Source organism: Cnephaeus nilssonii (assembly GCF_951640355.1).
Source record: "Cnephaeus nilssonii genome assembly, chromosome: 7".
Classification (NCBI taxonomy): Eukaryota; Metazoa; Chordata; class Mammalia; order Chiroptera; family Vespertilionidae; genus Cnephaeus; species Cnephaeus nilssonii.
In genome coordinates this window covers 35,197,785-35,486,142 of record NC_137078.1, presented here as the reverse complement: position 1 = coordinate 35,486,142, position 288,358 = coordinate 35,197,785, and the positions used below count along the sequence as shown (strand labels likewise).

Genomic DNA, 288,358 nt, shown 5'->3' with positions numbered 1-288,358 from the left:
CACTCTCTCTTTTCCTTGAGTGTCTTTCTATCTCCTTTCCCATATTCTAGTCTTGAATATAATAAAGAGTTCAAACTCAGTTGATGAGGAATTTCATGATTCTGTATTTTGTACAGTAGATAGCATATTGCTAACTTAAAGCAGTACACAGTGGTTCTACTACATATCTACTTTAGGGTCTATAGTCACAACCAACTACTAAAATGGCAAGTGTTTTATCCCACAGGTTAGACTTCATCTACAGTCTAAGGATTACTGAGATTTTTGGTAATGGCCAATGCCTTGCTCACTAAATAAAATACAGGTTAAGTCTGATTTCTTAAAATTGAGTATGATTCTCTTATATTTGAAAGAATGTGGAGCACTAAGTCTGTAAGAACTACATAGGACAATCCTGATTTTAGCCCATGACATCTTGAATTTCTCCTACCCAATTCCATATTTAGAACTTAGCTTGTAATCACAGTAGCAAAAGTGAACTCTCATAAAATCCAGATTAATAAAATTCTTGACAATATAACTTTCTGACTTAATGTCTCTATACTGCACACCAATGTACTATATGTATATATGATTGTTAAATAGTAATTCATTGACAATCAAAGAATGTATAACTCCAAATGAGTACTTTTCTTAAAGCTATCCATTGGTAGCTTTATTCCAATGGTGCTGCCATCATTCAAACTGTTTGTATAATGACTTTAGAACCAGTTTAAAAGTTACTCAAGAAAGTCATCTAATGTCTTTCCAATTGTTCTGACCCCAATTATATTACCATGCCTTGATCACCCACCTTACTCTTCAGGGGACTGAAGGTCTTCACAGGAAGACAACTTGCCATCTACAAGGCTTTTTAACAAGATGTGCTGTGGGTTCTGAGAACAGTACCCAAAGAAGAGCTCCAAAATAGGTTTGAGCAATGGCAGTAATGGAAGCATCATGGAATAAGTGACAGCATTCCAAGATGGCAAGTTGGATAAGGGTACGCTGAAATGTATGTGTAAGTCCTGGTATAGTTGTTAAAACACAGTTGTTAAAATGTGTATGTTCTGTTATAGTTGACTGTTAGTCATAGTCATATCATGATTACATAGTTTCAGCCCTACGGCACATTTTGAGGGTTAAGGATAAAATTATTCTTAACATCTTGGCTTCTCTTATTATACTTCACAAAATTTTACATTCTTTAGGTGCATCTTACAGATTTCACACAAAAATGTCTTTATTCAAGGATCTTGGCATTGTTGTGAACGACTTCAAGCATTATCCAAGAAAAATTAAAACTACAAATAATTGGGATAAACACATGGTATATGTTTTTCTATTTTAGTTAAAACAATGAATTTTAACCAGGTGAATTTGTGACTACTTGGGATGTGTTTTATTTGCTTGTCTTAATTGCAGGCAATTATTACTTCAGGTTGTGTGTGTGGGGGGGGGGGGGGAGAGAATATGTGGTTTTGATTTTAACTAAAAATATAGTGCTTTCACTTACATAAAACCAGAGTCCAGCATACCATATAAAGAGTTAAACCTTTTTATGAAAACTTTACATTCTAAAATAATTAAAATGTCACAAATCTCTTCAGTCATGCAAGTCCTTCAAAACTTTGTTGTAAGTTTTTTTTTTTTTTAAGGGAAAACACACAGTACTGTGAGTAGGGCACAGTGTGGAGAACACTTTGATTTCTAATTTATTTTCTTCCCTTGACTTACTACTTGAGAGTAGCCAACAACTTTCCATTTGTATAAATGAAATGCCACAGTTTTTAACTCTTTCATAATACTACTCCTTGAGTTTCTTGGAGCTAGAGGATATACATGTTTTAGTTACATTTTAACAACTATTTATTAAATGCCTATAGGGGTCATGTTCAATGTCAAAGGAAAGTGGAGGACCTATAATAGGTAAGGAATAAGTACTTACTAATAAATGGAGGAAAAGAAAACCATATCAAAGGTCAACACATACAGAGTCCACTGTAAAACTAACAGGATTTGGTCTATGTAAATCAAACTTATTATATAATACCAAGTTTAAAACATTTGTTTAGATTTACTTTAGATTTAAGGATTCATTCATTAGGGCCCTAGCCATACTTTTGAACCTAATCATTTGTTTCAAGTGACTCTTGATATAATTAGTCTTTAATACCCATGAGTAAGTAGTAGTCATTAAGACTGGAGTTTTATAGAAAACTTACCTGACTTCCATTTCTCAGATAAGCTGATCCTTTTATACATTCAGCACTTGTGCTAAAAGCATATGGCCTCCCATTTACACTAGCAGATGACTTATCTTTCACAATAGAGGCATAAACGTATCTCGTTTCCTCACTTTTTTCAATTATTCCAGTTTAAGAAGATGTTTGGTTTCATAAATAGAACTCTCTCGCTGACTTACGACGGACTATTTGGCGGGGTCACATAACATGTCTGCTCCTCGGTTTATAGGAAAGAATGGGAATAAAACAAAACCCTCCTCCATCCTACGGGGGCTTTCGTGAGTACTGATAAATGCCTACAACATGATAAATGCTACTCCCTCTTCCAGCATTTTGAAAGACGTCAACCAATCACGAAATATTTTTTGGTGTGTGAATTAAAAGTGCTTCTTACTGAAGGTCTCCGATGTTTCCTTGCAAGATAGCGTGTCAAGCAGAGGCTTCTGCATTATCCGTCCTCCAGGACGCACTGGCATTACACTTCCTAATGGCTTGGAATGAGGGTCGCTGTCAAAAGCGCCTGCACGGAAAAGGCGCGCCTAGTCTGACCCAGGGGGCCGGCCGGGCAGAGGGCTGGAGGCTGAGGACGTGCGGGGGGAGCGGCTGCCAGCGCGGGGAGGAGGGTGTGCTGTGCGTGCGCGGGGCCCCCGCCTCCCTTAGCTCTCATTTCGAAGAGAAGAATGCAAGTTCGGGGGAGGGGAGATCCCGTGGACGAGATGGGGAGGCCAGACAGGCAAGTCCCCGCGACAAAAGTAGGAAAAAAAATTGCCTATTTTTTCAAATTCGAATCCCATCCAGGAACAGGCCTTTGGGGGTCTCTTCCCCCCGAGCAGCACGCAGCGGCACACACCTTGCTGGGAAATGACATCGAGGCGAGAGGCTGGAGGGCGCGCGGGTCCCCGAGGCGGGCTGAGGGGTGCGGCAGGGCCCGGCCCACAGGCTCCCCGCTCGGGGCGTCCCTCCCGGCCCCGCTCTCTGGCCGCCGCACCCCCCGCGGCCCACAGCGCGCGACCCGCCGCCCGCCTCTCCTCGCCCTCCCGGGGTCCGCGGTGGGCCAGGCTGTGTCCGGGGCTGAGTCCACCAGCCTCCTCCCCACGCGCGGCGTGAGAACCCGCGCTCCCCGAGCCGCGGGCCCCAACTGCACACACACCCCACCGGTGCTACAGCATTGAGAACCCGCCTCCACGCCTCGCCTGCCCCGCTCCCGGGGCTTCGGGAGCCGCCGCCGCCGCCGCCGCGCTCGCGCGGGGAAGCCCCGCCGAGGAGCCTCCAGCGCGAGCTGAGACCCCGCGCGCGCGCGCGCACCCGCCCCCAGCAGGGCCCGGCGCCGGGGACACTCTCACCTCAGATGTACGGGCGCTGCCACCTGCGGGAGGAGGAGGGCGGGCGGGGAGCACTGACACCGGGCCGCCAGCCCGGACTTCGCTGCGCAGGACGCGCGGGCTCGCGCCGGGGAGTGGAGCCCCAGCAGGGAGCGCCCCCGCCGCCTCCTCGGAAGGGAGGCCTCTACCGTCCGGCCGCGGACCTGCAGCCCCGGGCGCTGCCGCCGGCCCCGCCCATCTGACCGGCCCCTCGCCCCGCCCCTTCCCACTGGCCCCGCCCCTTCCAGCCGGCCCCGCCCCCCGGCCTTCTTTCCTCCTGCTGGCTCCCTCCCCTCCTCTCTGCCCGCGGGGTGCAATCGCCTCTCCGGGAGACCAGCGCCGCGCGGGGAGGAGATCTTTCCACCAGAATGAGCTGTGATATCCTTTTGATGGCTATAATTTATTCCAAATCGTCCCTGGACTGAAACGATCAATTAGCAGCCCGAAACGCGCTGCGAAGTAAATTGTCACACTCTCTATTACAGAATGGTTATCATATATTTATAAGGTGTGTTTTCTGCATTCAGAACCAACAAGGTGTTGAGTGATCAGTCATAAACGCACTTTTTCAGAAAGAGCGGGAGAGAAGCTACAGCATTGTGTGCCAGGGGAAAAAAATCCCCGTGACAGCTGTTACCTCTCCCTCCCTCCGGCCCAGGGTGATGTCTCCAGCTCTGCAGTGACTGTCTTGGCCACGCGTGTGACCCCACGAGCAGCGAGCAGCGTACCTGCGAACGACAGGGACACAAGTAGGAGCCCCAAGAGGAGAGATTTATTGTGTAAATACAGATCAGGCATAAGGACCACTCGCTGTTTTCATTCCCATCCTGGAGAATAATATCGTACTCTTTGATTCTAAGCTTCTAGCAAAATGTTTGCATTCTATACTTAATCTTGAGTTTCTTTCCTCCTTGGGTCTCAGGGTGTTGCCCTCCTCTCTCTGTTATTTAGGTGTTATGTACTGTAAGGATTATGCCAGGGTGATATAAAGTTTACCCACGGAGAGAATTGTGCATTCTGAATTGGAATCTCTCCCAGATGCTTTCGTCTCTCATAAATGAGATGGCACAAAGTTCTGAGAAAGTCATAAGAAATTCTCTCAGTCTGGTAGGCTGTCTTGACTGGACCAAGCAATGGAGACCTTGCTATTATCCTTACAGTTATCCTCAATGGTCATGAATATACATCCAGAACTCCTGAGTTTCCCCTAACAAACTAGCATCACATTGTCATCCAGTAGCCACCTATAAATCATTTTTAGATTGCTTCTTGTTTGTATCCAGTTAATATTCCTTTTGCCTGAAAAATATAGCTCTGGAGCCCAGCCTACTGATTACTGAATCTGAGAAAAGTTTAGCAGCTAGAAGTATACCTCTGTGGGCAATAAAGTGATATTTGTTGAGAGTGAGTCAGAAGGTATGTGTGAATGTTGGGGGGTGTAGGATGCAGAGTTTATACCACAAACTTCTGAGACTTACTACTCCCATGCTTTGTGCACAGCAGGGCTTACCTGCAAGAATGAAGAGAAAGGAAATTGGTGGGGTATTTGAGTTGTAGGGGTAGCTATCGACATTGGGCCTCCCCCAGGATACATGGGCACCATGTTCCTCAGAAAGCAAAGGGGTTCTGGACGTTTGCCTCATTGGAGTATAGGGGGGTAGCAAAGAGCCAGAACCAGCACCTTCAAACTATACTTTCTAACATTATTTACTTAATTTGCATTTAATAGACAATATTTATTGAGCATTTCATGCCAGGCACTGTACTTTAAATTATATGCATCACTTTATTTAATCCCGTCAGCATTCTTATGGGGAAGGTTCTTCATTTTACCAATAAGAAAGCTGAGATTTGGCAAGATTAAGTAGTTTAACAAAGGTCACACTCCCAGTGAGTGATTATTTCAAACCCAGGTCATTCTCAATGCCCATGCTCTTCACCCCAATAACATAATATTTCAAAGTTTAACATTTTTCACCAAAAAAGACTTTCGTAGAGCTGATGCTACCATGAAAGTGGCCAATTCTAGGAAAATAAGGAAAGAAGAGCTGTTTTCAAAGGAAAGACACTGTAAATACTTATACTCACACCCAGGGTAGATTACCTCTTCTACCCTTCCTACATCCTAGGACTTCTCTTTTAGAGTTATTACCTGCCATCTGGTGTCTAGCCAAAGAGACCCTACCCAAGGTCAGTGGTGACTGCTAAGCTTGGAGGCAGGGGGTGGGGGAGATGCAGCAGACCTCAAAGAAAGCACAGCCCCTGGGGAGGACCTTAAGTGAGAGCCAGAGTTGGCCAGAGGCCCTTGTCCCAGGCCTCCAGCTCTGAGAATGAAATGTTGCTTCCTAATGGACTTTAAATTACCAACATCGCTAAACTCTCCCTTAATAGACTTGTAAAGATCTGCTTGCTACCTCTTTCCCCCTTCATGTAGAATTTGTAATCAAGAGCCCAGTTTTGTCATTTGGAAATACTAATTATCTAATCACACCACGCTGCATAACATACTTGTCTGCCCAATTAGCTAGGACAATTATTAAAATTCAGAGGCCTAATTATGTCTCAATTTAATGCTGGCAAACTTGCATACAGAACAGTAATTAAAATCCTCTCTTTCCCTCTGCCTTTAGGGCAGGGGATGATTGGGCCCTGTCAGGGGGTGTGCTGAACTAACCAGTGAAGCGTATTGTGCAACATGACCCTGCATTGTTAAGTGTGTCAACATATTAACCTGAATTCCCTTCAGCCCCCACATAATCACATTTGGTGGAGGAATAAAGGAGCTAAAACATGAAGCATTTTATTAAAAAAACATAAATTCTTTTTAATTAATGCTATGAGAGTTCTGATGAATTTCATGCTCCTAAGTGCTGGAAGACATAAGACTGGTTCATCTAATTACTAGCAAATTTGCTCTTGTTAAAACTACCTTTTTACTCATTTAAAGAAAATTACTTTTTTGGGCATTGCAACAAGAAAAAAAAAAAAAGAAGAAAAAAGAAAAAGAAAAACCCTAGTAGTTGGCTTCCAGTAATAGAGTTGATTACCAGTTTTGTTTGATGACGGAACACAAGTGAAATCAAACCCAAGACTGGAGGCATTTAAAAGGGGGCGGGGAGGGGGCGCTAGAATTTAATATTTGAAAGATATTAATACAAGTGAAACATTAAAAATCATAATATTAAAACAAGCTACAAATATTTACCTTTTGAGCTCTGAAGTTTGATGTCTGAAATGAAATCAGCACGTGGCGATCAGTGCATGCACGGACTGGAGGTGTTCTGGAAGTCCCTCAGCACGCAGGCCCGCGGTGTGTGCCTTCTCTGCTGGCTCTCAGGCCTCTACAAACTAAGGAGGCCACATCGCCCACTAAGACTCAGAGCTGTCCTCCACATTTTGGCTTTCATTATGATAGAAAACATGAATGCCGAAACCGGTTTGGCTCAGTGGATAGAGCGTCAGTCTGCAGACTGAGGGGTCCCAGGTTCGATTCTGGTCAAGGGCATGTACATTGGTTGCGGGCACATCCCCGGTAGGGGGTGTGCAGGAGGCGGCTGGTCGATGTTTCTCTGTCATCGATGTTTCTAGCTCTCTATCCCTCTCCCTTCCTCTCTGTAAAAAATCAATAAAATATATTTTTTAAAAAAACACACATGAAAAATTATTCCTGGATTCACCTAAAGGAGAAAAACACTTAGTCTAGACCAAAAATGCATTGTTCCAGAGAAAGAAGGACTTCTTTCTGTTGCTCCCAAACTTCTTGCTGCCTGGATAGCTTCCAGAGATCAAGAACACACACACACACACACACACACACACATACACACACACACACACACACTCATTTGCTTAAACAGAGCTCTCTCTCAATTGATCTCATTTTGAATCTCATGACAACCTGTGACATAAGAGGTAAGGCAAGCACATCTCCATTTTATTATTGTGGGGCAGTTAGGACATTTGTCCAAACTCACCACTCCATACCTCTTAATTATGTGCAGGGCAAGACTAGACCTCAGTTCCCCAGCATAGCTGTAGGCGCGTCTGCAATGGGGGACTCATTGATTTAGTAAAATATCCAAGTTGATCTAGAAGTACAGATAAGGCCATAAATAACAGGCAACAGGGAACAGCCTATATACCAACACCGGAGGACCTCCTGTCCTTCAGTCAATACTTATTTACAACATGTTTGGTCACATTTGTTCATATTTGGTGCCTTTGGCCCATTTACTTCCTCTTTATGTGTTTATGTTCTCCAAGATATGTACAGGTACATCAGAGGTGGTGATAGTAAAAGTGGACTTCTTTCCTCCTACTCCTCTGTGTACAATGTGGGATAGATGATGATTTTAGGGACAGTTCTGGCTGGTGCATGCCCTCTTATTGACAAAGCATTGACTACGGGATAGTCTCTATAGGAGATGGTTGGCTGGAGCCAGGAGAGACCCTTAGGTACTTGTGCTATAAAAAACGGGGGTTGCGCCCCCCCCTCCTCCCCAGCCCCGCCGCCCTCCGCCCAGGCCTCCCACGGAGTATGCCCTATGTCTTGAAAATGGCCTTGCTCTGAGTCTCTTTGGATGGCAAACTGAAGTGCAAATCTGTGTTCTGACTTGTTCCCGTGGCTGTCAGCATGTTTTCCTCTTGTCAGCAGCAATTGACTGGTCAGGCTCACCCCTGTACAGCAATTGTAACAGCTCATTGACAGACTAGTGACCCAGCTGGACCTGATAATGGAAAACTATTGATTTTCGTGGGCTCCACGAATCTACAATGAACGACCAATGTAATGTCATCAATTGTCTCAGACTCGGATAACCCAGGGGAGAAAAGTTTCAGGGATTGCTTGTATTTCCTGAACATCGTGTTTCAAAATCTCACTGAATATATGTATGAAAAAGCTCATTTCTTTGGTGTTTTCTTTAAATGAACCCTATTAGTTCATCAGGGCTTTAATACCGAGCCTTGCATACTAAATAAAGTGGGGGTTAGCATTGCCTACTAGCCAGATTGGGGCCTAAAATACCATTAGAAAAGATACTCGAGGAGAGGCACTTTGGTAAGAAAATGTTTAAAATGTTTATATATTATAAAACAAGCTCCCCAAAACAAGAAACCAACAACTTGATATTAAACCAAATTATATTAGTTCTCAAAGAGTCCTGATGTATGAAATTGTGGTAAACTATGTGACTGCTTCTGCTTGCCTGTTTTATTTTATAATAGAAAGAAAGGTTTGAAATGAAGAGGACCCTTGGGTGGGTGTTGGGGAAAATCATTATTATTTTGTGTTTTTAAAACATTCTTCTCCAGCCCTAGCCGGTTTGGCTCAGCGGATAGAGTGTTGGCCTGCAAACTGAAAGGTCCCAGGTTCGATTCCGGTCAAGGGCACATGCCCGGGTTGTGGGCTCAATCCCCAGCGGGGGACTAGTGGGGGGCAGCCGATCCATGATTCTCTCTCATCATTGATGTTTCTATCTCTCTCTCCCTCTTCCTTCCTCTCTGAAATCAATAAAAATATATTTAAAAAAATAAATAAAACACTCTTCTCCATAGTTGATCATTTCAAAACTTTGAAAATTGCTCAATGTTTTCTTGAGAAACTAGAGCTATTTCTTCTTGAACCAAATTAACAATGGGTTAGAATTAATTTTGCCCAATAGACAAGTCCAGAAAACTCCGAACGAGGATTCTGTGCTGAGTTATGGACAGAATGTCTGTTAATGGTCTCTGCTGAAGGGAACTTTCTTTTATAAAAAAAAGAAGGAAGGTTATTGATCTTGGCTGCCAACCTGATACATTTAGTTCACAATCCACTTGTAGTGAGAACATAATCATCTTATGGCCCTGATCAAATTCAGACATCTTAGCAAAGAGCTCTGAGGGCTAGAAAAATCACAGAGCAAGAAATAACACGGGTGCTTCCCCAGCCATTTTCTCAGGGGGCTGGAGACAGGAGTCCCAGGGAGGAGCTGAAAGCACAGACCCCAGAGGTGATGAGTCCATGTGTGGCTGGGCTCCCATTCATGGGATGCTGCAGTCTTCACACTCTCCTTTAATGGTCCCTTTATGGCTTTTGATATGCTTCACTCCTCGCAACTACATCTCTCGTGCTATGAAAAATCAAAGTTGCTAACTGTCCAGCTGCCTATTATTAAAGACACATGAGGTTGAGACCTGAAAGAAAGTAAGCTAGATGTAAAAAAATATCCACTTGCATTTGGGCTTTAATAAATATAAAACACTTGGCAAAGAGAACACAGGATCTGCCCGATTCGGTGACATATCTTATCACCCAGCCGAGGCATCAGCAGCTCAAGGTCAGTGGCTCGGTCTTATGTAGTTTGGGGTTCCCCAGAGTGGCTGCCACAAGGCCTTACATATCACAGACACAATACACAGTCACTGAATGAAGAAGCAAAAAAGCTACTAATAAGTATAGAAAAATGAAGGCAAACATTTTCCAGTCTGTAATAGATTTAGGAGAAAATTATTAGAATCAATGGCTCATGCCAGTCCATGAAGAAGTTTCACTTTCTGATAAATATGTGAACAAAACCAAGTTAATGTGATTTTATAAAGTAAAATTTAATCTTTTAGAAATTCCAAGATGATATCTTTTTTGGGGTGTTAAACGTTGTATATTTTTTATAAATAATTATGATGGGTGAAAGATGTTTTTAATTCATATCCTTACTTGACAAGGCAAGATAAAAAGTGGGCAAAATCATGCATTGGTCTCAATGTTAAAAATTTCTGTTTTGTGGAAACCAAAAGAATGAGTGATTCTAAATAAGCTATGAATGCACCTTATTAAAATTCAAGCCATTAGAGTCCTGTGACTACCTATAAGTAGAAATATTTGTGATTAAGACAGCAATAGTTGTGATGTGTGTGACTGCATTGAACTAAAATCTAGTCATTTGGAGCTTAAGGTTTTTCTTTTGTGTTCTATCTTTATAAAGCAGTTATGGATCTTTAAACCCAAATCTTCACCATAACTTTAACTTCAAGATAATCTTTTCTGACAACATGATTCTTACCTCCAGCTCTATGTAAGGTCAGCTCTATTGCCAGCAGCGGATCCACAGTGATGATGCCATTTGGAGGAAAAATAATGATTTTGTTTCTTTGGCTTTTAATTTGATTTATAAAGTAAAATTTTAAATTCATACTTGTGTTTTGCTTGCTTAGAAACTTGTACTGTAGTCATAAATGTATTTAATATCTTTTCTCCAACCAATCATAAAATTTCAGTATATCTAAATAGAGGATTAATAACTGAGTCCAGTATCACCTCTGTTTTAACGTCTTCATCTTTAAAATACACCAGGCTGCAAGTAAAAGTTATTCCACAAAACAGAACAGCAAAAATCTCATGGTTCCTCCATTTGTGACAACATAGTTGGACCTTGAAAGCATTATGCTAAACAAAATAAGTCAGACAAAGACAAATACTGTATGATCTCACTTATATGTGGAATCATAGAAACAGAGAAAAAATTGGTGGTTGCCAGAGGTGGTGGTGGTGGGGAGTGGAGGGAATGGATAAAAGTGTCAAAAGGTATAAACTTCCAGTTATAAGTTCTGGGCATGTAACGTACAGCATGGTGAGTGTAGTTAACATACTGTATTACATATTTGAAAGTTGCTAAGAGGGTGATCTTAAAAGTTCTCATCACAAGAAAAAATATTTGTAACTGTGAGGTGATGGATGTTAATCTAACTAATTGTGGTAATTATTTTGCAATATATACATATATCAAATCATGTTATACACCTTTATTTTTTATTTTTTAAATATATTTTATTGATTTTTTACAGAGAGGAAGGGAGAAGGATAGAGAGTTAGAAACATTGATGAGAGAGAAACACCAATCAGCTGCCTCCTGCACACCTCCTTCTGGGGATGTGCCCGCAAACAAGGTACGTGCCCTTGACCAGAATCGAACCTGGGACCTTTCAGTCCACAAGCTGACGCTCTATCCACTGAGCTAACCCAGTTAGGGCAGGTTATACACCTTTAATTAGTACAATGTTATATGTTAATTATATCAATAAAACTGGGGGAGGAATCTTGTGGTTCCAGAGTTGATTTAGTATCTCAGTAATATCATCAAGGTTCATCCATGTTGTTGCAAATGGCAGTATTTCTCTGTTTTTAAAGCTGAATGATAATCCATTGTGTATGTGTATCTCAGCTATTGCGAATAATGCTGCAATGAATATGGGGGTGCAAATATCTCTTTGTGATCCTGATTTAATTTTCTTTGGATAGATACCCAAATGCTCTTCCTGCATCTATTGAGATGATCATTTTTCTTTCACTTTATTTTATTAATATGGTGCAATACATTATTTTTATATTTTGAATTAACTTTCCATTCCTAGGGTAAATTCCACTTGATCGTGATGTGTAGTCGTCTTATATGCTGCTAGATTAGGTTTGCAAGTATTTTCTTGAGAGATTTTTGCATCTATATTTACAAGGATTACAGTCCATAGTTTTCCTTTTTTATAATGATTTTATCTGGTCTTGGGAACAGGGTAATGCTGAACTAAGAGAATGAGATGTGAAGTGTTCCCTCTCTCCTATGTTTTGGAAGAGTTTGAGAAGGATTGGTGCTAATTCTTCTATAAAACTTTGGAACAATTCACCAGTGAATCCATCCTGAGTTTCTTTGTTAGAAGTTTTTTTATTACTATTTCAATCTCTTTATTTGTTAAGGTCTGTTCAGGTTTTCCATTTCTTCCTGAATCAGTTTTGGTTGTCTGTGTGTTTTTAGGCATTTATCCATTTCACCTAGTTATCTAATTAGTTGGCATTAGTTGGCATATAATTATCTATAGTATTTCCCTATAATCCTTTTAATTTCTATAAGGTCAATAGTAATATCCTCTTTCATTTCTGAATTTATAAACTTGAGTCTTTTTTTTTCTTGATTTACCTAGAGTTTTGTCAATTTTATTGATTTTTCCCCAAAGAACCAAATGTTAGTTATATTTTCTCTATTGTATTTCTACTATTTATTTTATTAATTCTTGCTCAATTTAATTTTCTTTTCTTGTTCTAGTTTCTTAAGGTAGAAAGTTAGGTTATTGGAATGTATAGCTATACAGTTCCTTCTTGTTACTTACTGCTTTTGTTGCATCCCATCAGTGTTGTGTACTGTGGTTTTACTTCTGTATATTTCAAAGTATTTCCTAATTTTCCTTATGATTTCATCCTTGACCCATTGGTTTTATAGAAGTATTAGAGGCCTGATGCACAAAATTTGTGCAAGAATAGGCCTTCCTTCCCCCAGCTGCTGGCACTGGCTTCCTGCCAGCACCTGGGACCCCAGATTCCCTTGCAGAGGGAGGCCCTGCCCACCCACCACAGCCTGCCGGTGGCCTGGGCCTCCCTCTGCAGGGTGATGGCCAGGCCCCTGACCAATTGCATCGCACCCGCAGTGGCTGGCCTAGCACCAGTGGGTGTCATAGCATGGACCTGGATGATCATCCGGATGGTCGTTCCGCTGTTTGGCCGTTTGGTCAATTTGCATATTATGCTTTTATTATATAGGATTCTATAGGATGTTAATTTCCACATATTTGTGAATTTCCCAAATTTCCTTCTATTATTGATTTCTATTGAATTTTTCTGTGTCATTCTTTCACAAGTTTGAATCTGTTGTTGAGCCATTAAGTGAATTTTTATTTCAGTTATTGTACTTTTTAACTCCAGGATTTCCATTTGCTTATTGTTTTATGATTTTTAACTATTGATAGGCTCTATTTGTGAGGCATCCTTCTCATACTTTTCTTTAGTCCTTTAGATGAGATTTCCTTTGAACATTTCAAATGATTGATTTGAAGTTTTGGTCTAGCAAGTCCAATGTCTGGGCTTCTTCTGGACACATTCTATTGATTACTTTTTTTCCCCTGAGTAGAAGCATACTTTCTTGTTTCTTAGCATGCCTAATAACTTGTTATTTTTTTGAAAATTGGATATACTGAACGTTATAATGTGGCAAGTCTGAAAAATCAAATTTTCTCTCTTTCCTTAAGGTCTGCTATTGTTTGTTTAGTGACTTTTCTGAACAAATTTTATAAAGCTGTATTCTTTGTTGTGTGAGATAATTTCAGTTTCTACTTATTTGGATTAGTGGTCAGCTAATAATTGCACTGAGATTTCTTTAAATGCCAGGAGCCATAAAATATCAATCTTTGCTGAGGAACTTTGTGTGTATGTTGAGGCACACCTTCGGCACTCAATCAGGCAGTTTACAACTCTGCCTTAGTCTTCACTTCCTGCGTGTACAGAGCCTGAATGTCAGCCAGAGGCTTTCTTGGGTCTTCTTGAGTATGCACACAGCTCAATGCATGTGTGTGGCCTTCTAGATTTCCAGAAATATGTCAAGAACTTGTCAAAGCCTTCATGGACATCGCATTCCCTTGTATTTTCTTCTAATCTTTTCCATTAATATATTATTTTCCCACCTGTTATCATCCTTAGCAGTAGCAACTAAAACATTCACCTGTAAATATTTCAACAAACACTGCCTATGTATCAGCTGTAGTAGGTAAACAATTCTGAGTCAGGTTACAGAGGTAGAAGCTTCTATTTGTTCTTCCATAAAGCTACCCGACAGTTCAAATAATGGCAATTCTTTGCAAAAGGAGACTATTCTGCTCCCTGAAGTTCCTGAAATGTGGGCTGTTATTGTCAAAGCTACTGCTGAGCTGAGGAAGAAGGAGGAGACTAGAATATATTTAAGTATTACCAAGCTCACTGTTATTACTTTGATTCAGCTGTTTTTCTTGAATGATCCCTCTCCAAGTTGCTGCCCGCCTTTGGTTAATTTCCAAAGTTGATTCAGAAAGTTTTTGGGGGCCCGTTTTACATTACTTTTATGAAGGGGTGAAGTTTCAGTTTCTCACTCTGTTGTTTTCACTGACATCACTTGTGATTCACTTTTTTAAATTTAATTTTTAAACATTTTTATTGAATTGATCTGGGTGATATTTGTTAATACCGTTATATAGGTTTCAAGTGTGTAATTCTATAATACACCATCTGTATTGTGAGTTCGCCACCCAAAGTCAAGTCTCCTTCCATCACCATTTATTTCCCCTTTTACCCTCTTCTACCTCCCGCCATTCGCCTTTCCCTCTGGTAATCACCGTACTGTTGTCTGTGTCTACGAGTTTGTTTTTTGCTTAATCCCTTCACTCATTTCACCGAGCCCTCCATCCCTCTTGACAGTTGTCAGTCTGTTCCCTGTAACCTTGAGTCTGTTTCTATTTTATTAAATTCCACATATAAGCGAAATCATGTGGTATTTGCCCTTCTCTTACTGGCTTATTTCACTTTGCATAATACTCTCCAGGTCCATCAGATGTCCTTCTTTTTTATGGCTGAGTAGCATTTAATTGTGTAAAGGCACCACAGCTTTTCTATCCACTCATCTACTGATGGGCACTTGGGCTGCTTCCAACCTTTTAATGAATAGGTGCAGCCGAAGTCATGCCGAATGTCTTCCAAGGCAGGGCCAGCGAAGGCAATGCAGTTTCCACCTGGCTTTCCTGAGACTCTTATCCTTGGAATGAATGGTAAGTGGTGAGAGCCACCGTTTTGGAAGAATGCCCAGAACACATGGAGAGGCTACATGGCTGTGTCCAAGGCAACAGCCTGGCTATAAAGTCCAAGCTGATAGCGAGTATTAACCACCAGGCATATGAGTGGATCAGCTTCAGTAAATTCACCATCTAGCAGCCCCAACTGGTGGAGGAAGGACCGTTCCACCACTGAGTCCTGCTCAAATTGGTTTTGAAGCTAAAAACAATGTTATTGTTTATTAATAGAAATTGTATATATTTGAAGTGTACAACTTGATGTTTTGATATACATAGTGAAATGATTACTAAAGTCAAGCTAGTGAACATAGCCATCTCCTCATATAGTTATCTTTTGTTTGTTTGTTTGTTTGTTTGTTTGTGATGGTCAGAGCACCTGAAATGTTTCTTAGCAAATTCCCAGTGTCCAGTAAAGTAACTATAGTCACCATGTGGCACATTAGCTCTCCAGACTTATTCATCCAACATGACTGCAACTCTGTACCCTTTGAACAACATTGTCTGATTTTCCCCACCAGGTAAACATTCTATTCTCTGCTTCTATGTATTCAACATGTTTAGGTCCCACATATAAGTGAAAAATGTGGTATTTTTCTTACTGTTTCTGGCTTTCCCCCCTTAGTATAATGTCCTCTGGTTTCATCCATGTTATTGCAAATGGAAAGATGATCTTCTTTCTCAGGCTCATCATTTCTATAAAATCTCTTATCATCTATATAAAATCTCTATCAACAGACCCTTATGTTGTTCCCATGTTTTGGCTATTGTGAGTAATGCTGTAATGAACATGGGAGTGTGGGTACCTCTTTATGACACTGATTTCATTTCTTTAATTTTTAAAGGAACCTCCATACTCTTTTCCATAATGGATGTACCAATTTATATTCTCGCCAATATTGTACAGGGTTCCCTTTTCGCCACATACTCCTCAAGATTTGTTATCTCTTGTCCTTTTGATAAGACATTTTAAGAGGTGTGAGGTGATATCTCGTGGTTTTGATTTGCATTTTTCTGATGATTAGGCATGTTGAGCACTATGGTTTTATATTGTTTGATTCTGTTATTAACAGGTATTATGATGTTGAATTAGCTTTCCTTCACTCAGATTTGAAGCTCTGCTAAGAAGGAATAATTGGTAGAATTTTGTACTCATATTAGTGGAAAGCCAAGAAAAGTAGTTACCGTTTTCGCGTACCTACACTATTCAATGCACTTTTGATATATTATCGTTAATCTTCACAATGACCTTCTAATGGAGGGGTTATCATTGCCATTTTTCAGATGATGAAACTCAAGGAGTTATGTTGAGAATAAGTCAAGAAATAAGGTATCACAATAAGAAACAGTACCAGGCATCAAACCCTGGATTTGAAACTTGACTCTTTAGCATACTAATTATGACATTAGAGAAGTTAGGAAATCTCTAGGAATGCCTGTGTTTTACTCTGTAAAGTCAGAAAAACGATACACATGTCATAGAGCACTACAAGGATGACTGTGTACAAGAGAACATAGTCAACCATCAAGTCCCTTATACTTATTTTTATCAAAACTATTCTAAGGAATTGGTTTGTTTCCATAGTACTCTCATACTTATAGGAAATTTTGTCTTTTTTTGTTTGTTTGTTTGTTTGTTTGCTATTTACCCCATAAAATGCTATCAAGATACTGTTTGCCTTCCTTTATACCACCAAGTTATTAAATTCCCTATATAGAGAAAATAGAATATTTTAATTCAAGATTCCTTTCAAATGCTAAGCCTGCTTTCCTCCTGTGTTTACCGCCAAGACGTACTCTTACTGCTTTCTATATAGCCTTTTCAGATCTGTTAGCAAACACAGAATGCTGGGCTCAAATGACCCAGAAACCATGGATGAGAAGTGGTCCTACTCAGACAGCATCCACATCCTACCTGTGCCCAGAGTACGGTGGGCACAGCCAAGCCCAACACTCGCCTGCAGACACCCACAGACTCTCCTGTGATAGTGTGGGACCTGTGGATGGCATCCCAGGTCAAGGTTACATTGTGGGTGGGATACACCACAGCTGAGCAGGTTTTGCACCAAGAGCACAGAAAGACTAATACTTACCAGCATGCGATTGTTCTTGATCTTTTCTGCAGTTAGAATCCTCCAGATTCTTTAAAATGAAAAACATAGCTTGGTGTTAAATTCCTTTGGGGCTAATAGAACATGCCTGCTTAACAACTAGACTTGCTTTCTCTCCAAAATAAACTAATGAAAACTTGCAAACTTGCAGTTTTCTCATCATGGGCACCTGGAGAATATTTTGGATTAAAAGTCCATAGTGTTTGAGGTTCAGGAGTTGACTATGGTGTTTTTTGAAAAAAAAAAATTTTTTTTTGATTATTGTTTTTCCAGCACTTTTACTATTAAGCCACAATTTAGTTTTTTGCACATTTTACAAACTTACCTTGTTTCTAATAGTTTCTAGTTTTATTGGGTTGAACCACAAGCCATGACCATTCTTGTAGTCAAAGATGGTTGGATACCATCAATTTGATATGATCACACATAATTAACTTGTGAATAAGAATTGGTATTATCTCCTTAAGTGGATTAGCTTTTGGAGAAAATAGCCAATTTATTCCTACGTACCTTCCCATGCTTTTTCCTTGTCCTCCCCAAATTAATATTTTTTATTAAGATCTCCTTGCCTCCTCCTCACCCCATGTTGCTTAGCAATTATTCCAATCTCTCCTGGAAATAGTTTATAAATGGGCTTCTGGTAGTATCAGGAATGTCACCAAATCACAGTAAAAAGGCTATCTATCGCCATCACTGGAAGTAAGCAGTTGTTTTCTCTTTTCCCTCTTAATCACTGGGCTTAGCTGTGTAAGAAAGTCCTCTATAAACTAAGTTGACTTAAAGCAGCACCTGCATTCCAGAGGATGGAAATGCCCTTTCATTCTCTGCATAGTGCCCTCTGGCGGTTCCACACACAAACCATGGCTCTTGCTCTGGCCTCCATTTATACAAGTTGGCATACGAAAGAGAAATACAGAACTGTGGCTCTCCCAGTGTTTGGAGATCATGTACCTACACCTACACACCCTAGCAGTGGCCCAGAGTTGACCTTGCATTCCAGAATTTGAGGGAAATGGTTTGTCTTGGAAAACCTCCAGTTTGGAGTTGTGAGACCATGATAATGAGTAAATTTGTGTATAGCTGATTCCTTTAAACAGCTCTTCACTTCCAAACATCTGCGAAAGATATGGAAGGGAAAATGTCCCAGAGGAACACCTCAGCCATGGGAATGTCCCTTGTCACCAAGGAAAGCCACTGCTTCATTGTGCATCAAATTTGAAGTTCGTTGGTAACAATGTGATTTGAATCAGGGAACACCGTCATCAGCCCCCACAGTGAAGCACTTACGATCCCCCCAGTAACTTGTTTCATCCACCTTTGGAGCTCACAACTCTAGATGTCACAGGCACCTTAGCTGTTTTCTAATGCCTGCCACTGGGTGGAATGAGCTGGAGGTCTGAGGGTAGGATTTGCAGAAAGCCTTACTGTGAAGCTTCAGAACTTCATCCATGGCTCATTTCCTACCATTAATTTTTTTTTAATATCAGAGAATCAAAATGTGGTAAGTGAATGGTCAGGAGGCTGCTGTATGTTTTCTTTCCTCCTTGTGCACAGATTCTGATCTTAGTGTGTTGACTGAAATCTGTTTTCCTCCTCCTGCTTCTTTTTTCTCCTTCTTGTCATCTACTATGCTTATCAGTGACATGTCTTGTCAGAGCCCGGCAATGATTCTAATTCATTAGCCAAAAGCAATGCAGAATAGCTGTGCTAACTCACAGCAATTAAGAGGACTGGGTCACATTGCCATTAACTGTTACTCTCAGGAAAATATTCATCATAGAAATAAATCTTGAGTATGAACTTAGGTGTGTAGTATATAAAATTCACTGAGATATGTTCATAAACTGTGATTATTATTTTCATTAAATAATTAGCCCAGAAGAAAAACCAGACAACCAAACAAAACTAATAACTTTATTAGCACCTTGGTGAAGACCTAAATTCTCTCCCACTGATAAAATGAGAGAAAATAAAAATTTCTGTCTGAGTATGTGTGAACATTTCTAATCCCTGTCCAGCCCAAGTCCAATACTAATGGGTTGGTTTAATTAATCTTGATAGACTCCACAATGCCTCACCACAGAAAACACCTATCACCTATTTATTGAATAAATGTATATTAATCATTGGTAGAAGCTCTGAAACTGGAAGATGACATTTTGTTACCAGTGTTATTCAGTATTGAGTAGTGGGGAAGGACATGCATGTGAGATTTCATTGTAAATGGCAGTAAGTGTTATGAATATTATCAGTAGTTTAGAATGAATATTAACCACACTGTGATTGGAATGACTATGTCCTAAGAATCATTTACTTTGTCTCCTAAGGTTCAGGGGAGGTTTTGGGCAAGTTGCCAAGTGGCTTTGTCTTTTTTTTCCCATTTCTTTTTTTTTTTTTTAATTTCTTTATTGATTAAGGTGTCACATATTTGTCCTCATCCCCCCATTCCCATCCCACTCCCCTCCCCATGGATGCCCCAACCCCCTGTTGAACTTAACCATTGGTTAGGCTCTTATGCATGCACACAAGACCTTTGGTTGATCTCTCCCTTCTCCCCCCACCCTCCCCTATCCTCCCTCTGAGGCCCAATAGTCCGATCGGTGCCTCCTTGTTTCTGGTTCTGTTCTTGTTCATCAGTCCATGTTGTTCATCATTTCCCCTAGATGAGCGAAATCATGTGTCACTAGAGATGTACTTATAAGAATTGAATGTGCGACGGGCAATAATAGTTATGCTGACAGGCAAAAAATCAGTCTGTAGTGAGTTTCTTTCTGGACCAACAGTTCTTTTGAGACCCAATATCAATGTCCACCAGTTCCTTATGAGTACATGTTGGCACTGACCCCTCAGCTCTGGATGGTGGACAAATGGTGATAATGCAGGTCCGACTCCCTCTGGTTTGGTCTCGGCCGGACCCAGCGGGGGCACGGCTTCACCCGGACCCGGGACCCAGGCTCACCCGGATCCAGGGGCCCGCGGCCTCACCCGGACCCGGGACCCAGGCTCACCCGGATCCAGGGGCCCGCGGCCTCACCCGGACCCGGGACCCAGGCTCACCCGGATCCAGGGGCCCGCGGCCTCACCCGGACCCGGGACCCAGGCTCACCCGGATCCAGGGGCCCGCGGCCTCACCCGGACCCGGGACCCAGGCTCACCCGGATCCAGGGGCCCGCGGCCTCACCCGGACCCGGGACCCAGGCTCACCCGGATCCAGGGGCCCGCGGCCTCACCCGGACCCGGGACCCAGGCTCACCCGGATCCTGGGGCCCGCGGCCTCACCCGGACCCGGGACCCAGGCTCACCCGGATCCTGGGGCCCGTGGCCTCACCCGGACCCGGGACCCAGGCTCACCCGGATCCAGGGGCCCGCGGCCTCTCCCGGACCCGGGGCCAGGCTCACAAGTTGCCAAGTGGCTTTGTCTTTTTTTTCCCATTTCTTAAAAATCTTTATTGTTCGCATTATTACATATGTTTCTCTTCCCCCCCCCCCATAGTTCCCCTCCACCTGGTTCCCACCCCACCCTATACCCTCGCCCCCTCACTGTCCTTGTCCATAGGTGTAAGATTTTTGTCCAATCTCTTCCCGTACTCCCCACAACCCCTTCCCCCGAGAATTGTCAGTCTGCTCCCTTTCCATGCCCCTGATTCCATTCCATTCACCAGTTTATTCTGTTCATTAGATTTTTTTATTCATTTGATTTTTAGATTCATTTATTGATAGATATGTATTTGTTGTCACTTTGTTTTTCATAATTTTTAATCTTTACCTTTTTCTTCTTCTTCCTCTTCTTGAAGAATACCCTTCAGCATTTCATATAATGCTGGTTTGGTGGTGATGAACTCCTTTAGCTTTTTCTTGTCTGTGAATCTCTTTATCTGACCTTCAATTCTAAATGATAGCTTGCTGGGTAGAGTAATCTTGATTGTAGGTTCTTGCTATTCATCACTTTGAATATTTCTTGCCACTCCCTTCTGGCCTGCATAGTTTCTGTTGAGAAATCAGCTGACAGTTATATGGGTATTCCCTTGTAGGTAACTAACTGTTTTTCTCTTGCTGCTTTTAAGATTCTCTCATTGTCTTTTGCCCTTAGCATTTTAATTATGATGTGTCTTGGTGTGGTCCCCTTTGGATTCTTGTTTGGGGTTCTCTGTGCTTCCTGGACTTGTAAGTCTATTTCTTTCACCAGGTAGGGGAAGTTTTCTGTCATTATTTCTCCAAATAGGTTTTCAATATCTTGCTCTCTCTCTTCTTCTGGCACCCCCATAATTCGGATGTTGGTATGCTTGAAGTTGTCCCAGAGGTTCCTTACACTATCTTCATATTTTTGGATTCTTTTTTCTTTTTGCTCTTCAAGTTGTGCTATTTTTGCTCCCTCATATTTCAAATCTTTGACTTGATTCTTGGGATCCTCTAGTCTACTGTTGAATGTCTGTATATTATTATTTTTATTTTTTTATTGTTTAAAGTATTACATATATCTCATTTTCCCCCCATCGACCCCTCCCCGGCCACTCCTACCCCCCAGGACAAGCCCCCACCATCCCAGTGTCCGTGTCCATTGGTTATGCTAATATGTGTGCATACAAGTCCTTTGGTTGATCTCTTACATCCTCCCCCCTTCCCTAACCTCTCCTGCCTTCCCTCTGAGGTTTGACAGTCCATTCGGTGTTTCTCCGTCTCTGGATTTGTTTTTGTTCATCAGTTTATGTTGTGTGATATTTATCTTTCTCCAACTGGCTTATTTCGCTTAGCTTAATGCTCTCCATGTCCATCCATGCTGTTGCAAAAGGTAAAAGTTCCTTCTTTTTTATAGCAGGGTAGTATTCCATTGTGTAGATGTACCACAGTTTTTTAATCCACTCATCTGCTGATGGGCACTTAGGCTGTTTCCAAATCTTAGCTATTGTAAATTGTGCTGCAGTGAACATAGGGGTGCATATGTTCTTTCTGATTGGTGTTTCTTGACTTTATTTCAGTCAGTGTATGCTTAATTTCTGACTGGTCCTTTTCCTTTTTTTTTTTTTTTTTTTGGCATTCTCACTAAGATCCTTGAAGGTCTCACTAAGTTCCTCGGAGGTTTCTAGAAGATTCTTGAGTAACCTTATAACTGTGGTTTTGAACTCTATATCCAGTAGTTTGCTTTCCTTTCATTTGTGACCTGTTTCTTTGTCTCTGCATTTTGGATGCTTCCCTGTGTTGATAGAGTGACTTTATGTGCTAGGTGTCCTATAGGGCCCAGTGGCTCAGCCTCCCTAATCACCTGAGGTGGACACTCTTAGTGCACCCCTTTGTGGGCTGTGTGCACAGTCTTATTGTAGTTAAGCCTTGATTGCTGTTGGTATCACTGGGAGGAATTGACCCCCAGGCCAATTGGCTGTGAGGACCAGCTGTGTCTACAATGGAAGAGCTGCTGTGCAGGAGACACCCTTATGGGGCAGGTCTTGCTTCAGTGGGGCTTTGGTGCTCACTGAGTCTGCCCCTTGAGTGTGTTGCTTATGGATGCGAAGAATTGTAATCTGGTCTGGTCTCACACTGACCACTGGGTACACTGGCTCTTGGATTTCCAAGGAGGTGCAAAGTCAGCCACTGCCTGAGGCCACCCAGCAGGAGCTACAGAGAGATCTGCAGATTCCTCCTCTTTGTATCGGGTTTGGAAGTGCCCAGATGAGGCCCAGCTGTGAAGCAAGGCAGGCTGCCACTGCCGGCCTTGGGCCTTCTTTTGATAGCTTTGGGGCTCCCTGACCCAGCTGCTGCCTGTTTGACAGGTTTTAGGCTGAGAAAGGACAGGCCATGCATATGCAAAAGCCAATGCGCACAGCTTGGGTGGGGTTGTAAATTGGGTGGGGTGGGGTCTCAGGGAATCACCGGGGCAGAGCAAACAGCAATGGCTGCCAGTCAGCCCTGCACCAGAGAGGTCCCAGTGCGGGAACAATGATTGCTGCCAGCACCGCTGTCTGAAAGAAAGCCGCCCTTGTGTTTCAGGCCGATGCCAGACAGTCCAGTTTCTCCCCGTATGTGTCTGGGTTCCCAGAGTCTCGCCCGCAACTGGAGTTCAGAGCAATCGGGAGCTTGTATCTCCCTCCCGATTGAAAAAAACAACAGCGCACCTGGGTGCCAGCCCTTTGCACATGCATCTCCGCACCTCCTACCAGTCTCAATGTGCTTTCTTCTTTACCTCTCTAGTTGTAGAACTTCCACTCAGCCAGCTTTTCCATGGTTCTGGATGATAGTTGTTCTGCCTTTTGGTTATAATTTTGATGTGGTTGTGAGAGGCAGCAAGTATAGGTGTTTACCTATGCCACCATCTTGCTTCTCTCTGGCTTTGTCTTTTAAATAAGTGAGTAAATGTGAAAGCAGAGTTTCCAGTCCTTACCAAAGATTTGTTTTTGTGGGTAGGAATTCAAGCCATTTGGGTTTTCTGGCTTTGGGGAAGTTAAATGCCATTTTTTTGTTTGTTTGTTTTATAAAAAGTCTTTTACAGAGAAATTGAAGATTTGAGATACCTGAGTTCTGGGGTCATAGAGCTATTTCCAGGTTTGGGAGTGAAGACAGGTGAGCCAGGAATTGACATGTTGATGTAATAGTTCTACTGTTTCCCAAAAAACAGCAAATGGAGATTTCTGAAACTGCTGTTAAATGTTATTTCCAGGCAGGCGTTTTATTGAATGGTAAAAGTAGTATTTCTCAGTGTCATCAGTCTTTTAAACAAAAAATACTCAAATACAAAATAAACAAGTCTTCAAAATACTTTTCTATTCTGAAGGTGGTGCTTACTGCTCCTGAGAATCAGTTCTTAACTAGTAAATTAAGCATGTCAAACTCAAAGGCTAACACAGGCCAAATAAACAAGGCATGTGGCCTGTGGGCCACAAGTTTGACATGCTTGCTGTACACATTTCATTTTCTGTTCATAGTAATTGGAACATATAAGAGACTGGGTGATATTACAATAATAGTAGTATCATAGGGGAATCCTTTAAATAATAAAGTCTTATTTAAAAATCACAGTTCTCAGAGAAGGCATATTTGGTTTGCTTTTAGAGCATTTGTCACAGGTGGGAGGTCTATTTGATAGTGACAGTGGTAGCTGTTGCTGAATGAGAGTGATGCTTCTGAACTTCGGTGCTTTATGGGCACTTGACCTAGGACCAAGGGTATGTTGGAGCAACAGAGGCAATTGTGCATCCACATCTCTTCCGAACTCTGCCTTCAGTGATGTCATTTTGATAATTTCCAATTGGCCAAGGTGAGGGCATTTACATCACAGAAATTGGGCCCTGGTCCAGGGTGGCTCAGTTGATTGGGCGACGTTCCGTGCACCAGGAGGTTGCTGGTTGATTCTTGGTCAGGGCACAAGCCCAGGTTGTGGGCTCGATCCCCTGTGGGGGTGTGCAGGAGGCAGCCAATTGATGTTGTGCTTTCACATGATGTTTCTCTCTCTCCCTCTTTCTTTAAAAATCATGCCGAAACCGGTTTGGCTCAGTAGATAGAGCGTTGGCCTTCAGACTGAAAAGTCCCAGGTTCGATTCCGGTCAAGGGCATGTACCTTGGTTGCGGGCACAACCCCAGTAGGGGGTGTGCAGGAGGCAGCTGATCGATGTTTCTCTCTCATCGATGTTTCTAACTCTCTATCCCTCTCCCTTCCTCTCTGTAAAAAATAAAATATATATTTTTAAAATTTAAAAAAAATAAAAAAATCAATAAACTATTCTTTAAAAAGAAATTAGCAAATACTACAAATCAGGTACCTGTGTGCCCCTCCCCACACGCCCTCCCACTCCCCTCCCCCAACACATTCCTTGCCTAGAAAAACAGATATTAAATATTTACTAGCACATCACTGCACAGGACTAAAACTTCTTGAATATGTTATCACGTATGTTGAATCTGTGATTCTCCAGGTACACGAAGATAGGGATTTTAATGGATTGTTCAAATGAATTCTAAAAATTCTAATCTAAAATGCCACTATCTTCCTATATCTTCTATACCAGCAGGAACATTCCCAGCTCAGTCAGGTACCCTCGTACTCAGGTAGTCCTCCACATCCAAGCTTTCATGGCATTGGTCTCAGGCCCTAGGGCTCTCAGAGTCTCTAAGACAGCTTGACTCTTCTGGAAGTCAAAGGCTGTACTATAAAAAAGATCAACAGTTTGATAAAAATATATACCATTAATGCCAAAAGTTTGATTGAAAAGTTTCTCCAGAAGGCTGTTCCAGAAACTGTATACAAATCATAGATGCCAATGAGAATCAGACTCAGTTCAAAACTGTGTCAACTGACAAAGCTAAAAACAAAGATTCCTTTGCTATCCAAAAGCAGTTAGAACATTTCCAGAGAGTTATAGTAGCTAAATACTGTCATGTTGATTGGTACATGTCTCTCTCCCTCTCACTTGTGTGGTGTGGTGTTTGTGCTGAGTATTCCCCAACTCAGAACCTTGTGTAATTCATCAGACCTCTCACTGTAGGGGCCACCGATGTCACAGACAGAAAATGCTTTGGGTGATGGCAATGAGTTTTTGAAAGACTCATTCATTAACCCACTACAATTAACGGTATTCTTCATCCTTTGCCCACATCCTTCACACTGAAACTTATGCCCATTTCTTATTGTTTGGAACTCAGGGGAGAAAGAGATATAATGCCCCTTAATATTTGGGTGGGGTTTCCATTCAAGACAGAAGCTTAGGGCCTAATATTAGACTGGTTGAACAGCCTTTTTTCTTTAAAATGTTAAAACTGCTATTACCCAGGCTACTGCTCTTTTGAATGAGTTTATGAATTAAGGTTTATTTGTTTTTGCCTAATTTCAGTGGTTTTTCAGAGAAGGAAGTCCAAGTGACTAGACATTTAAAAATGCCAGCACTATGATGCTCTTTTGTAGTCTTCATTCGCCTTCATTCACAACAATAGTGGCTCCACTATCAATTGGCTCTATAATATTTCAAGTCAATTCTTGAAACATGAGATGTTATCAATACTGTAAACCTGAAAAAGTCCAACTTTTAAATTCTGGCTTTCCCCAGAATTTTATATTATTTCTTACCTTATTAGTCATGTGTTACATTTTCACTCTATTTCTAATTAATAGTTTACATGAAATTGGCATTAACATTTATTAATATTTCTTCTTTCTCAGATAATTTTGAACTTTTTGTTTCTCATTTGTGAGGATACTATTTCCTTCCTCTTTTTTTATTTTTTTAAAAATATATTTTATTGATTTTTTACAGAGAGGAATAGAAAGCTAGAAACATCAATGAGAGAGAAACATCGACCAGCCACCTCCTGCACGCCCCCTACTGGGTATGTGACCGCAACCAATGTACATGCCCTTGACCTAAATCGAACCTGGGACCTTTCAGTCCGCAGACCGATGCTCTATCCACAGAGCCAAACCGGTTTCGGCTATTTCCTTCCTCTTTGAGTTTACTGTGTCTAAAGAATTCTGTTTCTATTTCTTTTTACTTCTATTAAAAGCAAGCAGCTTGAGCAGGAGAACCAAGATGGTGGCATAGGTAAACCCCGGTACTCACCGCCTCCCACACCCACATAAAAATTACAACTAAAATACAGAACCACCATCATTCAGAACCACATAAAATCTGGCTGAATGGAAGTCCTGCAACTATAGAAGTAAAGAAGAAAGCACATTGAGGCTGGTAGGAGGGACAGAGGCACAGAACAGGCTGGTCCGACACCCATGTATGCCTTTTTTTTAAATCGGGAGGGATATCTCCACTGAAGAGGCTTCCTGTGAGAAACAAGGGGTCCCAGCCCCACACAAGCCCCCCAGCCCAGGGTTCCAGAGCTGGGAGGAGAAACCCCATAACTTCAGGCTGTAAAAACCAGCAGGGATTGTGGCTGAGTAACATGGAGTCCCACACAGTTCCCCTTAAGGGCTGGCACACGAACTTACATAGTCCTGCTTCCTCTGACCTCCAACAGCTCAGGGGGAGCACAGGGAGGAACTAGATCATCTAGCATCAGGGCAGGAACTTGGGGGCAGCTTTCTCCCAGGTAGGGGTGCTTGCAGGGGTCACTGTTCCTGTGCTGGGAACTCCCTCTGTCGCAGAGCTGACTGGAAGCCATGTATGAGTCTCCATCAGCCTGGCCCACACTGTTCACTCTGCCCTGGTGACTCCCTGAGACCCCACTCCATCCAATTTTCAGCCCCACCCAAGCTATTTGCAGTGTCTTTTCCACATGAATGGCCTGTCCTGGCTCAGGCTTCAGACTTTCCTAAAACTTCTCAAACAAAGCAGCAGCTGGTGTCAGCATGCCCCAAAACTATCAACAAAAGGCCCAAGACCTAGCACTAGCACCAGCCTGCTTTGCTACACATGGCTCTCGCCTGGGTACTTCCTAGCCCAATACAAGTAGCAACACTCTGCAGATCGCTCTGTAGCTCCTGCCAGGGGTCCCAGAGCCAGTATACCCAGTGGACAGCTTCAGACCACACCAGATTACAACTCTACTCATCCACAAGTGACACACTCAAGGGGCAGACCTAATGAGCACCTAAGTTCCTCTGAAGCAAATCCTGCTCCATAGGGTGTCTCCTGCACAGCAGCTTTTCCATCGTAGTGGCAGCTGGTCCACACAGCCCATTGGCCTGGAAGTCAATTCCTCCTGTGATGCCAATAGCAATCAAGGCTCAACTACAACAAGACTGTGCACACAGCCCAAACAGGGGTGCACCTAGAGTGTTCGCCTTAGGTGACTGGGGAGGCTGAGCCACTGGCCCCTACAGGACACCTCCTGCATAAGGCCACTCTACCAATTCCAAGATACATAGCAGCTCTACCTAATACATAGAAACAAACACAGGGAAGCAGCCAAAATGAGGAGACAAAGAAACATAGCACAAATGAAAGAAATGGAAGCAAACAAACTACTGGATACAGAGTTTAAAACAATGGTTATAGGGTTGCTCAAGGATATTCATGAGAGCTTCAAGGGACTTTGAGTTAGACTTTTAAGGATCTTAGTAAGAATTTCAAAAACATGAAAAAGGACAAGCCAGAAATTAAGCGTATACTAACTGCAATAAAGAATAATTTACAAAGATTCAACAGTAGAGTAGAGGATTCTGAGAATCAAATCAATGATTTAGAATATGAGGAAACAAAAAACACCTAATCAGAAGAGCAGAAAGAAAAAAGAATCCAAAAATATGAAGATAGTGTAAGGAGCCTCTGGGACAACTTCAAGTGTACCAACATTTGCATTATAGGGATGTCATAAGGAGAAAAGAGAGAAAGCAAGGTTTTTGAAAACCCATTTGAAGTAATAATGACAGAAAACCTCCCTACCTGGTGAAAGAAATAGACTTACAAGTCCAGGAAGCACAGAGAGTCTCAAACAAGAGAAATCCAAAGAGTCCACACCACCATGCATCATAATTAAAATGCCAAGGGTTAAAAGCAGCAAGAGAAAAGCAGTTAGTTACTTACAGGGGAGCGCCCATATGACTGTCAGCCGATTTCTCAACAGAAACTATGCAGGCCAGAAGTAAGTGGCAAGAAATATTCAAAGTGATGAACAGCAAGGATCTACAACCAAGATTATTCTACCCAGCAAAGCTATCATTTAGAATTAAAGGTCAGATAAAGAGCTTCACAGACAAGAAAAAGCTGCAGGAGTTCATCACCGCCAAATCAGTATTATATGAAATGTTAAAGGGTATTTTTTAAGAAAACAAAGAAGATAAAAAATATGAACCATAAAATGGCAATAAATACTTCTCTATCAACAACTGAATGTAAAAATCAAAATAAATGAACCAGAAATCTAATGAACAAAATAAACTGACGAATAAAATATAATCAGAGGCATGGAACAGACTGACGGATCTCAGAGGGAAGGGGTGGGAAGAGATTAACCAAAGATCTTATATGCCTATATACATTACCTATGGACACAGACAATAAGGTGGTGAAGGCCTGGGACAGGGTGGAAACCGGGAGGGGGGCGGGAAAGGGGGGAAGGAAGGGGGCATCTGTAATACTCTCAACGGTAAAGATTTTTTTTTTTTAAAGTAAGCAGCTAGGTCCTGGCTGGGTGGCTCTCAGTTGGCTGGAGCATCATCTCATACACCAAAAGTTTGTAGGTTCCAATCCTGGTCAGGGTACATGCCCGGTTGCAAGGTCAATCCCCAGTCTGGGCATGTATGGGAGACAACTGATTGATATTTCTCTCTCACATGGATGTTTCTCTATCATCCCCTTCCTTGTTCTCTCTAAAAATCAATAAAAACATATCCTCGGGTAAGGATTGAAAAAAAAGGCAGTTCAGTTCTTGAATAAGGTTTTCTCATCTTATTCCAACAAAGGGATACAGTTTTATATAACTGTGAAGAAAACGATTAACTGTTATCCCAATTTCCACATATCGCTCCTTCTTTCAGCATTTATCTTTGTCAAAAAGGGCACCACAGACCATCAAAAAGTTCTGAGTATTTAAACTAGTGATCATAGGTTTGAGATATTTTTTTAAATAACAGAAAAGGCTATAATATAATCTCCTTTCTTCCCAACAGTCAATAAAATATTTAGCAGTCTGAAGAATGCCAATGATTTGCTTAAAAAAAAAACCCCACAAAAAAACTTTCCATTTAGGTAAATAATACTCTTCCTCCTGAAGTGTAAAATATTTCCAAACTAATATAGACGAAAAGAAGCCCAGTAGACTGTTTCTTAGAGACGAGAGACTGATGTGATTGCCTTTATTCTGGAACATGTCTGAAAACAGTTTAAGGCATAAACTAAAAAGTCTAAATCTTAGAGAAATTTTTCCTTAGTAGTATTCACTTTACATACTTACCAGGAGGTTGTGACAAAGAACAGTAGCTCTGATTTTTGGAACTCTCTGCTCAAACTCTTGCGTTTGGAGGGTCAGATTACCTAGTCACACACAGCTCAGTTCTATTTCACCACACAAAGGATGAATTTTTAAAGTGCATCTAATGGGGCTTTTCAATAAATTTACAGTATTTTTTAAATTGTGGCTTCCACAAAGGAAACAAAATCCATAAACGTTTGTAGTCCTACCCAGAAGACCGTGGCTCTCATAATGTCCAGGACATAGTGTACAGAATGTAAAATTAGGGTTATAAGCGGCCTTTGTGATGAGAAGAGGGTGTGCTCATGTTTAAGCAAATCTGGTGCATCCCACTGGGTTATGTGTCATTCGGGGAGATGTGCTCCCTGAGTCGGGGGCCAGATGGTGGATGCAGAAGTCTTTTGCTAGAATACATCTCTATGTCGCATTGGACTTGGTGACCAGGCTGACACTGAATGCAACTCAGTCACGGTATTTAAATCACATTAAGACTCTCTTTTATTTATGGCTCTCCTTGTGATTTTGTCTGGCTTTATGTCTAATTGCTAGCCTCCATGTGGCGATATGATGTGTTATCAGTTCTGCCTTTTATTTTTGCTTAAATGAACTCTACAGCCATTTCTGAGGTAGATTCCAGAAAAAAAAACAACAACAATTGTTACATAAACCAATTATAAGTAAGCATAAACTTAATTAAAAGGACACCTTACTCTTCATGCTATTTTTTAATATTCTTGATACTGTTCAGGCTAGTTTTTAGAGTTAGCATGGACACTTTCTGTTGTAATTACAGAATTTTAGAGATAGAAGAAAAAGAGCTCAAAGAGTCTGCTTCCTCATGACTGGAAAACTAAACACAATTATGAATTCAGGGTCTTGTGTTTGGCTAAAATAGGGAACAATCCAGTCTTAAAAATCAAATTATGATACTTGGTTTGGTATTCTTCCCACTACTCCCACTTCCTTCCCCTAACAGCCATCAGACTTCAACTATGCCTTTGTCACTGTCATCATCATCATTTCGCCATTATCAGCCTCCACAGTGGGAAATGCCATCACTTTGATATTTAAACTACGGAAAAAGGACTTCTTTGCTGTGGTCAAGAGAAAATTGTATTTGCCATTTGGATGTTTCCAGTAGTTACAGTATCAGAGAAAGTAGCTGTGTGAAAATTAGTGGCAATGATGGTGAAACAGAAGTACTCTCAAAATAGAAGTTCTCTTCTTTCCTTCATCAGTTTAAACAAAAATTTTCCCCTTAGAATACTTCCCTTTCCCTCAGCTCTAGTCCATAAGAAAACAAAGCATTTGTTTTTTGTTTTGTCTTCTGGTTGACTCTTCATTCAAGTATATCCACTGAGTGGAGATGGAAACTGCTCTAACAAGTCTTCTAGCACCCATTAGTGCTATTTCTACTCCATGATCTCTTTCAGAAATAAGACTTTCACCTGTGTATCTTGCTAAACCTCTTGTTTTCTCTACTACTCTTACTTAATATGTAATTCCTCTGGAGTATTTCTTAGTATAAACATGATTTTGTCCTCACCCACACTATTGGCATCAACCTGAAGAACCTGCTGTAAGGATTAGTACTTACATTAAATGCATACAAAAAGTCCTCTGCAATAGGATGTAGCAACATTCATCCAACACAGGTACAATTGGGTTCATCACAGAAAAATCTTGGGCCAGATTGTTAAATTATATTCTTGATCTTTGCAACCCTTGATAATACTGCTCTTCTTTAAACTATTAATATGAAAATGCTTAATTTACTAAAAATAACGAGGCCATAGTTCTAAAGAATCAACTAATTCCACTACTAGGAATATATCCCAAGAAACCAAAAACACCACTCAGAAAGGATATATGCACCCCTATGTTCATAGCAGTACAATTTACAATAGCTAAGATTTGGAAACATCCTAAGTGCCCATCAGCAGATGAGTGGATTAAAAAACTGTGGTACATCTACACAATGGAATACTACACTGCTGTAAAAAAGAAAGAATTCTTACTATTTGCAACAGCATGGATGGACCTAGAAAGCATGCTAAGTGAAATAAGCCAGTCAGAGGAGAAGTATCACATGATCTCACTCATTTGTGGAATATAATGAACAACATAAATTGATGAACAAAAATAGATCCAGAGACATAGAAGCATCAAACAGACCGTCAAACCTCAGAGGGAAGGCAGGGGAGGGGAGGAGATAGGGGGTAAGAGATCAACCAAAGGACTTGTATGTATGTATATAAGCATAACCAATGGACACAGACAATAGCAGGGTGAGGGCATGTGCTGGGGGTGGGAGCGGCCGGGGAGAGGTCAATGGGGAGCAGGGGGAGGAGGAAAGGAGACATATGTAATACTTTAAACAATAAAGAATTTAAACTTAAGAAAAAAAACATAGGATGAGTTTCTCCTTAAGTTATATTATTTTCTTTAGAATTCAAGAGATAAATGTTTCAGATATGACTCCTAAAGGACAAATCGAGATCGTTTATCAAATTTAGGCTGGTTTGGCAAAGTTATCCAGCGTTGTTTTCTAAGAAATAAAACTTCCACAGTGAAAAGAAACCACTTGGGAAATGCTTGGATTTGCATTCACCATGGGAGTTTGTAGGTCAATTCTTTATTCTCTTTTAGTGACTTCACGTTAACATCAGTTCCTTGTGAATGGGTTAGAATGTTCATTGTAAACTAATAAAATTCAACTTTTCTTTCTTTTTTTTTTTTTTGCAAACTGAATGTAATTAAAACATGTGTGGGTACAAGAAGGTAAAACTACATTTAATGGGGTATAGGGGTGGGTGGGAGGGGCAACAACATGGCTGGGAAAAATTTGCCTGCTCTTTATAATGAGAGTTTTAAACTATCTCTGACACGAGGATAACTTTTAAGGAGCCAAATAAACTAAGTGAACAAAAAAAACAGTAAATAAGAAACACTAACAACTCTCCTATAGGAATGAAGTTTGATTCCACAACCTGTTTTAGCCAGGAAAGGGAAAAGCCAATCACAGGAATCCCTTCCCCTTGTCAGTGTTGTTTAGGAAGGGGCACGCGACCTCTGCCAGGTCTGCCAATGAGAATGAGATTAGTAGTCAGCTAGAGTGATTCTGATGTTTCCTTTTAAAACTTAAAAACTGAACTGATCTTGAGGATTTACTCTTTAAAACTTTCAGTAGTTATTTACAAAATACTCATATTGAATGTTTAACTGAATTCCTCCCTCTCCAAAGAAAGAAGTGACTGAAAATGAATTATAGGCACTTCTTTGAGTAAGAAGTTCTGTAGGGAAGTGTCAGTAGGATTTAAGAAAGTAACTCCAGTATGTAATTAGTGGGTTCCGCCTACCACCACCCTGGTAGATAGTGCTTAAAAAAAAAAAAAATCTGCCATCAGATTACAAAGTAGCAACTGCAGAGGGTGCAATTCAGATAAAGTTTTGTTTCTTATTAATCTGATTCAGTTCAGGGATTCTTTTCTGGGCTACAGATCAGGATGAGAAAAATCTATAACCTCCTTTCCCTGGACCCCACTCTGGTTCCTGTTTAACATCTTTCAAGCTTCTACTAACTTATGTGAAATGTAAGAGAGAAATACAAAGCACAGGAAACCAAAAAGAGCTAAAGTCAAAAGATTACAAGACAGAAAGAGTCCTCAGCCCAAAGCAATCATTTCTGATAAATTAAAAGCTCCACCTTGGAATACGCCTAGCAGCCAGAATCTGCTCGGCTTAGCATTACCACTCCTGAGGAATGAGATTAGGGTAGGGTCTACTCATTCTTGGAAATTGGAGTGTGCTGCTAATGTGAATGAATTGAGATTTAGAAGATACTTAGCTTTAGTCTTAATAGTTAAGAGCATAGATAGGCTCTGATACCAGATTGCCTGGATTTGAATTCCAGCTTCATTGGATTACTATGAGAATCAATTAAGATTAATGTATGTAAGATATGTGGAATAGTGCCTGGCACATAGAAAATGCTCAATAAATGTTATCTATTATTTTGTACTAGAGGCCCGGTGCACGGGTTTGTGTACTGGTGGGGTCCCTTAGCCTGGCCTGCAGGGATCAGTGGACCTCTGCGCCACTGCAGCCCGGCCTTACCTGCCAGTTCGTTGGGCTCCAGCCCGCTGTCCGTGTAGATCTCGCACGGCATGAAGTAGTGTGTGAAATGGCAGGAGGCCAGGGAGGAGCCCGAGCCCGGGATGAGTGTCGCTCCTGCTCATCCCGGCCCCACTGCGCCTGCCGCTGCTGCTTGGGCACGCAGGAGGAGTGTACGCGGAAGAGGTCTGCACCACTGCAGCTGCGCTTGCCAGCCGTCAGCCCAGTCTGGTGCCCATCAGCTTAGTGGCACTCCCACTGTGGGAGTGCACTGACCACCAGGTGGCAGCTCCTGCGTTGAGTGTCTGTCCCCTGGTGGTCAATGATCATCATAGCTACTGTCCGGTTGTCTGGTCGCTTAGGTATATATATATATATATATATATATATATATATATATATATATATATATAGACTAGAGGCCCGTTGCACGAAATTTGTGCACGGGGGGTGGGGGGTGGTCCCCTCAGCCCAGCCTGCACCCTCTCCAATCCGGGACCCCTCAGGGGAAGTCAGACATCCCTCTCACAATCCGGGACCACTGGCTCCTAACTGCTCACCTGCCTGCCTGCCTGATCACCCCTACCTGCCCCCCCGCTGCTGGCCTGGTCACCCTCAACTGCCCCGCCTGCAGGCCTAGTTGCCCACAACTGCCCCCCCCCCCGCTGGCCCGGTCGCCCCTTACTGCCCCTCCTGCTAGCCTGGTCGCCCCCAACTGCACCCCTGCCAGCCCTGTCACCCCTAACTGCCCCCCCACTGGCCTGGTCACCCCACAAAGCCTGCTGCTCAGTCATTTGTTCGGCCCTCATTAACTCCCCTGCCGGCCTAGTCACCCCATGCAGCCTGTTAGGTTGTCCATTCGGTTGCGATGGTCGCTTAGGCTTTTATTATTATAGATTATCATGATTATTACATACTAGAGGCCTGGTGCATGAAAATTCATGCACTGGAGGGGGGTCCCTCAGCCCGGCCTGCCCCCTCTCACAGTCTGGGAGCCTTCAGGGGCGGGAGGCAACCCAGCGACCAGGGGAAGGCGATGCCCCATCACACCTCTGCTGCTGCCACTGCCGGTAGCGCAAGCCTCGGCTGGCCCTGGTTACCTGAGCCTTGGGCGGCTGGGCAGTCACTACCCAATGCTTGCCTGCACCTCAGGCTGGCCTTGGGCGGCTGGCAGCCGCCATTGGAGGCTTGCCTGCGCCTTGGGCCAGCTCTGAGCGGCTGGGGGCTGAGGGGACTGGGGGACTCCGGAGGCAGGCATGTGGAACGGATGGGCCCACCTGGTGGTGGGCCCAGACTTGCTGCACACCTGCCGCCCCAGCGGGGCTAAGGGGACTGGACACCGCCATCTTGTGGCTGTGGGCGCCGCCATATTTGAGGGCATGGCAGTCAATTAGCATATTCCATCCTTATTGGCTGTGGGCGCAGCCATCTTTGTGACGGCGTGAGGGTCAATTAGCATATTCCCTCTTTATTAGATAGGATCTGGCTCTGACAAATAATTTTGCTTTCAAAGAAAAAACAGAAATGGTTGGTAGCTGGAGAGGATAGTGGGGGCCAAAAGAGGAGGTTTTGTTTCAAGATGGGAGAAAAAATAAACATCCTAAGTGTGCAGAGTTGCTTTACTTGGGGGTTGGGTTTTTGCCAAGAGAGTACACGAAGTGAGAGAGGAATAAGGAATGAGCAAGTACAAGAGAGTGATCTTGATGGACTGAATAAAATTTGGATCAAGAGAGTGGGAGAACGGGGGTGGGGAGAAGAGGAGCTATTGAGAGTCAGTAAAAAGGTGGTAAGATCAATGGGGATGAAGAATTACTAGAGTCAGTGTAAGAGAGAAAAAAAGGACAGAAAGTGGTAATTCAGAGAGTAGGAATATTAAAACGGAGAAAAAGATGCAATTCTGGATACATGATCACGAGAGTGAGACTAAAAGAGTGTGAAGGATAAATGTGTTAAAGATCTTATTATCTTACATGTTTTACATTGACATAGAGGCCCTACATGACCAAGCTCTACGTTATTTCTCTAACTTTATCTCCTACTTTCCTTGTTTTTCTCCAGCCTTTTTGCTGTTCCTTCAGCACACTAAGCATACTCTGCTTCAGTATTTGCACTTGTTCCCTCACCCATTACACTTTTTCCCAAGATAATTTCATGACTAAATTAATCTTTTTCAGCAATTTGCTGTCACTTTCACATGGACATTGAACTCTTCAAGATTTAGGAGATGGGTAGTGTTGCAGAGACTGACTAGGAGCCCCAAATCTTTGGGGCTGTGGCACAGTGGGGAATTGTTAAATAACTGCAACGAAGGGCAGAAGTAATACAGTCTGATAGTATGAGTTTCAAAGCTGAAGATCTTCGAGGAAAGAGGTAGAAGAGTCTAGAAGTAGCAATGGAGAATACAGGATCAGACGTTCCTCTGAAGAGTTATGAAATTTATAAGGTTACTGGTATAAAATTTAATAAATTTGTTAAGGTTAATGGTAAATCCTACATAAAGTGAGCCCTAGCTGAATTTACTGGTATTCACCATTAATTGCAAACACTTCATGTTGGTTGTTTTAGATAGTTGAGTAAAAAGTAAGACATGAGAACAAAATAAAATTTGCTGTTGTGCCAGTATTAATTACCACTTAACACCCTTTGATTTTAGCAGTAATTATGTGAAGAACTGACTGTCTTTTAAACTGTGCGGGCCCAATACCATGCACTGGATTGGGTACTCTAGAGTTCCTGATAAGCCATCCAAACAGCCAGCCATATGAGCTTGTCTGAGGGAGAAGGCAATTGCCTGCTGTGTTGGAAGATGATATAGCAAAGAAAAATGGATCTTTAAATATATGAGAAAACCTAAGTTTCTCCCATATTTCCAGTGAACGTCCTGAAGTACTTATTGTATTAGTGATAAGAGATCTCATCAAAGGGCTTGAAAACACTAAATGAATAATAACAAGGGTCTCAACAAACCATAATATTTTTTACCTTTAGTAAATAATATTTCAGTTCTGAAATGATACCATAACAAACATTTCAAATTTGCAACGTGGTCACATTGAACAAAGAGAAATGAGTAAAAGTATCACCCCAAAACCATCAAATGAAAAAGCAGAATACAAAATTTAAATCACAGGGCAAAAAACTTTCTCATTTTAAACATCCATGTTCTAGATTAACTTCCAAAAAATCAAATACTTTCATTCCTTACCTATTTCTGTGTATCTTCACGAAATATACATCTAAGGTCTACAGTGAGTAGAAAGCACTGATCTGATACTCTAAAGAGACTGACACCAGTTAAATGCAAATAAATGCAAATAAAAAGAGAGGATTTGAGGAGCTAAAAAGAACACTGCTTTGAAGCATAACTATGTCTTTCTTATATAACATGACTTCATAATGATTTAGGGAATAATTGCTTATTTACATGAACTATCAATACAAAAAAGACTTTCATGTAAAAGTATGTCTTAAGACTATCACACTGAAAAGTTTACCAATGACTACTAAATCATCGGAGAAATGATTTAGGGTAATTAGGAAGGTTATAAATTCACAAAAATTTATGTATTAGCTTCTTAATTTTAGAGCAAGATCTGGATTGAACATATACTTAGGATCCTTAAAAACTGACATAAATTTAAAGTAACAATGTTGGGAAGGAAAAAAGTATATTTTGATTAATTAGAAATTATGAATAATACTTAAACAGAAGGTATAAATGGAATCTGATTGAAAGAGGAAATCTTTTTCTAAAAATGTAATTTTTATTGTTGACATTACATCTGTACCCCATCCTCCCCCCTTTGCCCACCTCCACCCAGACCCCGCCACCCCCTCCCTCTGGTCCTAACCACATTGTCTGTGTCCATGGGCTATGCATATATGTTCTTTGGCTACTCTCTTCACCTTGTCCATCCTAACTGCCCTACCTACCTCCCCTTTGACACCTGTCAGTATCATGTACCCATGAACCTGGTTGTATTTTTGTCAGTTTGTTTTTTAGATTCCACATATAAGTGAGATCATATGGTATTTGTCTTTCTCTGATGGGCTTATTTTGCTTAGCATTATAATCTCCAGGCTCATCTATGCTGTTGCAAAAGGTAAGAGTTCCTTCCTTTTAATAGTCACGTAAGTATTCCATTGTGTAAGTATTCCATTCCACTTTTTTATCCACTCATCTACTGATGGGCACTTGGACTGTTTCCAAATCTTGGCTATTGTAAATAACACTACTATGAACACAGGGGTGCATATATTGTTGGTGTTCCGAGATTCTTAGAATATATTCCCAGAAGAGGGATCGCTGGCAAAAGGCAGTTCTATTTTTAATATTTTGAGGAAACTCCATACTGTTTTCCACAGTGGCTGCACCAGTGTGCATTCCTACCAATAGTTCACAAGGGTTCCCTTTTCTTCGCATCCTCTCCAGCACTTGTTTGTTAATATATTGATGGTAGCCATTCTAGCTAGTGTGAGGCAATATCTCTCTGATGATTAGTGATGTTGAGTATTTTTTCATGTCTATCAGCCATCTGAATGTCTTCTTTGGAGAACTGGCTATTCAGGTCCTTTGCCCATTTTTTAATTGGATTGTCTTCCTGGTGTTGAGCTATATAAGTTCTTTATATATTTTGAAAATTAACCCCTTATCAGATGTATCATTGGCAAATATTTCTTCCATTTCTCTTGCTGTGCCTTTTAGTTTGTAGTCCCATTTGTTTCTTTTTCCTTTGTTTTTCTTGACCTAGGAGATATATCAGCAAAAATATTGCTACAAGAGATGTCTGAGATTTTACTGATTATGTCTTATAGGATTTTTATGGTCTCACAACTTACATCTTTTATCTATTTTGAGTTTATTCTTATTATTGTGTAAGTTCGTGGTCTAGTTTCATTTTTTTGCATGTACCTGTCCAATTTCCCCAGCACCATTTATTGAACAGACTGTCTTTACTCCATTGTATGCTCTTGCATACTTTGTCAAATATTAACCTTTTGCACTCGGATGTCGAGTGTGACTCGACACGGTTAGCATCGGTAGCAGCTTGAGAAAAAAGCGAGTGCAAAGGGTTAATTAACCATAAAGGCATGGATTCCTGGGCTCTCTATTCTGTTCCATTGATCTATATGCCTGTTCTTATGCCAGTACTAGGCTGTTTTGATTACAATGGCCTTGTAGTATAATTTGATATATGTATTGTGATCCCTCCAACTTTGTTCTTCTTTCTCAAGATTGCTGGGGCTATTCAGTGTCTTTTATGATTCCATATACATTTTTGGAATAGTTTTTCTAGATCTGTGAAATATGCCTTTGGTATTTTAATAAGGATTGGGTTGAATCTACAGATTGCTTTTAGTATGAACATTTTAATGATGTTAATTCTTCCAATCCATGAAAACGGTATGTTTCCATTTATTTGTATCTTCCTCAATTTCTTTCTTCCATGTCCTATAGTTTACTGAGTCTTTTACCTCCTTGGTTGTTTATTCTTATTTTTCTGTTGCAATGGTAAATGGGGTTGTTTTCTTGGTTTCTCTTTCTGATAGTTCATTAGTGGTGTATAGAAATGCCATCAAACCCAGCCTGAGCGACTCAGTAATCATGGTTCAAGTCCTAGTCAGGGAACATGTCTGGGTTGCAGGCTTAATCCCCAGTGAGGAGTGTGTAGGAGGCAGCTAAGCGATGTTCTCTCTCATCTATCTTTCTATCCCTCCCTCTCCATTCTTCTCTAAAAACAAAAAATGCCATCGATTTCTGAATATTGATTTTATATCCTGCTATTTTACCAAATTCAATGGTAAGATCTAGTAATATTTTTGGTGGAGTGTTCAGGGTTTTCTACATACAATATCATGTCATCTGCAAATAATTAGAGTTTTACTTTCTCATTTCCAATTTGGATGTCTTTTATTTCTTTTTGGATCACTGCGGCTAGAACTTCCAGTACTATGTTGAAAAACGGACACCCCTGTGTTGTTCCTGATCTTAAGGGAAATGCTTTTAGTTTTTGTCCGTTGAGTATGTTGGCTGTAGTTTTTTTGTTTTGTTTTGTTTTTTTTCATATATGGCCTTTATTATGTTGAGGTATGGTCACTTTGCTGAATTTTTATCATAAATGGGTGTTGGATTTTGTTGAATGCTTTTTCTGCAGCTATTGATACGACCATGTGATTTTCATCCTTCATTTTGTTTATGAGATGTATCACATTTATTGATTTGCTAGTATTATACCAGCCTTGAATTACTGGAATAAATCCCACTTAGTCATGGTGTATGATCTTTTTACTGTATTGCTGGATTCGATTTGCTAATATTTTGTTAAGGATTTTGGCATTGATGCTCATCAGAGATATTGGCCTATAACATTTTCTTTGTAGTGTCTTTATCTGGTTTTGGAATTAGGATGTTGGCCTAATTTTAAAAAGAGCTTGGAAGTCTTCCTTCTTCTTGAATTTTCTGGAATAGTTTGAGGAGGATAGGTGTTAGCTCTTCTTTGGATGTTTGATAAAATTAGCCTGCGAAGCCATTTGGCCCAAGACTTTTGTTTGCTGTGAGTTGATTATTACTTCAATTTCGTTAGTTGTTATTTGACTTATTTGGGTCCTCTCTCTTTGTTTCTTGATGAGTCTGGTTACAGGTTCATCAATCTTGTTTAACTTTTCAAAGAACCAGCTCTTGGTTTTATCTTTTGTATTGGCTTGTTGTTTTTTAGTTTCTATATTATTTACTCCTGCTCTGATCTTTATTATTTCCTTCCTTTTACTTACTTTGGGCTTTTCCTATTGTCATTTCTCTAAATCTTTTAGGTGTAGGGTTAGATTGTTTCCTTGATCTTTTTCTCATTTCTTTAGGTAGGCCTATAATGCTATACATTTCCCTGCCAGGACTGCTCTCACTGTGTCCCATAGATTTTGGGTTGCTGTGTGTTTGGAGGAAATCTTAATCTAAACTTTGCATGGGAAGATGGCTCCAAATGGTGGGAAAGGCTCCAGAGGTTTGGGTGCTTTTAGTTCACCCATGGAAGAGGCATGGTATTGCTCGACAATACCAAAAAAGGAATGTAGTCTATACTTTTAGAGAACTCTATATTGGTTACTCCTTTTCTATAATTACCAGAAACAGGCTGAATAAATGAAACATGTACAGAAAAGCTAACAAGGAATTTAAAATATAAGATGAATGAACAAGTGAAAATCACCAAATATTTGAGAAAATCGACACCATGAATAAAAGGCAAACTCAACAAAAAGAACTTGTTACTGAACTCAAGGGGTTACATGGTTGTCTTTAGATAGTTTTATTTACTTGAATGTGATTTACATCCAAATCTGTCTCCCCAAAGGGAGACTTAGCCACTGTTTATATACCCTGTTTTGGTTAATTACATGTTGATTTTTTCTTCACCTTCTTCTTTATTTTTGCAGTTGGCTTACATTTTTTCAGTTTGGTTCCTGCCAAGCTCATCCAGTTACAGCTGCAAAATACTGTGCTACATTTTAACATTTAGCAAAACTAGCATTTAGTAAGAACTGCCCAGATCTTGAGACCATTGTCCTATCTGACAAACTAATCCCTGAGAAAGCAATAGAGCAAAAAGGAGACTTAAAAAATATACAATTAATATCCTAAGAAGGCCAAGAAGAAATCATAGCCATGAACATAGCTTTAGAGTCAAATAGTATATTGGAAGATTGAGCTAAGGAATTCTCCCAGAGCACAATGTAAAAAACAAACAAACAAAAAACCAGATATAAAGTATAAAAGAAAAAAGTTAAGATAGATCTAGGAGTTCTAATATCCCCCCTGAAGAAGTTCCACAGAGATATAATAGAAAGAACTAAAAAAATAAGCAAAGAAATAATAAAAATAAATATCCTAGAACTGAAAACAGACATAAGTCCTCAAACTGAGAGTCCAATAAGTGCTGGAAAGCATAAATGAAAAATAAAAATACATCATGGTGAACTTTCAGAATATGATGGATAAAAATGTTAAAATATCCACAAAAAATGAATTAGTACAAGATTACCCATGATGCTGGATATAAGATGAAATACTATTTTCAAAAGTCTAAGGGAATTCTAGCTCTCAATTGGAAAAAAATATATCCTCATATATATAAAGACTCAAAAAGGTTATTACCCATGGGCCCTACATTTAAAAGGTTCCTTGAAGCCTTATTAGAACAAAAGATAAATAATTCCAAGAGGATAACTTGCATATATAAAACCATGGAAGGCAGAGAAATTAATAACAATTTAAGAGTTAAATCAATAAGTATTGATTTAAAAATACTACATCAATAGAATAAGTAATCCATTGAGTCAAAATGCAGATTGGTGGTTCCCAGGGATTGGAGATAGGGCAGAACGGGGAGCAGCTACTAAATGTGTACAAGGTTTCCTGTTGGGATAATAAAAGTATTTTAGAATTAGGTAGAGGAGACTGTTGTGTCATAGCAGTAAATGTCACTTAATTGTTTATTTTTATTTTTAAATACATTTTATTGATTTTTTACAGAGAAGAAGGGAGAGGGATAGAGAGTTAGAAACATCGCTCAGCTGCCTCTTGCACAGCCCCCATTGGGGATGTGCCCACAACCAAGGTACATGCCCTTGACTGGAATCGAACCTGGGACCTTTCAGTCCGCAGGCCGACGCTCTATCCACTGAGCCAAACCGGTTTCGGCTAATTGTTTATTTTTAAAGGTTAATTTTATATCAATTTACCTCAATTAAAAAATTTTCCATGAAAAAAGCAATTAGTACAGCTTGGAACTCAAACAATTATATACAAGTCTTTTTCTTGGAGGCAACCACTGTACTTTAGTATGCAGCAGAAGTGCTTTATGTGCTATTCACATAGAATATTAAAATGATGTGTACTGAAAGGTCAAGATTTAATACAAGTAATAAATTTTTAAAATAATATGGAAGCCAAATTTCAGGTGATAAAAAAAATATGTTGCCGAAATGGGAAGGGAGTAAAGCATGCTAAGATTCTTGTGCTGTTGGAGAGAAAAGATACAGATAATGATTGAAGTAGATGCTAATTAAAATTAAGTTAATATTTGTAAAACTTTTAAGGGTAAAAAAATTATTTTAAAAAGCCACTTAAAAACTCTTATCCAAAAATTTCTTATGTCTACACAAAAATTCCTACTAAATTATATTACACTAGAGTCCCGGTGCACGAAATTCGTGCACGGGGGTGGGGGTGGGGGTGGGGGAGTGTCACTCAGCCCAGCCTGCACCCTCTCCAATCTGGGACCACTCGAGGGATGTACGATTGACCACCGGGATCGGGCCCTAAATGGGCAGTCGGACATCCCTCTTACAATCCAGGACTGCTGGATCCCAACTGCTCGCCTGCCTGCCTTCCTGATTGCCCCCAACCGCTTCTGTCTGCCAGCCTGATCACCCCCTAACCATTCCCCTGCCAGCCTGATTGATGTCTAACTGCTCCCCTGCCAGCCTGTTTGTCCCCAACTTCCCTCCTCTGCTGGCCTGGTCACCCCTAACTGCCCTCCGCTTCAGGCTTGATCGCCCCCAACTGCCCTCCCTTGCATGTCTGGTCCCTCCCAACTGCCCTCCCCTGCTGGCCATCTTGTGGTGGCCATCTTGTGTCCCCATGGGGGCAGGATCTTTGACCACATGGGGGCAGCCATCTTGTGTGTTGGAGTGATGGTCAATCTGCATATTACTCTTTTATTAGATAGGATACAGGCCTGGTGCATGGGTGAGGGCCAGCTGGTTTGCCCTGAAGGGTGTCCCAGATCAGGGTGGGGGTTCCCTTGGGGTGTGGGGTGGCCTGGGCAAGAGGCCTGTGGTGGTTTGCAGGCCAGCCACACCCCCCGGCGACCCAAGCGGAGGCCCTAGTATCGGGGATTTATTTATCTTCTACAATTGAAACTTTGTAGCCTGGAGTGGAGCCAAGCCTTCTGCTCGCTCCATGGCGGCAGCCATTTCTGTTAGAATTTATCTATCTTCTATAATTGAAACTTTGTAGCCTTTAGTGGAGGCCTGGGCTGGCCAGGGCAGGTGGAAAGCTTGGCTTCCTCCATCGCCGGGGAAACACAAGTCTCCCTCCTGCTCTCTCCATGGCCACAGACATCTTGGTTGGGTTAATTTGCATACTCGCTCCTGATTGGCTGATGGGCGCAGCTTGAGGGTGTAGCGGAGTGATGGTTAATTTGCATATTACTCTTTTATTAGATAGGATGATGAAATAAAAGTATTCCCATTATAATCAGAAGCAAAAGAGAAATGCCAGTGATCACTACTAATATTCTATATTGTATTGGAAATCCTTATTAATATTAAGAAAATAAGAATTTGGAAAGCAAAGGTAAATGTCACAATTTGCAGATGATGTGACTGGCTACTTAGAAATTTCAAGAGCACTGACTGAAAAATATTAGAATAAGAGTTCAGTAATGATAGAGGATATAAATAAGACTGCCATACAGAGAATCAAGAGTTAACCTTTATATCAGCAATATTCAGTTAGAAATTTTTTGGGAAAACTCATTCACAATAGCAATAAACATTAAAATATATAAAAATAAAAATTTAAATGTGCAATTCTTTATAAAGAAAACTGTAAGACACCAAAAAAATGACACTAAATGAAAAAACACCATGTTCCTAAAACAGAAAGACTAATTTTCCCATTTTCCACAAATTACTATCTATAAATTCAATGTATTTCCAAGCAAAGCCCCCTTCAGTTTTCAAATGGAATTTGACAAGTGATTCTAAAATATACTTGGACAAGAACAATGCTTAAGAATAGCCAAACTTTATTTTTAAGAAGAAAAACAAGGAAAATACATCCCATAATGTATTTAAATTTGCTTTAAAATAATAGCTTAATCATTCAGTGAATATTGACTGGATGCATATAATATACCAGAACTCTTCTAGGAAAACGAAAGTGAATGGAACATACAAAACCCCTGCTCTCAGAATTTATATAAGGACTTCTGATTCTGATATGGGTAGGTTAGGTAATTTCAATAAATCCTCTCTCACTGAGGTCAACTAAAAAAGTTGAATAAAACAAAAAAACATCATATGAGCATAAAAGAAATAAAAAGAGAGTAAAGAATTACGGAGTCAAACTCTCTTAAGACAAGAAATCCAGTGGGACTACCCTGTAATGAAACCTTTTAAGTATGTTTGCCCTGAGGACATAGAAGAAATGGCTATGAAACTCAGTTGCACTTTCGATGGCTTCATGGGGCTTGGAGAACTAAACCACATTCACAGGGTAAAAGCTGAACCAGAGGTGTATGAGCCTTCCCATGATCTACCTCTTATAGCCTGACTTCAGGTCATCTTGATAGGCCAGGAAAACACAAACCTTGAACCTAAATTGTGTTCTAAACTGGTTGTACCTGGCAGAAGTAAATGAAAATCTTAGACCTCAAAATAATTATGCAGCAGTTTCTAAATACTGTTAATATAAGGCACATATTGTTTTGGGTTTTTTAAAAATATATTTTATTGATTTTTTAGAGAGAGGAAGAGAGAGGGATAGAGAGTTAGAAACATCGATCAGCTGCCTCTTGCATACCCCCCACTGGGGATGTGCCCGCAACCAAGGTACATGCCCTTGACCGGAATCGAACCTGGGACCCTTCAGTCCGCAGGCCGACGCTCTATCCACTGAGCCAAACCGGTTTCGGCTAAGGCACATATTGTTAATACTAGAGGCCTGGTGCACGAAATTTGTGCATGGGGGGGTGGGGGGGGGCGGTGGCATGTGTGTTCCTCAGCCTGGCCTGCACCATCTCCAATCTGGGACATCCCTCTCACAATCCAGGACTGCTGGCTCCTAACTGCTCACCTGCCTGCCTGCCTGATTGCCCCTTACCACTTCTGCCTGCCAGCCTGATCGCCCCGTAACTGCTCCCCTGCCAAACTGATTGACACCTAACTGCTCCCCTGCCGGCCTGATTGCCTCCAACTGCCCTCCCCTGCCGGCCTGATGGCCCTCAACTGCCCTCCCCTGCAGGCCTGGTCACTGCCAACTGCCCTCCCCTGCTGGCCTAGTTGCCCCTAACTGCCCTCCCCTGCCAGCCTGGTCGCCCCTAACTGCCCATCCCAGCAGGCCCGGTTGCCCCCAACTGCCCTCCCCTGCTGGCCTGGTCGCCCCTAACTGCCCACCCCAGCAGGCCCGGTTGCCCCCAACTGTCCTCCCCTGCCGGCCATCTTGTGACAACGTGAGGGCGTCACGCAAGGGCCACCTAGGCTTTTATTAGTATAGATAGTGCACATGAGAAAACAAAACACGATGAACAAAAAAGCAATTATCAATAAACTCTGCCCCAAAATCATTTTAGATTCTGAAATTATCAAAAGCACAAGAATATAAAAATAATTAAATTATGTACACTATATTTAAAGAAATACCAGCCAACTAGACTACCAGAAACAATAAGAAACATATCTGGAAAAAAAAAAATCCATGGAAATTCTAGATCTGAAAAATATAACCAAAATTAATACCTAGGTTGATGGTGTTTAACAGTAGCTAAGAAAATTAGTAGACTGAAAGATCAAAAGAAACTATCTAAAATGTAGCACCAAGAGACAAAGATAGCCCAGCAGAGATCCCAACCCTGACAGTAATAAAAAGAAATTCCCATCTAGATATACTATAAAAAAAACTTTAGAAAACTACATATAAACAGCTTATTTAAAACTGAGCAACAGTTAAACTTGCAAAAATGAAGTAGAATATCTTACCTAATAGAGAAACATGTAAATTGACTGTACCTCCGCTACGCCCACAGCCAAGAAGAGTATGCAAATTAACCCAACCAAGATGCAAGTTAATTTGCATACATACCTGGGTCCCAGGAACCTCCTCGGCACCCAGGTCACTCCCAGCCGGCCATCAGAGGGGGAAGGGGCTGAGCCTGCGATCGGAGGGGCGGGGGAGAGGGGAGGGTGCCCACTTTCCAAGCCTAAAGCCTGGGGCAGAGGCTTTAGGCTTGGGAAGGGGCTGAGCCTGCGACCAAACGCAGACCATCCGGAAGTCAGCGCTGGGTTGCCCAGCTGCAAGGCGACTCAGCACTGACTGCCCAGGTAGCTGAGACCCAGAAAGTGAGTCAGGGTTTGATCTGCAGCCTCAGTGGAAGCTGTTGATCAGTGTACTTACCTCTCTCTTTCTCTCCCTCTTTCTTTCTGATCTTCGCCAGCAGCCAGTCTTTTCTTTCTCTCCCAGCCTCAGCGGGGTCTGTTAAGCCCCGCCTCTTTGATCAGGCCCAGAGATAGGCCTGGAGATACTGACATAGGAACCGACCAATCAGAACCAAAGGTAGGTGCTATGGGGAGCCAATGGCTGCCTAGGAGGCGGAGCTTTTGATGCTGACTGACATAGGAACTGACCAATGAGAACCAAATCTGGGTGCTATGGGGAGCCAATGGCTGCCTAGGAGGCAGAACTTTTGACACTGGCATAGGAACCGATGAATCAGAACCAAATTGGCCAGCAAAGCAGGGCAGTTGGGGGCGACATCAGGCCTGCAGGAGAGGGCAGTTAGGGGTGGATCAGGTTGGCAGGCAGAGGCAGTTAGGTGCAATCAGGCAGGCAGGCGAGCAGTTAGGAGCCAGTGGTCCCAGATTGTGAGAGGGATGTCTGATTGCCGGTTTAGGCCTGATCCCTGGGATTGGGCCTAAAATGGCAGTTGGACATCCTGCAAGGGGTCCCCAATTGGAGAGGGTGCAGGCTGAGTTGAGGGACCCCCCCCTCTGTGCACGAATTTCGTGCTCCGGGCCTCTAGTGGTGAAATAATAGCTTCAATGATATGCAGGAGGAAAAATAACTGCCAATCCACATTGGAGCAAGTCACAAAAGAATACATGTAGTGTAATTCCATTTCTATTCAATACAACAACACGCAAAACTAAACTATGTATTCATAGATGACCAAACTGTTAAGAATAGAAAACAAATAATTATTATAGAAGTTAGAATAATGGTAATGGGAGGGAGAGAATTCAATTGGGGTGGAGAACATAAAGGTTTCTGGGAATGTTGGCAATGTCTACATCTTGTCATAAATAAAATATTTCCTTAAGCCCAGCTGGTGTGGATCAGTTACCTGGGCTTCATCCCATAGGTCGAGGATTGACTCCAGGTCAGGGCACTTATTCGGGCTGTGCGCTCAATCACCAGTAGGGGGCATGCAGGAGGCAGATAATCGATGTTTCTCTCTTCCTCTCCTTGCCTCTCTCTCTCTCAAATCAATAAAAACATACTTTAAAAAAAGATAAAATCATATAAATATTAGAGTTAAAAAGGATTCTTGTAACTGCTAGTCTTGCCACAGGAATCTTCTTTTTAAATCCTCACCGGAAAATATGGTTGCCTCCTGCATGTGCCCGGACCAGGGTTGGGGAGCGAACCAGCAACCAAGGTACTTGCCCTTGACTGGAAAACAAACCCAAGACCCTTCTATCTAAGGGCTGATGCTCTAACCACCAAGCAACCAACCGGGGCAGGAACCTTTTTTTATAAACTTCTGAATTCTACTTGCCATGTAGTATGTTTCCAGTTAAATAAATAAATAAATATATTCATATATATCAATGAAACTTGCTCAATAAGAGACAACTAGTATACACCGATTTAGTATATTTAGTCAAAAGCAATTTGATGTTTTAGTCTCATCTTTATAAGAAAAAATACAGTTTCTATTAGGCATTTTGAAAAATGAAAATAAATTACAAGTACTTTTCCCTTATCTAGTATACCCCAGGGATCAAGAGACCCTTGAATGATCCATTTAGTCCAACTTCCTAATTTCACATATAAGGTATGTGAATAAAGTAACCTGCTAAACAGAAAAATTTAAATCCAATGAAACACAACCTCAAGTGGGCTATTCCCACCAGTGATAAAAATAAGAAATGCTTCACACTATACACATAATTTTCTTTAAGTCTTTTTTTATTTAGAGATTTTTCTGGTAAGGAGATATACCATAGGAAAGCAATTTCACTGGCAGTGAGGTATGTATATACTCTACCAAAATACTCCTTATTTAATGTTTTAAACTTTATTTACATACGAAGAAAAGTATCAATGCATATCCTTGTTTCAACTATAGTATTAGCCATACTACGTGAAATAAAATGAAATGGTGCTTGCATATAAAAAACTGTCATTTGTAAAGGAATCTGACTTCAGATTAAAAGAACTAATTTGTTTTTGGAAAAGTTGAAAGGAAGAATCACAATTTCATGACCAAGACATCTGCACCATATTTTCCATTCCTCACAGCACATTTATTTCAGTAATTCCGTTAGGTCGGTTCTTAGCATAAGCATAGTGTTACACGATTTTCGTACATATAATCACATCCAAAACAAGTTCTAAAATTTAAATTGTAAACATTCCCATCATATGTAGAAATATTTCAATTGGTATATTAAGTTTTGCTACTGATCAATTTTGGAAGAGAATATAAATGAGAAAGCCTATTCTAAATTGTGTAGTGAGCATCATTTATTAATTACATTTCTACAATGTTAAATAAAGAGGCAAACCTGTCCTGTAAGCATGTCAAATTTTAGGTAAACCATTAAAAAGAAACAAATCTGTTAACAAAAGGATGCCTTGCAATAAAGAACATTAGATTTTAAAATCTATTATGATACAAAAAATGTAAAGGGTAAATAGCATCTTTGTTGACAAAGTAGGAGGTAGCATGGATGCACCACTTTATTGTCTGAGAAATGCAACTGGAGTAAAGAATATTTCCTTACCACAAATAATTTCCAGGACTATGTACATATTTCTTTTAGAAATACTTGTTTAAACAAATCTCCCTCCACTTTTTAGTATAAAAAAAACCATTCCATGTGATTTTAAAAAAACACTTACACATTTAGATAGAATAGTACTCTGCCCTATATGAGTGAACAGTCTCAATCTATGAAGTACATGATATTTAATGCCCTAAGTTGAGTAAATTTAGTTAGCGGTTCCAGGTATTATACAAAACACTACATACAAACAAAATATAATATCTTATTTTTCAATGCAAGTCTTGTGGGGAATAAACAGAACCTTGATTCTGGTAACACTGCAGAAAACATAACTTTCCAATAAGTCTGTCTTTAAGTATCCATGTGCAACAGTTTATTAATGACTGCTTACATGTACTGCTCTTTTACTGAATGAATACAGTTAACTGACAAAATCCAGTAAACCTTGAAAACCCATCTTCTGTCCTATATAAAATATATAGACTACTTACTGTTTGAAGAACTCTATTTGTTCTGATGCCACCATAATTCACTTTTCCCTTTTCCTGTTTTAGTATTTATAAATGGATAATTTAATGTGGCTTAAAAAAAAGACAAAGAATTTCAAATTTACACCTAATTCATATTTGCTATTTAAAGGGTTTCCTTGTTCTATGAAGCTGCTTCTGCCATTAGTAGAGAGAATGAAGTTTCTGTAATGGAAGCAGGCTTTTTAAACAGTGACGTGACTTCCACCATGCCAGCTCCAGTCCGGGGAAGGTTAGCGTTTACAATGTGTCGTTGCAAGTGCTTAATCCAGTCTTCCTGAACAGACAATGGTCCACGAAAGACTAGGCCACAAAACCTACAGAAGAAGTTAATGACAGTTGTCTTAACATGACCAATTCCTTTTATTTAAAACCAATTCCCAAAAAATCAATAAACATAAAAGTAAACTTTACCATATATTGGAGAGAGTTCTTGACAATCGTTTCTAAATACATATAAAGTCAAAATGACTTAATACAATATCAAAACTGCCAATTCATGTATTTAACAGCTATAATAACTCCAGTAATCTTTATAGAAATGGGAACATTAGGTTAAAATGAATGGTCTTAACACCTATATTTAAAACAACTATATTTCCAAAATGTATCTTCTTTTTAAAAGATCCTTATGCAATTCAGAATTCCTTAAACTGCATGATGGTGAGTATGGAAGAAAGGTATGAATAACTGTATAGCTATACTTAGAAGTATATATGTTCCCAATAAGCAGAAACTAAATGTGTTCCAATACGCAGAAACTAAAGACAATTTTTAAAAAATCAAATCAAACCAAAGCAAATAAATAAAACAACAAAAAAAGCTGCTTTTTTAATTCACCATATCACAGAGCTTCTTGGCTAATATAAAAAAGTTGATCCATTAGTTACTGAAGTACAGCATTTATGAACTGAGTTAAGATTTTAAGCTTGTCTCCAAAAGTTCATTTATAATTTAATTGTGGAGAATGTACCTCTGCCACAAATTAAAAACCCCAAATAAAAGAGTTAATATATCTCAATCCAAAATCTGAACTAAGCAGATTTAGCAATATAAGCATGTACCTGCATCTGAGAATGTAAACCTCGTCAGCACCATGAGGTAATGTTAGCATTTTCTTCTTGCTTCCAGATCTTGACCTTGATTTCTTTTGCTTACAATCTAAGACTAAAAAAGGGAAGAAGAGAAAGACAACATTTTTTATATATTTCCAAATATACATAAATATACACATACAGACATACTTGTATTTCTAGAGAGGTCAGACCATCTAAATCAAGTTAGAAATGTCTGCATTTCTTTGTATCCCCTAAAGCTGTGGTCGGCAAACTGCGGCTCGCGAGCCACATGCGGCTCTTTGGCCCCTTGAGTGTGGCTCTTCCACAAAATACCACAGCCTGGGCAACTCTATTTTAAAGAAGTGGCATTAGAAGAAATTTAAGTTTAAAAAATTTGGCTCTCAAAAGAAATTTCAATCGTTGTACTGTTGATATCTGGCTCTGTTGACTAATGAGTTTGCCGACCACTGCCCTAAAGCATGCACTAATTTGCAGCTGTTTCTCTAATAGCAGTAATATTATCTACATACATTCTTCCTGTACTGCTTTTAAAATAATGCTTTACTATATCAAACTGAGAAACTGTAACTAAATAACTTGAAGTTACTAAGTTGGTCAATTTTTACAATAATGGTATTTCTCTTATGATCATACAGCCATTTTAACATCTGGTTAAATCTTCCTTATTTCCAGGAAAATTATAACGTTTTATTTATTTAAGTTTGTACTACTTCATTAAGATATTACAAGCTTTTAAAACATAGTAAGGGAACATCAACAATGTAATAAAAGTTTCAATGAAAATGGATTTTATAGTAATTCACTTTGAATTCTATTATAATAAATAGTGCTCAAAATTGTATGATGACCCTACATTGAAAGGGTAAAAAAAAAAAAAAAAAAAGCTTAATTGTCATTTTTTAACTTAATCTGTGAAACATGTATAGCATACATGTTTTATTTTCTGGAAAATAAATATAAATCCAGGTTATTTCATAAAAGTTTGCAAATGGACCAGAAGTTTAATGCTAACTATTCCTTACATGCTTTCATTTTAAGTTTTCGTCCATAGCTACTTAAAAATGTAATTAAAAGGAAAAAACAAATTTATATTAAATTAGATCAAACTTTTAGTGCTAATTGTTCTTGAAAATTTTTTATTGCTTTTCCTTCAATCAGTTATTCCACAAAATCTAATTAAATAAAGACAAAGGATATTTTTAGAGTTAGGAATAGACAGGACATAACATTTTATTGGTCTTTGAATACAACTACAGACAAAGGGACAAGAGTACTACAGGATCTGCTGGTCAATTAGCAGGAAGAGAAGGTAAGAAAGTTGTATCTAGGGATCCAAGGGGGGAGGGAAACAAACATAACAGAAGAGTTGCACAAATGGCTTTTCTTCTCTTAACCTGCCATGTGAAATCCCCTGGAAAAATTCTAGGTAAGAAAGAATAAGAACTGGATATTCAATTATTCCGTAAAATGAGTTGTTCAAAGTCCAGATTCCAAAAGAAGACACTTTTATTACAAAACCAGTAAACACACAATTCCTTACAGCAGTCAGGTGGCCAGTGCAAAGGAAAATTAGAAACCACGAGAAGCCTAAATCTCATTCAAGCCACTGGTTTCTGCTTCCTCTCATCTGCCTCTTTAAAAGTAAAATCTAGAGCCCACAGTCTCTCTCTGCTTATTCTCAGAAGAAGAATCTCATAAGTAAAGAACTACATACAGGAAGTCAAGTAAGTATTAAAGAATGGCTAATTCAAAGCTTCAACAAAAACCTGGAATAGAAAAATGGTGTAAGGTTCTCATTACTTATCTCAGTCAAGAGCCCTAGCACATAACAGGAACTCAACAAATACTTCTGAAGTAAAAAATAAAAGAAAACCCAGTAATTTAACCTCTGACATTTAGAGCATATAAATGGAAATTTGTTCTATCAGCATGTAATATAGGTAACATTCATGTAAAACACCTCTGCATCATTTAAGTGAATATGTTGCTAATGTCACACTTAAATTCTTCACTGATCAGTCTAGCTTATAAGAAGAAGCTAGGTTCTTCACAACTAGTAGGAAGAGTGAGGTATTATGTACTTTGTAATCAGCACCTTCTTTTTCCTAGTTGCATTGGTGAGCAATTTGAATTTAAATGAATTTTAAAGCAATGGATACACTAGAAGTAAAGATTTTAGGACACTCAAAAGCTAGATGTCAGTTACTCTTTCCCTATTTGTTAGGTAAACCACACACAATCCCTGTCTCTGTTACATAGAACAGAGTAGGTATTTGGTATATCATGAGATTACAGATAGAATCTTACTTTGATGAGCTTGCTGGTTGTCAAAATTGCCACTGTATTCAAATTCCCTTTAAAATGTAAATAAATTACTGTAGGATAGAAATAGAATACATTATAGCAATCCTTTAAAAAATTGTTCACAGAATGCTAATGTTAGGTATGTAAAACAAATTGAGGGAGAAGGGCAGAGGGTGATGAGAAAGTATGCAAAATAATGTTTTATCAGTTACAAAGTATTCAAGTTACATTTGGATGCTGTGATATCTTTTAAATGGAACTGGATAGGTTTACTCTGAAGTATAAAAATGTTTCTTGACTTTAACAGAGGAAAAAATAATTTTTCTGACTTTTGATGTTATGTAAACTCTAAAACCCCTGAATTTTAGGCTGTTTTATAAATGATAAGCTCTAAAATTTAAATGAGCATGCCACAGGTTTTGTAGTAATTAATATTTGAAGGTATTGTGACTTTGGAAAGTAGGACAACTCTGCCAGTATACAATTATCTCCAGTATCCAGAGTTCCAAATAAGTTTAGAGAATCACATACATTGGGAATTCTTGAAAATTTGTCTGTAAAGTAAGGATATTAAAAACCTGGGACCTCTGGCAATTATACTTAAACTAGAGGCCCGGTGCATGAAATTCGTGCAGGGGTTGTGTGTGTGTCCCTAGCCCAGCCTGCACCCTCTGCAATCTGGGACCCCTCGAGGGATGTCCAACTGCCCATTTAGTCCCGATCCTACCGGGCAGTCAGACATCCCTCTCACAATCCAGGACTGCTGGATCCCAACTGCTCACCTGCCTGCCTTCCTGATTGCCCCTAACCGCTTCTGCCTACCAGCCTGATCACCCCCTAACCACTCTGCCAGCCTAATTGATGCTTAACTGCTACCCTGCCAGCCTGATTGCCCCTAACTGCCCTCCCCTGAAGGTCTGGTCACCCCCACTGCCCTCCCCTGCAGGCCTGGGTCCCCCCAAACTGCCCTTCCCTGCAGGCCTGGTCGCCCCCAACTTCCCTCCTCTGCAGGCCTGGTCCCTCCGAACTGCCCTTCCCTGCTGGCCATCTTGTGGCTGCCATCTTGTGTCCACATGGGGGCAGCCATCTTTGATCACATGGGGGCAGCCATCTTGTGTTGGAGTGATGGTCAATTTGCATATTACTTTTATTAGATAGGATATTTCAGTGTCTTAATATCTCCATTATCATTTTTAAATGTCTTAGCCCCTGAAATGTCACTTATTTAGAAAGTAAAACATAAATATATTTTACAAGAACAATTTTTTGTAATACCAATATTCAACCTTTATCCTTGCAATACTGCCTAAACAATTTAGAAAAATCTGTAAAAAAAATTTGAGTATTTAACATATTATTATTATGAACACAAAGGGGACACCTATATGTTATTTTCTATAGGAAAAATATGATTTACACAGTATGTTCCATTAAATGAAAAAGATGATGTACAAATATGTCTAGAACACAAATGTTCTAATTTCACAGATTTTATTATATCTAGAGCGAAAAGCAGTTTCATTCTGGACTGTGTATCAGGAGTCACTAGAGCATTTTAAAAAAGAACATCACTAACACTAGTTTTAGTATAACGGGGCTCATCAATATTTGTGATAAATAGCCAAAGGTTTAACAAAGTTGTGTACATTAACAATCTGCCAAATAGATAACTTTATATAAAGCCTTTATTTGCACTTGTTAGTGTCAAACCCCCCCCCAAAAAAACATATACATACCATTTTACTCTCGAAGAATTTTATTTTATTTTATTTATTTATTTTTTTAATATTTTATTGATCTTTTACAGAGAGAAAGGGATAGAGATAGAGAGTTAGAAACATCGATCAGCTGCCTTCTGCACACCCCCTATTGGTACTAAGGTACATATATGCAACTAAGGTACATGCCCTTGACCGGAATCGAACCTGGGACCCTCCAGTCCACAGGCCGATGCTCCATCCAACGAGCCAAACCGGTTTCGGCATCCTCTCGAAGAATTTTAAATCTAACATTGTTTTTGTACTTGAAATTTACAAAAAATACTAGATTAGTTTTAGAAAATCTTAATTTTCCTCTCCATGAGTATAATTCATTTTTTTAGAAAGGAACAAACTCAGTCACTCAAACATTCCTAAGGTTCCTATTCAGGATAACAGAAAATGTTTAAGTGATCCGTTTTAACCAGAAGACTGTAAAAAAATAAAATAAAATACTGTAGCCTGGCGGATTTAGGTCAGTAGTTGAACATCAACCTATGAACTAGAAGGTCATGATTTGATCCCTGATCAGACACATGCCCAAGTTATCGGCTTGATTCCCAGTAGAGGGCATGCAGGAGGCAGCCAATCAATGATTCTTTCTCATCATTAATGTTTCTATATCTTCCTCTCTGAAATCAATAAAAATGTTTTTTATATATAAACATATATATATATATATATATGTATATATATATATATATATATATATATATATATATGTATGTATGTTGCAGTTATCTGATTTACAAAGAATTTAAACTGCTACTGTGCTACTGGAAATATTTTACTTGTAAGAAGAATGAATCGAGCTGTACAGTATACAAAAAGTTTTAGGATATACCTTCCGGTAAAATAGCTATTTTGATTAGTAAGAATGAGAGGGAAATAAATAGACTTGTAAGTCCTCAAAAAAATACTATACAGCTATGCTACAAAATAGAACAACAACAACATATATGTGTCTAAAGCATTAAACTGGATCAGTGAAAAGCAAACCAATAAATAATACAGATACAAATTCAAGACTGTTTTCTGAGCTATTATTTTGGTTTTATACACAGAAGAATAATTTACTTTGGGCTTTTTTTTTAAAACATTAAGCCCTTTTGCCCTTTCCACCTTTCTGCCCATTATATACAACTAGAGGCCCGGTGCACGAAATTTGTGCACTCGGGAGTGGGGGTCCCCTCAGCCCGGTCTGCACCCTATTGCAGTCAGGCCGTTGGACATCGTTAGTGCTACCACGGAGGCGGGAGAGGCTCCTGCCACCACCGCTGTGCTTGCTAACCATGAGCTCGGCTTCTGGCTGAGCGGCGCTCCCTCTGTGGGAGCGCACTGACCACCAGGAGGCAGCTCCTGCGTTGAGCTTCTGCACCCTGGTGGTCAGTGTGCATCATAGTGACCGGTTGTTCTGCCATCAGGCCGAAACCAGCTCTCCAACATCCCCTGAGGGGTCCCGGATTGCGAGAGGGCACAGGCTAGGCTGAGGGACCCCACTGGTGCACAATCAGGGCCGGGGAGGGACACGGGAGGTTGGCCAGCTGGGGGAGGACCGCGGGAGGGCTCTAGGGTGTGTCCAGCCTGTCTTGCTCAGTCCCAATCGGCCAGACCCCAGCAGCAAGCTAACCTACTGGTCAACTGTCTTCCCCTGGTGGTCAGTGCATGTCATAGGCGGTTGAGCGGCCTTAGCATATCATTAGCATATTATGCTTTGAGTGGTTGAATGGCCGACCGGTCGACCGGACACTTAGCATATTAGGCTTTTATTATATAGGATAACTGTTTCAATAAATTTCATTTTCTTTTTAATTCACTGCACAATGACCTCAAAGAATGAGGATTCATTTCTTAAAAACATCTGTTGTAAAAAAGCACATCATAACTAAATTAACATTCACCACTAAATATTCTTAATTATAATCATCCTCCCCTGTCCATTTAGTTAAAAGCCCCCATTTCATCTGTTTTGTTCCTAACTGTTGGCATCTCTGGGGTAAACTGAAAGTTAATATAATGGTCAGATTACATATATCCAAAATAAGAGACATAAAGTAGCCCTAGTAGAGAGAAGAAACTTTCTTCTTCATCTAATCTGCCTATATAAGGTGGGCAGAAAATAGCAGCTATGAATAGTAGTTTTTGAACACAAGGTGCTACATTTTCACTTTGCACTGGATCTGGCAAATTATGTAGGAAAAAGTAGGGATAAAAATGACATAGATAGGTAAGCCATCATTCCACCACCATTAACAAGCTGGTGGTGGTAGTGGCAGTGGTGAGGAGGAAAGAGGATGCATAGCCCCAAGGGGTACACAGTGTGATATGGACAAATAAACAAATCTAGTTGGTGCCATTAATTATTCAAGGTTCATAAGTCCCGAACATACAAAAGACTGTGCAAATAGCATTTTCTTTCTCTCAGCCTCAACTGAAAAAGAAGCATGGATAAAAAAAGAAGCATGGATTTGGGGGGGGGGGGGGTGTTAAGAAACGTGAGTTTGTGTAACATAAAAATGGAGGTAGGAAAAGCCATTTGTTGAAAAGGTGAATTCTTATTTCTTCAGTGTATACTTTTGTCTTTGCATAAAGTGCCTAAAAGACACATTTTGTGGGGTATGGTGCACAGGGTCCTACACTTCGTTTAATGCTCTACTATCACAGACTTGACATTCTTAATTTTTGAACACAGGGTGCTACATTTTAACTTTGCAATGGATCTGGCAAATTATGTAGACAACTAGTGGCCCAGTGCACTAAATTCATACATGGAGTGGGGGGATTCCCTCAGCCCAGCCTGCACCCTCTCCAATCAGGGACCTCTTGGGGGATGTCTGACTGCCGGTTTAGGCCAGATCCCACAGGACCGCTGGCTCCTAACCGCTCACCTGCCTGCCTGCTGGATCACCCTTAACTGCCTCTGCCTGCCTGTCTGATTGCCCCTAACTGCCCTCCCCTGCTGGCCTGATCTCACCCCAAACTGCCCTCCCCTGCTGGCCTGATCTCACCCCAACTGCCTCTGCCTGCCTGATCTAGCCCCCAACTGCCCTCCCCTGCCGGCCTGGTTGCCCCCAACTGCCCACCCCTGCCTGCCTGATCTCGCCCCCAACTGCCCTCCCCTACAGGCCTGGTTGCCCCCAACTGCCCTCCCCTGCAGGCCTGATCTCGCTCCCAACGGCCCTCCCCTGCTGGCCTGATCTCACCCCCAACTACCCTCCCCTGCCAGCCTGATCTTGCCCCCAACTCCCCTCCCCTACAGGCCTGATCTCTCCCCCTACTGCCCTCCTCTGCCGGCCAATTTGGTTCTGATTGGTCAGTTTCTATGCCAGTCAGCATCAAAAGCTCCGCCTCCTAGGCAGCCATTGGCTCCCCACAGTTGACTCAGATTTGGTTCTAATTGGTCAGTTTCTATGCCAGTCAGCATCAAAAGCTCCGCCTCCTAGGCAGCCATTGGTTCCTCACACTTCACCCAGATTTGGTTCTGATTGGTCGGTTTCTATGCCAGTCAGCATCTCTGGGCCTATCAACGGAGCCTAATCAGAAAGGTGGGGCTGATCAGCAGCCCGGTGGAGGCCTGGAGAGAAATGGAGGCGCAGCTGCTGGCCAGACTGGGAGAGAAAGAGAGAGGCAAGTGCTGATCAAAAGCTGCCACAGAGGCAACGGATCAGTCCCTGCTTCTCTCTTCAGGCCTCTCTCTGGCCTTGATTCACAGCCCCCTCAATAGTCAGTGCTGGGGCACCGTGTCTGCAGCAGAAGCAGTCAGCGCTGGGTTGCCACAGCAACCCAACGCTGACTGCAGGACTGACTTCCAGTTGGTCTAGCCTCGGTCGTTACTGGACATTACCACCCAGGGTTTTTATATATTAGGATTCTGGATACTGAGTATCCACCAACCTAAATGAGAAAAGCAGCCAGCCCTTAGTTCCACTTCTTTATCTCTTTGTTGTTGTTGTTGTTAATTATAGCATTGTATTTATTGGAAATGAACTAGACATTACATATACCCGATGAAGGTGTAATAATGCATGAAGCATAACTGATGCAACATTTACAAAATCACAAAAGAAACGGAAATTTGTTTTCAAAAGAAATATTGTATCCAAGACACCTCAATCTCTGAACACCATAAACAACTCATAATATTGCCTCTGAACAAGCAGGATAAAATTTACTTTAAACTGATTAACAGAAAAGTTTCTTTGCCCAACTTGAAGATTCCTTGGCTGTCACCTGTAAATCACACACATCAGGTAATTATCATCATCAGAGATTAACCAGAGTATATTTTTTATATTCCTCATAGGGAAAAAAATGTCTCCTACAAATAGAGTCGTTTAAGGAAAATGCAAGCAACAAATCAGTTGGTGGCACCAAGTGAAGGGGTACCTAGAATCAGCATTTTATAGAGGAAAACCAACAACTATTAAGAACAACTGTTAAATTTCACTCTCTACATCCATTAAAATTGTAAAAGGACTTCCCTACTACCAATACCAATTCTTTACTTCTAGCTATATATTGCCATAATCACACTACTCATTATTCCCAAAATGTACATATTAAGCAGTTTAACTGGTTTATTGTTATGAAAAGCAATGTTCCCTTCCAATTATAATTAGGCATATACACTGAGTGGCCAGATTATTATGATCTCTGAACGCATAATAATCTGGCCACTCAGTGTATATCCTATATAATAAAAGGCTAATATGCAAATTGTTCCCTCAACCAGCAGGCAGGCCAGCCAACCATCCATGTCCCCTCCCCCTGGCCAGGCTGGCCGGACCCCACCCATGCACGAATTCATGCACCGGGCCTCTAATACACACACACACACACACACACACACACACACACACACACTCACACTGAGTGGCCAGATTATTATGCAATCAGAGATCATAATAATCTGGCCACTCAGTGTATATAGATACACAATTAGTAACCTCAGAAGTATATTTCACAAATATTTTACCTTGATATTTTCACTCCAAAATTTAATATTTTTCAACACCCTAACTTTCTTTCATTGATTTTTAGAGTTTGCATTCTCAATAACTAAGAAAAAAAAATAAAATAAAATCACTAACCTAGAATCAAAGAGCAATCATGGTAAAGTAAGTTAGATCTTGAATGGTTTAACATTTTACTTGGAATACAAAATATTTGAAAAGCAGACTTCCTTTGCCTTAACTAGAGGTTTACGGCTTAACAATATTAGTCTAGAAGAAACAGATAGCTTGAGGTTGTCCTATAAAGTAAGAGGTTGCAATAAGGGTAGCAATAGCCTCATATGCTTGGTTCAGAGAAAGTTAAAACAAATGAAGGCAAGCCTTTATTTAAATTTGGGTCTCCCAGGGTGAAGAAAAAGTACATTCAATTTGTAGAAGCTTCTGTTAATTCAAAGTAGAGGGAATGACAAGTAAAAGAATATTTTGAGTTAAGTATTTTCAAGATGTGAAGGGAAAAGTTACACATAAATATGATACTTTATTTATCCTACATTTTTATAAACAGAGAAATTGGAGGCAGACTAGTTTTTCCAGCTTGCCAAAAGCCAAAAGCTAACCATACCCCAGTTACAAGTTGCTTAACTGGTCAGGATAATAAATGTATTACTTCTATGGTGTTTTATTAAGCAAAATAGGCACTTATCAATATCAATCACTTTTCTAAGACACATCTAAAATTGCCATAAATATTAAATACATAATGACAAATCTGCTTTAAATCACTTTTGTTTAGAATTACCTGAATGTTAGGCAGGGTAGATAGCTGCTAAAGGAGGAAGGGAAGGGGGGTAGTTTATCTCACCCACCGAACAACGAAGTTAGCAGTCTTGAGAGTTGCCAAGATAAAATCACCAGGTGTTCTCATGAATTCTGGGAAAAGCCACAACAATGTAAAAGGGGGACCTTGAAATCTAGTCTGTTGCCCAAGGTATCTGGCAGGTGAACATTGAAACCTACAGGGGGGGAAGTATAAAACTCTTGAAACCCCAACATGGGCCACTCAGGTTAGCTGAGTTGCCTGCTTGTGCTATATGCCAAATGCATACTTAATAAATTTGCTTGTTTTGCTTTCTTAACAAATTTGTTTGCTTTACTTCAACACTGCCTTCTGTCACTCATCTGAATTCTCTCTCGCAAACGCGACAAGAGCCCAGGCAGGATGAGCCCCTTCCAATTGGGGCGACTCTGTTAACAAATATAATCATACTCCCTGCCTTCTAAAAGTCTACAGTATTTCCAAAATATCATTTCATATTTAGTAGGAGTGACTAAATAATTGTTCCTGATTACAAAATTAGTTAAGAAAGGAAAACTTATTTTAAAATGTCTGTTAAATTGTTTTTAATATAGTCACGTTCAACTTAAATTAGATAGGGCTCACAGCACTTACAAATAGCACATAGATCTGATTTGGCTTTTTATAATTTTGAAGTACTTTACACATTCCAGCCAAAATTCAATCTATAATAAAAAATGGTGCTGAACAGGTATCTTCTGTCTGAAGTAAATTCCAGCTAAGGCCACAATTAAACAGATGTTCTAAACATTGGATACCAAGAATTAACCTCATTCCTCAGACTGCAGACACAAGAAAGAAATAGTAAATCCTACTTTACCACTTCTTAGATAAGTTAGGGACCATCAGTCTCCACCAAGCCATCCTCTTGCTTTAACATCCAAAAGAGAACAACTGTATATTATTTTATTATTTCCATAAAGTCACTTAAAGCAGATTACTTAGAAGTTAGCTCAGGCCAGGAAAATGTCTTATTACTGTAAAGCCTAACTATATCTTTTAAAAAATATTTTTTTATTGATTTTAGAGAGGAAAAGAGAGGTAAAGTTAGAAACATCAATGATGAAGAGGATGAAGAGAGAATCATTGATGGGTTGCATCCTGCATGCCCCCTACTGGGGATTGAGCCCACAACCCACAACCCACAACCTGGGTATGTGCCCTGACTAGGAATCAAACGGTGAACTCCTGATTCATAGGTTGACGCTCAATCACTGAGCCACACTGGCCGGGCAGGCCTAACTATATTTTAATCCAGATTATAAAGAACATTCAAAAAATTAATGTTAGAATAGAAATCACTTTTTAAAAAAGGGTATAAATCATAGCAAACACAATACTACAGCTGAGTATATAAAGATATTAGATATGTTAAAATAATCCAAACACATAAAAATCTAGGTTAAGTCTATTGTTAAAAAAATGAAAACAAGATATAAAAAGCAAAACTCAAGAAATAACAGAACCAACAAGAATACTAGGGGACTAATTAATACTTTATAGAAAATAAGATGTTGGTCAAAAAAGATTGTCAGTCAAATAGAATTCCTAAATGTTATAACCAATGAAAACCAAAACTAGGCATCATAAAATATTAATACATGCCACCATGGTACAAATCTTAGGCTCCATTCAACTAAAAACCAACTTACTGATTCACTAAGTGTGATGATTTGCTTTGTTATGATGGACAGGCTGATGAGGCATTGTTGATAAATGAACCCCTGTGAGGCCATGAAGCCTACTACCCTTCTGTTACCAGATATCATGGTAGCTGATGCATTAACTTGTTACTGGAATGTTCATCTTCTCAGTAACAAGATTTAAGACTTCGAGCCATTTCTGTCTCTTTCTTCTTATTCTTCTACCTCTAACTAATCTGCCAAATTTTGCTTACTTTTACTTTCACATCATCCAGACATCTATTATGCCTCCTTTATATTCCTACTGTCATTGTCCTGGTTTAGATTATTAACATAACTCACCTACAATTTCTTCACTTCCCCACCAAATCCTGTACCTTTTTACAAATAAAAAAAAAATTCTTTAAAAGTAAAATCTTTAAAAAAACAAACAAAAACCAAACATCTTTATTGGCCCCTGACAAAGTTAATTCCAACACCATAGATTAGCATTCTAACTTTCTATGTCCTTGACCTGTCTACCTCTATTCCTTTATCTCCTACTTCCTAGTATTTTCAATAAACTTCCCACATAGTCCCAAGCTGTTCCCTCCCACAAGTATACTCCTTCCCTCCCTAGACCTCCATTTCCATTTGAATTAGTGACCCTTCAGGGTCCAAATCAAATGTGACTTCCAAAAGCCTTGCTGGGTCCTAGTCTAGTTGAAAGTACCTTCCTCTCCCTCCCATCTCCCACAGTATTTCATGCACATGTCTCCAATGGCGAAATTTGTTCTGTTTGACAGTTATGTATCTATGTGCTTCTACTATGTTGTAAGATCCAATTTATCTCTGCACTACTTAGCACAATGCATATACCAGAGTAAGAGCTGAAAAAAAATCTCATCGAATAAGTGGATAAATCAGCGAGTCACTTTTTAGTACCGTGGGCAAATGGTCCAATTCTTGCTGGCATAATAAAACAATTGGTATCCATAAGGTTGGCTCTAAATACTGTGATGACTAAATTACATCCAGTCTACTGTTTCACAAGGCAGAAATAAGAACAACACTTTAGAAACATTACCATCAACATGATTAGGACGAAATCAAGTTTGACACTAGTCTTCCATTACCTGAAAAATTTATTTAACTTGAACAATTCATTACCTTGCTCATCCTGAATAAATAATACATTACTATGCAGATAAATATATACAGATATGCACTTTAATGCAAAAACAGTACTACAGAGATAAGCTATAGCCAAGAAAACATGGAAACCTATCTTTCATTGTTATCAGGAATAGCTTTCTAAAATTTAAGACTGACTATCTCATTTCCTTATTTTTATCTCCCACCACTATTTTTTAAAAATCCTTTCATAACTTCCTAAAAATTTAAGCACATATTCAAAGCATCCATCCTACTTTCCAAAATCCCCATTTTTTCCAAACACCTATAATTGAATCTCCCAGAACCTTTTGAACTTCAAATTTCATCCCCTTGTGCCACATTATGTTCTTTTCTCTACCTGGAATGGTATACTTTATCTCTTCTTCCTAAAACTATTCATCCTTCAAGTTCAGGGCCTAGTTGAAACATTATATATCTTAACACTTGTATTTATCCCACTGGATGGTGACTATGTTTATGCAGCTTGGTGTGTAAGGTATAGCCTCAGAGCTAGCACGGTTCTGGTACAATAACTATTTTTGTTGAATGCATGAAAATTTTCTTTGACTAATGGTTTTATTTCTCTTTCATTTTAAACATAATGAAAAAAAAAAACCTACTAGCATTTTTAAAAATATATATTTTATTGATTTTTTTACAGAGAGGAAGGGAGAGGGATAGAGAGTTGGAAACATCGATTCAGCTGCCTCCTGCACACTCCCTACTGGGGATGTGCCTGCAACCAAGGTACATGCCCTTGACTGGAATCGAACCTGGGACCCTTCAGTCGGCAGGCTGACGCTCTATCCACTGAGCCAAACTGGTTAGGGCTGTTTTTTCTTTTTTAGGCTCTATTTAACAATGAGATAGAGTAAAGGCAAAAGGAAAAAAAGAGTACAACTTAAGTCCAACTTTCCTCAAAAGGACTAAAGTACCTTCAACTCCTACAACATTTATATCCATTATGCCATTTATCTGTATACTACCTTGCACAGTTTTGTAATTTTGATAGTTTTATATGTGTTATCAATATGGTTTCCTAAGTTCTTTGATGACAGGGGCATGTTTCATACTTATCACATATTCCTCATACAGCCTAGTCTGAAGGAATTACAAGGTGTTTTGCTTTAACTAGAAGCTGGTTTGCTTCTTTAGAGTTTAATCACAATGAAAACTTTCTACTTGTCTTCTGGGTTAAATGACTCGTTTAAGCATGTAATTTTTTTAAAAAATGCAATATTTTATGAATATTTAAAAAGACACTGCAGACAGTCACAAAAAGGACAAGTAATTTAATGTACCTTGGGAAGCTTTCACAACACTATTTTTTCTTCTTTCCATCAAAGCAGAAAATGTTCCTACAGCACTTCCCATAATATAAGAATTACTTTTCTGGTGGCTTATACTGGCAACTCAGCACCTGGCACTGTGTTACATGTTCACTAGCACTTGTTGTTGCCATTCTCTATGACCAATTATGTCATTATAGTTGAAAATAAGCAAAAGATCTATAGGTAACATGCAACCTTAAAAGTAAATAGTATGAAAAATAAAACACTGACTCTAATAAAAAATGAATGTAGATATATTGCATTAGTGGTATTATATTAACTGAAAGGCTCTAGCCCCAATTTTTACATTTTTTTTTTCTCATTGAAAATTGTTGCTGAGTCTTTTGTTGGAGAATAGCAACAATCATGATTTACTTCCAAAATGTTATCATGAAAGTGTTCTAAAAATAATGAAATAAAGCCCTTCCCCCAACTATTCCTGCATATATTTTTTCTTACATTAAGTAACTAGAAATTTCTAATTTACTTTAAATACCAAAAGATCAGCTTTTGATTAAAAATATGATATATAGACAAATTTAAATTCCGTGAGGAAAGAAAATTCACTTGCTGCCACAGAAGTGTTATGATTTGTAAATTATTACTACTACTGACTCTAGTTAGTATCTGTCCCTAAAAGAAAGAGTCACTTAAGGGAAATGGTTTCAATCTCTGGGAAGTGACTTCTTAGTGGGTAGCAAATTAATTTATTGGGTCATGACCACCATTAATTTTTAATGAAAAAGAATAAAATAGGACATATTAGAGTGTATCACAGTCAAGTGAGGTGAGTGAATGAGTAGGTGAGTGAATGAGTAGGTGAATGTATGACTGAGTTTGTATGAAGGGTCAAGATGTAAAATGGGAGTCCCAATAAAAATATTGAACATGACTGTTATTCTTTATTCTTTTCAAGAGATAACAGACTGTGCAAACATGCAATCATCTTACTGATATATTTCCTTTCATAAGATTCCCTCTACACACACTTTAATTACTCTCCTTTCACCTGTTGTACTTTGAGCTCAGTTTTTTTTTAGTTCCTGATTGTAGATTAAGTTGATAGAATACACTTTGCCTTACATAATTTTAAATATTTTAGAAATTTTAATAACCAGGGCGAACATATAATTTATTGTCCAATCCAGGACACTTATGAAAGAGGCACTATTATTTGATTGGAAAAATAGGGCTAAAACAGTGTGTATGGTCATTCTATTAATAACTTAGTAACATTGTATTCTTAATAATGCCAGTATATAAAGAATATCACTTAATTAAAATATTAAATACAAAAAAGGCAATAGTTAAAAGCCCAAAAGTATTTAATATGAACTATATGGAATTTCTAATTTTAATGAAAACTAAATGTTATTAGACTGCATAAGGAATTAACCAGGAACCAATTTGTATGAGCATGTAAAACAATCTACAGAGAACAAAACCTGTAAAAGAAGTCTACCAATAGTGCAATCTATATTAATTGGAATAAATTTTGAATTAGAAGTATGCCTTGAATTTACCATACAGAATATAAAGCAAACCCTTTGGCACTAGTCTCTTTAGACAAAAATTCATTTAAAATAAAAGTAAAACAGCTTCATAAAGAATTATTCACAATTGAAGGCACATGGAAATTAAACAATTTATTTGAACCTACCCAATGGATGATAAACTGGGTCAGTTCTGGGCAAAATTTTAATCTGTGAAGTTTATTCTTTTTTGGCAAATTAACTGTCCCAAGAATGGCTACCTCTTCCATCTCTTCAATTCCAAAGCTTTACTACTTTCTTCATCATTTCCTTTTACTAAAATTGGGAAGAATGTTACATTTTAATTTGTATTTGTGATCATATAAGTTAGTTTTGATGTTACACAATTCTGGCATTTCAAGTATCTTTTAACTCTTAAGAAAAAAAAAGAAAAAAGATTTAAGGCGCCCGATTCCCAGTTCTGTGTTCTTTCCACTTCATTTTCATTTTGGCTCTTCCCTTTTCTCAGTTTTCCACAGAGGAAGGGTCCATGAATGATAACCTTCAAAAAATATGCAAAGCCTATATACAGAAACATTTTTATCCTTGGATGAATGAATGCATGTTTTGGGGATGGACCATGGCTTTTATAAAATTCTCAAAGGGGTCAATAACTCCCCCCAAAATTGAGAACCATCATATGAGAAGTATTTGAGTAACCTGACAGATGTGGTTCAGTGGCTGAGTGTCACCCAGGAACCAGGAGGTCAGGGTTCGATTCCAGGTCAGGGCACATGCCCGGGTTGCAGGCTTGATTTCCAGGAGGCAGCCGACCAATGATTCTCTCTCATTATTGATGTTTCTCTCTCTGTCTCTCTTCCTTCCTCTTCCTGAAATCAATAAAATATATATTTTTTAAAAAGAAGTATTTGAGTCACCCTGGTTTTGCAGTGGTTAGAGGGTTGATCTGCGGACCAAAGGGTCAAGGGGTTGAATCCCAGTCAAGGGCAGGCTCAATCCCTGGCCCTGGGTCAGAACACATGCCGGAGGCAACCAACTGATGTGTCTCTCTCACATGGATATTTCTCTCCCTCCCTATCCACCCCCCTCCCTCCCCCTACACACTTTCTTCTAAAAAAAAATCAAAGGAAAAAATATCCTTGGGTAAGGATTAAAAAACAACAACAAACCCACAAAAGAAGCATTTGAGTCATTAGTAAATAACTATTTGGGGAAGCAGAGAGGCATCTTTTCAGTCTATTCAGGCCAGCTAGAATATTCCTCCCTCCTCAAAAGGCCACCAGTTCCCATAGAACAGGCCAGAAGCTGGTGGCTTCTAAGTAAATTTGGGAGTTTTTATTCTATCACAGGTAACCAAGCAGCCTTTAGCATTTAGTCTAGTTATATCTAAGCTTTTTCTTCAAGAGTAGGCCACATAATTAAAATCTACATGAATGGAGACTGAACTAGGAACACAGATTCTAGACATTCTTATGGAGGATTTAGTCCTATCAATTTTCCTTTCACATTGTTCCAGTTTTGTGATATAATTGGATTAAGGTAAGGTTTTTTAAAAAATGATTTTGTATTTTATTTCTCAAAACACTATGTACATATTCTTAAAAAATACTGCTTTTTACTCATATGAATTGATGAATCCCTTTTAAGACATCTTCTGTCTAGCTCCCCTTATAATAACCAGTGGAACTCTCCAGGACCAAAGGTTGGGACTACTGCTTTATATCAGTGAAACTGATATTGCGGAAGAGAATAGGAATGTGAAGTTTAAATATAATAGAGAATATTCTCTATTTGGAAAACAAAAACATTATTGAAGCTGATTTGTTATATTTATTTTTTTAAATATGTTTTTATTTATTTTAGAGAGGAAGGGAGAGGGATAGAAACATTGATGAGAGACATTAATCGGTTGCCTCCTGCACGTGCCTTACTAGGAATCGAGCCCACAACCCGGACATGGGGACCTCTTGGTTCACAGGTCGATTCTCAAAAAACTTCTCAGTTGGCATGAATAAGCAGCAAGGACATCATCTATATAGCTCTACTGGTCAAGAAGACTTTAACAATCAGGGGGAAAGTTTCAGAATTTCCAAGAAAATGAAGTATAAGTTTTTTATTTTTCTTAAAAGTGAGTATGGGCTGTGGGAAATACCCCAGACTTTCTTCAGCTTTTCATTTCCCTTCTTTTTATCTTAGGACTGCCAAACGCTTTATAGTTTTAACACTTCTGACATTTTGGTTAGTATTTAATGATATTTTAAAGATACTAGCCCCCTTTTTCCTGATGCCCAAAGAAATGTATTCCCATTCATCCTATATTACTTTTTTCTCTAATAATGAAATTTTTTAGACAATAGAATGTTCATTAGAATGTACCCTTGGTCAATGAAGAGTTCCTATCAATTATTTATAAGCAGTTCTTTCTATGTTTTGCAAGATTTTCACATGAGGTAAAAGCATCTTTTTATGGACTATAAAATCTATACTAATACATCTGACTTGGTGAATATTTGAGTAATGTATCTGAATTAACAGAATAGAACATTTTCTAAAATCCTCTGAAATCTAATCCAGGCCTAACCATTTTTTGGATCCTTGCTTTTACTAATTAGACTCTTGTTTATTCAGTCTCACCAGAATGCTCCCCACCTTAAACCCAACCTTATTTTAGGATTTTCAATTACTTTCATTCTATATGTGGTAGATAACAGTGATTAAAACAAAGGTCTAGAGTAAGCCAGCCTTGATTTGAATTTCAAATTTGCTATTAATAACTACATAAGCTTGGGCAACTTAAGTTCTCTAAGCCTTGGTGTTTCTGGTAAAACTGAGAGAATTACAGTACATACAATTCATGGTGGTTGTAAAGATAAATGTTATGTGTATAAGCTGCATAGCATAGTGCCTGCCTGACACAATAGTAAGTGTTCAATAAAAGTTAGTGACTATAATAACAATGATGATTTTCTGTTTCTACCGCCTTTTATTTTCACTGCTTCCTTGCCTCTACTGTCTGCAATCACCGTTCAAGCTTGATGAAGGTAGGAGTAATATAATAAAAACTAAAACCTCACAGTTGGAGTAAAACTCTATTTCCCTCCTTTTAATATAAATGGTCAACAGTCATCCCTGGTCATTTGTATATCAAGTCAAATGACAAAGCAAAGCAGCAGAAGAAAGAAATTAGTATGAATACAAGTATTTCTTTGGTAGTAAGAACACACTGGATGTAAGCCATAGGAAGACATGAAAAGAACAAAAATTGGGAAAACAACAACTAGAAGGCAGAAAGCAAGAGAAATAAAAAGACTGGAAAGAGAATTTTAGGTGAAAGGATTAATGTAGATATATTTAGTAAAGATAGTATATGTAAGAGAAATGGGATTTGCTAAAGCAGAGTAGCTTGAAAAGCTACAAATGAAAAGAGCAACACATTTTGTAGTGTAAGCAGCAGTACTATACATGAGTAAGCTAATAAAAATTTCACAAACTAGCAATATGAAGAGGTACCTGCTAACCAACCAAAAATAACACAGAAATGTGCATGTTAACATTTATGTGGATAGCTATATTTATTTATCCTAAAGACAGTGCAGGGGGCATTAAAAGAAAAATCTATTCAATTGTTAATATGAGCCATTACTAAGGCCTGCCCCTTTAAAGATTTATCTATAGACTAATAAAAACTCATTAGTTTGCTTAGTTTTCTAATCAAGCTACATAGTTGAAATTTCATTTCTTATCTAATAAAACATTTCCCCAAGCTAGAATTACAATCTCTTTTTTTTAACCAAAAAGAATCTATTAACAAAAATAAATTTAAGAGTCAAAAGTAGTATAATTTAATGATCAATGGGAATAATATATACTCAAAAGTTCCACCCCTCTATTGGGTGGTATTTTTCCCCTAAGTCAATAAGAGCCAAAAAGAAAAAAAAAAAAAAAAAAGAAAAGAACTTGTTTAAACTTATATCTAACAGTTTACAAGTTGCCAAAATTTAATGCGTATTCAGACTCAACGCTGCGTACCAAAGAAAGCCATAAATATCATCTAAATTAGCACCAGTCTGTTGAGAAAAAAAGTTCATTTATCAAACAGACTTGCTGTGTTTTATCCGTTCAAACATACCTGTACCAGTCAAAAGTCCAGCACTCTTCTTTCGTACATAAGCGCGTAAGTGGTTGGACAGGCTAACAGCACTTGTAAACGTCGTATTGCAATGCACACATGTTCTAAGCTTCACAGGCATACCTATCATTCAAAAGAAAACTATAATCCAGTTCTCACTTCAAAAAGTGAAATTTTCTTAGCTAGAAGTGTGAAGAAAAGTAGCACAATATGGATGGTTTAAAAAGCGTTCACTGAATTAGCTTAAGGAGAGGAAATTTAGTTAATTATTATTAGTTTGTAGTTAGTATTTAGAGCCAACCCATGCTCTTAGGAAAGGTGGAAGAGAAGTGTCTGGAACCTTGGAATTTCTCTAGACTTAACACTTACTATCACTTTCTTGCAGATTTCTGTGTTAACGCAGATCATTCCTAAACCTAAAATACAATCCTGTGATTTGGATAGCATAGCTCTGTTGAGAAGTTTCAAAGCTCACAGCATTATCAATTTTAAAAAATTAAAAAGTTTAGTTAACGAAGTGGTAATTGAAGTGTTTTACCCACAAAACCATAAAAGGCTCAATACCAAATTAGGCTTTCTGATGAAGGCTGGGTAAAAAGGTGGTAAAACCCACCACTGAATAGCTGTTAGACACAACATTTTATTCAGGGCATTTTATTTTCATTGTTCTGTGCAATCAATATTGGAAGTTAATGATTTGAAGTTGTTTGCTAAATTCTTTGTGTTAAATAGATGATCAACAAACTAATATCTTAGTCATCACAGGAAAGAAAACATGTTGAAACAATAAGAAATCCCTAATTTCTCAGACAACTCTCATTCTCCCAACACATTTCAATTGGTATCTTCAACATTATGATAGCCACAATTATGCTTTATCTCTCTGAAGAGTACTACAACTTGGTTAACACAGTTAACAGAAGCCATACAAGATAAACTATTTTTCAGACCACTTACAGAGCAAGGTAATCTTTCCTTAAATCAAAACTGCCTTACAAATATTTGGGATGTCCCAATGTCGGCCCAAAGTAAACAAATCAACAATACAGTAATTTTATTCAGTATTAACCCACTGACCAACTTTTACCTTAAACACATTCAACTCAGGGCTAAAATGATGAGACTCTCTAAGTTAATCTTCAACATTCTTAACCTCCAAAAGAAACCTATAAAGACACAAAATTTTTCTAGTCTAAAAGTATAAACCAGACTTAGCAATACCAAATAAAGTTTGGGTACTTTATCTACCACATCATTTGCCAACATATACAAAATACTCCTTTGAAAATGAAAAAACTATTGGTGCACAAGCACTACACTAAACCATCTGTTCTGTTCCATTAGAACACTATTGTAAAAACTAAAGCCCCAAACAAATGTTTCATACAACAGTTCTCTAAAACCAAACTATCCCACGGTACCATGAGAAACTGGAAAGGGAGAAGTTTCTTTCAGTTCATCACAACACACAACAGACACCAACCCACTCAGTTGAAAGAGTTTTTGTTTTCACTTTGTACCACTGGCAAAAAAATATGACAGGTTTTGCCTTTTGGGTAATGTTATGCTTTGGAATGTCAACCTCCCATCCATAGAACCATGCCCCAGACACAGCAAATTTTATTTTTACAGATCAGCTTTTTGTTTGTTTTTGCTTTTGTTCTCACCTTACATTTTGACCAAGAAATGAGGCACAGAGAATTCAGTACTGGTGAGCATCAACTGATGATTTTTATAGAAGTAACAGTATAACCAATTTCTGCTCTGCAAAAAAAGCAGCTTGAGAAAATTCAAAGAAAGTATTTTCTATAAATATTCCAATAAAATAAGCATAGGTAAATTGTTTAAATTATGTAAGATAGTCATAAATGTCCTCTTACCTGAGTGCATAGTCAAGTCTATTTTTTGTGGATGATACATCAACGAACTATCTTCATTTAAGGGAAGAACACATTTCTGAACAAATCTCTTTCTTGCAGTTTGATTATGGATCTTTTGAGGAAAGACAGCAGAATTCCTTTCTTCCCCCATCCTTTTATTTTTAAGCAGTTCTATCAATGTAAGAGACTGATTCCTTTTTCCACTGGGCAGTTCTGGTTTTTTTTCATCATATTCATTTATGAAACTCAGCCCTTCTTCCTCTGATGCAGACACTGATAAAGCTTCAGTCTTTAGGCCATTATGGTATGCTTCAAGAGGTATAACATTTTGAGATAGAAAGTCATCATCACTTGATACAAGTTTTTGAGCTACAAATGGTCTGGGAATAATACGACGACTGTTCAATGCCTTTAAGATTTTTTCATATTTGTCTTCATTTTGCATCATCTCATTCAGAACACAGATTGGAGATTTGTGAGCATCCCATTTGGTCTTTCCAAGTCTTTTCAGGTGGCCTCTAACATGATTTGATAATCCAATTTTAGTATCAAACCAACCTCCACAGAGCTGACAAGTGTGTTCAGAAGTGGTTTCAGACTTCTCTATAGCTAAAAAAAATTTTTTAAGAGTAATATCAGAATTTTTTATAAACTGACCATCTTAAAGCCAATTAACTCTGAAATATGAAATTATGTGATGCTAATTAAGAACTTGAGCAAAACTTTTAAATCCTTTGAATTTGAATACAGACACATTAGCCCAAAGTATCTATAGGAAAACTTACCTTTTCTAACTCGCTTAACAGGTGTCCCTGTGCCAGTTCGTTTGAAATGTTGCATTTTGTCACTGGTGGCTATTTGTTCTGGTGATACAACATGACGGGCTTCATAGCTTAATCCTGCTCTATGAAGATGTCCCCGAACATGATTAGACAATCCAACACCTGTTTCAAATGTTGCTGGGCAGTAAGGACATGATTTCTTCTCAAGAGACAAATCACTCCAATGAAAAACAGAACTATGTTTTGACAATGAAGTTTCTGCATTTTCTAAATGCTGAGAATCGTGTATGTCATGCAAAAAGTTATTAGTTCCAGCATCTTCATAATATTCAAAATAAAAGCCATCATTTTGATCATAACTAAGTGTAGCATTTTCTCCAGGCTCTTGACCTTCCACTTTGCTTTTAAATAGAGGGAATAAATTTACATGTTCTTGATTAATACCATTGTAAGTTTCATCTTCTATAGCCTGTGTAGTGTAGTCACCTAACTCAACGTTATCCCAGGAACTTTCATCTTCTGTTTCATAGCTATCTTTCTTTTCAGCAGAATTAAGTTTCTGCAAAACAACAACAGTCATTTTATGCAAGAAATCTGGATAGCTATCTAAGTCTTCCCCTCCAGCAGAACTTCCCTTCTTAGATTCCCTAACTGCTCTCTTTGCAGATACACGCCTGCGGTCTTTGAAGCTTTCATGCTTTTTGGTGTTAGAGTTGTGAGAGTCTGAAATAAAACTATTGTTGTGAGAATTACTTGATGAAGAAAACAGATGTAAAGAATTTAATGAACCAGCTTCTTCTTTTTTGAAATGCAGAGGATATGATTCACCTGATTTTTTGGTCATCCTGTAGTTTGCATATTTGTGTCTATATAAATAGTTGCTATTTGCCTTGGCATTAGATTTTTCTTTTGCTGCTTGGTGGAAATACTTAGGTTTTTGGTCAATGCTGCTTTTAATCATTACAGTCTTATGAGAATTGTTTTGATTGCACACATTTACAACACCTGACTGGGCGATGCTTTTCCGAGCTTTTTGTATTCTGTGTGGCCGCTTATGTAATTTTGAAAAATTACTTGATTGTGAAGATGATCCATATGTTCGCTTTACATCTTGTTTTAAAGCAGAGTTCTTTGGAAATGTGGCTGACTGTTGCTTGCTTAATGGTTTAGTGCTCTCATTGTCTTCAGGTTCTTCAAGGATGTTACTTTTTCTTTTACCAAGTCCAAGAGCACGACCAAATGAATCAACACATGATGATGAATGCAAGTACTCCATGTGTTTTTTCAAAATACTTCTGGCTGAAGTAGTAAAAGGACACATCTTACATACGTAGGCAGCTGATTTTTTGGATGATCCTGTAACAGAGTCTTTCATGAAAGACTTTTTTTGCGTTTTTCTCTGGGCTACATCAGAACTGACAATAGGGCATTTTACCACTGCTCCATGGGCAATGCCTCGATGGCATTCCAATTCATTTTCTGTAACTGCCATGAAGTTACATTCTTCGCAGCAGTAGTACCTTTTATCTTTTTCGTGGGTTTTAGCATGTTGCACAAATGTTTTAGGGCAATTGGTACCAAATACACACTGAGGGCATTGTAATCGTGCACTTCTTCCTTCATCCTGAAGCTCTTTCAATTCACGAATTTCCTCCATCAACTTCTGTCTTCTTTCTTGGTGAATAATCATATGCTTTAGAAGTGAGTTCCGATCTCGAAATGTCCGCCCACATTCCCTACAAGCATATGGCCTTGGGACATTAAGATGGCGAAAGTGACTATTTCCATCTAAATGATACATCATATGCCTGTGGAGGTGTTTTTTCTCCCTAAAATTCACATTGCACTTTGTACAGGGGTAGAATGATGGCTCTTCGGTGCTGAAAGTAGCAGGTGACTCGGAATCATTTTCTTCACATTTTTTTTTTAAGGTACTTGAAAGAAAAGTGCTAGTATGAACAGATGAACTGTCTTCTCCACACTTATCAGAATTATAAATTAGATGTTGAAAAGCATCCACAGATTCCACATCTTCATCAGCTGTTTCAGGCTTCACTTTTGATAATGCATATTTCTGTGAGTCTATTGCTTGCAGTCCTTCATTCTGTTCCAGAAAGTCTACGTCTAGCATCTTTGACTTAGTGGGTATACAATTAGAATCACTAAAGCAATCCTCAGTATAACGAGTTATCTTGCTTACATCCATTTTTCGCTTTCTCTTTTTTTCTAGACCAACTTTAGAATGAACTGGAGCTTTATCCACTGTCTCTTCACTAGTCATAAGAAATTGAATGAACTCTTTTTGGGGGTCCCAGTTTGTATCATTTTCTGACCTAAATTCATCTGTACCTGAGGAAATGCCTGTTAATGTATTGACACAATCATCTTTTACCAATAAATCTTCACTATCCTCACCCACCTCTACTTGATTTATTAAAGTGCTATCTGACTTTATACTAATCCCTACTGAATTCTGAATGTCACAACCAACTGAAGCAGAGGTAGGTAGTTTTTTAATGGAATGGGTTGAATTCTTAGCATGTGGTACATCTGATAACAAAAACAAAACTTGGTGTTGACTTGCTTTCTGTGGTGTAGACAACTGAAGATCAGCTGCCAACTTCGAAGTTGAACAAGATTCTGTTGTTGGCTGATCCACAGGCTGTCCAGTGGTTAATGAAACACTGCCTTTATTCATATTGGAAGTCTTAGTTACGGAGGAGTGTGAAACTGGTCCATTAACAGCAGCTCCTTTAGGCAAGTTAAAGTTTTCACTAGAAACAGTAGGAGCACCAGCATGTATAAATAGAGCAGACTGGCCTCCACTTAAGGCTTTTTCTGATTTGTCCTTTGACAGTTCTTCAGGCAGAGTGAACGTGTTACTATTCTGAAATGTCTGACAATCTCTTGGTTTATGAACTCCACTCTCTTTGTCTGAGATAAAATTGTTGTCATCTAGGAGTTCTTCTTTAGCACCAGTAATATCGGTGTTTATCTTCAAATCATCCATATTGTTGGCAAGCCATTTAACACATTTAGTCTAGAAAACGGAAAAAAAAAATTTAGATTTGCATGAAAAAATACTATTAGAATGTATGGAGAGTTGAAAGTACACTTTTATTAGCTTAATTATACTCTTTATATTGAAATCCTAAAATTTTCCTAAGAATAAAGAAATACTTTAAAAAATTGAAAGACTTTAAAAGTGTCTCAAAGATTAATTTTTTCTTCGTGCTCGGCAACAACTCAATGCCACATATATCCAAAATCTCTAGGAAAAAGCAACATAAACACATATACAGACACACACATGATATAAATAAATATGCTACAGGTGAAAAAAACACTTTAAAATCTCATTTATAGATTGCTTAATAAAAAGAAAATTATCTGACTTAAGTAGGTTTATTAGGGACAGTCCCTCTATACTAGAGTATAATGTAAATTGTTAAATACTGCAGAGAAGTAAGTTTTGTCACTTAAGAGTTCATTCCTGAAGGAAGGTAAAAAGACACTGTTCAGTAAAGAAACTTACTTGCTATCGACATCAATGGCTAATGTATCTAAGAATTTTTTAAAAATTTTTTTAAATTTAAGGATGTTTTGTTATCAATGTTTCATTCTCCTAAAATTCTAATTTAAAAATGTCTTATTCACAGGGTTTTGTTCATTCCACACATAAATTACCCTTAGTTCTAAATTAGTAAAGTTAAAATTAATAAAATTTTATGTAACTTTAAATTTTCATAACCTGAGGCCCCAAATTCTAGGCATTCCCTAAAGGCAGTCTCTCATTTGTCATCTGACAGTCTACAGCAATGGCCTAAAACTTTTACTCTGAAACATTGTATGTTACGATTTTAGGTTACTTCATATTAAAATGTAGATTAAAAAATTTTAGACATTTTTGACAATAGCTGTAATCTTTATGAAAAGACAGAATATTTTTTTAAAAGACTGCTGAAAGTTTGGGAGACATACATACATACCATGGCTATAATTACTGCCCTTACTATTAAGAGTTCCCTTATACTCTGCTCTTACTCTGCACTTAGAAATGGCCACATTATACACAGATTGTCTTTTTAAAAGAATGTAAGTTCTTAGAAGGCAGGGACTGTGGCCTAGTGATATTCATGTCTCTGAAATCTAACACAGCACTTGGTATAGGTCCTCAGACAGAATTCGTTGAATAAAGGAATAGTGTTGAATGAATAAAAACACAACTGCAAAACCAAAGTAAAAGCTCCTAAAGTATAGAAAAACAAAACAAAACAGTTTTATTTCTATGAAATCTGGGTTGCCTATTCAAATAATGCCAATTTCATCGTGGTCCTGATTTCTTGACTCACCTATTATAGCAAGGCCTTCAAAATACCCAATAATCCTCAAGTACAACTTAAAGAACCCACTATTTGAAAACCCTAGGTATTAACTATTTGAAGTACTGGCATAAAATCCCATATTTCTTTTCATTTTGTACACAGTAGTAAGTACAGTTCATTCATTCTCCAAATGTTTATTGAGCTTTTACTACATGCCAAGCACTGCTCTAGTATTAAGGATACATTTGTAAACAAGACAGACTAGGTTCCTCCTCTCAGATAAAGAATAAAACCTTCCATTTTTTATAGTATTTTAAATTGGTATAATGAGTAATAGCACTTTAAGACAGCAGGAAGTTACAATCCAAAAATTAGAAATAAAACATTTTCAATAAAGTGTATTGTTTCTAATATCTTCCAGGTTACCAATTTTGGAAAAACATTAAGTTTAATTCAAAAAAAAAAATTTCTAATTACTTCTTTATTTCAGAACTTGGAACAAGCACTTATAAATACAACCTTATCTTATGAACAGATGTGTTCTTTCATACAACATACATTACAAATATCTTTCTTTGGCATTATTGTTTATACCTACAATCATTTTTCCGCCCCTCATAGGTCTTAGTATTCTGTTCTGAGATTGGCAAACTTCCAAATTAATAAAAACAGACTTTCAATAAGATCATATTCAATGATATCACCCCAAAATGGTGCTAATGCAGCACCCAGCAGGAGTCTGTTCATCACATACACAGAAGTTAAAAATGGGCAGCACATAAACATGTGTTAGGATAGAGTGTGCAAATGTCAGTGAAAAGAAAAGCAAACACTGATCATATACTATTATCCATTCCTGATATTTCTCATTACATTTGGTATGAAAAGTCAAATGCTCAAATAGGAACAATCGTACATAAATTTGAAATGGACAACAAAATTTTTTAAAACTAAACTGAAAGACACTTACTTTTTGTTCCTACTTATTATAATCACAGAGGTAGACAAATATATGCTCAGTCAATTTGAAAGCCTATATTAGCTTTTCTCAACAGGAAGCAACGTTGCTAACGAAGTGGTAAATTCAGTGTTAATGAGTGGCTTCACTGTTACCACCTCAGAGGTAAAACCTTCCATGTTCCATGTTCTACCCATCTGTTCTGGTGTTAGAGGTTCAGAGATAGAACAGACGTTTCCCATTTAAAGCAACTTCATTGGTAACCCCTGAACAGCAGGGTGACAAACTACATTCATGTCGGCTTGGAGACTGCATCCTCATTACCAGAATGGCTTTATAAGAGCCTTACATAAGTTCACATTCTGAAGATACCGAACTGTTTTTGCTCAGAAACATAAAAAGAATATATGTACCTAACAGATCTTTTCTTTACAAAATACATCTAGCAAACAGAAAAACAAAAGATCAAATTAAATATTTAAAAAAATAAAATGAGGTCTTTAACAATCCAAGTTTTACTTCACACCTATATAATGAAAAATACGACTTGCCCCCAAACTAATGATTGTCAATCTCTACTCAAAAACAGATAAGTTACTCTTTTTCAGAATTTTTATTATTAATACACAAATATTAAAAATCTACTCCATCAGTTAAGTTATAAGCACTTCACTCACTACGCTGGTATTTTAGCAACAATGAACAATTTTCCTGTTTTAATTTTCAGAATTTATTTTAACTGAAAATGTTCAAAATACATTTTTAATAATATTCAAGACTCAGCTGTTGCATCGAGATACAATGCAAAACAATGGATCATCAAAATACATTGTACTGAATGGATCTAGAATTTTAACATAAAAATTATTTCCCTACATTCATGGCTGATTATGTGGCATCCAGGCAAGAAAGCATTTGACCTGTAAGCTAATTTCACACTGTCTCATATAGCTTTTCCAACTGTCTTTACATAGTCAAATATACGTAACAGAGCCACCAACACCATTTTATGTTAATATTATTGTTAAGTAGGGGATATACTTGAAGATAGGCATTATTCATTAAGTTTAAAAAAGGGAAACTAATAAATTAATAAACAAACTAATGTTATATATTGTTTGGAACCCCTAAATTTCAATGAATTTGCTGTGTCACTGTGTCCTTCGTGTAATCACATAATCATAGAAATTTTCTTTTAACTGAATTTTAAAATGTTCTTTTAGAAAACTCACACACTTTATAAAAAGCTGCAAATGGAATTTTAAATCTACATAAAACATATTTCACTGTCTAGAAAACCATAATGAGTTCTACAGCTATAACTGCCTGTAGTTATATACTGTGAGCATTAAAAAAAAGCACAAAGGTCAGATCTGTCTTCAAGATGACAGATCATCACTTATATGCCTGAAGCTAGACTTATTGTCTCAGAAATTTCAAACATCAGTATTTTTGCAAACTATCAGCACTTGTTATAACACCCTCAGTACACTACATCTTGAGGTTACTATAGAAGAAATGAGGTGATAATTGCATATTAACATAATTATTATGTAATCCCTCTGAGCAAGCTTTCTAGGTCACTCAGTAATTCAGATTATATACAATCTTCCTGTCATCTAATCTATGCTGTCCACTTTCTGTTCATGAATAATTCTTTTTCTGATAGAAAATAAGCTTAATTTCATTCTTTTATGTACATTATTAATTGTATTTATTGCAAGTAGGTTAATATTTTGTGGGTACTTATTACATTATGCCAACCTTTGTCATGCAGTATAATTTCACACAAAAATATAGTACAATTTGTCATTGTTCTATATTAGTTCATTAAAAACTATATTGTACAGCTATAAATAAATTATAATGTTGCCCACTAGCTGAGTTACAGTTAGGATTTGTCAAATTTTCACAAATCCTATGTCCATTTAAATTATCCTTGAGAACACATGACAACTTCAGTTAATCATATATGCAACTGGGTTAAGAAGAGAAAACCATTCACAACTGTTATTCTAATTACAAAACAAACCTTAACTGAAATATTATATCTAAGATTATCGTAGTATTTACGCCTATATATATTATACACAATGTATAAATGTATACCTACTTCTCATCTAGTTTATAACGCAAGTGAAGAAGAGTACACTGTATATCCATATCATCCAGGTAGTATCTTACTATGGATGTATATTGAGAGGAAACACTAAAAAAATACAAAACATTCATAAGAGTTCCAGCATGCCACATGATGAAATAAGGAGAAAACTTGGTATGCTTAGCCTAACAATTAGTCAATACAATTAACAACCTTCAAATGTTTGAAACTTTGGAGTACAGAAGGAAGAATACATAATAATGTGTTTGAATCATAAAGATGTAGATTTCATCCCAAGAATAAGAAAAACTAGAAACAGTAATAATTCAATATTACAAAGGGCTGTCTTACACAACAGTGGACTGAATGGCTCAGCATGTTGAACTATTTGTTAGGAACAATGCAGAAGGGAATATGGCATTGAAGATTGGATAAAATAATTTTTAAGGCCCTTCCTCATATGTAGTATATATTTAATGTTTGTGTACTACATTATTAACATTTTATATTATTTGAAATAATGAGCTAAAAACAGAAGTGAAATATACTATTAGATTTTAAAAACATTCTCTAAATTCAAAATTACCTGAAATAAGCCTTTAGTCAACCTGTAACATGTTAATGAGCTGATTTTTGAACAAGGAAAAGTACGGCACCAAATGACTAACACACTGAGGCCACAGAGCTCATTTAACAATTGAACTGCTAACAAGTTTTTACTTATTACATGTACAATTTTGTAGTTTCATTTATAAAACCAGAAATATTTTTATAGTGAATTGAAAGTTACAAAATTTCACCCAAATTTATACAAGATATATAATATTTAGAACATGCAAGTACTTATTAATAATCAAATGTATAGCTCTATTCAAGCTAATATGACTTAAAAATTTTTCTTTACTCATAGGAAGAGAGAATGAGGGCATAGTTAAAAGTAGCAATTTTGAACCATAATTACAGAATGCATGACTTTTTAAAAAATATATTTTTATTGATTTCAGAGAGGAAAGGAGAGGGAGAGAAAGATAGAAACATCAATGATGAGAGAGAATCATTGATTGGCTGCCTCCTGAATGCCCCCACCACTGGGGATCAAGCCTGCAGCCCAAGCATGTGCCCTTGACCGGAATCGAACCTGGGACCCTTCAGTCCACAGGCCGACTTATCCACTGAGCCAAACCGGCTAGGGCATGATTTTCAATTTATTCAACCCATAAAATCAAAATGTTATCAATAATACACTATTATTTAATAAAAGGAAACTACAGCACATTTAAAATTGAGATTACAGGGAAATTTTTAATTATTCTTAACACTAATCAAATGGTATTGCTGGCAGTTTTTTTTAAATTACAGTACTGCTATCTAACTGAGGAAGGCCATACAAGATACATATGTATGAAAAATTGTTATCAATAAAAAGTAATATATTTTGTCCCCAGTGAGTAATAAGAATTATATATTCTGTAGTTCAGAGGAGGTAGAAGATACTATAAAATACCATGGCTAAGAAAAGCCTCACAGAAAAGAGAGGGTTTGGGCTAAATTTTATACTGCAGTGCCAAGAGACTCTTTGGAGGTAGACATGCCTGGGTCTGAAAAATGGTTCCATAACTTTTAGCTTGGGGTAAAGTTACTCCACTTTCCTTAAATTTCCATGGCTTTATCAATAAAATAAGGATAAAGTCTACTTATAAGATTGTGAGGATTAAATAAAACAATGTACATAAAGCAAGTAGCACAGGGCCTGGCATTTAGTAATTACTCATTATATGTAATTCCCTATGACCCTTGCCATTAACTTATTTCATTTATGGAACGATGACAGTGAATTTCTGTACTGCTCCTACTGATGGAGGCCCTTACAAGCAGAAATTTATTCTGGGAGGAGATACTTGGGACTTTATACTACTCCCAGGGTAAAATAAACAGAATAAATGGGCAGAAGCTAAAGAGTTAGAAGAAGAAGCGTATCTTAAAGAGTTCCTGAGGCTAGAATAATAACATTCTTGTGGGGATAAAGCAGGGCTTCAGTGAAATAATCTTATACAGTAGGTCCTTGGGTTATGTTGGAGATCCGTTCCTACGGCACCACATAACGCGATTTTCGCCGTAAGTCGGAACCCACCTACATAAGCACCTACGTCACTCACATGGAGCACATACACAGCAGTAATGAAGTGAAACGGTAAAAAGAATTTAAAGGAAAGATAATAATCCCTGACCTTTACTTGTGGTAAATAAATAATAAAAACATAAAGCACATATGTACATATGTCGAAATGACAGAACTTTTTTAATAAATAACTGGTGGGAGATGGTGACGTAACCACGAAACGACGTGCGTAGAGTCCTACGTAACCCGAGGACTGCCTGTATAATAAAAGCCCAATATGCTAAGTGGCTGACCATCCAACTGTTTGACCAGTCGCTATGACGCACACTGACCACCAGTGGGCAGACACTCTGACCGGTAGGTTAGCTTGCTGCTGGGGTCCGGCAGATCGGGACTGGGCGAGACAGTCCAGACACACCCTGTAGCACTCCTGTGGTCCTTCCCCGGCCGGCCAACCTTCCACGGTCCCTGCCTGGCCAGCTGGCCCTGATTGTCTCCAATCAGGATTAGGCAAGATGGACTGGACATGCCCTGGAGTCCTCCTGAGGTCCCTCGGAGAGTTGGTTTCAGCCCGATCCCCGCAGGCCAGGCTGAGGGACCCCACTGGTGCATGAATCCATGCACTGGGCCTCTAGTCTATATATATAAAAGCCTAAGCGTCCGAACGAGTGGAATGACCGGTCGCTATGACACGCACTGACAACCAGGGGGCAGACGCTCAATGCAGGAGTTACCCCCTGGTGGTCAGTGCACTCCCACAGCAGGAGCACTGCTCAGCTGAGACCCGTCCCAGGCAGCCCACCAGCCCCCCAGCAGCTACTCACTCCCTCAGTAGTCCTGCAGGTCCAATCTCCAGAGAACAGACCAGGCACTGACGGCCCAATGCCGCCGGCACAATACCAACAGCACCGTTGGCCTCCTGGAAGTTGGCCTCAGGCACCGCAGCTGCTTCCCCTCCCTAGATGCTCTGCAAGGAAGAAACAATATAAAAGTGGCCGCCAGGTGGCTCCCGACAACTGGCGTGAATGTCAGTGGGATGGATCCGGATCCCGGGCTGTCAAGGGTGTCCCACAGCCCGCCCGGAGATCCGATAGCATCCTGGCCCCTCCCTACCTACTTCGGGAGCCCACCCATGCACGAATTTGTGCACTGGGCCTCTAGTATTTAATAAGCAATCAGGGGAATTACAGTGCTTGACTCAGTGCTCTAAGGAAAAAGGTCATGAAGTGGCCACTCAGTATTTAGAAGTTTCTGATTCCTTAAGGTCTATCAAGGAGATGAATTTACCTTCCCTCTCTCATAAAACACCATGAAATGAAAGCAGATGGACTAGAAGAGAAAGATATACCAAGGTAGCTAAAACAATAACTAGAAGAGTCACTGAGAAGGAGTGTGAAAAGAATGGAATGATAATGTCAAAACAAACAAATAAGAAAACTAAAACCAGGTTTCAGCCCCAGCTGGTTTGTCTCAGTGAATAGTGTCGGCCTGTGGATTGAAGGGTCCCAGGTTCGATTCCAGTCAAGGGTACATGCCCGGGTTGCGGGCTTGATCCCCAGCAGGGGGGCGTGCAAGAGGCAGCCAAACAATGATTCTCTCTCATCATTGATGTTTCTATCTCTCTCTCCCTCTCCCTTCCTCTCTGAAATCAAGAAAAATATATTTTAAAAATAAATAAATAAAGCCAGAATACAAAAGAATATAAATTAGAATAGCATATTTTGTCAAGACTAAGTGTTAAGTCAATGGAGTAATAACTTAAGAGTTTGGAGTAAAATTATTTTGACTACAGAATCTTCTATGGAGATACAAATAATATTCAAATGTGGGGACACACAGCCTCTAAATGTTACCAACTCACCTACCATCTCAGAAAACATTTTCCACAAGGTTGAATGTAAAGGGATCTAAAAATGGCTGAAATTAGTGTGCTAAGTATATATTTTATTATTTTATACAATAACTAGAGGCATGGTGCACGGATTTGTGCACCGGTGGAGTCCCTCGGCCGGGCCTGCGGGGATTGGGCCCAAACCAGCTCTCCAACATCCCTTGAGGGGTCCTGGATTGTGAGAGGGTGGTTCTCAGGTGACACACCCTGGAATCGGCCCCCCCCCTCTCTGGTTCTGGTGCATCACCTGAGAACCGCAGCTGCCAAGTCACTGAAGCTCGGCAGCTCCTGCCCCCTGGTGGTCAGTGTGCATCATAGCTACGGTCGGCCAGTCGCTTAGGCTTTTATATACACTGAGTGGCCAGATTATTATGATCTCTGAACGCATAATAATCTGGCCAGTGTGTGTGTGTGTGTGTGTGTGTGTGTGTGTGTGTATACATATATATTAGGGGCCCAGTGCATGAATTCGTGCATGGGTGGGGTCCAGCCAGCCTGGCCAGGTGGAGGGGACATGGGTGGTTGGCCGGCCTGCCTGCTGGTCAAACTCCTGGTCAAGGGGACAATCTGCATATTAGCCTTTTATTATATAGGATGTACACTGAGTGGCCAGATTATTATGCATTCAGAGATCATAATAATCTGGCCACTCAGTGTATATAGGTAAGGTTCTAGATATTATTTATTAATAGTGATTGAAGCTGACAAAAAACTTTGAAATGAAAAATTACTAAAACAAAAACAAAACTCAACCCTTCCCCCCAAACAACCCTCAGTAGGTAAGTGGAAGAGCAGAGTGAATACAGATGAAGAAATGAAGTATTCTTCCAGAACATAGATTTTGTTTAAGGGGCAAGAAGAGAGTCCGACTGGTATGGCTCAGTGGTTTAGCATTGACCCCTGAAACAGGAGGTCACAATTTGATTCCCAGTCAGGGCACATGCCTGTGTTTCAGGCTTGATCCACAGTGAGGGGGCATGCAGGAGGCAGCCAATCAGTGATTCTCTCTCATCATTGATGTTTCTATTTCTCCTTCTCCCTTCCTCTCTGAAATCAGTAAAAATATGTATTTTTTTCAAGAATCAATATAATTAGTGAGCAATTTAACCACTAACACATGCAATTAAATCTAGGAACTGTTGATAATATTCCAAACGAATTCCTAAGAAATGAAATTATATAATATTTAATAACTTGAGAATTAAAATCCCAAGAAGACTTCAACATGGGAGGTTAGACTAGTGGACACTGATTATAAGAAAATCTTTAAAAGAAATGTGTTAAAATGTTACAAATAACTAATTTAAACAGTGAAATAATGTATATAATTTCAAATCTTTAGCATTAAAAAAAAATGAAAACTTTACTGATCCATTAAAAATAAAAAGCAACAATGGAACACAGCAAACAGAAAATAAAAATAAGAAAGCAGGAAAAGTACAAACACATCAGTTTTCACATTTATTGTGAATATATTAAGAAAAAGGCATTCATATTTATTTTGTTTTTAAGGATGCTATATGTTGTTTATAAAAGAAATACCAAGACTAAAAATAAGATTATGAAACAACAAACTATGTAAATGTTAATAATAAAAAAGATATCTCTACTATCAAAAAAATCAAATGAAGTTTAAGGCAAACAGCACTAAACCCGCTAAAGATGAAAATTACACAATAATATAGTATACCAATAATTAGTACATATTAATAATATATACCAAGAATATACAATATTCATTACTCCATTTGCACACAATCAAATGGATATAAAATATATAAATCAAACTTTTACAAGTATTAGAAGAAACTGACAGTTACAAAGGGAGGCTTTAAAAAATTCTCTACAAAACTCATCAAACAGATCAAGGAGAATATTCTAGTTTCCCATCTCTTCTTCTTCTTCTTCTTCTTCTTCTTCTTTTTAAGTTTCTTTATTGATTAAGGTATTACGTATGTGTCCTTATCCCCCCGTCAAAACTTCTTTTTAATTAGTTTTGGGGAGAGAGAGAGACAGAGAGAAACATTGATGTGAGAAACATCAACTGGTTGCCTTCCATACCCATGGCGACCAGGGATTGAACCAGAAACCTTGGTATATGCCTTGACGGGAAATCAAATCCATCACCTTTTGGTGTATGGGACAACACTCCCATCAACTGAGCCATACCAGCCAAGGCACCACCTCCTCTTTTAAGATCAATTTTCTCTCACTTTACAAAAGAAAGGTTCCCAAACACAAATTTGCAATCTTCTCCTTCCCAGCAGTTGTTCAGGTCAATAACCTTGGAGCAATCTTCTGTATTCTCTTGTATTCACACTTCATATCCAAACCATCAGGAAATCCTATTTCTACTATCTTAAAATTACATCCAGAATACCGTCACTTCTCACTACTGCTACATCTAGGTCCACTATTGTCTCTCCCCTGTATTATTTCAACACCTTCCTAATCTGGTCTTAGTGCATCTTCCTTTATGTTTTCTCAATACCACAAATCCTTTTAAAACCTAAGACATATAATATTCCTCAGAACCCTTCAAAGTTTCCCTGTGTTTTTTTCTCTGAGATAAACAACTTAAAAATGCCATCGTTTTTCAAACTTCTCTTAGGGGATATGACAAAAAGAAGTTTAAAGACCACTGATTGAATACATAAGAGTTCTATACAAGAAATAGACATTGTTATTTATAAACTAAAGTGGAACATTTATAAAATCTAGTATAGCCTGGCTAGCCTGGCTCAGTGCTTGAGTGTCGACCTATGAATCAGGAGGTCAAGGTTCAATTCCCGGTGAGGGCACATGCCTGGGTTGCGGGCTAGATCCCCAGTGTGGGGCCTACAGGAGGGCAGCCAATCAATGATTCTCTCTCATCATTGATGTTTCTATCTCTCTCTCCCTCTCCTTTCCTCTCTGAAATAAATAAATAAATAAATAAATAAATAAATAAATAAATAAATAAATTATAATGACCACAGAAAAAATTCAAACAGGGATAGAAATCATATAGATCATATTCTCTGGACACCAGGCAACAAAACTATAAATGAGATACAGTTAAAGAGTTAAATATCATGTTAACTGTATAGCAATACAACTGAAAAGAAATCTACTAAAAAAATAAAGAGTTAGTGAACTAGAGAAAGGTCAGAACAAAAAATCTAGAATGAGTAAAGAGAGACAAAAGGATGGAAAATGAAGAAAAGAAGCCCAAAAAAGGATACACTGAAAACATCTATTTAGTGGAAATCCCAGAAATAGGGAGAAAATGGAACAGAACCAAAGCTTGAAGAGATAATGGCTGATAATTTTCTAAAACTGACATCAAGTCATGGTTTCTGGAAGCACCAGGAACTCTAAGATGGATAAATAAAAAAATTACACCTAAGATACATCACAGTAAAACTGATGACAATGAAAGACAATGAGAAAATCTTAAAAGTAATCACAGAAAAAAGAATGCCTACAAAGAGACAATAAGTAGACTTAGAAAGGAAAAAAAAGCAGCTCCTGACGTCCAACAACTAATCTAATACTTTCAACTAAATCATATTGTTTTCCTGTTAAACATAAAAAAATCTCACAAAATATCCACTTCAGACAAGGTTGTGCAACAAACTACCAACACGCCTTTCTTTCACTAAATGAGTCGATTGCTGCCTTTACCATCAATGAAAGCTTATCTCAGCCTCAGTAGGCCTTACTTACAGATAAAATTTATTAAGAAGGCTATCTTCATATGAATGAAAACAAAACACAACATACCAAAACTTATGGAATACAGCAAAAGCAGATTCAGAGGGAAAATTGTAGCTGTAAATGCCTACATTAAAAGAAGTCCCTAGGCCACGCACCCCTGGGTCCGGGTGAGGCCGCGCGCCCCTGGGTCCGGGTGTAGCTGGATCCCGGGTCCGGGTGAGGCCGCGCGCCCCTGGGTCCGGGTGAAGCTGGATCCCAGGTCCGGATGAGGCCGCGCGCCCCTGGGTCCAGGTGAGGCTGGGTCCCGGGTCCGGGTGAGACCGCGCCCCTGGGTCCGGGAGAGGCCACGCGCCCCTGGGTCCAGGTGAGGCTGGGTCCCGGGTCCGGGTGAGACCGCGCCCCTGGGTCCGGGAGAGGCCACGCGCCCCTGGGTCCGGATGAGGCTGGGTCCCGAGCCTGGGTGAGGCCACGCGCCCCTGGGTCCGGGAGAGGCCACACGCCCCTGCGTCCGGGTAAGGCTGGGTCCCAGGCCCGGGTGAGGCCGCACGCCCCCAGGTCTGGGTGAGGCCGTGTGCCCCTGGGTTCAGGTGAGGCCACGCGCCCCTGGGTCCAGGTGAGGCTGGATCCCGGGACCGGGTGAGGCAGCGCGCACCTGGGTCCGGGTGAGGCCACACGCCCCGGGGCCCGGGTGATGCTGGGTCCCAGGTCCGGGTGAGGCCGTGCCCCTGGGTCCGGGCGAGACCAAACCAGAGGGAGTCGGACCTGCATTACCACCATTTGTCCACCATCCAGAGCTGAAAAGTCAGTGCTGACATGTACACATAAGGAACTGGTGGACATTGAAATTGGGTCTCAAAAGAACTGTTGATCCAGAAAGAAACTCACTACAGACTGATTCATTGCCTGTCAGCATAACTATTATTGCTCGTCTCACATTCGGTTCTTATAAGTATATTTCTAGTAACACATGATCTCACTCATCTAGGGGAAATGATGAACAACATAGACTAATGAACAAGAACAGACCCAGAAACAAGGAGGCATCGATCAGACTGTCGGGCCTCAGAGGGAGGTTAGGGAAGAGTGGGGGTAGGGGGGAGAGATCAACCAAAGGACTTGTGTGCATGCATACGAGCCTAACCAATGGTTAAGGACAACAGGGGGGTGGGGGCATCCGTGGGGAGGGGTGTGGGATGAGGACAAATATGTGACACCTTAATCAATAAAGAAATTTTAAAAAAAAATTCCCAAATCAATAACCTAGTTTTAGACTTTAAGGAACTAAAAATGAGCAAACTAAACTCAAAGCCAGCAGATGAAAGGAAATAATAAATATTAACAGATAAGAGAATATAAAAATGAAATCAAATCCAAAGTTGGTCCTTTTAAAAGATCAACAAAACTGACAAAGAAACTAAGGGAAAAAAAGATGCAAATAACTAAAATCAGAAACAAACATGGGAACATTACACGGAGCTTAGAGAAATTAAAAGAATTGTCACAAAATACTATCATTTAATCTAAATTGTCTAATTGAATGCTATCCAATTAGACAATTTAGATTAAAATGAACAAATTCCCAGAAACACACAAATTATCAATCCTTACTCAAGAGGAAATAGAAAATCTAAACAGATCTATAACAGGTAAAGAGACGGAATCATTAATCAAACATCTCCCAAAAAGAAGTTCAGGACCAGATGGTTTCACTGGCAATTCAACCATTTAGAGGATTAACACCAATCTTTCACAAACTTACAAAAATAGAAGACAGAACACTTCCTAACACATTCTATGAGGCCAGCATTACTCTAAAACAGCAATTGTTTTAACTGATGTGCCACAAAAATTTTTAAAACATGCAATACCTGACCTCTTAGTCAGGGGCACTGACCTCTTTCCCCTTAGATTGCCAAATAGGAAACTGACAACAATCAACACAACAACAACTGGCTAGTATGACTGAATAAAATTATACTTATTTTTTTGTCAGATCAGCAAAAATTATATTTTTGGTGTGCTGGGGCTGCAGAATTTCAGTAATTAGTTTATGTGTGCCATGAGATGAGAAAACCTCTGCCCTGAAACAAATCCAGTTATCAAAAGTAAACCATACTAATACACCCTTATAAATGTGGATGCAAAAATTCTCAACAAAATACTACCAAACTGAACCCAACAGTACATAAAAAGGATTATATATCATAACCAAGTGGGATTTATTCCAGGAATGCAATCGTGTTTCAATATAAGAAAAGCAATCAATGTAATACATCATATTACTAGAACAAAGAAAAAAATACTTGATCTCAATTGGTAAAGACACTTGACAAAAATCCAACACTGTTTTATGATAAAAACACTCAGCAAACCAGGAATAGGAAGGAAATTCCTGAACATGATAAAGGCATCCTTGAAAAACCAACAGCTAACATTATACACACTAATGGTGAAAGACAAAACTTTCTCTCTAAGATCAGTAACAGGACAAGACTGCCTGCTTTCACCATTGCTATTCAAGATTATACTGGAAGTTCTAGGCACAGCCATTATGTAAGAAAAATAAAAGGCATCCAAATTGGTATAATTATGAAGTAAAACCATCTCTATTTGCAGATGACATGATTCCATATATGGAAAACCCATAGACCACACACACACACACACACACACACACACACACACACACCCTACTAGAGCTAATATAATCAATTAATTCAGCAAACTTTCAGTATAAGATCAACATACAAAAATCAGTTGTGTTTCTCTATGTCAGCAATGAATGATCCAAAAAAGAAATAAAGAAAATAACTCCATTTATAAAACCATCCAAAAATAAAATACCCAGGACTAAATGTAACACAAGGAGGTAAAAGACTTATACACTAAAAACTACAAAATATTGCTGAAAGAAATTAAAGAAGGCCTAAATAAATGGAAAGATATCTATGCTCATGGATTCAAACAGGAAATATTGTTAAGATGGCAAAACTTCCCAAAATGTTCTGCAGACTCAATGCAATCCCTATCAAAATTCTAATGGCTTTATTTTATTTTATTTTCAGAAATAGATAAGTTGATCCTCAAATTCATATGGAACTACAAAGAGCCTGAAGAACAAAAACAGTATTGAAAAAGAAAGAAAGTAGTAGTAATCACTATATTAAAAACTCAATACAGCCCAGCTGGTGTAGCTCAGTGGTTGAGCCTTGACCTATGAACCAGGAGGTCACGGTTCAATTCCCAGTCAGGGCACATGCCCAGCTTATTGGCTCAATCCCCAGAGTAAGGGGCATGCAGGAGGCAGCTGATCAATGATTCTCTCTCATCATTGATGTTTCTCTCCCCCCGCCCCCCACTTCCTCTCTCTGCAATCAATAAAAACGTATTTTTTTTTTTTTTTTTTAAAAAGACCTTACTACAGCCCTGGCTGGTTTGTTCAGCAGTTAGAGCATCAGCCTGTGGACGGAAGGGTTGCAGGTGTGATTCCCAGTCAAGGGCTTGTACCTCAGTTGCAGGTTCGATCCCCTGCCAAACAGGGCCATGTGGGAGGCAACCTATCAATGTGTCTCTCTCACATCAATGTTTGTCTCTCTCTCCCGATCCTGTCTCTCCCCTTCCCTCCACTCTCTAAAAAACAAAACCAATGAAATAACCTTGGATAAGGATTTAAAGAAAAAAACTTACTACAAAGCTATTATAATCAGTGTGGTACTGGCAGAAGGTTAGACATATAGACCAATGGAACAGATTTGAGAATCCAGAAGTAAATGCAAATATCTGTGGCCAACTGATTTTTAACAAAGATGCCAACACCATTTAATGGGGCAAAAATAGTCTTTTCAAAAAATGGTGTTGAAACACCTGGACAATCACACACAAGGAAATGAAGTTGGACCACTGCCTCATATCATATACAGAAATGAAATAAAAATAGGTCAACAATATAAAATATTCAGAGCTAAATCATAAAGCTCTTAGAAGGCCTAGGGATGAATCTTTATGATGTCTGATTTGGTAATGGATTATCAGATTTGATAAGAATCATGACAAACAAAAACTAGGTAATTCGAACCTTATTAATCAAAAAACTTATGCATCAAAGGACATTAACAGGATATATTTGATAAGGGTTTAATATCCAAAATGCATAAACAATTCAACAACAAAAAAGACCAAATTTTTTTTTTAAATGGGCAAAGGACCTGAATAAACATTTCTCAAAAGAAGATATACAAATAGCCGACAAACCCAGGAAAAGATGCTCAACATCTTGGTCATTAAGAAAATGCAAATGAAAACCACACTGAGATACCATTTTACCCCCATTATAATAGCTTTAATTAAAAAACCAAAAAAAAAAAACACAAGTGTTATTGAGAATGAAGAGAAATAGAGACCCTTAAACACTGCTGGTGAGAATGTAAAATAGTGTATCCACTGTGGAAAAGTTTGGTGTTTCCTAAAAACGGTAACATAGAAATTACATATGACCCAGCTATTCAACTCTTAAATATATATACCCAGGAGAACAGAAAACATGTATACACAGAAACTTGTATATGAATGTTTATAGCATCATCTTACATAATAAAAAGGTAATATTTAAATTACCATCACTCCGCTACGCCCATGATTGGGCCAGCGGGTGACACAGGGGGCGGGACTCGGGGTGGCTGGGGTGGTGATTGGGCCAGCAGGACGCTGAGCTCGCGTTGCCAGCGGCCACGCAAGCTCAGCATCTGCGCCATGGCTGTGCTACGGCACAGACAGGCCTCTGGGGCAGTGAGCCAGTTTGGAGGCGGCGGGGGGTGTGGGGGTGTGGGGGGTGGGGGGTGGGGGGTGGGGCGGGCGGGCGGCGCGGCTCCCCGGGGAGGAGTCTGGCAGCAGTTGGGCGGCAGGAGCACTGGCGGCGGCCCCAGCCTTCCTGGGCGGGAGGCAAAGGCAAGACCCCGGCCTGGGCTCCGGCTGCAGGAGGACCACGCCCCCGCCCCGCCCCGCCCAAGGAGCCCAGGGACTTCGGAGCTGCTGACCAGCGGACAGACAGCTTACACGTGCATGATTAAATCATGCACTGGGCTTCTAGTTTATTCATAATAGCCAAAAAAGAAACAAAGTACATGCTACAACTTGGATGTACCTTGAAAACATTATGCTAAGAAAAAGAAGCCAGACACAAAGGTCATATATTGTCTGATTCCTTTAATATAAAATATCAAGAATAGGCAAATCCATAGAGATAGTAAGTAAAGGATACCACCCAAGTGATAGTGGAAGGGGGACTAGAAGTGATTACTTAATGGATAGAATGGTGTTGAAACAGTTTTGAAACCAAAGAACTGATGGTTGCATAATATACCAAATACCACTGTATTGTACAATTAAAATGATTAATGTATGTTATGTGAATTTCACCTCAAATAAAAAGGAAGGATGACATCATAAAATGGCCCCATGTTCTGACAATATTCAATGTAAAGCAAGCTTCTACTTCCTTAGACCCTCTCGAAAATTACCCAACCAAATACCCTCTTATAAATGCAAAGGTACTTTTAGTGTGCAAAATCCCTCTGCAACAAGTAAACTTGTTCAACTATAAGTGTTCTTGCTGGTCTTTTTGCCTGGAAGGCATTAACAAAACTAACAATTTCTCAATAGAAACAACAGAAGACAGAACACAAAGGGATAATGTTCTTGTTGAAAGAATATAGTGGCCAATCCAGAATGCTACTAGTAAAAAACTATCATTCAACAACGAAAAATTCAAAAACAAAAATTATAATTCAAAAGTGAAGGTAAATTCAGAACATGACCAGACAACAAAAACTAAGAGAATTTCTCAGCACCAATCTATAGCAAAGACTATACTAAAAGGTGTTCTTCAAAAAAAGAAAAAAAAATGATTGCAGATGGAGAATTGAAGATACAGGAAGAAATAAAAAGTGATATAAATGGTTAAATATGTGAGTAAATTTAAAATAATAACATAAAACAATGATGATGTCTTATGGAAATTAAGATATATATGGAGTTAAAAATACATGAGCATTATAGTAAATAAATTAAGCAAAGGGTAAGGGGAGGGAATGGAATTAAAGTGTTTTTAGGTCCCTTGCATTATCTGGAAAGATATGAAATAATTAGACTCTTATAGGTCAAGGATACATGTTGCAAAGCAGTTCCCAAAAGTGTGGTTTGTAGGGCACCTGCGAGTTCTTGAGACCTTATTAGGGAATCTTCAAAATCACAACTATTTTCATAATAAGACCGTATTTTCCTTTTTCACTCTCATTCTCTTACAATTATACAATGGAGTTCTCTGGAATATGATTTGTAATATCCCAACAGATTAAAGCAGAAGCAGGTATATGAATTCTATTAAGGAATCCTATTCATGTCTTCTATTAAGCTAGACATGAAAAAGATTTGCAAAAATGTAAAACAGTGCTACTTTTCTCTAAAGTAAATTTTGTTTTGGAAAGTATATTTTCCACAAAACTATGTTAACATTTAATGGAATATTCTTATTCCCTCAAACAAAATATTATATGGCCCCAAAAGTCGATTGTGCCAAGGTTGAGAAATACTGATATTTGAATGAGTCTTGAGAACACAGTTTGAGACTCACTGATCTAAATAATAAAAGGAAATGTCTTCATGGACTGGGAGACTTAATACCATAAAGATGTCACCTCTATCTCAAATTAATAGATTCAATTTTTATAAAACTGACGTGACTATAAGAGTCAAAGAACAAGGTGGAAAAGACTTGCTTTATTGACTATAAAGACTTGTTATAATGCCCTGCAAATTAAAACTGTGGTTTTGGTGCAAGGGTAGATGAAGTAGATCAATAGAAAAAAAATATATTGAGCCCAGAAACAGTCCCGTGTGTATATGGTCACTTGATTTATGACAAAGGTGATATTGTAGAGCATTGGGGAGACAAACTTTACAATAAACGGTGCTGCATAAAATGGATATCCAGATGAATATAGGGAAAAGGTGACCTCCCTACTTCACATAATACTCAGAAGCAGTTCGAGGTAGAAGATAAATCTAAATACATAACAAACAATATACAACAATCAATCAGCTCTAGGTAGAAAGTAGAAAGCAAAATAATAAAGCCTCTAGGAAAGAGTCTCTCAACTTCAGCACTAGTGATCCTGTGGGCTAGGGAACTGTTTTGTTCTCTATTCACCAGATTGTGAAAACTAAAAATGTCCTGGAACACTGCCAAATATCCTGCCCTGGGGTCAAAGGTGTGGGGTGAGGGAAGGGGAAACTGCCTCTAATTGAGAACCCCTTGCGTTAGAACAGTGATTTTCAGCCAGTGTGCTAAAAAGGATTTTTCAAAACACGCAATACCTGACTATTTGGTCAGGGGCACTGACTTCTTTTCCCTTAGATTGTCAAATAAAACATGACTACAACCAATATAACAATATCTCTCTGGTGTGAATGAATCAAAATTATACTTTTTTTTTTTTTGTCATATAGACAAAAAATATATTCTTGGTGAGTTGCAGAATTTTAGTAATTAGTTTATGTGTGCCATGAGATGAAAAAGGTTGAAAATCACTATCTAGAAGATAACAGAATATCTTCATATCCTTGGAGCCAGGAAAGATCTCTTAAACCTTCCTTTCATCAAAAGAATACTAATAAATAGGGTAAAATCAAGCCAAAGTGGGATATATTTTTCCAACAAATTTAAATAAACAGTCCTGGTGGGTATGGCTCAGTTGGTGGGAGCACCCTCCTACAAACCAAAAGGTTTTGGGTTCAATTCTCGGCCAGGTTTTGGTTGGGGCACCTACAGGTAACCAGTCAATGTTTTCTTTCTCTCCCTTTCTCTCTCTCCCCCCCCCCCCCACCCCCCCGCAAATCAATAGACATATACTCCAGTGTGGATTAAAAAAAAAAAATCTTAAAAAATGTAATTAAACAAAGGGCTTGTATCTAGCATATACAAAAGCTCCTAAAAAACAAAAAAGAAAAAGCACAAAAACTCCAATAGATAAAAGGGGCTCATATCCATAAAATATGTAACACCTATAAATCAGTAATATAGAAAGCTCAATAGTAATAACAAAAAATGCTGGGGTGTAAGGGGAGAGAAGACTTCACAAAAGAGGATATCCAAACAGCCAATAAATTTATGAAAAAGTACTAAATCTCCTTTGGAATCAAGGAAATGCTTCCTACAGAAAGGTTAAAATTAAAGAGGCTATTAATACCAAGTTTTGGTGAGAATACAGTGGTAGGAACCCTCATATTCTATTGATGGGATGGATACAACCACTTTGAAAACAATTCTGTGTTATCTTCTAAATTTGAACATATATATATATATATACCAATGACCCAGTTATTCTACTCCCGGTATATACTCACATAAATGTACATGTGCCCCAAGCAACATGTACAAGAATGCTCATGACAGCATTATTCAATACAAATGTCCAAAAGTAAAAACAAAAAAAAGTGATAAAATGTACAAATCAGCTACAGTTACATGTGAAAACATTCATGAATCTCCCAAACATAATGCTAATAAACAAATTCAGCAGAGACTAATATTACTACATAATTCTATTTATATAAAAGCCTAAAAACAAGTGTTAAAAAAAAGCATTATAGTCTTTAAGGCCAGGCCAGTGGTTACTCCAGGAAAGAGGAAAAGGAGAGTGGTTGGGAAAGAAAACGGGGTTTCTGGGTTGCTGGCAGTATTCTATTTCTTGATGTGTGGTGGTCATGGAGTGTTTACTTTGTGGTGAGTCACTGATACTTATATCCTGTGTACTTTCCTGTACCTATTATATTCCAGCTTAAAAAAAAAAGACATTTTATATGCTGTATATGAAACCTAGAAATCAATAATTACAAATACTTTAGCTATTAAAATCATATCTGGGGACATAATAATTTCCCACATCTTATAGTTCAGGATCCTTTGTCTAATTAATCAAAATAAATAAAATAAAAGAACTGTCTGAGTTTTCAGAATGTTGTGGAAGACATAATTAAATTCATTTAAACTTTCTGTTTCCCTATTATGTTCCATTTACCTTGATCACCTAAAAAAAACCTTAGCTTTATGTAGGACAAAACAAAATGTACATCATGGAAAATGTTAATATTAAAGGAAAGTTGAAAATGTTTGTTACTAATACTAAAAATATGTTTTTGAGATTTAGAAACAAAGAGGATTAAGACAGAATATAAATGATTTGTATAAAAAATTTGTACGCTTCCCTCTCTAAACTAAGAGTTGATTTATCTTTTTATATTCCATATTATTCAATTTTACAACAGCAATTCTACTGTAAATACAAATTCAGAATCAAATATTTATAATATTAAGTAACTTAATATCAAATAGATCCCCTCTGAATTTAATCATTTATGTAGAACAGCAGTTAAGACATTCTGATTCATTTTTAAGCCAAGTAGTGCCACCAAGTGGTAGCAAATTCTTTTTCCAAAATATCATTCTTTTTTTTGCTTCTTATGCTTTTTTTAAATTGTTGACTCTATTACAGATGTTCCCCATTCTCCCCACCCCCGCCATTCCAAAATATGATGCTGAAGCAATAGAAAATGTTACACTGAAACACAATATTGATATGCAAAGAAATCAATCTTTCAATAAATTAAATAACACTGTAAAATACCTTGGTACAGAAGTTTAAAAGCAAAACAAAAGAAGTCAACCTTTTGTGAACAAAATATGTATTATTATGATGGACTTACAGCTTCAATGCTAAATTTATCTTAGAAGTATATAAGTAGTGCTTACTTTTTGCTGCTTGTTGTTTTTTTAATTCCATATTTTCTTAAAAGACCTGAAGGTTTAATAACAATGTCAACAGTCTTTAAGTATATGGAGTAAGGAAAGTAGGAAAGCATCTCTGTTCCAGGCTTTTCCTTTGCTTGCAGATCATCTTCCTGTTTCTCTTCAAATTGTCTTCCCTGTATGCATGTCTGTGTCCAAATTTTCCCTTTTCATGCAGTGACCAGTCATAACTGCAATAGGGCCTCACCCTAATGACTCACCTTTCACTAAATAACCTCTGTAAAGACCTTATCTCCAATTAGAGTCCTACTTTAAGTTAGTGGAGATTAGTACCTGAATTTGGGATTGGTGAGGGGAGTATGACAATTCAAGCAGTAACACTATCTTTCTGTATTTGAATAAGTTTGAGAAGACTATGATTTTCTTATTTAAAAAGAAGGCAAAAATAGCTCTTGAAATTTGTTAAATCATAGAATACTTCTGATATTGTGATTTATAATAAGAAACTTAATGTTTGGTCTTCCAGTTTCTGGTGTAGAGCTCCAAAACCAATGAAATTTTCTATGTGCAGAGAGCTACAAAGGTGTCTTTTTATGTTAATGAGTGTCTTTTGGAAAGCACCTAAAGATGGGAGCTGGTTGCCGGAAGAGACAACCAACTATGTGCTTGGAGGATTGAAATTTTTAGTCCCACTCACCTGAACTCCAATGAGAAGAGAGACTGTAGGTTCAATCAATCACCAATGCCAATGATTTCATCCATCTTGCCTACATAATAAAGCCTCCATAAAACCCCAAAAGGACAGAATTCAGAGAACTTCTGAGTTGGCAAACACATAGCTGATATGGCTTTGATGGTCCCCCACATGAAAGTGCTGAGAGAGTGGCTCACCTGGAGAGGGCACGGAAGCTCTGTGCCCTTTCCCCACATGTTGCCCTATGTATCTCTTCCATCTGGCTGTTCCTGAGTTATATCCTTTTATCATAAACCAGTATTCTAGTGAATAAATGAGTTTCCTGAGTTCTGTGAGCCACTCTACCAAATTAACTGAACTCAAGGGGTCAAGATCAAAACGACAGGTAACAACCTAGATTTTTGATTGCTACAGGGTTAGGGTTGGGGAGAGTCTTGTAGGACTGAACCCTTAACCTGTGGAATCTGATGCTTTCTCAGGATGGATATTGTCAGAATTGAGGTAAATGTATGACACTCACCTGGTGCCTGGAAACTGCTTAGTGGTGTGGGGGAAATCCCCACTCACACAATGGAATTGGATCTAGAATCCAAATAATGCTACTTACTTTAATTTAACGAACTATTACCAATAAAAGAAATTACTAAATTTTAGGATAAAATCCTATCTAATAAAGATGGAATATGCAAATTGACCATAACTCTGTGACAAAAGATGGCAGCACCCACAGCCAATAAGGGGGGAATATGCAAATTAACATGACAAGGCGAGAGGCGGAAGGCGGCTCTGGCCAGAGCAAATGCGGAAAGGCAGCTCCAGACAGAGTGAAGGCGGTGCTGGCAGCCAAGGGAAGGAAGGCCTATTCTTGCATGAATCGGGCCTCTAGTAAATATATAGGAAATCAAAGTAGTAAGTGTTATAATCTAGTTCATGTCCATCCTAATGCATTTAGTCTTAGACCTCATTTCTTAAACAGCTTCCCTCTTATCACTGTACCCCAGCCACACTGGACTTCTTGCAATTCCTTCACCAGGCCCCAAGAACATGTTCTCCACCTGGAATTCCTCCAAATGCATGTCAATAATCTCCTTCTTAGTTCTTCTTAGACCACTCCATCCTAAATAAAATAGCTCTTAGTCACTCTTAATTTCCCTCTCTGGTTTTATTTTTCCCCACAGTACTTACTAGTAACTGACAGATTATAATTATTTCATTATCTGTTTTCTCTTTCTCACTACTAAAAAGTTTCTTGACTAATGTTTTGTTCACATGCATCCTTGGCATACAAAATGCTACTTAATGTGACTACATTTTTGTGTATTATCATAAGCAGAAAAACGTGAATTTTTAAAAATTAATGTATCTTGGCTTGCTAAGTGGATTTATTGGTTCCTTTCTAATCAATTCTTCACAACTATACTCACAGTGATCTTTTCAAGTTCATTACTTCTTTGTGGAACACAATGTTTTCCTCTCCTAGGACAGAGTCCCATATCTTACACATAGCTGATATGGCTTTGATGGTCCCTGCCCCAGTCTGGTCTCACACTTCACACCAAACAGTTAGTTACCAGCGATTCAACCACACTGGCCCTCTCTCAAATTTCCCAACATGTTCCTTCTCACCCATTACAGGGCCTCTGCACATGCAGTTTCCTTAGTCTAGAATCCTCTGCTCTCCACTCCATCACATACATTTACATAACTTTGACTCATGATCTTCCTTCACATCACAGCTCTAAACATTTACTCTGAGGAACCTTCCTCGAACCCTCTAAATATAAAGTTCCTTTGTCACATGCTTTTGAAGAAGTGTTGCTTTTGAGATCTAATGCCTTTCAAATAATTGATTATAACTGCTGATTAATGTATCTCTCCCAATGAAACAAAGTTCTAAGAGAACTCGAACCATGTCTCTTGCTGTATACACTGTTTTGAACTAATAGGTGCTCAAGTATCTAAATGAATGGACACCGACAAAGTCCAGGCTAACTGTAAGAATAATAAAGCCTGTAATCAGTTATAAAAATTAAACACAGCAAACTTTTTTAAAAATTAAATCTTTATTGTTGAAAGTATTACATATCCTCTTTTTCCCCCACCCCACCCCCTGCCCCAGGCCTTCAGCACCCTATTGTCTGTGTCCAAAGGTTGTGCATATATGGATACAAGGTCTTTGATTGATCACTTCCAACCACCCACCCTCCCCCTGCCTTCTCTCTGAGATTCCCCAGTCTGTTACATGCTTCTATGTCTCTAGATCCACCCCTTTCATTAGCTTATTTTGTTCATCAGATTCCACATATGAGGGAGATCATGTGATATTTGACTTTCTTTGATTGGTGTATTTCACTTAGCAACCTAGGTATACCAGTTAATAATGCGGATTTTTTTCAATAGGTGGATTTACAGATGTCGATATATATGCGATTTGATATGTATACTATTTTGTTGTATTGACAAGCTTCAAAACTTCATATGTCAAATTTGCTGAAGGTGTTAACATCATAGATATTTTTACACTTAAAAATGTTGAATTTTGTGCCAAAAAAGAGCATTTGCAGGAAGTTTTAATTCATTATTTTGAAGAAAAAGTTATTGTATACTTTGGGAAGCTTATGGTGAACATGCTCCATCTCAAGATACTTGTGAACACTGGTTTAAACACTTTAGAAGAGATGATTTAGATGTGAAAGACAAAGAATGTCCAGGTCAACCTAAAAAGTTTGAAGACCAACAATTACAAGTATTATTGGATGAAAATGTGTGTCAAACTCAAAAACAACTTGCAGAAAGATTAAACGTTGCTCAGCAAACAATTTCCGATCATTTACAAGCAAAGGGAAAGATTTTAAAGGAAGGAAAATGGGTGCCACATCAACTGAACGAAAGACAAATGGAAAATCGAAAGTCATCAGTAAAATGTTGCTTCAACGGCACAAAAGAAAGTCTTTTTTGCATCTAATTGTGACTGGCAATGAAAAGTGAATTTTTTTTTTATTTTTTTTTTGAGAATCCCAAATGCACAAAATCATGGGTTGATTCAGGTCAATCATCAACATCGACTGCAAGGCCAAATCACTTTGGAAAGAAGACAATGCTCTGCATTTGGTGGGATCAGGGAGGTGTGATGTATTATGAGCTTCTACTAGTAAAACCAGGTGAAACCATTAATACTGATCTCTACTGACAATAAATAATCAATCTGAACCACACTTTGATCGTGAAACGACCAGAATGTGCCAAAAGACACGGCAAAGTAATTTTGCTTCATGATGACGCACCATCACACACTTAAAAACCAGTTAAAGACACCAGTACAAGATCTTGCCTGGGAAGTATTAACCCACCCGCTGTATTCACCAGACCTTGCTCCTTCAGATTACCACTTGTTCCGATCAATGGTACATGCACTTTCTGCACAGCACTTCAAAACATACGAAGTGGAAAATCAGGTCTCTGAATGGTTTGCCTCAAAACAAGAAAAGTTCTATTGGGACAGTATCCAAAAATTACCTGAAAGATGGGGAAATGTGTAGCTAGCGATGGACATTACTTTGAATAAAGCACTTTTGATGTTTCTCTTGAAATTATCATGTTTTCTTTGATTACAAAATTCGCTATTATTAATCGGTACACCTAGTAATACTCTCCAGGTCCCTCCATGATGTCTCAAAGGGTACAAGATCCTTCTTTTTTATTGCTGAATAGTATTTCAAGGTATAAATTAACCACAGCTTTTTTTATCCAATCATCTTCTGATGGGCACTTGGGCTGTTTTCAGACCTTAGCAATTATAAATTGTGCTGCTATGAATGCAGGGGTGCATGCATTCTTTCTGATTGGTATTGCAGGTTATATAGGATATATTCCTAAAAGCGGGATCACTGGGTCAAATGGGAGTTCCATTTTTAATTTTTTGAGGCAACTCCATACTGTTTTCCACAATGACTGCACCAGTCTGCATTTCTACCAGCAGTATACTAGGGTTCCCTTTTCTCCACATCTTTGCCAGCACTTGTCATTTCTTGATTTGTTGATGGTAGCCATTCTGACAGGTGTGAGGTGATACCTCATTGTTTTAATTTGCATGTCTCTGATGAGCACAGAATTTTTTTCATATGTCTCTTGGCCATCTGTACTAGTATGTACACTTTGGAGAAGTGTCTATTTAGGTCCTTTGCCCAGTTTTTAATTGGATTGTCTGTCTTCCTTTGTTAAGTTGTATGATTTCCTTATACTAGTATATTTTGGATAGTAACCCTTTATTAGATGTATCATTGCCAAGTAAGTTCTCCCATAGATTGGGCTCCCTTTTCATTGTTGATGGTTTCTTTTGCTGTGCAGCAGCTTTTTATTTTGATGTAGTCCCATTTGTTTATTTTCTCCTTGGTTTCCTTTGCCCTAGATGTATCCATAAACATATTGCTAGAGATGTCTGAGAATTTGCTGCCTGTGGTTTCTTCTAGGTTTTTTATGGTTTCACTACTTATATTTAAGTCTTTTATCCATTTTGAGGTTATTCTTATGTGTAAGTTGATGGCCTAGTTTCCTTTTTTTTTGCATGTACCTGTCCAATTTCCTAACACCATTTATTGAAGATACTGTCTTTACTCCATTGTATGTTCTTGCCTCCTTTGTCAAATATTAATTGAGCTTAATACATTGGATCGATTTATGGGGTCCCTGTTCTATTCCATTGATCTATATGCTTATTCTTGTGCCAGTACCAGGCTGTTTTGATTATGGTGGCTTTATAAAATAACTTGATATCACATATTGTGGTTCCCCCAACTTTGTTTTTCTTTTTCAATATTGCTATGGATATTCGGGGTCTTTTTCATTCCATATACATTTTGGAAATATTTGTTCTAGATCTGTGAAATATGCTGTTGGCATTTTGACAGGAATTGCATTGAATCTGTACATTGCCTTGGGTAATATGGACATTTTAATGATGTTAATTCTGCCAATCCATGAACAACATACATTCTTACACTTGTTGAATCGCCCTCTATTCTTTTTCCCTGTAGTTTTCCAAGTACAAGTCTTTTACCTACTTGGTTAAGTTTATTCCTAAGTATCTTACTTTGTTTGTTTCAATGGTGAATGGGATTGTTTAGTTTCTCTTTCTGAGAAATTCATCATTGGTATAAAAAAAGCCATCAATTTTTGGGTGTTGATTTTGTATCTAACTTCATTACTGAATTCCTTTATTAAATTTAGTAGTTTTTTGGTGCAGTCTTTAGGGTTTTCAATGTACAATATCATGTCATCTGTGAATAATAAGAGTTTTACCTACTCCTTTCCAATTTGGATGCCTTTTATTTCTTCTTCTTACCTGATCGCTGTGGCTAGGACTTCCAGTACTAGGTTGAGTAAGAGTGGTGAAAGAGGACATCCCTGTCTTGTTCCTGTTCTTAGGGGAAATGGTTTCAGTTTTTGCCCATTCAGTATGATGTTCACTATAGGTTTGTTATATATGGCCTTTATTACGTTGAGGCATGTTCCCTCTATTCCCACTTTGCTGAGATTTTTATCAAAAATGGGTGTTGAAGTTTGTCGAATGCTTTTTCTGCATGTATTGATATGATCATGTGATTTTTGTCTTTCAATTTGTTTGTGATGTATCGCATTTATTAATTTACAAATATAGTACCAGCCTTGCATCCCTGGAATAATTCCCACTTGTTCATGGTGTATGATCTTTTTAATATATTGCTGAATCTGATTTGCTAATATTTTGTTGAGGATTTTAGCAACTATGTTCATCAGGGATATTGGCCTGTAATTTTCTTTCTTCATAGTATCTTTATCTGTTTTTGGAATTAGGTTGCTAGCCTCATAAAAAGAGCTTAAAGTGTTCCTTCCTCTTGGATTTTTTGGAAGTTTGAGGAGAATAGGTGTTATTTCTTCTTTGAATGTTTGGTAAAACTCCCCTGTGAAGCCATCTGGACCCGAGCTTTTGTTTGCTGGAGGGAGGGGCAGACGGACTTCTTATTACTGCTTCTATTTCATCTGTTGTTACTGGCCTATTCAGGTTTTGACTCTTCCCGATTCAGTTTTGTGAAGTTATATTTTTCTAGGAATTTGTCCATTTTATCAAGGTTGTCCAGCTTGTAGGCATATAGCTGTTCACAGTATTTTCTTACAATCTTTTGTATTTCTGTGGTGTCAGTAATTACTACTCCAAATTTGTTTCTTATTTTATTTTAGTACTCTATTTCTTGATGAGTCTGGCTAATGGTTCATCAATCTTGTTTATCTTTTCAAAAGTACCAGCTCTTTGTTTCATTGATTTCTTTTATATTGTTTTTTATTGTTATTATTTTTTTTTTAGTTTCTATGTCACTTACTTCTGTTCTAATCTTATAACCTCCTTTCTTCTACATACTCTGGGCTTTCCTTATTTTTCTCTTTCTAATTCTTTAAATTGTAGGGTTATTTTATTATTAACTTTTCTTGCTTTTTGTTTTTGTTTTTGTTTTGTTTTGTTGGAGGTATGCCTGTAGTGCTATGAACTTACCTCTCAAACTTGTTTTGCTGTGCCCGAGAGATTTGGGGTTGTTGTGTGTTTATTTTCATTGATTTCCAGGAAGTGCTTTATTTCTTTTTGATCTCATTGGTAACCCATTCATTGTTTATAGCATGCTATTTAGCCTCCTTATGTTTGAATGTTTTTACTATAGTTGATTTCTAATTTCATTCCATTGTGATGTGAGAAGATGCTTGATATGATCTCAATCTTCTTGAACTTGTAGAGACTTGTTTTGTATCCCAACATGTGGTCTATCTTTGTGAATGATCCATGTACACTTGAGAAGAATGTATATTCTGCAGTCTTGGGGTGAAATGTTCTATAAATGTCAATTTAATCCATATGATCCAGTGTGTTACTTAGAGTCACTGTTTCCTTGTTAATTTTTTGTCTGGAAGATCCATCCAGTGAAGTCAGCAGGATGTATGACTGTATTGCTGTCTATTTCTCCCTTAAAGTTCTCCAGAAGTTTCTTTATATAGTTAGGTGCTACTATATTGGGTGCATATATGTTTACTACAGTTATATCCTCTTGTTGGATTGATCCTTGTAGTAACCTTTGTTGTCTCTTGGAATGGCCTTCCTTTTGAAGTCTACTTTGTCAGATGAGTACAGTTACCCCAGATTTTTGTTTGTGTTTCCATATTCGTGGAAAATTGTTTTCCATTCCTTCACTCTCATCCAGTTTGAGTCTTTTGTTCTGAGGTGGGTCTCTTGTTGACAACCTATAAATTGGGTCATGGTTTTGTATCCATTCAGTACCCTATGTCTTTTGACTAAAGCATTTAATTCATTTACATTTAAGTTTATTATTGATAGGTACTTATTTATTGCCATTTTAATTCTGTATGCCTATGTTTCTCTATATATTCTTCTCATTACAGCAGTCCCTTTAGCATTTCTTGCAGTGCTGGTTTGGTGGTGATAAACTCCTTTAGCCTTTTTTTGTCTGAGAAGCTCTTTATTTCACCATGTATTTTGAATGGTAGCCTTGCTGAATATTATTAATCTTGGTTTCAGATCCTTGCTTTTCATGATCTTGAATACTTCATGCCATTCCCTTCTGGTCTATAGATTTTCTGATGAGAAATCAGCTAACAGCCTTATGGGAGCTCCTTTGTAGATAAATTGTTTTTCTCTTACTGCCTTTAAGATTCTCTATTTGTCTTTAATTTTTGGCATTTTAATTATGATGTGTCTGGGATTGGGCCTGATTGGGTTCTTCTTGCTTGGCATTCTCTGTGCCTCCTGAACTTGTGTGACATTTTCCTTCACTATGTTATGGAAGTTTTCTGCCATTATTTCTTCAAACATATTTTCTATCCCTTGCTCACTTCTCCTTCTGGCACACCTATTATGCGAATATTGTTATGTTTCATGTGGTCCCACAGCAACCTTAAGCTGTCCTCCGTTTTTTTCTTTTTGGTTCTCTGAGTGATTTTTTCTACCTGTCTTCTAATTCACTGGTCAATCCTTGGCTTCCCCTAATCTGCTGTGTATTCCTTCCACTGTGTTCTTTATTAATGCTATGTCCTTCTTCATAGTTACTATATAGTCTCTCATGCTGTTGAGCATCTTTGCCATCATTACTCTGAATTCTATGTCTGATAAATTTCTTATCTCCATTTCATTTAGCTCTTCATTTGGAGAATTCTCTTGTTCTTTCGTTTGAGGGCTGTTTTCATGTCACCCCATTATGGCTGCCTGTTTGGGTTTGTGACTATGTATTAGGTATATCTACTTACACCTCCCAATCTCTAGTGAAGGACAGTATAAAACACTCTAACTAATTAGATCAGGCAAAGACTCAAATCCTCCAGAGACCTGCCTTTGTCAGCAGACTGACTGTAGTTAGCCTTAGGCAATGGTTCACAGATGGGGCAAGAGGTTTTCCAACAGGGTGGGGAAACTGCTTCTGACAGGAGGTTAATTATTATTCTCAGTCTCTTAATGGGCCTCAGGAACTCCACATGGTGGAGCAAGGGGTTTTCCAATATGGTGGGGCAACTGCCTCCCCTCTTCCCCAGCAAAATCCACCTGGATAGGAAAGGTCTGACTGAGAAAGATGTCCTGCACAGCGTGAGGGAATTACTCAGCATAGGAAATGGGGTGTCTGCCTTCTCAGCTCTAACCCCAGAGCCCCCAACCCTGGCTTATGCTCACACAGCTCCAGTCCACCCTGCGTTCCCTCTGCCGGAGTCCATGGTGAGTGGCTGCATACAAAATTTTGTGCATTGGCCCTTTAAGAGTACCTGAATTTCCAGCCATCTCTCCCTAGCAGACAGCAACCGTGCTGCTTTTCATACCTAGATGTTATGTGGTTACCTTTCTCAGCTCTGATGCTATCTGCTGAGGGGCCCAGCTTGGGGTTTAGGCCACAGAGTTCTCAGTGGCTACCTCCCACTGCTGAGATATCTCTCCAGAACTTCAGCTGCTGTCAGTGAGAGCCTGGCCAGTCCTTTTGCACCTCCGCCTTCCTACCAGTCTCTATGTGGTCTCCACTTTCCTTCCTTGGTTATTGGAAGGAAATAGCTAGTCTTTAGTTGATTATTCAGGATGATTTTTATTTTATTTTTTTGTATTTTAGTTGTAATTCCAGTTTGATCCTGGGAATGTGTCAGTGTAGCATCCACTTACACCACCTCCATTTTTAATTTCCCAAACTGTCTTTTTATTAACTTTTTTATCCAAACACACTGCATCTTCTGGGTAGCCTCTCAATAGCAATCAGTAGAGATCAACCAAAGGACTTGTATGCATGCATATAAACCTAACCAATGGACACAGACAACAGGGGGTGAGGGTTTGAGTTAGGGGGTGGAGGGGCAATGGGTTGATAAGGACACATATGCAATAGCTTAATCAATAAAGAAAAAAATAGCCATCAGTGTTTGTACAAAAGCTAAAAGCTCATTTAATATTTTCACTAACACGAAAATAAGAATACATAATATAAATCTCTGCAACATTTATTGTTCTATCTCTAGCTTTCAGGTGCCTAAACAGCAATTATCTCCAGATTAAACTGTATAATTTTGATATATAGTACAAACTTTGTTTCCTTATGACAATATTATAATAAAGAAGTATTAAAAATAATTATTGTCTTTATGACAATGTGGTAAAAACTCATATCATAAATGATATATAAAAATAAGGTTATAACTCCCTCCCAGCTTTATGACATTTTTTTTCTAAATACTTTAGTATACCTTTCAGATGACACGGATACATACCTACTTGCCATAGCAAACTAAAAGCTACATATGTGACTATGCATTACATCATATTACATTCTAGAGTATGGTTAAATATTCATTTAAAAATTCCAAGTTATTTTATTAATTCATTAGTTCATTCAATCATACAGAACATTTTTAACTCACTGTTTATAGACTGAATGTACCCCCCTACCAAGATATCATATATTAAAGCTCTAACCTCAAATACCTCAGAAGGTAACTATATATGGAGACAAGGCCTTTAAAGAGGTAACTAAGTTAAAAGGAGATTATTACCTAATCCAATCAGACTGGTGTCCTCACAAGGCAGGGGTGGGTAATGTCCAGCCCTTATATGGTCCAAGAAATCATTTGGTCTGGCCAAGCCAAAGCATTAAGGGTGAGTTAATGAAGTATTTGATCAAATACAGCAGGCTAATTTTTAAGTTAATAATTGTGTATGGCCTGAGAATGATGTTATAAATATCCAAATGGCCCTTGGCAGAAAAAAGGTTCCACACCCTGGTAAGGAGAGATTAGAACATTCAAAGACACATCAAGGAAGCATGCTCACAGAAAAAAAAAAAAAGGTTATGTAAAGAAAGAGCAAAAAAAGTGAAGCCAAGGATAAAGACTTCAGGAGAAACCTAAACTGCCCTGACTTCCAACCTTTAGAATTGTAAGAAAATAAATTTCTGTTGTTTAAGCCACCCAGTCCATGATATTTTTTTATGGAAGCCCAGGTAGACTTATATATTCATCCTGACAGAACCAATGAGATGTTTTATATTATACTGATTATAAAGGTTCTATTCTACTGTAATATATGCTACATGCTAGGACTTAAAAAGAATATTTGTGCATATGAGCAAGCATGCCTAAAAAACAATTTAGTACTGCCTACCCTTATTACTACAACCCTATGAAGCAATGAGATGAATCTCTACTGTACCTGGATAGGTACCTATGTCGGCTTCCTTTATGATCAAGAGAGAACAACTTAGCTAATATATACCTGATATATAAAACATGTATCTCCTTTCAACCTATAATATACAAAACTTATATTTGGGCCCTTGCAAATTATCTTAACTAAAATAGTTTGCCAAAGCTTGGCCAGAGTGGCTCAGATGGTTGAGCATTGTCTCCTGCACCAGAAGGTTGCCAGTTTGATTCATGGTCAAAGCACCTACCTGGATGGATCATTGGTTTAATCCACAGATGGGGAGCACAGGGAAGGCAACTGATTGATGTTTCTCTCTCACTTCAATGTCTCTCTCTTTGCATGTCCTCGGCCGAGGATTAAAAAATAATTTTAAATCAATCAGTCAATCAAACATTTCCCAACTACCTCCTTTAAGAAAAAAAAAAAAAAGTTGCCACTTGTCCTTTTCTATGGCTCAGAAAATTGTGGACTAGTGGTCAGGAACCTAGCTATGCTTCAGAAAAACTTGTCCTTTCAAAAACACAGATTGGAGAACTTCTTTTCTGAAATTTCTGATTCAATATTGCTAAGATCCATAGTTTGTGTGTTTTTTAAGTACACCCAGTCAACTATTAATACGTAGTCAGGATCATCTACAACATGTTTCTCAAACATATCTGCACTTGGAGACTTTTAAAAAATCCAAATGCTCAGTTCCCCTCTAACGAATTTAAGAATGTGGTTCTGGCACTATTATTTTTTAATATATATTAAAATATTATATTATATACTAGAGTCCCAGTGCACAAAATTCATGCACAGGTAGGGTCCCTAGATCTGGCTGACGGTCAGGGATGATCGGGACCTTCCTTCCGCTGCCAGCTGGCCGGGGCCTTCCTTCCCGGCTGCTGACCGGGGCCTTCCTTTGTTCTGTGCCACTCCCTGGCAGTCAGCACACGTCATAGTGAGCTCCTGGTCTCCCAGTTAAACTCCCGAGGGAACAATTTGCATATTAGGCTTTTATATTGAGAGAGATAAAAGGAATGTATATATTTTAAAAATCTTTTAGAAAGCTGAATGTGCAGCCATGACTGAAAACCATGGTCTAGAATCCAGGTATCATGATTATCTCACGATTAATAATATGAGGTATGTGCAACCAAATACTAGTATATATGGATGATTATCTATTGACAAAATATATTATCACATTCTATTCAACATATCTTCCTTAGTAGTAAAGAAAAAGTAATATACAGTATACACTTGCAATATGGCTACAATTATCCCAATGCAAAAGGGAATGAGATCCTCAGTAAAATAACTAGGAAACAGAATTCAACATATAGTCAAAAGATTATACAACATGACCAAGTAGGATTTACTCCTGGAATGCAGTGATAGTTCTACATATGATAATCAATGTAATACACCACATCAACAGAAGGAAGGGCAAAAACAACATAACCATCTCAATTATACAAAAATTTGACAAAATTCAATATGATTTCATTACTTAAAAAACATTCAACAAATAGGAATAAACTCTCTGACATGGGTATTGGCAACAATTTTTTTGGACATGACATCTAAAGAACAAGCAACAAGATAAAAAATAAACAAGTGGGATTACATCAAACTAAAATGCTTTTAGTTCAAAACAGTAAAAGAAATGAAAAATATATTTGCAAACTATATGTTCAAGAAAGGTTAATATACAAAATACATAAAGAATTCATATAACTCAGTATAAAAAAATCTAATTTAAAAATGGACAAAATCATTGCAGTACATGTGCAGGTCATGCTGAGGTTGTGAATTCAAGCCTCACCCAGGGAATTGTATCTCTGACTGTGTGCATGGAACTCCGCATGTCTGCACAACCTGAATAGACATTTTTTTTTTCAAAGAAGATATCCAAATAGCCAATAAGTACATGAAAAGATGCTCAGTAATCACTAGTCATTAGAAAATGCAAATCAAAACCACATGATACATCCCCCTCATACCTGTTAGAATCACTATCATCAAAAAGAGGTAACAAATATTGGCAAGGATGTGGAGAAAACTGTTGGTGAAAATATAAATTGGTGCAGCCGCTATAGAAAACAGTATGGAGGTTCCTCAAAATATTAAAAATAGAATTACCATATGATTCAGCATTTCCACTTCAGGGTATTTATCTGAAGAAATTGAAAACATTAACTCAAAAAGATACATGCACCCCCATATTCATAGCAGCATTATTTACAATAGTCAAGAAATGCAAAAAACTTAAGTACCCATTAATGTATAAAGATGGGGGAGGGGAGTATCTAACTGATACAATGGAATATTACTCAGCCACAAAACAACAACAACGATGAAATCCTTCCATTTGCAACAACATGAATGAGCCTTGGGGGAATTTATACTAAGTGAAATAAGTCAGTCAGACAAAGACATATAGTATATGATCTCACTTATATGTGGAATCCTGAAGTGTGCGTGCACACACACATACACACCCCAAACTCATAAACAAAGAAATCAGATATGTGCTTGCCAGAGAGAGGGAGTAAGAGAAGGGGGCATTGGAGGAAGGTGGTCAAGAAGTACAAATTTCAGTTATAAGATAAATAAAATAGGGATGTAATGTGTAATATGATGACTATAGTTAACACGGCTGTATGATACAAAATTATGAGAGTAAATTCTCGGTTATCACAAATAAAATGTTTTTTCTTTTTTGTGATGAATGCCAACTAAACTTATTGTGATAATTATTTCACAATATACATAAGCTAAACCATTATGCTGTACTTTAAATGTATACACTGATGAATGTAAATTCTATCTCAATAAAATTGGAAAAAACAGAAAAACTATAATGATAGAAAAAAGCCAACATGCAAAAGTCAACAGTTTTTCCATGTACTAACAATGACCAATCTGAGAAAAAGTTAAGAAAAAAATTCCATTCATAATAGCATCAAAAAGAATACAATATTTAAGAATAAACCAAGGAGGGTAAAGACTTGGTACAGTGAAAACTACAAACATTGCCAAAAGAAATTAAAGATGACAAAATAAATGAAAAACATCCAGTGCTCATGGACTGGGAGACATAATAATGTTAAAATGTCAATACTACCCAAAGGTGACTTAATGCAACCCATATCAAATTCCCAATGGAGTTTTTTACAGACAGAAAAATTAATCCTAAAGTCACAAGCGATCCCAAATAGCTAAAACAATCTTAAAAAAGAACAAAGTTGCAGATTTTACAATTCCTTATTTCAAAACTTACTACAAAGCTATAGTAATCAAAACAGTGTGGTACTGGCATAAAGACAGACATACAGATTAATGGAATACAAGAGAGAGCCCAGAAATACATCCGCGAATATAAGGTCAAATGATTTTTGGCCAGGATGCCAAGACCATTTGATAGGGAATGAACAGTCTTTTCAACAAATGGTTCTGGGAAAACTAGAAAACATATGCAAAACAATGAAGCTGGATTCTTAGCTTACATCATGCATTGGTTTGAATGTTAGTGTTTTCCCCAAATTTGTATGTTAAAATCTTAATGCTCAATGTAATGGTATTAGGAGGTAGGGCCTTCAAAGTGATTAGGTAATAATGAAAGAACCCTCATCAATGAGATTAATGCCTTCATAAAAGAAGGTATAGAGAATTCCCTGCCCCTTCTGCCATGTAAGGACACAACAAGAAGTCCACAACCCAGAAAAGGGCCCTGGGCACATTTGGCCATGTTAGCACACTGATCTGGGGACTTCCAGCCTATAGAATTGTAAGAAATAAATTTTTGTGTTATCAACTACCCAAAATATGTGTTTATTTTGTTATACCAGCCCAAATGGACTAAGATTAAACCATATACAAAAATTAACTCAAAATGGATCAAAGACATAAACATGAGAGCTAAAACTTTAAAACTGGTAAAATAAAACATAGGAGAAAAGTTTCATGACATTGGATTTGGCAATGATTTCTTGGATGTGACACCAAAAGCAATGCAATAAAAGCAAAAATAGAGAAATGGGACTATATCAATCTTAAATACTTCTTTGAATCAAAGGACATACATAATAAGAGTGAAAAGGCAACTTATGGAATGAGAGAATATATTAGTAAATCATATATCTGATAAGGGGTTAATATCCTGAATATATAAGGAACTCTGTGACACATGATATATATTTGGTCTCTGCTCCTCATTCCTAACAAAGCACTCTTAAAACCTTCCTTGTAATTTCCTGGATGATAAGAAAATCTTATACAGACCTCCTAAATCCTTTGGAATTTCCTTAGTGATAAGAGGATCTTTTGTTCTAAGGGCTACTCTGGATGGGTTCTTGGGTGCAGACTGGTCACCAGAAAGACTAAGCTATGATTAGAAGCTTGGAACTTTCTAGCCCCCACCCCTAATCCTCTGGGGGAGGAAAAAAGACTAAACCTTGAGTTAGTAACAGATTGTGCCTATGTGATGAAGAATCCATAAAACTTCCCAATTTTTTACATATTTTGTTTCATACCCCTTAAGCGACAATATTCTAGATATTTCCATATTTCAATGGCAAACATCCCTCCAGACTAAATATGTACCTAGAAACAAATTTTTAAAAGTCCTGTCAACATCATCACTGTCGGCACAATAGGTATTGAACTGCAGTTACCACTAAGGTAGAGATCTTCAAAGAGAGCCAATAAATCAGAAATATTTCTTTAACCTGTAGGTTTGGTGCACCTGTTTACCTGTGGCAGGTTTGACTGTGTTCTTGCTTCTATTTCCTAATAATTCACTTAAGACTAGTTAGGCACATTCTAAGACATTAGAAGGAGTAGACAAGACAAATAAATATTAACATTGAAGTTTTATTGTTATATGTAAAATTAAATTAAATTGAAATGTATGTATCTGTAAAATTTCTTTGATCTTTTCAAAACCTTACCAAAAAACGACAGGCAAATTATTCTGATCTAAGTCACCTTTGTCATTTAGAACATTAGAAAACCATCTCTCTATAACAGATGCTATATTCATGGTATACCAACTAATTATATATGCCACTATTTTTTTAAAAGGCAAATCATTTAAAGATTTTAAGTCTAATGGATTTATGAAAATAATCTTATACAGGATAAATAAAATGCAGTAATTAACATGGGTTATAATCATGCCACTTTCAGTCTATACTTATCTCCCCACTGCTCATTACAACTATAAAACCAGGAATAACACAAAAGATAATTAAAGGAGAAATCTGAAAGCAGTCAAGAGGAAGATGAACTTGTTAGGGACCTTGGGGCTAGAGGATAGTGGAAGAACACCTTATGACTTGTTCTCAACAGAAGGTTGACCAGGCCCATTGTTTTCTAATAAAACACCAGAGGTAGCCCAATTAGGCTCATTCCTTCCCTGGACGTTCAGTAGTCCAAACCAGATAAACTAAGCAGAAGCAGCAAGAGTTACTGGCAGCTCTGCTGTTAATAAATGCACTATCTTCTATTGCCAGGTAAGAGATTGCTTTCCTCCACTGAGAAGCAGTGTGTAGATGGGGAGCATTAGTAAGGGGATCCCACCACAACCACAAGCACCAAATCCAGAACATATTCTTTATCCCACCAGAGACCTTCCCTCACTTAAAGGCAACAAGTGGCCTGGTCTGGGAAAGTATCTTCCACTCCCTAAAGCAGCACCAGCAGGACCAGGGGAAGCCTCAGGGGCATAAAATAAATCAAGTAAGTAAAAACATTATTCAGAAAATTAAATTGTCACTGAAACCATAGCCCACAAAAGTAGGCCAAGATCTGCACACTACATTTAAATAAGTATATGTACCTGTCAAAACAAACACAAATTTTTAAGAGTCCACAATCTCCAAAAAATAGTCAAAATGTACATAATAAAATAGAAAAATCACCTGTCATGTCAAGAATCAGAAAAATCACAACTTTAATAAGACAATCACTTGATACCAACAAAGAGAAAAATCAAATGTTAGACTATATCTGACAATTATTTGAAATAATCATCCTATATAATAAAAGCCTAATATGCAAATTGTCCCCTCAGGCAGTTGTTCAACCAGGAGACCAGGAGACCTCTCGCTATACATCCTGGTGGACGTGTGCTGACCACCAGGGTGCGGTGTGGAAAATGGCGGGTGTTGTCGACGTGCTGCTACCTCTCACCGGCTACCTGGGAGTGGGGGTGATGTGGACGGAGGTGCGGTGAGAATGCAGAGTATCCACTGAGCATGCTCTCACTCCCCCTGCTACCCTCCCCAGGGACGCCAGGGCTCACACACTGGGAAAACCCCCATGCTCAGGTGCTGGGCGCCCACGAGGAGCCCAACCCGAAGCCGCTGAGACCGCAGGGGCCAGTCAGGCTCCCCGTGAATTTGCGCAGGAGCCGGTCTGCAAAGCTGGCCAGTAGAGAGGGCACTGCCTGCCTGGCTTCCGTGCATGAAATTTGTGCACATTAAATGGGAATTAACTAGAGGAAATATTTTAATATTTGCTATTTGCCCTTTCTCTATAATAGAAGTGTCAAAGACGAAAGAAAATTAGTAAAATGTATATGAAAATCTTCCTCTTGTCAGAGTCTTGGGCACGCCATGGGAACCAGTCAAGTCCCCACCCACCCATGTGTGCCTCAAAATCGTGTGAGACCCAGACCCGGCCAGCCCCACCTCCACTGGGCTATATCCAGACCTGGCCGGCCCTACCCCCATCAAGCCCCGCCAAGTGTGGGGGTGTGTGTCTTGAGGTCCCCCATCAAGCTCCACATGGCAGGGGGCATGGCCTCGGGTCCCCCAGCCTGGTGCCAGGGCGGGGGTGCAGCCTCAGGTCCTCCGGCGCAGCGCTGGGGCCGAGGGTGTGCCTTGAGGTCCCTCGTCAAGCTCTGCCAGGCAGGGGACGCAGCCTGACTGACTGTCCCCCAGCCTGGTGCCAGAGAAGGGGGGCATGGCCTGAGGTCCCCTGTCAAGCCCCACCGGGCGGGGGGGTGCAACCTCAGGTCCCCTGTCCCGGCCCAGCGCCACGCAGCCCAGGTTGCTGCTGATTGCTCGTTACAGTAACTCGGCCTCCGCTGTGGACGCAGCCATCTTGTGTTACGGAATCCCTGCCTCCACTGTGGGCGCAGGATTTTGTTATGGCATGATGGTCCATTTGAATATTCCCCCTTTATTAGATAGGATGCCTGATGGGGGGGGGGGGGGGCTCAGTTGGTTAAAGCATTGTCCAGTACACCAAAAGGTTGTGGGTTCAATTCCCAGTTGGGGTGCATTCAGGAAGCAATTAGTCAGGGCACATACCTAGGTTGTGGGTTTGAACCCAGTCAGGGTACATACAGGAGGCAACAATCAATGTTTCTCTCTCACATCAATGTTTCTCTCTCTCTCCTTCCCTTCCTCTCCCTCTAAAATCAACAACAAAAAAACAACATATCCTCGGGTGAGGATTAAAAAAATTAGTTATACACTTAAGAAAAACACCCCCTATCAGTAAATAATAATGTAATCCTTAAAAAATGTTCAAGTAACCTACAAGAAGACAAGAAAAGAGAAACAGAAGAATGACAACCAGAGGCAACATATCAAAAATAATTTTCAGTGTATGTGGTCTAAATACATCAATCAAAAGAAAGAAAATCACTGAGTGGAGAAAAATACAAATCAACTAAATGCAGCTTACAAGAAACATACTTCAAATTCAATGACATACATGGGCTGAACGTAAAAATATGAAAAAATATACAGTATTAATTTTAAAAATAGGCCAAGAGTGGCTATTTATGTCTGGTAAAGTAGACTTCAGAAAAAAGAAATTAATAGTATCCAAGAGGAACATTAAATAATGAGAAAAAGATCAACCCACCAGAAAGACATGATCCTAAATGTATATGTAATGTACCAAGCAAGAGAACCACTAAACAAATACTGATATGTATGAAACAGATGAATCCATAATTATAGTTGGAGACTTTAACATGCTTCTTCAGCAACTGATACAACTACTAGACACAACATAAGCAAGAATATTAAAAAACCTGAACCCAATCTACCAATAAGATCTAATAAGCGTATATAGAACACTGCCCCTAGCAACAGAGGAAAACACTTTTCAAGTGCCCATGAAATAAATACTCATAAAGATATACAGTATCCACAGCAATAAAATAAACCTGAACAAAATAAAAAAAAAATAGTAATCATATAGAATGTGTTCTCTGACCATAATGGAATAAATTGGAAATCAGTAACAGAAATTAAAACAGGAAAATTCCTATCAATTGAAAATTAACACACTTCTAAAGAATCCATGTCTCAAAAAAATCTCCAAAAAAAGGGAACCTTTTTAAGACAACTTAATAAAAATGAAAATACAACATATCAAAATATGGGGGATGCTGCTGAAGCAATGCTGACAGGGAAATTTACAGCATCAAATGTTACAAATGAGAAGAGAAACACTGCATAGCAATAATAGAAAAAGAACAGCAAAATATACTAAAAGCAAGCAGAAAGGAGAAATACATGAGTAGAAATAAATAAAAATGAAAACAAATAACTGAAAAATCACTAAAAAAGTTATACGAAAAAATAAAGTAAGCTTCTAGCAAGACTGACAAAGATAAAAATTACCAATTTCACAATGAAACAGTGGATATAACTACAGTCCCTACAAGACAACTATGAGTAACTTTACAGTCATAAATTTAACAATTTGGATGAAATTGCCCAATATCTTGAAAAACACAACTAAACACAACTCCCTTAATATTAAATTCATCTTTTATAGCCCATAACATTAAATTTTAGAATTGTAAAACTCCCAAAAAAGGAAACGTATAGGCTGAGATGATTTCACTGGAGAATTCCAAAGATTGCTCTCCATAATGTGTTGGGCCTCATATAATCAGTTGAAAAGCTGAATAGAAGAAAGGACTGACCTCCTCTGAACAAGAGGGAATTCTGCAGCAAATGGGCTTCAAACATGAACTCCAACATCTTTCCTGATTCTTCAGCCTAATAGCCTTTGGACTTGAACACCAGCATCAGCTCTTCTCTGGTCTCCAGCCTGCCAGCCTGAGTCTTTGGATTTGACAGCCTCTATTTTTATAAGAGTCAATTCGTTAAAATAAATCTCTTTCCAGGCACACACACATATACACACGATCTATTGGTTCTGTGTCTCTGTATAACTGATAAATGCATAGGGAAAGTAAAAGAACCCATCCCTCCAAAGAAAACAAGAAAAAATAATTGTCAAAAGCAATTCTGTCCAAACTCTGGAAAATAGTAAAAAGTTTATAGCACCAAAGCAAATGCTGAATCAAGAAAAAAGCAACTTAATATGTTTGTTTTGACCTGTTTAGAGGTTCAATGAAGGACTGAAAATGCACATATATGCCTGTTTCACCTAAGTCAAAAGTGTCTCAGGACAGAAAAGCAGTGAAGCAGAGGATGTTGGAAAGATTGGGAGGAAAATATGAGGAGAGGGGCACTTTGAGAAATGAGGTCTTTGCAAAGCTTGTATATAGAATGGAAGACCTAGAAACCCCTGCCCATCACCCAGGGCCTGCTCAGAAAAGACCAGAAAAAAAAATATCTTTAGCTTACATCTCTAGCTAATCTTTATACTCAGTGCAAACAGGAAGAGAAGGCTAAGAAGGCAGAGTTCTAAATAACCTGGCTAAGAAATGAAGAAGTGCCCAAACAAAAAGCCTATTTGCAATGCATGGAATGGTATATGTTTCCTTAAACTTTTTTTCTTTCCTTTCCTCTCCTTCTTTCCTCCCTTCCTTTTCTATTCTCCAGGAATTTAAAAAAAAAAAACTTCTGTCAAACCACCAGGTGATCACAACTAAAAGAATACAGAGTTCAAAGACAAGTGGCAAAAATATAGTTTTTAAAAATTTTAGAAATGTCACAACTACAAATCAAAGCAAGTAACAAGAAACCCTGAGGGGAGGGTCATCCAGAGATACCTCGTTATAATATTGAAATGGCCCAGCTTTTCAAGAAAAAAAATGACAAAGCATGCAAACAAGCAAGAAGGTATGTCCTATTCATCGGGAGAGGCAGAAGTCAATGGAAATTGTCCCTGAAGAAGCACAGACATAGGACTTACTACACAAAACCTTTAAATTAAGTCTTAATAAACTTAGAGATAACAGAAACCACGGTGAAAAAACTAAAGGAAACCAGGCAAATAATGTCTTAACATAAAGAATCAATAATTAAAATGAAAAATCCACTGGTGGCTTTCAAAAGTAGATTTGAGCAAGCAGAAGAAACAGTGAACATGAAAGTAGGTCAACTGAAATTATGCAGTCTGAAAAGTAGAAAGAAAAATAAACAGAGCCTAAGAGACCTGTAGATATTTTCAAGTGTATGAACATGTTTATGAGATGAGAAAGAGAGAGCAAGAGACAGAAAGTATATTTCAAAATATAATGGCCACAGACATCCAAAATTTGATGAAAAGACATTTAAATCTAAACATCCAAGAAACTGACAAACTCCAAGTATGATAAATGCAGAAACAAAGACTAAATCACATTAATATAAAACTGTTAAAACCAAAAGACAAAGAATCTTATATAATAAAAGGCTAATATGCAAATTGACCAAATGGCGGAACGACTGGTCGCTATGACATGCACTGACCACCAGGGGGCAGACTCTCAATGCAGGAGCTGCCCCCTGGTGGTCAGTGCACTCCCACAGGGAGAGCGCTGCTCAACCAGAAGCCCTGAGCCAGGCTCACAGCTGGGGAGTGCAGTGGTGGTGACGGGAGCCTCTCCCATCTCCACGGCAGTGCTAAGAATGTCCTAAGCTCTCAGTCAGACATCCCCTGAGGGATCCTGGACTGTGAGAGGGCGCAGGCCGAGCTGAGGGACCCCCTCCCAAGTGCATGAATTTCGTGCACAGTAAATAATAAAAGCAGCAATACAGAAGCAACCTATCACATACAACAGAGTTACTTAATAATATTAAAAGTTAATTTCTCACCAGAAATCATGGAGGCCATAAGGCATGGGCATATTTATAAACTGCTAAAAGAAAAAATTTGGCAACCAAGAATTCTATACCCAGAAAAATTATCCTTCAAAAATGAAAGTGGAATGAAGGCAGTCCCGAGTAAATAAGAGTTAAGAAAATGAACTACTAATAGAACTTCGCCACAGAAATGTTAAAGAAGTCATTCCAGCAGCAACAAAAAATACTATATAGTAACTCAAAGCTATAAAAGGAAATAGAGAACAATTATAAAGGCAATATCACAGGTAAATATAAAATTCAGTATTATTGTATAAAGATGTAACTTGCAACAGTAACAATAAAACAGAGAAGGGATAGAGCTGTGTAAGAACAAAGATTTTACACTATTGAAACAAAGTTGGTATTCATTCAAACTAGCTTATTATAAGTTTAATATATTAATTGTAATCACCAAGGTAAACACAAGGAAATGACTGGTAAATCAACACAAAAAGAAATTAGATGGAAGTCAAAATGAACAAAAACATCAATTAAATACAAAAGTGAGCAATTATGGATAGAACAACCAACCATCTATATATATAAAAGCGTAAGTGACCATTACGACTGAACAAGCGGGCAACTGGGCGCCATGACAGACACTGACCACCAGGGGACAGATGCTCAACGCAGAAGCTGCCCCCTGGTGGTCAGTGCGCCAGAAGCTGGCTTACAGCTGGCGAGCGCAGCTGCTGCAGCATGAGCCTCTCCTGCCTCCGCGGCAGTGCTACGGAGTGGCAGCAACAGCAGGCACAGCAGGGCAGAAATGAGCGGGAGCGGTGCCTGGCCTCGGTTAGGGCGCCTCCCGGGCAGCCTGGCATTTCGTGCACTGCTACATCCCCCAAGGGGTCCCAGATTGCAAGAGGGCTCAGACCAGGCTGAGGGACCCCACTGGTGCATGAATCCATGCACCAGGTCTCTAGTATGATCAATAAGGAAATAGGAAACTTGAACACCACCAACTGGACCTAACAGACATATATAGAATAATCTACCCAACAATGGCAGAATATATATTCTTCACAAATGCATATAAAACATTTTCCAGTATAGATCACATATTAGGACACAAAACAATTTCAAGAAGATTCAAATGATAGAAATACCCTTTCTGATCACAATGAAATAAAACTAGAAATCAACAGCACAAAGAAAAATAAAAAATATGCAAAAGTGTAAATTTAAGAACATACTCTTAAATAGCCAATGGGGCAAAAAAAGAAAAATGGGGAATTAGAAAATGCCTGGGACATATGAAAGTGAAAACACAACATACCAAAATGTGAGATACAGTGAAAGAAGTGCTAGAAGTATCTATATATATAAAAAACCAGCAACCCGTAATGTGCTGGAATAACCAGTCACTATGATGCCCATTGTGACCAGTGAACCAGCTCGATCGGGAGGTGGGGCCGGTGGCCAATCTCCCACGGCCCCTCACTCCAGCCAGCCTCTCCCACCCCGGTCAGCCTGCAGCCCCTCCCCCTACCCAATAGGGTGCAGGGCCGGCCAGCAAACCTCCTGCAGTCCCTCCCCCCAGCCAGCCCCACCCCCAATCGGCCCCTACCACCCCGATCAGCCTGCAGTCACTGCCTGAAGCCATTACCGCCCCTGATCGCCCCCCCCCCACTATCCCAATAGGGGGCGGGCTGGCTGGCCAACATCCTGCAGCCCCTCCCTCCAGCCAGCCCCACACCTGAAGGGTCCCCACCACCCCATTTGGGGGAGGGGCCGGCCAGCCAACATCCTTCAGCCCCTCCCCGCACCTGGTCCCAACCCAGATCAACCTCCACACTCCCATCAGGGACAGGGCTGGCCAGCTAACCACCCATGGCCCCTCCACACAGCCACTGGCCCCTGATCGGCCCCCCACCCCATTCGGGAGCAGGGTTGGCCAGCCCACCACCCACAGTCCCTCCCCACACCTGCCCCACCCCCGATCAGCCCCCACCACCCCTATTGGCCCGTGGCCCCACCCCCAGCCAGCTCAGTCCCTGATCGGCACCCCCCACCAATCGGGGGTGGGGCTGGCTGGCCAAACTCCCACGCCCGGCCCCTGACCCCCAATTGGACCCCCCCACCCAATTCAGGGGTGGGGCTGGCCGGCCCACCGCCCACAGCCCTTCCCCATGGCTGGCCCCACCTCCAAATGCCCCCCCCCCCCAATTGGGGTTGGGGCCCGCTGGCCAACCACTCTCGGCCTCTCTCCCAAGCCAGCCCGGCCCTGATCGGGCCCCGATAAGGGAAGGCTGGCTGGCCAACCTTCCACCGTCTCCTCCTGACAGGCCTGGCCCCAATCCGCCCCAATTGGCCAGGCCAGCTAGACACAGCCTCCCATGTACGAATTGGTGCACTAGGCCTCTAATATAGCTATAAATACATACTTTAAAAAAATAAGAAAATTCTTAAATCAACAACCTAAGTTTATACCTCTAGAAATTAGAAAAGAACACCACCTAACCCAAAGTTAGGAGAAGGAAGGAAATAATAAGGATTACAGCAGAGATAAACAAAATAGCGAGAAAAAAAAAGAAAAATAATGAAAAAAGGGTTGGTTTTATGAAAAGGTCAACAAAATTAACAAATCTTTCGCTAGATAAATAAAGAGAAGATTCAAATGACTAAATCAGAAATGAAAGGAGACATTACAAACAGTATCACAGAAAATGGATTATGGGAATTCTATGAACAACTGTACACCAAAAAAATTAATAACCAAGAAGAAATAAATTCCTAAAAACATACAACCAATAAGAATGAATCATGAAGCAATAAGAAATATGAACAGACTTATAGTGAGCAAGGTGATTGAAGCAGTAATCAAAACCCTCCCAGCAAAGAAAAACCCAGGATTGGCAGCTTCAATGGAGAGTTCAAAAGAAATAACACCCATTCTCTTGAAACCCTCAAAAAGTTAAAACGGAGGATTTATACAACTTCATTCAATGAGGCCTGCAATACTCTGATACTAAAGCCAGACAAAGACACAACAAGAAAACTAAAGACCAATATTCTTGATGAATACTGATGTAAAAATCCTCAACCAAATAGTAACAAATGGACTTCAGCAGCATATTAAATGGCCTTCAACAGCATATTAAATGGATTACTATACCATGATCCAGTAGGATTTATTCGCACATTACAGGAATAATGGTTTAACACATGAAAATCAACCAATGTAATACACCACATTAACAGAATGGACAAAAAAATATGATCATCAATTGATGCAGGAAACACATTTGACAAAATTCAACACCATTTCATGATCCAAGAAACCAAGCCTCAATAAACTAAGAATAAAAGGAAATGGTATCAACATAATAAAGCCCATTTATGAAAAGCACACAGTTAAATTCATACTCAATTGTGAAAGACTGAAAGCTTTTCCTCTAGATGAAGAACAAAACAAGACCATCTGCTCTTGCTATTTCAATTCAACATAGTACTGGAAGTTCCAGTAAGAGCAATTAGACAAGAAAACAAAATAATAGCATTCAAATTGAAAAGGAAAAAATAAAATTTTTCTCTATTCACAAACAACATGACCTTAATATATAAAACTCATAAGATAACACACATAAGGAAATAATCTCATTTATAATAGCATCAAAAAGAATAACATACTCAGGAATAAACTTAACCAAGGAAATGAAATATTTGTGCACTGAAAACAACAATATATTGCTGAAATTTTTTTCAAGACACAAATAAACAGAAATATATCCCATTAGTGATTGCCAGGGTCTGGGAGGAGGAAGGAATGAGGAGTACCTGCCTAATAGGTACAGGGTCTCTGCCTTTGGAGTGATGAGATATTTTGGAACTAGTTAGAGGTGTAGTTGCACAATATTGAAATCTAAAAGGTTACCTAATTTTATACTTAAAATTGATTATTTTAGGCAAATTTTACCTAAAAAAATCAATTACATTTCTATATACTGACAATAAACATAAAACCTGAAATTAAAATCACAATGCTACTTACAATCAATTCAAATAAAACAAAACATTCAGGTATAAACTTACTGAAATATGTAAAACATTTGTATCGTAAAATTATAAATGCAGATGAAAGAAATCTAAGACCTAAATAAATGGAGAGCTATACATATAGATTAGAAGACTCATTCTTCCCAAATCAATCTATAGGTTTATTTTAAAACCTACAAAATTCTAGAAAAGATTTTAACAGACACAGGCAAGCTTATTTTTAACCTTTTTTAAAGTATGAAGTATATCAATATTAAGCTTTCAAAAAATTACCATTGAGAGTCAGGTGGGGACCAATAAAGTGTCTAGATTTGCTCCAAAATAACCTGAGGGTGAAGGAGAAATGAGAACCTAAATGAAATAAGACTATATATTTGATTATAGCTTTTTCCTGTATGACTTCTCTTCATAGCTTATTTTACAGCTCTAATGAGAGGCAGTACTAACAATCTTTAAGGAAGCTAGATTACCTGATTAAAATCATAACTCTTTCACTGGTAGGTCAATTAAAATCATTGTATCTCAGTTTACAATCTCATTATATCTCTGTTGGCTTCCTTATCTAAAAACAGAGGATTGAATTAATACTTATAAAGACCTATAACAAAGCCTGGCATATAATATGAACTATTATAATTGCTAACTAAAATAAATCTGGGCTTATCATGTTTTGGGTTTTTAATCAATCAGGCAAAAAAAAAAATCTAACTGCTTCTCAACTATATAAAAAGTAAACACAATAAACTTTTGTTTAAAAAAAAAATCTAAGGTTACAACAATTAGTTTTCAATCAGTCAAAATAATGTAAGAGCCTGCCAACTGCAGAGGGTGCTGTAGGAAATGTAAATATTTAATATCTTCCTATCTTGTCATACTTTTAAGTCATTCAATCAATAGGTGGTTCAGTTTACAATCAGGGTATAAGATGTAGAGAGAAAATGACTTCCTAGGGACTATGTCACCTCAAGACAAGGCAGGATTTGAGCAGAACTTTTTTGGAAAGTTAAGTTTCCAGTGAATAGATGAACTGAGGATAAAATTGTTAAGAAAGATGTAAGTACAGATAAAAGTGTCAGAATGAAAAAAATAATGATAATCAACTGGGATGCAACAAATGCTTATTGAAAAGCAGTAGGAGGTGAAACTGATAAAAGTGATTGAAACACACAAGTGTCTTTTTCGCTGCTAGGGTTCAGGAATCTGAAGAAGGGACTGCGACGTAAATGAAGAGAGACTAGACATGAAATATAAATTTGGGAGGCATAGGGGAGCCAGGGGAGGCTCCACTTTCTAGTGAAGTGGGCTCCTCGAATGTCCTCACCCACGGCTTTTTATTCACACATTTTGCCCTTTAACAAAGCAGATATACATATCAAAGGTAAGGTTTGGTAAACAGTCAGGTTAGGGAAATTGCCTTCAGCTGTTCCAGCAGCAGGTAAAAACATGCAAATTTTCAGCCCTGCTGAAAATGTCCATTCAACCTTTTCAGGACTTCTCGCATTTATTATGACCTACTGGACTTAGCCTCCAGCGGAAACATAACTTTGAAAGCTCTTGATTAGAAGATATAAGAATGAAAATTTATCCATTAAGTCATTGTTAATGTTTTTTGAGCAAGTGAATAGTATATCTATACTAATAAAAGGGTAATATGCAAATTGGTCATGACGCCCTCACAGTAACAACCGAACAGCAGGCTGCATGGGGCAACAAGGCCGGCAGGGGGGTTAGCAAGGGACGACCAAACGACTGACCAGCAGGCTGCGTGGGGCAACCAGGCCAGCAGAGGGGGGCTGTTGGGGGCAACCAAGCCGGCAGGTGGGAGGGGCTGTTGGGGGCAACCAGGCCAGTGGGGGGCAGTTAGGGACAATCAGGCTGTCAGGCAGAGTTGGTTAGGGTTGATCAGGCTGGCGGGGGGCGGGGCAGTTAGGGGCAATCAGGCAGGCAGGCAGGTGAGCAGTTAGGAGCCAGCAGTCCTGGATTTTGAGAAGGATGTCCCAGATTGGAGAGGGTGCAGGCTGGGCTGAGGGGACCCCCCCACATGCACGAATTTCGTGCACTGGGCCTGTAGTATAATTATATAATTATGTACTTTAAAAAGTTGAATGAAATATCTTTACACAAATAAAATGAAGTGACCAAAAACATTATCAATCACAGATGAATGCAATGGAATAAATAAGAAATAGAAAATGTAAATATACACTTATGTTGACAAAATAAAAGCAAAAAGACCTAGTAACTGACCAAATCATTATGACAGAAAATAAGCAATGTGACTATTCAGATGGATTTTGATCTTGATAATAATAGCACTAGCTAGACAGGTTTTAAAGGCGGTTATTAATCAATCCAGTTTAGACATGGTGATGTCAGAACACACAAAAATATCCAAACTGATTGTTTTTATTCGATGTTTCAATAGTTCCATTTAAAATATTTCTGATTAGAAAGTAAAATATGTCTGTTGGGAAGGAAATATATAGAAAAAAGGCAGTACATGTATAAATGATTATAGGATAACTTAAAGAGGGAAATATTAATAGAATTAAAATTACACTCTTTTAAGTTGGAAGGGCTAACTTGTCTGTCACTATTATTTGACTAAAAGTAAAAATGATTAGATAGTAAATATTATATGTAAATACTGACTGTTTATTCAACAAATGTTTGAATATCTCTGAACTGCTCTAGATGGTGAGTATACACAATGGTAAACAAGAAAGGCAATGTCCTACTCTCACATATACAACATTTTATCCATTTGACTTGCTGAATCATGATTAACCTAAAGACTTCAGGGCTACTTTAACCAAAACTTTGTTATTCAGGCTGGAAAATGTCTGCATTATCAAATAGTAACAGAATTCATATTTAGCTACTATGTATCAGACAATATTAATGAAAATCCAAGAAATCATATTCAATACACCCTAAGTTATTCGAGTATTTTTGGTAAGAGTGTTGCCATCAGTAGTATGATAAATTATTCATTAACTAGAGGCTCGATGCACGAAATTCATGCACGGGCCTTGGCCCCCGCCCTGCCCACCACCGCCAAGGCTCCCTGCCACCTCTGCCGCAGCCCCCGCCTGCTCCAGCTTTGTCCAGAAAAAAGGACGTCTGGAAGGAAGTCTGGTCTAATTAGAATATGGCCCTTTTATTATTATAGATGGTATTAGATCTTGTTTAATTAAGAATAAGCAGAATAGCCCTGGCCAAGTGGCTTAGTTGGTTGAAGCATCATGCTATACATCAAAAATGCTGAGAGTTCGATTCTCAGTCAAGGCACATACAGGAGGTAACCAATTCATATTTCTCTCTCACAATGATGTTTCTCTCTTTATTTTCCTCCCATCCTCTCTCTCTAAAAATCAATAAAAATATATCTTTGGGTGAGGATTGAAAAAAAAAAAAAGAAGAAGAATACGTATAGGACAGAATCTCTAATAAAAACATACCAGCTAGCCCAGCTGGCATGGCTCAGTAGATTGAGCATCCTCCCATGCACCAAGAAGTCATAGGCACATGCCTGAGTTGTGGGCTTGATCCCCAGTAGGGGGTGTGCAGGAGGCAACCCATTGATGTTTCTCTCTCTCTCTCTCCCTCTCCCATCCTCTCTTTCTCAAATCAATAAAAACATATTTTTTAAAATACCAGCTATAAATCTACATTGAGCAAGTCATTGTTCAATAATCTTTAGGTCAACTGAATATTTAATATATAAAAGATGTTTTGTAGTATCTTGAAGAGATATCAGGACAATAAAAATAAATGTGCAAGATATCCTGAAGATTGAATGCTGATACTCTCAGATCTCTTTAACAAGTTAAGCCCCCAGCCTGTTTTGTCTTCCAGAGGGAAAGTAGAGTGTCAGTCAACAGTGACTGACCTGGGGCTTAATGTGTTAAGTTATAGGTCTCTTGTATCTAACTTCCACCTGAAATTTTTACTTATGTAGAAAATTTCTGAGCTACTTCAAACTCAGTATATCTGAATACAGCACTACCACCCAGGACAGAAACATGAATAGCATCCCTAACTCCTTCTTTACTCGCCTACCCCCATCCTATATAATGAAAGTCTAATATGCAAATCAACCAAACGGCAGAACGACCGGTCACTATGACGTGCACTAACCAGGGGGCAGACGCTCAACACAGGAGCTGACCCCTGATGGTCAGTGTGCTCCCACAGGGGGAGCGCCGCTCAGCCAGAAGCCCTGAGCCGGGCTCACAGCTGGTGAGCGTTGCAGTGGTGGCAGGAACCTCTTCCGCCTCTGTGGCAGCACTAAGGATGTCCGACTGCCAGCTTAGGCCCACTCCCCACAAGGACCAGGCCTAAGCCGTCAATTAGACATCCCCCGAGGGCTCCCGGAGTGCGAGAGGACACAGACCGGGCTGAGGGACGCCCCCCTACTCCGTGCACAAATTTCATGCACTGGGCCTCTAGTTCCATTATAATTAATCACCAAAGCTATCTATCCTATTGTTTGAATCTCTCTCATACCCAATCATATCTTTTTATCCTTACTATCACCATTGTAAAGCCAGGCCAGCCTCATCCCCATACTAACTGGTCAAGCTAAATCAAATTTAATTTTTCCTTCAATGCATTCTACATTTTAATTAGGGACCTTTTCTAAAACACAGATGTGATGACATCACTTCCTCACATTTAAATAACCTCCTTCAATGGTGTTTCATTACTATGCTAACCCAAAGTCCTTAAAGTGGTTTATAAAACCCTCAATAAAATAGCTAGAGCCTTACTTTCTGTCATATCTTTTAACACTAGCCATTACCTGACCCTCACTCCATGTAGAACTAACTCTACACTCAAAACATACCATATTTCTTTTAGTTCCACCAATCATCTCTTTTTCTTACCTCTCAACCTTTCCACATACTATTTCTACTGCTAATAACAATTCTTCCCTTTATATCTAGGTAAATCATCAATAGTACCTTTAAGCTTTAGTTTAAATGGTACTCTGGAAGGCTCTGTCACATTTCTATTCAGTCATTCAATAACTTTATTAAATGCTTACTATGAATAATGTACTGTCCTTAGTCTTCATATATTAATAAATAAAACAGACATGGTCTGGCCATTCAGGAACACAGACTATCACAACACTAATCACATTTTATTGTAATTACATATTTAATCATTATTTCAGACTAGTAACTAGTATTAAGTATGAGCTAAAACCAAGTTAACTAAAATAGCCAATTCATAAAATACATAAATTTTTGAAACATTAAACAAGTATTTACTGAGCATTGATCATGTGATAGGTAGGCCCACAGTCCTTAGCTCAGCCAGAAAAACCTAAAAGGTTTCAAATATCTGCTCTAATGGTCATCTAAAAAGAAGAGTAAATAAGAGGTTGGAGGACTTAGATTCTAATTATCTACCTGACCTCAAGCCAGTCATTTATTATTTACTAGTGGCCCAGTGCACAAAATTCGTGCACGGGGGTGGGGGTGGGGGTTCTCTCAGCGCAGCCTGCACCCTCTCCAATCGGACATCCTTCTCGCAATCTGGGACCACTGGCTCCTAACCTACCTGCCTGCTTGATCGTCCACAACTGCCTCTGCCTACATCGCCCCTAATTGCCCTTCCCTGACGGCCTGATCTTGCCTCCAACTGCCCTCCCATGCTGGCCTGATCTCACCCCCAATGGACCTCCCCTGCTGGCCTAATCGCCCCTAACTGCCCTCCCCTGCCGACCTGATCTCAACCCCAACTGCCCTCTCCTGCTGGTCTAATCTCACCCCCAATGGCCCTCCTCTGCCGACCTGATCTCACCCCAAACTGCCCTCCCCTGCTGGCCTGATTGCCCCTAATGGCCTCTGCCTCGGCCCCAGCCCCCACCACCATGGCTTTGTCCAGAAGGAAGTCAGACGTCCGGAAGATGGCTGGTTGATCCAGTCTAATTAGCATATTACCCTTTTAGTAGTACAGATAGATTATATAGGATAGGATTGCTTAAATGGAGCCTTGTTCATCAGGAGGAGATGCTCTTGGCAGACAAAATACATAATCCCTATATCTGGACCAATGGCCAGCCATATGCACTATACTGCCTAACACTTCATTAAAAAACTGAACCGCTTTTTTACACCTTACACCAAACAGCTGTTGCCCTTAAAACCCCTCCTCAGCCCCCAGCTTAGATTCTGCCTTCGCAGTTCACCAAGATTAGGTTCTGATTGGTCAGTTTCTATGCCAGTCAGCGTCAAAAGCTCCGCCTCCTAGGCAGCCATTGGCTCCTTGTACTTCACCCAGATTTGGTTCTGATTTGTTGGTTTCTATGCCAGTCAGGGTCAAAAGCTCTGCCTCCTAGGCAGCCATTGGCTCCTTGCACTTCACCCAGATTTGGTTCTGATTGGTCAGTTTCTATGCCAGTCAGGGTCAAAAGCTCCGCCTCCTAGGCAGTCATTGGCTTCTCACACTTCACCCAGTTTTGGATCTGACTGGTCGGTTTCTATGCCAGTCAGCATCTCTGGGCCTATCAACAGGCCTGATCAGAGAGGTGGGGCTGATCAGCAACCCCAGCAGAGGCCAGAGAGAAAAAGAGGCACGGCTGCTGGCCAGGCCCGGAGGGAAAGAAGAGAGGCAAGTGCTGATCAACAGCTGCCATGGAGGCTACGGATCAGACCCTGCTTCTCTCTCCCCGGGCCTGATCCACAGCCCCCTTGGCAGTCAGTGCTGGGTCGCCAGGGCAACCCAGCACTGATTTCCGGTTGGTCGAGCCTTCAGTTGTTTTGGATGTTATAGATGAACCTCACACTCTTAAGTATAATACTGTCATATGTAAATTAACCTTTTGCACTCGGATGTCGAGTGTGACTTGACATGGTTAGCATTAGAATAAAGGAATCGAGAAAAAAGCAAGTGAGTGCAAAGGGTTAATGATAAGCATGGATCCTTTCACAGTATAATTTATTTCTTGGTGGGTCCAAAATTAGACTAGTTTTAGAAGTTTGAAAAACCAGAACAAAGAAACAGTTCAAACAATGAATTCTAAGCTATAGTAGAGTGTAAACTTTGGTACAATTTAAAAAACGTCAGTAACTTTGACAGCATGGACATCCAGATGAGTGAAACTGTCATACAAAATAATTTCTGGAAATTAAAATTTAATTCACACTCCCTCTGTCTACATTTCCCCTAGATCATCCTACAATCAAAATTCTATTCTTTCCTTCAGGACCCAACTGAAACATCACCTTCCTTCTATGAAGCCTTTCCTGATCTCTTCTTTCAAAATTCCCTCCTTAGTCCTACTATATTTCTCTTTACACCTGACAGCATTCTGTTCATAACTTATAACTTATAACATAATTCATTATATGGCACTAAGAATTCTAATTAGCTATGAATACTTAACATGTAGCATAGTGCCCTAGACATCCGATTTCAATAAAGCCTTACTCAATGCCTTATTTAGCACCTTTATTTACAGTTTAGACCTACCATTAAAAGTTCAACCTAAAGCAAAGGCAAAATTTTTTCGTTTGACAGGACAGTTTTATAGTCTCCTGCTCACATATTAGAATGACATTTGCCACTTAATTAATCTTTAATAGTGAAGTTGAAAACCACTTCAGATTTGGGTTGAAATTTTTATAATAAATACAGGCACAGATGAAATTTTCCTTGGAAAAATAGATTGACCACTTGGCTTAAAAACATACTAAAGCAGCCTACTTAACCCTTTCAATAAATAAAACAGCACAGTAAAACCAAGGTTGAGTTTTAAGAGATGAAACCAAGATAAATACAAACATACCCAGGCATAAAGGCATCACACTGAGAAATACTGTACAAAAAATAAGCCCCAAAGAGGCAGTATCTTAATCCTTAAAAATAACTCAGAGAAAACTATTATGTGTTAAGGATTTTTCTCAGTTCTTTTTTCAATTCTTAAATTTAATAATTTCTAGAATTAAAGAATTTGGAAAAAGGAGTTCATAGTCTTTAAAGTTATCTCAGACAAATAATTATAGCTTATCATACATGTTAAAGACAACAAAAGCATAACCACAAAGAAGGAAAGTTTTCTTAATGCTCAGGTTGCAAGAAACAACCTGATACTCTGAGAGTTTGAGTGGCATGCTGTTAGTCCAGATTTAATAAACCTAATACTTAGTAATGGCTTTTATTTTCTTTCTATTTACGTACATGTTATGCTAACATTTGTTTGTGGCAATTATAAAGAAATTCATTATTAGGAAGTATTTATCCTAAATAAATATGAAGGGAACAAAGAAGGCTATTTGCTCACATATCAGAATATCTAGCTTTTATTAAAATCTAGTTATTCAATATTAAAAACTAAATGCAGTACTTAAACCATGAAAGTATGTTAATTTATGGATTTAATAATAAAATGAAGGTGACATGTCAAACCTTTGAAAAATATCACAATTAAAGAAATTCACAAATAAATATACTTTTCACTGATTAGACTGACAAGAATTAAACCACAAATTAACATTTAGCACAGTGTGGGGAAACAGATATTCTCAAAAACTGTTAATAAGAATGTTATGGTACAATCTCATTGCAATTTTGCAATATATATCATAAATTAAAGGACATATACAGGGACCCAGCAACCCATTACTACAAATTACCATACAGACATTTTCACACAATCCCAATGATATATAGTTAAGACTATTTATTAAAGTATTGCTTATACAAGCAAAAAAACACTGAGATTTACCCAAGTATCTAAACAGTTGTATTATATGTAATGTATATATGAAAAAATGTCCAAGATATATTGCTAAATGGAAAGAGAAAGATGCACAATACATACAAGCTATTTTTGATAACATATGGGGAGCACAGTGCTGGGAGAAAAGAGAGTTTTACTTATTAATTTTAAACATTTCTATACTATTGGCTCACACATATAAGGATATATGACTTTTATTTTAAAATACAATTTTGAAAATACTGAATGTTGCTTGGCAATATATTTGAAAACAGTCAAATGTACACTGTACAATGTCATCAAGAGTGAAAAACAAATAATCTTATTAATTAAAAGGTGTGTTTTTTCACATTACAACAAAGGAAAACACATCTATAGTGCTACTAAAGTGAAACACAGTGAGGTTAATTTGGAAATTAAGAAAATTAACCTTAAAAAGACACACTTTCATGAAGAACTTCAAATCCTTGGAGTTAGGAATTCTGCAAATTGGAAAAGCTTAGCAGCAGTTGACTAAAATATTCAAGCACAAAATGAAGAGGAAGAGTCTGAAATTCAAATATACCTATCAGCCTCTGGGGGAGGGGAACGGACTAGTCTGAAATCTTATAAAGACACTAAGTCAAGTAATCACAAGATTAAATTTCTCTGAATACTCAAAATTTATCAACAAAAAAAACTAAACACACTTAACTTCCAGGATGAAATAAAAGAAATAACTGAGGTCCTACATTCAATAAGAATCTGTATCTAAGAAAACCCTTGTAGAGAGACAGAAGAAAAGCATGAGATGGGGTCAACATCCAAGTCTGTGTTCAACCTTTATGGCAGAAGCTGCAGAGAGGAAAAGCAACAAATTGATCCCAGTGGGAAAGAACCTCTCCTCGCTTTGGACTTGCTAGAAGGCAATCAAGCTTCAGGCATAAAAACTCCCCAGCTGACTACGATAGCCAACCCAACTAGCCAAATTTCAAATATGGAAGAAAACTAGTGCAAAATGCTTTAAAGTTTTATAAAGTTTCATTTCTTAAGAAAATATAGGGAGAGATAAATGGTGATGGAAGAAGACTTGACTTGGGGTGGTGAACAGACAATACAATATACAGACAATGTATTATAGAACTACTAGAGACCCAGTGCATGATTGAATCATGCACGTGTAGGGTGCCCTACACGCTTTCGCTTTCGATCACAGGGGAGCTGGGTGCCTGTCCGCTGGTGCACCAGGCGCCGGAGGCTTCTGAAAGGCCTGGTGCCTGAGTGGACAGGCACCCAGCTCCCACGCTTTCCTTTCGATCGCTGGTGCACCAGGCCTTTCAGAAGCCTCCGGCGTGGCAGAGGCTTCTGAAAGGCCTGCTGCCTGAGTGGACAGGCACCCAGCTCCCACACTTTTGCTTTCGATTGCGGGGGAGCTGAGTGCCTGAGCGGACAGGCACTCAGCTCCCCCGCTTTTGATGGTCCGTGCGGCGGGACGTCAGCTCGCGGCCCCAGAGGCCCCTTCTGTGCTGCAGCACAGACATGGCCCAGACGCTGAGCTCGTGCCACTGCTGGCGACGCAGCTCAGCGTCCTGTCGGCCCAATCAGCTACCCCGGCCACCCCGAGTCCCGCCCCCCCGCGCCTCCTGGCCAATCGTGGGCATAGCGAAGGTACGGTCAATTTGCATATTTGTCTATTATTATGGAGGATAAGCCTAAAACCTATGAAATTTTATTAACCAACTAGAGGCCCGGTGCACGAAATTCGTGCACGGGGGGGGGGCAGCGGGGAGTGTGTCCCTCAGCCTGGCCTGCACCCTCTCCAATCTGGGACCCCTCATGGGATAACCAGCAGTTGGACATCCCTCTCACAATTCAGAACTGCTGGCTCCTAACCGCTCACCTGCCTGCCTGATTGCCCCTAACTGCTTCTGCCTACCAGCCTGATTGTCCCTAACTGCTCCCCTGCTGGCTTGATTGCCCCTAACTACCTCTGCCTCGGCCCACACCTGGTACCCAGGATTCCCTCCTCCAGCTGACCACAGGCACCCAGGATCCGGGCTTCTCTCCCTCTGGTCAGCCATAGGCGCCCAGGCTGGCTGCAGCCTTAGGGGATGGTGGACAGGGGGCTTCGCCTGTGCTGCAGCTGCAAGTGCTGGCGCCCAGGACTGCAGGGTGGGCGGCTTCTTTGTCTCTCAGGCCACAGCCAGCCACAGGTGCTGGTGCCCGGGACTGCAGGGTGGGCGGATTCTCCATCTACCATGCTGTAGCCAGCTGCAGGTGCTGGCACCTGGACCACAGGGTGAGTGGCTTCTCTGTCTCCCAGGCCACAGCCAGCCACAGTTACTGGTGCCCAGGTCCGCAGGGTGGGTGGCTTCTCTGTCTCCCAGGCCACAGCCAGCCGCAGGTGCTGGTGCCCAGGACTGCAGGGTGGGTGGCTTCTCTGTCTCCCAGGCCACAGCCAGCCGCAGGTGCTGGTGCCCAGGACTGCAGGGTGGGCGGCTTCTCTGTCTCCCAGGCCACAGCCAGCCGCAGTTACTGATGCCCAGGACCGCAGGGTGGGCGGCTTCTCTGTCTCCCAGGCCACAGCCAGCCACAGGTACTGGTGCCCGGGACCGCAGGGTGGGCGGCTTCTCCATCTCCCGGGCTGCAGCCAGCCTCAGGTACTGGTGCCCGGGACCGCAGGGTGGGTGACTTCTCCATCTCCCGGCTGCAGCCAGCCTCAGGTACTGGTGCCGGCTTCTCCATCTCTCCCAGGATGTGGGGCGGGTGGACATGGGGTGGGCAGCTTCTCCAGCTGGCTGTAGCCTGGGATCATAGGGCAAGTGGCTTCTTCATCTCCCAGATCGCATCCACCCTCAGGTACTGGCACCCGGTTTCTTGTCTCCCCCAGGACGTGGGGAGGGCGGCTTCTCCAGCTGGCTGCGGCTTGGGATCACGGGGCAGGCGGCTTCTTCATCTCCCAGGTCGCAGCCAGCCTCAGGCGCTGAGGCTGGGTTTCTCAGTCTCCCCCAGGAGGTGGGGCAGGCGGACCTGAGGGTTCTGCTGCTGGCTGCAGCCTGGGATCACAGGGCAGGCGGCTTCTTCATCTCCCGGGCTGCAGCCAGCCTCAGGCACTGGCACCTGGTTTCTTGTCTCCCCCAGGACGTGGGGTGAACCGCTTCTCCAGCTGGCTGAGGCCTGAGATCACGGGGCAGGCAGCTTCTTGGTCTCCGTGGCTGCAGCCAGCCTCAGGTGCTGGGGCCCGGTTTCTCCGTCTCCCCAGGACGTTGGGCAGGCGGACCTGAGGCTTCTGAGGCTGGCTGCAGCCTGGGATCATGGGACGGGCAGCTTCTTGGTCTCCGTGGCTGCAGCCAGCCTCAGGCGCTGGGGCCCAGTTTCTCCGTCTCCCCAGGACGTGTTGGGCGGGCGGACCTGAGGCTTCTGAGGCTGGCTGCAGCCTGGGATCATGGGGTGGGCAGCTTCTTCCTCTCCCGGCCGCACCCAGCCTCAGGCGCTGGCGCCTGACTTCTCCAACTCCCAGAGACCTGGAGAGGCTGGGGGGCGGGGCTGCCGCCATGTTTTCAGTTTAATTGCATACTCACTCAGATTGAATGGTGGGCGTGGCTGGTGTGCGTGGCTTGTGAGTGTAGCGGAGTGATGATTTGCATACTACTCTATTATTAGATAGATGTCACACCAATAAGTTTGATAAAAAGTAAAAAATATATATTATTTATGTATATTACAGATCTACAATGATAAAACACACTTTTAAAAAATACTTTTCAGCAAGCAGCAAGTGTCCTAAGCTATAGGAAATGAAAATGTTATCACAATCCCAGACTATAATTCAATTTCTTCCTCCACTCCAACAGTTTTTACCCTGAGGAAAATGAGGGAAAGTTTTCTTTACTTCTTACAGAAGTGACCAATCTTCCTAATCTTCTACTTCTATTAGTCTAACACATCTTTTTAAAATTTTAGAGAAATAATTATTACAAACTAGTACAAAAGAAATAAATAGTATAAATACTTTAGTTAACAAACACTCCAATTTCCATAACATGGATTAATGCCTTCATTTGGAAAGAGTAATCAAGATCAATAATGATTAGCTATTTTATTCCAACTAGACTGAAAGAAAACAGGGGATATTTTATTTGTCTTTCTAAAATGTCTATAACACTCCCTCTATATTGCTCTCATAGGCTCCTTCATACAGCTCAACAGCAACTGAAGTGCTAAAGCCCCCATCTTATTCCAGCAAATATTCTGAATCTCTATTTGTCTGAGAGATATCTTTTCACTGTTCTATGTTTAACAAACATTCACTAAGTACTGTGCTGAGATAAATAAGACATGGAAGGTATCTACCTTCAAAGAGCTCACAGTCTAGTAAAGAAAACCGACTATTGTGGTATGGCCAGGTCTGGCTCAAAAACAAAATGACGCTTGAGATGGACTATTTCAGGAGATAAGCTGATGAGGAGGAAGGGACATTGACAATTGGGGAGGCAAGTGGTTGGAGAAGACTGACAACATATACTTAGGACTAAAACTAAGAATATAAAACATCATATTTTGTTTACTCAGATACTACTAGGCATTCTGAAACAGCTACAGTGATAACATTGTATACCACATTATAAAGCTTACATTTCATTGTGCAGGTGATGAGGAAAATGAAGGGAAAACTAGAGGAAGGAAAGCAGTGTAGAATGTTGGCACTCAGAATCCAATAAAAAAATTATAGACAGTGCATAAAAAATTTATAGTATTTTTATACAGAATATTACTCAACATTAAAAAAAATGAACTACTGATACAACAACATAGAGGAATCTCAAAAGCATTATGTTCAATGAAAAATAGAAACAAGAGAATACAGAATATATAATTTTATATACACAAAGTTCAAGCAAAACTAAGCTGTGCTGACAGAATTCAGAATGATGCTTACCTCAGGGAGAAAGGCTATTGGATTTGGAAGGGAAGAGCAAGAACTTTCTGGGACAATAAAAATATTCTGCATCTTGATCTGGATGGTGGTTATATATATAAACACATATGTAAAAACTCATTCAGCTCTGTACTTTAAAGTTTCCATATTTTACCATACATACATTAGAACTTAATATAAAAAGAAAACTGCTATATAATTGGGGTGGGATAAGTTCAGAGTAAACTAAACTAGTATCATCCTTTGAGTAATACCTAACTTACAAGAAATCAGAATAAAGGTTCTAATAAACCTTGTATATTCAACTAGCAAACAAAATCCCTGTAAGACCTTAAATACAGAAGCTTCTCTCCTTCGGGAAGATATGCAGGCAAATGTTCCTTATAATGCATGCTAACAAAATAAAATGCATTTCCTAAATAAAAAGAAATAGCTCCCTATTAACCAAAAAATAAATATTTTCTACACTGCAGTTACCTATCTCATAGGAGGTAATATAAAGATTAATAAGGCACAAGGATCACTTAATACAATATACAGACAATAAATACTCTTCAAACTACCATTACTATTATCCTATACTAGACGCCCGATGCACAAAGATTCGTGCAGAATGGGGCTTCCTTACCCCTGGCTGCCGGCACAGCCTTTGCTCCAGCCTGGAGCCGCCTTTCCGCCTTCCCACGCTGCCCAGAGCCCAGAAGGGCTGGTGCAGTGTGAAACGCCACGGCGACGACACAAGCGTCCCGCCCCCCAGCCACTGGGCGCCTGCGTATGCAAATTAACCCACCATCTTTGTTGGGTTAATTTGCATACTCACTCCTGATTGGCTGGTGGGTGTCACAAAGGTATGGTCAATTTGCATCTTTCCCTTTTATTAGTGTAGATAATAAAGCCCTAATATGCAAATTGGGTGAAGGCAGAATAACCAGTAGCTATGACACGCACTGACCATCAAGGGGCAGACGCTCAATGCAGGAGCTGCCCCGATGGTCAGTGCGCCAGAAGCCGGGCTCACGGTTGGTGGGCGCAGTGGCAGTGGTGGGAGCCTCTCCCGCCTCTGCGGCAGCGCTAAGGATGTCCGACTGCAAGCTTAGGCCTGCTCCCTCTGGACATCCCCCGAGGGCTCCCGGACTGCGAGAGGGTGCAGGCTGGGCTGCGGGGGGGACCCCCCCCCCAGTGCACCAATTTCGTGCACCGGGCCTCTAGTTATTATATAACAGCAATAAAAAGGAAACTGCTTAAATTATGTCTAAACCACTTATTGAGAATACAATATTTAACTGCACATTACTGTATTATAGCACTTCTCATAACAGGCTTTTTTTTTTTTAAACTTTGAAATCAGCAAGTTTCTGACAGCTGAATCATCTGTCAGATTAGAGAAAGATCAAGTTAATGTAATTTTATCAAAGTATTCTTAATTTATATCTTGAAACCATATACACTTAACAAATAGACATTAAGTAAATGTCTATTTTTTAACATTTCAACAGTTTGTATTATTAAAAAGCGTTCTTTCAGATACCAGACCAAAAGTACAAGGCCAAAATTCAATTTTTTGAAAGTCAACAGTCTTAAAAAAAATAAAAGCAAATCAGAATGCTAAATTTAAAAAGCAGAGATTCCCACAAGAAAAATATTAAACCATTCATTTACAATTCTGAATATTATGTTAAAAAATCACAATTTGGATAATTTAACCAATTTGTGAAGTACTTTATTAACGGAAATAAGAAAGTAAAGTTTGCAAAAGCAAAGACTACTCAAGTACTATAATCTACAAGAAAAGAACAGTGAAGCAACCTAATAAACCTTTTATTGAATCTGATTTTCTAACTTGTTTTATAGTCATTGGAAACTGCACACCTAAGTTATAAAACTCAACATAAAAGATGAAATTATTCAGTTTCACAATTTGATAGTTATATTTTTCTCCCACCAAATCAATTGGATCAAGTGCATCAAAAAGTCAATTCTTTATATTTCAGGATTTCATTAAAAAACTCATTGATTCTGGACTAGAAGGCACTTAAAAAAATTTTTTTTGTATTATTCCTAGTTTGGTATGTACTATTTTAAAAAAGTAGTCTTCTACTTACCTAGATTTTGTCTTATTAACATCTTGCTGCAGGAACAATCTCATTCAAAATTAAATCAAACCTGAAAGAATACAGGTAAAACCATCATTTAGTTTTCTGTTCCAGATATGAATAATTACATCTATGACACACAATGCTTTTAAATTAAAAACTGCAAATCAAAATTTTTCTTGGTAAGATATCTATCTGAAAAACTGTTCAACTAAAACATGAGTATTTTAACCTTCATGAAACTTGCTAAGTCCCATTATATTTTTAGAAAAATAATCTATTTAAATGAGAAATAGTTTCTAGTTCAAAACATTTTACAAAACATTTTACAAAATTTGTTGTAATAACTTTAATAGTATGTCAATAGCTATAATTAAAATCAGAATTTGTTCATAAAACATACTATCTAGATCAATGTTTACCTAATGCTATTATGTACATATCAAAAAAATGCCAAATAGTTGAAGAAGAAAATACAGAGTAAGATACATAAAAGTATATACTAATAGTAGCTATAATAATGGCTAACACTGATTCAGTACTTTAATAAATACCAGGAATCATTACAGAGAATAGCATATACTGATACTCTCCTACTTCCTCAATTTAATCTAGTATAATGTAACCTTCACCCCAACACTCCACTGAAAATTTACTTGTAAAAAATCTACTTATCTCTAATTTTATCACATTCTATAAATTCTTAAGACTCAGTAGTATATCCTACTCTGAACTCTAAACATGTCTTTCCCCTGCTTGAAACAGACTTGTAACTGGTCTGAATTCTTACTCTCAAAAAACGGCACCAGCATACCTATTGCCATTCATACCTAGATTACTATAACTGTTCTATTTCCAGACTATCTTCTCAAATTCATCCTTTCCAAAACTATAAAAGTAATCCTTTTGCAGATGTCATATCTATGCTTCAAGTCCTTCAATAGTACCATCAATGACCTCATCTCTATCTATCCCTAATTTTTACTCTCACTTTTACCCCATGCTTCTACTATACCAAATTCTTCAACTCTCAGAACAGCCCTCATGCTCTCAGCTTTCATACCTTTTCACATGGTGAACTATACCTACTATCTTTCTTCAACTTCGCTAATACCTTTTTACTAGTTTTTCAAATAATTAGCCCAGTCACCCTGACATATCCTTCTTTAATTTCCTCAGCTATGTATAGCTGTGTTTCTCAACTGCTATTGCAACTAGTAACAGTTCTGTATCAACCCTATTGGTTTACTTGTGTATTTTCTGAACTACAATGTGGACAAAAATTCATTTATCTCACTTTAGCATTTTCACTGGATGAGCACATTATAAAAGCATAACAATGTAGACTGACTACAGAAATTTTGTGTTGTATCCTAAAATGTACATAGGAATATAGAAGAAAAACAAGTAAAATTCAGGCTGAATTAAAGTTACATTTTCAAAGATCGGAGGGAAAAAATTCACATCACTTCTGTCTAAGTGAAAATATGATTGGCAAAAATCAGCCAAGTAAAATCTTTTATTGGAAAGGGACGAATTCTTTCTAGAGCCTTCAGAGAGAGAATAACCCTGCTGACACCTTAATTTCTGCCCAGTGACACTGATTTCAAACTTCTGACTTCCGGAACTATGGGAAAATAAGTTTATGTTGTTTTAAGCCATCTATCTAGTCTGTGGTAATCTGTTAGACCAGTCATCAAAAACTAATATACTGAGTATGGTAGGTTCTCTAGGAAATAAATTAGAACCACTACATAAAAGCTGTTATGGACTTAATTGTGTCCCTATAAAATGCATATTGTGAAGCCCTAACACACAATGTGACTGTATATTTGAAGACAGGGCCTTTAAGGACATAACTGAGGTTCAAATGAGATCGTAAGTGTGGACCCTAATCCAGTATGACTGATGAATATTGAGAAAAAAATATCCTCAGCAAACCAAGTTCAACAGCACATTAAGAGAATTATATCATAACTAGAGGCCAGATGCACGAAATTTGTGCACAGTGGGGCGGGGGTCCCTTCAGCCCCCAATCTGGGACCTTTTGGGGGATGTCCAACTGCTGGTTTAGGCCCATTCACGGGGATCGGGCTTAAACTGGCAGTTGGACATTCCTCTCACAATCTGGGACCACTGGCTCCTAACTGCTCACCTGTCTGTCTGCCTGATTGCCCCTAACTGCCCCCCCCCCCCGCAAGCCTGATCACCCCTAACTGCCCCCCCTGCCGGCCTGGTCGCCCCCAACTGCTCCCCTCTACCGGCATGGTTGCCCCTAACTTCCCCCCCGTCTGCTGGCCTGATCACCCCTTATTGCCCCCCCCCCTGCTGGCCTGGTCAACCCCATCTCCCCCCTCCTTGCCAGCCTGGTCACCCCCAACAGCCCCTCTCTGCCAGCCTGATCGCCCATAACTGCCCCCCCTACTGGCTTGGTCGCCCCTCACTGCCCCCCCTGCTGGCATGGTTGCCCCCAACTGGCCCCCTGCCAGCCTGGTTGTCCCCAACTGCCCCCCCCTGCTGGCCTGGTCTTGGCCAACTGCCACCCCTGCCGGCCTGGTCACCCCACACAGCCTGCTGTTCAGTCATTCGGTCGTCCCTCACTAACCCCCCTGCTGGCCTTGTCGCCCCACACAGCCTGCTGTTCGGTCGTCCGTCCGGTTGTTTCGGTTGTGACGGCCCCGGGCTTTTTATATATTAGGATGATCAAGTTGGATTTATTCCTAGAAGGCAAGATGGCTCAACAAATAAAAATCAATCAATGTAATACACCATAACAGAATGAAGGACAGAAATCACAATAATCTCAGCTGATGCTGAAAAAGCATAACAGAGACAATCAACAAACTAAGAATAGAAGGAAACTACCTCAACATAATCAAAGCCATATGTGAAAAACCCACAGATAACATCATACTTAATTATGAAAGGCTGAAAATGTTTTCTCTAAGATCAAGAAGATCAGATGCCCACTTATACATACTACTTCTTTCCAACACAGTACTTAAAGTACTAGCCAGAGCAAATAAATCAGAAAAAGAAATAAAAGGCATCCAAATTGGAAAGGAAGAAACAAAATTATCTGTTTGCTGATAACATGGTCTTTTAGATAGAAAATTCTACAGATTTTTAAAAACAACTGTTAAAATCAGTAAATGATTAGCAAAATTGTGGGATATAAAATCAGCATATGAAAATGAGTTGTTTCTATATACTAAAAATGATCAAACTGAAAAACAAAATAATGAAAACAATCTCATTTAAAAAGCATAAGAAATAATATAATACTTGGGACAGACTTAACAAAGAAGGAAAAGACTTATACATGAAAAAAATTACAAAACATTACTAAAACAAATCAAAGAGACAAATAAATAGAGACATCCCATGTTCATGAACTGAAACATTGTAACAGTGTTAAAATGTCCATACTACCCAAAGTGATCTAAGGTTCAATGCAATCCCTACCAAAATCTTCTGCACATCAAAGGAAACAATCAACAGAGGAAAAAGGCAATCTACAGAAGTGGAGAATAATTTTTGCAAATCACATATTTGATAAGGGGTTAATATCCAAAATACAGAAAGAACATCTAACACCCAACATTAAAAAAAATATCAAAAAATGGGTAAAGGATTTGACTACACAAATATCCAAAATAGATATACAAATACCCAACAAGTATATGAAAAGATGTCCAAATTTCTTAATCATAAGAGAAACATAAATCAAAATCAAAATAAGAAATTATTTCACATCCAATAAGATGGCCACAATCCAAAGAACAGAAAATCACAATGTCGACAAGGATGCAGAGAATTGGAACTCTTGTACATTGTTGGTGGGAATGTAAATGGTGCAGACATTACCTTATGGAAGTTTCTCAAAAAATTAAAAATAGAATTACCATATGATCCTGCAATCCCAGTCTGGCTATGAATGCAAAAGAATTCAAAGTAGGATCTCCAAGATATTTACACACCCAAGCTCACTGCAGCATTATTCACAATAGCCAAGACATGGAAGCAACTTGAATGTCCACTGGCAGGTGAATGCATAAAGGAAATGTGGTATATACATACAATGGAATATTATGCACTGACCAGTGTGCTCAGTGGTTAGAGTGTCGGCCTGTACACCAAAGGGTCGTGGATTCAATTCCTGATCAAGGGCACGTGCCTGGGTTGTGTGTTCAATTTCCTGCCCCAGCTGGGTTGAGTGCAGAAGGCAACCAGTTGATATGTGCTTCTCACATCAATGTTTTTCTTTCTTTCTTTCTTTCTTTCTTTCTTTCTTTCTTTCTTTCTTTCTTTCTTTCTTTCTTTCTTTCTTTCTCTCTCTCGTTCTTTCTTTCTTTCTTTTTATTTTCTAAAGTTTTACATGTCTCCTTTTCTTCCAATTGACCCCAGCCCCACCCCCAGCCATTCCCACCCTGGGCAAGCCGCCACCGCCCCAGTGTTTGTGTCCATTGGTTATGCTAATAAGCATGCATACAAGTCCTTTGGTTGCTCTCTAACCACCCTCCCTCCCCTACCATTTGTCTCTGGATCTATTCTTACTAATCAAACTAGACGCCCGATGCACCAAGATTTGTGCATAATGGGCCTTCCTTACCCTGGCTGCCGGCACAGCCTTTGCTCCGAACCGGAACCACCTTTCTGACTTCGCTCTGCCCGGAGCCACCTTTTCTCCTTCCCACGCTGCCCAGAGGCCCGGAGTGGCTGGGGCAGTGAGAAACGCCTATGTTGTCACCATGGCGACAAAGCAAGCATCCTGACCGGCCACTGGGTGCCTGTGTATGCAAATTAACCCACCATCTTTGTTGGGTTAATTTGCATACTCACTCCTGATTGGCTGGTGGGTGTCGCGAAGGAACGATCAATTAGCATGTTACTCTTTTATTACATAGATTATGTTGATCATTATATCCCCACATATGAGTGAGATCATGTGATATTTATCTTTCTCCAACTAGCTTATTTCACTTAGCATAATGCTCTCCAGTTTCAGCCATGCTGTTGCAAATGGTAAAAGTTTCTTCTTTTTTATTGTGGCAGGGTATTCCATTGTGTAGATGTACCACAGTTTTTTAATCCACTCATCTGCTGATGGGCACTTAGGTTGTTTCCAAATCTTAGCTATTGTAAATTGAGCTGTTATGAACAGTGTTTCTGGTGATTGGTGTTTCTGGTTTCTTGGGATATAGTCCTAGAAGTGGGATCACTGGGTCAAATGGGAGTTCCATTTTTAACTTTTTGAGGAAACTCCATACTGTCTTCCACAGTGGCTGCACCAGTCTGCATTCCCACCAGCAGTGCAAGAGGGTTTCTTTTTCTCCACATCCTCGCCAGCACTTGTCATTTGTTGATTTGTTGATGATAGCCATTCTGACACGTGTGAGATGGTATCTCATTATTGTTTTGATTTGCATCTCTCGGGTTATTAGTGACTTTGAGAATGTTTTCATATGTCTCTGGGCCTTCTGTATGTCCTCTTTTTTTAAAAAAGTGTCTATTTAGATCCTTTGCCCATTTTTTCAATGTTTCTCTTTCTATCTTCTCTTCCCTTCCCTCCCTACCACTCTTTCTAAAAAATCAATGAAAAAAATATCCTCAGTTGAGGATTAACCAAAAAAAAAAAAAAAGAGAAGCAAATCCTGTTAACGTATTACATTACTAGAGGCCCGGTGCATGGATTCATGCACCGGTGGGGCCCCTCTGCCCTGCCTGCAGGAATCAGGCCAAAACTGGCTCTCTGACATCCCCCAAGGGGTCCTGGATTGCAAGAGGGCGGTTCTCAGGTGATGAACCCCGAAATCAGGCTCCCTTCTCTCTGGTTCTAGGTGCATCACCCAAGAACCACAGCTGCCAAGTCACCACAGCTCCACAATCCAGCATCTTCCCCTAGTGGTCAGTGCACATCACGGTTGGATGGTCACTTAGGCTTTTATATATATATAGATGGATGAACCTTGGGGACATTATATTAAGTGAAATAAGCCAATCACAAAAGGACAAATACTGTATGAATTCACTGACATAAATATCTAAAGTGGTCAAAAATCAGAGAAAAATAAAGTAGAAAGGAAAAAAATTAGTGTTTAATTTTTAATTAGTGGGTAAAAAGTTTCATCTTTGAAAGATAAAAAGTTCCAGAGACCTGTTTCACAACAATGTAAACATACTTACCACTGAACTGTACACTTAAAAATGGTTAATGTTATATATTTTACCACAATTTTAAAAATATCAAGAGGAGAAATTAATACAAGGGCAAGATAAAATAACAGGAATTGAGGTTGTCTCTACCTTAGAAACCAGAAACATATATGAAATGATAGTTTTCAGATATTAGACAGGCAACTACTGATGGGTTTATATAGATGTCAAATCTGTTCAAACTATACACTCTAAAATTTGTAATTTACTATGTAATTATACTTTAATAAATCTGTTTTTTAAAACCACAATATGAAAATATTAAACTAGAAGAAAAAATAAAGTCAAATTCTCAAATTAAGCAAGTTAGAATGATAATAATGAACACAAAAAAGAACACTCGTTTATAACCCAAAGAGTAAAGATACAAATGATCATCTTTCTACATCTGTAACTGGTACTACAATTACCCTACAACTGGCAATTCTATGCTTCCAAAATCCTATCAGACACATCCAATGAAACAAGTATAACTAGAGTCATCTGGATACTGAACAGATTGATGTATTTAATTTATATTTGCCCCAAGTTCAATTCTCAAGCACAATTCCTACTGAAATATAACAAAGCTCAACCTAGAACTAAATACACAGTAAAAATTAATTACACAGCTTGAGCCCCAAAGTCTATCTGCAAAAACAGCCTCAATTCTGCAGCACTCCTTATCCACTCATTTGGCAAGGAGGCTTCGCAGTTTCTCCCATCAAGAGGTGGAGTCTTTTTCCCCAAAGTTTAACTCTGGGCTTGACCTTATAAGGAAACCCAACCAGTAGAATAAAGCAGATGTCAGTTCGCCAGTTCTGAGCTAAGTCCCAGGAGACCATGCATACTTGTCCTCTTGGAACCCCGCCATCATGAGAACAAGCCCTCTCTAACCTACTGGAGGAGGAGAGGACAGTCAGATATACCATCCCAGGCCATCCTAAAGAACCCAGCCACAAGGGGCAGAGCCACCTTTCTGGTTGGCTACTGAATGTACACTCAAAAATGAGCCCAATGAAGATCAGAAATACTGCCTAGCTGGCTCATAGACTTACTGTTCTAATGTTGGTTTCAAACTACCAAGTTTTAAAGTAATTTGTTACACAGCAGTAGCTAACACAACAACTCTATCTTAAAGATACCATATTAAAATTATTCTTAGCCCTAGAGAGTTATTATTTGATTTATAGGTCGATGCTCAACCACTGAACCACACCAACTGGGCAAGGTAACATTCTTACTCAACTGTTAAAGTTGTGCCAATTCTAGGCCCCTGAATCAAGGCATGAGCAGGTGACACCCAGGCTGTTCAGAGGAGTACCTTTTATTTGTTTATGCATAGGAGTATGGTTCAAAGAGAGACATTTGGAATCCTTCTCAGGTTTTTTTCAAGCACTGGAAAAGGTACACTCTTCAGTGGAAATAACACCTACAAGAATGATATAAGTCAAGAGCACCCAGTGGCTGGCTATCTTTTTGCTACCTCATGAAGATAACATATTTAGGAATGAAGCCACCACATACAAAATCCAACCCAAGAAACAGAGACATTATCCTAATGATATCATATGCACCCACTGATCTAGGCACTCCTGAAATAATTTAATAGCAGAATAGGCAATATTTATCAATAGGCAATATTCCATCTACTGAGACATACTAGAGAATCTAAACAAAATATTAAAAATCATCAATTTGAAGACATCAAGGAGCTAATACAACAGTAAAGAATGACCAGGCAAAGATCCAAGACAAGATGGAAACCTACAGATATAAACCCAGTACCCACGGATGCTTTTGCCTTGGAGTTATTTGCCAATCCAGATGAGACAGCTGAGAAACTGATCATTACTTCTCACATTGTTGTAGAGCAAGGGGAACTAAAAGGGGAGTCCAAGGTTCAGTATGGTGGGAATCATACTAAATGCTTGAGTTGAGATCCCAAAGGACTTAACTCTAGTGAGTCAGAACTAAACAAGTCCTTGCATGTACTGCAGCCTTACCTGAAGACATCTAGATGGCCAAATTTTAAAAAATCCCAATCCTTAAAATTTAATTAAGATAACCCCAAACTGCTGGAGACCCCAGGTATGGCAAAAGCAAACAAAAACTATCTATGCAAAAAGATAGTATCACCATAGGACTCAAGAGTTTAGCGCAAAGAGTTTAGGCCTGGAAAAGCAGCTGAAAATTTAAATGGAGAGAGCATGGCAGCAAGAGAAGCAGAGGAGTGAAACAAAAATTCTCAGTATAAACTGCCCAAATCATTGGATGACTAATAAACTATGTATGCACAGGGAAGAACTAAAGACATTAAAAGCAGAAAAGTTGGCAAAGGCCAGAGGGGGGGAAAAAAACTACATTGAAAAATAGAGCTGTACTGAATTTGATGCTTTTTCAAAAGGGTACATTCCACAGCTGTGCACAATTAGGGCAGCAGATAGCTGAAGCCCTACAAGTCTGAAGTGTCAAAAGAAAGAACCCACACCCAGCAGAATAGTTGGTAATAAGAATCCCTAGAAACAAGAAAACCACAGAGAAAGATTCAAAATCTGACACTAAACTTCACCCAATAATTCTTAGAGGAACAGTAACAATCCAGAGTCACCAAAACATATTCACAATGTCCAGTTTTCAAACAAAAGTTACATGATATGCAAAACAAACAAACAAACAAACAAACAAACAAAAAAAACACAGAAAACTTGATTCATACTCAGAGGGGGAAAAAGCATCACTAGATATTGATTTTGAGTACCCTGGCTGTTGTAGTTAGCATATAAGGAGTTTAAAGCATTCTATCATTAAAATTAAAAGAAAACATTCTAAGTATTGGTAGAAACTCTATATAAAAAATAAAAAGCTTTTACATAAAATTTAAAATCACCATAAGGCAGAAGAAAGAACTGGGAAGCTTGACAAAGGGCAATAAAACTATCCAATCCAAAAAACAAAGTGAAATGACTGGAGAAAATTTAACAGCCTCGGAGACCAGTAGGACAATCTCAGGTAGTCCAATATAGATATAACACACTCAACATAGATACAGAATGAAAGAGGAGCAAAAAAAGGTACAAAATAATTTTTGTTGAAGAAGTAATAGTCAAAAGCATCCCAAACTTGGTAGATAACATTAACTTACAGATCCAAGAATCTTAACAAACCCAAGCAGAAAAAAACACAAAGAACCAGTTCTATATACATATCATATTCAAGCTGCTACAGGCCAAAGAGAAAACCTTGAGAGCCTCCAGAGAAGAGTTTACATATGGGAAATGATAATACAGGTAATGGCTGACTTATCAGAAAATAATGGAGGTGTTGGAACAACATCTTCTATATCTATCCTTCAAAAATAAAGGTGAAAAAAAAGGATATTTTTCGATAAACAAAAATCAGACTTCAGGCCATAGACAAAACAATGTTTTAAAAAAGGTGGGGGAAGGTGAGAATAAAAATATTCAATCCAAAAGATGGCAAGAAAGGTGAGAAAAAGAACACAAAGTCAGAATAAATAGAAAACACCTAAGATCAAATGTAAACATCAATACATCAGTAATTATATGAAATCTAAACAAACTTTATGCTATAATTAAAAGACAAGGAGTGTTAGATGGAATTGAAAGTAAAATGGTATGGTGTATACATCAAATAGCTCTAAAGCATAAATGCACAGAAAGATTTTAAATAAAAGTTTGGGGGAAAAAAGGAATCACAAACTCTAGTTATAATAGGGCTGGCACTGCTATGATATTATCAATCAATGTAGACTTCAAAGCAAAAAGCATTACCAGAGATAATGATAAAAGATTCAACTCATCAGAAACAAAGAACAATTCTAAATTTGTGTGCCCCAATATCATGGATTCATATATATTTGTAAAACAATTGATAGCAACACAGGAAAGACAAATCCATAATAGCAATAGAAAAAGTTAACAAACCTCTCTAAATTGAACATGCAGAAATTAAATTAGTAGGGATGTCGAAGTTTTTAGCATGGTTAACAAAACTGACTTAACAAATACATATAAATATTGCACCCAAAAAAACTGCAGAGTACACATTCTTTTCAAATACACACAAAATATTTACAACACCTGGCTAATAAAAACAAAAAAGTACAACCACATTTCAAAACAGGAAAATGAAAAATAAAAAAGATAAAAAACTATGAGGTAGCATTACACACCCTCTAGAATGGCTAAAAGTAAAATTAACAATACAAAGTGTTGGTAAAGATGAAGTGCAAAAAGAACTTTGTTTATGAGATTATAAACTGTTACAAACACTTTGGGGGAAAAATCTGAGTATGGCCGAAAATCTATCATAGATCCACTCTAACCACATTAGTATGTATTTACTGAATATAACTGTGCACTAGGAGACAGGTACAAGAAAATGCACAGCAGCATCCTATCTAATAAAAGAGTAATATGCAAATTGACCATCACTCCAACACACAAGATGGCCGCCCCCATGTGGTCAAAGATGTCTGCCCCCATGTGGACACAAGATGGCCGCCACAAGATGGCTGGCAGGGGAGAGCAGTTGTGGGCGATCAGGCCAGCAGGGGAGGGCAGTTAGGGGTGACCGGGACTGCAGGGGAGGGCAGTTGGGGGGGACCCAGGCCTGCAGGGGAGGGCAGTTGGGAGGGACCAGGCCTGTAAGGGAGGGCAGTTGGGGGTGATCAGGCCTTCAGGGGAGGGCAGTTAGGGGTGACCAGGCCGGCAGAGAAGGGCAGTTGGGAGGGACCAGTCCTGCAGGGGAGAGCAGTTGGGGGGGACCAGGCCTGCAGGAGAAGGCAGTTAGGGGTGACCAGGCCGGCAGAGGAGGGCAGTTGGGAGGGACCAGTCCTGCAGGGGAGGGCAGTTGGGGGGGATCAGGCCTGCAGGAGAAGGCAGTTAGGGGTGACCAGGCCTGCAGGGGAGGGTGTTGGGGGCAATCAGGCCAACAGGGGAGGGCAGTCAGAAGGGACCAGCCCTGCAGGGGAGGGCAGTTGTGGGGGGGGGACCAAGACTTCAGGGGAGGGCAGTTGGAGGGGACCAGGCCTGCAGGAGAGGGCAATTGGGAGCGATCAGGACAGCAGAGGAGGGCAGTTGGGAGGGACCAGGCCTGCAAGGGAGGGCAGTTGGGGGCAATCAGGCCTGCAGGGGAGGGCAGTTGGGGGGGACCAGGCCTGCAGGGGAGGGCAGTTAGGGGTTACTGGGCTAGCAGGGGAGGGAAGGTGGGGGCAATTGGGCCAGCAGCGGAGTAGTTAGGCGTCTATCAGGTTGGCAAGGGAGTGGTTAGGGGTTGATCAGGCTGGCAGGCAGAAGCGGTTAGGGGCAATCAGGCAGGCAGGCAAGTGAGCTATTGGGAGCCAGCAGTCCTCAATTGTAAGAGGACTGCCCTAAATGGGCAGTAGGACATCCCTCAATGGGTCCCAGATTGGAGAGGGTGCAGGCTGGGCTGAGGGACACACATTCCCCCCCACCCCTGGGAAAGAATTCCATGCACTGGGCCTCTAGTTATTCATAAAAGTGTTAACATCCCAAATTTCCATCAATAATAAATAAATAGTGGGATATTGAAATAACATAATGTATAGCAATGATAATGAATGAACTACAATAATATATGCAATAATAGAGATGAATCACAAAGAATGCTGGAAGTAGGATCCATTTATATAACTTTCATTAACAAGAAAAATATATACAGTTCAAAAATGTATTTTTAAATGGTAAAAATAGAAAGCAAAAAAAGGACTACTATAAAAGATAGGATGGTAGTTTCTACTAAGGAAGGAGGTGTGACTGGGAAGGGAAAGAGTGAGGGATCTGGCAAGGTTTTAATTCTTAATTAGGATGTGATTAAGCAGGTATGTACTTTTGAATACTTAAGTTGTATATTTTTCCATGCATTATTTGAATATTTTTCCCACAGTAAAAAATGTTTCAAAAGTAAAACTAAACATTTAAGGCTTGAATTTTATCCTAAGGCGCTGGCATTACAGTATTTTGTTTTGATTTTAAAGTTATATAAATGCATATTCTAAAAAGCAAATGAAGCTTATAATGCAAGATAGCACCCCGCCCCCCATTCTAAACAGTACTTCTGTAGCAGTATTTTAATTCTTCATTTTGGATCTGGTTGCTTCATTTTGGATCTAATATGTGAAAACTACTTAACTCTTATATCCTGCTGTAACTTCCCCAAATTATATAACTCCCCCACATGAGGATGGCTAACTGATTTTTTTCACAAAAGTGCAAAAGCAATTCAATGAACAAAGTCTTTTCAACATTTGGTTGCAGGAGCAACTGGCTATACATGGGGGGGGGGGGGGGGGGATTGTGACCTAAATCTCACACACTATATCAATATTAATTCAAAATAGATTATAAGTTTAAATGTAAATTGTAAAACTATTAACCTTGTAGAAGAGAAAAATCATTAGGATCTAGAGCTAGAAAAAGGGTTCTTTGAAACAACACCAAAAGGATGATCCAGAAAAGAAAATATTTGACAAGATTTCATCAAATAAAAATCTTTTACTCTGTGAAAGACACTGTTAAGAGGCTTAATAAGTGACAGATTTGAAAAAATATTTGCAAACTACATACTTAACAGTAAGACATCAGCAAAAATAGCAAAATAAGAACATTCAAAAATCATTTCCTTCATTAAACCAACAACTGGCAAAAACAGTCAACTTTTCCAAACTCTAAAAATTAACCAAAGGCTTGCAGCAACCTGGGAAGAATTTATTAAGAAAGATGGCTAAATCTTGATAAGACCAGCAAACTTTGTGGCATATTATTTTGCCCTATTCCCATCCTCCCACCCCAGATCCACAATAATTTTGAAAGCCAACATCTGACCTCCAGCATGCTGGGTGGCTTCCTGCAGTGTTCCCAACTGATGCTCTCTTTTTCACTGCCTGACAGCCATCGTGAGTTGAATGCATGCTCCTGTCCTCGGAAGCGCTTGTCCCTGTAGGTTCTTCCCTACTGTCACAGCATTCCCACCTGGCTGAAGTTCCCATCTTAGGACATGAAGGAGTAGATGTACAAACTGGCAAAGAAGGACCTGCCTCCCTCACAAATCTGTGTGATATTGACTCACATGGTGTTGCACAAGTATGTTTTGTGACAGGCAATAAAATCTTGAGAATTCTTAAGTCCAAAGGACTTGCTCCTGATCTTCCTTAGGATCTCTACCATTTAAGAAAGCTGTTGCTGTTCAAAGCATCTTGAGAGGAACAGAAACGTTAAGGATACTAAATTCCATCTGATTCTGATAGAGAGCCATATTCACTGGTTGGGGCTTGATATTATAAGACCAAACGAGTTCTCCCTTCTCAACTGGAAATACGAGTCATCCATAGCCTTTGCCCTGATTGCATAAAATGTCTATGTACTCAAGCAATAAAATCATTGTTTAACTAGGGAAAAAGCCAACATTCCATAAGCCTCATGAAAACCAGTAGCCTAGCAGCCACCTAAGATGGGCAGAAGAGGGTGAGAGCTCTTTCACTACCGCATTCCCCAAGTATTGTCATTATTTGACAAATTTAGTGGTATCCTGGAAGACCCAACTCTCAAATCTATCCTAATTCAACCTGACACAGAGCTCAGTCAGTGCATAAAGTATGACAAAAACAATCAGAGGCAATTGTTTAATATTGTGGCTGACCAAGGCAGTGGATAACAGTTGAGGCAAACAATAAGCTAACCAAAAAACATAAAAACTGAGGACTTAGAAAAGCTCCAATATATACTTAAAAATCTAGATGGTCACACATAGCACAGGGCTCTGCACATGTCCAGGGCTGTACACATGCTCAGGAAAGACCTACAAAGGCCCTAAGTGCTTGCCTCTGGCTAACCTGGAAGTTCTACACAAGCAGGAAGTAAAGAGTAAGGCAAGTTACAAACTTCCTGGCTGAGTGCTGAAGTTGTACCCCAACAAAGACTGGGAGACTTACTGGTGGTCCCACGCATTTAAGGAAACCTCTGTCCAATAATTAGCTGACCACTAAGTTAATTGAGTAGAGACACTGTAGGGCCACACACAACAAAGAATATAGATTTACAGAATTCAGAAAAAAAACACTAAACAAACAACAACAAACTAACAATGACAAACACTGGGGAGTGGTGAATATCTGATTGTCAGGCCTGCCACATTATTTCATATGTATAGTTTTCGATAAAATAAAGAAGACATTTTTTAAAAAGTATGGCTCATACTCAAGTAAAAAAAACTGTCAATAGGAACTGTCCCTGAGGAAACCCAAACATTGAACTCACTAGACAAAGTTTTAAAATCAGCTATTTTATACATATTCAAAGAACTAAAGGAAATTCATGTCTAAAGAACGAAAGAAAAGTATGAGATTAATGTCTAACAAGTAGAAAATACCAATAAAGAGAAATCATGGGAAAAAAAAATTCTGGAGTTGAAAAGTACAATAACTAAAATGAAAAATTCACTTCAAGGTTTCAGCAGCAGATCTGAACCAGCAAGAGAAAGAATCAGAAAAGTTGAAGATAGGTCAATTGAGATTATCCACTGAGAAACAGAAAAAGAAAAAAAAAAACAGATGGAAAAAACAAAAGGTACCTTAAGGACTCCACTAAACATATCAAAACATACACATAATGGGAGAGAGAGAGAAAAAAAGTTGAATAAATAACTAAAAATTCCCCCAAATTTAATGAAAAACAATCATCTAAACACCAAAAAACTCAAGAAACTACAAGGAGGATAAACTCAAAGAGACCCACACCTAGACATACCATAATCAACTGTAAAAAAGAAAAGGAGAAGCCTGAAAGAAGCCAAAGATAAAGAACTTGTCACATGTAGAGATCCTAAATATAATTAAATTAATTTCTCATCACAAACCATGGGGGCCAGAAGGCAATGGGAAGACATATTCAAAGTACGGGGCGGGGGGGGGGGGGGGGGGGAGGGCAGGGGGGAGATACAACTGTCAACCAAGAATCTGTAACTACTTTTCAAAAATAAAAGAAAAAGTAAAACATTCACAGAGAAACAAAAATAAGCAAAATAAGGTAATTGATTGCCAGCAGACCTGATATATAAGAAATACACAAGAGTGTCCCTTCAACATGGCTGAAATAAAAAAACACTAGATAGTAACTCATCTCCACTTGAAAAAATAAAGAGCATGGTAAAGGTAACCACATAGGTATATATAAAAGACAGTATAATTTTTAAATTTGTGACTTTTTTACTCCTATTGACTTAAAAGATATATAAAAATGTAATTTCCATGACAAAAATAACAATAGAAGAAGGGGTGGAACTATGTAGGAGGAAAATTTTTGTATATTATTGAAATTATGTTAATATTAATCTGAATTTGACTGAAATAAAGTTATTAATTGTAATTCCCAGGTCAACCTCTATAAAATGAAAAACATAAATAGTGAAAAAACCAACAAGGGATTTCAATGGTATTAGAAAATAAGCTATTCAGGACAAAAAAAACAAACAAACAAAAATGCAATAGTACATGAACATAGAGGAGCAACAACAGGAAAAAAAATTATTTAAATATAAAAAAAAAAAAAAGCAAAAGGACAGACAATAAATCCTACCTTATCAGTAATTACATTAAATGCAAATTAATTGGGCATTCCAATAAAAAAACAGAGACTGGCAAAATCAGTTAAAAAACAACACAATTCAACTACATGCTGTCTTTAAGAGACACTTCAGATACAAATAAATTGAAAGCAAAAGGATGGAAAAAGATATATCATGCAAACAATAATCAAAAGAGAGCTGGTGCCCCAGCTGGTGTTTCTCAGTGTCAGCCCTGAGAATTGTGGGTTCAATTCCTGGTCAAGGGCATGTATCTGGGTTGTGGGCTCTCTCCCTGCCCCCAGTCAGGGCACAAACAGGAGGCAGCCAGTAGATATGTCTCTCTTGCATCGATGTCATTCATTCTCTCTCTCTCTCTCTCTCTCTCTCTCTCTCTCTCTCTCTCTCTCCCTTCCCCCCCCCCACCCTCTCTTCCTCACTCCCTCCCTCTCTCTCTGAAAAAAGGCAGTAGAAAAAATACCCTCAGGTGAGGATTCACACAAAAAAGAGAGAGATAGAGAGAGCTGGAGTAGCCATACTCTACCAGACACAACAGACATTAAGAAAAAGTTGTTATTAGAGACAAAAAAAGGGGTATTTTATAATAAAAGGATCAATCCATCAAAAATTTTATTTCAACTATAAACATGTATACCTAAGAACAAATATATATGAAGTTGAAACTTACAGAATTGAAAAAGAGAAACTGAAAACAGATCAAAACAAACAAAAATAATTGGAGTCTTTACACCTCACTTTCAATAATGGATACAACCAGACAGAAAACCGACAAGGAAATAGAAGACTTGAACATTAAACTAACAGCACTTAACAGACAATATATAGGGGTGGGCAAAAATAGGCTTATAGTTGTACATGAAACAAGAGTTTATTCTTGCATTATTTATTTGTTAATTATTGTATTATTTTCCATACAAACAACAGTAACCCTATTTTTGCCCATCCCTGTACAGAACACTCTACAGCAGAACACACTTTCTTCTCAAGTGCACATTCTCCAGTATAGACCATATGTTAAGCTATAAAACAAACTTCAATAAACTTTAAATTAAATTAAATTAAATCATACAAAGTATGTTCTTCAAACACAATGTAATGGAACTAGAAATGACAAGAAAATCTGGGAAGTTAACAAATATGTGGACATTAAGCAACGAAGTCCTAAATAACCAATACATCAAAGGAAAAAAATATGAGACATGAATGCTGAATTATAAAATATGTTGAGATAAAAACATAATACACCAAAATTTGTGGGATGAAATGAAAGCAGTGTTTAAAGGGAAATTTATAGCTATATATACCTACATTTTAAAAATCTCAAATCAATAACCTAACCTTACACCCTAAGAAACCAGAAAAAAAGAGCAAACTAAACCGGAAGTAGAGGGAGGAAATTAAGAATTATAACAGGTCTTTTACCTCCTTAGTTAAGTTTATTCCTAGGTATCTTAATTTTTTTTGGTGCAATGATAAACGGGATTTTTTTTTTCATTTCGCTTTCTGTGAGTTCATTATTGGTGTATAAAAAGGCCATAGATTTCTGAGTGTTAATTTTGTATCCTGCTACATTGTCAAATTCATTTATTAGGTCTAGTAGTTTGTTGATGGAGTCTTTAGAGTTTTTTATGTACAATATCATGTCATCTGCAAATAAGGGCAGTTTTACTTCTTCTTTTACAATTTGGATGCCTTTTATTTGTTCTTCTTGTCTAATCACTATGGCTAGCACTTCCAGTACTATATCCAACAGGAGTGGTGAAAGCAGGCATCCCTGTCTTGTTCCTGTTCTTAGGTGAAATGAGTTTAGTTTTTGCCCATTGAGTAAGATGTTGGCTGTGGGTTTGTCATATAAGGCTTTTATTATGTTGAGGTATGATCCCTCTATGCCCACTTTGCTGAGTTTTTATCAAGAAAGGGTGTTGGATTTTCTCAAATGCTTTTTCTGCATTGATTGATATGATTATGTGATTGTTGTCTCAATTTGTTTATGTGATGTATCACATTTATTGATTTGCGGATATTGTACCATCCTTGCATCCCCAGAATAAATCCCACTTGGTCATGATGTATGATCTTTCTAATGTAATGCTGAATTTGATTTGCTAGAATTTTGTTGAGGATTTTAGCATCTATGTTCATCAAGTATATTTGGCCTGTAGTTCTCTTTTTTTGTGGTGTCTTTATCCGGTTTTGGGATTAAGGTAATGTTGGCTTCATAGAAAGAGCTTAGAAGTGTGCCTTCCTCTTGAACCATCAACAAAACAACAAGAAAGCCTATTGCATGGGAGAACATATTTCCCAATGATATTTCCGATAAGAATTTGATCTCCAAAATTTACAACTTAACAACTTAACAAAACGAAGATAACCCAATCAAAAAATGGGCAAAGGATCTAAATAGATACTTTTTGAAAGAGGACATACAGAAGGCCCAGAGACATATGAAAACATGCTCAAAGTCACTAATCATCCAAGAGATGCAAATCAAAACAACAAAGAGATACCATCTCACACCTATCAGAATGGCTATCATCAACAAATCAACAAATGACAAGTGCTGGCAAGGATGTGGAGAAAAAGGAACTCTCCCGCACTGCTGGTGGGAATGCAGACTGGTGCAGCCACTGTGGAAGACAGTATGGAGTTTCCTCAAAAAATTAAAAATGGAACTCCCATTTGATCCAATAATCCCACTTCTAGGACTATATCCCAAGAAACCAGAAACACCAATCAGAAAGGATATATGCACTCCTATGTTCATAGCAGCACAGTTTACAATAGCTAAGATTTGGAAACAACCTAAGTGCCCATCAGCAGATGAGTGGATTAAAAAACTGTGGTATATCTACACAATGGAGTACTATGCCACTATAAAAAAAAAGGGAACTTTTACCATTTGCAACAGCATGGATGGAACTGAAGAGCATTATGCTAAGTGAAATAAGCCAATCGGAGAAAGATAAATATCACATGATCTCACTCACACATGGGATATAATGATCAACATAATTTGATGAACAAGAATAGATCCAGAGACAAATGGCGGGGGGGGAGGGGGGGTTAGAGAGCAACCAAAGGACTTGTATGCATGCATATTAGCATAACCAATGGACACAGACACTGGGACAGTGGGGGCTTGCCTGAGGTGGGAATGGCTGTGGGGGGGGGGGTGTCAATTGGGGACAAAAGAGACATATGTAAAACTTTAGACAATTAAAAAAATTATAAAATAAAGAATATAACAGAAATAAATGAAACAGAGTTTTAAAATAGCAACAAAACTGACATTCTGTCAGGCTGACCATAAGAAAATGAAGACGAATAATTACAATCAAGAATGAAAAGGAGGTGATTACTACTGACTTTATAATAAAAAGAGAAAGTATATTGCCAAAACCGGTTTGGCTCAGTGGATAGAGCATCGGCCTGCGGACTGAAAGGTCCTGGGTTCGATTCCGGTCAAGGGCATGTACCTTGGTTGCGGGCACATCCCCAGTGGGGGTTGTGCAAGAGGCAGCTGATTGATGTTTCTCTATCGTCGATGTTTCTAGCTCTCTATCCCTCTCTCTTCCTCGCTGTAAAAAATCAATAAAATATATTTTTAAAAAATAGGAAGTATTATAAGGGAACACAATTAATAAATTAAATAACCTAATGGAATAGACAAATTCCCAGAAAAACACTTCCAAAACTGATCAACATATAGAAAATCTGAATACATTTATCCCAGAAGGTTGCCCAGAACCAGAGGGCTTTTCTGATGAAATGTACCTTTAAACCAAATGTTTATAGAAGAATTGACACCAATCTTCCCCAATCTCCTCAAAAAAAAAAAAAAAAAAAAAAACAGAAAAAGATGGCACCACTTCCTAACTCATTTTTATGAGCCCTTTATTACCTTCATAACAAAACCAGACAAAGACATCACAGGAAAACTACAGATAACAATCCCCTCCATTTTGTGTATGTCTGTCTAGATCCCTTTCTACATCCCTTTGTCTTCCTGTCCCAATCTGAACTGATTACTCTTCAGATCCACTTGCACAGACATCCTATCATCTCCCTTCACCATAACCCTAGGTAATCATTTCTCTCCTGTATTGATCCTATCTCTTTTTTGGTTACTCCAACATTTTGATGCAATCCGTGTCCTCTAGCAACTTCCTTACAGTACACTTGAGGTAGTCTAATAACCTCATGTTTCATGATTATAGCCTACTCCCTTCAGGATTTTGAAGGCTTTATTCCACTACTGATTACTTACTGAGGTTAGTGATTCCTAATCTCACACACACACACACACACACACACACACACACACACAGAGTGGCCATGACCACCCCATCAGTACTTCGTTGGGCCACCTTTTTTGCCTTCAATACTGTGGCGATTCTTCTTCGCATTGACACCACAAGATGTTGAAAGGTGATGCGAGGAATCTGACACCATGCCTGATGAAGAGCACTGTCCAGTTCTGTGAGATTTGATGGTTGTGGAACCAGCTGCCTGATGGCTCTTTTAACTTCGTCCCACAAATGCTCAATTGGATTGAGATCTGGTGATTGTGGAGGCCACCTAAGCAAGGTAAGGTCTCCCTCGTGTTCTTGATACCACTCCTGCACAATATGAGCATCGTCGCATGGCGCATTGTCTTGTTGGAAGAAGCCATCTCCATTGGGATACGCCATCAACATGATAGGATGAACTTGATCAGCAACGATAGTTACGTATGTTGTGCTATTCAGACGTTGTTCCACAAGAATTAAAGGGCCCAGATCATGCCAGGAAAACATGCCCCAAACCATAACACTGCCCCCACCAGCTTGAAAGGTTGTACTCATGTATGTGGGGCGCATGCTTTCATGCTGTTTCTGCCAAATTCTCACTCTGCCATCTGCATGATGCAACTGGAAACGTGATTCATCGGACCACATGACTTTTTTTCCAATGCTCGACTGTCCAATCCTTGTGTTCCTGTGCGAATTGGAGACGTTTTATCTTGGTAACTGCAGACAGCAAAGGTGTTCTAACTGGCCTTCAGCTTCCATATCCCATACGATGCAGTGTACAGCTAATTTGCCTACAAACGTCAGGTGGTCATAATAATCTGGCCACTGTGTGTGGGTGTGGGTGTGTGTGTGTGTGTGTGTGTATGTATACACACATACACACATACTAAAGACCTGGGCACAAAATTCATGCACAGGGGTGGGGTCTCCTCAGCCCAGCCTGCACCACCTCCAATCAGGGACCCTCAGGATATGTCCCAAGGATCAGGCCTAAACTGGCAGTCAGACATCCCTCTAACAATCCAGAACCGCTGGTTCCTAACCGCCTCTGCCTGCCGCTTGGTTGCCCCCAACTGCCCACCCCCCCTGCTGGCCTGGTCACCCCACACAGCCTGCTATTCAGTCATTTGGTTGTCCCTCACTAACCTTCCTACCAGCCTGGTTGTCCCACACAGCCTGCTGTTCAGTCATCTTGGTCATCCCTCACTAACGCCCCTGCTGGCCTGGTTGCCCCACACAGCCTGCTGTTCAAGTGGTTCGTCTAGTCATTTAGGTCATGACAGTCCCTGGCTTTTTCTATATTAGGGTGTGTGTGTGTGTATGTGTGTGTGTGCACGCGTGTGTCTATTTATGATTGATTATAGCGAGGGAGAAAATCACTGATTGGCTGCCTCTTGCACACCCCCTCCTGAAGATTTAGTCCACAACCCAGGCACGTGCCCTTGAATGGAATTTAACCCAGGACCCTTTAGTCTGCAGGCCAATACTCTATCCACTGAGCCAAGCCAGGCAGAGCCCTAATCTCTTTTATATGCTCTATATCCAAAAGTTTTTAGAATTTTCCCTTTATTTCTGGTGTCTGAAATTTCACCATGATATATGGGAATCAGTGACCATCTGGTTCCTGGATTGATGTTCAACCCCCAAGTCACACCTAGCCGGGCTGGTTCCATTATTCTTTTTTTTTTTTTTAACATGACATCCTTTTTTTTTTTAATTAATCTTTATTGTTGAGATTATTACAGATGTCCCCCTTTTTTCCTCCCATAGCTCCCCTCCACCCAATTCCCACCCCATCCCAGGCCCTTGCCACCCTATTGTCTGTGTACATAGGTAATGCATACAAGCATATAAGATCTTTGTCTAATCTCCTCATATCCCCCGACCCCCTTCCCTCTGAGAATTGTCTGTTTCATTTCCATGTCCCTGATTCTATTCCATTCACCAGTTTATTCTGTTCCTCAAGATTTTATATTCATTTGATTTTTAGATTCACTTGTTGATATGTATTTGTTGTCACTTCGTTCAAATTTTTTTTAACTTTACATTTTTCTTCTTAAAAAATACCTTTCAGCATTTCATATAATACTGGTTTGGTGGTGGTGAACTCCTATAGCTTTTTTTTGTCTATGAAGCTCTTTATTCGACCTTCAATTCTAAATGATAGCTTTGCTAAGTAGAGTATGCTTGGTTGTAGGTTCTTGCTATTCATCACTTTAAATATTTCTTGCCACTAACTTCTGGCCTGCATAACTTATGTTGAGACATCAGCAGACAGTCATATGGGTACTCCCTTGTAGGTAACTTTTTCTCTAGCTGCTTTTAACCTTTTGCACTCGGATGTCGAGTGTGACTCGACACGGTTAGCATTAGAATAAAGGAATCAAGAAAAAAGCAAGCAAGTGCAAAGGGTTAATATTCTCTCTCTCTTTTGCACTTGGCATTTTAATTATGATGTGTCTTGGTGTGGTCCTCTTTGGATTCTTGTTTGGGGTTCTCTGTGCTTCCTGGACTTGAAAGTCTATTTCTTTCACCAGGTATGGTCAGTTTTCTATAATTATTTCTTCAAATAGGTTTTCAGTATCTTGCTTTCTCTATTCTTGTGGCACCCCCATAATTCGGATGTTGGTATGCTTGAAGTTGTCCCAGAGGATCCTTACACTACCTTCATTTTTTTAAATTCTGTTTTCTTTATGCTCTTCTGGTTGGGTGTTTTTTTGCTTCCTTGTATTTCAAATCATTGATTTGATTCTTGGGATCCTCTAATCCAGTGGTCGGCAAACCACGGCTCGCGAGCCACATGCGGCTCTTTGGCCCCTTGAGTGTTCTAATGCCACTTTTTCAAAATAGACTCGCCCAGGCCGAAAACGAACTTCTGCGCATGGGCCACAAAGTTTCAATCGCACTGTACGTGCGCGCCCGCACATGGTATTTTGTGGAAGAGCCACACTCAAGGGGCCAAAGAGCCGCATGTGGCTCGCGAGCCGCGGTTTGCCGACCACTGCTCTAATCTATTGCTGAATCCTTGTATATTATTCTTTATTTCAGTCAGTGTGTGCTTAATTTCTGACTGGTCCTTTTCAATTTTTTTTATTCTCACTAAGATCCTTGAAAGTCTAAGTTCCTCAGGGGTTTCTAGAAGATTTTTTAGTAACCTTATAACCATGGTATTGAACTCTATATCCAGTAGTTTGCTTTCTTCCACTTCTTTCATTGTCACGTTTCTTTGTCTCCGCATTTTGGTTGCTTCCCTGTATTTGTTTCTATGAAATGGGTAGCTGTGAAGTCTCCTTGAGTTGAGAGTGTCCTTGTGTAGTAGGTGTCCTATAGAGCCCAGTGGCTCAGCCTCCCCAATCACCTGAAGTGGACACTCTTGGTGCACCCCTTTGTGGGCTGTGTGCACAGTTTTGTTGTAGTTGAGCCTTGATTGCTATTGAAGTCACTGGGATGGAATTGACCTCCAGGCCAATTGGATGTGGGGTGTAGCTGCAACTACAGTGGGAGAACTGCTGTGCATGACACACCCTTATGGAGGACTTGCTTCAGTGGGGCTTTGGTGCTGAGTCTGCCCCTTGAGTGTGTCACTTATGGAAGTGAAGAGTTATAATCTTGTACGGTTTCACACTGACCACTGGTACACTGGCTCTTGGGTCTCCAGGGAGGTGCAAAGTGAGCCACTGCCTGAGGCCACCCAGCAGGAGCTACAGAGATCTGCAGATTCCTCCTCTTTGTATTGGGTTTGTTAGTGCCCAGACAAGGCCCAGCTGTGAAGCAAGGCAGGTGGGGCTGGGATTTTTGTGCCTTTTATTGATAGGTTTGCAGCTCCCTGACCCAGCTGCAGCTTGTCTGACAGGGTTTTGGCCTGAGAAAAGACAGACTATTCATATGCAAGAGCTGCTGCGCACAGCTTGGTGGGGGGTGTCAATGGGGTAGGGCCCTGCACTGAGGAGGTCCCGGCATGAGAACAATGACCGCTGCAAGTACATCCATCTGGAAGAAAGCCACCCCAGAGTTCCTGCCCCAATGCCAGACAGTCCAGTTTCTCCACATATGTGTCTGGGTCCCCCAGAAACTCGCCTGGCACTGGAGCTCAGAACAAGCAGGAGCTTGTAAATTCAGTTCACAGTGCTGGCCTTTTAAGCACAGCAGCTGGGTCTCCAGCAGCCTGTGTGTCACACAGCCCCAATCTGCTCTGGTTATTACAGACCTTAGTTCTTACTGCCCATAGGGACTTCTTTCTCCTGCTCTGGGACCCCAGGCTGGGGGTCTGGTGTGGGGCTGGGACTCCTCACTCCTCAGGGCACCCTCCGCAGAGGCGATCTCCCTCCTGATTAAAAAAGTGCACACCCAGGAACTAGACCAGCGCGTTCCATGCCTCTGCACCTCCTACCAGTCTCAATGCGCTTTCTTCTTTATTTTTCTAGTTGTAGTACTTCCACTCAGCCAGCTTTCCTGTGGTTCTGGGTGATAGTTGTTTTGTATTTTAGTTGTAATTTTGATGTGGTTGTGGGACGCAGCAAGTATAGGTGTTTACCTATACCACCATCTTGGTTCTCTGGTTTCATTATTCTTAAATAATTTCCTTCATATTCTGTATTTCCAATCCTTTTATTTCATGTTCTAAATGTCCAAGAGCTCTCTGTTTTCTGAGGATTGTTTTTTCTAGTTTCAAAGATGTAATTATCCCCTTCCAAATAACTTCCAGTAACTTTTTAAATGTTTTTATTGTTCGTCGATAACTTTTTAATAAAGTTTTCTTCCTGAATTGTTTCTATTTCCTTCTTCTCTTTCACATAGAGATTATCCTAAAATGTTTAATGATCTTTAATCTCATACTTTAAAATGAAACAAAAAAGTTGCTGGAATTTCTGTGTTTATAGGTGTCACTGTTGGATGATGAGTCTGGGCCATGTTACCATCTCTTGGTCTTTTTCTTCCTGGTCATAGGTTTGCTGTAACAGGATGAATCTTCCAATATTCTGGGATTATGAGCCTGACACCCAGTGTTCTCAGAACTAGGAAGGGAAGAGGCTGTTGGTGATTCCCATTTCAACATGTACATTTCTATTCAATTCTCTGTCAGTATGACACCCTTAATCCAAGTTGTGCCCAGTGACAAGAACAGAGATCATCCCTTTGTATCAGAGAAGAAACCTGAAGAGACCCTTTCCTGGTAATATGTTACTTACTTGTTATTATAGACTTTTAGACAATTCTTTCAAGGTACCTGTAGCCACCAATCCTGAAGCATCCCAGGATTACAAAGCACCAATTCTAGGATTTCCCTACTAATAAATTCAGTTTTCTCACATCTACAAAGTTATTTACCACTTGTTGCTTTCTAGTTCCTAAAATTTTAGATGTGATCAACTTTCCAGTTTTCTTTGCCATTGACACCTATGCCTATTTAAAAAAAAAAAAAAACAGAAAAAAATCAATTCTAGTAGAGATTTGATAGCAAAAAAAATAATGGTTATTTAATTCACCATGTTTAAATGAATATTCATTCATCTATCAGTTTTGATGAGTCATGTCCTCACTGTTATACTTTTCTAAATAGTATGAAATTTAGGTTCGAATTCTAGTAGGACACAGGTTTTTGTTTTCTTAATCCTCACCAAAGGATATGTTTATTGATTTTTGAGAGAGAGAGGGAGGGGGAGGGAGGGAGGGAATTGGAATAAGGGAGTGAAGGGGAGAGAGAAAAACATTGATGTAAGAAAAAAACATGATTGGCTGCCTCCCCCACACACCCCTACCATGCAGGTAGACTCATTTTGGCTTTAACATCTAGTTTTACTATACTGTAGTAAAAAAATACTGGCCTATACAGTTTTTCTTATTTAAAATTTCAAATTCTCATTGAAGCCCAAGACAGTTTCAAAAGAATTCACAAAAATTTGAGAAGAATGTATATTCTCTATTGGAAACAAAGTTTGACATATATCTATTAAGTATACTGCTACTCAAATCTTTATAGCCTTAATTTTTGTTTACTTAATTTATTAAATTCTGAGAGGTGAATTAGAGTCTCCTAAAAAAAAAAACAAAAAACTGGTTTTACCAATATCTCTAAAGATACTTCATGGTTTTTTTAACTAAATCTTTATTGTCCAGATTATTACAGTTGTTCCTTTTTTCCCCCCTAGCTCCCCCATCCACCAGGTTCCCACCACACCCTCTGCCTGTACCACCCCTCACTGTCCTCATCCATAGGTGTACGATTTTTGTCGTCTCTTCCTACACCCCTGAGAATTGTCATATTTCCCAAAAATTGTCAGTCCACTCCATTTCTATGCCCCTGATCCTGTTATATTCACCAGTTTATTCTGTTGGTCAGATTTTTTATTCACTTGATTTTTAGATTCACTTGTTGATAGATATGTATTTGTTGTCACTTTGTTGTTCATAGTTTTTGTCTTTACCTTTTTCTTCTTCTTCCTCTTCTTAAAGAATATCCTTCAGCATTTCATATAATACTGGTTTGGCAATGAATTCCTTTAGGTTTTTCTTATCTGTGAAGCTCTTTATCTGACCTTCAATCCTAAATGATAGCATTCCTAAGTAGATTATTCTTGGTTGTAGGTTATTGCTGTTCATCACTCTGAATATTTCTTGCCACTCCCTTCTGACCTGCATAGTTTCTGTTAAGAAATCAGCTGACAGTTGTATGGGCACTCCCTTGTAGGTAACTGTTTTTATCTTGCTGCTTTTAATATTCTTTGTCTTTTGCCCTTGGCACTTTAATTATGATGTGTCTTGGTGTGGTCCTCTTTGGATTCTTGTTTGGGGTTCTCTATGCTTCCTGGGCTTGAAAGTCTATTTCTTTCACAAGGTAGGGTAAGTTTTCTGTCATTATTTCTTCAAATAGGTTTTGAATATTTTGCTCGCTCTCTTCTTCTGGCACTGCATAAATCGGATGTTGGTACGCTTGAAGTTGTCCCAGAGGCTCCTTAAATTATCTTCATATTTTGGATTCTTTTTGCTTTTCCGGTTGGGTGTTTTTTGCTTCTTTGTATTTCAAATCTTTGACTTGATTCTTGTGATCTGCTGTTGGATCTCTGTATATTATTCTTTATTTCAATCAGTGTATGCTTAATTTCTAGTTGGTCCTTTTTCATATCCTCGAGGGTCTCACTAAATTTATTGGTGGTTTCTAGAAGATTCTTGAGTAACCTTATAACCGTGGTTTTGAACTCTATATCCAGTATTTTGCTTTCATCCATTTCTTTCACGTATGACCTGTTTCTTTATCTCCGCATTTTGGCTGCTTCTGTGCTGGAGACACCCTTATGGGGCAAGACTTGCTTCAGTGGGGCTTTGGCACTCACTGAGTCTGCCCCCTGAGTGTGTCTCTGATGGATCTAAAGAGTTGTAGTCTGGATGGTCTCTTTCTGACCACTGGGTACATTGGCTCTTGGATCTCCAAGGAGAGAGGCCACCCAGCAGGAGCTACAGAGAGATCTGCAGATTCCTTCTCTTTGTTTGGTGTTTGGAGGTGTCCAGATGAGGCCCAGCTGTGAAGCAATGCAAGCTGCTGTCGAGCCTTGGGTCTTTTTTTGGAGGCTCTGGGGCTCTCTGACCCAGTTGCAGTACGTTAGGTTTCAGATTGCAAAAGGCCAGGCCATTCATATGCAAAAGCCTCTGCGCACAAATTGGGGCGGGGGTCTCAGGGAATCACCAGGGTGGAGCAAACAGCAATGGCTGACCGTCAGCCCTGCCTGGAAGAGGTCCTGTGTCTCTGTGTCCCACGGCACTGTGCAGGAACAATGATCGCTGCAAGCACCTCTGAGAGAAAGCTGCCCTCGAGTTCTGCCCGATTCCAGACAGTCTAGTTTCTCCGTATGAGTCTGGGTCCCCAGAGTCCTGCCCGGAGCTGGAGTTCAGAGCAGTCAGGAGCTTGTGTCTCCCTCCCAATTGAAAAAGACAACAGCGTACTCAGTTGCCAGCCCTTCCCCTGCGCGCACCTCCGTACCTCTGCACTTCACTTCTGCACCTCTGCTCCTCCTCCGAGTCTCAGTATGCTTTTATCTTTCCTTCTAGTTGTAAAATTTCCACTCAGCCAGCCTTCCCGTGGTTCTGAATGATACCTGTTTTGTCTTTTAGTTGTAGTTTTGAAGTGGTTGTGCGAGGTAGTAAGTTCAGGTGTTTACCCATGCCGCCATCTTGGTTTCTCCTACTACTTCATATGTTTTAATGCTATTTGTTTGAATTTATCACAAAAAAGTTCAAGCCTGATACTGTTTAGAGCAGTCCTAGTATTTTATTTAAAAAATGTTTTTCCACTCAAAAGTTTTGCCCTAGAAAGGTTGTATCCTTTGCTTGATGTCAATGAATCTTGCAAGTTTTAGTATTATTTTTGCCATTCCCGTATTTTCAATGTTTGTGTCTTTCTGACCTAGATAAAACTCATAAAACCACACAGTAAGATTTTTAATGCAATTTGAAAAGGGGATGGAGGAAATTAATTCCAGTTAAATTAAGAAAAATCTATTGGAAAACTATAAGGTAGTCAAATTTGACAGGAAAGTTGCTGAAGAGGGCATGGAAAATAAGATGGATATACCAAGAGTAGGTTAGGCAAGCAATACCACACTAAAGGACATCTACTTAGAATACCATTTGCATTAACTGTTAATGGCACTGCCACCATTAAGACATTCAGTCACATAGCACAAGAATATTGGTTATCCCACGGCCATTGAAAGTTATCTCTATCTTCTCCACCGGTGTGAGCTGTTTCAGCAGGATCAACATATACAGAAGTCAACTTGGTTTCCTAGTCTCCATCCCTTTCAGTGCTCCCTTCTCCTCATGCATGTAGTGATTTTTCATTGCTTTTCAGATTGCAGAGACCCAATGCAGCATACACAGGTGGGATTCATCTATTTCCAAGAAGTATTCAGCACAAATAGGTATAAATAGGAGACTATTTAAGAAAGAGGTTCAAGGCAGGGCTTTCAGGCAAGCTTCCTATTACAATACCACTAGTTCATCAGAATAATCAGGAACAGTAGATAGTTCTGCTGTCATCCCTTCTCATCCGTACTGTCTATACAGAAACCCCAAATTTCAGAGATATGGATGAAATCTTTTTTCCTAGTGGTAATATGAGACAACCTATTCTTTTGCTTTAGCTGATTTGCTTCAACAGGTTAACTTAGATGAGTCAAACATATCTATTTTACCATGTTACCAAAAACTTCACTAACTTATTTACTAACTGAAACCTATTAACTGTGAGAATGGTTAAAATGTAAACTTGTCATGAGCTCTGGCCACTGAATAGCTCAGTTGGTTAGCGTATTATACTGATACTCCAATGTTGCTGGTTCGATCCCCAGTCAGAGCACATACAAGAATCAACCAATGAATGCATAAGTAAGTGAAACAACCAATCGATGTTTCTCACTCCCCTCTGCTCTAAAAGCTATAAATAAATAAATAAATAAATAAATAAATAAATAAATAAATAAATTTCAAATGTCAACTTGTCATAATAAGACTAAGATACTATCACCCAGGCCCCATTGGATGGAGCATCATCCTCTACACCTAGAGGTTTGGGGTTTGATTCACTTTTAGAAACATACCTAGGTTTTGGGTTCGATCCCCGGTCAGGGCACATACAGGAGGCAACCAATCAATGTTTCTCTCTCACATCGATATTTCTCTCTCTCTAAAATCAATGAAAACATATCCTCAGGTAAGGATTTTTTAAAAGGGCCTAACATACTATTCTCAGAATGCTGAGACTCTATTAACTCCCAAACACTGTTGTATTTATTAACTCTAAAAAAGGCAGAAAAATATTCTTTATATTACTCCTATAACTTTTTCATATTGTTCTACTTTTTCTATTTTAATAAACATATTCATTATAAGGACTAGTATACATTCAATTTAAAAACTTTTGAAAACTCGTTAAAAATAAATATCTTAAATAACAAATATAAAAAAATACTACAGCCCAGAGGGAACTATATATTAGAGATTTTTCCCTCCTATAAAGCTATGTGTTTTTAACTATTCCTAAATGTTAAAACAAGTATCTATTTTAAAACAAATTTAAATATTGGTATACTCCAGATTACTAATTTTTCTTATCTCCCATTTGCCCATCAACTCTTATTACCAATTAGAATGTCTCTTAAAACATGGCTAAACTGTACCACTATAACTCAAAACACAGAATTACAATACAAGCTCTTTTTAGTATTCATCTCAAGTTTTTTTGTTGTTTTTTTTTTAAGTCCAAAGTGCTAGCAACTCAGAAAGTACCACTATGGCATAACTTTCTGGGGTTTTACTTAGTTTTCAAATCAAACTTTTTTTATAGAACAAAGCAGACAGACCTCAATTAGTGTTAGTTACTTACTCAAACTGTGTGGCCAAGTAAATTTATTTTCAATACCAGAAGAAAATAAAATTGTTCCATTCTTATTTTAACTTCACACTACACAAACTTAGGAGGCATGAATTTCACCTTCTTTACTTTAAAACTACCCGTCCTTACTCTTAAATTTAAATCTCAAAATAATAACCTCTAACTGGCCTTTCTCACTTCAATCTTTTCTCCAATCATGTTATATCTGGCTGTTAACATTCTTTTTTCTTCTTGCATTTCTGTTCAATGACCTTCAGTAGAACTCCTCATTTCTAATCCAAACTTCTTTAGAGTCTCAGCTCAGGCCACACAATCTTATCAACTTTATTTTTCATTAAATTCATATAAAACACCTAACTTCAAGCAATTACACATTCCACAATTCCCAACATGCCTTTCCCCTTGGCTGATATTCCCTTCCCTCTCCATCAATCTTAACAGACCACTTCTTCAAAATATAGATTAAAACTTCTTTGCCAAAAAGCTTCATTAATTCAGTCTTACTACATACTATTCATATTATTTTATGCCAGCTCAGTAATTCAAATGTTTCGTTTTATGTGCTCTTCAAGTTGTCTTAGATCATGAGATCTTAAGAGCAGGAACCATATCCTTTGCTGTGTATAGCATTCCCATTCTTATCCCTTGTAAATGAATAATACCTAACTCAATTAAAACAAGAGAAGGTTAGAGAAAATACAACTAGAAAACAAGGTGTTTTTTTCTGAATACAAAACTAAATTCAAATATAACATTCATTTTTGTCAAAACACAAAAACATAGAACATACCCTTATGTATTTTTTCTACACATAGAAGTCAGCTCTTAATGCTATTAATAACATTCTAATTGTTTTTTTTATTTTTTAAATCTATCCCAAAAAGTATATATAGTCTTAATATTTTGTAAATAATAAACATACTTTTTCAAAGTCTAATCTAACCAATTTTTTAAAAAGTATATTTTTATTGATTTCAGAGAGAAAAAGAAACATCAATGATGAGAGAAAATCATCGTAGGCTGTCTCCTGCATGCCCCACACTGGGGACTGAGCCGGCAACCCGGATATGTGCCCTTCACCAGAATCGAACCTGGGACACTTCAGTCTTCAGGCCAACGCTCCATCCACTGAGCCAAACCGGCTAGGGCTAATCTAACCAATTTTGCTTTAGCCTTCTATACTTGTCAAATACAAAACCTATGTAAGAAAAGCTGAAGGATGAGGTTTTATTTCTTCAAGACAAAGATTTTTTTAAGTTTATTTTAGATGGGAAAGGAGAAGGGTAGAGAGAGAAACATTGATGTGAGAGAGAAACATCCATCCCATCGGCTGCCACCTGCACAAACCTTGACTTGAATGGAGCCCAAAACCTGGGCATGTGATCTGACTAGAAATTGTACTGATAACCTTCATTCAGTGCACAGGGCAACACTTAACCCACTGAGCCACACCAGCCAAGGCTCTTCAAGACAACTTTTAAAATTCTTGGAGCAAGAGTATGTTAAGCAAACTTATTACAAATTAAAAAAACAAAACTTCTTTATACATTTTTATTCAAAACCTCAAAAGCATTCATAATTCAAGTGTTAATGAGAAAGTATTTTCATGTCCATTCTACATAATATATAAAACATCTATTTCTCCAAACTAGGCATACTAGAATGAAGACTCATATTTTCATTGTTATGTGCTTTTTACAACTCTTTTCATAATCCATATTACAGAAAAACATCCTTCTCCCTAAAGTACCAATTATTACACTACATACAATAAAACTTCTGCTGCTCTATATTTATGAAAAACAATGCTGTAACCATTACTTCCATTTGAAAAATAAAACTGATTCAAGCACTAGAAACTGATTCAAGCACTAGAAGTAAAAATCATGATCAATAATTCCATTTCAGCCTTCACCAGTTTGGCTCAGTGGAGAGAGCAGGCATCCTCAAACTACGGCCCGCGGGCCACATGCAGGTGTTTTTGCCGATACTTACCTGTAAACTTAAGTATATTAATTTATTCCTACCCCTATAACACAATCAGAAATACTCAAATACCTTTTTACTTCAAAATAAGATATGTGCAGTGCGCATAGGAATTTGTTCATAGTTTTTTTTAACCTTTTGCACTCAGATGTCGAGTGTGACTCGACAGTTAGCATCGGTAGCAGCTCGAGAAAAAAGCAAGCGAGTGCAAAGGGTTAAACTATAGTCCGGCCCTCCAATGGTCTGAGGGACAGTGAACTAGCCCCCTGTTTTAAAAGTTTGAGGACCCCTGGGATAGAGCATCAGCCTGCGGACTAAAGGTTCCCAAGTTCAATTCTGGCTAAGGGCACATGCCCAGGTTGCGGGCTCGATCCCCCCAGTGGGGGGCTTGCAGAAGGCAGCCAATCAAGGATTCTCTCTCATCATTGTTGTTTCTATCTCTCTTCCTCTCTGAAATCAATAAAAAATATATATTAAAAAAAAAGTAAAACAACAAATTGATGTTTCTCTCTCTTCCTCTCCCTCTCTAAAAAGCAATCAAAAAATTTATAAAAAAATAATTCCATTTCAGTTTGCATTTTATAAAGTGTCCTTCATGGATTTTAGCTTTTTGTGCAACTGTCCTTATGGTAACATTCTAGTTCTTTACTCATAAGTGTCAAAATATTTATGGTTAAGACAGCCATTGCAATAAATTGAGCTCCACAGAGACAATGCCGGGGCAAGTGTGAGCTGGCTGGGCACTGGGTGACTATGTGCTCGCTGAGGAAAAGGAATTAGGAATAAAAGTAAAAGAGATCCTAAGAAGCCGAGCATCGTATGCTTTCTTTGTGCAAACTTGCCAAGAGGAACAAAAGCAGCAGCACCCAGATGCTTCAGTCAACTTCTCAAAGTTTTCTAAGAAGTGCTCAGAGAGATGAGATGGAAGACCATGTCTACTAAGAAAGGAAAATTTGAAGACATGGAAAAGACGAACAAGGCCCATTATGAGAGAGAAATGAGAACTTATATCCCTCGTAAAAGGGAAACAAAAAAGAAATTCAAGGATCCCAATGCACCCAAGAGGTCTCCTTTGGCCTTTTTCTTGTTTTGTTCTAAATATCACCCCTCCCCCCCAAAATAAAACCCAACACAAAAACAAAGGAGAGCATCCCTGCCTACCCACTGGTGACGTTGCAAAGAAGCTGGGAGAGATGGGGAAGCAGCCTTATGAAAAGAAGGCTCCTAAACTGAAGGAGAAATACAAAAAGGATATTCCTACATATTGAGCTAAAGGAAAGCCTGAGTGTCCAAAAAGGGAGTTATAAGGGCTGAAAAAGCAAGAAAAAAGAGGAAGAGGAGGAAGTTAAAGAGAAGATGAGATGATGATGAATAAGTTGGTTTAGTGCATTTTTTCTTCTTGTCTATAAAGCATTTAATCACCTGTATAGAACTCACTCCTTTTAAAGAAAAAAATGGAAATGGAAGATTTGTTTTTAAACTGTACAGTGTCTTTTTGTATAGTTAACACACTACAGGAAGTGTCTTTAGATAGCCCTGTCCTGGTGGTATTTTCAGTAGTCACTAACCTTCCCTGGTACAGTATGGGGGTTGTAAATTGGCATGGAGATTTAAAGCAGGTTCTTCTTGGTGCACAGCACAAATTGGTTATTTATGGGGATGGTAGTTTATTCATCTTCAGTTGTCTCTGATGCAGCTTATATGAAATAATTGTCATTCTATTAACTGAGTATCACTCTGTAATTGCAAAAAAAGTTGCAACTGTTTTATTGACATTATGAATACTTCTAAGTAGATACAATTTTTTTATATTAAACAAAAAAAATATTTCTGGTTAAGAGTGGATACTTACCTGTAAACTTAAGTATATTAATTTATTCCTACCCCTATAACACAATCAGAAATACTCAAATACCTTTTTAAGTAACCTGAAATGCCTAAAAGCTAACCTACATAATGCCTAGAAACTACTTTAACAAGTTTCCAAAAGGCATCTATATAAGGAGGCAATCCAAGACCTCCTCTACCTACTTCTTGGCTATATGCCTAGAGAATACTGTAATAAAAGCAAGCCAGACAACCATATTATCTGTGTAAGTAACTTCAATTTCTATATTCTAAACAATTTTTTTTGGCCTAAAGCTAACCTCTAGAGGGTTACTATTCATGAAATGTAAGAAACATCTTTCTGAACTTGACATAACCACACTGGAAAAAAACAGAAGGGTCATAGTACCAACAACCTATCATCTGATTTACATCCAAATTCACACAACAATGTCAAACAAGGACAAAAAAGAGAGATTAGAATTAATTCTCACTACCCTTAGAAAGAACAAAATATGCCATAAGCAAGTTCAAAAATAAGCCAAACTTATAGTGATAGAGGTCAGAATAGTGTTTCTTCTGTAAGGGGGAATAGAAGGGGGCAAGAGGCACCTTTTTCTGTGCAGAAAATGTTACATATCTTCATGGGGATAGAAGTTACCTGATATATTTATATCAATGGTTCCCAGCCTTTTTTTTTAGGCCATGCCCCACCTAAGCATCTCTAAAATCCTGATGCCCCCTTGTGACATATAAAACTGAGTGAATATTAAATGAAAGTTGTACAGAACTTTCTATATCTGCACTGTTCAATACTTATATGTGACTATTAAACATTGGAAGTATAGCTAGTTTGAACTGAGATGTGTCATAAGAAACACACACTCGATTCTGAATACTTGGTGTAGGGAAAAAATAGTAAAATATCTCAATCATGATAACATTGAAATGTTTTGAATATACTGGGTTAAACAAAATACATTAGTAGGATTAATTTTACTTGTTTGTTTTTTAATGTAGCTACAGAAAATTTTAAACCATATTTGTAACATACAGTATTTCTTTTGAGTAGTGCTGACATATACAATTTATAAATGCCCCACAAATTATCTTTTAGTTTATGTCATCCACCCAATGAGAGTGTAAAAACCAAATAAAGCTTTTTTCTTTTAACAAATTAAAGTATACTAAATTAGGAATTACTAATAGTAACTAAACAGTATTTAAGTGCCTATTTAATTTTAATAACATTTTTAAAGATTTTTTTATGGGAAAGGTTTAAAGCATTTCAAAGCATGAAAATAGAAGAAAAGTTTTGTTTTCATATAGCTATAAATTGAAAATGTCATCTACATTTTACATATATCAAATTTTAAGTTAACTGTTACACCAGAAAGGATAGTGTTATTAAACCAATAGCATTTCTAATCCCAGAATATTAGTTCTGATAAAGCTAGATTTTTTTTCATCCTAGTCACTTAGTAAAAAAAAAGGCAGCTTCCATTTTGACCAATATCACTGTACCAAAGTCTAGCAGCCAAGACAAAGAGCCTTTATTTGGTGGTATGAATAAACAATGTGGGCAATAAGACACCACTTGAAATGAGAATAGGAAAAAAAAAAATGCTTTTATAATGTTAAGTTTTATAAGTAGATGAAATTCACAAATTGCATTAATCAGGTTAAAACAGTGATTTTCAAAAGGTGTGCTGCAAAAGTGGGCTGAAAGAATTTTTAAAACATGCTATGACTGACTATTTAGTTAGGGGCACTAATATCTTTCCCCTTAGATTAAAACCAAAAATAAAGACAACAGCCATTACAACAATAGTCATCTAGTATGAATGAATCAAAATTACTTTTTATTTTTTGTCAGATAGGCAAAAAAAAAAAAAAAAATTTTTTTTTTTTTGGTGTGTGGCAGAGTTTTAGTAATCAGTTTGTGTGTGCCATGAGATGAAAAAGGTTGAAGATCGCTGGGTTTAAGGACAAACAGAAAGAAAGGACAAGAAGACAGAATAAAGATCCCATCTGTAAAATCAAGACACACCTAGATTCAAACTTGACTGCTCTATTATTTATTATCTTTGTGACCGGAGTCTGAATTTGTTTTCTTGCATATAAAATGGAAATATATATACATCACAGTATTACTAAAAGGAACACAATACATAGTTAATTAATGTCAGTCTCATCTCCTTTCCCTTTAATACTAATGATTATATGGTGGTGCTCATAAGATTAGGGAAGAATTTCACCACCCCCCCTACATTTTCCAAACTGCTGAAAATACTTTTTAAGCATATATGAAACTTCTATTATTTCATATTCATACCTATCATGTGAACTTTAAATTACTTTTACTAGTACAATTATCTTTTTTATAACTTACAATTTGTGATGGTGGTGGGGGGAGGTAGACAGAAGAAAATTAAAGAGGAAAATAAGTTTAAGACCATACTAGCCCAGATATATACAAAGTATGGAGAGGAAAATTGCAAAAGGAAATGCTGTCTGAGAAAATTCCCCAATTCAGACTAAGCAATGAAAAGGATAGCATGTCTTACCCTGGCTGGTATGCTACATGGTTAGAGCATTGGCCCATGGGCCGAATGGTCAAGGGCATGTACCTGATGTTGGTCTGCTCCCCTGTGCCAGTCGGAGTGCGTGCAGGAGGCAACCAATCAATCCATGTGTCAGTCTCACATATCTATCTCTCTCTTTCTCTCTCTCTCTCCCGCTCCTTCCCTTTCACTCTCTCTAAAAATCAATTGGAAAAAATATCCTTGGGGGAGGATTAAAAAAATAAGAAAAAATAGCATGCCTCTCCTCAACCTAACTACTGTTGAGGCTACTCTTCACTCTCATCCAGATGTACATTACATACAAATACACATAGCTCCACAACCCTGGTCTCTCTACTAATGGTCCCCACCATACTCATGGTCAAAAATTTAAAGGATGAAGAAATTCAGGATGTTGTAACAAAGACAAACCAACACAATGGTTGGGAAATAATTTCACTAAAATGTACTCATTCCAAATGCATTTTATTCATCAGCTGATGGTCAGTAAATGGTATGTGTTCCTGAAGTACTGAACAGCTAAAACTGGAGAAGCCACACTGTGATAACTACCTCTGACTTCCTTTTTAACAACCTTGCCTTTGTAAATAGGAGTCTAAAAATGAAACATTAGCAAAGGTATATAAATCCAAATCACTCAGGTAAAAATTTCAAGTTACAGTAGAAAAAATAATTAAACAATGATAATAATAACTATTTTTATTCTAAAAGATACCAGAAAACTAAGTACTTTATATAAATTACTAGAAGCCCTGTGCACGAGTTTGTGCACCAGTGGGGTCCCTCGGCCTGAAACTGGCTTTCCGACATCCCCCGAGGGGTCCAGGATTGCGAGAGGGCACAGGCCAGTCTGAGGGACCCCACCGGTGCACAATCGGGACCAGGGAGAGACATGTGAGGTTGACCAAGAGGGGAGGGACTGCGGGAGGGTTCCAGGGTGTGTCCAGCCCATCTTGCTCAGTCCCAATCAGCTGGACCCCAGCAAACAAGCTAACCTACCAGTCAGAGCATCTGCCCCCTGCTGGTCAGTGCACGTCATAACAAGTGGTTGAGCAGCCTTAGCATATAATGCTTTGATTGGTTGAATGGTCGACCAGACACTTAGCATATTAGACTTTTATTATATAGGAGGATGTACATGGTATTATCGTTAAGTCCACTTGCCTAGTGCTCACACAGCTAGATTTTAACCCCACCAATTTTATTTCAAGGCTTACACTTTTATGGCTTATCTCATCCTATATAATTAAATCCTAATATGCTAAGTGCCTGGCCGTTCAACCAATCAAAGTATAATATGCTAATGATATGCTACAACCGCTCGCTATGACCAGTCATTATGATGTGCACTGACCACCAGGGGGCAGACACTCTGACTGGTAGGTTAGCTTGCTGTTGGGGTTGGGCCGATCCGGACTGAGTGAGACAGGCCAGACACACCCTGGAGCCCTTCTGCAGTCCCTCCCTGGCTGGTCAACCTCCCACGTCCTTCCCCAGCCCCGATTGTGCACCAGTGGGGTCCCTCAGCCTGGCCTGTGCCCTCTCGCAATCCGGGACCCCTTGGGGGATGTTGGAGAGCCGGTTTCGGCCCCAATCCCGCAGGCCAGGCCAAGGGACCCCACTGGGGCACGAATTCGTGCACCAGGCCTCTAGTTTATACATAATTATAAATGCAACTATGACTTTCTATATATATACACACGCGTGTTGGTGTGTTGGGGTGTGTGTGTGTATTATTTGGTAAGTAGATAGTAAGCAACAGGCAATTAATTCCAACTTTGGCAAGGCTTTTATCCACCTTCACAAACCATTTAATAATTAGAAATCACTCCTCCCCAATAAATGATATTTTGAAAGTACTAGTTATATTTAACACCTCCCTTAAGAAACTGATGAAAAAGATATGCATTAGGCTTTTGAGTAAAAGAATGAACATGAAAGGATAAAAATGTTAATCATGCTGGCTAGTGTGGCTCAATGGTTGAGCATCCACCCATGAACTAGAACAGGCGTCCTCAAACTACGGCCCGCGGGCCACATGCGGGTGTTTTTGCCGTTTTGTTTTTTTTACTTTAAAATAAGATATGTGCAGTGTGCATAGGAATTTGTTCATAGTTTTTTTTAAACTATAGTCCGGCCCTCCAACGGTCTGAGGGACAGTGAACTGGCCCCCTGTTTAAAAAGTTTGAAGACCCCTGAACTAGAAGGTCAAGGTCCGATTTGGAGTGGGTTGCAGGCTCAATCCCCAGTAGGGGGCATGCAGGAGGCAGCCAATCACTGATTCTCTCTCATCAATGTTTCTCTCTCTCTCCCCCTCTTCCTTCCTCTCTGAAATCAATAAAAAAAAATGTTAATCATTTAAAAGTTTGATAATTAATGAAACACAGGCAAATATGCTTTGTAAACTAAAAATTACTTCAATCCTAATACTTTATTCGTTTTTATTTTAAATTAACCTGTTTGGCTCATAACCTTTAAGTTTCTGGACTTTGTACAAAAAGTCTTAGAAGCTGTATTTTCAACTTCAATGAATGACATATACGTAGTGAAAGGCAATACCTAAAATCTGTATTTCTCTAACCAACTTCAATTGCACCACAATCTAGACTAACAGACTTAAATTTCAAAGAACAAATAACATCTGTACTTTTCACAAAGTTACTTCCAAGATCACATTTCCCAGAATCCCAAGTGAAATGGGAAAGCTACAGCTTGGAGACACGGAATAGAACAAAAATTGGGAGAGGAAGAGTGTAAAGGTAATCCCATGGAAACACTAACCTTAATTCACTCTCATTTTCCCTCAGTCAAGAGAAGTTTGCACTGCTGCTGCTTCGGCCCTGACATGCTCCCTCTCTCCCTCCGGAAAATCTCTGCTTTTCTCTTCCTGGAAAGTTATCTCACATGACTCTTGTTTTTCTAGCTAATTGTCAAAGGATGTCCTAAATAATACTAATTCCCCATAATCACATTAAGAGTTCCCGGTAAATTCAAAGAAGACAGCAACTCACAGTTCAACTTTGGCAGATCTAAGAAAAAAAATTAAACATTAGAGTAACTGAGTCCCTTGAGATGAAAACTTTTTCATAAAGACACCATCTCCTGAATTGAATTTGATGTTCTACCTTCTAGGTCTCAAATGATGTTATGTATTTTTTTTAATTAAGACAGGAAAGAGAAATATTTTAGCCAACCAGCAGGGTGAGCCAATGCTAGAATCAGTTTGAGTCTTCTCAGTTCTCTCAAAATTCAATGGTGTAAATGGTTTGCACTTTAAAAACTAAGTCATCATATCTCATTAAAGAAGTTTTTAAGGTATGGGCACAAAAGTTCTCATTAATATAGTAGTATCTAATTAACAAATAATCTCAAACATACTTTCTCTAATAAACCTGAATTAAAAGACACAGTATACTTCTAGAACTACTTCAATCAGTGCTACATCTCATTAATTGTGGGCAATATTTACAGATCCTCCACCTACAAAACAGACATTCTGGTCCTGGCTGGGTGGGTCAGTTGGTTGGAGTGTAGTCCCATACACCAAAAAGTTGTGGGCTTGATTCCCAGTCAAGGCTCATATCTAGGTTGTGAGTTTGATCTCTAGTTGGGTTTGTGCAGGAGGCAGCCAATTGATGTTTCTCTATCACATTGATGTTTCTTTCTTTCGCTCTCTCCCCGTCTCCCTTACTTTAAAAAAAAGGGGGGAAGAGGGACTCCTAAAATTAGTGTTTTATAAAATTAGGACTGGATAATTCAACATACCAATTCCTGAATTTGGTGCAAACTACAGTTGCTTTAAGATATGCCTGCAAACCAGTTACGAGAAAAACATTCCTACAAGACTAAGACCCACTCTTTTCCTTTGGAATCACAATCTGAGAGTCTAAATAAGTAACCCTAAATGCTAACAGTGCATTTGGAATGAGAGAAAGGTGAACTTGATGTTTTCTGACAACCAATTTCTCTAAATTGCAGGTATCATCCAATTCTTTTCTCCTCCTGCTACCTGAGTGTCTCAATTCAACCACAACCAAAACTCTCCCTCTTATAACTTGAATGACCAATTAAACTTGCAAAATATGTAAGGTTTGCAGGTGATGGACTCATTTTATAATTATAAATAATCTGGGAGTATTGCTAATTATCACAAGACTAGTGTGTAATTAAATCCACTCACTTACATAGTGGTGAAAATTTAAAAATAGCTTATCAACTTTCTTAGGAAAGTCAATAATTTAAATGTACCTTAAATGGCCCATAAAAGCTTTAAAACCTCAAGATGATTTAACTGTTTTTGTTAAATTTGATATCCAAAAAAGTAAAAGATAATAGTGATATTTCACCATAAATGATTTTATTACTTGTTTAATTTGTCAGATCTTACAGAAATACTACTCAGTAGTAGTAATTAGTCTTAAGTTGTTTTTAAATAGGGCCAAAGTAGCAAGTCCATTACACAACTACAACCCTATTACAAAATGAAAGGCACTAGCACCATTGTTTTCAGCATGCATGTCATTTCTTAGGTAATAACTGGTAGTAGTAACAGTTATCTCAAACTTTTCAAAAAGTCTATCAAGCTACCTGTTTTTTTGTTTGTTTTTTAAATATATATTTTTACTGATTTCAGAGAGGAAGGAAGAGGGAGAGAGATAGAAACAAACATCAATGTTGAGAATCACTGATCGGCTGCCTCCTGCACATCCCCAACTGGGGATCGAGCCCACAACCCGGGCACTTGCCCTTGACCAGAATAGAACCTGGGACCCTTCAGTCTGCAGGCTGATGCTCTATCCACTGAGCCAAACAGGCTAGGGCTATTTTTTAATTGATGGATCATAATTGCTTTATGAAAACCCCCAAATTAAAACACAATATTGCTCTGAAACTATTTGAAATGTCTGTTATTTTGTATTAAATTGGTTTTAATAAAAATCACTTTAAAATCTAAGTCATCATATCTCATTAAATAAGTTTCAGTTATTGTCACAGTTCTCATGAATATTACAGTATCTAACACATATTCTCAAACATACTCCCTTATTTTATTTAACCACAGTTGTACAGTCGCCTTCTAATTCCAGAAAACATGAGCAATGAAAAGAGCAATGGGGAAGAAGCTGAGAGAGAATATTCCATTATGCCACTAACTTAATCATACCTGGCCCTTAATATAGCATAAAAGAGAAGATGAGACTAGTGTTCCTTGAGATTCCTTCCATTCTAAAACTATGATTCAGTAATATACTTGTCAATGTTAATGTAAGTCCTATTCATTAATGTAAGAAGAATGCTCTGTTAGGAAAAAAAGCTAAAAGGGGGAAAATCTGGGGGGAAAAAAACACAAACAGGAAAATGAAAGTTTTAGGTAAAGGTGAAAAGTCCAAATTTTAATTTGAACAGAGAACTCAAGTTAGTGATCGTAATGTGTTTAAGCATCCTTTCAATCATTTTAACTTGTTAATGTGACCTGGCCAAAACATTAGTCGTTTCCAAATTTTGTACTTCAAATATTAGTTAATATCAATACACAAAGTCATAAGTGCAGTGTAACTTTAAATCATGTTAGAAATTATTTTACAATACTATGATTTTAACAGCAATATACATATCATTTTACTAATATTAGCCAAGCCTTCATATTTCACCTATTAAAATGTCTAAATTATAACTTTATAAAAACTTTTTTCTTACCAAACCTACTAATGCAATATTGCAGCCATCAAGTTCCCTGGATACTTACATATGGCACTGAAGGCAAACAGCCAGATTCCTTTTTGGGCAATTTGAGTTGTCTATTTTTTGAAATGTTTTCCTTCTTGTAGGACATTAAAAAAAAAAAAAAGTAACTAAACCACTGCAGAGAGGCAATATTCTATTAAAGCAACTCTAATCTATCATCAAGATGCAACAAGACTGGCACTAGTCAGGAATGGCCAGAATAGATGTTGTTTTGGTATTTCTGTTGAAATCATTAACTTGTATACAAAAGAGGACGATCATTCAAAGCCCCCAACTGTGTTTATCCCTAGTGGAGCACTTCTTAATTACTTCTTAATGATGACGTGAAATTTGAAGTCTAAGCCTAAGTTTTTATACCAGCTACATTTATGTCAATACTACTTAAAACAGTTCAAGAAAAGTTTTCCACTCATGTTGCTAAGCCATGGATGGATCCCAACACGAGAGTCGTCTGCGGGGAAGTCTCGGAACAAGAAACCTTTTAGCTCCACCAACTAAGTTTCCAATCACTGAGAAGGGTCTGGGGCAACTCATCTTCGGGTTCCCGGGAGAAGTGGAGCACACCTGCTTTCCGCTGGCAGAGATTAAGCTCCCGGGGACACAAAGCCAGGGAATCAGACCTGGAGAAGCAAAAAGCTTTAGCTGACACCCACCAAGCCCCGGGCAACCCGAACACTCGGAGCGATTTACCTCCTGCAGTTACTTCCCGGGCACCTAGCGGCACAACATCCTGCAGCACCGGGGGAGGAGAGGGATCAGCGGTCCCGGCCCCGCGGTAGGGGAGGGATGTGAACAGTTGGCGGCAGAGCCGGCGCTGCGGGCGGGCGCCAGCAGCCCGCACAGAGGGGCTGGTCCTGCTCTCGGACGCCCCGTTACTCGGTGCGATGCAATGGCGACCGCCGCGCTCCCCAAGCCGCCGGGGCCCGGGCCAGACCTCGGCCCCTTCCCCCGACTGCTCACTGGCTGCTCGGCTTCATGTGACTAAACAAAACCCCCCAAGTCTAGGGCTCGGCTCAGCCCCTTTGTGTCCGCGACCGGATCCTCCGACGCCGCCGCCGCGGAAAGGCCCTCCCCCCCGCTGCCTCCGCCGGGTCCCGCCCCGCGGCGGCGGCCGCCGCTCACCTCAGGCTCCGCAGCCCCCCGGGGCCGCCGCCTCCCCGAACCCGGGGCCCGGGCTCCTTGTGCAGCACCAGCTCCGCCTCCTCCGCCGCCGCCGCCATCTTAGCCTGTGCGGCAAAATGCGTCCTTTTGGATGGTTGGGACCCAGCCTAGGGCGTCGCTCCCCGGCCCGAGCGCCCGAGGCCGCGTCCCCCAACTTCTTCCGCCACCCTCAGGCCCGCTGCCGCCACAGCCCCGAGGCCCAAACCCACTCGGGCCCCGGTGAATCCGACCAAATAACCCCTGAAACTCACAGTTTGGTGCCGTGTGCGTCAAACCGGGGCGACGTTGGGAGCGCGCGGCGTCCCCGCGTCACACGCCGCTCTGTACGCTACTCGGCTCCCAGGCCCCCCTCCGCTCCCCGCTTTTCGCCTCCGGCCCCGGTTCCCACGGCGCAGGCGCGCGGCTTTCCCGCCTCTCCCGAGCTGCGGGCCGCGGGGGTGGCCAGCGAGGAGCCCTCGGGCAGCTTCGAGCCGGCGTGGGGGGCGGGAGGGGGGGGTCCTGCGGGGCCAATTAGGGACGCGGGGCCGCAGCCACAGTGCACCTCTGTTGTCGGGTGCCAGAACCCAAACAAGGTCACCTCCCCCAGTGCTGACCTAATCACTCTCAAGGAGGTTCCCGCCCCAAAGTAGGCACGCTCCAAATATGGTGGTGCCCAACTCTGCAAGACCCAAATACTTCGGCAAGCCTAGGCCCTTTAAGGTGGAACAGGCCCGTATTCGATTTCCACAATTACTGGCGTGCCAGGATGCCTTTTCTTTTCCCACTCTTGAGGAAAGCAGCTGAAGAACTCAAGCTTGCCAGCTACAGCTGTAGAGTCATGGCACAGGAAGGATTTTGACTCTGGAAGGGGACCGATCATTGGGAGATGATGGCCAGGCAAAGCATGCAAAGTGGCATCTCCATCAGCGGAACAGCCTTACCCTAAAAGGTGCTCTGGGTTAGGTCCAACTTGGCTCCGTGAGGATACTTCCTCCCTGCAGTACTGAATGTCCCATGGGTCTCCAAATTAAAGTTGTTATAAGAAGCACCTGAGATGCTGGTTAACCCTTCAAAGAATCAGTAAGTCCCGAGAGAGTTCTGGAAAGCTTCCTTTTTAACAAGTATTCACTACAGGAGTCTGAGGGCAGAGCTTCACGCTATTAAAGGCTGTGGATTGTCTTTGCTTTTGAATCTGAACAAACAGAAGTTGCTAACATGTTTGACATGCACTGAAAGTTCCCAAGAAATCTACTAGTCCTGCCTTAATAAATTATTTGGCTTTTCTGAATCTGTTCTCTCATTTAAAAAAAAAAAAAAAAGTTTTTATTAGTTTAGCAACTGCCATGAGCTGTGTTCCTCCAAATCCTCAAGATGTTATTGGTGTTCAGAGGAATGTACCATAATTGCACTTATTTGAGAAGAATGAGAAACATTCTCTTTCCTATAGGATGGTCTCTTCACCATCATTATCAGCAAAAATAGATTCCAAACAACAGATGTTTATACTTGTTGCATTAGTTAATAATAATAGCTAACACTTTTGGGCGCTTACTATGTACCAAGCAATGCTTAAGTCATTTAATTTCATTACAACCTAATGAGGCAAAGAGAGGTAAGGTAATTTTCACCAAGTCACATAGCTGTTTGAGCTCTTTCAAAATGCAAAGTCTCTTTCCTCATTTACACAAATGAGTAAAGAATAAAATATAAATGTGTGTGTGTTTTCTAGCCAATGGGGTTGGGGGGTACCTTTTGGGTCATTTCATCTACAGAATCCATTAAAATTGGACATTCTCAGGTTACTATTGGATTTACAATTAAAAACAAAAGTGTTATGTACTATAGAAATTCTGACAACCTTATATCACTGCAAAAACAGTTATCAAAAACAGCAAAAAACTCTCTTGTGAATGTACACCACTCACTGATGTGCAGACAGATCACAACACAAGCAAATAGAACCACTTAGAACTCAGTCATAACCAGACATTTGTCTCACCAATGAAGCTGTTGTTTATACAGTACTAGAGGTCAGCAACTAAATTGTAATACCGTAGAAATAGTAAGAGTAGTAAATTGTTATAGTAAAAGTAGTGATAGTTTATGAAACTCCTTATAAACAAAATAGATGTCAAAAAAATTATGTGCATGAAAGAAAACTTGCTAAGGACAGAAAGTTTGAATAAGGTAATGCAGAAAGAAAAATAAAAAAACAGGCAAACTGGAAAAATCCAATATCCAGTTATGTGGCTCAATGCCAAAATAGTTAAAGACATTATAACGAAACTCTAGTTGAGAATGAAAATCAAGATGTGAAAAATAGTTTGACCTGGGAGAAAATTTGCAAAGCACACCTACTCTCTGATAAATTCACCTGATGAAGAATCTTAAAAAAAAGGAGGAAAAACAAGGCCTGGCTATGGTTAATATGTTAAAATCTGACAATATTAGCACAATATATGAATCCATTAGTTATTCCAGTGAATGGAATTACCCAATAAAATATACAAATAAGGTATAGTCTCAAATGACCTAATCAAAAAGAAAACAATTTTACATTGGTTAAAAGCAGGCAATTCTCCACATTCTAATACTTCTGAATTCCAGGCAAAAAAGAAAAAAAAAATGAAACATTGGTTAACCTACTACCTAGTAATAAACTCAAGTTTTGTATTTATTGTAAGACTTCACTGGTTCTGGACATACTGGTACCTCTGAGTACCAAAACTATAAGTCTCATTTGTGGAACTACAAATGTTACAATATGTTTGTTAATTGGGGTGGGGATAGGAGGAAATTTACACAGAGATGAAGAAGTAAACAGAGATCAAACCTCTTATGTTTATTTTTGTCTCACACTATCCCCAGCACAGAGCCTCACACCTAGTGGGTATGCAACAAATAATCCTGTGCAATTCAATCAACATTCACCAATTACTTACTCTGTGCAAGGCACTATGCGAGGCACTTTCAGCAAAATGAAGAATAAGATAGTTCCTTGCACATATTCAATAAGTAGTAGTTGAATAGTGAGGAGTTTTATAGTTCAATAAAAGAACTACACAACAAAATATAATCAACTCTTAATTTACCAGGGAATGGAGAAGATGAGGAAACAAGTAAAGAGTTCAAAATCAGGCCCTGGCCAGGTAGCTAGCTCAATTGGTAGGAATGTTGTTCAGATATGCCAAGGTTGTGGGTTCCATCTCTGGTCAGGACACATATAAGAATCAACCAATGAATGAATAGTGGAGCAGCAAATCGATTTCTCTCTCTCTCTCTCTCTCTCTCTCTCTCTCTCTCTCCCTTCTTCCTCTCTCTCTCTATAATTAATTTTTTAAAAAGGTTTCAAAATCATAGTTAAAACAAAATCTTGTAAAACATGGTACAAAATAGGTTTAGTATAAATATATTTAAAATTATATCTAGTACTTAGGAGCATATTTATTATTCTAACTCATCAACATAGCAGAAGTAGACCATGAAAGAATTTGAGCCTTTTTCACTGAATACCTGTATGGAAAGAAAACACTGGGCCATGGATCTATATATATAAAAGCCTAAGTGACTGTTTGAACGTTCGACTGGTAGCTATGATGACCACCAGGGGACAGACGCTCAATGCACAGGCATGGAAACATGGAACAGATTGATGAATCTCAGAGGGAAGGGGCTGGGGGCAGGGGGAGGCAGGGAGAGATTAACCAAAGATCATATATGCATACTAGAGGCATGGATTCATGTACCAGTGGGGTCTCTCGGCCTGGCCTGCAGGGACTGGGCCAAAACTGATAGTCAGACATCCCTTGTGGGGTCCCAGGTTGCGAGAGGGCACAGGCCAGGCCGAGGGACCCCACCAGTGCACGAATCCATGCACCAGGTCTCTAGTTCTTATATAAAAAACTAGAGGCCCAGTGCATGAAAATTCATGTACTCGGGGGGTCCCTCAGCCTGGCCTGCGCCCTCTCACAGTCCTGGAGTCCTCAGGGGGTGTCTGACTGATGGCATCTAGCCTCCCTCTGCAGGAGGTGACTGGGCAGGCCGATCAGAGGACAGATCTGGCTGGTGAGCGGCTGGCCCTGCCCCCCCCCCACCCCTCCACTGCCGCTGCCCCCGATCACTGTCCCCTCCCTCTGCCCGCTGGCATGCGCTTTGGCTGGCCTGGTGCCACCTGCTCACCAGCCCCACCCCCCACCAACCAGTCATTCCGCCATTTGGTCAATTTGCATATTACGCTTTTATTATATAGGATATTTAAGAAATTAGTGAGGAAAAGTCCAAGAAAATAAGAATGAAGGGACAGAGGGATGCGAGGAGATTCAGGTAAGAGTTGACATCACAGAAGCCAGGGAAGTATTGGTAACAGTTTACTACTGTAATAACCCCAAAATCTCAATAGCTTAACACAGTAAAGCTTCATCTCTCATTTTCTTTCTTTCTGTATTTATGTATGTATATATGTACTAGTATGTATGTATGTATGTATATTGTTGAAACTATTATAGATGTCCCCCATTTCACCCTCTTTGCCCACTCCCCTCTCCCCTTGCCTTCACCACACTGTTGTCTGTGTCTATGGGCTATGTATATATATACTAGAAGCCCGGTGCACAAAATTTGTGCACTGAGGGGGGAGGTGTCCCTCAGCCTGGCCTGCACTCTCTCCAATCTGCGACCCCTCTCACAATCCAGGACTGAAGGCTCCCAACCACTCGCCTGCCTGCCTGCCTGCCTGCTTCTGCCTGCCAGCCTGATCACACCCTAACCACGCCCCTGTCAGCCTGATCGATGCCTAACTGCTCCCCTGCCAGCCCATTTGCCCCTAAAGCCCTCCCCTGCAGGCCTGGTCCCCCCAACTGTTCTCCCCTGCAGGCCTGGGTCCCCCCTAACTGCCCTTCCCTGCAGGCCCAGTCGCCCCCAACTTCCCTTCTCTGCTGGCCTGGTCACCCCTAACTGCCCTCCCCTGCAGGCTTGATTGCCCCTAACTGCCCTCCCTTGCAGGCCTGGTCCCTCCCAACTGCCCTCCCCTGCTGGCCATCTTGTGGTGGCCATCTTTGACCACATGGGGACAGCCATCTTGTGTGTTGGAGTGATGGTCAATTTGCATATTACTCTTTTATTAGATAGGATATATGTTCTTTGGCTAATCTCTTCATAAGCTTCATTCATCATTCATGTCACTCTACTGCAGTCAGTGGGAAGGGGAGGATAGGCCTGGGAGCAGTTATTCAGGCACCTAAGTTTCTTCCATTATATAGATTTGCCATCCCTTAGGTCTTAGAGTCTTCTACTGGCTCCTCTACAGGAAGAAAAGGAGGGAGGGAGGGAACGATGGAGGGAGGGAATGAGGGAGAGTGGGAGTTAGGCAGGGAGAGAGAGATGAAGTGGCAAAGCCCAGAGATGGCACACATCACTTCTCACTTTCCACTACTCAGAACTCTAGGCACATGTCCCCACTTAGCTGCAGGTGGGGGCTGGGAAATGTGGTTTGGCTGTATGCCCTAGCCTAGAGGAAAAGGAAATGGACTAGTGAGCACAAAGCAGGGTCTCTGCACACCCTGTGTAAATGTAGCAAAAAGGTTATGAAAGATAACTGGTGTCCATTGGATGTACAGATCATTCTTACCCTAGTAAGAATAAGGCTCAGCCCACTGCAGTGGGCTCAGGAGTAAATGAAAAGAAGAGAAGGGGAAATAGCAACTCAGTCTGATCAACTATGAAAACCTAACAAGGAGTCAAGCAACTGGACTTGGAGGCTGAGAGACAAATCCAGGCTTTGGGGAAATGCCACTGTTCAAGGATTCTTAACAACTAACTGGCCAGCCTTCTCCTGGTAAGAAGAAAGCCCTCACTAGGCTTTCTTCAAACTTCCACACACATTCAACTTGAGAAATGCCTTTACTGTTTATTTTTTCCAGAATGAAAGATTCCAGATGTTCTAGAATATTTGGTTGAGATCCATCCAAGAAAAAAGGGCATCTCTAATTTCAAACATTGCATGTGCTTTACTAAAGAAAATGAACATAAAGTAGTAAGCCAAAACATTGCATTTTATGTATTGATGTTCTTTGTAATCAATAATTGGGAAATATAATTATACAGATGTATTCTTTTAACTACATGGCAATAATTATAAATTAGACTTTGATATCTCTAGTTTAATTGTAAATAAAATTAAATGTCTTCAAATTGAACCTTAAAATTTCTATCATATATTATTTATTTCAATTTTTTAAATATGTTGTAAGAAGGAAAAGAATGGTGGTTGCAATCTCAAAAAAATAGATTTAGGAAACAGTCTGGAATAGAAATATAGGTCTAAAAATATAACATGGTAATGTGATATTTATTTATTTATTTATTTATTTATTTATTTATTTTACCCATTTCTCTTTTTATTCCAGGACACTAAAATGTCTCTTGCAAACTCTCTGTCAGATTCCTTCATGGTTGCCATACTTCACCTTCAACACACAATGGCTGTGTTCTCCAGGCAGCTGATGAACTTAATCCTTTTTCACCCAGACCTGAAAGGTGCACTGAAATTATAGTGCCATCCTCTCTTCCAATAGTCTAATGTTCTGGGCATGGTACTGGGTCCTTAGACAATGTGAAGGCAAAGAGAACACACTCAGCTCTCAAATATCTTATGGTAGAACAGATCAAAAGTCACATGCTCAAAGTGCTGTAAGTTGACAAAGAAAGAGGTCAGCCTATTGTCCAAATAGTGTCCCATGCAGTGATGAGAATGCTGGGAGTCATTTTCCTCTAGGGTTTGGCTCTTAGCTTGCAGGTTGAGAATCAGTTAGACCAGAATTGATGAAGCTCAAATGCATGAAATGTGCAGGAGGATTATATATATATGTGCATATATATATATGTGTGTGTGTGTGTGTGTGTGTGTATATATATATATATATATATATATATATATATATATATAATCACATGTTAATATGTTAATTTACAGTAAAAATTTTGAATGCCAAACATAATGAACTATTCAGGCAGATTGGTCAATGCTCTCCATCCCCTATAGAGAAGGACGCCAGGAACACCAAATTCCTTTCTCAATGAGTAAGGAATTATACGAAAATACGGTAATCTTAACAGATGGTGTCATGAAACTTTAATAGCAAACTTCACTCTGACACGAAGATGTCAAGGGAGCTTAAATCATTAGTCTGCTCTCACCAGAAAAATAACTTTTATTTTCCTTAAAGATATATAACAACATATTAAAACCACAAAAATGGACAATTTTTATAAACTATATTTTATCCATTCTGTAACACTTTTTAAAAATATTGTACCATCTCTGAAATCAAGATGTATTTTACTAACTATAGTTTATAACTGGCATTTTTTTTCATTTCTTAGGAGATTCATAAAATAATAGCATATTTTTCAATCAGTGATATCTGATAGAATAATTCCCTGACATTTTTAGAAACCACTCTAATTCCTGTTTTGGTAAATTGTCTTCCGTAGCCCTAACTGATTTGGCTCAGTGGATAGAGCGTCGGCCTGCGAACTGAAGGGTCCCAGGTTTGATTCCAGTCAAGGGCATGTGCCTTGGTTGCGGGCACATCCCCAGTAGGGGATGTGCAGCAGGCAGCTGATCGATGTTTCTCTCTCATCGATGTTTCTAACTCTCTATCCCTCTCCCTTCCTCTCTGTAAAAAATCAATAAAATATATTTAAAAAAAATTGTCTTCCGTAAACTTAGCAGTTGCTCCAGTATATCATTATTTACTGTCTAAGTTCAAAATATATCAAGCTTTAATCTCTTCAATTTATGCTCTGATCAGGCTGTTATAATTGAGCTAAGTTCCCAAGGGATACAGAACATTGAAGGATAGTTCATACCCAAGTTCTTTCTTTGCAACTTAAGAAACCCAGAAGTAACCTTCACTGGGTTTTGCTGCAGGACCCTTAAAACCCCTGCAGAGTTCCTTGAGGGATTCTCATGTGTACTCAGGAATAAATCCTACCAGCTACCTCATTACTCCCCTGATACGACAAGCTGTCTTCAGTGGCTAGTTTGAGCCTTGTGCTAGAAACGAAGGCTCTCACATGGCACCACCATTTTGGGCCACAGCTATATCCATAGCTGACAATCTGGATACACATGGTACCAAGGCAGACTGGGATCCCTAGTCTAAGTTTTTATTTCTATGGACTATTTTCAAAATATTTACCTACTATGTGTCAGGCCCTATACTAGTCACTGCAGAGACTGTGGTAAAATGTCCGTAGGGTCACTCTGTATAGTTGTGGAGTTTGTGCAGTGCACAAAGACACTCAGCCAAACAATGAATGGCATCTCAAGTCCAGCCTGCACTCCACTCACCAAATCATGCACCTTGGTGCAGGGCTGAGTCTTCCGAAAAGGATGACAACTTCTTCCCACAAAAGTGTCTTTCCATGTGAAGCAAACTTGTCACCCAAGGGCCTATGCCAGCCTATTTCTAATTATTCTACACAGAGTGTCAGCCTTTTTAATCCTTCTGCTAAGACAGTCTCTAATTCCTCTTTCCTACTTCACACAAAGGGAATTGATTGGCTAATGGGTCCTAAATACTTATCCCTGACCTCAAGGAGCTTAGTGTCTAATAAAGGGAGATAAACAAAGGGGGAAAAAACACCATTGTGATATGTGTGATAAGTGAAAGATAGGAGTAAGCACCCAGTAGGGACTTGGAAACACCAAGGAGGAGGACCTAAGCCAGTGTGCAGGAGGAGGGAAGGGTTCCTGGAGAAGGTGCTCTGCTTGGAACCATCTCCCTACTCCCTCACCTGGGCTAACTCCTACTCATTCTTCAAGTCTCAGCTAAAAATGGCCTCTCAGAGGGGCCTTCCCCACCCTTTACCTCACTCCCACATAACATCTCTGCTTTCTCTTTGTTACACTCATGTGTACAGTAAACTCACTATAAATGAACAAATGGAACCCAAAAACTCAATTTCATAAATTACAAGGTCATATCATTCATTATGAAGTTAATGAAATGACGGGGGTGAGCCTATGTAGTTTGCTGGCTAGAGCTCCAAGAATCTGGCTTGTGATCAAAACCTAGCCTGGTCTCAGCTGGAGTTGGAGGAAGCTGCTGGTACTTTACTTCTCCAGCGTGAATATACTAGGAATGATTCTAGGTCTTGTGACGAGCTGGGAATTCCAGAATCACAGCACTGTTTCCAAGAATCTCCAGTTACTTGGCACCCATTTCATCTGCCTAATCCAGAAAGATTGAATGGGGAGAATACTGGGAATACAGAATCCCACTTCCTTCATTCAACCTTGCCTCTCCCCATCCCAAGTTAAGAACTTGAGCAGAACTGAACAGAGAATAGGATTAACCCTTTGCACTCGCTTGCTTTTTTCTCGATTCCTTTATTCTATAATGCTAACCGTATCGAGTCACACTCGACATCCGAGTGCAAAAGGTTAATGGCCAGGTGTATTATAGTTGCTTTGCATTATCAGGGAACATGATTTAACTATATTTCACTTTCTATATCATTGTAGATACACTTTTTACTATAATTACTTGTTTAATGTCCACGTCCTCTAGACTATATACTGCATGAGGACATGTTAGAAGTTCATATTGCATCCCTTACTCATAGTACAGTTCTTAACTCATATTAGTTGCTTAATAAATATTTGCTGAAGTGAATGGATGTTATATCTAAGCAGAGACCTAAAAGACTTCTAAAAGCTAGCTCCGGAAAGAGAGGGGGGGCCGTATTCTGTGCAGAAGGAGCAACGTGAAAGGAGCCTGGGAAGATTAAGAGAATGTGGCATGTTTGGAGAAGGACAAGTAGTTCACGTGGCTAGAATATAGCACGGGAATGGGGAGTGGGGCGTGGGCGTGGGGAGAACTGAAACTGAAAGGGGAAGCAGAAGTCAGGTCTCAAAGGTCAACAAACTTGAACTTTACCCTAAAGGCAATGAGTAACCATGAATAGGTTTTTCAAAGGAAATTATGTGATCAAATTTGCATTTTAGAATGGTCTGTAGAGTGAAAATTTTATTGAAGGGGGTAAAACTGGATACAAAGAGAGAGAGAGAATGGGATGGTTTCAGGATACAGCCACAGCATATGTTAAAGGAAACTGCCCTGTTCTCAGCCCACATGAAGAAATGGTCTTCAGCAACCCTGCCTTGTACTTTGCAAGCCTGGTTCCTCTACACTTGGGTACAGCTAGCTGGACCACGGATGGGAACCTGATCCAAAGAAAACTAAATTCATAGGCTGGTAAGTGGTCTATGACATAACTGGCATGAAAAATAGTAATCAAGACAGTATGACATTATGATAGACAAATAAATCAATGGAAGAGAATAGAGGGTCCAGATATAGACCACAAACACATGGTCAATTAATTTTCAGCAAAGGTGAAAAGGCAAAAGGGAAAAGTGGTGAAGAATAGTTTTATCAACAAATAATACTGGAAAAATTGAATATCCATATGCAAAAAATTGAACTTTGATCCATATATAAAAATAAACTCAAAATAAATCATAGACCTAATGTGAAACCTAAATTGAAAAACTTCTAGAAGAAAATCTTTGTGAACTCATGTTAGGCAAAGATTTCTGAAATATGACACTGAAAGCACGATTCTTAAAAGAAAAAATTGATAAAATGGACTTCATCAGAATTAGGAGTTTTTGTTCTTTGTAAGATTCTGTTAAGAGAATGAAAATCTCCAGACTGGGAGAAGTTTTTGCAATTACATAATTGATAAGGGATTTATATCTATAATATATAAAGAATTCCCAAAACTCAATAAGTAAACAAATAACCTGATTTAAAAAGTAGATGAATATATAGGAACTTCATTAGAAATGATATACTGATGCCAAATAAGCACAAGGAAAATGTTCATAAGTCATTAGGAAAATCCAAATTAAAACCACAATGAGATTTCACTACACAAACGTGAGAGTGGCTAAAATTAACAAGCCTGCCCATGCCAAGTGTTGGACAGGATATGCAGCAACTGGAACACTACTACACTGATTGTAGAAATCTAATATGGTACAACAACCTTGAACAAAATTTAGCAGTTTCTTTAAGATGTTAAATATACACACCATATAGTGAATATGATTTATCCCCTTTACTCCTGGGTATTTACCCAAAATAAAAGATACATCTAAGCAAAGACTTGTACAAGAATGTTCATAGCAGCTTTCTAGTAAGAGCCCCAAACTGGAAACAACCCAAAGGAATACTTCCTGCATGGCTCTTTTTCTGTAAAGCTCTCAAAAATGCAAACTAATCTGCAGTGACAGAAAGCAGATCATGAGTAGCCTATTGTGGAGGAGGAAGAATAGACGGAAGGAGGGGAAAGGGATTGTAGAGGAGCATGAGGATGATTGGTTGTGATGGATATGTTCATAATCTTGATTGTAATGATAATTTCAAAATTATAGATATATGTCATAACTTATCAAATTGTACACTATAAATATGTACAGTTTCAATAAAGAACTTTTCTAAAACTCTTTAAAAAAAATTTTAAAGAAAGAGATAATGGAAGGAGTAATCACACTCCCATTTGACACATTTCTACTTGTCATGTCAGGCAGATGAGATTATTTCTTTTGCTAGATGCTTTCCATTTTTCTTTGTCAACTTGGCAGCAAACCTTTCTTCACAAAGTGACCTGGAGGAGGTGGGCAGAAAACTGAGGACAGTGAAACAAGTTTGAAACAGTTGCTGTAGAGAGTGGGTGGGCCTGACCTTAGCATCTGGGAAGCATTGGTGTTCTTGTGGACATTGGAAACCAAGAATCTGTAGTGACACCACTTCTGAATCATGATGCAGTCTTCTCTAGCACAAGTCAGCGGTACAGTGACGAGTCTTCTCATTTCTCTGAACACGTCTTACTTTTTAAAAGCTTCTCTAATCTTTTGAATGATCAGATATCTATGGCATCTGCTCCACCCTTTTGCCAAACATGTCATTTTCATTCATTAATTAACTAATTCATTCATTCATTCATTCATCCATCCATCCATCCAATAAATATCTATTGATCCCCTTTGACTCAGGTGTGAAGTGTCTAATTGCACTAAATATACTAGCACAGTAGTCTAAATATAACAGTCCCTGCTTTCAGGCTTCCATGCCTAAATAAGCAACTTGATTCCCCAGACTCTATGGGAAACATACCGGTCACCCCAAAGACTCATATGAGCTACAGATTACCTGGCTACCCTTAATTGAGGTGGCCCCTTTGCATGTTCCAATTTTCAAACTGTTCTGCAATGTTCCTCCTTTCTAGTGTGAGTGTTGTCAGCTGAGAAGTATGTGGCCAACATTGAAGTCCTAGGCTTTATAACTGGAGACCCAAGGGCAAAAGGAAATGTGTACAGACAGCTAGTACACTGTTAGTAAGAGCTTTAGGTATTTTCTTCCCTCAATAGTCAATAAACCTTCACAATGACCTTCTCTTAAAGGTAAATGCTAAACAGCTGTGTCATCCAGCTTGGAAAATAGATTACTAAGAAATCTTTACATATGAAATAATGTGGCACTACTCCCTCAAATGGAAGTGCCACATTAAATTATTTATTTGTATCTATCGTCTTAATCAGATGCCTAATAGTCAAATACAAGACGCTGTGTGGTTATGTATATGGAATGTTGAATCAAAAATCACATTGCTTTGTGGGCAAATTAGAAAAATAAGAGTTTCTTTCTACCTTTGTAAGTCTTTGTTTTAAAGTACCCTAAGAAAGCCCATATAAGATCACAATTCTAGGCCAGAATCCAGTGGTCATGTAGCTGTGAATATTCTGTTTGTGAGACCACCAGCAGAAGAGAGAGCTAAAAGTAATAAAAGGGGGAAAAGGTTATTAAAAGACATATGCATGTTCTTTCCTCTACTGTTGTGATCCAAAAACTTAAAATTAAAAATATGCACAGATGCATAAGAGATGTTTCTTTTAGTGAAAAGGGGAAAAAACAAATCCCTAAGGGTTGGGAAGAGAAATTGATGAGTTTGGCAGCAGGCTTTGGAAAAGAGCAGTGATAGCCAATCTGACTAATAAGAAAAAAATGTTGCAAAGAAGCACTAGAACCGAAAAGCAGCAAGATTTTAGAATTGTACAGGAAAACAAAGTGGTCTTATAATGGTCCCTTTCTTGTCTCAATGAAATTTTCCTAAATAATAAAATGGGAAAAAGGCTCTTTGCCTGAAATATCCACAAAGAGATAAAGTGTTACTTTCTTCCTGTGGTAATAATGAATTTTTATAGGAAAAGTAATCATGTGCCAGATATTTCCCCTAAATCAGGCCAATGCACAGATTCACCATGTAGCCATCCATGATAAGGAATGTGGCTGGAGATTTCAGGAGGATCACTATTCATAATTAAGTAGAAAGGTCACATCTAGCCAACTATTAATATTTTGCCTGCAAGTATACTTGACAGAAGAAATTGCTGAAATGGGAACATAAAATAAGAGAAGATCCAGGAATTTACTGTAATTTGATCAGCAACCCAATTGGAGAAGATTGGTGCTGGAATTCCTCATTTCCCCCCAGCTTTTTGGAACCTTAACTGTTGAAATAGGGAGTTTTTAGAGCTTAATATTATAATGTGCTCTCGGTATTATTATTTAGTTAAATAATCAAGAAATCTCTATATATAAAAGCCTAAGCAACTGTCTAACCGTTCAACTGTTCGCCTGGTATATATGACATGCAGTGACCACCAGGGGGCAAATGCTCCAACCAGTAGAGGAGGGAGCCTGATTCCTCGAAGAATCAGCTGTGGATTAGGTTGCTGCTGGGGCACTGTCAGCCCCAAATCTGCTTCACCTAAACCCCGGACCCAGAGAGGAGGGAGCTGGATTCTGGGGTGTGGCACCCAAGAATCACTCTCTCGAAATCCAGGACCCCTTGGGGGATGTCGGAGAGCTGGTTTTGGAGAGCCTGGGGGATCGGGCCAAAACTGGCCCGGTGCATGGATTCGTGCACCGGTGGGGTCTCTCGGACTGGCCTGTGGGGATCGGGCCGAAACCAGCTCTCCAACATCCCCTGAGGGTTCCCGGATTGTGAGAGGGCACAGGCCAGGCTGAGGGACCCCACTGGTGCACAAATCCGTGCACTGGGCCTCTAGTACTTATATAAATAACTCTAAAACAGTGGTCAGCAAACTCATTAGTCAACAGAGCCAAATATCAACAGTACAATGATTGAAATTTATTTTGAGAGCCCAATTTTTTAAACTTAAACTTCTTCTAACGCCACTTCTTCAAAATAGACTTGCCCAGGCCGTGGTATTTTGTGGAAGAGCCACACTCAAGGGGCCAAAGAGCCGCATGTGGCTCGCGAGCCGCAATTTGCCGACCACTGCTCTAAAACATTTTTAAGACAAATTACTTGGTGAATTTATTTGGTGACTTGTGAAGAATTCCCCCTCCTCCCAAAAAGACAACTTACTCTGTCTACCCTCACTGCCTTTTTGGTTTATGTCTGAAAGGATAGGTCAGCAGAGCGGTTAGGCAAACCTTCATGAAAACGGTTTTTCTCAGTTGAGCTTTTGATAGGTACTTGGCAGCCATGAGTTTGTGAGTTTTCTCTCTGTAAAGTACCAGAGCACAGCATGTCTATGATGACGTGACAGTTAACCAACTTTGGGGCTGCATCACCATCAGACTGATTCCGTCAGCTATTATCTATTGTGAGACCACTGGGTACAGGCACACACTGTTCATGATCCTGGGCACAATTCTATGGGCAAGATTGACAAGGTCCCTGCCCTCATAAAACTTACATTCTAGTGTGTTGACTATAGGTCAACACTAGGGGTTGATGTGTAAGAAACTACTCTGGCACTTCAAGCAAAGGATTCTGAGGCAATCCTTGAATCAAATGGGATAATAACTGTTAGGAAGGGGAAAATAATATTAGGGTATTAATTCTAAGAGAAACCTCCTGCTTAGGAAGCCAGGGCTTGTTCAGGCTGACAGGTTTAGGTGAGGGATTAAGGAAAAACTTATTGTTTTGCAGGTAGGGAGGGCAGCTCAGTGGGGGCTCAGCCAGACCCAGAGTAAAGCATTCTTGGAACAAGAGCAGGCTGTTCCTTATGTGCTATGATTTGCGATGCATTGGGAAAGCTGCCAGTTTAAAAATGTCTCTTCCACAGATGTCTGGAAAATGTGAATGTTTACTTCTCTAGGGAGAGGTGGTGGTTACAAGCATGGACTTTGGAAACAGGCAGACTTGTTTGTGAATTGCAGCTCTGCAACTTACTAAATTTGGAGAAGTGAATTCTCTCTCTTAGCCTCAGTTTCCTCATCTATAAGGAGAGTATAATCACGTCCTCTTATAGGGTTTTAATAAAGCTTAAAAGAGTTATAAATCAAGCATTATCACAGGTGCCCAGAAACAGGAAATATTCAAAAAATGATAGATATTCTTAACGTTACTTATATCGATTGATTCACTCATTTAGCCAACTAACACTCATTGAATGACCAGCTAGGTGCTGTGCTGGTCGTGATGTAATGGGGAAGACAGTCAGGGAAGCAATTGACTACAGTAAAATGTGAAAGGTGCCCTAAGAAACAATTGCAGGGAGAAACTTTTTTTCTCTTCCCAAAACAGAAAAAGGAGGTGAAGACATTTCAGAAGATGGAACAAAAAAGGCTCAGGAAATGGAAAATGTTTTAGATCCATTTCTTTCCAGAAACTGAGATGTAGATGGTAGAAACTGAACGGTCAATATAAAAGAATTCTTCTTCCTATAAGCACTGTGTGCCCTTGACTTCTGTGGCACTGTTGCTCTCCCGGTTTTTCTGCAATTTCTCTGTAGGTCTGCCTCAATTTCCTTTCTGGGATATTTCTCATTTACCGTGATATGTTGGAGTTCCTTGAGATTGTTTGAGATGCTTTCCTAACTCTGCACACTCTCCTTAGGCATCTCATCCGTTACCAATAATTTCTAGGGATTTCAATTACCATCTAAATAACTTGCACGTTTTTCTCCTTTTTTTTCCCTTTAGCCTCACCCGAGAATATGTTTATTGGTTTGAGAGAAAGAGGAAGGGGAGTGGGGGAGAGAGAGAAGCATGTGCCTTGACCAGGAATTGAACCTGCAACCTTTGGGTGCACTGGATGATGCTCCAACCAACTGAGCCACCCTACCAGGGAATTCCCACATTTTCATATTTATGTCAAATCTCATAAATTCCTATTTCCAACTGACTGGTATTTCCAACTAGAGGCCCAGTGCACAAAAATTCGTACACTGGTGTGTGGGGGGATCCCTCAGCCCGGCCTGCCCCCTCTCACAGTCTGGGAGCCCTCATGGGGTTGCAGTCTGGCCTCCCTCTGTGGGAGGCAACTGGGCCAATCAGGGGAAGGCTGCTCCCATCACCCTGCTGCTGCTGCCACTGCCTGCCCTCCTCGGCCCTTGCAACCACCGCAGCTTTGTCCGGAAGGACATCCGGAAGACATCAGGTCTATCAGGTCTAATTAGCATATTGCCCTTTTATTAGTATAGATTACTTAGTGAATATCTTCTCTTGGTTGTTTTAAGAACACTTCAAAATCAGAATGCCTCAAACTAATTTACCTCCCTTTCAAAGCTCTTTCCAGTGTTCAATAAGTGCCCCACCATCCAATCAAGTGCTGTCCAAGTTAAAAGCCTGGCAGTCATTTCTGACTCCACCCTCAGTCACCACATTTAATCAGACATCAAGTTTACTTCTTCTACCTCTTGTATATCGATGTCTCAAGTCTTTCTGTATCACTATTCCCATTGCCGCCACCATAGTCCATCTAGATTACATACTATCTCCCCACATTTAGTCTACTTCACGCCTACCTAATCCAGTCTCCATACAGCAGCCAGAAAATGCAAAATCTATCCATGTTAATACTTTATTTAAAACTCTATTGGAAAAGGAGGAGAAAATGGGAGATATCTGTAATATTAGCAACATTAAAAAATAAAATTAAAATAAATAAAAACCTTCAAAGGTTTCCCATTGCCCTGAGGATAAATCCCAAGCTCTTTACCAAGCCTTTCATTATTCTCCTAGCTCAGTCTTCCTGAAACTGTTGTTTCCTGGGACACACTATCCAGCCTATTGCTTGCCTCATGAGTTTTCCCTCAAGTTGTTCCCTTGCCTAGAATGCTTTGCTCTCCTTTTCACCCAACTACTCTCTGTCATCCGTCAGGTCTCACTTAAAGGTAGATCCTCATTGAAACCTTCACAATGCCTCACTCTAGGCCTAACTCCCCTCTTACTCTGGTGTTTCATTATTACAGACATTTTTCAAGAACCCACTATGGGCTACGTACTGTGTCTGGAGCTAGGAATATGTATTAGTAAAGAAAAAGAGACATAGCACCTTCCTTGTAAAGCCCAGAATATTGTGGGAGAGACAGAAATTATCACACAATCAGACATAAATGTAAAATTATAGTTGTAAAGAGTGCTATGAAATAAAAGTACTTGATGCTTTGAAAGGACTTGGTGTGACAGGAAACTGTCCCCAAGGACATGACGATGGATCAAGACCTGAAGGCTGAGTGGGCGTTAATAATGAGTTGAAAGGAGGTAGTCATTTGCTGCAGGGGGACAGCATATCACAGGCCTTGTAACAGGAGGGATTTAGATGCCTTTGAGAACAGAAAGAAGGCCCTGGAGAGCAAAGAGCAAGGGATACCTATAAGATGTCCTGCAGCAGAAGATGGGGACAGACTTTGCAAGGTCCTGAGGGCTCTGCAAAGGATTTGGGCCTTTATGCTAAAAGCCAGTGATAAGGGGGAAAGTGGAAGGAGTGGGAGGAAAAAATAAGAGCAGATCTGCATTGGGAAAATATTGTAGAGGGCCCCCTGGGAAGGCACATGGGCATTTCTTTAATTATTGTCAGCTGAACTCAGGGCCACAGGCAGAGCCACGCCCTGGGAACATGCTTCCCCAAAAAGGCTGGACATGTCATCAGTACTGACTTTTTACCTTTGTCCAGGTGTCGGGGAGCGGGCTTTGATATGTAAATCCAGTCAAGCACCAGGAATGCTCGGGCCTACTCAAGAATGCAAATAAGCTCCTTTGATCCTAAGTTTTGGTGATACTTCCTGGTATTTGGGGATATATAAATAAAGGCACTGCGTGGGCTGGGGTCCCTGTCCCTCCATCAGAGAGGATGGCGTCCCACCTGGCTCCCAGCTTTGCTTCTATCTTTCTATCTGGTCTCTTTCTTTCTTTTATTTCTTAATCGCCAGCCGCCTCCACTCAGGAACCGGACCCGCTCCTTTTCCATGCTGATGAGGAAAAGAGAGAAACACCCCACAGAATATCACTGTGGATGACAGTGTGGAGAACAGATAGCAAATAGGTGAGAATGGATGGTTCCAATAGTTAAAATGGTGAGGAGGCTATTGAGAGATGATGTTAGCTTTGATCAGAGAAGTGGTAATAGAAGGAGAGAAGGTAATTTGTCAGGGATATTTTGGACATGAAATCAATAAGCTTTGGTTTCGCATTGTATTGGGAAAGGGATGCTTTCCTACTCCTCTGGTTTCCATGAAGATGATTTTCTTTAAAGTTTCCTGGCTTCTTGTCTCCTCTCATCCTCCTTCCATGTAATTGAGGAGTTTGGGAGGCTCAGCCCTTCCTGCTTTCTCTTTGGGGCTGGCTGCCTGCAAGAAGCATGTGCTTGGTCTGCACGGGGTCAAGTTTTTTGAGAGGGCTGCAGGGGTCCGCTGTTACCAGGGAACAGGTAGGTAAATCTTCCAAAGCTGAGGTTCAGAGTTAGGAAACTCATAAGTCACATTCTTCAACCTGGCCTTCATCGATAGTAAAGCTGACACATTGATCTCTATCTTCCTGATTCTTAATCTGCGTCTTTATTCAGATCTCAGATGGGGGTTGAGGGAAGGAGGAGACAATGAACAATGATGACTTCTGGATTTCTTGTTTATACATATGCATAGATTATGGTGCCACACTTTTTCTTCCCTCCCTCCCTTTCTTATTTCCTCCCTCCCTCCCTGCCTTCCTTCCTTCCTGTGGGGAGTGGCTACAGTGTTTGGACAGGTTCAAGCCTCGGACTAATGAGAGGGCACAGTCCTTTCATGGACACGTGCAAGTCCCAGCTTGGAGGGCAGGGCCCTCCCAGCACAATTATAGCCAACAGCTGTAGTTGTAAGCTTGAACCTATGGTCCAAACACGTGGCCCCACATGCCTGAGTAATGTAGGCTTGATAGAGTTCAGGTGCATGTAGTTGAGTAGGATTGAAACCCATGAGAATGTTGTAAATATCTTGATCATGCCCTTACTTTGCCTTGTGGCATCGGCTATAAAATAAAGACACGGCTTGTGGGCGTCATTGCTGTCTCTCAGAGAAGCAGCGTCCCACCCCCATCAAGACCCAGCTTTCATTCTCTTGTCTGTCTTTTCTAAGCCTTTCAGCCGCCCCCACTCAGGTTCACCCTTGGCCGTGCTGGCATGGCCCTCCCTTCCTCCCTCCCTTCCTTCTTTCCTTCCTTCCTTCCTTCCTTCCTTCCTTCCTTCCTTCCTTCCTTCCTTCCTTCCTTCCTTCCCTCCCTCTCTCCTCCCTTCCTTCCTCTATACCTTCCTCCCTTTCTTCTTGTCTTTTCTTTTTTCAGATGGGGCAGTCAGAACTCACAAACTCAAAATTTGGGATATCTTGAGTTTGAGATAACTTTAAGATGTGGTATGGAAATGTCAAGTAGGCACTTGTGTATACAGGTCTGGAGCTCAAGGGTACAGCCTGGACTGAGCTAGAAATTTGGGAGCTGTCAGCATATACATAACAATCATGGGAATGGATGAGCTCACCTGGGGGAGAGAGTATAGAGAAGGAAAGAAGGGTAGGCCTGAGCTTCAGTGAACCAAAATATTAAATAGCCAGTTTGAGGAGGATGAGTCTGAGAATGCAGCCCAGTTTGCTGATATTGAAGCAGTTCCAGATGTCAGTAAGGAAGAGTTTAAAAGATGGGCAGTGGGCTTGGCCGGTGTAGCTCAATGATTGAGCATCAACCTATGAACCAGAAGGTCCACGGTTTGATTCCAGGTCAGGGCACATACCCAGGTTGCGGGCTTGATCTCAAGTGTGGGCCATGCAGGAAGCAGCTGGTCGATGATTCTCTATTATTGTTGATGTTCCTATCTCTCTCCCTCTCCCTTCCTCTCTGAAATCAATAAAAATGTATTTAAGTCCTGGCCGGTTTGGCTCAGTGGATAGAGCGTTGGCCTTCGGACTGAAGGGTCCCAGGTTCGATTCCAGTCAAGGGCCCATGCCCGGGTTGTGGGCTCCATCCCCAGTGGCGGGCGGCGTATAGGAGGCAGCCAATCAATGATTCTCGCTCATCATTGATGTTTCTATCTCTCTCTCCTTCTCCCTTCCTCTCTGAAATCAATAAAAAAATATATTTTTAAAATGTATTAAAAAATAAAAAGATAGGCAATTGGAGAAGGACTGAATGGCGGCGGGGGTGGGGGGCAAAGAAATATAGAGCCTTATGGGGACGATGCTGCATAGAAGATATAAGGCCACAGGTAGGCTTATATATACATCGAGCATTGACTAATGAACACAGGGTTCATATTTAGTCTCAAAGCTTATAATAACTCAGTTATTACAATTGTATAAAGCCTTTCAGACAGAGACTTTGAAAGGTTATAATTTCTCAGTCACTACTGAATCCTCAGCTATATTCATCAACACAATTCCAAATAATTCAAAGAAATCTTCAGATTCCCCCAAATACCTGGCTTACAAAATTACAATTTCAACATGTTAAAATATACATTAAAATAAGAGCTGGAAAGAAATGTGATAACAAATTCATAGCAGTAGGAGAGTAATTTTTTTCCCTTTAGATCTATCTAATTTCTAAATATTCTAGTTATTCTATTTGGTATTATTTTAACAAAGTTTTTATATTTTGTGGATATTAATCTTTTGTTCATTGCATATTGTAAATATCTTCTCATAGTTTTTTACTTCTTTTAATTATGTCCTTTGTTTTTTAACATAAAATTTATCACTTTAAGTATACAAATGATTGGGTTTTAGTAAATTTATACAATTCTGCAAACATCAATACAAGCAAATTTTAGAATACTTTTCTTGCTTCAAAGAGTTACATTGTGCCCATTTGCATCAACCTCCTCTCCCTCTCAGCCCCAGAAAATTACTGATCTGGTTTCTATAGTTTAGCCCTCTCTAAATTTTCATGTAAATTATATATATATATATATATATATATATATATATATATATATATATATATATATATATGGTTTCTTTCATATAGCATGGTGTTTGTGACATTCATCTATATTGTTAGATATGTACAGTTTGTTTCTTTTATTGCTGACTTTTTTATTTATCCATTGTAAAGATATATTTGGTTATTATGAAAAAAGTTTTGTGAGGACATACCTATGTTTTCATATCTTTTGGATAGATACAAATAGGAGTGGGTTTTCTGGTGTATATAGTAACTTTTGAAGAAACTGCTAAATTGTGGCTGTAACAAAGTGTGAAGTTTCCAGTTTCTTCAAATCCGTGGCATTGCTCAGCATTAGATGTTAGCCATTCTTATGGGTATATGTATAGCCGTATCTGATTGTGATTTTAATTTGCACTTACCTAATGACTAGTAATGCTGGGTATCTTTTCATGTACTTATTGCCATCTGTATATCTTTTTGAGTGAAGTGACTAAACATCTTTTGTGCAAGTCTTTTATTGGATTGTCTGTCTTCATTGTAGAGTTGTTAAGAGTTATTTATATATCCTGGATAGAACTTCTCTATACATACATATCTTGCAAATATTTCTTCTCAGTTTGTGGCTTGCCTTTTCATTTTTAAAATGGTACTAGAAGCCCAGTGCACGAAATTCGTGCACGGCGGGGGGTTGTCCCTCAGCCCAGCCTGTACCCTCTCCAATCTGGGACTCCTAGAGGGATGTCCGACTGCCCGTTTAGGTCCGATCCTGGTGGGATTGGGCCTAAACGGGCAGTCAGACATCCCTCTCACAATCCAGGACTTCTGGCTCCCAACTGCTTGCCTGCCTGCCTTCCTGATTGCCCCTAACCGCTTCTGCCTGCCAGCCTGATCACCCCCTAACCACTCCGCTGCCAGCCTGGTTGATGCTTAACTGCTCCCCTGCCAGCCTGTTTGCCCCCAACTTCCCTCCTCTGCCAGCCTGGTCACCCCTAACTGCCCTCTCCTGCAGGGTTGATCACCTCCAACTGCCCTCCCTTGCAGGCCTGGTCCCTCACAGCTGCCCTCCCTTGCAGGCCGGGTGCCTCCCAACTGCCCTCTCCTGCTGGCCATCTTGGAGTGGCCATCTTGTGTCCACATGGGGGCAGGATCTTTGACCACATGGGGGCAGCTATATTGTGTGTTGCAGTGATGATCAATCTCTATATTACTCTTTTATTAGATAGGATAGAGGCCTGGTATAGGGGTGGGGGCCAGCTGGTTTGCCCTGAAGGGTGTCCCAGATCAGGGTGGGGTTCCCTTGGGGTGGGGGGCGGCCTGAGCGAGGGGCCTGTGGTGGTTTGCAGGCCGGCCATGGCCCCTGGCAACCCAAGCGGAGGCCTTGGTATCTGGAATTTATTTTCCTTCTACAATTGAAACTTTGTAGCCTGGAGCAGAGCCAAGCCTGCTGCTCCCTCAGGGGCGGCAGCCATTTCTGTGGCAGTCAATTCACCTTCTACAATTGAAACTTTGTAGCCTTAAGCGGGTGAGCCCAGCCAGGGTGTGCGGAAAGCTTTGCTTCCCCCGTTGCCACCAGCAACCCTGGCCTGCTCTCTCAAGCTTCATTCTGCCGCCATTTGTTTGAATTTGTTTACCTTCTATAATTGAAACTTTGTAGCTTGAGTGGAGACTTAGGCCTGCAACGGCTATGGAAAGCTTGGCTTCCTCTGTTACCTGGGAAACCTTGCTCTCTGGGGCTGTAGCCATCTTGGATGAGGTTAATTTGCATACTTGCCCTGATTGGCTGATGGGCGTGGCTTGGCTGGTGGGCATGGCTTATGTAGCGGAGTGATGGTTAATTTGCATATTACCATTTTATTAGAGAGGATTCTTAGAAGAAGAAAAATATTTAATTTTGATAAAGTTAAATTGATCAACTTTAAACTATATTGTTTGTGCTTTTTATGTCACATCTAAGAAATCTTTGCTTGCCCAAGGTCACAAAGATTTTTCTCATGTTTTCTTTCAAAAGTTCCATAGTGTTAGTTCTTACATTTCGGAGTAGTATATATATAGACCTATATATTTTGAGTTATTTTGGGGGCATGAGTAAAGTACAAGCCAAAGTTTGGTTTTGTTTGTATACACATGTACAATTATACTAGCACCATTATTTGAGGGGAAAATTCTTTCCTCCTGATTTAGCTTGCCAGCTTTGTAAAAAAAAAATCAATTAATATCTATTTCTGAACTTCCTCTTTTGTTTCATTGATTTATATATCTATCTTTATGCCAAAACCATATTGTTTTGGTTACTATACTTTGTGAAATAAGGTGTATAAGTTCCCCAACATGTTTCTTTTTTCTTTAAAAATGTTTTAGCTATTCTAGGGTCTTTACATTTTCACACAAATTTAAAAAATCAGTTTTAATTACTACAAAACAAGCCTACTGAGATTTTAAGGACTGCATAGAAGCTATATATCAGTTTGGAGAGAATTAATAATATTTAGTCTTCCAATTATTGAAACATGGTATAGCTCTCCATATATCTAGGTGTCTATGTACATTATTTTGATTATCAGAAAAAACATCAGTATGTCTTCCCCTTTCCTCAAATAGTGTTTTGTTTTTTTTTGAGTTTGTTTTTCAGTCAGTGCTGTATACTCTTAAATGAGAGTGGATTTCTCCTATAGTTACTGGTTACAGGTGAATGTAATTATCACCAGCAGCTGGGAGGGCTGCTATCAGGGAAGAACATGGCTGACACTGGTTGTTTACTATGGAAAAAAGAGATGCAATGAAGAAAATAAGTACTCAAGTACTGATTAGTTTTCAGTTACTGAAAAAATCATTAGAAAATTCTGAAAGAATTGTTCACGATAGAATTTTCAATACAAGAGGAATAAGATATGAAAATATTGCTATTTTAAAAAGATCATTGTTTATCTTAAGACTTTCCTTGCTGCATTTTATTGATAAAATTACCTTGAAATGAATCATGTTATCCAAACCAGACAATTTATGTACATTAAAGATGTCACTCAAATATCAATTCCAATATAAGTAAATTGCAAATACTTAAACCTATTGGAAGAGTTTCTAAAATATTATTATCTGTCCATGTACCTTAAAGTACTAGATGTAAAATGAATGAAACAGCAACAACAACAAACCTTCCTTACATAGAGTAAAAATATTTTTCTTTACAATTTTTCTATCTGAGGAAGCAAAATACATTTGCACTGAGACACTAAGACAGAGTAAACTAAAGAAAAAGAGCAAGCAATGGCCTGCATAAAAGAAAATGTAACCCTCTGTAGCTCCAATTACAGAACTGTAAAATAACAAATGAGACACAACAAATATAAACACTTCATATCTCTTATATTCAATGCTTCATGTTTTCAGCATCAATTACAAAGAAAATGTAAAAAGGGATTGCAGTTAAAAAAAAGCAAACGATATGAAGCTCATCAAACTACATCCATAAATCTATAAAATTTCCACAAATATAAATGAATGCATTTCAAAAAATCAACTACCATAATGCTACTAATAGTAGAACATATTAGAATTCAAATATTTCTACATATTTAGTAATTTATTCAACATTAAAGAGTTTCATTAATAGCCCAATAATAACTAACAATTATAGGTGAAAAAGAAATGTTATACACATAAAGGGGATAGATGGATAGATATAGATATGAACATATATAATACTTCTACCAGATATTTTTTTCACTGTATTTTGTCTCTGTGAAGGAAACTACAGATCATTTCATAAGCCCACAAAAATGTTTTGAATGAATAAATTAATCTGTCCTGATTGCTTCATTTTACAGATGACATACTGGTGGCCCAGTTAAGTTAGATGACATCATTCATTCCTACATTTACTGAACAAATAATTTTTGAGCGCCTAGTATGTGCTGAGTCCTGAGTTAAGAACTGTGAATTCAAGGGTAAACATAAACCCATGCATTTATGGAATTTATTGTCTAGTGGGAAGAGATAGACATTAATTACACAAATAAATTACAACTGTGGGTAGAAGAAAATGATATAGTCAGGTAGACCAAGGAAAGTCCCCAAGGTGAAGTCATATAAATAGTAGTTTGGAAAGCCCCCTTTCTCCCTGGGTCTCCAAGAGTGAGGCCCTGGAGCTCTGGGTAAAGAATATGAAGTTTATAATCACACAGTCCTGTGTTTGAATTCTCTCTCTGTTACTGACTAGCTATGGGATTTAGAACAAGTTATGTAGCCTCCCTTAGGCTTATTTTCCTTTTCTGGAACATGGGAATAATAAAACACGACTTCTCTGGTTTACTATAAGAAACGAGTTGTTTCATTAAGAGTAACGGTTCAATAAAATATAGCTATTCTTTAAAACTAACAAACCTGTATGTACTAGAACCTATGTGTCCTAATTTATTCTACACAAGCGTCACTTCCACGTCAAGCACTTTTTCTGGATTTGTCTCGCTTTTCCCTTGAAATACAGTGACCAGCTTTAAGTTTGTCCTGATTAATCAGCTGTTGTGTAATGCAAACCTGCAATGCCCCTCAAAGACCAGAACAAAGATCAAGGCCAAGAAGGATTGTGGCTTTTTCTCTTCTATTCAATGCTTCATGTTTTCAGCATCAATTATAAAGTGTCACCTGTGGTGCCCTTCAGTAATTTCTATGGTATTGTAATTATTTGTCTTCTTAAATAGAGGCTAGAAATAAACCATTAACAGCACTGTCTGCAAATATCTAGAAAAAATGATTTTATAGACATTATGCAAAGAAAAACTTAAGTCTGTTAGCACATTCAATGTTTGTTAAAGTTTGGAAAGGAGTGAGTAAATACTGTTAACTACTTTTAAATAATCTCCTTTTAATATGCCAAGAATTCCTATAAGGGATACTATGTTGAAAGTTACTAACATAACCATTTGAGTAATTTGCTAATCATAAATGACCTATCAGCAAAATGCAGGAGTATCTACAATGCTTCAGGAAATCTATCATCTTCCCCTTAAGCCTGCTCTTCTACCTATCCCAACAAAAGGCCCTACTTTAGAGCCATCCTGAATCCTCCTGGCCACACCCCCTGCATCTCATCAGTTACCAAAGCCTGGAGATATAATCCATTAAATATTCCTTAGTTCCAGCCCCTCTTATTTTTTCCAGTCCTTCATCATCATTGACCTGGAATAGACACTGGATACTAGTCTTATCCCTTTCTATTCTAATTCATATTACACAGCCCGCTGAGTAATCTCAGAAGAACACGTGATCACGAAATGTGGAGGTAGCGTGCCCCATCCACACCGAGAAATGCTCTAATCCCTGGAACCTTTCATTACATATGGCAAAGTAATTAAGATTTTACTGGTAATCCTTAAGATAAAGAGATTGTCCTGGAAGATCCATGTGGGCCCAATCTACTAGTAATTACATCAGCCCTTAAAGGCAGAGAACTTTCTCCAGCTGGAGTTAGAGAGATACAGTGGCAGAGGAAGAAGAGAGATGTGGCCACAGGGGAAGTTGGAGAGAAATCGAGCAAGAGGAGGATTTGATGTGCTGTTCGTGGCTCTGAGATGTAGGGGCCCCTGTGCAGGACCAGAGATGCCTCTAGGAGCTAAGGATGGTACCATTACCATCCGTGCTAAACCCTTGGCCTCCAGGTGACGGCAGCAGAAAACGCAGACCTTAGTCCTATAACCACCAAGGGCAGGATTCTGCCGACAGCATGAGTGAGTTTGGGAGCAGATTCTTCCCCAGAACCTCCAGTAAGAACAGAGCCCCGCTGGCACCTTTATTTCAATCTGACGAGACTTAGGTTTGTCGTCTAGCCTGCAGGTGTCACTTTAAATTGTGGTGATTTGTTATGGCAACAACAAAAGCTACTACACAAGGGGTTGCTGCTCAGAAAAACGTAAGGCCATTAAAGTTTGGAAAGGAGTGAGGAAGGCTCAAGTTGCACAAAGGGTAAAATCTAAGCTCCTTAGCATAGTATAAAAACGTCATCATTCCCCATTCCCAACCTGCCCATCTAGCTCGCTCTCCCAACATTACCTCCCTCCCCACTTCTGTCCTCCTTACACCCCAATTCCCATGTTGTTCACTCACTTTCTGAACATGTCAACCTGGCCGACATTAGCTCATTATTCAAGTCTTGACTAGGAGCTACCTCCTCTGTGAAGACCTCACTGACCTTCCCAGGCAGTTTCTCTTTTATTCACTCAATAAATACTTATTTAGCACCTACTATGTGTCAGTCATTGGTCTAGGTGCTGTGAACAAGACATTAAAAGTCCAACCTTTTGCCCTAGCTGGTTTGGCTCAGTGGATAGAGCGTTGGCCTGGGGACTGAAGCGTCTCCAGTTCAATTCTGGTCAAGGGCACATGTCCGGGTTGTGGGCTCAATCCCCAGTGGGGGGTGATCAATGATTCTCTCTCATCATTGATGTTTCTATCTTTCTCTCCCTCTCCCTTCCTCTCTGAAATCAATTAAAAAAAAGTCCAACCTTTTATGGAGCTTCTATTCTGGCTGAGAGGAGAGGGCAGACCATAGAATAAAATAAGCAATCAAATACATAATTAAGGTAAGTTCACATTGTGATGAGTGCTGTGAAGGCAATCAATAGGTTGATATGATAGTGGGGTTGTTTTTGTTTGTTTGTTTGTTTGTCTATTTTTTAGAGAGAGGGGAAGGGAGAAGGATAGAGATATAGAAACATCGATGAGAAAGAAGTATCCTGCATAGACCCCACTGAGGATCGAGCCCAAAACCTGGGCATGTGTCCTGACCTGGAATCTAACCTGCAACCTTTTGGTTCATTAGTCAACGCTCAACCACTGAGTCACACTGGCTGGACAATATGATAGTGTTTTGATGCAGGAGAAGCAACTTTAGGTAGGATGGATAAAAAAGGCTGTAAGGGCAGGTTTGCAGGACGAGAATGAATCGTCCTTATTGAAGAGGTATGGAAGGGCAGTCCAGACAGAGGAACCCCAGTGAAAGGTCCTGGAACTTCACATGTTCCAAGGAAAGAGAATATGACAGTGGAGTGGGAGAGCAGCTCTGAGGGGAAGTGTGGACCATGTATCTCTAAATGAAGCCAGAGAGATACAGGCCAGGGCCGCATGGTGCAGGGCCTTGTAGGCTGTGGAGAGGGCTTTAAATGGTACCATCACCATCCATGCTAAAACCTTGGAGTCAGCTCCAAGGAAAGGACTCAAGAAATCAAGAAGCAGGACTGGGTCTAAGGAATATTTAATAGAGTTTATCCCCAGACTAATCTATCAGCAATGTTCTTGATTTCACTCCCTGGATATCTTCCCAGTCTGTCTGCCTTGCTCCTTCCCCACAGCTACTATTCTCAGTGAGGCCTCCACCTTCTCCCACTGCTGGAATGGCCTAACACCTCCTCCCGCTCCTATGCTTACGGTCCTACAGCCTATTCTTCACCGAGCAGGTAGGGTGAGGCCTTTAGATGTCAATCAAATCATGTCCCTGTCCTTCTCAAAATCCTCCCAATGGCTTCCCATTGCACTTAGCACGAGAGCCTGGAAGTGGATCCTTCCTCAGATAAACCTGATGAAAGCATAGCCTTGTGAGAGACCTTAAAGGAGAGAACTCAGCTAAGCCATGCCCAGACTCTGACCCACCGAGACCATGAGATGATGAACGTGTGTGTGTGTGTGTGTGTGTGTGTGTGTGTGTGTGTGTGTGTGTGTGTTAAGCCATTACATTTGTGGTGGTCATTTGTGATGCAGCAGCAGATAACTAATACATAATATAAACAGGCAATTTATAGAGAGAAAATTACAAATGATCAACAAATACACTTTTAGAAAAATGCTAACTCTACTAGTGGTTAGGAAAACAACACAGAAAAATTACAGTGAGATATCCATTTGTGCCTGTCAGGTTATTTAAAATGTTAGATTGATCATTTCTAATGAAACAAGAGTAAGAGGAAAATAGTTCTCTCATACAGTATTGGAAGCAGTGTAGGCTGGTACAATTTCCTCTCTGGAGAGCAACTTAGCAGCACCTTTGAAAGGTTTAAATACAGGGTGTTCCCCCAAAATGTATACACACTTTAACAGCTGATAGATTAATTAATGTTTCTTTCTTTTCAGATTTAACCCATTGGAATACATAGTTATTCAAAGTGTGTATACATTTTTTGGGGGGACACCCTGTGTATAAACTGTTGAACTCAGTTAAATCCATCTCTCAGAATCTATGCTACAAAAAGAACAGAAACATGTGTCACAATGTTCACTGCAATATTTAATGTAGTGAAATAATGGGTTAAAATTAAGCTGTATAATAATCTGTTTAGTGTGATCCCATTTCTAATGATACATCCACATATGTACATCCATATGTACACATGTATGTGCATAGGAAAAGGTCTGGAAGGAAACATGCCTACTATTATCAGTGCTTACCCTTGGAAGGTGGGGGTAGAACAGATGAGAGAAAGGCTTTGACTTTGTACTTCCTACTGTTTGGATTTTTTCAGGGAGCAGTTCATCCTTTTTGTACAATATTTGTAATTCTTAAACTGGTGAAAATAAATAAAAGAAAATGAGAGCCAAAAGTAAGGCATTCTTTCCTTGTCGGAGGAGGAGAACTTTGATATTCGACTTCGTTGTGTAACAAAAGAACGCTGAAAACAGAAACAGATGTCCCTCACTCAAGCGTAGAGAAGGAAGCTAAAATAGAACTATTCTAAGAAAGATTTTTAAAACGAAAGTAATCTTTTAGCATACAATCTACACAAGCACATGTAGCTTACATTTTCAAAAAAATCATTTTATAAATGTAAAGGAGAAACAGAAATAACTTGTTGTTCATTTTACTACTATGAACAAAAAATACATTTGATGGCCATCAACATTTCACCAAATAGAAAGTGTCCAAGAAAAGATACATAAAACAAAACAATGGAAAGTATTTCTCAAAAAGACCAAGATTATGTGTAATTAAATAAGGAAACGTTTAGGTTGAACAATATAAAATTGCCATTTTTATAAGTCAAAAATAGTAGACAATCAGGAGTTTTATATTATTCAACCAAATATATATATCTGCATCATACAAGCCTTTGAGAAAATAGCAAAAACAAAAGAAATTTTATAATCTCAAGTTTTGTTTGTTATCACTTTTTTTATAACATATGAAACTTTATGGGACAAACCTGAGACCCCACTTTATTTTCCAGACCAAAAAAAACCTATTTTTTTCATAATAAGTTACAAATATAAAACTTAATACTTGAAGGAATTATTCAGATGTCCTTTGCGCCTAATTAGTGTTCAAATAAGAAAACAATTTAAAACATTACCTTTCATGAAACTCTGGTGTTCAAAATGAAGAGATAAAATTTAGAGAAAGCTTTTCTACTGAAAGCTAAACTTTGAAATAATCTCTAGATAAAGAAAATGCATCAAAATTCAGATTGTCCCAAATCTAAATTCCTTTTTAAGGGCAAAGGAAAGTAAAAGCCCATTTAGCTATAGACAAATGGATTGGTTTAATACCATAACCTAATGATCATTGGTTCAGATTTTAATATATGGTGTCAGAAGATAAAATAATAACAAAAATTTTCTTTTTGAGATCCTTACATTATCCCTTAAAAATGCAATTCTACATAGAAATTCATTGTAAAGTAGTCTTACCCTTAAAAAAACATGAAAAACTTCAAATATGAATTAGTTTGTTTCATTAAAGCTAAGATTCCATCTACATGAAATTTCTACATTTTGAAGCATAAATCCACAAGCATTGTCCACTATTTTAATAGCAGAGCAGTGAGAATCACTAAAGATTCTAGCCTGTCTCGATAAAGAATTTTTTCATTGCAAATAACAGATATACGCTCAAAATAACTGATGCAAAGGAGAAAAAAAGAAGAAAAAAAGAAAAAGGGAGAGAGAGGAAGATGAGGGAGTTGTTGGAAGATTATAAACATTTGTTGCATTCTTCTCTTTCTGTAGACCATTTTTCTCAGCTTTTTGATATATAAGGGGAAGGATTGCTACCTGAGTTTAGGTGCCAGCTAAGATTAGCATTAGCACATCTGAATGTAAAATTATGTATTCCTTGGAAGAAAGAACCTGATTGGCCCAGCTTGATGTGTTTATTTCTCACCTAATCAAATGTGGGTAGAGTCTCATAAACTAAATGTGGGCTGTAGAATTTGCTCCTGTTAATGAGGAGCAGTACTCTGTGTGTGTGTGTGTGTGGGGGGGGGACGGGGGGAGGGTAGTGAGAGGTGGGGAGTAGGGGGCTGGGGATTGGGGCTTAGGGGGAGGGGGAGGGCAGTCATGGCCTAATATATACCCTGATCTTAAAATCCTGTCTGCATTTCTAGGCTCACAATATTCCTATCTACAAAACATTCTGAAATATATGTATGTCCATTTGATCTAGTCTATATTTGTATTGTTTGTAATGTTTATATTATTACTTGTCCATATTGCAAATACATGTATAGAAAAGAACATTAAAAATTCAGAGTGTTGTAGACTTTCAGAATAAAGTAACCATGCCTACATTTTTATTTTTAAAAAATCAGTGTGGTAGGCTGAATAAATATATTCAAATCATAAATAATCCCTAGAACCTGTGAATGTTACCTTATATGGAACTTGCAGACATGCTTAAATTAAGGATATTGAGATGGGGAAAGGATATTGAATTATCAGAGTGGGCCCTAAATATATCTTCTAAGACTTACAAGATAAAGAAAGAAAAGTTTTACTACACAGAAGAGAAAGTCATGTGGTTCTGTTTTTTGTTGTTTTTTTAAAAATATATTTTGTTGATTTTCCACAGAAAGGAAGGGAGAGAGATAGATAGAGACATCGATGAGAGAGAAACATCAATCAGCTGCCTCCTGCACACCCCCCACTGGGGATGTGCCCGCAACCAAGGCACATGCCCCTGACCGGAATCGAACCCAGGACCCTTCAGTCCGCAGGCTGATGCTCTATCCACTGAGCCAAACCGGTTTCGGCAGTCATGTGGTTCTGAAACCAGAGATTGGAGTGATGCTTTTAGGATGAGAAAAGCCCAAAAGTCAAGGAAGACAGGAAGCCACTGGAAGCTGAAAAGACGACAGTCTTTGCTGGAGCCTCCAGAAGGAACCAGCTCTGCCAACAATGTAGTTTGGCTCAGTGAAACTGATTTTGGACTTCTGACCTTCAAACCGTAAAAGAATAAACGTGTTGGTTTAGGCCACCAAGTATGTAATTCATTGGAGCAGCCACAGGAAACTAATATAATCCTATATAATAAAAGCCTAATATGCAAATTGTCCCCTCGGGCGGTCATTTGACCAGGAGTTTGACCTGGAGACTGAGAGTTTGACCGCTTGCTATGACGTGCACTGACCACCAGGGGTGGCATGGAACATGGCAGCGTCAGCAATGCACTGCGACCTCTCGCCAGGTACTTGGGGGTGGGGGTGATGGAACAGAGGTGCAGTGAGAATGTGGGATGACCGCCGAGCTCGCTCTCTCTCCCCCTGCTACCCTCCCCTGGGACGCCAGGGCTTGCACGCTGGGGAAGCCCCCACACTCAGGTGACAAGCACCCGCGTGGAGCCCACCCCACACCCATGTGGCTTCTTCCACGTGAGCCGGGCTGCAGCCGCTGGGACCGCAAGGGCTGGTCAGGTTCCCCGCGGGTTCATGCAGGAGCTGATCTGCAAGGCCAGTGGGAAGAGAGCGCGCTGCCTGTCCAGCTTCTGTGCGGCACTGCTGGGCGGCCCAGAGGCCCACTCTGCGCCCCAGCCCACGGCATCCGGCCATGCTCACTGCATCTCTGCGTGGGGATTCGGGTGCTGTGACACAGGCAGAGGGGGGTGGGCAGGGGCCCGGGAGCCTAGGTGCTGCCCAGGGCCCAGAGGTCAGCTGGGACCTGCCCTTCCATGCCAGACACTCACGCTTCGATTGCCAGCCAGGTCTAGGGACCTCACCCATGCACAATTTTTATGCACCAGGCCTCTAGTAAGCCTATAAAAGTCATTGCAGCCCAGGCCGGTGTGGCTCAATTGGTTGAGCATTGTGCCATGCTCAGAAAGGTCACTGGTTCAACTACCAGTAAGAGCACATGCCTAATGTTTCTCTCTCTCTCTCAAATCAATAAAAACGTATTTTAAAATAATAATAATAATAATAATAATGATGATAAAATAAATTAAAAATAAAAATAAAAGTCATTGCATTAAAACTTACTTGCCCTCCATAGTGCTTGACTCAAAACTGGTCCCCATATATGGTTTCCTTTCCTCTAATACAAGATAGTCTTTGTTTTGTGGAAATTTAATAAACATGTTCTTTATTTTACAAACCTTTTTTGAAAAAACATATGCACCATTAGTGTTGTATGCGCTTTGCCATTCATTTGCTTGCCTAATATCCTTTTGAGAGCAACTTTCATTCACTGAGTCATTAATGAATGTGGGGGGGAGGGGGCCTAGAAAAGGCCAATGGGGAAAAAAGGGGGATATATGTATTACTTTCAACAATAAAGATTAAGAAAATAAAAGCTATTGGAGCAATACAGTAGAAAGAGACCATGTCTAGACTGTGTTGGGGTAGGGGTATCAGAAAAATCCTGACCTTTGAATTGAGTCTTAAAGGTAGCGTAGACTTTAGTCTGGTGAACAAGGGGGTGGGGGGTGGCTGTATGTCCTAGGGTGAGGAGCAGTGTGGCGCTGCAGGACATGTGGCAGAGCTGCTACTGACCAATAGGCAGGGATTAGCTACATGTGGCTATTGATCCCTTTTATCATAAATATTTGGTCATGAAAACTTTGGAACATAAAACAAAATTGAAAGAATATTACAGTGAATACTTGTATACTGCTTCCCAGATCCTACTATTAATATTTCTATGCTATTTTGTCACATATGAATTTCCAAACTAAGAAAAAAAGTAAGTGCTAATAAGGATATTTTTAGGCTATAATAAATTACCATTTTTTTTATTGTTCTTTCCAAAGTCAGACTTCCACTGGAATCAGAGGTTATATGAATATAATTTTCTGAAAGATCTCATATAAAGAAATTAATGGTGCATTTGTTGTATTAAATAAACAAAGGAAAATACTATTATAGAAAAATATAATCTATAGACTATATAATGCTTTCATCTATCAAAAAAAGTGCCTTTTGTTTTCTGTTATTTTTTTGTTTTGTTTTATTTTGTTGCAACTGTAAAAGGGTTTATGCTGATTAGGAATACTGGGTTTGTGATTTAAATTACAGTTGGTGGTCTAAATTCCCCCATTCAACTGATAATTGGATTTCCGGTTTCTAGATTTTTATGAAGGTTATGCTGTCAAACATTCTTAGGATTTTTAAAGTTCTATACACTTTTTATGGTAATTTAAGTATGCTACTAAGACTTTGTTTTGAATATGTATTATAAATATGAATAAAAAGAAAAGATGTGATGAGAAATAATCTCTCTCCTATAAATGAATGCTTTGCTAATGCATATTGCATGTGAGAAGGCTTTAGAAATGAGGCATTTCTGGGAATGTATGAGATGTAATTTGGAACTCTGCCTTAGTCCGATTGTTCTAAACTTCGGTGCACATAAGAATTACCTGCAGAGCTTATTAAAATGCAGATCTCATTTGATCCCCCAAATTCTAATCAGCAGGCCAAGGACAGGCTCCAGAATCTGCATTTCTAGCAAAGGATGCAGACAGTGCAAGAGCACACTTGCAGAGAAACTATTGAACACGTGCCAATTCTGTGGCACTCAGGTTTGAGCAGCTATCCATCTGGACAAGATATTCATGGACTTTTATTGAGCACTTGTTATATGTTACTACTAGTCATATAACGACAGGTTATTTGAACCAATCCTCCTGCTAAGAACAACTAAAAATGATAGATAAAAAATGTGTGTGTATGTGTGTGTGTGTTTTATAAAGCACCTTAAAAGCATTTTACCATTAGGTAAGAAATTATCAGGCCGAAATCTAAGTGAAGGTAGGAATCCTGAGAGTTGCTAAGAACCAAACTTACTTATATTCTGAGGGTGCTTGCTGAAAGAAGAAAAATTGAGGGGCAATTTGCGTAGTTTTGGCTGTGGACGTTCAAGGTAGGGAGTCTAGTGGGAAACCCCCTGCTTCCCAACAAAGTTGGGACTCAAAGGGGCTAGACTCCAGGGTAGGATGACCCAGAAGCAACTCCCCCAACCCTCACTGCTAGAGTAAACAGGAAAATTGCCCTGGTTCTGAGCAGCTGGGGAAGAGAAGAGGGCCCTTGTATGAGAACTTGTAGCCACAAGCTGGCATTTGTGCTGTTTTTCAGCCCAAATTTGTATCATCTGAGTGGTGCAAAACTATTCCATCATGTAAGCAAATGGGGGATGGGGGATCAACCTGGAGGCTCACAGAGTGGGAACTTTCCAGGGGTCTCTAGTCTACTGTAAACCAGGGTAAAGGGTACCTGACATTTGTTCCCCCACCCTCCCTTCAGTTAGCAAAGTGAAATTCCATTGCTCCAGCAAGAAAGAAAATCAGTGTAACTCTCCTGGCTCTGATTTCTTGCTCAATTTCTTGGTCAGTAACCTGCTGATTAAAAATTTACTTCTCATAGAGATATTTTTTACAGATCAGAATGTATTAGTGAGTGAATACGACAACGTTGATAGTTACATAAATTGGCAGTCTGCTTTATATATCAGTCTCTTGAGTCCAGTGGTATGAGTCTGTCCCCTGGACCCTACTGGTTTCTGGGTGCTCTGGCAAGAATAGTTTCTCCACCTGCAGGACTGAAAACCCTGCCTGTGAAATCCTTGGCGAGTTATTGCCCGCTGGTAAGTCTTGTCTGGAGGCCATCAAGTCAGGCCACTGATAGATCCTCCCATCCCCCAACTGATGGACGGAGTATGACGTAAACTCCACCTGCAGCCGGACATTCCTGAACACCTTATATGGACTATACATTGAACCACCAATCAGCACCTGCCATACACCCTAAGCCCCCCAATTCCTAAATCCCTAGGTGCCTAATCATGTGCCTGACATGAAACCACCAATCAGCGTGTGCTGAGTGCCCTAAGCCCCGTCCCCTCTTCCTCCCCTTAAAAGGCACTCTCACCCCGGCACGCCCTCTCTCTGACTCTCCACTCTCAAGCCCTCTCTCTCTCTCTCCCCCTCTCTCCCCCCCCCCTCTCTTTCTCTCTCTCTCTCTCTCTCTCTCTCTCTCTCTCTCTCTCTCTCTCAAGCTCTCTCTCTCTCTCTCTCTCCTCCCTTTTCCCTTCTGGAAGACGGCCCGGCAGGGTGATCTTCAATAAAGCCTGTATCCTGGTATCCCATGGTCTCCGGCCCTCTATTTAATCTTTCAGCCACCAACCCATTCCTTTTGAACACTGTAGGACATTTCCCCGCAAAGCTAGCACATGCAAAAGAAGTATTTACTTGTTTTCCACAGAATCTCTATAAACCAAGAGCAATCGGGTATGTTATCTCTGGAAAGAGCACTGTCCTAGGAGTCAGAAGAAGTAGGTTTAAATTCCATCTCTGCTACTCACTTGCTCGGCGGTTATTGGCTGTTTAGACAACTTCATCATCTGTAAAATGAAGTTGATAATATTTGCCTTACAGTATAATTATGGATATTAAATAGAATAAAATACATAAATATGTCTAACATAATGCCTGACATTTAAAAATAAATGTCAATAAATGTTAGTTACCTTCCTTGCTTCCTTCCACATATTACTCATAATACAGACACATTTTAGATTTTTTCCCCTCCGCCTATCAAGCTTGTGTGTGGAAGGACTGGTGGTTGGTTTGCTGCTGCTGATAACCACAGTAAGAGGAGAGTAATATAGAAAAATCAATGCCAGCTTTATCAAGGAAATTTGGCTTTCTAGATTTTCTCCCCTTGCCCTCCCAAAAAGAAGAAAAGAAACTGCAAAGATTGAGAAATGGTGGTGGTGGCCACAGAAGTAAGAAGAAAGGCAGTGGAGGGTGATGTCCTAGAGGCCAAGGGAAGAAGGCATTTCGAAAGGGAGTGGCCAAAATATTGCAGAGGGTCAAACCAGTTCCAATGTTGTAGAGCAGGCGTCCTCAAACTACGCCCCGCGGGCCACATGCGGGTGTTTTTGCCGTTTTGTTTTTTTTTACTTCAAACTAAGATATGTGCAGTGTGCATAGGAATTTGTTCATAGTTTTTTTAAAACTATAGTCCGGCCCTCCAACGGTCTGAGGGACAGTGAACTGGCCCCCTGTTTAAAAAGTTTGAGGACCCCGGATGTAGAGAAATGTAGGAACCCCTTTCACGTACCGCGTGGTTCAGGGGGTTCAGGGTTTGGGTTCTGGAGAAGGCCACACACAAATGAAAGAGACTAGAGAAGTATTAATTTGGGAATACTGGGGGCCAGGCGGGAGTCCACCTCTAGGGGGAGGGCTACCCACTGCTCTGGCCCTGCTCTCCCTTTTACTGAGGCTATGGGAAACACCCACCGCCCTTAGGCAGGAAATAACAGAAATTTACATAAGGCAAACAGAGGTGGAGGCTGCTTCAGCTAACAATGTCTCAACTAAACAGTGAGGGGTTAGAGCAATTAAGGCTGTTGACCAGCCTTCCCCGCTTCCTGTCCACATCTCTCTATTAGTGAAACAGTGATTGGTTTCCGGCAGAGAAATCAAGTAAAATGCAAACGGAGACCTTTCCATTTGACTCAGTAACTTGGAGGCTATTGGTGGTCTGAGCAACAGCATTTCAGTGGACTGGGTGGGAAACCAGATTGCAACAGGTTGAGAGAGAGAGAGAGAGAGAGAGAGAGAGAGAGAGAGAGAGAGAGAGAGAGAGAGAAAGAAATAGACCAGAGGAGTTTGGACACATGTTTTCAAGCCTGGCTCTGAAGGGAAGAGGAACGGCAGGAGACCTAGGAGGACATGAGACTGGGAAGGTTCGTTTGCTTAGGAAGAACCGCAGAAGTTAAAATACTGCATGGCGTGGAGACAACAGAGAGGGCGGGGGGGGGGGGGGGGGGAATACAAGGTCGGAAGATGGGGTCTCATGGAGAGGGGAGCTCCTGGAGAGGCAGAGAGTCTGGGACCAGGGTTCAGGTGGAGAGGTAAGCCTTAGAAAGAGGGACACCTTCTTTCGTTGTAACCGGAAAAGGCAGGGTGCAGACGCTTCACTTTGGATTTGGAGCCAGGAAGTTGAGGGAGCGCCCCTTGGCTGGCTTCTGTTTTCTCGGGGAAGTGGGAGTGTAAGTTGTCCTCTGAGCATAAGGAGGGAGGAGGGAGAGGGTCCGATGTTGGAGGGAAATGGACAAGGTCAGAAAAAGAAAGGGTCTGGGGCATGGAGGGGAAACTGACCAGGGGAACATAGTAAGAATGCAGGGCAGTGCCTGAGCCCGGCTGAAACAGGTCCCTCTGAATTTATACTGGGACCAAGATGTAAGGCTCTGTGGCTTTCTTCAGGCACTGGGGAGGGAATAGCTGGGTTTTCCCGTCATGTTGCACAATGGTGTGCTAGAAAGTACGTCAAAACTGCTTTAGAGGGTGCAGTGGGAGTAGCCGTGATTTGTAGCAGTGGTGTAAGTACTCCCAGGACAGACTTGAAGCTACCATTGTGATGCCCTGCACTCAGTCTTGGGAAGAGAGACCCAGTAACACACACTGATATAGTGTTCCCACCGTACAGACATACATAATAGACACAAAGAATCTTCAGCACCTAGAAAATAGGAAAGTGAAGTAAAATAATTAAGTAGTGATGAGTTTTTATTATTACCTTTGTTTTTATAGAATTTTCTTAATTATAAGTTTATATGCTTTAACATTTAATAATAACTATTTTAATACCTAGTATGCAACATTCCTGGAAATTGTACCATCAGCTCTCTCGAGACAGCCTGAGCCAGCTGCAGCGTACCACTGGTTGTAGGGAACCAGGCGGAAATGGCCTACACTCAGGGTTGGGTAGGATTGGGGGGAAGGGAGCTGAGACATGAATGACTGGGTTGCTTTCGAGGGCCGGAAATGATTGAAAAAGCTTGACTCTGGGGGAAAGGATGGGGTGTGAGGTGGAACATGAATCAAGGGTCAAACTATTCAATCTTGGAGTAGTTACCATGTTTGAATCTATTTTTCGACACTGGGTTTCCTCTCATCGTCCTATAAGTCTTCTTTCCAGGTCTGATGGCGGAGGTTGCCATCGCCTGGGAGAAGGGTGCTGCAGGAGGAGAGCAGGGAGAGTGACGGCGAGTCCAGAGCAGGAAACCTAGGCTCCCTGGGTAATGTCAGAAGACAGTCACCTTCACAGAAGCACGCCGAGCTGGGAGTCTTGCCGTTGGAAGTTCCCTTGAGCTGTGTTTTGTTATAGGTTGGCAGGGAGATAAACTGGGGGATGGAAGCTCTTTTCGTTTCTAAAATTACACTATAGGAATGAATGCCTGCACCTAAGTTTCTTCTTTCAAGTAGCTTGCTAATTAAACTAGATTTAAAAATTTTTATTTCTTCTTGAAGGTCTTTGCATAAGGTGTAAGAATAATTTTGTTTCGATTATGTTCAGTGCATGCTTCTGGTATTGGAAAGTCACTTCCTATAAGAGAGCTAACACATTGAAGGCATCAGTTTGGCTTGTATAATCCTGACTGGGTGTAATTCAGAATCATGTTTGGTGTGAGATACCTCAGCAGGCAGCATTTTCACTCTTTTCAGAGAACATTTTTTTACATATATTTTTATTGATTTCAGAGAGGAAGGGAGAGGGAGAGAGAGATAGGAACATCAATGATGAGAGAGAATCATTGATCAGCTGTCTCCTGCATGCCCCACACTGGGGATTGAACATGCAACCTGGGCATTTGCCCTGACCGGGAATCAAACCATGACTTCCTGGTTCATAGGCTGATACTCAACCACTGAGCCACACTGGCCGGGCATCAGAGAACACATTTTAAAGAGTGGTTGTACTATCAACATCTCCCTGCTTGTAAATATCCTGCCTGTTCGAGCTACAGTTGCAATTTCAAAGACGTTTAGAGATTTTGTTCTATTTGATCAGGTTTTATAAATAGTAACAAGGAAAATCGAGGGGGAAAATAAGCAAATTTATTAACAATAAGAAAAAAGGCATATGTTAGTGTAGCAGTTTCCAGAACAGTTAAATTAGGGGGAGAGGTGAGACGTTGGGGTCAGGGGCAAAGCAAACATATAGTTGGCAAAACAGGACATTAAGAAAAAATTACCAGTTGCTGTCATCACCATTTCATAAAAGAAAGATATTTTAATATTAGATAAATAGTAAGAAAAGAGTCTTTGAATACTAGTAAAAGCTAGTCCTTTAAAAAATAACACATTTAATTTATGAGGAAACTTAGCACATTGATTTTTATTTTCCTCATTTAGGGCTTAACAGTGAAAGTATTTTCATGAACCGGTGTAGGACACGGATATTTGAGCTTTTAAAAATTGACCATTTCTTTCTTCTACCTTTTTGATAAATCCTTAATATTCTGCTATGGAAGGAAAGAAAGTAAGAAAAAATAAAAGCAACAGTGTGATGTTTAGAGTTTTAAAAGGCAGTTTTCTTTGAAAAGCAAAAAGTATTACAGGCGATTCTCATGGCTCTGCTAGGAAGAAGGAGGATGTGATTGGGAGCAGGCATGATTACGGGGACTGGAGTCTGGCACAATAGGGCATGGCTTTCAGAACTGGGCCAGGACTAAACAATGAAACATCTGAAAAAGAAAGAAAGAAAACTATCTCATTTACAATAGCATTAAAAACAATAAAATACTTAGGAATAAATTTAACCAAGGAAGTGAAAGACCTATAGAATGAAAATTATGGGAAGAAATAGATGAAAAACTTTGGTGAAGGAAATTGCAGAAGACACAAACAAGTAGAAATATATCCCATGTTCATGAATCAAAACAATTTATGTTGTTAAAATGTCCATACTACCCAAAGCTATCAATAGGTTTAAAACAATCCCTATCAAAATTCCAATAGTGTTTTTCACATAAATAAAGAAAACAATCCTAAAATGTGTGTGGAACCACAAAAGACCCTGAACAGCCAAAGTCATATTGAGAAAGACAGGGTATCACACTTCCTGATTGCAAACTACAGGGAGGGGCAAAAGTAGGTTTACAGTTGTGAATTCGCAAAACACAGTTTATTCTATTATTTTTAAGTATTGCATTATGGTCCATATGAACAACTTTTGCCCCCACCCTCCTGTATACTACAAAGCTACAGTGATTGAAACGTTAAAATCGGTGGTATGAAATGTTAACGTAAAAAAAAAAAAAAAAAACACATTGAAACCTGTAAAGAATTTTTGTGAGTTTATTTGAGCCAAACTGTCTACATATGCAGGGAAGCAGAACCTCAATGAATTGAGATAATGCTCCGGAGAATGGCGGGTTACATTTCTATTCATACATTGCAATCAAAGGAGGGACATAGGTGGGTTACATGAAATTCATTGGTGATAGATTAAGGCAGTGGGATAAAGCAAAGCGGTGGGAAACCCCTGGGATTGGATAAAAAGTAAAATGATGGACACATACTTAGGTGGGTGCAGGAACAATTAACATGATATTGAAGGAATTTGGGGTATCTGTCCTGGTGCTCAGCACATTTGCTTGTGCCCCAGGGGCTCCAGAAAAAGGGAAGTTACAAGTTACCCAGACATTTCAAGGGTATGTTATCATAGATGCAAAAAGACAGATAGGCTCAGTTAAGGTAAAGGTTGGCCTTATCAGTGAAGATACCGGCCTAGGACGTAACTGCCCACCATAACTGCTTTTAGTTAAACTTTAATTTCAGACCATCCTTTGTGGTTACTTTAGGTCTCTGAGTTTGCAAGACTGTCATGCAGGCCTCCCCTGAGCTTGTCAGGTCAGCATGTGGCCCCTTACGTCCACAGAGGGCAGGCTAAATAGCCATCTTAGGTGATTATAGCAAATTGAATTTATTTAAGAAAAAGGGGATGGGTGGGGTGGCATCCAAAGGGAAGGGCTACACAGCACCTAGCCAAGAGGTTTTGATTGGGTCGATGATGGCAGCACCTAGAAGCTGGAGTCTCCTCCATGTATATGCAGACACTGACAAGAAACTTGTCGATGGGTCCTAAATCCCCTAAAGGTTTGGTTGATGGGTTTAGAATGTGAATGTGGGATTAGGTGCTTCTGGGCAGTTTTAGTTCCTTATATGGTTTGATTCCTGGTGTCAGGCATTTCCTGTCTGACAAGTTTTCCTGGTATTCCTTCTCCTGTGGCGGGAAGCTTGGACAAGTCTTCCTAGTCTTTGTTCTCTTGTGGCGGGGAAGCTTACAAAATGACCCTTTAAGGATTATATTGCTTTGTAAGTCCTACCAGTGATTAAAACAGCATTGTACTGGTATAAAAATAGATACATAGACCAATAGAACAGAATAGAGAACCCAGAAATAAATTCCTGCATATATGGTCAACTGATATTTCACAAGGGAGCCAAGAATACTTAATGGATAAGGAATAGTCTCTTCAATAAACTGGGAAACTGGATCTTCACATGCAGTCAAATAAAATTGGACCCTTGTTTAATACCACAAAAATTAATTCAAAATGAATTAGACTTAAACATAATGAAGAAGTACAAATTGGTAGTAACAAAATAGTCATGGGGATGTAGCAAAATACAGCATAGTAAATATAGTCAATGATATTGTAATAATTATGTATGGTGCCAGGTGGGTACCTGAAAAATTGGGGGGAACACTTTGTAAAGTATATAATTGTCTAACCACTGTGCTGTACACCTAAAACTAACACAAAGTAGTATTAAATGTAAACTGTAATTGAAAAATAAAATTAAAAAATAAAAGAAAACAAGGGATAACAAGTGTTGGTGAGAATGTGGAGAAAAGGGAACTCTTATGCACTATTAGCAGGAATGTAATTTGGTTCAGTCACGATGGAAAACAGTATGGAGGTTCCTCAAAAAATTAAAAATACTTAACATCGTGATATGTTCTTAGTACAGTTTGGAGACCCCTGCTGGACCCTGCTCCAGTGTGTGTTTTAACATATATAATGGTTATGAATATTCTGTTTGTTCTAGAGAACATGTACCTCAGAGATGAGGTACAATTATAGGGAATGGATGGCCCAAGAAAATAAATATCATATGATATATGTTTTTAAAAGTGAGGGTTGCTGCTTAGGTTTATGCTATGTTGTAATAATTTCCCCCAAGAAACTCATTAAGCCTGGGTGTCAAATTACTGGGCAGCAGCCCTGTATTTCACCAGCAATTGACCTTAGAGTCCTGAAAGGCCATTAAAATGAAAAGAATAACCTAATCTCTTCTGTAAAATCAGTGTGGGATTCTCATTTACACTTATCAACAAACATTTCTATCGCAATTAACTAATCAGTATTATAATGTTAAGGCAATTATATTAGACGTTGTTTCCAAGAGATTGAATTACATCAAACTATTCCCATGTTGGCTTAGAGCTCTAGACCAGGTATTTTCCAAGGGCCATGTGCTATGAGTATTTGTGCTACATCTGGGTTTCTGTGGGCCAGAAGGGGTTCTCATCATCAGAGCGTGCATTAAGCATAGGTACACGAGCTACACTATAATGGACAATAGTAAACTATTTTGGAACAATCAATGAGGAAAGGTTAAAGAGGTTAACCCTGGGAAAGGAAGAAATTCAACTACCAGCGGTGAAACCTTAAAAAACTTATTTCTAGAACAAGTGGTAAAGTATAAATGAATGAACAAATGGATATATGTAACAGTCAGCAATGTGTCCAGAATGCTTTTTAAAAGCACACGCTTTCCAAGCTCAATACCTTCACCGGCACCATATCACATGAACACATACAAACCCAAATTTTAAAAAATGATTTGTTTTTCTCAGTAGGCACAATTCAATATATTTGAAAATAACAATTTTGCAACTTGATAGAAGCAAAGAGAAGGTAGCTCTGCTTGAATAAGAAAAGGGCAATGAAGAACTGCATCCCACCTTTCTCTTTTTGAGTCATTTGTTGCTTTAACCATTTCACGCCGGATGTCTCAGCGGGTGTTCTAGAATCTCTCTGGGTATTGCTGCCCTGAGGTCTGGCGCAATGCAATCCTTTCCCAGAAAGGAAAGAAATTCCATTAGTTCAGTGCTTGATATGAGCTAGCTTGTTAGCTAGATGCTATCTAATTCAATCCTCCTGCTGCAGCTTTATTGGCAGGGAGATACTGGTAGGGAACTATTGGTAGGGAGTTTTGCCAATGAAGAAATTGAGGCCCAGTGAACTAAAAAGATTTGCCTAAGTTTCATGGCTCATTTTCACAAAGAACTCAGGCACCTCAAACTACCTTCTAGCTGCCTCTCCTGGCACATAACCCATTCTGTAAGGAACATCTGTAACACGTGATTCCACTGACGGTCAGGAGACCAAGCCCACCTTAGCAGGAAACGGTTGCTGTTTGGAGAGGCCGCAACACGAAAGTCCAACCCAAACAAAAAGCGTATTTTGACTTTCAAGGAAGATTCGGATTTAAATCTAGCAGACATGTACTGAGTACTTTCTATGATCAGACCCCATACTTTCACATATCTCTGTTGTCACAAGTGATTTTATTGATATGCACTAAGGTAATAGGAGTTTCATATTTTTTAAAAAATGGATTGTACCCTATGGTTCAAGAGGGACACTTTTAGAGTTTTGTCTATATCTCCTCTTCTTGGGAAGCAAGCTCATTTGGGTCAGTAGCCAATGAGCGAGCGAGCACAGGGCTGCTCAGGGTAGGGACAGAGCAATACCTACATCAAAGGAACTCATTTCTTCAAGCTCTTCTGACAGTGACGTTGACAAAAAGTTAAAGAGGAAAACAAGTTAGTTCAGAAAAACCTGTAAAGAAGCAAAAGACTGGTACAACGTCAAGGCCCTGCCAACAGCAGAAATGATAACATGCTTCAGATTGGGGAAATGAGGTACTTCAGTGTTTGGGACTTGAAAGCAAAAGTCCTAATTGATATTAACGAATACTGGATGAATCCAGAAGGTGAAATGACACCAGGAAGAAAAGGTATTTCTTTAAATCCCAAGCAATGGAGCCAGCTGAAGGAAGAGATTTCTGACTTGGATGATGCAGCAAAAAAACTAAAATCAGAGCCATATAAAACCTGTACTGTTCTAGTTGCTTTAATTTATCTTTTTGTTTTCTAAACGCTGTTTCCCAAGCTACTGTATATCTGGATGGCAGAACAATTTGTAAGAATACATTTTTTTTAATTGTTCTCAATGAAGCTGATTGTCAACTTTACTAAGGAGGATTGCTTTGTGCCCATCACCAAATCCTATGGTCTAAATGGGGATGGCCATCTTCTCACATGACTGCCTCCCTGGTCCCAGTGATTGGTCCAAGAGATTGGCACGTGATCCAAGTTAGAACGTCGCAACTCTTTCCAGATTTCTCAAAGTGGAGTTCCAGAGATTCACACCCACGGTCTCCTTTCTGGTTGTGGCCCTCTGAGGGTGCAAGCCTGGAGCCACCAGTGCCTCCCTTGAAGAAACAGACAATCCTGGGGGTGCTAGAGCCTCTGGACTCAGTCTTTCCTCAGACCAGCTGTGGTCTGCCCTACTCATGATTTAGCTCTGTGAGACAATAGATTAATCTGTTTTCTTAGTCAAAAATTGGGGTTTTGTTTCATGCCACCAAAGAGTTCTAGACTAAATATATCAATGAAATATTTTTTGTTTGTATACTTACCTGAATGAATGTATGAGGTGATAGAAAGCATGCTGGGCTTGAAATAACATTAGAATTTTGAATATTACCAAGTATTAACTACCTATTATTGACATATGGTGTTGGGATAGAGTGTGACCGGGAATTGGCCCAGGACCAAATGACTCATTCAGCATAGCTCAGGGATTAGTTGGCTTGCTGCTGGGACCCAGATAAATCAGAATTATCTTCACAGTCAAGTTAAGTTGGTCTACTTCACCCGACCCATTCCCCATTGAGTTGTGAGGACCCATCTTTGTTAATTCTAGGCCTATAGACATGGCAGAGACAGTGCTGTCTTTCTAGGCACTGAGCTAACCCCGAGCACACGCATGGTGAGTGTCAGTCCTGAACACAGGCTGCAGTACAGATACAATTGCTTATAGGAAATGCTAAACCATTGAACCACTAGAGCAGGGATAAAGAGTAAGGGCATTTAAAGCCCCACAGAACTAGGTTTTAACTCTGTTCTTTACAGATTGTGAATTCTCTGAGTGCTAGGTTTTTCAATCAAGTGAGTATAATACCTTCACCTTTAATGCTTTTATAAGAACTAATTAAATTAAATATGGAAAGTATATGGTATAGCCCTAGCCGGTTTGGCTTAGTGGATAGAGCGTCGGCCTGCGAACTGAAAGGTCCCAGGTTCAATTCTGGTCAAGGGCATATGCCCGGGTTGTGGGCTTGATCCCCAGTGGGAGTCTTGCAGGAGGCAGCCGATCCATGATTCTTTCTCATTATGGATGTTTCTATCTCTCCCTCTCCCTCTCCGAAATCAATAAAAATATATTTAAAAAAGGAAAGTATATGGTATAATGCCTGCACATCGTTAGCACTTGATATGTGGTAGTTGTGTTGATAGTGATGATGGTCGGTGATGATAATGATGGTAATATTTTGACTAAATTGTTCTCCTTCTTTTCAGTAGAGAAACACAGCATGGGAAGTGGTTCTTTCTCCTCAGGTCCATGTGATGAGTTACTAAGAAAGTAGGATTCAAATAAGTGGCTCACTTCAGGAATGTGTGTGTTCTTATGAGCTAAAGTGCTCAAACGGATGGGAGTGCTTAGCTTCATGCAAGAAGTGTGAATCACTATTATTTGCTTTTGGTTTGTTTCTATAGTTCTGTGTGCAAAATAAAATTTAATAGAAGTATACTTTTAAAATACCTTGGATCCTGACTAGGAGTGGCACTTTCTTTTATACTGGAAATACACTTCTAAATTATTTCTTCTTGGTTCTGATTTTTCCCCCCAAAATTTTATAGTTTTCTTCACATTTTTCAAAGGTAAGGCACTTTTTCCTATATTAGTGAAAAAAAAAAAATTGAAACTATCACATTTCCCCACAGAGACATCTTGAGGAAAAGCAGATCCCGGAGAGGATATTATTAACTGCCTGCTTCTTATAATTGAGGCCTCTTCTCAGACGACTCTGCTGTTTAATCTCAGCTCTCACCAATAACCTTTTTTTTTTTTTATATCAAGTGTTTAATTTCCTTGATAGATTTTCTCAGATTTCAACTATTACTGAGAGGATTTTCATCTTACCCTAACCCTTTAATGGTTAAATCTTGCATAGCCATTGTTTCAAAAAGAAAAAAAATGGGGGGTGGGGGTGGGGGTAGGGGTGGGGGTGGGGGTATTTCTGTTCATCTAAGTAAATAATTCAAGGATTAGATCTTCTTTCCTTGCCTATTCCTGCTGAAATTGGGAATTATTTGGACATTTCTTCTGCTAAATGACTATCTTGTAAAAATCAGGTACAATTAAGCATTTACAAAAACCAACCTCAAGCTAACTTTTAATTATCTACAGCACTATAGACTAAAGCATAGATTACTGAAAACAGATAAAACCCAAAGCTGATTTTGGCCATTCTTTTACTTTCTTCCAAGTAAAATGTATTTGTTTAACCTTCAGTTCAGTTTTTCTTAAAATCTTTAAAAACCCTCTATTTTAGGAAAACATGACATATTCATAAGGAGGTAACAGGAAAAGAAGAAAGAGGTGTCCAGGATGACACAAAAGTCTAATGGTAAAAATCATTACCATTCATATTTAAGTATTCAGGAATATGATTCTTTTTAAAAACATATACAATAATAGTAACAAATGAGTCCAGTGTGGCTTTTCCCAGATTTGTTCACAGACTTCAGTAAGACTTTTAACCTGTCTCAATCCTAACTATAAACCTTAGCTGGCTTCCAAATCTTGGTTAGGTCTTGTGTACTAAAGAATTAAGCTTCTTTTGCCCAGCTGGCACAGCTCAGTGGTTGAGCGTAGACCTATGAGCCAGGAGGTCACAGTTCCATTCCTGGTCAGGGTTCATGCCTGGGTTGTGGGCTTAATTCCCAGTGGGGAGGGGGGCATGCAGGAGGCAGCCAATCGATGATTCTCTCTCATTATTGATGTTTCTCTCTCTCTCCCTCTCCCTTCCTCTCTGAAATCAATAAAAATACATTAAAACAAAAAAGAATTTGGCTTCATTCAAAGACAAGTCCTGGCCTTTGCCCTCAGCTTCTAGGAGACACTTTGTCATAGGAGTATATTTGTTTAGGGCAGGGGCTGGCCACACCAGATTATAGGGTAAGGCTGACCACATCTAACAATCATAGGGTAGGAACTGGCCACACAACAAAGACTAACCATGTGACTTAGGGTCAGGGCTTTGGATCATGTAATATTATTGGAGACTGAGTTCACCCACGGAGCAATCACATAAACAATCAATCAGTCATGCCTATGTAATAACGTCCCAATGAAAACTCTGGACACCAAAGCTCAAGTGAGTTTCCCTGGTTGGAGGTGCATACCCCACGTTCACTGTCACACACTGATTCTGGGAGAGTAGCACTTCCTGGCTCCAAAGAGAAAAGACAATGGAAGCTTCACATTTGAAACCCTGTCAGACTCTGCCTTATGTGACTTTTCTTTTGGTTGATTTTTATCCATATCCTTTTCCTGTAATTAAACTGTAACTGGGAGAATAATAGCTTTCTGTGGCTGCTGAGTCACTCTAAGGAATTGTAGAACTTGAGGGTGATTTGGGGAGCCTCCAACTTGAAGTTGATAATCTCAGTCTTGAGGACTATGCCCTCAAACTTTGAAGTTTGTCTAATTGGGTGGTGCTCCTCTTTAATTCTCCCACAGCATTCTGTCACTGTGTCGATGAGGTGATCTAATACATTGTTCTTTTTGTTGTTGTTGTTGTTTTTAATTTTAATTGGCAATGACAAAAAATTTCTCAGATAGTAGAAAAGGTTTTACAGTGTGTAGTTGTTTTATTAGCACTAGTAGTATAGTAATAATGGGTATGTTTCCCATATCTTGTGACTTAACCAATTTATTAGTTCTAGTAGTTTGTTGTAGAGTCTTTGGGATTTTCTTCATATAATATTGTGCCATCTGTGAATGAAGGCGGTCTTACGTATTTCTTTGCAATCTGAACGAATTTCTTTATTTGCTTTACAGAAGGATTAAGAGGAGACATTCTTATCTTGTTCCTGATCTTAGGGGGAAAGTATTTCATTTTTCACCATTATGTATAATGTTAGTTGTATGAAATCGCTGTTCAAGAATTTTCAAAAATAGATTATCTTGAGGAACCAAGATGGCGGCAAAGTTAAACAACTAAACTGCCGCTGCGCACAACAATTTCAAAAATACAACTAAAAGACAAAGCGTCTACCACCCAGAACCACAGGAAAGCTGGCTGAATGGTAGATTTACAACTAAGAAGGAAAAAGAAAGAACAAACGCAGAAGGGCTGAGGTATGGAGGCGCGTGAATCGGGCTGGTGGTGGGCGACGGGACGCGCGGCTTTTTTTCCAACCTGAAGGGAGATAAGCTCCTGATCACTCTGAAATCCAGTTTCTGGGGATGCGCGGGGGACCCAGACACCTATGGGGAGAAGCTGGACTCTCGGCCATCGTGTCAGAAAGTGAGAGTGACTTTCTTGCAGAGGTGCGCCCAGCAATCAGTGTTTACTGCGCTGGAGCACGGGACGCAGGGACTTGGAAACAGGAAAGGCAGAAAAGGCAGACTAGCAGCCATTGCTGTTTGCCACGCCCTAGCCTAGTGACACCCTGAGACCCCACCCTGCCCTGAGACCCGCCCCACACATTCTACAAACCCGCCCAGGTTCTAAACAGCAGCTTTTGCATATAAATGGCCTGCCCTGTGGCAGCTTAACCAAATAAACTGCAGCTCCAGTCAGACTGCTCCAAAACCACTCAAGCAAAGAGGAGAAAACTGCAGTTTTTGCTGTAACTCCTGCTGAGTGGCCTCAGACAGTAGCTGACCTGCACCCCATTGGAGATCCAGAAACGAGGGCATCTAGTGGTCGGTGTGAGACGACACCAGATTTCAACCACTCGCATAAGAGACACATTCAAGAGGCAGACTCAGTGAGCGCCAAAGCCCTACTGCAACAAGTCCCGGCCCATAAACGTGTCTCCAGCACAGCAATTCTTCCTTTATAGACACAGCGGGTCCCCATAGCCAATTGGCCTGGAGGTCAATTCTTCCCAGTGACACCAACAACAATCAAGACTTAACTACAACAAGGCTGTACACACAGTCTAAAAAGGGGTGCACCAAGAGCGTCCACCTCAGGTAACTGGGAGGCTGACCTGTTGAACCAATAGGACACAATAGGACACAAAGCTACCCTACCAACTCAGGGAAGCAGCAAAAATGAAAATGAGGAGGCAAGGAAACAGATCCCAAACAAAAGAAATGGAGGAGAACAAACGACTGGACATAGAGTTCAAAACCACGGTTATAAGGTTTTTCAAGAATTTCATGGAAAAAGCTGATAAATTTAATGAGACCCTCGAGGATATGAAAAAGGTCCAACTAGAAATGAAACATACACTGACTGAAATAAAAAATATTATACAAAGACTCAGCAGCAGACTAGAGGAACGCAAGAATCAAGTCAAGATTTGGAATACAAAGAGGCAAAGGACACGCCTCCAAAAAAGCAAGAAGAGAAGAGAATTCAGAAAGTAGAAGATAGTGTAAAAAGCCTCTGGGACAACTTCAAGTGTACCAGCATCTGAATTTTTGGGGTGCTAGAAGAGAGAGAGCAAGACGCTGAAAACCTATTTGAAGAAATAATGACCGAAAACTTCTTCCACCTGGTATAAGAAATAGACTTACAAGTCCAGGAAGTGCACAGAACCCCAAACAAAAGTAATCCAAAGAGGACCACACCAAGACACATCATAATTAAAATGCTAAGGGCAAAAGACAAAGAGAGAATCTTACAAGCAGCAAGAGAAAAACAGTTAGTTACTTACAAGGGAACACCCATACGATTATCAGCTGATTTCTCAACAGAAACTATGCAGGCCAGATGGGAATGGCAAGAAATATTCAAAGTGATGAATAGCAAGAACCTACAACCAAGACTACTCTACCCAGGAAAGTTATCATTCAGAATTGAAGGGCAGATAAAGAGCTTCACAGATAAGAAAAAGCTAAAGGAATTCATCACCACCAAACCAGTATTACATGAAATGCTGAAAGGTATTATTTAAAAGAAGGAAAAAGAAGAAAAAAGTAAAGATAAAAATTATGAACAAATACATACCTATCAACAAGTGAATCTAAAAGTCAAGTGAATTAAAAATCTGAAGAACAGAATAGACTGATGAACATAATAGAATCAGGGGCATAGAATGGGAGTGGATTGATAATTCTCAGGGGAAGGGGGTGTCTGTGTGGGGGGTATGGGAAGAGACTGGATAATATCATACACCTATGCATAAGGATAGTGAGGGGGGGAGGTAAGGGCAGAGGGAAGGGTGGGAACTGGGAGGAGGGGAGAAAGGAGAAACAATTGTAATAATCTGAACAATAAAGATTTATTTATAAAGTAAATAAATAAATAAAAAAATTTTTCAAAAATATAGCAAACAAGATTGTACATCTTGATGGCTGAGTCCTTTATTCCCCCAACTGGTTTAAGTAAACCCCAATTACAATACTGAACCCAAATATTTTGCAATTTGGGAAACATCAGAGGCTGGAAGGAAAAATATAGAAATAGAGATGGAATGGTAAAAGTGTGAATGATTCATCTGAATGACGTCAGCCAAAATGATTCTGTCCATGGGTTTTAACCAAGAAGGCATGGAGGGCCTGGACAAGCAATAATAAAAATCTAGACAATGCTCAGTGGCATTCCGTCAGCACAAAAACACCTTATCTCAAGATAAGAGTAAGTGCTATCTTAAACTGAGAGCTGGGAACAAGTGGCTCCTGAACTGGCATTATCTGTGTGGGAAATGCTGTTGGAAGGACTGGGACAGGATGCAGACATGCATTAAGGGAGGGCAAATCCCTTCAGAATGAAAGTAGAGCTTGGAATATTACATTAGGCAAGTGTGCTAGCTGCCCTGCCCATTAAATATTCATGTTAAAATGCTTGTCAATCAACAGGAACAAAACAGCCTTGTCCCACTCAAACCCACTAAAGAGAACCTATGTCGGTTATTCAGAAAATTGTAAGGGAAAAGGGACTTGGCTTTTGTTTTCTAAAGTGATGCCCAAGATGTGTTCTGTCGGTGTCGAAGATCAAATCGCTCCCTTCCTTGCCTACCTTTTGATGAAATGCATCCAGAAGGCTGAGGAGTGGGGCTGTGGTTCTCAAATTTGGATATCCACGGGAATCAACTGTGGACCTCCTTGAAATGCAGATTCTTGGGTTCCCACTGTTCCCACCCACCCCCATCTGATTCCATAGGTTGGGAGAGGAAATGGACATCAAGTGATTTTGATATATATGGTTCACACGGGCCATTTCTTGAGAAACAATGGGGTGATGAAGAGCACTAGTTTCTGAGATAGCCTACAAAGGTAGGTGCATGACCTTGGCAGGGTAGGCTAACCTATAAAGGCCTAAAAGATGGAGATAATAATAGCACCTACATCCTCAGAGGGCTGTAGTGAGAATTAAATGAGATGATGTGGTTATAAAGCACCAATACGAAACATTCAAGAATAGTAGCGATTGTTATCTTGACTCTAAGCAGAAATAAGTTATCCAACTCATAGTGGCTTCAAGGGCATCAGAAGGAACATTAGGCCCCACTGCACCTCACAACACTAGCATAAATTGGAATGTAGCAGAGAGTGCAATACCCCCATAGGGCTTTGGCTTGGCACAGAGGCTGATACAGGAAGCCACGCTTCCCACAGAGAGGCGACGGCCTGACCTCTGGGTCCGGGAATGCAGTGCTCCATTGGCCAAGTCTGCTTTACAAAACCCTGCCCACAGGGGTCTGTGTGCCCGAGTCTGTCCTTGCCGGGCCTCTGCCGTGAAGGGCCTGCAGGGAATGTCAGCAGTTCAGGAAGCTGTGCTCGGTGAGGGAAGGCACACTGACCCAATTTCCTGCCCTGCCTCTCCCTCTTGTAAACTGAGAGATTGTGCACATGTCAGGTCATTTCTGTCAATGTTTGTTTCCTTAGCTCCCAAAATAAGGGCAGATTAGATGGGCACTGTGCTTTAGCTCTTTGACATACAAGCCTTCTTTTTGGTTCCACAAAGCAGGAGTTCGCTCCTGACTCACTAGTGAGCAAATTGAGCCTAAAAAAGCGTTAAAGGACTTGTTGGAAATCACAGGGACTCAAGCTTTATTCCTCCAGTGCTTTATTCCTACATTACATTGCTAAGCCCTCGCTGCCTGCCTAGGAAGGGCAGCAATAAGGAGTAAAGAAGATTATGGATGCGAACGTCCTTGGAACACTGTGATACAGGTGGGAGACTACTTATAGAGAGCTATGGTTTGGCTTGGGGCTGACATGCCACTGTATTTTAGAGAGAGAGGAATATCAACATCATAAGTGCTTAGTATAGTGAGAGTTCCTCAATCAATTATGCTTTCATCATCATCGTTATTGTCATCATGTTCATTATCATTAATAACAGTGTTCATAACATTATACCCACTGGCATACTGTGTACCAGAACCCTTGTATAGTGCTACACATATACCATCACATTTATTCCCACCAATGTCAAGTGAGTATTTAAAAATTACCTATGCAAAAGGTACTATTATTATATACCTATTAAATAGAAGAAATTGGGGCAAAGAGTTAAAATACTTGACTATACTTTATGTATGACAAAATATGAGCTGAGTTATAGTTGACATAAAGTTAAGTTAAACATTTATTAATTTTAATGTTGCAAATTTTTTTATCCTACTTTACAGCCATGTCCCTGCAAAAGAAAAAACTGAGCAGACATGGGCTTTACGTAACAATGAGAGAAGGACTTGAGACCTGGCAGATGGTTGTGCTGGCTCCGGGCCAAGCAATGACATCACTAATGGAGGAGCTCCCATTGAATCCTTGGGGAAGCTTAAAAAATACAGATTCTCAGGCCAAATCTCTCCACGTGCTCAAGGACCCTCCCCGGCCCCACCTTCCTCCTACTGGGCTGGCTCATTTTCCCACGTCTCCGCGTCTCACCAACCACAGTACCCGCCACCTTGCCCCTTCTTTTCAGGGAAGGCACAGGGAGCAGAAGCTTCAGTCACTTTTCTTCCTTAAACGTCACCATTACTTCTTTCATCAGCTTTGTTAGGTTTAATCGACATTTTTTTCCCATTTTTATACTGTCAGAAATGACAACACAAAAATAATTTAGTAACAAGTGGTTTTTTTGTGTTTTTTTTTTTAAATATTTTTATTGATTTCAGAGAGGAAGGGAGAGATAGAAACATCAATGATGAGAATCATTGATTGGCTGCCTCCTGCACACCTCCTACTGGGGATCGAGCCCGCAACCCCAGGCATGCGCCCCTGACCAGAATCGAACCTGAGACCCTTTGGTCCACAGGCCAATGCTCTATTCACTGAGCCAAACCAGCCAGGGTAATTTAGTAACAAGTTTGATGTCCTTTATTCAAGGGGAAAATCATCCATGGGTTGGGGGAGGACAGTGCCTCTTCCTGAGAGAGTTTGGGCCAAGGGTGAGTAGAAGAGGTGATCAGGAAACAGCATGGTTGGCTGCGGGGCCGGAGGTTTCCTGATAAAGTTCGCAGGCAGCTTTCTAGGGTAAGGCAAACGGGCTAGCGCTCATTTGGAAGGCTGTGCTGGTGTTTCTTAGGTTCCCATGACAGTGAGGCATCTCCCTTACGTTCAGGCTGACTTAGGTCTAGATTTGTCATGTGGGCTGGGCCACTGCCCCCTGGTTGCAAGCCTTGTGGAGTCCTTAAAGGGTCCCTTAGACTTTAGGAGATGCCTGCCTGTGGGGAAGAAGAGAGAGAAGGGAAAGGTTCCGCCTGCTCCAGGGAGGGAAAACACAAGCTGGGACCTTTGTTTTGAGGGTTTTTAAAGGCTGGGGAGAGGGGGAGGGGATGTTAGGGGAGGTCTGGGGGAGGATCTCAATAGAATATTCATCAGCTTTATGCTGATGTACCAAAATGAGATGTATTTCCTTAACTTCATCTGTCCCTGGATGTTGTTGGCATTTGGCACTAATTGGATTTCTGCTATCTGTCTCCCTGAGTAGGGTGATTGAAGCTATTTACTCTCTGGTTGGGGAGGAGTGCAAGCCATTTATCCTTATGTGTCCTTGGTTACAGAAGATAGGTTTTGGTGATTTGCTAGATGGCTGTAAACTGCTTGATGGTTTAACTATCCGTCTCAGTTTTCCTATTCCACTTGTCCTGGCTTACCAGCCTGTCTCAGTTACCACCCGAACAGCTGCCCTCAGAGCTCACAGACCTTGCCAATGTGTTTGTTAAGGAAATTCCTCGATGTTAGTAGGTTTCATCAGATGTTCTCCCAATGACACTGAAATAAATTCCTGAGGCATGTAGGCACAGCAGCAGTGAGAAGTCTTTATGGATAAGAAGTTTGGGGGTAGGCAGGAGAAAGGTAGAGGGAATAGGAAATGAAAATAATATTTACTGGGTATTTATACACTGAGTGGCCAGATTATTATGCATTCAGAGATCATAACAATCTGGCCACTCAGTGTATATCCTATATAATAAAAGGCTAATATGCAAATTGTCCCCTCGACCAGGAGTTCGACCAGCAGGCAGGCTGGCCAGCCGCCCATGTCCTCTCCCCCTGGCCAGGCTGGCTGGACCCCACCCATGGATGAATTCATGCACCAGGCCTCTAATACACACACACACACACACACACACACACACACACACACACACACTGAGTGGCCAGATTATTATGCGTTCAGAGATCTAATATATATATAATATATGTATGTGTATATATATATATATAAATATATACACACACACACACACACACACACACACACACACACACTGAGTGGCCAGATTATTATGCGTTCAGAGATCTAATATATATATAATATATGTATGTGTATATATATATATATATAAATATACACACACACACACACACACACACACACACACACACACACTGAGTGGCCAGATTATTATGCGTTCAGAGATCATAATAATCTGGCCACTCAGTGTATATTAAAAGAAGATTTCAGTGTATTGTGCTGTAAGTACTCACACCCCTTGGGAGAGATGTTGTTATTCCTGTTATATAAATAAAGATGCTGAGATTGAGAGAACTTCAATACTAAGTCCCAGATAAACCATACCCGAGTAACTGGACCAGGACCAGAATCCACACTTTGGAATTGGCTCCAAAGCCCATCACTCTTTTCCATGTGATCGTAATTCCTGAGACTGCGATGATATTTTTTTTACTTTCTCAAATAATCCCAAACTAAACTTTTAGCAGGCCGAACCTTCTCTATGCTGAGCTTCAGTTTAGAATTTCTTTTGCTTCTGGTTCCACTAGGAAAGATTTTTCCTTTTGAAATATAGCTTCTCGGTCAGGTGATTCGTAATGTTTGAGGCTAAGCATAAGCACAGCCTGCAGAGATCACGTGGTGCAGGGACAACCTGGACTCTCCCGCGCAGGCCTCGGGGGAGCCCATGACCTGCCACTAACTGGCTCTACTGAGCCTCGGCAGCTCGGCGCTGTAGGCCACTGCCGTTGCTGCAAAAATCTTTCATGGATCTACTTTTTAATCCTTTTAATTGGGCTTTATGATTTCATAAAGGTTGCCTTTGACAGTAAAATCCATTCCTGTTTTTAGAAAAGGTTGGTTGTGCAGAGCCTCCATTTATCAGGAAAGCTTTTTTCACACTCCAGGCCTGTCTGTTATTAACCAAATGAAAACCATGGAAGAGACAGATTTTAAATGAGAGGACAGGAAGGTTGAGTCAAACAGTAACACCAGACTGAGCTCTTGCTTTTAGCAGATAATCCCCAATAATCCACATGAGGCAAGAATAAAATGCCACAGTTATTAAATGCCCTGAGGTTCTTGCTTTTAATCCCCCTTTCCTTAAAAAGTTATCTGTTCCATATGCACAAGCTACTTCCCACCATCCCCCCATTCCCTCCTTACCACCCCTCCCCAGTACTAGAGAGATTCATTTATTCAAGGATTTATTTAGTGTCAATCAACAGTCCATCTGCCTTGCACCAAAAAAAATTAAAAACCAAAATATGGTCCCTTTCTGTTCTTTCAATACAGGAATGAACACCCTTCCCCCAAACCCCTCACTCACATGCTTCCTTTTTCAATTCTTCTGTGTGTAAGGCAAACAAATTCTTTGCTCCACCTATCCTTCCTAAACTTATCAAATCTAGGCTGTGTTCCTAGGCCCCTAAAATTCACTTCTCCAGAAACTCAAGTCTTTCAGGAGTGAGGTTGGACCTTAGCTGGAATTTTGTAAATCAACCTCTTTGTGAGCTTTTTCCACTTGTGAAGTCTTTTCAAAAGTCCTTATGATTCTAGATGAACACCAGGATGCCGGATGCCAGACCCCTCCCTGCCATCTCCCACCCCCCACGGTTATTTTTCCTTAATTTGGGAGCTAATTGCCTGAATACTGGTCACAAGTTTTGCAAAGAGATGGTTAAAATCCGACAGCAACACTAAGTTAAGTGGTGATTAAAACAAGAAAATGGATAAATGTCATGAGCATGGCCTGAAGGTGTGAGAATAAACAAGTCATCTTTTGCTGAAACCGGTTTGGCTCAGTGGATAGAGCGTCGGTCTTCGGACTGAAGGGTCCCAGGTTCAATTCCGGTCAAGGACATGTATATTGGTTGCGGGCACATCCCCGGTGGGGGGTGTGCAGGAGGCAGCTGGTTGATGTTTCTCTCTCATCGATGTTTCTAGCTCTCTATCCCTCTCCCTTCCTCTCTGTGGAAAATCAATAAAATATATTAAAAAAAACAAACAACAAAAAAAAACAAGTCATCTTTTCTGTCAAAGAACAGTTTAGACAGCCACCATTTTGGACCACGTGACCTGGCAGCCGCCATGTTGGCCACATGGCTTGCAGCTCCCTTGGGGGCCGCCATCTTGAAACAGCAAAGGCCAACCCCTCCCTTTGAAGTAGCCAATCGTGAAAGACTGTGCGCCTGAGCTCCAGTCAAGAGCAAAGGACAGGTCACATGCAAAAGGGATTATAAACCCAAGCTTGGTGTGCACGCGCTTCCAGACCATGTGTGTGCACCCTTCTACGTAGAAGTAAAGATGATTGCCTTGCTGCCTGGCTCCTGAGTATGTTTTGTGTTCTACAAGGACCTCTGACTTGGGGGGCTCGCCTTGTTTCTAACAAAGGTGAAGTCAGTGAAATTAGTGATTTTGATTTAAAAAAAAAAAAAAAAAAAGAGCCAGTTTCTTTCTCTGCTTTTTCTAAATCAACCAGACTAGATAGCTTCTCTTAGCCATGTTTTCTTTCTGGTAGCACTTGGAAACCTGGGGTACTGAATTCAGATAGTTGGTCATGAACAAACTTGTAAGCACCTACTCTAAGAAACAGGAAGCTGCTGCCTCTCACACAGCCTCAGTGGTGCGGAGGCCGCAGCTGCCTTTCACTAGCGGTGGGCTGGGAGCAGTGATGGGGGAGATAGAAGGCATGCTGCTCTCTCTCAGAACCAGAGACATTCACAATACTTATGACTTTTCCATAGGCTGCCCCAAACAGAAATTAGACCTCACTTTGACTCAGGGAAATTTGCCCACCTAGGACCATTTCACTTCTAAGGTTCCAAGAAAGAAAAAAAGTGGTGTGGACACCTGAGCGTGACAGATGTGAAAGCAGATGCAGTATCAGGAGAGAGGCTAGAAAAGGTGGAGGCTAGGGGTGGGTGAGCCTTGGCATCTACAGGAGAGAGCAGAAAGGTCAGCATTGGTGTTTGCACTGTCTGGCTGGCCTGAGGACCACCTGCATTTGCAATCCCCAGGAAGCTTATTTAAAATGCAGATGCCCCAGATGGCCTGACTAAGAGCCCCAGGGGGTGGGCCCCAGACTCCAAGAGTTCAACTAACTTTCCAGGCATGAAGTTTGAAAATCATTGCTTTAGAACTAACTGGTGGAGCCAGTCTTACCTGTTGCCACTTGGAGTTAGAGATGGTCATTCAGTGATTCTAGCAAGTGAATGTACTCTTACCTGTAGCCTGTTTTATGTGAGTGCCTGGTTAGCACCTAGACAGAATCATTGGGGCCCCCAGTCAGCCAGCAGAAGGTGGCCACATGGAGACTCCGATTCTGACTAGCCCTTCTTGCATCTCTTCTTCCTTATTCCCTTTATCTCCTTTTCTCTACCAGTATTGTGCACTATAAAGTAGCTCCTGGAGATGTGTGTGTGTGTGTGTGTGTGTGTGTGTGTGTGTGTGTGTGTGTGTGTTTGCTAATCAGTAAAATAACAAAACAAATAAAACCAAAAACATTTCAGTGATCAACATAGGACTGGCAAGTAAGGACATTGAAACATAGTAACTATCATCTATTATCACCATGCTTGTGTAAAACAAAGAAGGCACTCACTGTATTATCATCATTTTTCTCTATGTTGCCCTTTCTAAGAACTACCAGTGTAGAATGCTGAATTTATCCAAGTGAGAAGGCTAAAAAGGCTAATTCCAATGTAACCCTGATGTTTGAGGGCGGGGGCGCCTAGCAATCTGAATCTGTGCCAGCAAGCCCAGTGTACATTCTTTTTTTTTTTTTTTCAATTTTTTTATTAAGGTATTATATGTGCCAGTGTACATTCTTGATAAGGTATGATTAAGTCACTGCCTCTTTCCCAGAAACTGGTCTTGCAGGACCTGATACCTAAAAGCTCACATTTCACAGAGGCCATAAACTATGAACAGTGCACAGCCCTGGACGGGGCCAGGGGGTGGTGTGGCGGGGGGGCTATTAGTGCTGGCGCCAGGCCAGACCCTTAGATATGGTCTCAAGACCCTCAACACCTGGGGCCTTTTTTGCAAAGCCCGCGAAAGGACCGGAAGCATAATCCATATTTGAGGGACAAAGACACCAGAAAGATATAAATGAAAAGCTCCCTGCGTGTTACTTTGCTCAGATTTGGGAGGTTATTCCGCTGAGTCTGCCAGCATAATAAACCGTGTAACTCCATTTCTCTAAAGCGTTGCTTGGTTTTTCTCTGGTCTTTTGCAACACGAGGGCAATGCAACTTGATGCACTGGAATGGATTGGTTGAGGGGATGATTGGCTAAGGAGAGAGCTATCTTCTCTGCCTGGGCAGAGGAAAGGACATTGAGGAGGTGGTTCTGGCTGGATCTTGAGTGCTAGGCAGGATTCAACAGGTCAGGGTCATTTTCTAGAGATGAGATAGCAGAAGTCTAGGCAAGGGAATGGGAGCAGGATGTGCTGGGAGATAGGAAATCTGCTGGGTCTCTCAGACTTAGATAGCAGAAAGAGATGAATTGAACACAGGAAAGGACTTTCCAATTATCTTGACTGATCACTATGTACTGAGCACCATATTTATATGTCCCATTTAACTTTCATAGCAATTCTTACAAATATGTAAACTGAAATACAGAGAGATTAAATTACTTACCTGAGACCATGATTGTATGGATCTGACTGAAATATTTCTGTTAGGTTGCCGAAGGAGGAACGCACGGGCCAGAATGGTGAGGGATCACGAATTTATTCGATCATCTGCACACCAGGTGGCTGAGCCTGGATGGCTCCAGCACCCAGTGAGGGGAGTCAGCAGCTTTTAAAGGACTTTTGGTGGGCTTTTTTCTGGGCAGAGACTTCTTTATGCATACCTGGAGGGGAGATAATGGAATGTGGTCACCACAAGTGAAATGTGGTCTCAGCAAAGGGAATGTCCATAGTGAAATGACCTGAAAAGCCAGTTCCCAGGGGAGGGGTATCAGTTCAATTGTTCGGTCAAACCTAACAATTTCCAAAGTCCATGCTCTTTCCTTGCACCAACTTTCGCTGTTGACTTTGAGTGACAGGAAATTGTACACTTGACATGCCAGGAACTGTACAATTGACATCCATGAGCTCATTTACTCTTTAGAATAAGCCTATGAGGTAGGCACTCTTGTTACTACCTACAGATAAGGAACTGAAGCCCAGAAAAGTTCAGCAACTTATAGAGCCACTTGAAACCTAAGACTGATTCTGGAGCCCAGGCTCTTAACCATTCTTGGGATTGCCTCTATTGTGGGAAAGTTTCAGAACTGATGTCACAGAATACAGGTAGCACATATACTACATTTATTTATTTATTTATTTACTTACTTACTTACTTATTTATTTTTGGATGAAGCCAGTAACAGATCAGGGAATTTTTCTTTCTTACCTTTAACTCAATCTTTCCAATATTGTTCTAGCTCCTCCTTCTCCGCCTCCTCAAATACACAACTGTATTGTATTTGCTTGACAAATATTAGAACTCACTCAGCTCAAGCAACCAGCTGTCTCCCCTAGCCAAAGGTAGATGATCTGAGTAGGGCCCCTGGCAATGGCAAGGCCCCCCTAAGTCATCAGGGGTAGATTGGGGCTTGGTAGAATTGATGGGAATGGGTCAAAGGGAGAGGATGAAAGTTCCATTGACAGGGACAAAAGATAGTTCTTGCAGTGCTGATGCCTGGAAAGGGGACCCCAATTACAGCAGCCTCTGGTCAATGTTATGTTATTTAAACATACACACACACCTCATACTAATCCTTCTTTGATTTAGAATGTACTTTGATTCTATCAGGATTGTTTATACACAAATGGGAAAACATTCAGCACAAGTTCACAGTTTTTAGTACAAATTTAACTAGCATTTATTGAGCACTTACTACATGTCAAGCACAGGGAATATTGAAGAGTTTGTGAGATTCCTTTTTTTCCCACTAGGGTGACCAACCAGATCCTGTTTGGGACTGTCTTGGTTTCAGTACTGAAAGTCCTATGTACTGGGAAACCCCCCAATCCTGGAAAACTAAGATGGTTAGTCACCCTAACAGATTACTAACACAGGGTCTCTGTCCTCAAGGAGCTCACAGTCCAGAGATAATGGAGGAACATACATACTGCAGGTGTTTCATTCAGGAGGAAATGACAGTCTGATATGTTTACTGTGCCCATTAATGCTATAATATAGGAGTGATTTCCATCCATTATAGACTCTGAGCATTAGCTCATTAATAGATTACACTGTGAAATAGAAATTATGGCACAATTTATCATTCAAGCAAGGTTTTGCTTTTGTCTGAAATAAACTATCTTTCCCCCTAGAATAAATTCTCCTTTCACTCTGTTCTGTCAGTGATCCAATTTTTATGATGTTTGTCTACTGAGTATATATATATATATAGGCATTGTCTCTACCAGAGCCATCCAGCAGAAATATAATGCAAACCACATAGGTAACATAAAAATTTCTAGTAGCCACATTTAAAAATAAAAACAGGTGAAATTAATTGTAATAATATAGTCTGTTTAACCAATGTATTAATAAAATATTATTTTAATGGGATCAATGCTAAAATTAATAATGAGATTTTTAAAAAACTAAATCTTCAAAATCCAGAGTAGCCAAATTTCAAGTGCTCAGTTGCCATAAATGATTAGTAATTACAGTTTTGGATCCCACAGGTCTACACGTAGCTGTTACAGAATTTACTAGGCAACCGAAAAATACACCTCAGTACCTGGAGATATAGGAAAAACCCATTTGTTTCCAGATGTACTAGTACCATGACTCAGGGGAGCCTATTTCCAAATCCTGAGTAAACCAATATGGAGGAAGCTTTCTCTTTATACCCTTTCGTTTCTTTGTCCCCCAGATATGGTTCAGACTTCCAGAACTTTCTCGGGCTTTGCAAAAAGCCCCGTGTGTTGGGATGGGGGCCGTGAGACCACACCTAAAGGCCTGGCATGGTGCCAATACTGATAACCCCCTCCGGGGGTTGTGTATTGTTCATGGTTTATGGCCTCTGTGAAATGGGAGTACTTAGGTAAACAGGTCTTGCAAGACCAGATAATTAAGGAAGGGGCAGTGACTAGACTACAGGCTCACAGGAATGTGCATTAGGGATACAGAGCCAGGCTGTTAGCACCACCCCCCCTCCTCAAATGTCTTATTTTCCTCATCAAGCCAAGTATAGAATAGGAACAGTTTGATAACTGAAGTCAAAGCTCTTTGCCTAAATTAACAGGCAATTTTGAAGGAAAGAACTGCATAACTTTTGATTTCTTAATAATTTGGATTATCCTGCCATCCATCTCTAGTTTCCACCAGAGCTGAGTGCACGCAAAGGAAAAGTGCCAGCAGGGAACTACACGATCTTTCTGAACTGCGGGAGCCATGCTGAGCACATTGTGAAGAGGCCATTCTTAGGCCTGGTTTCACAACATCCCCAGGTGTTTCCAGTTATCTCAAAGGGTGTCATAAAATTTGCAAAACAAAATGTAATTTAAATTCTTGGCTATATAAAAAGCAATTATTGTACATTCCTCATGGTATGTTCCGGATGGGAAGGGAGATTTATGAAACCCAGCAAACAATGAACTGATGTAATTCCCAACAGGCTGCAAAACACAAACAAAAATAATGTGACAAGATGATAAAGGCACTAGTAGAAAATGCTGGGTTTGGGTTTAGAAAACCCAGTTTCACCCTCAGCTTGCTTTGACAAATGACTTATCTATGCAGTGATGCTGAATGAACATCCCACCTTTCCCTCTGTTACAAATTTTTTAAAAATATTTTTTTTATTGATTTCAGAGAGGAAGGAAGAAGAAGAGAGAGATGGAAACATCAATGATGGGAGAGAATCATTGATCAGCTGCCTCCTGTATGCCTCCCACTGAGGATCAAGCCTGCAACCTGGACATGTGCCCTTGACCGGAATCGAACCTGGGGCCCTTCAGTCCACAGGCTGACGCTCTATCCACTGAGCCAATTAAAAATTGGCTCTATCCACTGAGCCAATTAAAAATTTAGCCCTCTGTTAAAAATTTTTTTATTCTCCCCTCTTATTTGCTTATAAGCATTTCCACTACTTTTGACCCTCAAAATAATTGCACCCATATTCTATTTCCCCCCATTATTTATTCATTCTGCAAACATTTACTGAACAATAAGTCTTCCTATGTTTATGGAACCAGGTTCTGTACAAAGGGTCAAAGGAGTCCAGCTAGAGAGCGAGGAAGTCAGTTCTGGGTCTGGCTAACTGAGGCTGAGCCCAGGTGGGCACAGACTTTTAAAGTAGAACGGTGTTACTGGATCCAGCTGGGAGGGTGGGGCAGAGGGGCAGGAAGCCTCTTATAGCCAATGGGCTGAGCCCAGGGAGCAAACCTGCTGAACATCTATCAGTTCACAATGTCACTGTCCGTTAATATCTCAACAGCTTGTGGTTGGATTGGGACCGCCCTTCCCTCCAAAGGGACCAGAAGCAGGCAGAGCAGGGATGATCCAGGATGAGAAGCAACTCTTTATTTATTTTTTTTATTTAACACATTTTTCTCCTAAACTTGACCTGCCTTCAAGGTAATATCAGTGACACCTTTGGCACCATTCCTTTCTTCCTTTGATATAGTCATTAAACGCCTACTAGATGCCAGGTGTATTTGTGCCAGGGATAGGAAAAGGAATATGACACAGTCCCTCACTCCAGAGTCCAGGCGGGGGAATCACTCATGGGCACATCTATTAGGGTGTGGCACTTACACTGGCAAAGACAAATTTGGGAAATGGGTGATGGTCCCCTACCCAGTATCTGAGTCCAGGAGCCAGAAACTAAGAAGAGGAACATCCCTTCACTGCTCCCCTGGGTCCTTAGAAATATTCAGGAGGGCTTTCAGCTTCCACAGCTCATGGGAACTGGAGCATGACATACGTGGCAGATGCGAGATGATTTTACCTGGATTTTGAGGGTCAAGGGAACCCCCAGCTGACATCTAGTAAAACTGGGATGGCAGACATGACTGGAAGCAAGTGACTTCAATGTCCTCACTTTGGGGGAGTGGGGTGTGTGTGTGTGTGTGTGTGTGTGTGTGTGTGTGAGAGAGAGCCAAACACGCCTCAGAGTTGCAGGGACCCACACGGCGGAGGCTGTTCCCTGACTCCTAGATCAGAGCTTCTGTTGGAATTGGCATATCCTTAGACATCCTTTTTTCTTTTCTCAAAATCCTCCCTTTAACGGAGCCTGAGACCTAGAGAAGTGCAATGACGTGTCACCAGGGGCTGGGACTGGCCCCCAAGTGTTTCTGACTCCCGTGTCCCTCTTTGGGTCTTGCTGCCTTTCTGACTAACTCTGTGAGCAATTAGGGCAGCACAGCTATAGACAAAGGAAGACCTTACCTACGCCCACTTTGGGCAAGTTCAGGCAGCACAGGCTAAGTAAGGTCCTCTGCTTGTCAACATGCCCTGTGTAATTGCTTATAGTGCCCCTTCCTTCTGGCCAGAGTCTTGTCTCTCTTGTTCAGGGCTGTATCCCAGCACCTGGCAGTGAGAAGTGCTCTCTCACTGTTGATTGAGTGGCTGAGATATACCTCCATCCAGCTCTAGTCATCGAAACCCAGACTGAAGCCACAAAAGATCAGGCTCCTTCCCACCCTCAGCTTCGGTGGCAGCAATTCCCTGTATTCAGATGGCCCTTTGCTATTTCCAAACCTATTCACTCACTTGGCTACATTCAATCTCCAGTGCCCCTGCAGGGTGAACATTTGTCTGACAGTAAAGCAAGGCTTAAAGGTTCTGGATTCCTCTTTAGCACTTTTATTCAGGCCCACAAAGCCTGAAAAACCAAGTTGCTGTATATTATGTAGACTCCGGGGGAATTGCATCATTTCCCACAGTTTAAGATTGAATCCTACATGTATGGCATTAAAGGGACTGTCCCTCCCATGGTTGTCTGTTGCACTGTAATTCATTCAACTGGAGTCCTTCCTGGGGATGTTCAGCCCAGATCTAAGGTGAGCACAATGCAGCTTTCTTATAAGCCTCTGGGTCTGGGAATACAAAGGACTTTCAGTCCAACACAGACTTGGGTTCACACCTTCCTCTCTTCTCACTGGAAGCTCCCTGAAGGGAAGGGCCACATCTGTGCTGGTCAATTCTACAATCCCATAGCCTTTTCAGTGGATGGATGGATGGATGGATGGATGGATGGATGGATGGATGGATGGATTAATGAAACTTCAAGGAATCTTCCCACTTTAGAGAAGCTTTGAGTCCTCCCTCCTTTGCTATTCAGTTGATTTCTTCACAAAGACCATTATCATGACCAGACAAAAAGGAGTGCATTAGCTGACTCAGAGAGTAGTTAAAAGTCCACAGAGGAGAGAGTTCTCATAAGGAATTTCTCCATAAAGAAAAAGAACCTAGAGGAAAAGTAATATTAAAAATGCACATGGATATTTTTTAGCACCAGGCACTTTATCTTATTTTGTTCTCACAAAACGACATCCTGAGAGAAAGAACAACAATTTAGTGACTATTTCCCTATGTAGGTTACTTTGCTGAGGACTATCCATGCATCATCTCATTTAAAATCCACACCTTAATCAGGCCAACCCTATTATTATCTCCATTTTGTAGATGAGGAAACTGAGGCTTAGTGAGATGAAACATTTAGAATGGAACAGTTTTAAGAACTGGACCCAATTTCAAACCATATGGTCTTTATTGCTATGACTTATGGTAAGGCAGGTAATTTGATTTTCTTTTATAGAGAGATGAAGAAACTGAGAGGCTTAGAGAGCTCAAGAATCCTGCTCAAGCCAGTAAATGGTAGAGCCAGGACTCAAACCTAGGTTGGCCTAACTTTGCTTATTTGTTTATTAGTATTTTTTAATCCTCACCCAAGGATATGTTTTTCATTGATTCTAGAGATAGAGGAAGGGAGAGGAGAGGAGGAGGAGGAGAAGGAGAAGGAGGGAGGGAGAGAGAGAGAGAGAGAGAGAGAGAGAGAGAGAGAGAGAGAGACTGAGAGAGAAACATTGATGTGAGAGAGAAACATTGATGTGAGAGAGAAACTCCACAACATAAGGGACAAGGGGGAAGAGGATGGAGGCGATGGAATGAATGGCATCTGCCACCTACTGGTTCCCTCCTTAAACCCAAAGATAGAGGCTAATGTGATATAACTATTGAAGGGGCAGGTGAGACCCTGGACTCCAACCAAGCTGGATTGGGGATAGGCCCTTTCCCTCTCCTCTGTCTTGTTCAATGCTAGGACTGGAATCCTTGGGAGCATCTAGAATTAACTCCCGCTGGGAACATTGGCTTTTTCCTGATTGACGGAGTACCTCAAGACAGGAGTCCTTGGACACAAGACAAAGAAGAGGGCTGAGGCAGTGTGATAACATGAGCTGACCAATTTAGTGTGAAACATGCCCCCTCTATGGACACTTTCAGGGCGTGGGCTGAGGTTACACTTCTAAATGAATGGAGGCGATCAGGCAGTAGATATAGATCTATCATAATGTTACTGCTTAGTGCTTGCTGTAGGATACTGTGCTCTATCGAACTACATCAATTATACTTCAGCCACGCATAAGAACTCCTCAAAGTGAAATTGCTTTGAATGCATTACTTACCTCAACTCTTAGCTTGTCAGGGACAGTAATCAGAACCCCATGTCTTCTCCTGCCTGCTAACCCCTCCAGCCGTGTGTGAGTGCATCTCCATCCTTGTTGGCCAGATGGGCAAAGCTTGTTGGGAGCTTTACTGACTGGGACATGGCATCCAGCCTGATGGCCAGATGCCAAGTGATAAAACCATTAGGTGGGGAGATGACTCCTTCAACACCTTCTTCAGTGAGACAGGCGCTGGCCAGAATGTGCCCAGGGCAGTGTTTATAGACCTGAAACCTACACTGATGAAGTTTGCACTGGTACCTACTGTCAGCTCTTCTACCCAGAGCAGCTCGTCACAGGCAAGGAAGATGCTGCCAATAACTATGCCTGCAGACTCTACACCATTGGCAAGGAGATCATTGACCTCGTCATCGACCAAATTTGGAAACTGGCTGACCAGTTCACAGGTCTTCAGGGCTTCTTGATTTCTTACATTTTGGGTGGGGGAATCAATTCTGAGTTTCACCTCCCTACTGATGGAATGGTTGTCTCTCTGTCAATTATGGCAAGAAGTCCAAGCTGGAGTTCTCCATTTTCCAGCCCCCCAGGTTTCCACAGCTGTAGTTGAGCCCTACAACTCCAACCTCACCATCCATACCACCCTGGAGCACCCTGTTCCTTTGTGATTGACAAGACCATCTGTGACATCTGTTGTAGAAACCTCAATACAGGGTGGGGCAAACGTAGGTTTACAGTTGTTCATATGGAAAATAATGCAATAATTAATAACTAATAATGCAAGAATAAACTCTCCATTTCGCATACTCACAACTATAAACCCACCCTGTATTGAGTGCCCAACCTACACTAACTGCCTTATTAGCCGCATTGTGTCTTCCATCACTGCTTCCCTCAGATTTGATGGAGCCCTGAATGTTGATCTGACCAAACCCAAGACCAAACTGGGGCCCTAACCACACATTCACTTCCCTCTGGCCTCATATGCCCCTGTCATCTCGGCTGAGAAAGCCTACCACAAACAGAGATCTATAGCAGAGATCACCGATACATTCGTTGAGTCAGCCAGATGGTGAAATATGACCCTCACCATGACTTGCTGCTGCCTGTTGTGCCGTGGTGATGTGGTTCCCAAAGATGTCAGTGCTACCTTTGCCGCCATGAAAACCAAGTGTGGCATCCAGTTTGTGGACTGGTGCCCCACTGGCTTCAAAGTTGGCATTAATTACCAGCCTCTCACTGTGGTCCCTGGTGGAGATCTGGCCAAAGCACAGTGAGCCGTGTGCATGCTCAGCAGCACCACAGCTATGGCTGAGGCCTGGGCTCTCCTGGACCACAAGTCTGACCTGATGTATGCCAAATGCCTCTGTCCACTGTACGTGGGTGAGGGCATGGAGGAAGGAGAGTTTTCTGAGACCTGTGAGGACATGGCTTCTCTTGAGAAGGATTATGAGGGGCGAGTGTGGATAATGTTAAAAGAGAGGGCAGGAAGAAGGAGAGAAATACTAATTACCATTTCTTTCAGCCCTGCAACATATCATACTCTGAACTTCAGCTTCACTAGCTGATAGATGTTAAAACTTTCTGGTTAGATTGTCTTCACTTTTACCTGTGATCATGTCTGTCTTTCCCATGTGTACCTGTAAGATTTTCCCCTCATATCTCATAGTAAAGGCATTGAGAAAGAAAAAAAAGTGAAATACTTTCGCCGGCCCAGTATTTGTCATGAAGACACTGGGGAGCGGGGAGCAGGGGGATGAAGAAAAGTCTTCCATGGTTCCCAGATTGAGGGGAGCTTAATGAGGAGAAATGCCTGATCCCTGCATTTAGCAGCAAAAAAATGTCCTGTGACTGTCATTGCCAACCTGGAAGAAGCCCACAAGATCATTTTATCCAAATCCCTCCCATTTGCAGCTTGGCTGAGGGTGTAGTGTCATGCCCAAAGTCACAGAGTCACTACCAACATCACCTGGCCGACAGACCTGCTGGAGATTGTTGTTTTAACTTTTGGGTCTGGAGGAAGATGGCTGCCGACGGGAAGGCAGACTGCAAGATAGTGTGTGAGTGAGAAATCAAAGGGAGAGTGTGTGGTCGCACGGGGAGTTTTTGTTGGGGAGTTGAGGGACAGCTATACTCCAGGAGACTGTGGGGGACTGCTGGACGGGGCTCCCCTGACCGGGCAGCCCCCACAGCTGCTGGGTTCCCTCCTGGAGTGACCAGTTCGGATGCGGAGACCGTGCCATCTTGAAGGGGAAAGTGCATGTTATCGGAAGCCTGAAAAGCCCGGGGAATCTATAACTATGGCACCCACCGAACAGCTGCGAACCCGAGAACACCACACCAGACCCCAAGTGGTGCAAACATGCGGATTCAGAGGAGCTCTACACTCCCGCATGGAAAGGTCAGATTTCGCCTGGGATAAGGTGAGGTCTCTGGTCCTGGCAGGAGAGAGAAATGCACACACTGAGGGAGCTGGAGGACCGGGGGAAGTCTGTGCCTAGAAAAATCCATGGCTGTTGGGACTGGCGTGATCCGTGAATGTGGAAGGGGGTCCTCAGAGCTGCTAACAGAAGGGAACTCTAAAAAGCCACCCATTTTGATCTGGGCACAAAAGGACAGCCTAAAAAATTTTCAAGTGTGCCGGCTGCTTAGACTCAAGGGGAAAAAAGACTGCACAGACTTGTGCGCAGCCCCCGAGTTCACACACTTACTCTGGCTTTTTTTTTTTTTTTCTCTTTAAATCCTTGCTTCTGATTACTAAGCCCAATACATAGGATCACCCAATTGGGGACAATCTAAGAGACTGCAGGGGAAAGTTGTTTTTCTGGAACCTGGGGATCAGAGTGGGGAATAACCATCAGAGAACCAGCTCTGGGGCAACCCACTCCCCCAAACTGGTATTCAGTGACACAGGGAAAACAAAACCTAAACACTAGCTAGAGAGGACCTATAGACCTGGAGGTCAATCCAGAAACACTGCCACTCAGGGGTTGAATCACAAATTGACTCTTGTGTAAACACAAATAAAAGAATAGAAGAAATAAGGACATACTGCCTGCTTAAAAATCAGGACTGGCTTACAACACTGAGGAGCAGTGGAACGCAGGGGACTGCAATACTGTCCTGACTAGGAAACAGGCGAGCCAAACAGAACAGTAGAGTAAGTGAATGACCTTCACTACTGCACATTTTTATTTTTATTTTTTTATCTTTTACTTAAGAAACTAAATTTTTTTCTTTTTTTTCCTCACTTGATTTTACCTTTGTAATTATTACATTTTTATTTTCAATCAGTATTACTACTACTACTACTATTTTACCTTTTTTTTTAAGTGTCATTTTATTTTCTCTTTGTTTCACTTTGGGATTAGTGTTCTACATTCTATTTTCATCTTTCCTTTAGCATCATTTTACTCTATCTCAACTTTACCTTTATGCCATCACTCTCTTCCTCACTTTTCCCCTTTTGTTGTCCTGTTTCTCTTACCCTATTCCTGCTTTAGATTTTCCCTATTCCTTCTTTTTTACCCCCTGTTAAAATTTCACCCTACTTATATATCTAATTTCCAATCCCCTGCTCCAAGTCCATACACACCTCTCTCTTCTCTTTCTTCACTATGCAAAAATTTTTTCCTCTCTGTCCTTTTGTTGTTGTTTGCTTGATTGTTTATTTTTTATGCTTGTTTGTGAGATTGTTTTGCTTTTTCTTTTTTTGTTTGTTTGTTTTTTGCTTCTGTTTTCTCTCACCACACTCAATATTAGTTGTTGTTTGTAGTTTGCATTCATCTCCAGGTACTGTTGCTAGCATGTGTTGGGATTAGTGGCTGTTCTATTGGAGATTTCTCCCCATATATATAGTTTTCTCCCTCTTATTTCTTATTCTTTCTTACTTTATTTTCCTCTACCCAATTTCATTTTTACACTCCTTTTTTTCCCCTCTTCTCCTCTCTCTCCTATCCTTTAATTCGGAGGTCACCTTTATTTGGGGTTATTAATATTGTGAATACATTTGTGTTCAGTGCCTTGTGCATTGTACCTTGTTGTGTTGTATTTTGTGCCTTTAAATCAACACAGGAGAGAGAGAACTACATAACCAGACACCCAGAGAAGAGAAACCATGGGGAGACAAAGAAACAGCCTGCATATGAAAGAAAAGCAGGCATCACCAGAAAAGGAAGTAAACGAAATGGAGGCAAGTAACCTGTCAGAGAAAGAATTCAGAGAAATGGTCATAAGGTGGATGAAAAGAATGGAAGACAAATTCGACAATATGTGTAAGAACCAAGAGGAAATGAAGAAGAACCAAGAAGAAATGAAAAATGACATCGCTGCTATAAAGAACTCAATAGAAAGCTTCAAGAGTAGACTAGAAGAAGCAGAGGACCCCATCAGTGAGCTAGAAGACAAGGTAGGAAAAAATACCCAAGTATAGCAGCTTCTAGAAAAAAAAAAAGCAAGAGGAGAGCCTAAGGGAACTTTGGGACAACACGAAACAAAACAACATCTGCATAATAGGGGTGCCAGAAGGAGAGGAAACTGAGCAAGGAATAGAAAACCTGTTTGAAGAAATAATGACAGAAAACTTCCCTGATATAGGGAAGAAAAAACCCACACAAATCCAAGAAGCTCACAGAGTCCCAAGCAAAATGAACTCCAGAAGACTGACGCCAAGGCACATTATAATTAAACTGGTAAACACCAATGACAAAGTAAGAATCTTAAAAGCGGCCAGAGAGAGACAGAAAGTTACCTACAAAGGATCCCCCATCAGACTAGCAACTGATTTCTCAACAGAAACACATCACGCCAGAGGGAATGGAATGAAATATACAAAGTCATGCAAAGGAAGGGTCTCAATCCAAGAATGCTGTACCCAGCAAAGCTATCAATCAAAATTGAAGGTGAAATCAGGAGCTTTACAGACAAAAAAGGACTAAGGGAGTTTATTACCACCAAACCAGCAATGCAAGAAATGCTAAAGGGTCTGCTGAAAAAAAAAAGAAATAGGAAGCGAAGAAGGAACACAGGGGTAAAGAATAAAAATATTGACAAACAAGTACCTATCAATAATAACTTTAAATGTAAATAGATTAAATGCCCCAATCAAAAGACATAGGGTAACAGATTGGATAAGAAAACATGAACCATATATCTGCTGTGTACAAGAAACCCACCTCAGAAGAAAAGACACACACAGACTGAGGGTGAAGGGATGGAAAAAGGTTTTTCAGGCGAATGGAAATGAAAAAAAAGCTGGGGTAGCAATGCTTATATCTGCCAAATTAGATCTCAAAGTGAAGGACATAAAAAGAGATAAGAAAGGTCACTTCATAATACTAAAGGGAGCAATCCAACAAGAAGAAATAACTGGTAAACATATACGCACCCAATACAGAAGCACCCAAATACATAAAAAAACTCCTGCAGGATATCAAGGGAGAGATTGACAGCAATACAATCATAGTAGGAGACTTTAATACCCCAATATCACTATTGGACAAATCCTCTAAACAAAAAATCAGCAAAGAAACATCAATCCTAAATGACTCTCTAGACCAGATGGAATTAATTGACATCTTCATAACATTTCACCCCAAAGCCACAGAATATACATTCTTCTCAAGTGCACATGGGTCATTTTCAATGCTAGACCATATATTGGGTCACAGGCAAAGTCTCTTCAAATTCAAGAAGATAGAAATCATATCAAGCATCTTCTCAGATAACAGTGACATAAAACTGGAAATCAACTACAATAAAAACAATCCAAAAATATCAAACACACGGAGACTAAATAGCATGCTATTAAACAATGAGTGGGTTACCAGAGAGATCAAAGAAGAAATAAAAAACATCATGGCAACAAATGACAATGAAAACACAACAATCCAAAATCTATGGGACACAGCGAAAGCAGTCTTGAGAGGGAAATTCATAGCTCTACAAGCCTACAGCAAAAAAAACAAGAATTAATGGTAATAAATTACCTAACCATACAACTCAAAGTGATAGAAAGAGAGCAACAAGAAAAGCCCAGTGTAAGCAGAAGGAAAAAAATAATAAAGATCAGAGCAGAGATAAATGATATAGAGACCAAAAAATCAATACAAAAGATCAACAAAACCAAGAGCTGGTTCTTTGAAAGGATAAACAAGATTGATGAACCTCTAGCCAGGCTTACCAAGAAGCAAGAGAGAGGACCCAAATAAACAAAATCAGAAATGAAAGAGGAGAAATAACAACAGACCCCACAGAAATACAAAGAATAGTTAAAAAATACTATGAACAACTCTATTCCAACAAACTGGACAACCTGGAGGAAATGGACATATTCCTAGACAAATACAACCTTCCAAAACTCAATCAGGAAGAATCTAAACATCTCAATAGGCCAATAAATATGGAAGAAATTGAAGCAGTCATCAAAAAGCTTCCAGCAAACAAAAGCCCGGGGCCAGATGGCTTCACAGGGGAGTTTTACCAAACATTCAAAGAAGAACTAAAACCTATCCTCCTCAGACTATTCCAAAAAATTCAAGAGGAAGGAATAATTCCAAGCTCCTTCTATGAAGCCAGCATCACCCTAATACCAAAACTAGATAAAGACAACACAATGAAAGCGAATTATAGGCCAATATCCCTCATGAACATAGATGCCAAAATCCTTAACAAAATTCTAGCAAATCAGATCCAGCAGTACATCAGAAAGCTCATACACCATGACCAAGTAGGATTTATCCCAGGGATGCAAGGATGGTACAATATCCGCAAATCAATAAACGTGATACATCACACATTGATCAATAAACGTGATACATCAACACATTGAGAGATAAAAATCACATAGTCATATCAATTGATGCAGAAAAAGCATTTGACAAAATCCAACACCCTTTCTTGATAAAAACTCGCAGCAAGGTGGGAATAGAAGGATCATACCTCAACATAATAAAAGCCATATATGACAAACCCACAGCAAACATCATACTCAATGGGCAAAAACTAAAACCATTTCCCCTAAGAACAGGAACAAGACAGGGATGCCCACTCTCACCACTCCTGTTCGACATAGTACTGGAAGTATTAGGCATTGCAATTAGACAAGAAGAAGAAATAAAAGGCATCCAAATTGGAAAAGAAGAAGTAAAACTGTCCTTATTTGCAGATGACATGATATTGTACATAAAAAACACGAAAGATTCCATCAAAAAGCTATTAGACTTAATAAATGAATTCGGCAAGGTAGCGGGATACAAAATTAACACCAAGAAATCTATGGCGTTTCTATACACCAATAGTGAACTTACAGAAAGAGAGACTAAAAAAGCAATTCCATTTACCATCGCACCAAAAAAATTAAGATACCTAGGAATAAACTTAACTAAGGAGGTAAAAGTCCTACACGCGGAAAACTACAGGACACTGAAAAAAGAGATAGAGGAAGACATAAACAGAGGGAAGAACATACCATGTTCATGGATTGGTAGAATCAACATCATCAAAATGTCCATACTACCCAAAGCAATCTATAAATTCAATGCACTCCCCATTAAAATACCAACGGCATATTTCACAGACCTAGAAAGAACTCTCCAAAAATTCATCTGGAATAAAAAATGTCCCCGAATAGCCACAGCAATCCTGAGAAAAAAAGAACAAAGTAGGTGGGATATCAATACCAGATTTCAAGCCACTGTTCTCAAAACAGCCTGGTACTGGCACAAGAACAGGCATATAGACCAATGGAATAGAATGGGGAACCCAGATATCGACCCAAACCACTATGCTCAATTAATATTTGACAAAGGAGGCATGAACATACAATGGAGTCAAGACAGTCTCTTCAATAAATGATATAGGAAAAATTGGACAAATACATGCAAAAAGAATGAAACTAGACCACCAACTTACACCATACACAAAAATAAACTCAAAATGGATAAAAGACTTAAACATAAGATGGGAAACCTTAAAAATACTAGAGGAATCCACAGGCAGAGAAATCTCAGACATATGCCGAAGCAATTTCTTCACCGATACCGCTCCTAGAGTAATGGAAGCTAAAGAGAAAATAAACAAATGGGATTACATCAAAATAAAAGCTTTTTCACAGCAAAAGAAACCATCAACAAAACAACAAGAAAGCCCACTGTATGGGAGAACATATTTGCAAATGTTATCACTGATAAAGGTTTAATCTCCAACATCTACAGGGAACTCATGCAGCTTAACAAAAAGAAGATAAATGATCCAATAAAAAAATGGGCAACAGACCTAAATAGAATCTTTTCGAAAGAAGACAGAAGGAAGGCCAAGAGACATATGAAAACATGCTCAAAGTCACTAATTATCTGAGAGATGCAAATCAAAACAACAATGCGGTACCATCTCACACTTGTCAGAATGGCAATCATTAACAAATCAACAAACGACAAGTGCTGGAGAGGATGCATGGAAAAAGGAACCCTCGAGCACTGCTGGTGGGAATGCAGACTGGTGCAGCCACTGTGGAGAACAGTATGGAGTTTCCTTAAAAAACTAAAAATGGAACTCCCATTTGACCCAGTAATCCCACTTCTAGGAATATATCCGAAGAAACTAGAAACACCAATCAGAAAGGATATATGCACCCCTATGTTCATAGCAGCACAATTCACCATAGCTAAGATTTGGAAATAGCCTAAATGCCCATCAGCAGATGAGTGGATTAGAAAAGTATGGTACATCTACACAATGGAATACTACACTTCTATAAAAAAGAAGGAATTCTTACCTTTTGCAGCAGCATGGATGGACCTGGAGAGCATTATGTTAAGTGAAATAAGCCAGGCAATGAAAGAAAAATACCACATGATCTTACTCATTTATGGAAAATAAAGAACATTATAACCTGATGTACAAAAAGATAGATACAGAGGCAGTAAAGCACCGAACAGACTGTCAAATTACAGCAGGAAAGCTGGGGAGTGATGGGGAGGGGGGAAAAGATCAGCTGAAGGACTTTTATGCATGCATATAAGCACAACCAATGGACAGAAGACATGGGGGTGGGTGGGTGGTGGGGATGAGGGCATGCGATAGGGGTTGGGGGAGGCTGGGGAAAGGTCAATGGGGAAAAAAAAGGAGATATATGTACTACTATATGTAATACTTTAAACAATAAAAAATAAATGAATAAATTAAAAAAAAAGACCTGCTGGAGACCCATCTGGCTGGGAGGTGGAGGGTCCATCCCACTGGGTCACCGCGAGCAACACCACAGCTATGGCTGAGGCCTGTGAGGGAGGCAACCAATCAATGCTTTTCTCTCACAAAGTCTGGCCAGAACTTCCCCATGGCCCTGTTACCCTGTTAGTTGTTTCTGAGTTTTAGAGTTGGAAAATCAGGTTCTTCAAGTATAAAAACCACATCAACCATTCTTTACCTCCCAGAAATACCTCAGATGCCTCACGAAATGAGCTGCTGAAGTTTATTTGTAATCAAGGAAGCTAATAATTGACAAGGGAGATACAGTCTATTCCAGAATCTCTTTACAAGGTAATAGGCCTCCTTGTGAAATAAAAAACATAATAGAAAAATTACCTAATAGGCAGAAAATTATATAGCAGGAAGAATAGGCCTAGTAAAACTTATTTAATACTAGAGGCCTGGTCCACGAATTCATGCACCAGTGGGGTTCATCGGCCTGGCCTGCAGGATCGGGCCGAAACCACCTTTCCAACATCCCCTGAGGGGTCCCAGATTGTGAGAGGACACAGGCCAGGCCGAGAGACTCCACCGGTGCACGATCGGGGCTGGGAAGGGACGTGGGAGATTGGCCAGCCAGAGAGGGATCATGGGAGGGCTCCAGGGTGTATCCAGCTCATCTCACTCAGTCCCGATCAGTAGGACCCCAGCAGCAAGTTCACATACCGGTTGGAGTGTTTTCCCCCTGGTGGTCAGTGCACATCATAGCAACTGGTCAACTGGTCGACTGTCTGCCCCCAGGTGATCAGTGCATATCATAGCAAGCAGTTGAGTGGCCTTAGCATATCATTAGCATATTGCTCTTTGATTGGTTGAATGGCTAACCAGTCGAACAGACACTTAGCATATTAGGCTTTTATTATATAGGATTGGGGCTGGGAAAATCTATTGTTACCCCTTCAATTTCCACCCGCACCCTTTTTTTCATGGAAAAGTGTTTTACCTTGGGTTTGAATTTTAGCTCTGATGTTATTAGCTGTGTGACTTTGGGCAAATTGTTTTACCTTCTGAGACTTCATTTCTACATAGATCCAGTGGAGATACCTACAAATATAGTCTTTCTCTTAAATGGTGTTGGATGCACTGAGATTTGGATTCTCAAATGTTGTTAAGTAGACTGTAATTTTCGTAAGTCCTTTGCTAGGTGAAAAGGTCAGTGTAGTAAGTTTTCATCATGCTAAATTCATTGAAATATTTAATGTTAAAATATTTTTTATTGCATTAAATTATGGCGATAAGAATTATCGTTTTAAAAAATGTGCTGCCCTGGTTGGTGTGGCTCAGTTGGTTGTGCATAGTCCTGTGCACCTAAAAATCACCAGTTTGATTCCTGATCAGGGCACATGCCCAGGTTTTAGTTTTGGCCCCTGGGCACTGAGGGAGGCAACCAATTGATGCTTTTCTCTCACATCGATGTTTCTCTCTCTCTCTCTCTCTCTCTCTCTCTCTCTCTCTCTCTCTCTCTCTCCTTTCCTCTCTCTCAAATCAATAAAAACATATTATTTTTTAAAATATTTTTTTATTGATTTCAGAGAGGAAGGGAGAGGGAGAGAGAGATAGAAACATCAATGATGAGAGAGAATCATTGATCAGCTGCCTCCTGTACACCCCGTACTGGGAATCAAGCCCGCAACCTGGACAACTGCCCTGACCGAGAATCAAACCGTGACCTCCTGTTTTATAGGTCGATGTTCAACCACTGAGCCATGCTGGCTGGGCAAAACGTATTATTTTTTTAAATGTCCTTACTTAGCTGTTTAAGAAGTGGATCTCTTAATCTAGTCACTCATGTTCTGGGCAATGCACAGGCACAAATATTAAAATCAAGCAATTCCAGCCAAGTGAAAAGGTGTATCCTCTTTCAATTTCAGGTCTTATATTTGGTTAATGGTTTCTGTGAATGTAGAAATTCTGAGATTTCTCAAACATGAAACTTTAATGTTACTAAGTTTCATACTTCTAATTTCTCCCAAGAAGAAATGTTAGCATTTGGTGGCATGACTTGGGTTATGTAACACCATCAATAGGGACACAGATATTATGGCTGAACCTGGTTAGAGTCCCTAGCTCCTGTTTGGGAAATTTGTCCAGCAGGCAGAGCCAGGAGATGGGAACTTTGGAACCAGCAGCACAGATGGGTGATGGGTGACGCTGTTGAGGAAGACTTTAGCCTGTGGCTTTATATGAAAAGAGAAAGTAAGAGGGCAGAAGAAAGGTAGAAAGGGAGGGAGGGAGGGAGGTACGGAGGGAGGGAAGGAGGAAAGGAAAGAGGGAATTATTATCTGAACCAGGCAAGTTCTTGAAATAAAAAATTCATATTTCCCTCTGGAGTAAAAAAAGAAAGACTAACAGTTAAAATTTGGGAGCTAGGTGGTGAGTGGCACCTGTTGTATTTAGAGGCAGAGCTATTTAAATAACAGCACCCCAGGCACCACTTCAGGTACACACAAGCTGTGATCCTGTTCTGGAAACTTGAGCAGAGGGGAAGGGAGAAGGAAAAGGAGCCTTGGCGAACTAGCTAAAGCCCAGGTTGGGTGGATGAGGCTGCAAATTGGGTGAGAGCACCCTAGGGTAGAAACCCTCACTCCATTTTTCATCCTTGTCAATCATCTAGTTCAGTTCTGAGCCAGCCAGCCAAAGTTTTCCCCTCATTGACAAGCTTGTGAAGGCTTTTTTGTAATCTGTAGTTGTCGACTGTAACTATTTTTATTCTTGTGAATCTTCGTGTAAATCGGAGGAGGCTGAAAACCCAAGCTGGGCCTTTTATTAAAAAAAATGTTTCTATTGATTTCTAGAGAGAGGGAAAGGAAGAGGGATGAAGAGAGAGAAACATCAATGAGAGAGAAACCTCATCGATTGGCTGCTTCCTGCATATCCCCCACTGGGGACTGAGCCCACAATCTGGGCATGTGCCCCAACTGGGAATTGAACCAATGACCTCCTGGTTCAAGGGTAGATGCTCAACCACTGAATCACACTGGCCAGGCCAAGCCGGGCCTTTTGGGCAACTTCCTAGGCTGCCCCCTCATTGGAACAGTTGGGGAGAAATGTTATGCCAGAATATTTGAGGGTGTTTGCAGTCATGGCTCTGGGAAGATCATCTAAAAGTGGATGAGATAGTTCGTTGCTTAAAGGATCGAGGCCTGTACTTCTGTGTTGGAGATAAGACTGTGGATGGATAGGGGAAGATAGCTATATCTCTCACCCCATCTATATATATATAAAAGCCTAAGCGACCATCCAACCATTCACCTGTTCAACTCTTTGACTGTTCGCCTATTCAACTGTTCACCCAGTAGCTATGATGCACAATGACCACCAGGGGGCAGAGGCTCTGACCAGTAGAGGAGGGAGCCCAATTCTTCATGGAATTGGCCGTGGGTTAGGTTGCTGCTGGGGCACTGTTGGCTCGAATCTGCTTTACTCGCACCCCAGCCTGGCCTGTGGGAATCGGGCCAAAACTGGCTCTCTGACATCCCCTGAGGGGTCCCGGATTGCGAGAGGGCAGTTTTGGCCCGATCCCCGCAAGCTAGGCTGAGGCACCCCACTGGTGCACAAATCTGTGCACCAGGTCTCTAGTATGTCATGATAGTTGAAAGATCTTGGTGATATTTGGTGTGGTGGTTGTGTTTCTGGGGGAGGCAGAGGGTTTCGGTCACTGACATGCATAGAATGTGGGTTAGCTCCAGCTGTGTGTTCAAAGAGGGAGATTTAGACTGCCATCATCCTTTGTCTGGACTTGCCTCCTCACTAGCTTTCTTGCCTCAGTGGCACCAAAGCTGCTCTGCTGACTCACAAGAGCTGACTGTGGATGTCTTTTCCTAACTCTGTAGTCAGTGACATCAAATTGATCAGCTTGAAACTGGCCATGCTGGGAGTATTTACACTACAGAAATTGGCAAGTGCCACAGATCAAGGTTTTTGTTTTCCCCTAAAGATCCAATTTATCAGCATTGCACATCACTGCTTCCATTCCTATCCCTCTCTATTCATTTCTTTCCACAGATGCAGTGGTCCATCCACAGATAACCCTGATTGTTATCACTTATTGTTTAAACCATCCAATGTCTTCCTATTGCCCTGAAAAAGACCACAATCTTTACCATGGCTTATGAGGCCAGCCTACAGAGTCTGGCCCCTACAAATCTCCCCTGCCTTTTCTTGCATTCTGCTTCACCTCACTATAGGTTCCCCATCAGTTCTTTCTAAGGAGCTTCAGTTTCTCACCACAACTTCTTTGTTCTGTAGTGGATAGAGCCATTTGCTGCTCACCAAATATTCAGCAACTTTCTCACATTTCCCAGCCCACTTGCAGTTGGGTGGGGCCCTGTGATCAGTTCTGATGAGTGAGCTGTGAAGAGCAGTGACACTTAGCAGAAGATTTAAGAGCTGATGTGCTCTCCTTCCAGCTTTCTCTTCTGCAGCCGCAATTGGAGAGGCCATATGTTGAGGCAGCAGAACCACAAGATCACTTGGTTGGTTGCTGAGTCAGCACAGAAAGGACAGCTGTCTTCAGAGAGTTGCCTGATTGTCTGGGCATGAGAAGGAAATAAACATTTGTTCTGTGTAGCCACTGAGAGCCAAGACAATTTTGTTACTGGAAAATAATTTAGTCCAGCAGTTCTCAAACATTTGGGTGTCAGGATTCCTTAAACTCTTAAAAGTTATTGATGATCCCAAAGAGCTTTTGTTTATGTGGCTCATATCTAGCAATATTTCCATATCAGAGATTAAAACGGAGAAATTTTTAAAATGTACATATGTTAATTAATTTCAGAGATTAAAACGGAGAAATTTTTAAAATGTACATATGTTAATTAATTTTAAATTAACAATATAAAACCATTACATGTTAACATAAATAACATATTTTTAGGAAAAAAACCAGCTAGCTTCTAAAATAAACTAGTGAGAATGACCACATTTTACATTTTTTCAAATCTCTGGGTTAATTGAAGACAGCTGGATTCTCATTTCTGCTGCATTCAGTCAGCCACAATCTGTTTCATTGCTGTTGTTGAGGTACATGAGGAAAATTTGGCCTCCCACAGAAATGTAGTTATAAAGGGGTATTTTAATAACTTTTTGATGGCTGTGGATGTTCTTTTGGAATACTACATCAAACTTGATAAGTGGTAGTTTCTTAAAAGTTAGTAACAATATGTAATCTGAAACCATATTAATGAACTTTTCATACAATCTTGCACTTTGAGTGAATCTCTTACCTGTGCATGATCTGGTAACTTCATGCATTGCTTATTTGGAGAAGATTGGTTCACTGAGTTACAGAGATCTTCCAAATGTTGGTATATTCCATTATATAATATATTAAAAATTACATTAATTACTATTAGCACCCATCTCATTGGAATCTTTAAGTATTAGGAATTTGTCAAGCTCATGGTAGTAGCCACAAGTTTTCTAAAACTCTAATTTCTGTTTGAAAGCTTCAGTTTTATCATTGCCAACAAACACTGCCAGCTATCTCCCTTGAAGTGACAGTCTCACATTATTCACTCTCAAAAAGATAAAAGTCTACCAAGAACCTAAGTTTGAAAAACCATCGTTTGTCAGTAGTTTTTTTTTTCTCAACTAGAAAAGGTGTTCCATGATAAAAGCGGCTAGTACTAGCTACAACTCAAAAACCAAGTGCTTTTCCTCGAGACAACCATCGTACTCCTGTATATAGTAGACGTGCTTTATACGTATATTTACGTATATTTCCCATTTGTCACACAGAGCATTAAGAAGATGTGTACTCAAAGGTAGTGATTTTTAGAGAGAGTGAAAGGGAAGGAGGGAGGGAGAGAGAAAGAGGAATAAAAAAGGAAAGAGAGGGAGAGAGAGAAAGAAATATCGATGCAAGAGAGACACATTGACTGGTTGCTTCCAGCATGCGCTCTGACCAGAGGCAGGGAGAGAACCCGCAACCCAGGCACATGCCCTTGTCCAGAATCCCTTCAGTGTGCAGGCCAACACTCTAACCATTTAACCACACTGGCCAGGGCCAGGAATCGTATTTTAAAGATCGCTCAGGCAATTCTGGTATGCAACCAGAATACTGAACTGGGCTGGGTAAGAAGTAGGGGACTCCAGTGTTCATGCCGGAAGACTTGAAAACCAGGTAAAGAGACCCTGAGAAATTAACATATGACTGTCAGTCAAAACAGTGACTGTCAGTGCTAGACAAGAGTGCCTGGGATTGGGACCAGTGCCACTCCTGCTTCCCGAGCCATGGGGCCTCCTCTGAGTGGTCTCAGCCTTGTGCTGCTTGAGTGCTTCTTCCGTAATCTACCTTTAAAGCAGCATGACCTCAAAATCTGTTGTTCACACCTTTCAGTTACTTGAACTAGAGGCATGATGCCCTAGAAAGACAGGTGTGTGATTAAATTCTGCTTACAATGAAACTCCCGAAGGGGGTCACATGCTGAGAGTGCTGGGAGCAGTGCTTATAATAAGCCCTTGTTTATAGTTCAATTAGAGTTCAATAGCTCAACAACTCCCTTCTCCTGCTTCTGCTCCCCAACCTCCCACCCAATGGTTTCCTTCTAATATGGTTCTTTCAGCTACTCTCTAATGACGGGGTGGGTACACGACCCAGGTCAAGTTCTGCTTTTAATGGTGTTTACACAGTTGAAGTAGCTCAGCTTGTTAGCCCACGGAGCTGCAAGGACGGGCAGAGCATCTGCTCAGGGCTCTGTTAAATTAACCTTTAGTCAGTTTGCCCTAATTGATCCCGTGCTTCCCTCCCAGGGCATTTTAAGTATTTAAAAGCATGTAATGAAAGATCTGACTAGTCTGTAACCGTGGTGGTTTAAGAGGACTGCTAGAGTATTCCTTTTGAAATATCTTGCTGAATTTAGAAGTATTTAGGAAGCATTGGGCTGAACATAAATTAATTTATTTTGGATGAAATTAGTCTTTAAAATGTGGACCAAAAATGTACGAATGTGAAAGATCTTGTTTTAAACCCAAGGAAGAGTTGCTGCAGCACTACAGCTGTTAACTTGGTCAGAACGTTTGTAGGAGCCTCTATTTTCCACCAACAGAGGGACACGCGGTGCCTGCCTATGGCAGAGGGGAGTAGACTTCAGAGAACTGTCCCAGGCTCAGATAGGGCTCCAGCTGTGGCTGGACGCTTGCCCGCCAGAGGACAATGGAATGGATGGCATGTGAGCCCCAGGTTAGAACCTCAGCTCTCCACCTACTGGCTTTGTGGCCTTGGTTAGTCTCTTTACCTCAGTAAGCTTCCATGTTCACATCTGTAAAATGGGGGTGATAATAGCATCTACCTTCCAGGGTTGCTATGAAGATTAACAAAGATAATACACTATAAGTATACAACACATCTTCGCAAAACATAAAACAAAGCAAGACAAAACAAAACCCAATCAACCAAATAAAACCAACAAAAACAAGAAACCTTGAAGAATCAGATACAACTTTTTAACTACTTAAAACTGCCACTGCCCTCTCTCCCACCCTTATTTGCAAGCATGCTAGTTGCAGTGACCTAAACACACACACACATATGTTTAAATAAATGCTGTAGGAGCCTAAAGTTCAAGTGCCTACAGTAAATTCAGAACAAAACTGCAAACTGAGGTCAGGCCCCATGATAGCTGCTGCTCCCAGAAGAGACTCCCAGACTCGTGAGGGTCCACGAGTGTCCCTCCTGAGCACACATCACACCACGTTCCCCAGCCTCTGCTGCAGTTAGATGTCGCCTCCTGATTGAACTCTGGACAATGGAAGTGAGGAGGTCCTCTTCAGGCTTGGCCTGGGAAACCCTCACAGGTACAATCCTCGCTCTCTTTTTCCATTTGCTGGCTGAATGGAGAGAACACCAAGGGCCCCAAGAGCCTATGGGAGGGCCAGCCCAGACTAAAGAGGGAAGGCCCACCTCCTACTGACCTTGGACTATGACATAAATGAGAAGTCAGTTCTTAAGCTACTGATACTTGCGGTGGTGGCTGTAGGAGTTTGCCTATCTTGATGGGTACATTGGGCTTTTCTATTTTTTGCTGGTGTCTGCAGGGTGGGTACAGCACCAGATAGGCAGTCAGGAAAGCTGGTCCTAGACTAGGCTCTACCCCTCACTTCTTTTAAATTTTTTAATTTTTTGTTAATCCTCACCTGAGGATACTTTTCCATTGATTTTTAGAGAGAGTGGGAGGGAGAGAGACAGAGAGAGAGAGAGAGAGAGAGAGAGAGAGAGAGAGAGAGAGAAACATCGATGTGAGAGAGATCCATTGATTGGTTGCCTCCAGCACACACCCTGACTAGGGCCGGGAATTGAGCCCGCAACTCAGGTATGTGCCCTTGACTGGAATCAAACCTGGGACCCTTCAGTCTATAGGCTGATGCGCTATCCACTGAGCCAAACCTGCGAGGGAAGCCCCTCACTTCCTGATGGACCTAAATGGTCTCAGCATCTTAAAAGCTGAGAGTCTAAAAACGGTCAGTGATTCCTTCCTCTTTGATGATGACACAACTGGCTCTCTGCCTGTGCAGAGACTTGGCCAGGAAAGACCTCGGCTGAGGCCTTGGAGGGAGATGCCAGCTGCCTTTCCCCTCCTCTCCTTGGAGCTTGCTTATGTGCAGCTCAGCAGCTCAGCACACTGCAGACTATTTGGCTGTCACTTAAACTAATTCCATGACTTTGGCCAACTCCATTAACCACTTTGCGCCTCAGGTTCCTTAACCGTGCAATGGAAATAGTAAGTCACCTACCAAAGAGAGTTCTAGTAAGAATCAGAAATAAGTTTTGTAAAGCAACAGTTACAGTGCCTGACACTAGAGGTCACGCAATAAAAGGCTGCTGCTATTAAATTAGTGTGCTTAAAACTTGGTGCATCCCACAAACATTTCTTGAGTACTCACTAGGGACAGGCTAATTGCTAGAAATGCAGAGGCAAATGGCTGGACATGTCTCTGTCCTCGATGTATCAATGCTCTAGTCCTGGCAACCTCTGACCTCCTCCCAAACCTCCCCTTCCCCCTGAACACACACATAGGTATAACACGGCCATCTGAAGTAGAAAAGAAAGAACTGAATTTTCAAATGGGTATCTGGGGCCAGATTTCTGCTTCTCCCCCGTGTTGTTACATGAAGTCAGGTGTTCTTTCCTTAAGGAATTTATCCTTCTTAGTCCAAGGGTTGGCAAAATTCTGTGGTTAGACCTTGGGCAGTAGTCAAATCTCAGAGGCTTTCCATCAGTAGAAAAAACAAATCCTCAGCTACAGCTTGAACCTGACTCTTTTGGCCTAAAGGAGCTTGGAGAATAGGGAGAGGTCAGTGTTAAGAATCAATGTCCTACTTCCCAGGGGTGGGAGAGAGGGAAACTGCAAGACTTGAAGGGTGTTAAGATGAGGAATGGATAATTATATGTCTCTGCTTTTCCATTCTGGTTGTAAGATCTTTAATAGTCATTCCACACACACTGTAACAAAGCTTTTAAGGACAAGCTTAAGAAGGATTAATATATAAAGACCTAAGTGATAGAAACCTCTAAAATATAGTAAAGGGAGAAATGATACTTAAAATCACAGGGTTTAAAAGCTAGAGAGAACTTCAAAGGTTATCTAACTCAAATTCTCAAATGCTGATCCACGATTAAATTGTCATGGGTCTGTGATGAAAAGAAAACACTCAGGCCCACTGTATGGAGTCCTTCCATACAATTAGTTACTCATTTTAAATGACTCTGCATTCTAAGATGGTCTTCCTAGTTTTGGGTTGAACTATTCTTTATTTTACCGAATAATAATAGTATTTTAGGTGGTAGTTTGTTTTTTATCTTTGGTACAAATGTGAAAAATCTTGGGTTTTTTAAATCCTTGCCTGTAAAAATAAAATGGAACCCTGGCTGGGTAGTCAGTTGGTTAGAGTATTGTCCCGATATGCCAATGTTGCATGTTTAATCCCTGGTAAGGGCATATACAAGAATCAACCAATGAATGTTTTAATGAGTAGAATAATAACTTGATGTTTCTCTCTCTCTCCCTTCCTCTCTCTATAATATCAAAGAATCAATAAAAATAATTTTAATGGCAATTCTATCCTGGTCCCTATGTTTTTTGAAATTTTGTTGTTCCTTGAAATCCAAAATCTAGAAACCACTCATCTAACTCAACCACTACATATAACATGTTGAGAAACTAATTCCTACGAAGTTATCCAATATCTCCAAGTTTGGAAACAATGTCAGAATATGGAAGCTTACTTTGAAAAGTGGGAAGAAGAACTTATCCCTCGAAGCGAAATGAATCTGAAGATAGTATTTCTGTAGATGCTAATAAAAATTAGTCTAGCAAAACATTACCATGAAGTGGAGTAGCCAGAAAATCACTGAAATGAAACCAGTTTTGGGTTCTAGTCCTTTTTGTGCCTCTAATAAGACTTGTAATCCTAGGGAAATAACTCAGTTTCTCACCTGTAAAATGAGGGGTAGAGGCAAGATGATTACCAAGGCCATTTCCTTATTAAACAGGAGACCGTGTGGTTTAATGGCAGAAAGTTCAGACTCTAGAAAAGACTATGTATTTTGAATACTGACTTCAATACTTATGACCTTGGGTAAATTTCTTAAACCTCTCTGTGCCTTAGTTTCCTCATGAGTACAGTGGGGATGGTGATGGAACTTACTTTATGAGGAAAAGTTAGGTAAAAATTGCAAAGCACTAGATTCTGATATTTAATAAGCTCTCAATAAATACTAAATACTACCAGCAGTTGTCTATGCTTTTTCTACTTGAAATGCTTGACCCTCATCACTTGGGAATATAATTGTTCTGCATAAATTGGACTGTGCCATGGAGCAGATCCTACTGTGAAAGGATGAGCAACTGAGGAAATGGCTAAGAGGACTCCAAACACCAAGATGTAATAATGAGTGTTGGTGCTATTCAAAGCACTTTACTTAAGCTATCTCATTTGGTCCTCAAAACAAATCTCTGAGGTAAGTAGAATATTCTGTTTTTTTAGCTATAAGCTCATTAAAGGCGATCCCTCACTTTGTCTTGAATTACAAATCTCCTCTCCTGAGGGTTGAGGGGAAGGAAGGGATGCAGTAGGGGCTGGATAGAGAAAGGGATGCTGGTAAATCATGAATGGCAGAGAGGTACTCTTACTCCAGTGGGCAGATGCTGAGCAGAGTGGATCCTGGGAAGGAGGAGAATGGCTAGAGGCCGACAGAAGGAGCTAAAAAATGAAGCCAAGGGATTTGGTATTGAAGGCACTCATGGGCTACGAGTGGGTAGAGAGCTGATACTGGAGTCATAGCCTAAGGCTGCTTTGCATGTACTTCCTGTGTAAGTGGACAAGCCTCATTTACAGGCTAGGGAATGAGTGGACATTGGGTGGCAACTTATTGTTCTAGGAATAGGTAAAATGAATTTCCAAAAACATTTCTCTGATATGGCTCCAGCACAGTGCTTAGAGGATGCCTATAAATCCTCTCTTTTACAACATATGAAGCAAATTAGAACTATGGTCCTAAATCTTTTACCCACAAAAGTAATATTCTTAAGGTCAAAGTTAGGAATTTGGTGTATCAGAGATATCTGGCAAAATGCTCAACTTGTCCTTTTTCCTTTTTTAAGGAAAACTGCAGAGGCGTAGGCTGGGGTTGAAAGAAAGGTGGCCACGGGAGCCAGGCTGGGGAAGCCGCCCAACGTAGTCTTCCAGAGGACGGATCCACACCTGTGAGATCGTCTTGTTTGAAAAGCCCCACCCAGGAAACTACTTCAAGTAAGTTAGAATGGGGAAGCACAGAGACAGGAGTAGGCGCAGAGAACCAGGGAAGAGAAATGAACTAGCACACAAAGATACACAGGGCCAGTGAGAGTAGGAGTCACCATAACAACAGAGCACCAGAATGGAGACCTTTGACTTTTGTAACTGAAGAGGGAACAAGACCACTTGGATTCTAGGCCTGTCCTGGATCTTGAATAGGAGCTGCTCCTTGGTTTCCATGAGATTCTTGACCTGTCTATGACCCCCACGTAATAGACATGTTAATCACAAACCCTTGTTACTTAAAGTAATTTGAAGGCTGTATTCCTTATAACCAATAGAACCTAATAAAGAAGGAATCTTGGCCTTAGTATTTATTATTGGAGATGTGTGGGGAAATCTGATTGGATGAGTATAATTTATCAGGCTGCACAGAGGAGAAGACTCTTCTCGGGAACACAGCTGATCTAGGCACAGAAGATCAAGGGGGTCCAGAGAATGGTGGAAAGAACAACCTGACTAGCAAGAAGGATGAGGAAGGATGGCAGGCTGTGGGGTTGAAATAATAGAGTCCAGATTATTAGTGGTCTGTTTGTCCTGCTGAGATTTGGACAAGATCCACTTCTCTGTTAGTTTCTTTCAGGTTACAACCGCAGTTAATGCTCACAAGACACACTCAGAGAAAGGAGGCCAGGAAACTATCACATCAGCTGCACAATCAGGTCTCATGGAGAAGCAGAATGTCAGTCAGGACACAGCCAGGCTCTAGGGAGGTGACGTTATGAGGCCTTTAAAGAAAACTATTTTAAATTCCAGATGATGCCATCTTGCTTTTCACAGCTCCATATTCCAGTCACATCATTGCCCCTGGAACATTTTCTTACTTAAAGTTGCCAGGGCTTGAATGAAAGACGTGTAAGGAATATTTTCATATTGTCTTTCACATTTAAATTCAAATATTCATGTTTAATGAACCACAGGCCAACTGATCTAAACCAGAGAACATTAATTGTTCAAGGACCAGAGTGAAGTCAGCATTAGTGTGATATGGAGAATCCCTTTAACCAGACTTTAATTAAGTGATGGGATGTTGGTTCTTCATGAAACATGGCATGAAAAGGTCTGAGAAATAAGTTGTAATCAAAATGATGATGATAATAATACTAATAATGACTTCTTTATTTCCTAGTTAGTAAATACTATGGCTTAAAAAGACTCCGAATCACTGTGTGATATGATGGACTTCTCATTTTATGGTCCAATAGGAATGATTTTTAAAACAAACTTTGTAAACTTTAAGGGCTCCAGAAAGAAATATGTGATCTGTATTAAGCCCTAAAAACCTTGTTTCGTAAACTTTAAATTCAGTTTAATTTCTCAAACAAGGGAAATACATTCAACAATTTGTTTCCACAATGTAGTTCCTACAGTGAAACTCAGCATTTATAATTCTATCTAATAAAAGAGTAATATGCAAATTAACCACCACTCTGCTACACCCACAAGCCACGCCCACCAGTCAATCAGGAGCGAGTATGCAAATTAACCCAACCAAGATGGCTGTGGCCACGGAGCAAGCAGGAGGCTTGAGTTGCCCCCGGCAATGGAGGAAGCCAAGCTTCCGCAGCCTTGGCCTGCTTTGGCCTCCGCTCAAGGCTACAAAGTTTCAATTATAGAAGATAAATAAATCCCAACAAAAATGGCTGTGGCCACGGAGCAAGCAGGAGGCTTGGCTCCGCTCAAGGCTACAAAGTTTCAATTATAAAAGATAAATAAATCCCAGATACCAGGGCCTCTGCTTGGGTCGCCGGGGCGCGTGGCCAGTCTGCAAACCACCACAGGCCCCTTGCCCAGGCTGCCCCACACCCCAAGGGAAACCACACCCTGATCCGGGATACCCTTCAGGGCAAACCAGCCGGCCCCCACCCATGCACCAGGCTTCTATCCTATCTAATAAAATAGTAATATGCAAATTGACCATCACTCCAACACACAAGATGGCTGCCCCCATGTGGTCAAAGATGGCTGCCCCCATGTGGACACAAGATGGCCACCACAAGATGGCCAACAGGGGAGGGCAGTGGGAGGGACCAGGCCTGCAAGGGAGGGTAGCTGGGGGTGATCAAGCCTGCAGGGGAGGGCAGTTAGGAGTGACCAGGCCTGCAGGGGAGGGCAGTTAGGGGTGACCAGGCCTGCAGGGGAGGGCAGTTAGGGGCAATCAGGCTGGCAGGGGAGCAGTTAGGCATCAATCAGGCTGGCAGGGGAGTGGTTAGGGGGTGATCAGGCTGGCAGGCAGAAGCAGTTAGGGGCAATCAGGAAGGCAGGCAGGTGAGCAGTTTGGAGCCAGCAGTCTTGGATTGTGGGAGGGATGTCCGACTGCCCGTTTAGGCCCGATTCTACCGGGATCGGGCCTAAATGAGCAGTTGGACATTTCTCTAGGGGTCTCAGATTGGAGAGGGTGCAGGCTGGGCTGAGGGACATACCACCCCCTCCCCCGTGCATGAATTTCGTGCACTGGGCCTCTAGTTTCTAATAATTACTGTTTACAGATATTCACCACAGTGCTGGTCAATGTGTAAGTTGGTGCAAACTTTCTGGAAGACTATTTTTTAACTAGAGGCCTGGTGCATGAAATTCGTGCACTGGTGGGGTCCCTCAGCCCGGCCTGTGCCCTCTCGCAGTCTGAGACCCCTTGGGGGATGTCTGCCTGCCGGCTTAGGCCCGCTCCCTGAGGATCGGGCCTAAGCCGGCAGGCAGACATCCCTCCTGCAGTCCGGGACCCCTTGCTCCTTACCACCCACCTACTTGCTCCTTACTGCTTGGCTGGCTGCTCTTTAGCACTGCTGCAGAGGTGGGAGAGTTTCTTGCCACCACCGCTGTGCTCGCCAGCCGTGAGCCTGGATTCTGACTGAGCAGTGCTCCCCCTGTGGAAGTGCACTGACCACCAGGGGGCAGTTCCTGCATTGAGCATTTCCGCCCTGGTGGTCAGTGCACATCATAGTGACCAGTCATCTGGTTGTTCCACCACAATGGTCACTTAGGCTTTTATTATATAGCTACATATCAGAAGCCTTATAAATGATCATATATTGGTAATTCATAAATTTCTCCAAGTATAGTACCCTAATCAGATATGTTTCAAATTAATATCCAAGTATGTTTATATAGCATTATTTATACTAGCTCTAAACTAAAAGTGACTAAAAGGTCCAATTATAGAAAACTTGTCAAATAATTCATGGTTAGAGCCATGTGATAAATTATTAAGAAGCCATATAAATGTTATTTTCAAAGACTATCCAATGTCATGGAATGTTACTTACAATATAACCTTATTTGAGAAAAAAAGGACATAAAACTATACACACAAAAACATACATATACACAGATAAAGTTTTGTGTGTGTGTTTATATATTCTTTTTAAATGGTGTAAAAGAAAGTCCAGAAAGTCCACTCTAAGTTGAAATATGCAAGAATCAAAATGTTAATAGCATTTATATTTTGGTAGTAAGATTACCAGTGCTTTCATATTTTATTTTTTAAATTAATTTTTCAAATGTTAATCACTGCATATGTACTATTAATATAAACCACACACAAAAAATTTGGGATAGTCATTAGTTGAAAAGATAATTATATTCAGAAAACAAAGAACAGGGATCAAAGTTTTCACTACCCCTAAACTATTGACACAATTACAGGGAACAAGGTGGTGACCTGATTTAGGTTGCTATTTTTTTTTCCAGCTCACTCCTTGGGGAAATTCACAAAGGCAAACCAGATTCACTGAGATCTTATAGACCTATCATCATCATCGTCATCATCAGCATCAGCATCAGCATCATCATCATCATCATCAATCTCACTATAACTAGCAGTTGTTGAGCATGTACCAGGTGTCAGGCACTGTTGGAAGGGTTTCACATACATTATCAATTAATCCTCATAACTACCTATTGAAGTAGATACTATCATTCTCTTATTTTACTGGTGAAGAAACCAAGCAACAAAGAAACTTGCCCAAAGTTACACTATTAATAAAAAGTGGAGCTGGATTCAGACACCAGGCAGTCTGATGTGCTGTAATACAATGCCCAATGCTACACTGCTTCTCACAAATCAACAGAGAATATTACAAGTTTTGGACCCAGAAGAGATCACAAAGGTGTTTTTTTTTTTTTTTTTTTGTGTGTGTGTGTGTGTGTGTGTGTGTGTTTGTTTTTGTTTTTTTAATAAAGGATTTTTTCCCCCCAAATCAAACTCTATGTGTAATTCTAATGTCTAAAACAGATTTTTAAAAGGAGGGGAGGAGAAACCAAGATGGCAGCATAGGTAAACACCTGAACTTGCTGCCTCGCACAACCACTTCAAAACTACAACTAAAAGACAAAACGGGTATCATCCAGAACCACGGGAAGGCTGGCTGAGTGGAAATTCTACAACTAGAAGGAAAGAGAAAAGCACACTGAGACTCGGAGGAGGAGCGGAGGTGCAGAAGTGAAGTGCAGAGGTACAGAGACGTGTGTGTGCAGAAAGGGCTGGAAACTGAGTACGCTGTTGGCTTTTTCAATCGGGAGGGAGACACAAGCTCCTGACTGCTCTGAACTCTAGTTCTGGGCGGGACTCTGGGAACCCAGACTCATATGGGGAGAAACTGGACTGTCTGGCATCGGGCAGAACTTGAGGGTGGCTTTCTCTCAGACGTGCTTGCAGCGATCATTGTTCCTGCATGGTGCCGTGGGACACAGAGACACAGGACTCTTCCAGGCAGGGCTGACATTCAGCCACTGCTGTTTGCTCCACCCTGGTGATTCCCTGAGACCCCCCGCCCCACCCAATTTGTGCACAGAGGCTTTTGCATATGAATGGCCTGGCCCTTTCCAATCTGAAACCTAATGTACTGCAGCTGGGTCAAAGAGCCCCAGAGCCTCCAAAAAAAGACCCAAGGCTCGACAGCAGCTTGCATTGCTTCACAGCTGGGCCTCATCTGGGCACCTTCAAACCCCAAACAAAGAAAAGGAATCTGCAGATCTCTCTGTAGCTCCTGCTGTGGGCTCTTGGAGATCCAAGAGCCAATGTACCCAGTGGTCAGAGAGAGACCATCCAGACTACAACTCTTCAGATCCATAAGAGACACACTCAGGGGGCAGACTCAGTGAGTGCCAAAGCCCCACTGAAGCAAGTCTTGCCCCATAAGGGTGTTCTCCCATCATAGACACAACTGATCACAGCCAATTGGCCTGGAGGTCAATTCCTCCCAGTGATACCAACAACAATCAAGGCTTAACTACAATAAGACTGTACACACAGCCCACAAAGGGGTGCACCAAGAGTGTCCACCTCAGGTAATTAGGGAGGCTGAGCCACTGGGCCCTATAGGACACCTAGCACACAAAGCCACTCTATCAACACAGGGAAGCAGCCAAAATGCAGAGACAAAGAAACAGATCACAAATTAAAGAAATGGAGAAAAGCAAACTACTGGATATAGAGTTCAAAACCATGGTTATAAGGTTACTCAAGAATTTTCTAGAAACTTCCGATAAATTTAGTGAGACCCTCGAGGTTATGAAAAGGACCAACTTGAAATTAAGCATACACTGACTGAAATAAAAAATAATATACAGAGCTCCAACGGCAGACTAGAGGATCACAAGAATCAAGTCAAAGATTTGAAATACAAAGAAGCAAAAAACACCCAACCGGAAAAGAAAAAAGAAAAAAGAATCCAAAAATATGAAGATAGTGTAAGGAGCCTCTGGGACAACTTCAAGCATACCAACATCCAAATTATGGGGGTGCCAGAAGAAGAGAGAAAGCAAGATGTTGAAAAACTATTTGAAGAAATAATGACAGAAAACTTCCCCCACTGGGTGAAAGAAATAGACTTACAAGTCCAGGAAGCTCAGAGAACCCCAAACAAAAGGAATGCAAAGAGGACCACACCAAGACACATCATAATTAAAATGCCAAGGGCAAAAGACAAAGAGAGAATATTAAAAGCAGCAAGAGAAAAACAGTTAGTTACCTACAAGGGAGTACCCATATGACTGTCAGCTGATTTCTCAACAGAAACTATGCAGGCCAGACGGGAGTGGCAAGAAATATTCAAAGTGATGAATATCAAGAACCTACAACCAAGATTATTCTACCCAGCAAAGCTATCATTCAGAATTGAAGGTCAGATAAAGAGCTTCACAGATAAGAAAAAGCTAAAGGAATTCATCATCACCAAACCAGTATTATATGAAATGCTGAAGGTATTCTTTAAGAGGAAGAAGAAGAAAAAGGTAAAGACAAAAACTATGAACAACAAAGTGACAACAAATACATATCTATCAACAAGTGAATCTAAAAATCAAGTGAATAAAAAGTCTGATGAACAGAATAAACTGGATCAGGGGCATAGAAAGGGAGTGGACTGACAATTCTCAGGGGAAAGAGGTGTGGGGGGTGTGGGAAGAGACTGGACTAAAATTGTACACCTATGGATGACGACAGTAGGGGGGCAGTAAGGGCAGAGGGTGAGGTGGGAACCGGGTGGAGGGGAGCTATGGGGGGAAAAACGAGAAACAACTGTAATAATCTGAACAATAAAGATTTATCAGTAAAAAAAAAAAAAAAAAGGAGGGGTTACTTCTGGTTTAATTGAGGCAGAGGCTGGGGTCCCTTGCTGTGCCTCTCCCTCATCACCTATTGAGGTCACTGTGGTGCCTCACTTTTGTCAACTCTTCTCAGAAACGATTGTTCCAATACAATTACTTCTACTGAAGAGATGAGAAAGAGCTTTTAAAAGATCTGCCTGGGTGCACCCACTTAAGTATGTGCATAAGTCAGTGTTTCTCTAGTATACAGACATTATTCAGACTCTCTGTTACAAGGAGCCCAACTCAAACCTGTTTAGAAAGAAAGGGAATTTATTAGTTCAAATAATCAGGAAGACCAAGCAGATAGTTTCAGGTATAGCTAGATCTAGGAGCCCAATATGACCAATATGACAGAAGAGACTCTATTCCTCCCTCATATTCTTAGCTCTGAATTCCTGTGAATTGACTTCCATTCTCAGAGAGGTCCTAGACATCATATACCTATACCCTAACAGTTGTGGATATGCAGGATTCCTAGGTAGTAAACTAGATAGTCACTATCATCTGTCCATCCTTCTAGTCAAGAAGATTGTGTTGACCTTTGTTTTTGTTGGTGGTATGATGGTTAGGTCTTCTAATCCCCATTTTAAAAAGAGAAAATAAATGAGCACAGTCCTCAGTAGTCCATAACATGTATCACCACCTTCCATAGGCCCTGTGGGAATGAGTTTCTAGTAGCCAGACAATCTGTTTCATTGATCTCTAGGTCTGTCTTTTCAATAATACCACACTGTCTTGATTTCTATTCATTTATAGAAAGTCTTGAACTCAAGGGTAACTCTCCTCCTTGGTGGTGGTAGTGGCGGTGATGGTGTTCCTGCTCCTCCCCGTCCTTCTCCTCCTTTATTAAATGTACTGATGTATAATTTACATATAATAAAACTTACTAATTTAACTGTGTAATTTGATAATGTCTCACAAATGTATATAGTCATGTAATTACCACAATCATGGTATAGAAGAGTGTCATCATCCCAGAAAAGCCTGTCAACACCCCCCTGGCAACAGCTTTCTATCCGAATGTCCCTTTTGACAATTTCATTTAATTAGGATTATTCATATCTTGTCTGTTATGTCTGATTTCTTTCACTTAACATAATGCTTTTGACATTTCACTCGTATTTTTGCATTTATCAGTAGCTGGCTCCCAGTTACTGCTAAGTAGTATTTAAATATATGAATATGCCACAATTTGTTTATCCATTCACATGTTTATGAACATTTGGTTGTTTCTATTTTTTTGGCTAATATGAATAATGCTGCTCGGAACATTCATGCACAAGCCTTTGGGTGGGCATATGCTTTCATTTCTCTTTGGTAAATATCTAGAAGTGAAACTGCTGGTCCATATGGTAAGTTGATGCTTAACGTTTTGAGAAATTGTCAAACTGTTTTCCAAATTGGCTGTGTCATTTTACATTTCTACCAGTAATGTATGAGGGTTCCAGTTTCTCCACATCTTCCAAATACTTGGTATTGTCTTATTTTTTTTTTTTTTTAAATTATAGCCATTGTAGTGAGTATATAGTTGTGTCTTGTGTTAGTCTTAATATGATGCAGAACATCTCTCAGGTCCTCATTTGCCATCTCTGAATCTTATTGCTGGAGCGACTGTTCAAATCTTTTCCTCATTTTTAATTGGGTTGTCTTCCTATTTGATATGGACTGAATGGTGCCCCCCACCCCCAAATTCATATGTTGAAACCTTAACCCCCAATGTGATGGTTTTTGGATATGGGCCTTTGGAAGGTAATTAGGTTTAGAAGAGGTCATTGAAGTGGGGCCCTCATGATGGAATTAGTGCCCTTATAAAGAGATACACCAGGAAGCTTAGCATCTCTCTGTCATGTGAAAACAGTGAGACTACCATCTGCAAGGCAGGATAAGCACCCTCACCAAAACCCAACTGTGCTTGCACTTGGGTCTTTGACTTCCAGCCTCTAAATTCGAGGAAATAAATTCCTGTTATTTAAGCCACCTAATTTATGGTATTTTGTTACGGCAGTTCAAAGAAACTAAGATACTACTGTGAAAGTTCGTTATGTAAAATAGATATTTCTTTGTTGGACATATGTTTTTCAAATACTTCTCTCAGCCTATGACTTATCTTTCCATTCCATGAGTTTAAGAATCAGTTTGCCACTTTCTACAAAAGAAGATAATGGTACTTTGAATGAGATTTGCATTAAATTTATAGATTAAAATTTGGGAAGGATGTATAATATCTATTAATCCATTGATATAGTATATTTCTCCATTTATTTAGGTGTTTTTTAATTTAACTCAACAATAATCTATAGTTTTTATTGACTTCATCTTGCATGTAGTATGTTACATTTATTTCTAACTATTTCATCCTTTTGATGGCATTCTAAATAATATTGTTTTGTTTATTTCAATTTTTGATAGCTTTTTGCTAATATAGAGAAAAGTAATTGATTTATGTGTCTTTGTTTCCTACAACCATGCTAAACTCACTTAATTAGTTCTAGTAGCTTCATTTATCTGAAAAAAAGTCCCCCCCCCCTTCATTTTTGAAAGATATTCTTTCTGTGTATAAAGTACTAGGTTATTGCATGTATTAGTATATTTAAGATAGTTTTTCTTAAAATATTAATATTTATTGCATGTAACATTATATATTTAAAATCATTTTTCTTGAAATAAAAAATAAAGTACTAGGTTGATAGTTTTTTTGTTTTAGAACATTAAATTGTTGCTTCATTGTCTTCTGGCTTGCATTGCTTCTGATGAGAAGTCTGCAATAATTCTTATTTTTGTTCATTTATATCTAGTTTGTTTTTCTATCCCCTCCCCCTTCCCACTCTACATCTCTGGCTACTTTTAATATTGTCTCTTTATCACTGGTTTATAGAAATTTGATTATGATATGCTTTGGTGTAGTTCTATTCCTGTTTCTTTTGCTTGATTCAAACATAGCCATTTTTTCCCCTGCTTTCTACACCCATGGACAAAGAACATGGGACTGGTGTGCTGAAATACTTATCTCAGATGCATCCTACTGGTCAGGATCCTACAGGGTCTTTTGCTGGAAAACAAGCCCTTAAATATTAGTTTCATGAGATATTTATTTATTTAATCTATTTTTATTGATTTCAGTGAAGACGGGAGAGGGAGAGAGAGAGAAACATCAATGATGAGAGATAATTATTGATCGGCTGCCTCCTCCACGCCCCCTACTAGGGATTGAGCCCGCAACCCAGGCATGTGCCCTTGACTGGAATCAAACCCAGGACCCTTCAGTCCACAGGCTGATACTCTATCCACTGAGCCAAACCAGCGAGGGCAGTTTCATGAGATTTTTACTTATTACTTTAGTAATTTTCTTATTACTTATTAGTAATAACATTTTCTATTTTCATAGCAGTGTACAACTTCAAAAGAATTTAACCCACATTTATTAGTTTGTAGATCATTTCAAAGGTAGTTTTATACCAGAAGTAGCTATTTTAAATATAGAATCTGGATCTATCTATGACTTTTGAATCAAAATCTTTGGGAGACAACACATTTTTAAAATTTTGATCAATGATTGAGCTAGAAGATGGGCCTGAGTCTTTACTGACTCCTATCTTAAGACTTCTTTCCATGACATTGGTTACCCTGATATTTTGGGAAACTGGGACCTCAATTTAAAATTAAAAATATTTTTTGAAAACTATCTAGCCTCACCACTATATTTGTTGAGATAAAGTAAATCTATGGGTTTGCATTTTATCACAGCAGCATGTACAAACACTTTGAAAAAGTCATACATATGTGTGCTATAGGTATTTAGACCACAAATTATGCTTGACATACAAAAGAGAGAGAGCATCAAATATATTTAATCTCTTGTAATAGCTCCATATGCCCTAGAGGTCTACAGCCCTGGGACACAGCCTACAGGGTAATGGCTATTGAGATTATTGCTATAGCGGTTTAGGTTATTTGTAGGCAATTGTTATCAGGGGTGGGAAGTGTCTGGCCTGTGAGCCATATAAGGCCCATGAAATAATTTGGTCTGGCCCTGACAAGGCATTAGGGGTGAGTTAATTAAATGTTTGACCAAATACAGCAGGCTGATTTTTAAGTTGATAATTTTGTATGGCCCGTAAATGATGTTATAAATATCCAAAAGGCCCTTGGCAGAAAAACGATTCCTCACCCTTGTATTATATTGTTACTAGGTTTAGTAAAACAAAGTGCCATTTCTCTGTGTGATTTATTATAGGTACCATGCTTTTATTAAAGTTGAGGTTTCTCAGAATATGAGAATAAATCATTGCATCTAAAAGCAAATAAGGGTCACCAGAATGAAAATAATTGAAAGGTTAAAGCTTATCTTAGCAGAAAGTCTCCATATAAAATCAGCTCTAAATAAACATCTGGGAAAATGAATAAATTTTATTTCAGGGCTGGAAACGAGGCAGGCACACTCCTCAGTTTTGCCTGTGCTCAAGCAGATGGAAGGAATTCAAGCAGGGCACTCAGGGATGCCCCCCACATGCCTCTGCTGCTGGGATGAGAGGCTGCGTGTGGCTGCAAGGGGGACTCTCTTTACTTATTTCATCTTTCTGGTTTCCCTTGGCACATCTTCCGGCTGACAGTGATGGCACTGGCCTCCCCATTGTGAATGTATGTGGGGAGAAGAGGCAACACTGATTAAAAGGACAATGGACTAAGGAAACAAGGAGTCTGAACCTTGACCGCTACAGGGAGAAGCCCGGTGGGTAGGAGAGATAGGTAGACTTGCAGCCCCAACCTAGATGCCTGCAATTGTATGATCTTTGTATGTTGGTTCTGAGAGAATCTTCTTCCCAGAATAATGACTTTATCATTGTAGCAGGAAAGGCTTTTATCTTCTGTCTACATTCACATTCTTCATCTGCCTTATGGGAACCCCCCCGCCCCGCCTTACTATGGCTTTGGCTCAGGGATGTTGGCTGAGCTCTGCCATGGTCAGATCTTCCTCCTAATCTCTTCAGGACAATTCAGTCAGTAGTGACTTCTGAAAAGGAAGGAGATTCGGGATCCCATCATGCCCCCAGGATGAAAACAAATGAACAGCAATTGAGAGAAAAATCACTGTGGTCAGTAGCAGAGAGTAATATGTGAATGAATGGACTGGCTTTCTTGAGAAATGAGCACTTCTCTGTCCACCTATCTGGGTTCCCCTAAAAGCAGTGCTTGAGACAGAAGTAGTTTGTCTTGGGAATGTGGTCCCACGGGGCAGGAGTGATGGAAAAGCAACAGAGACTAAGGAAAACCAGGGTAAGGATGTGTTGTTGAATCGATGGGCATCTAGGGTTTGACCCTGAGGAACTTCCTAAGGATCCATATGAAATGTATTTCAGAACATCCATGGGGGATGAAGCAGGGAACATTTATTTATCAGTGCTTATCTGCCCCTAGTCAAGAGTGGCCTAGGTGTTAAGTCTTCTGCCCTTTGGGCTGTCCATGTGGGAATGCTGTGCCATGCTGTCCCATGGCTTAATAGCAGAGAAGCCATAACGCAGAAAGTGAGAGGATGAGGTGCGGGCTGAAGCCAGGCACTGCCAGGCTGCTGGTGCGTGAAGCTGATTAAAGCCCGCACAGAACTTGTCGCTTCTTCGGTGGCTGGAGGAAGAGGTAGGGCTGCAGGTCCTTGGAGTGGTACATGGACATCTACAACAATTTCAATGAAACAGCGTGCAGATTCCAGACTGCGTCTATGGTCTCGCTGTTTCTAATTCATTGTAAGGGATAAAGAGGCAGAAACTGTGATCCTGGCCTTTTTCAGTCCCGGATTTCAGTCGTGGCTCTCTCACTTAGGACTTTTGTTCTCTTGAGCAAGCTACTGAACTTCGTTGAGCCTTAGTTTATTTAGCTGTAAAATTAATACAGTGTACCTACCTCATCCTGTTGTTGTGAGGATGAACCAAGATAATGTATATAAAGTTCTGAGCACACTGCCTGGCACATGGAAAAAGTTTAAGACATGGTAGCTTGTATTATTTATTACTAGGGGCCTGTTTGCAGGAAGATTCCTGCAAGTGGCCTCCGGGGCCGCCCACCCCACCCCGCCCCACCTGCCGCCGCACGCCGCCACTGCTGCTGTGCGCCCCTCCGCTGCTGCCGCCCACCCCGCCCGTGCTTTCCCTCTGGCAGCCGCCTTGCTTTCCGCTTTCCCTCCCTCTTCCTTCTATGCTGTCTTCAGTCTTCACTCCTCCCTCTCTCAGCGTATGCAAATTAACCGCCATCTTTGTTGGGTTAATTTGCATACTCGCTCTGATTGGCTGTGGGTGTAGCGAAGGTACGGTCAATTAGCATTTTTCTCTTTTATTAGTGTAGATGACTTTGACATCACAACAGGAGTAGTTGCGAGGCTTAAGGCAGCATGGAAAGGAAGTTATTAGGCACTAGGGCTGGAGAGAGGATGAACCACACAGGCCCCTAGTAGGAATGCCGGGCGGGAGATGGTGTGTCTGTTTTTCAACAAGTCAGCTTGCAGGCTCTGGGTTGGGGCTGGCCAACCTCTGACAAGGTGTCAGGATTTCCATTAAAGGAGGTGAGGTCCCAGAAGGGACACCAGAGTGTTATAGAGGGAACAGAAGCAGTTATGAGACTTGGGGGATTGCAGACAGGTTCAAAGAAAGCTGAGACAGCATAGGGAGCACAGGGAGATTCCAGGCTGCCTCCACCCTCACTCAGGCTTAGAGCAGCCAGGCTAATCTCATACCCTGCACTGGGTCCCGTTGAATGCACTGCTTGCCTGTATATATGTGTGATCATGGGTTCAGATGTGGGCAGGCACGGCCTACAAGTCAGAGTGTATGGGTCCATGGGCTAGGACTGGGGATGACAGATTAGAGACTCGCCTGACTCTCAGCTCAGCTGCCGCTGACCAGGTGGCCTCCCTCACAGAGCGGCTGGCACATAACCTCTGACCCCGGTCTCATTCTCACATAGTCTGCCAGTTGATCCTCAGATCACTGCTTAACCAGGCCTCCAGGCCTCAGCTGATTGGTGACTGTCCTGCCATTAACACTTAACCCTTTGAGGCCCAGACCAAACTCTCAGCCAGTCCTGAGCTCACTGACCCAGGACAACATAAACATTCCAGATATTCCAAACTATGATATCAGTTCCTCTATTAATTTCATTTTTTTGGAAAAGAGCCATATTTTATTATAACAGACCAGGATTTTTGTCACATCATATATCACAAGGTAACAATGTGACCAAACTCATTCCTACAAACTTTCCATCTTAATCTATTTAACATCAACACCCTTTTTTTATGTTGTTCGAAGAATTATCTCATATTCTCCAGGTTTTCATGGGGAAAACATACTGTATTGATGTTTTTGATTGAAACAAAGATGTTGGAAACAAATTTAAATTAGGCATGTGGCTTTACATGTAGTTGGTTACGTGTAACAACTGGTAGGTTAGCATCCTTTTATTTTTCTGCAAAGGAAAAAAATTTCAATTGAATGATGCTTTCAAAATAGTGTGAGGGACTTGTTTAGAAAGTTGAGGTGACAACTGAAAGTCAAGACTACACTTGCTCATGTGTTTCCTAGGAAAAAATCTCCAATTTAAAGAGACTTGGGTGCTGCTGTTATTTCTTCAGATGTAATACACAAAGATAGAAAAGATGGTTTTTCTTGAAGAAATATGAGATGTAAATTGAAGAAAAATGAGTATAAAAAGTGATTTTTTTCCTTTCTCTAGATTTTCTCTTAAGTTTTTGTATTTTATTTTGCAGCGATTTGATGTTGACATCTTTAACCATGTGCTTGAACACACATCTCTCCAACAGCACGTGGTGCCATCACAGTGGTGCGTCTTCAGGAGACAGAGTCTGGCATCCACCCCTGCGCTTTCACGTCCCTTCCTCAGACCCTGTGTTCCTCCTGGGCTCCGTCCTGGCACAGTCAGATTTAACACTGCTCTCCCTGCTCACCCTGTTCCCCTTCTCAATTCCCAGCAGAAATCTACCTGTTCACCA

At 40.0% G+C, this 288,358-nt stretch overlaps 1 protein-coding gene and 2 pseudogenes across 3 annotated transcripts; 2 read left to right on the top strand and 1 right to left on the bottom strand.

Annotated features, from left to right (window-relative positions):
- Positions 1-49,235: 49,235 nt before the first annotated feature.
- On the bottom strand, positions 49,236-185,373 carry ZNF644 (zinc finger protein 644). The gene is given in 7 exon segments (XM_079777005.1): positions 49,236-50,902; positions 51,650-51,752; positions 73,165-73,773; positions 73,950-76,967; positions 76,970-76,986; positions 141,027-141,087; positions 185,071-185,373. Coding segments are annotated over 6 exon segments (3,984 nt in total). The 5' UTR covers positions 141,071-141,087; positions 185,071-185,373; the 3' UTR covers positions 49,236-50,709.
- LOC307102838 (high mobility group protein B1-like) lies at positions 148,946-178,682 on the top strand (annotated as a pseudogene). The gene is made up of 2 exons: positions 148,946-149,123; positions 174,275-178,682. The product of its transcript is annotated as a high mobility group protein B1-like (transcript).
- Positions 185,374-252,838: 67,465 nt separating the features above from the next.
- LOC307103433 (tubulin alpha-1B chain-like) lies at positions 252,839-254,240 on the top strand (annotated as a pseudogene). Its single transcript has 2 exons — positions 252,839-253,445; positions 253,568-254,240. The product of its transcript is annotated as a tubulin alpha-1B chain-like (transcript).
- Positions 254,241-288,358: the final 34,118 nt, after the last annotated feature.